General features: G+C 44.0%; 3 protein-coding genes and 1 long non-coding RNA gene across 4 annotated transcripts; 2 read left to right on the forward strand and 2 right to left on the reverse strand.

Annotated features, from left to right (window-relative positions):
- Positions 1-4,550: 4,550 nt before the first annotated feature.
- LOC121288109 (Golgi apparatus membrane protein TVP23 homolog A-like) lies at positions 4,551-61,011 on the forward strand. The gene is made up of 7 exons (XM_041206442.1): positions 4,551-4,684; positions 5,549-5,631; positions 28,759-28,903; positions 38,145-38,234; positions 40,016-40,147; positions 42,527-42,655; positions 60,684-61,011. The coding sequence occupies exons 1-7, from the start codon at positions 4,676-4,678 to the stop codon at positions 60,726-60,728; spliced, it is 633 nt and encodes a 210-aa protein (XP_041062376.1). The 5' UTR covers positions 4,551-4,675; the 3' UTR covers positions 60,729-61,011.
- LOC121288110 lies at positions 19,748-30,189 on the reverse strand. Its single transcript, XR_005945308.1, has 3 exons — positions 29,978-30,189; positions 28,817-28,890; positions 19,748-19,884 (listed from the first exon to the last, which is right to left on the reverse strand). It is a non-coding gene; the product is annotated as an uncharacterized LOC121288110 (long non-coding RNA).
- nubp1 (nucleotide binding protein 1 (MinD homolog, E. coli)) lies at positions 60,871-126,256 on the reverse strand. Its single transcript, XM_041206440.1, has 11 exons — positions 126,127-126,256; positions 109,266-109,370; positions 109,039-109,172; positions 85,389-85,457; positions 77,463-77,495; positions 75,753-75,843; positions 71,529-71,683; positions 68,351-68,461; positions 67,503-67,605; positions 63,210-63,293; positions 60,871-62,395 (listed from the first exon to the last, which is right to left on the reverse strand). The coding sequence occupies exons 1-11, from the start codon at positions 126,158-126,160 to the stop codon at positions 62,343-62,345; spliced, it is 972 nt and encodes a 323-aa protein (XP_041062374.1). The 5' UTR covers positions 126,161-126,256; the 3' UTR covers positions 60,871-62,342.
- Positions 126,257-139,141: 12,885 nt separating this feature from the next.
- Positions 139,142-219,091, forward strand: LOC121288005 (tektin-3-like). The gene is made up of 8 exons (XM_041206213.1): positions 139,142-139,238; positions 142,260-142,945; positions 156,325-156,408; positions 159,657-159,727; positions 166,042-166,185; positions 174,687-174,909; positions 190,343-190,497; positions 218,668-219,091. Exons 1-8 carry the CDS (start codon positions 139,142-139,144, stop codon positions 218,969-218,971), a joined length of 1,764 nt encoding a protein of 587 aa, XP_041062147.1. The 3' UTR covers positions 218,972-219,091.
- Positions 219,092-288,358: the final 69,267 nt, after the last annotated feature.

Below are 288,358 nucleotides of genomic sequence, written 5' to 3' on the forward strand. Positions count from 1 at the left end.
TGGAGTCAATCATTTCATCAACATGGACATAGTGTCTAGCAAAATACCATTACTGTTGAGCAGACCATCGACGAAGAAAGCACAAATGAAGCTGGACATGGAAAATGACAAGGCCATCATATTTGGAAAACCTGTGGATTTACAATTTACACAATCTGGATACTACTGTATTCCTTTAATGAAACCTAACTTTTCTACTAATGATAAAGAAGTGTTATTAGCATCAGGGGACAGGAATTTAGAAGTCAAAAAGGAAATTGTGTTAAAATTGCATCAGCAGTTTGTCCACCCTTCTTCGCAAAGATTAAAAATTTTGCAAAGGGATGGAGAGTACACTAAACTTATATCACACCTTTTGCTTATCTCCTCTATATGTAAGAAATACAGAAGGACACCATTACAGCTGATAGTGAGTCTACCCTTAGCGAGGGATTTCCATCAAGTTGTAGCGATGGATTTAAAGGTATAGGATAAAGAAAAGGACATTTTTATTTTACATTTCGTAGATTTGGCAACAAAGTTTAGCCAATCCACAATCATATACTGTAAAGAAATGAAAATAATTGTAGATCAGGTCATGGAAAAGTGGATAGAGACCAGAATGGGACCACCAGGAAAATTCCTCACTGATGATGGGGGAATTTGCTAACGATGAGTTTTGGGATCTGTGTGAAAACATGAATATAATAGTTATGAATACAGCAGGTCTGAGAACTGTCGGTGTGACATTAGTCGTCTCAATTTCTCTGCTCCTCTCACCCATTCTAATCTGTCTCTCTCTGAACTTACTGCACTCCGTTCTCTCTGGTCCAACCCCAACATTGTCATCAAACCTGCTGACAAGGGTGGTGCTGTTGTTGCCTGGTGCACTGACCTCTACCTCGTGGAGGCTGAGCGTCAACTCGCAGACACTTCCTCCCACCTCTCCCTGGACCATGACCCCACCACTGAACATCAAGCCAGTGTTTCCAGGACTGTCACTGACCTCATCTCCTCTGGAGATCTTCCTCCCACAGCTTCCAACCTGATAGTCACCCATCCTTGGATGGCCCGCTTCTACATCTTACCCAAAATCCACAAACAGAACTGTCCCGTTAGACCGATCGTGTCAGCTTGCTCCTGCCCCATGGAACTCATTTCTCGTTATCTTGACTCCCTTCTCTCTCCCCTTGTCAAGTCCCTTCCCACCTACATCCATGATTCCTCTGACACCTTACGTCACATCAACAATTTCCAGTTCCCTGGCCCCAACCGCTTCCTCTTCACCATGGATGTCCAATCCCTCTACACCTCCATCCCCCACCAGGATGGTCTGAGGGCCCTTAGCTTCTTCCTCGAACAGAGGCCCGAACAATCCCCATCCACCACTACTCTCCTCCTTCTGGGTGAACTTGTTCTCACACTGAACAATTTCTCCTTCAACTCCTCTCACTTCCTCCAAATAAAAAGTGTGGCTATGGGTACCCGCATGGGCCCCAGCTATGCCTGTCTCTTTATGGGGTATGTGGAACATTCCTTGTTCCAGTCCTACTCCGGCCCCCTTCCACAACTCTTTCTCCAGTACATCGATGATTACTTTGGTGCCGCTTCATGCTCTCGTCGGGACTTGGAAAAATTTATTAATTTTGCTTCCAATCTCCACCCCTCCATCATTTTCACGTGGTCCATCTCTGACACTTCCCTTCCCTTCCTTGACCTCTCTGTCTCAATCTCTGGTGATAGACTGTCCACCAATATCCATTACAAACCCACCGACTCCCACAGCTATCTCGACTACAGCTCCTCACACCCCGCTTCCTGTAGGGACCCCATCCCATTCTCTCAGTTCCTTCGCCTCCGTCGCATCTGTTCTGATGATGCTACCTTCAAAAACAGTTCCTCTGACATGTCCTCCTTCTTCCTTAACCGAGGTTTGCCACCCACAGTCGTTGACAGGAACCTCAACCGTGTCCGGCCCATCTCCCGCGCATCCGCCCTCACGCCTTCTCCTCTCTCCCAGAAACATGATAGGGTCCCCCTTGTCCTCACTTATCACCCCACCAGCCTCCGCATTCAAAGGATCATCCTCCGCCATTTCCGCCAACTCCAGCATGATGCCACTACCAAACACATCTTCCCTTCACCCCCCCTGTCGGCACTCGTAGGGATTGTTCCCTCCGGGACACCCTGATCCACTACTCCATCACCCCCTACTCCTCAACCCCCACCTATAGCACCTCCCCATGCCCACCCAAAAGATGCAACACATGCCTCTTCACTTCCTCTCTCCTCACCGTCCAAGGGCCCAAACACTCTTTTCAAGTGAAACAGCATTTCACTTGCATTTCCCCCAACTTAGTCTCCTGCATTCGTTGCTCCCAATGCGGTCTCCTCTACATTGGAGAGACCAAACGTAAACTGGGCGACCGCTTTGCAGAACAACTGCGGTCTGTTCGCAAGAATGACCCAAACCTCCCTGTCGCTTGCCATTTTAACACTCCACCCTGCTCTCTTGCCCACGTCTGTCCTTGGCTTGCTGCGTTGTTCCAGTGAAGCACAACGCAAACTGGAGGAACAGCACCTCATCTTCCGACTTGGCACTTTACAGCCTTCTGGACTGAATAGTGAACTCAACAACTTTAGATCTTGACCTCCCTCCTCCATCCCCATCCCCTTTCTGTTTCTTCCCCCTTCCTTCTTTTTTCCAATAATTTATATAGATTTTACTTTTCCCACCTATTTCCATTAATTTTAAATCTTTTATGCCCCCCACCCCCACTAGAGCTGTACCTTGAGTGCCCTACCATCCATTCTTAATTAGCACATTCGTTTAGATAATATCACCAACTTCAACACCTGTGTTCTTTTGTCTGTGACATCTTTTCATTATCTGCTCCTATCACTGCTTGCTTGTCCCTACAATCACACCCCCCTCCACTTCTCTACGCACCCCCCTCCCCCAACACTTAAGCCAGCTTATATTTCATCCCTCTCCTTGGATTCACCCAGTTCTGCTGAAGGGTGATGAGGACTCGAAACATCAACTCTTTTCTTCTCCGCCGATGCTGCCAGACCTGCTGAGTTTTTCCAGGTAATTCCGTTTTTGTTTTGGATTTCCAGCATCCGCAGTTTTTTGTTTTTATCGCATATTTTATTGTATCGCATAGATTGGTTTAAGTATAATAAAACCTCTCTCTTTGTTAAACTCAAGAAAACCTGTCCTATTGGTGTTTTTTATGATCACAGCACGTAGTCATTGAATTGGCACATATCCTCCTCGAACAAGAAAAAAAATAGTTGCAGTCAAACGAGGAGAGGGAAAAGAGGGGAGCAATTTCAGCCCTCCTCGCTTGGTCATAACAACACCTTCACCTATTATACATGTTTGCTGTTTCAATATGCACTACCCTATATTTATCCACATTTACGCGCTGTCTGCTAGTTTTTAGGAACCTACTTGCTCCCAGATACCTTTGAAGTCCATCAACCTCTTTTGTAATAGTCATCCCACCACATAACTTAGTATTATTAACAAACGTTACTGAATGCTGGATAAATTTTATCATTTAGAAGCAGTCTTTTTTTTAAAAAAAACCAACGGAATATGTACTAACGTCCAACTTAAGGTCACTGGCAAAAGGAAAAAAGGAAGTTATGCAGCGAGATGTGGTACGATTCAAAGGTTACGGGGAGAATGGGGTTGAGAAACTTATCAGCCATGACTGAATGGCAGACCAGACTCGATGGGCCGAATGGCCTAATTTCTGCTCCTAGGTCTTATGGTCTGAAACACACTGGCTGAAAGGATGGCGGCTGTAACTCTTGTTGAGTTAAAACCAGTAAAACTAAATTAACAAAATTAGGATAAATCAGGCACAGCCCCTAATTCAGGTCAGCTGTAAAACCAAGAACAAAGTTTAAAGGAAACTTACAAACTTTAAATCAAAATGTGATTAAAGGGGTCAACAAAACACCCTAGTCCCCGCGGTGCCCACCGGGCACGGAAGGCCTCGAGAGTGTCAGCAGACACAGCGTGCTCCCTCTCCAGGGACATCCGGCCGCGAACGTAGCCGCGGAAGAGGGACAAACAATGGGGCGGGACTCCCCCGTCGATCGCCCGCTGCCTGGACCTGTTAATGGCCAACTTGGCCAGGCCCAGGAGCAGGTTCACGAGGAGATCCTCCTCCTTCCCGACCCCCTTCCGCACCGGGTGTCCATAGGATGGCGGCTGTAGGATCAGTGATAACTTTCAAAACGGAATTGGATAAATACTTGCGGTGGGGGGGGTTGGGATGTGCAGGGCTGTGGGGAAAGAGCAGTGGGGGCTGATTGGCTTAAGGTCTTCCCTGGCACAGCAAGGACGGGCTGAGTGGCCTCCTCCTTTGCGGCGAGACCCTGCGATGTTAAGGCTGGGAACCCGGGAACCCGGGGAGTGGGTGACGGACTGGAGTGGGTCGGGTTTTAGAGTGAGGTGGAGCAAATGTGAACGATGGATGTGCTTTCCCGGAGTCGCAGTGAATGCTGCTCCCGCTCCCTCGGCTCTGGTGCTGCGCGCGCCCCGGATGCATTTGACGGTCGCACCCGCCCTTAACGACCGGCTGCGCTGCGCTGCGCTGCGCGCGGGGGTGGGGGAGGGTCTGACAGGAGGAGGGCGGCGGCGGCGGCGGCTCCGACACCGACACCGACACCGGGGATCATGAGGCAGGTGAGGAAAGGAAAGGCCATTGTCGGACAGGCCGCTGCTTTCAGGCTGTCGAAGCCTGTTTACAGGCATCTTCTACCGGCTGGCGGAGGTCTCGCCTCCCCCTCCCCCTCCCCCAAACACTCCCCCTCCCCCTCCCCCAAACACTCCCCCTCCCCCAAACACTCCCCCTCCCCCTCCCCCTCCCCCAAACACTCCCCCTCCCCCTCCCCCAAACACTCCCCCTCCCCCTCCCCCAAACACTCCCCCTCCCCCAAACACTCCCCCTCCCCACCTCCCCTCCCCAAACACTCCCCCTCCCCCAAACACTCCCCCTCCCCTCCCCTCCCCAAACACTCCCCCTCCCCCTCCCCCAAACACTCCCCCTCCCCCTCCCCCAAACACTCCCCCTCCCCCAAACACTCCCCCCCCCCCAAACACTCCCCCCCTCCCCCAAACACTCCCCCTCCCCCTCCACCAAACACTCCCCCTCCCCCAAACACTCCCCCTCCCCCTCCCCCAAACACTCCCCCTTCCCCTCCCCCAAACACTCCCCCTCCCCCTCCCCCAAACACTCCCCCTCCCCCAAACACTCCCCCTCCCCCTCCCCCAAACACTCCCCCTCCCCCTCCCCCAAACACTCCCCCTTCCCCTCCCCCAAACACTCCCCCTTCCCCTCCCCCAAACACTCCCCCTCCCCCTCCCCCAAACACTCCCCCTCCCCCTCCCCCAAACACTCCCCCTCCCCCTCCCCCAAACACTCCCCCTCCCGCAAACACTCCCCCTCCCCCTCCCACACAACCCCCCCCCCCCCCCCCTTCCACACAAAGTAAAGGCTGACTCGGGTCCTTCGTTGGCTAAAGCCCATTTCTTCTTCACCATCTTCAGGCGCTGGTCGACGACACCGAGGACGTGTCCCTGGATTTCGGCGCTGAGGAGGAGGAGCTGGCGCTGAGGAAAAATAGGATCAGGTAAAGGGCGCTAACGGCATCGGCACTTGAGCCAAGTGTGGATAGGATAACATTGACCCCCCCCTCTCTCTCTCTCCCCCTCCCCCCCCCAGCCAGGTGTGGATAGACAACATCACTCACCTGAGCCAGGTGTGGATAGGTCAACATTGACCCCCCCCTCTCTCTCTCTCTCCCCCCCCCCCCCCCCCCCCCCCCCCCAGCCAGGTGTGGATAGGACAACATTGACCCCCCTCTCTCTCTCTTCCTCCCCCCAGCCAGATGTGGATAGACAACATCACTCACCTGAGCCAAGTGTGGATAGGATAACATTGACCCCCCCCTCTCTCTCTCTCCCCCTCCCCCCCCCCCCCCAGCCAGGTGTGGATAGACAACATCACTCACCTGAGCCAGGTGTGGATAGGTCAACATTGACCCCCCCTCTCTCTCTCTCTCTCTCTCTCTCTCCCCCCCCCCCCAGCCAGGTGTGGATAGGACAACATTGAACCCCCTCTCTCTCTCTTCCTCCCCCCAGCCAGATGTGGATATACAACATCACTCACCTGAGCCAGGTGTGGATAGGATAACATGGACCCCTCTCTCTCCCTCCCCCAGCCAGGTGTGGATAGGAGAACACCACTCACCTGAGCCAGGTGTGTGGATAGGACAACATTGATCCCTCTCTCCCCCCACCCACAAGGTGTGGATAGACATCACTCACCTGAGCCAGGCGTGGATAGGCAATATCACTCAACTGAGCCAGGTATGGATAGGACAACATTGACCACCTGATGGACCAGGTGTGACTGGGACAACATTGACCACCTGAGAAGCCGGGTGTGGATAGGACAACATCACTCCCTTGAGCCAGGTGTGGATCGGAGAACACCATTCGCCTGAGCCGGGCGTGGATCGGAGAACACCACTCGCCTGAGCCGGGCGCGGCTCGGGGAGCACCACTCGCCTGAGCCGGGCGCGGCTCGGGGAGCACCACTCGCCTGAGCCGGGCGCGGCTCGGGGAGCACCACTCGCCTGAGCCGGGCGCGGCTCGGGGAGCACCACTCGCCTGAGCCGGGCGCGGCTCGGGGAGCACCACTCGCCTGAGCCGGGCGCGGCTCGGGGAGCACCACTCGCCTGAGCCGGGCGCGGCTCGGGGAGCACCACTCGCCTGAGCCGGGCGCGGCTCGGGGAGCACCACTCGCCTGAGCCGGGCGCGGCTCGGAGAGTACCGACCCCCTGGTGGACCGGGCGCGGCTGGGAGGACACCGACCCCCTGGTGGACCGGGCGCGGCTGGGAGAACACCGACCCCCTGGTGGACCGGGCGCGGCTGGGAGAACACCGACCCCCTGGTGGACCGGGCGCGGCTGGGAGAACACCGACCCCCTGGTGGACCGGGCGCGGCTGGGAGAACACCGACCCCCTGGTGGACCGGGCGCGGCTGGGAGAACACCGACCCCCTGGTGGACCAGGCGCGGCTGTGACGTTATTCACCTGAGCCAGGTGTGGCCGGGAAAAACTGGCCTTTGTACCGAGGACAGCTTGGAAAAGGAGAAACTTCAGTTCAATTCCTCTCATATAGTTTTCCTAAGATACTTTCAACTAACATTCATAATTTTGCATCTGTCCCAAAATCAGGGGCTGAGGTTTATATGATTTGAAATGATTACATATCCCTTTTAGATCTGTGAAGATGTATTTAGCATTAAGAATGACCCATATATGTGGAGTTTGCTTTTCAAAAAAAAGATCTCAAATGGATGAGACTAGGCAGGTTGAGTTTTGAAAAAAAGGTACGGTTAGTTCAGTAGTTTGGGACGTGAGTTCAAATCCCATCATGACAAGTTGTGAATTGAATTCAGTATTTGTGGCAAATTTGCAGGCTGGCATCGGAATAAATGGCTATATTGGTTTGTCAGATAATAACATAAGAAATAGGAGTAGGCTATTTGGCCCTTCAAAAGCCTGTGCTGCCATTCAACCACATCATGACTAATCTACCTCCACACCACTTTCCTGCCCTATCCCCACATCCCTTTGTATCCAAAAATCTATTAATCTATGTCTTGAATATACTCCATGACTGAGGATGCGCAGCTCTCTGAGGTAGAGAATTCCAAAGATTCACAACCTTTTGGGTGAAGAAATTTTTCCTCATCTCAGTTGTAAATAGCTGACCCCTTATTCTGAGACTGAAACCCCCCCTAGTTCTAGATTCCTCATCGAGGGGAAATGTTTTCCTGGCAGCTACTCTGTGAGATCACCTCGTTGTTAATTTTCCTTGGGATCATAGGCCTAGTGTACTCAATCTCTCCTCATCTCATGACAATCCCCTCATTCAAGGAATCAGTCTAGTGAACCTTACTGTAAAAATCCATTTGGTTTACTAATATGCTTCAAGGAAGGGAATCTTCCACTCCTTTCTAGTTGAATCTACATGTAACATCAGTCCCACATTATATGTCCCCTGAGGTGACCAATCAAGCTATTCAATTGTTAGAGCAGTGAGAGGTAGCTAATAAATGCACTCTTGCCTGTGTCACCCATATCCTGGTATCAGATTAAAGATGAAATGAACAATGAGTTGACTATCAAGATTCATCAAAACTCAGTGATTATCTCACTCTCCCACAGCTTAAAACCCAATTCGTTTTCATAAAGCTCAGTCTAAATAATAAAGATGGCTTCCTTTTGCCTGTGGGTTTGTAATCTGTGTCACTTTACGCTGTTGGTAACAGTTACTGCAAGGAAAAGACCCCATCCCCACCCCCTTTCTGTTTCCCCCTTCCTTTTTTTCAAATAAATTATAAAGATTTTCCTTTTCCCACCTATTTCCATTGTATAAAAAAAAATTAAAAAAAACCCCACTAGAGCTATACCTTGAGTGCCCTACCATCCATTCTTAATTAGCACATTCGTTTAGATAATATCACCACTTTAACTTTAACACCTATGTGTTCTATTGTACTATTGTCATTGACATCTTTTGATGATCTGCTTCTATCACTGCTTGTTTGTCCCTACAACCACACCCCCACCTCTCTCTCTCTCTTTCTATCTCTCCGCCCCCCACACACACACCTTAAACCAGCTTATATTTCAACTCTTTCTTGGACTCGAACGCAAGTTCTGTCGAAGGGTCATGAGGACTCGAAACGTCAACTCTTTTCTTCTCCGCCGATGCTGCCAGACCTGCTGAGTTTTTCCAGGTAATTCTGTTTTTGTCATTGTTAATGGGAGCTGGCCTATTCCTGATATAAACCAAATCATGGATACAGGTTTGTTTTCTAAACATCATCGTTACTTTAGTAGCTGTTTTTTTTAAATAAATGCTTGCTGCTCCGTTCAGGCTCTGACACTGGTGTAAGAGGCTCCACAGAAGCAGAGGTGGCGGCTACTGGCTGATCTTCACTGCAACACCTATTTGCTAAGGCAATTCAAAATTGATTCCGTTGCCTGTGCTCTCCCTGTGGCCCTCTATTTTTCCCTCCTTAAAATATTTATCTAATTTTCCACATAGACATGGCATGCACTTATGATTTCATTTCAGAAATCAGATTCTAAGTTCCTGTTTTGGTAGAGCAATCTCTCAAGTGATGCATGGTTCTGTTTTTACAGTGCCTGTCTCTATTGTGTAATATGGAGAGCCAGGGCACGTTTACGCCCTGGGAGCGAGCTGCAGAAAGACATGAATTTCTTCCTCTATTGACTGCAATTCTAATTGTGAATGACATAAGAGTCAAGGCGCACCTGAGTGTTTCATAAACCTATGGAAAATGGGGGCTTTGAATAAGCTTGTGGGTTAAGGCTGGTGGTTTTAGCAAAGATTTCAGTATTCCACAGTCGAGTCCATTTTGTCCGCAGAGATGAACTCCTGATGCACTGTATAAAAGGAGGAATGAGCCATGCAACGTTATTGTACCAAAATGAGAGGCTGGAGTTTGATGTAAAAATACTTTGCAACTCCAATAAGTGAGACAAGCTCCCAGCGTTTACGTCTGTGAAATTGTCAGCTTTAACCCGATGACAAATTTGTATAATTGCTAAAATGTGCTACTGGGCCTCTGAATCTCAGTTCATTTACACTTAAATAGCACAGCAAGGAGGCAGTATCATGTGCCTGTTTCCCATATTTTAAATGCACCTTGAAGAATTAACTGCAGTTTGGGCATTTGGAGTACTCCTATTATGCCCCTTGACCTTCCTTAATAACATTAACTGTTTTGGATAACGTAGTATTTTACAGCATAGAGACGGGCTTTTTAGTGCCTGTGGTGATTCTCTGAAAAAACTTTCAACCTAGTTCCATTGTCTTGCTCTTTCTCCATAGCATTTTGTTTATGTCAATCCCTCAGAGTTTGGGAAGAGATCAGTAGGTTTTGATAGGCAAGTTTATCAATTGATATAGAAGGCAGGTGAATGAAATTCAGTTACCCGTCATCCATGTAATAGAATGGCAAAACAGGCTTCATGGGCTGAATGGCCTCCTCCTGTTCCTATGTTGTACTCTCACTTTTAAAACTTGTGTATCTGGAGCCTGGAGTCTCACTGCTTTTCTCTTTTTAACATTTAGCCAGTTAGTAAATATTTCTTATTCCTCCTCCCAGATATATCACCTCAACATGACTGTATTAAATTTCACCTGCCAATCTAACTGACTAATTGGTAGCGGATAAGCCTTTAGAAGACAAAAATGGGCTAAATTTATTCACTTAGGGAGATGTTCGTTAACTAAAGGCAACTAGCAAGGATTTTTAAAAGGCAAGTGATATCTGATAAAGTTCTTTTGGAGGAGTGTTAACAAATTTTTGATGGATTTAATGCAAATGAATTGTGAAAAAGCATTTGATGTGGCACTTGTTACTGAAATCAAGGTGAACGATATTAATGGGAATGTGAATGTATGGATAGAAAATTGGCTAAAGGACAAAGAATAATGGTTAATGAAGGTGTTTGGGCTAGAGGAATGTAAGACAGTAGTATTCCTAAGGATCAGTGTTGGAACTAATGCTGTTGAAATATATATGATCTTTAGCCTAATCATCTCCTGTTTAAAAATTCCCCATTGCTTTCCAGTTGTTTTACTGTTCCATTCATTTCCACCGGTTTCTCTCTTTATTTACTTGAAATTTGCCTAATTTTATCCTAAATTAAGTGCCTTCATCTTTGACTCTTCCCTCCTCTTTTCAGTTTTTATACTGAATCTAATTATCAAGATTGCTGTTTCTCCTACACTTGTATTATCTATTTCTTCATTTCTTAGAACTAAATCCAACTAAAAATACACAGTCTATAAGGTATCCTAGAATTATTGAAATCTCTCTTCTTTGTGACACACAGTAAATGTTGAGTTGATGGGTCGTGAAGATGGTGATCTTGTAGCATAAGGATCTGGCACATAAAGGGTTAACGTGGACTTATTACAGTACTGTCCATACAGTGATACAAGAGGACACATGACCTGCACCTAGGGGCCTATGCAGTGTTGAACAGAGTTGTGTGTAGAAGCAAGCATGGAGACAACTCCTTGGACTTTTACTGTATCTATGTATATAGTTTCTGGTAGTTAATAAATATTTACTGTAAAACTACCAAAGACTTAAGAATATATTGATGAGACCTGCCAAACAACACCCAATACCTTACAACATGATGGCAGCGAATGGAAAAACTCAAAACCTCACAGAGACTACAGAAGGAAATTAAAATCCTGGAAAAGTGAAGAAAAATCAATGAAGCATTCTGAACTGAAGAGAAGCTCAAGAAGTGAAGATGCAAAAGGAAATCACCACAGGAAAGCCCCAAAGAAAAAAAGGCTTGGAAGCTGAAGGCAGAAATTAAATACTCAATGCAGCAGAAGACTCGATTGAATCCAGTGTTAGTCCACCATCAATACCTATAGTCTGGAGAGCCAGCAGACCTAGAAGGGATCAGCTAAAATTTTAAAATTCCTGGACAACATAAGTCTTGAGGAAATTAAATAACACAATGGTAGAAATTGCCATTTAAATTGCAGTCCAAGAAACCCAATTCCTGAGTTGTCATAAAAATATGTGGTGGCTGAGCTTGTTCCAAACAAAAAACAAAATTGACTGAGTAGGCAGCTTTAAAAACCCAGCAAAAGCCAGGATTTGATGCTTCCAAGACCCGAGAATATTGTGCTAAAGCGGCGAAGATGCTAATCAGTAGATCCAGGCAGCCATTGTTGAAAAAATTGAAATGCTGAGATTGTGAATGCCATTACTGCAGGAGCCTGCCAAAACTGGAAATTGCGTAAAATCCTTTTGTGCATAGGTGTACGGCGGCAACCTCTTGGATTATTGGAAACTTCTTAAAGCTGAACCTTCAATTTAAATATTTTAACCATGGATCAGAAATCCACTCTTCCAGATCAATTTGGACATATCCAAGGCCCAGATTAATCACAAAATTTGGAACATTGTAGAAAGAGATTCCTTAGATACATGATTGCTTCAGTCTGGTTAAAAATACGGAAGCTGAAATAATCAACACATTGCTTTATTTGGTAGGCCCAATAGCTGATGATATAATAGCTAGACTAGGAATTAATGACTCATCTGCAAAATTTGATGGTTTTAAAATCATTCAATGCTTATTTTAACCTCAGAAGTAACAAAATCCTTGAAAGGGCTAAACTTAATAAATGTGTCCAGCAGCCAGGAGAACCTGTCAACAACTTAATGGGTGTACAGAAAGACTGAAGGCTGTGATTACCTAAGCTAATCAGGGATAGAATACTTGTATGAGTGGCAGATGATGCACTTTCAGACATGCTTCAAGTGGAGAATCCAGGCCAGGAGAAGCAATACCCAGAGGAATCTGATTTCCGGTCACAGGCATGATTCTGGAACCATTAAGGTCTGGCGGCAAATAAATCCTCAAGTTGATGCACATCATCCATAACCAATCTTTAACCCTCTTGAGCAGAGATGCCTGTGCAGCCCTGAATCTCCTTAGAATGGCAGAAGATGTCAAGACAGCCACTGTCATAAATTACACAGATCTGCAAGTTAGTTCCTGAGAGCGTCAACAAGAAAGATTCTCTTGACTTGAGCTGCCACAAGCCCCTCATTGGACAGACCAGCCAACCACTCAGATGGTTACCATGACATCTCAAGTAGATGAAAGTCAAGAGATGAACCAGCAACAAGAAGAGCCTCAACCTCCGGCTCCAATGCCAGTTGGAGAGTTAAACCCTGAGACCTCAGAACAGATGTTGCAATCCCCAGCGTGCAAGACAGTGCCACAAATGATCCTGGAACCGAATAGTAGCCATCCATTGACATCACACCACACAGCCAAATGCAAAGGTGAGTTTACTATGAAGTCACATGCTCACAACAGGAAGAGCCGTCTTCCATCTCAGCATGCTTCGCAGCAAGCTGCGCAAATGCAGAAGAGGTAAAAGAACATCATAGGGATGAGCCCTGTGTTTGCCTGCTTGTAAAGAGAGGGATAAACCAACCACCATCTATCAGTACAATTGGGGAATCAGCAAAGAGCGATTCAGTACCAAAGAAAGGAAAAAGAGGATGAAAAGATACCCAGATGCAAGAACAACCTCTAATTCAACAAAGCTTACCTGCAACAACAGAATCTACCACTCCTTTGACAGTAGTGTGAACAAGACTACCTGAACCTATGAACTCAGACTTGAGGGGGTGGGGGGAGATGGGGTAGTAGTGATGATGAAATACGTAGGGTAAACTGGGATAACATGCAAATATGTGGGCTAAAGAGCAACGGCAAGTGTAATCTAAGGGTCTGGCACATAAAGGGTTAATGTGGGACTGAGTACAGTACCGGGCTCTCAGTGACGTAAGAGAACACATGACTTGCATCTAGGGGTCAGTGTCATGTTGAACAGAGCTGTGTGTGGAAGTAAGCATGGAGACAGCTCCTAGCTCGGACCTTTACTGTATCTATGTATATAGTTCCTGGCAATTAGTAAATACTTGCTATTGAACTACGTTAGACTATAAATACCTCAATAATACCTAACAAGCTATGCCCAACACCTTAAAAAAGATCTCATAACTGAAATTCTCTCTCACCTTTTCAGTGACTTTTTACAGTGGTGCTTCCAGCTCTCTGATATAAAACCTGGGGCCAGAAATCAGAGTTCTAAATTGATGGAAGGCCAATTTTAATAAGATCAGTTATGATTTGGCCAGTGGACTGGGAGCAGCTACTTTTGGTAAATCTGTGTCAAAGCAGTGGGACTCATTCAAGAAGGAACTAGGGAGAGTACAGGGCCAACATATTCCAGTAAGGGCAAAGGGTGGGACCAACAAATCCAGGGAACCCTGGGTCGAGGGATATGTAGGATTGGATAAGGCAAAAAAGGGAGGCTTATGGCAGATACTGAGGGCTCAAAACAGCGGAAGCCCAAGAGGAGTATAGAATGTGTAGGGGGGCACTTAAAAAGGAAATTGGGAGAACAAAAAGGGGACATGAAAAAACATTGGCAGGTAAAATAAAGGAAAATCCAAAGTTATTTTACAAGTGCATTAAGAGTAAGAGGATAACGAGGGAAAGAGTAGGGCCCATTAAGGACTGTAGTGGTAATTTGTGTGCGGAGCCAGAAGACGTAGGTCGGGTTCTAAATGAATACTTTGTGTCGGTGTTCACAAGTGAGAGGGACGACATGGGTATGGAAATCAGGCAGAAGGACTGTGATATAATTAAAGAAATTAGCATAGAAAGGGAGGAGGTTCTAAATGTTCTGGCAGGCTTAAAAGTAGATAAATCTCCAGGCCCGGATGAAATGTATCCCTGGCTGTTGATTGAGGCAAGGGAGGAGATAGCAGGGGCGCTGGCAATAAGTTTCAATACCTCTCTGGCCACAGGAGAGGTGCCAGAGGACTGGAGGATGGCCAATGTGGTACCGTTATTCAAGAAGAGAGGAAAGGATAAATAAGGGAACTACAGGCCAGTCAGTCTAACCTCAGTGGTGGGGAAACTATTGGAAGCAATCCTGAGGGACAGAATTAATCTACACTTGGAGAGGCAGGGATTAATCAAGGACAGTCAGCATGGTTTTGTTCAGGGGAGGTCATGTCTGACCAATTTGAATGAATTTTTTGAAAAGATGACCAGGTGTATAGATGAGGGCAAAACATTTGATGTAGTCTACTTGGACTTCAGCAAGGCTTTTGATAAGATCCTGTATGGGAAACTGATAATGAAGGTAAGAGCCCATGGGATCCATGGCAGTTTGGCAAATTGGATCCAGAATTGGCTGAGTGACAGGAAGCAGAGGGTGATGGTCGAGGGGTGTTCTTGTGACTGGATGCCTGTGTCCAGTGGGATTTCACAGGGATCAGTGTTGGGTCCTGTTCTGTTTGTGGTATATATAAATGACGTAGACTTGAATTTAGGAGGGTTGTTCAGTAAGTTTGCGGATGACATGAAAATTGGTGGGGTGGTAAATAGTAAGGAGGATAGTCTTAGATTACAGGAGGATATAGACGGGCTGGTCAGATGGGCTGATCAGTGGAAAATGGAATTTAATACAGATAAGCGTGAGGTGATGCACTTGGGCAGGGCAAACAAGGCACGGGAATACACGATGAATGGTAGGACCCTGGGAAGCACCGAGGATCAGAGGGACCTTTAAGGTAGCAGGACAGGTAGATAAGATGGTTAAGAAGGCATGTGGGATACTTGCCTTTATTAGCTGAGGCATAGAATATAAGAGCAGGGAGGTTATGCTGGAATTGTATAAAATGCTGGTTAGGCCACCGCTAGAGTATTGCGTGCAGTTCTGGGATCTGCGTTATAGGAAGGATGTGATTGCACTAGAGAGAGTGCAGAGGAGATTTACCAGGATGTTGCCTTGACTGGAGAGTTTTAGCAATGAGGAGAGATTGGATAGACTGGGGTTATTTTCCTTGGAGCAGAGGAGATTGAGGGTGAACATGATTGAGGTGTATAAAATTATGAGGGGCATAGATAGGGTAGACAGGAAGGAACTTTTCCCCTTGGTAGAGGAATCAATAATCAGGGGGCATAGAATTAAGGTGAGGGGATGTGAGGAAGAATTTTTTCACCCAGAGGGTGGTGGAAATCTGGAAATGACTGGCCTGAAAGGGTGGTAGAGGCAGATACCCTCAGAACATTTAAGAAGTATTTGGATGTGCACTTGTGATGCCATGGCATACAAGGCTATGGGCCTAAGCTAGAAAATGGGATTGGAATAGTTAGGTACTTGTTTGACCGGTGCTGACATAATGGGCCGAAGGGCCTTTTTTGTGCTCTAGATCTCTATGACCAATAGATAGTCTTGTAATATGTTTATATTTAGTACACAGTTGGGTATTTTCTCCTCAAATTTTGACAGATCAGCTCTGCTTTTCGAGGAGTGTCATTTTTTTAATTGTACGTTCTGTTTTATCAAAGATTGTTTCTGACTTCTATTTCACATATGTTACGAACCAGAGGGGGATTAATTTAAACAGCCCTGATATCTCCTCTCACTATCCGTCTGCAAATAGAAAGGTGTTTTTGATTTCTAATTTCCCCCCCCCACCTTATAAGTGATGGTGTGTTTTCTGCAGTGCAAGACCATGATAAAAGTAAGAGTTATGGTTTCACGTGAGTCCAGTGCCCAGAATCAAAAGTCCAGTGGTGTATTCCTTCAGAGGTTAGCAGGCTGAAACTGAAACTTTCCAGAAGCAAGGACTTCCATGATGGGAAAACACACGTAGAGATGAATTACTGTTGAAGGCACAGATACAGAAGTTCCAATGTTCCGGTAGTTTACAGTGTAGATGAGGGCCAGGCACCTCACCTGGGCAGAGCTCTTTTTGCTGCTACCTGTTGGATGATAAAATGGTAGACTACCTGGTTCAGTTCCACATGGCAATAGTACAGTTTCCGGCAGCTTGGGGGAGACATACCTCCCACCACTTCTTCTGGGTGTTGGATGCAAGATGTATTTTCCCAGGTCTGGAATCTTAAGGTGATTAATAGAGGAGTTAGGGTCCCTTTTGTCCTTGCAGACATACAGTCTCTGTTGGCTGGAGCTCTGCCTTAAAAGTGCAATGGTGGTTGTTGCATTTCTTTGGAATTTGATTGTCAGCAGTCACACAGGGCATTGGCACTCTTTAAAGGTAACGAAGTTGCTGCTGGTTTCTGAAGGTTAGAAATTCCTCTGGTATGAGTCATGGCTAGTCAGGGTAAAACCTTGTCCATTTTTAAAATAAAAGTAATCATTTTATAAAGCAGCCAGGTTGATGTCGACATATATATTTTCCTTCCTGCCTCTGGCCGGGACACACAGCTTGTGGTGCAGAGATTGACACAGGAATGAACTAGGTTTAATATGTTTGCATATTATAGGTTGTGCTTTAAAAATGGCCTAGGATTACATTAATAAAAGCAACTGGCAGAAACACTCAACAGGGCAGGCACATTTGTGGAGGGAGAAACTGAGTTAATGTTTTGGGTTTCATCAGAACATTGTCCCACTGTGTTATGGGCATTTGTATACTAAATGTAATAAATATTACAAGGCTTTCTTACAGGAGAATCAAAGGGTATAAAGGGGTAGACAGGAAAGTAAAGGCCACAATCAGATCAGCCATGGTCTTATGTCAGGAAAACTGTGGGCAGAATTTTGGCCGTTGGTGAGCAGTGGGCGGCAAAATCAGCTGCGGGCCTACCAACCTGTCAATGGCCAATTGAGGCCATTGTCACATGAGGGGGACATGTTAGGGAATTTTTTTTTCTATTTTTAATTTTTTTCAATGTGGAAGTGATCTCCCTGAGGCTGCACTTAGCCTCAGGGAGATGTGCGCTCTATTGCGCGCATGCACGAATGACCGTACTCACGCTTTTAGGGAATCCCCCCCCCCACCCGCCCAGGATGCGTATAGCGCTTCCTGCCAGACATCACGCTGGGCGGGCCTTAATTGGCCCACCCATATAAAATGGTGGCGCAACCCGCTTCTCAGGCGGGGATCGGCTCCCCGCCTGCCAGATATTGGGTTGGGCCCGCCCGCCCGACAAGTAGAAAACTCTGCCCCAAATCTTCATGAACTGGATTTTCCTTGGGAAATTTTGGAGGACATTGAATTGTTTGGACCTTTGGATGCTGACCTGGAGTTTTTTTTTAAAAGGTCATAAGGTCACCATGGAACTGTCAACAAGCATGTCTTTCCCCAGAAATCACCTGATCAGCATGGTACTCGAGGGGGGAAGAGTTGCATGCTTGTTTGCATTACAATTACTTTAATTGATGTAAAAAAACTGGGTTAAAGGCAGAGCTAGCGAGTAACTGGAAATCACATAACTGGGATAAGCTTTAAGTTTTGGACTTGTGTTTCTGAGTTCAATTGGGATGGAACTGAGAAAGTAGAAGCTGCCCAGTTCGCCGCATTGCTTGGAATAAAGTTATTGGCAGTATCTAGCCAAGAACCCTCAGCTCAGTGGAGTTTGCCTATTTCTTGGAAACTGAAAGGCTGAGAAAAAGGATTGACCTGAATATATTCTCTGCCATGGTGAAGCTCCGTTGGTGAGAACATCCAGACATCTACTGGGACCAGTGGCCCATCTTCATATGAAGAGGCTCCAGATAGACAGCGTTGAGGCCCTGCGAACATTATCCTTTATTTTTATAATGCCTATTCTTTAAAGCCTATCTCTGCAGAGAGACCCTGTTTGTCCTTTGTGTGTGCTCCACTGCTGGGTATTTTTAAAAGAGATAGTTCTACCTCTAGAGTACAATTGTGTGTTGACCAGTTCTTGCAACTTGTTTGGAAAAAAGTTTTATTTATGGTAAATCAATCATTCTGAGTTTATTGAAAAATGCCTGGTTAAAGTCTTTTTTTTAAGGGTCTAACAGTAGCGAAGGTAAATAATTGACCATTTTGGTGAGGTGAATTAAACTTTTAAACTAATGGTGCGACCTGCACAGTAGTGGGGCCAGATAAACTGCGCACTCCTCCCTTCCCGTTCATAACATAATCAAATGGCAGAGCAGACTCAAGGGGCTGAATGGCTTACTCCTGGTCCTAATTTGTATGTTCGAACATGCACAATGTCTCAATTCCGGTTGTCCAAAAACTGGAGTTGTCCAAAAACCGAACATTTTTATAATGTGCAATGTGTCAATTTTATTTTTTGTACCTTTTTCATTTAACTTACCTGGGCAATTAGGCTATGTGCTGCATTGTTGTGATTTGGAGTCTGACTGGCTGTCACTTTGCATGTTGGTCTGTCCCAAGCTCCGAGCAGCCCCTGACCCCACTGATCTGCTCAACCCAAAATCCCGGCAAGATCTAAAATCCGGTATGGCCTTGGTCCCAAGGTTGCTGGTTTTAAGACAATGAACATGTGTGTTCTATCTAACAGTTCACTGCAAACATTTTACATAAATATTTGTCAAAATCATTTGTTCATCTTTCAGTTTCAGCAGCACAGTATTGCAGTTAGCTTTGAGGTCTCTGGAAGAGAGAAAGGGAACAATCAGAGTTGTTGCTCCTTTTTCCAACCGATTGGGGGGGAATGGGGTGGCGAGGTGGGGGACATCTTCTGGAAAGTGATCATTGGCTAAGGATGCAATCAGATTTGGCTGCACTGTATATATTTCCTCCTCCTCACTCATGAGCGAATAGCCTGATGATGGTCACTCTCATGTTGCATGTTCAATGAAACATACCAAGGGATAATTATTGCCCACTGCTTACTCCACCATGAATCACTGCTTTTGGGAGAATAAAGGGGAAAATAGGGGAGGGTCTACAAATTTTTGGATCTCATTCTATTAATACAAATATTATCCTTTAAAAACAAACTGGTATTTTAAGAAGGATGATTAAAATGCATTACTGGTGTATTCCTGCCCAGCCTCTGATAATAGCTACTTCCAACATGCAGCTTCATGTCTGATTTTCAACAGGCCAGCTGCAGTCCAACTTCAGCTGTTGAAAATTCTTCATTTTAATTAAATCTGTGAGCTTTTAAAAAAAATCAGCATTTTATTTGATGCTGATTTGAATAGATCTGATTGAATAAGGCTATAAATCAGTTATCAGAAAATGTAATGTCTGTAAATGTAAAAACTTTGTGAATGTATTTGAGCCTTTAATTCAAGCATAACTCAGTGAGGGAACCATATTAAAATGAAAAAGACAATATTTATTTGTCTGTTAAAGGATTAAAGAACATGGAAATTGGCAGTATGCTTTGAAAATCTTCTCCATTACTTCTGCTCAGAAAAAGTAGTTTCTTAAGGGCTGTTTTGGTGGAATCTCCTGTTATGGACAAATGTAAAAACAAAGTTTGTTAACAAATAGAGGTGTGGAATATAAAAAGGCACAGATTACTTCATGTGGACAAGTTACCTTCCACTTTTAATCCATGATCATATGATGACAGAAAATTATATTGACACCCCCCCACACCCACTCCATGCATAATTTAGCATTTTGGAATAACTTGAGTGAAACATTTTTCCCACATTTATTCAATAACAAAATTAGGATTTACCTTTCCTGTTTGATCTTATTCATAATAATCTTGTAAACGATTATCAACGTAATTGGTTTGGAAACTTTGACCCTTGCACATTAGGAGCCTGCATCTAACTCATTTTAAACATGAAAGTTATTTGGTATATGTTGTTCTATTAGTCATAAAGAGTTAGGAACTAATTGTTACACAAATGTATACCAAGTGTCACATCTACTGCTGCATGGTGGTCATATGCTGAGCAACAATGTAACAGTCCATGAGCCAAATAGAGAACTGAAAGAAATACACTCAATGAATCTCCAACGTTTTGAGAGTAAAAGTGTGATTATTTTGAACTTCTGAGAACTTGAAGACACAACAGTATATATATGTTGTGCATGTCCATTTTTTTCCTTCCTTTCTGTGAAGAAGAATAGCTCTCCTGTCTTTTTATCTTACTTGGCTACACACTGCTTTGAATGGGTAATCTGATTCAAATCCTCCATCACTATCACTTGTCAATTGGTTACTAAAGGGGCTGTGGAGAGCAATCCAGTGATAACTTTCCCTCCAAATCTTTAGTAGCTTGCACCTCCCCAGTAAGGTTGAGAGCAGAAACTCAGCGGAATGAGGATTAAACCTTTACACCTCTGCCCAGTGGCACTGCACTTTGCTTTTCTAAAGAGCAAGTGCTCATCTTTCATTCCCTTGACATGAAATGGTTAATGATTAACAATTGTCATGAGGTAATCTAATAGTTGCATATTTAATCAAACAGCCGTACAATCATTAACAACATAGTTATGTTGCTGCACTGCAACTCTGCTGTGGCACATTTGGCTTTTGGTAACACGTTAGCCATGTAAATTGACCTTGAAACTGGTGCAGCAACTTTTTTATTCAGTGCCAACTTCCGCAATGCCACAGTACAGTGAGTGGCATGTAGGAGGAAAAACTGAAACTTGTACAATTTGCCATTGGCGGAGGCTTGGAGGAGACATGTTGCTTGTTGTTGCATTAAATCTGAGAATGCTGCAATGTTATTAGCAGGATCAATTATTAATTTCCAAGAAGAAACATGACATAGCTGGTTGGCATTGAGAAATAAAAAAGCTGGCCAGTGTTCTTGCAGTTTGATGCAAGCTGCTTTAATCTGGTGCCAGTAACATGATATAAAATGCTGAAGTAACTTTATTCAATTTGGCTAATGGTTTATGATCCCACTTCTTCAAAAATGCCCTGAATATCCAGATGTAGTATCTGTTCCTGCATTCTGTGAAATTGAGATCATTACTAACCCTTTGTTACATCAGAATTCCTCCCTTTTCATTACAGAATTTTACTACACAGAAACACACCATTCAGACCAACATTTCTAATGTGGTGTTTATGCTTCACACAAGCCTCCTCCAACGTTATGCCCTCTCACTTTATCAGTATATTCTTCTATTTCATTCTCTCTCATGTACTTCTCCTTAAATGCATCTCTGCTATTCACTTCAACCAGACCTTGTGGTAGTGAGTTCTAAATTCTTACCACCCTCTGAGTAAAGAAATTTCTCCTAAATTCCTTTACTGAATTTATTAATAACTATAGTATGAGGAGAATTTTTCCTATGGCGGGTGGGCTTGGCGGGAGCGAGGGTTTCGGAGCCAATTGCCACCCGTGATCAGCTGCATGCTGCCATTTTATGCAGTTGAGGCCCGCCCAGCGTGACACGTGGCCGTTAGCAGTCAGCGCTATCTGTGCAGGTGGGGGGAGGAGGGAGAATCGGGGCCTGCGCTCTTCAACGCGTATGCATGAAAGAGCGCAGAAATCTCCCTGAGGCATGGAGCTGCCTCAGAGAGATTGAATAGGCAATAAAAAACTTTATTAAATGACGTTGAAATTTATTTAAACATGTCCCCTCGTGTGACAGTGTCACATGAGTTGGGACACGTTTGTAAAGGTGGGGAAATTATTTTATTGATTTTTATAAAAGCTTCAGGAAACCTCCATCCTGCCTGTGGATGAGGTTTCCCGAAAAGTGCAAAGGCCGCTTGGGCTTTTCGTCTGCCCACCAACCTTTAAGTCTTAACTGATTTAATTACATTCTTAATGGCTTTAACAGGCTGCTGATATTTCGGCCTGTGCGCACGCGCCGAACGAAATAACGAGATGATGCGTGATGACATCGGGATGCATGCCCGATGTCATCGCACATCATTTTACACATCGGCCTGCCCCTGCATGCCCGACCGGAAGATTCAGCCCTATATTTATGGCTCCTAGTATTAGGCTCCCTTGCCAGTGGAAACATCTTCTCTGCATCAGACCTATGAAACACATTCATAATTTTAAAGCCCTCCATCAGGTCATTTCAGTCCTTTCTTTTCCAAAACTGTTTAGTTTCCCCAGTTTTATTCTCTCAGTTCTGGTGTGATGTTTTTTTATAGCTTTTTTTGTGCCTTCTTCAGTGCTCCCATTCCTTTTTTAATATGGAAACCAGAGCTGTGCACGGTAAGTGTGGTGTAACCACAGTTCTGCATCAGTTGAACATAACTTTTGAATTCTTATTCTCTAAAAATGAAATCCAAGGGGAAACATTTGTTTGCCCAGCAACACTTCAAGCAGTGCTACAAAGATTAGGTTAATTCCAGGTGTGCAGACAGTGCCATCAGCTGCTAGCTGCATGACCCGTGCAGATTTCTTCAATTATATTAATGATTAAACTCACCAGCTCCCAGAGGCATTGTGTATCCCTGGGGAATGTGTATAACGGTGCATTGCACTACTTGAAATGGCGCTATATGAACAAGTCTTTCCCTCCCAGTACTTTGCACTTTTTCTGGCTTTGCTAATCTACGTTGCTACTTTTAATGCTTTCTGAATCTGTACTCAATATCCCTTCGCACTCCGCCCTGATTAGATTCTCATATTTCAAGAAGATGTCCTACTCACTCATTCAAAGATTGCCACTTCACAACCACCTGTATCGAAATTAATTTGCAATTTGCACATCCATTCTGCAAGTTTGTTAATGTTGCAGTCTTACCCCCAAGCCCCAATTTAGCATCAGCTGCAAATTTTGATAGTGTACTTGCGATTCCTAAGTCCAAATCGTTTATGTAAATGGAAAACAATAGTGATCCCAAAACCAATTCCTCTGGAATACCTTCATCCCACCTTCCGACAGTCGGAGTAATTTTTATTACTATTATTTTTTTTCAGATTATTTTGTTATACTTTTTATGTTTCCTACTTTTAAATGAATGGAATTAATGAAACTCTTAAGAAGTTATATTGAGCTAATCACTATCCTTTCCAGAATGTTTGTTTATTTTAAGTGTGCAAAATTTGGACTGACTCCAGAGGTAAAATAAATTTCTGTAGGCGACCTACAGATTTAGATTGGAGTAATTATTTTCCAAATACTTGGACTATAGAAGGCTGACAGTTTCTATCTTTTTAGATGTCAGATTTAGCTCAGTGGTCGCTCTCAATTGGAAGGTTGCGGGTTCAAGCCACATTAGAGGTTTGAGCACATAAGATTGAAATTCTCCTGGTGTCCGGACTGATATTTATTCCTTGACCTACATCGCAAAAAACAGCTGATCTAGTCATCTATCTCATTGCCATTTGAAGGATTTTGTTTTGTGAAAATTGACTCCTGTGTTTTCTACATTAGCACTTCACACAAAAGGTAGTGGAATTCTGGAACGCTCTCCCTTCAGAAACTGTCGAGGCCAAGTCAATTGAAAATTTTAAAACTGAAATTGATCGATTTTTGTAGGCAAGTGTATTAAGGACTAAGGGAGTTAGATGGGGTTAAGATACAGATTATCCATGATGTAACTGAATGGTGAACAAGCTTGAGGGACTGAATGACCTACTCCTTTTCCTATTACAAAAATGACTACACGCCTAAAGCAGTTATTTTTTTTGTGAAAGTCCCAACATCTTGAAAAACACTGTATAGTGCAAATTATTTTCTTCCTTCAGTTGTATTTTCAAATCATCTTCAACCTCTTCTTTTCATTCACCCTCCCTGCAGCAGTTCTCCCCGCTGCTACTGGTTGCACCCATGTAAGATTCATCCATAATGTTTTCCTGTCCCCACAATACAATTTATTCTTGTCTCAGGAATTTGCAAATGATCTGCTCTACCAAGGCTCTCTGTAATCATCTGTTAGGAATTGTTTAAAAAGTAAACTGGGATAACTCACTTACAGTTTCCCTCCATCTCCATTTTCCATGGGGAAATGATTGGTCTCTAATCACTCCTTCCTTGGGATAGCATGGATTAAATCATTACATAACTTATGGCATAAGTATACATGTTGTACAAATTATTGTTCCCTTTGAAATTTGGTATTCTTGCATCTGTCCTGATGAGTAATTCGATAACATTTTTTTTAGCAATACTTAAATTCCAATCTACATAATTAAAGGTCCTGTGCAAAATGTTATAGTCATTCTTTTTGAAGACATCACACCTAAAGATGTGGGCATAATTATACCTCAAAATGTAATATGTAATGATAGGTGAATGTTTGAGCCTATCTACTAAGTTACCAAATATGTAATTTATTAAATGTGAATGAATCAAAAATTAGAAAAAAATACCGAATTAGAAATGAGTAACAAATAGAGAACAGAGCACTCGAATTCCCATTTTCCTTCCCAAAGTTATCATTTACAAAGTGGCAAGTATTATAAATCAAGCAATTGCGTGAAGATCATTACAGGTGAAGGAAGCCATTCAGCCCATATGGTTTATGCTTCCACTAAGGATAAACTAACCTACCTATGACCAATCTAAGAGACTTGCTGTAAACATCTTGAGTTCAAATCGCTGTTGCTGCACAAATTAAAGCACGTATCCACTGAATCAACATGCTGCGCTCTACTTTTGAAATCCAGTTTCCTTCTTCACGCAAGTCATTTTGGGCAAATAAGAATAACATCAGGAGCCTCCTACTATTCCCCTCCTTGGCCCAGGGACATTGAAACTTGCTGAGATCTGCTGACCAGCTTGGAATCTTCCTTGTATGAATCATCTGGTCACTGACCTAACAGCTGAATCATCAAGGGAACCACTAAATTATTGCTTAGGCTGAGAACTTTATTGTCTTTATATTCCTTGAAGTCCCAAAGTGATTTGAAAACCTGAGCAAGAACCAGTGTGAAACCATGAGGATGTATTCATTCATTCCACGCCAGTGCTGAAAAATAGATTAATTGGTATTATTAAGTAATGTATGTTGCATTGTGACCCAAAGTCTTAATCTGCTCCCTTTGACTAAGTTAATTGCAATTTCCATAAACTACAAACCTCATACGAGAAGTGGTAATAAAATTGCCTGGTGTGTTTTTTAGGCTAATGAAATCAAAAACTGTGGTGCTTTTGAATGCAGACATGAAAGAAAACAATGGTGAAAAAAACATCAATGAACCAAACTTTCCCCATGGAAATAACCTTGATTTTAGTTCAGATGGGGGAAGAAACGACTGGGTTAGCAGGGAGTGGGGTAGACAAAAATGGTTGAGCTAAACTGGTATTCCCCTGAAGGGGTTGCAGTCATTCTTGAAAGAGCATAAATAGCTAATATGTTGCAACATTGCCTTGAATTGCTTTGAGACTTGAATTTCTTTTCAGGAGAAAAATAGTAAGATAATGTGTAAATGTGCAACTGGTTAATTTTTGGTGGTAACGTAACAATGATCAAGAATTACCCACAGTACAGTAGAAAATCGGATTTTTAGCGGGGTAGAGAGTATTTCTTGAGACTATTTCCTGGCACTCCCACCTCTCACCCTGAGCATTGGCTGGTGCTGTGTGTTCTTCCTTAGTGACCATATTGCATATGAGTATATACACAGAAGTACAAACTTATAGGTGTATGTATCATCCTTTTTGTCCTCACAATACCTCAAAACACTTCAGAACTATTGAATTTCTTTTGAAACATAGTTCCTGCTTAGTTGACAAATGCAGCAGTCAATTTACATACAACAAAATTCAAAAACATTGATGTAAACGGTAGGTTGCTTGATCTTGTGGAACAGCATTGTTTTATGTGATTCTGATGTGCACCATCTAGCAGAGGTCACTGTGGCAACAATGAGTGGTTTCTCCATCTGATAATCTATTCTTAGAATCACACAGTGCAGAAGAGGTCCTTCGGCCCATCGAGTCTGCACTGACATGTGAGAAACACCTGACCTACCTACCTAATCCCATTTACCAGCACTTGGCCCATAGCCTTGAATGTTATGATGTGCCAAGTGCTCATCCAGATACTTTTTAAAGGATGTGAGGCAACCTGCCTTCACCACCCTCCCAGACAGCGCATTCCAGACCGTCACCACCCACTGGGTAAAAAAATTTTTCCTCACATCCCCCCTAAACCTCCTGCCCCTCACCTTGAACTTATTCCCCTTGTGACTGACCCTTCAACTAAAGGGAACAGCTGCTCCCTATCCACCCTGTCCATGTCCCTCATAATCTTGTACACCTCGATCAGGTCGCCCCTCAGTCTTCTCTGCTCCAATGAAAACAACCCAAGTCTATCCAACCTCTCTTCATAACTTAAACGTTTCATCCCAGGCAACATCCTGGTGAATCTCCTCTGCACCCCCTCCAGTGCAATCACATCCTTCCTATAATGTGGTGACCAGAACTGCACACAGTACTTCAGCTGTGGCCGCACCAAGGTTCTATACAACTCCAACATGACCTCCCTACTTTTGTAATCTATATGCCTCGATTGATAAAGGCAAGTGTCCCATATGCCTTTTTCACCACCCCACTAACATGCCCCTCTGCCTTCAGAGATCTATAGATACACACGCCAAGGTACCTTTGTTCCTCAGAACTTCCAAGTGTCATGCTCAATAGATTGGTAATTCTCCTGCTGTCGCCCTGGCTGAGATCAGGTAAATTAGTACAAACTGTATGGATTAGTTAATTGTTGATTTAACCAGCTGAACCGTTTGTGAAAGTATGCCATAATGACTTTGTGGAACTTGAGCAAACTGTTTGAATGTCCTCATTTTTTTTATTATACTGAAGCTTGGTTGTAGTCCAGTTCATGTCACCAGCATTCCTTATTTTAAAGAATTATTGACCATACTTTTAATGAAAATGGCAATTGTTAAATCAGAATTCAATTTATACAATAGTTTGTGATACTTCTTGATTTGAGTCACTTCCGTCTAGTTACTTCCCCATTTAAGAGGGAACTAGTGTTCACTAGAATATTTATAGCTAGTTCTAGCAATGCACTTTGCCTCTCTTCAACTGGAATTAGGCTACCTATTTGGGAATTTAATTTTCTCTTGAGTACATCTAACCTGTAAGTGTGCATGTTGGCACAACAACTTGGCTTCCCTGAGTTACCTTAACCACCACACCTAACCTGTTTCTGGAAGTTTGCTTATATGCCAATCTGTTTAAAATAAGCAATGATTAATGCAATAACGCACATAGAAGTTTGAAATTACTGTGTCAACTAATACCCGACCAAATGTTAAACTGTCCCAGCATCAAGGTTCAATATGACCTTGCTGTTGTGTTTACAAAATGCCTGCTTAATGAACAAATCTCAGCATTTGTTCTCTAAATATTTAACTGGTTCAAAATAATTTTGGCAGACTTTACTTCCATTTTAACTGGTGATAATCAGCATTTATTATTTACATAATATTTCATGGTTCCTGATTAGATATGATAGTTACTCTTGCACTGCAATATTACTAAGTTATTGACCATTTAAAGTTCTAATGAATGTTGTCTTGTGATCAGCAATTATCAGACTAAAACAGTTAGTGAACAAAGTTTATAGGAAACTGCCCAGAGTTGTTCGAAGAAAACTAATGGTGAAATACATTCTAATAACAAAAGGCATCAATGAATGTCACTGTCAACATTTAATTGCTTTTAACTCAGCTATACCAAGTTCATAACAGCTATGAAACATCTCATTTCCCTTGTCTGACTCCTGTATTTCCTTGATGAAAATAGTCCCAAGCAATCTCAAAGCACTGTGGATATAGTGAGATTTAAAAGAAGCTACAAATACTAGAAATCTGAAATTAAAAATGGAAAATAATGAAACTATGTACTAATTTAGTCACTAATTCTAACAAGAAAGGACAAGTGTTTGGAGTTTTGATGGAAAGTCATTGACCTGAAATGTTAACTCTTTCTCCACAGATGTTGCCTCACGTGCTGAATATTTCCAGTATTTTCTGTTTTTAATATTATTGGAGTATTGATTGTGTAACCCTTTCATCATTCTACAATTCTGATGATGGGTTAGATGCCAAAAATGTAAATGTCTTTTCTCCCTACAGTTGCTGATTGACCTGCTGTGTATTACCAGCATATTCTGTTTTGTTTAAGATATTGTGTTTGTGTTTTTTTTAACATTCATGTTTATAGTACTCAGGTTGGAAAATACCAGCAATAATAAAAATCTTAATCTACATCAGTAACATCGTGGGTACTCATTACTAGTTTGATATCCTACAATTTATAAGAGGTAGAATATAACCTATTTTGGAATAATAGTCCTTACAGCTATGCTAAATTATTGTGGTAAGTACCTAGTGATTGAAATAAAATTGTAATACATTTGTGTATTCTTTGACTCTCTGTTATTAATATCTTCATGTCTTGAATCTTTTTCAGGCATCCACTAGCTACATTTTTCCACCTGTTTTTCCGTGTAAGTGCCATCATTACTTACCTCCTCTGTGACTGGTTCAGCAGAAGCTTTGTAGCCTGTTTTGTGATGATACTCCTCCTCCTGTCCTTTGACTTCTGGTCAGTAAAGGTAAGAAATATAAATCTGATGACTATAGACCACTGTTTACATGCTAGGTCAGATATGATCTGCAATTGTGGTAGTCTTTAGTAGCCTTTTTAAAAAAAAATTCCCATCTTACTAACTACTTAGATAAAAAGTTAAGTACTCTAGCACAAGCAGTAAAGTACATTGCTTAGATTTTTCTGTGTGGTTTCTGTCAGACAGTTTTAAAGTATTCATGACCAGCTCTGGACATTCTTTTGGAAGCTCACGCCTTGAAGGTAGAGGGAAATGGAAAATAACCTTGGCCCCTGTTTTGCTGGAATATGGTCATCATGGCTTTGTGATTGAATGTATTAGACAAGGTGTTCCTTTTATTTTGTAAACCCCCCCATTGTTTTGCTCCTAATGATATACATGAAAATACACTGGCTTACGGGCAGAATTTTTCTCTCGGTGTGCAGGACACGCCCAACACGCTCAAGCATAAAATAATGCACGATGACGTCGGATCACTCGCGCGATATTTCAGTTGGCGGGCACGCACTAAACCTGGAAGCACGCCTGCCGACAAGAGGGCTACTAAGTCCATTAATGGCGCAGTTAGCTGGGATTTTTCGCTGCCCGACCGACGTTACGGTTGGTGGGCAGGCGAATCGGCCAGGCGGCCTTTGCATTTTCAGGAAACCTCATCCAAGGGCGGGATGAGGTCCGTCATTACATTAAAAAAAATAAAAACACTTGCACAGAATTTTCATGTTATATATGTTCTGGTGACTGTTTCTGACGCGTGGGCATTTTTTCCGGATTTTAAAATCTGTTTTTATTGGATTTGAATTCCTCAGCTCCCTGAGGCAGCTCTCTGCCTTCAGGGATGTTTCTGTGAGAGCTCTCCTGCGCTGACTTCAACGCTCGCCCTCCTCCCGCCGCCACCCCCCCACACCTCGACAGCGCTGAGCATTTCAGCGTGCCTTTCACACTGGCCGTTAATTGGCCGGCCAGCATGAAATTGTGGTCTGGGTCGACTGTGGGCAGCAGGCCGTTTCTCTCCTCCCCCCATCGGGCCCCCGCTGACTGCCGACCTCAAAAACTCTTGCTTACGTTTCTCCATCATCACCGCACAATTTGCTTTCCACTGTCCAAGTGTGTTGGAATCTTCAACATCTGCCGTCGTTTTTAACAGATTTCCAGAAGTAGCAACACAAATCCGGGAACAACAACTCCTATGCACCCAGAAGCCACACCTAAAACAGTATAAACATGGAAGAAAACATTGACCCTTGTGCTCCCGTGACCAACATGGCTGCAGGTTCAAATGCCTTGTTTGTGCTGACTTGTTTCAGCTGTGGTGAGAGGTTTGCTGGTACTTGGCTGGTTACCAGATGATGTTTACTTCTTTGGTAGGATGGTTTTTTTTTGAGGATGCAAAACTGAAAAGTTATTCTTCATTTGACAAGTTCACCACCTATTGGGCAAGAAGCAAGTGACACTGCTCAGTGATAATAGTGGACTCTGCACCCAGGAGCAATTTTACTATTTTCTTAATGGATGGAGTAAGCAGACAAATGGGGTATAAAATCATTCCTTTCATAAAGAATGCTGTTTATTTCCTTTAATAACCTGGCAATGAATCTATGTTTTCAGAAAACACATTTCAAAGCTGTAACAAAAATCAAAATAGCTGGAAAAACTCAGCAGGTCTGACAGCATCTGCGGAGAGGAACACAGTTAACGTTTCGAGTCCGTATGACTCTTCATCAGGACTGAGGAAATATAGAAATGAGGTGAAATATGAGCTGGTTGAGGGGGGTGGGACAGGTAGGGCTGGTGGACGTTTTGTCTATGACATCTTTGGCAATCTCTTCTTTGCCTCCACCTATCACTGGCCCTCTATCCAGCTCTATCTAGCACATTCCTTAGATAATATCACCACCTTCAACACCTCTTTGTCCTTTTGTCTGTGACATCTTTTGGTTATCTCCACCTATCACTGGCCCTCTATCCAGCTCTTCTTGTGTGTCCCCCCCACCCCCCCTTAAACCAACTTATATTTCATCTCTTTTCTATTATTACTTAGTTCTGTTGAAGGGTCATTCGGACCCAAAACGTTAACTGTGCTCCTCTCCACAGATGCTGCCAGACCTGCTGAGTCTTTCCAGGTATTTTTGTTTTTGTTCCACAAACAACAATGATGGTTATTAACAGTTAATCTACTTTGCTAGCAGAGGTTGTCACCATCCAGTTTGTGTAGCTGTCTCTACGTCTATCTTTTCCCCTTGCAGCTCCACTCCCAACCTTGACCACCAGAAAGTGTTCCACTCACCTCGCCCCGACCTTCAGTTTTGTGCCCCTTCCCCCATCTCTCGCCCAACACACCTCTTCTGCAACAACTTTATACTCTCTTGACCTCCTCATTCAAATCTTGACTGAGTAGCTACTTCTCCTCGCCTAGGCTTACAAACACTGCAAATGGTTTTTATTGCCTAGGTGCCATCCCTGTTCATGTGAAAATGGCTGATTTTTAAAAAAATTAATTCACTGGATGTGGGCTTTGCTAGCTGGGCCAGCACTTTTTGCCCATCCCTAATTGCCCTTGAGAAGGTGGTGGGGAGCTGCCGCCTTGAACCGCTGCAGTCCCTGTGGTGTAGGAACACCCACAGTGCTATTAGGGAGGGAGTGCCAGGATTTTGACCCAGCGACAGTGAAGGAACAGTGATATATTTCCAAGTCAGGATGGCGAGTGACTTGGAGAGGAACTTCCAGGTGGTGGTGTTCCCTTCTATCTGCTGCCCTTGACCTTCTAGATGGCTGTGGTCATGGGCTTTGGAAGGTGCTATCTAAGGAACCTTGGTGAATTCCTATAGTGCATCTTGTAGATGGTACACACTGCTACTGTGTGTTGGTGGTGGAGGGAGTGAATGTTTGTGGATGTGATGCCAATCAAGTGGGCTGCTTTGTCCTGGATGGTGTCAAGCTTCTTGAGTTTTGTGGGAGCTGCACTAATCCAGACAAGTGGCAAGTATTCCATCACATTCCTGACTTGTGTCTTGTAGATGGTTGACAGGCTTTGGGGAGTCAGGAGGTGAGTTACTCGCCATAGGATTCCTAGTCTCTGACCTGTTCTTGTAGCCACAGTATTTATATGGCTGGTCCAGTTCAGTTTCTGATTAATGGTAACCCCCCCAGGATGTTGATGGTGGGGGCTTCAGTGATGGTAATGCCATTGAATGTCAAGAGGCGATGGTTAGATTCTCTCTTGTTGGAAATGGTCATTGCCTGGCAGTTATGTGACGAGAATGTTACTTGCCACTTGTCAGCACAAACCTGGATATTGTCCAGGCCGTGCTGCTTTTGGATATGGAATGCTTCAGTAGCTGAGGAGTTGCCAATGGTGCTGAACATCAGTGAACATCCCCACTTCTGACCTTATGATGAAAGGAAGGTTATTGACGAAGCATCTGAAGATGGTTGGGCTGAGGACACTACCCTGAGGAACTCCTGCAGTGCAGAGCTCTGAAGAAGTCATATGGACTAGAAACATTAACTCCGTTTCTCTCTCCACAGATGCTGCCAGACCTGCTGAGTTTTTCCAACATATTCTGTTTTTATTTCTTTCTCAGAAAGCCTCCCCTTAATTCAACTACGCTTTGCACCTTCCACCCGATTTCTAATCTTTTTCTAAGGTCTTTGAATGTGTTAGCGCCCCCAGCTCTGTGCCAATCTCTCGTAAGTCTCCATCTAGAGGACTAGAATACAAGGGAGTAGAAGTCTAGCGTCGTTTATATGAAGCTCTGCTTAGATCCCACCTGGAGTACAGAGAAATTCTGGACACCACATCTCAGAAGGACATTTTCCCTTTGGAGGGAATACAACATAGATTTGCCAGAAGCATATCTCTGTTCCAAGGCTTAAGTTACAATGAGAGATTACACAAACTAGTGTTGCATTTCCTAGAATTTAGAAGAGTAAGAGGTGTTTTTGATCTAAACTTTGATGCACTTCAGGAGAGTAGATAAGTTAGACTGTCCAACCAGTGGAGAAACTATGACTCAGGAGCATAATTCAGAAATTAGATCCCGACGTTTCAACATTGAAATTAGGAAACACTTCTATGCACAAGGATGGTAGAAGTTTGGAATACTTTTCTGTAAATGGCAATTGATGCCAGATCAGTTGTTAATTTTAAATCTAAGTTTTTAAGGAATATGGAACAAAAGGTGGGTATCATTGAATGGCGAAATAGGCTCCAGGGATAAATGGTCTCCTCTGTTCCTATGTTCCAAATTCAACTAATTGGTACTTTTAAAAATATAAGGAAAGACTATAGCCAGAATCTTCTGGTCCTACTAGCAACCGGAATTGTGGCGGGCAAGGGCACTTTATTTGGCAGGTGGCAAAAAAATCAGTTTCCCAACGGTGGAATAAGTTTTGTTCTCCCAACTTTCAGGTTGGGCTAAAGATGAGTTGAGTTTCCCAATGAGCAATGTTGGGAAGGCTATTCTAATTCATTAGCATTTCATGCATGCATATTAAAAGGTCACCTCGTCGGAATTGAGCTTGCCCTCCAAATTAAGTTCGCTGTCAGCAAGAATTTAGAACATTCAGTTTTACAACTGTATTTAAGCATCGTGCACCTTCGCTTCTTCCATGACTTTGAGGTCGGTAGATGCTGCTTTCGCCATCTTGGAGACCTCTCATAACTTCACTCATGCTGAGTGCCAGTAACAAAAGCTGTGCCAAGGCTGAACACGGGAGGCAGGCGAAGGCTGGAGGTGGATGGGAGTTGGTGGGGCTAGGATGGAAGGGTGGAGCGAAGGCTGGACAGGGGTAGCAGGCTAAGTGGGGAAGGGGGAGGACAAAGAGTGTCTAGGGAAGGCAGCAGGGGAGAGTGTTTTAAAGGGTGTGGTTGGCTGTGGCGATGTTGGGGGCCTGGGGGCTGAACTCAGGGTACCAGTGATATGGGGGAATGATCACAGTCAGTAGGGAGTGGGATGCACTAGGGTGACAGGTCCAGGTTGAGAGTTTGGTAGATGAAGATGTCATGGGGGGGGGGGGGGGGGGGGGGGGGGGGGGGGTGGGGGGGGGAATCATGGAGGGGAAACTAGACAGTTGGTTCGGATAATGGGAAGGGGCAAGGTCAGGGTGGGCATGAGGACTGTAAGGGGTGTTCAGATGGATTGTGATAGGGTCCTGGGTAATGGGGGGGAGGTTCAAGGGTGACAGAGAGGAGAGGAATGGTGATATTTGGTGGGTCAAGGGTGATGGGGTGGAAGGTGATGGGGAGGGTAGAAGGTGGTGTACCAAGTCGAGATGGTAACGTGCACCGTTTTTCAAATCTGACCTTAACCATGCTGTTAGTCAATCGGTGAGACCCCTTGAAGTGAGAGAAGAGTCTATATGGGTGGTTGGAATTCAAGGTCAGCATAAGTGGCCAACTAAAGGGCCACCCTAATAATTATGAGGCAACTAGATTTCAACAATGCTCAGTTGTGTTCTCCTCTCTATAGTGAAGCCTACAGGGTAGAAGGTTTGTTCCCGACTCATGGGTCTCATAACATTGGGATCCCAATAAGGTGTGGAGCTGCTGTTCATTCTGTGCTGTTTGCCATTGGCTGCGATCAGAGGCAGGGATGAAGGGAGGGAGGAATACCTCCAGGGTGAATGCCTGGTGGATGCCAGTCAACTCCTGACTCCAAACCTCCATTCTCCTGGATGAATGGTCATGGCTGACAAGGGCCCCTGGTTAGTCCTTCCACGCTGCCAAGGCAATGGTGTCTCTATAGAGCCTTGTGGGCAGTGGAGGCAAGTGGAACAGTGTCAGAGGCAGGCTTCTTGCACATGGCTGTCATCACCCTGGTCAAAGAGCAATGCCTCCATGTGCAGTCATGTGTGAATGGGAGGAACACCACCTGGAAAGGGTTGGGTGGGGATGCCATGTCTAGACAGAGGCCAGGCGAAGGGCTTAGCACTGGCCTGTGGGCTTTGAGATGGATGGAAACATGTAAAAGACATGCTAACTAAATGTATCACTTCAGTTCGTTCATACCCCCACTGAGGTGTCGATGATGCAGGCTGCAGGCAACCCTGTCTTGTTAATGGCTGTCATCCAGATGAGGAGAAGGAGAGCCCATTGCATGTTGGCAAAGGGCCAGGAGGAGGAAAGGTCTAGGCAGCAAGAGGGAGCAGAGCTTCAAGAAGGTCAAGATGTTGGTGAACATGGACCACTGCAATGGCGAGCATTGACCTGACCATGGGTGCCATTGCCAATTGTGCTCTTGTCTAGAGATGAGCGAAAGGTAGTTCTGGAGGTGCCCTTGTTTGTCCCGGGATGTGGTTACTCACATCTGCCTTCTTCTCCATAAGAGCTGCAGGGACTCTGGAGGAGTAGTGTGGAGCTCCTGGCCTGCAGAGAGTGAATGGCTGTCTGGGTGTCCCTTAAATATGACATCAAGACCGTAGACCCCATGGTGGAGCTGGCGGCTTCCTGCCTCCTCTGCCATGAGATTTGCCGAGCTCCTCATGGATACATAATTAATGTGCTGAACAGCGGAAGATGGTGCATGTTCAGCTGTCCTGTCACCCAGTGGGAATCACACCGATTTTCCTGCCCACCACCAGACTTAGACTCCAGGATGGAAGATTCCTCTCTGTCTTGTTGTCAGCTTAGTACAGTTCCTAAAGTTTATAAACTTGTCAGTTCTAACATAAATAGTGCATCAGTTTTTAATAACACAATTAATTTAACCTGAATAAATCTGTCCTCTAGCATTTAACCAAATTATTGAAAAAGAATAAATAGATTTTGTTAGGGACTCTGGATGCCATCGTGTGAGAAGCTTAACTGCTGCTGATGAATCCTGGAAAGAACTGCACATTGCTCAAGTTCAGGGTGGGGGACCAATCTTTAGCTGAAAACAATCACTGCTCTGAGCATAAATACATCAAATCCAAGTGAGGCTGAGGGCTTCAAATAAAAGCTATAGCGAAGGAGTAAAAAAAAAATCAGTGGATACACTTAATTGTTGTTGTGTAATGTATATTATTGCATCTATCTTGTTTAAAGTTCTTAGTTTAGAAATTTAGCTGACGAGTTGTTTTGAATGTGATTAATTGATCAAACTGGCAAAATGTATGGTTTTCCCATGTTTAAATAGGAAATTTTCATTCTACATCCGACAAAACCTGTTATCGGAAGTAAAAGTTTATGGGCAGGAAGTGTGTATTAATCACAAGAGCCTGGTGTTTCTGCTTTGGACACAATCAGTAAGCTGGGCGCAAAACACACTCAAAATTATGCTTGTTTCGAGAAGCTGTTTTTTTTCTCAAGTTTCCACTCAAACTAATTTGCAAATTGCCAAATGTAAAATCTAACATGGACCTAGTAGCAGCTCATTTTGAAGGATTTCATTTAAATAATATTCCTTGATATATTTTAAAATTGGTAGCCTGGTGTACTCTTATTCACATGGCTGAAAATGGGTTTATCACAAAAAAAAGTGTCTAGCCTACCACCTGTGAGTATCTTGATTTTTAAATAACTGAAAAACTTTACAGAAACATCTACTGATTACAGTGGTGAATACCAGTCAGTTTCTTAGTAAACAGACATAAAATACTTTAAAAGCTTTTAAAAGATAGCCAATAGGGTTCTCAGTCCTAAAGGTAAACTTAATTTTTTTCTTGAAGTGCCACAAACTGATACAATTAACGGGAACTCAACAATGGCAATTAATTTGACCTGGGAGTGTGGCGGGGCTGGTTTTTAGCACGATTTTTTTTAAACTAATGTAAAAAATTTGTACTTGTGTAATTTGTGTTTAAAATTTCTTAATCTTTTCACTGACCTGTGTTATGACTGGGGTGGGAGGACAGCGCAGGTTAGCTAACCCCAACTACTCTGCAGGTCGCACCATTAGTTTAAACGTTTAATTCACTCACCAAAATGGCCAATTATTTACCTTTGCTACTGTTAGACCTAGAATAAAAGAGATTTTAACCAGGCTTTTTTCAATAAACGAAGAGTGATTGGTTTATTATAAAACAAAACTTTTTAAAAACAAGTTGCAGGAACTGGTTAATGCACAATTATAATCTGAAAGTTTAACTATCTATCCCTTTTAAAATTCCGGGCGCGCTTGCGCACCTACAAACAAAGGACAAACAGTCGGGTACCTGCAGAGATGGGCTTTGGAGGATAGGCTTTTTAAAATAAAGGATGAAGTTTACAAGACTTCTGGAGCCCCCTTGTGTCTGGAAGTTCTCACCAACGAACCTTCAGCATGGAAGAAAATATAGCTGGAATCAATCCTTTTTTCAGCTTCTTGGGTTTCCAAAGACAGAGAAGTTCCACTGGGATGAGGATAACCTATCCAGCTAGGTAATCATATGGTTTCGGGCAAGGAAAAGAGAGTGCAAGCTGGGCAGCTTGTCACTTCCTCAGTTCAGTCCGAACTGAATTTAAAAAAAGAATGCAAGCCCAAAACTGAAAGCTCATTCCTGTCATGTGATTTCCAGTAAATCACTAACCTTTGCCTTTTAAACCAGTTTTTTTTCTTCCATTCATTAAAAAAATTGCAGTGCAAACAAGCACTACAGCTCTTGCCCCTCAAATGCCATGCTGGTTAGGTGATTTCTTGGAAATTCATGTTTGCTCCCAGTCCACAGGTGAATTTATCACACCTTTTTAAAAAAAAAAATAAAGGTCAGCTTCCAAGTGACCAGATAATGCAGTGTCTTTCCATATTTTAAAAGAAATTATGCTTTTTAGCATTTGGTTGATTTTCTGGTAAATTGCGCTGAAAAAAATGAATACAACCTATTGGAAACCGCTGCCTCAAATGTTCATATCATTTTCATTTCTTTTAAAACTCTTCCTCTGCCATTATTGAAGTGCCAGTGTTTTGACTGATGTTTTGCAACTTAATAAACGATTAGCTTGGAGCTTCATGGTGCTGTTCCACAAATCTCCATGGAACATGGGTTTAAAATTTTAACTTGTAAACCTGGATAACTATTCACTGTGCCCACAAGTAACTTGTATATGTGAATGTTTCTCTACCAAATACCAGGTACAGAGCGGGGGTGGGGACTGAACAAAGCATTCCCAAACACCATAACATCCATTCACTTTGAACAGATACAAATCCTTTGCTAGATCATCCACTGAAAGGTTCCTTCTGGATGCTTTCACATTCAATAGATTAAGGGATCAGAAAGAAAAAAAGGATGAATTATAATGTTGTGGATTTGTATATGTTGTTGACTGCAGAATGTAACAGGAAGACTACTAGTCGGTTTACGCTGGTGGAACCAGATTGATGAAGATGGAAAAAGCCATTGGCTTTTTGAGGCCAAAAAGGTAAATAGCTTCAACATGAAAGCATTCAGTAAATGGTACGGTCTCTGTCTCTCTTCCCCCTCCTACGTCTCTTGCCCCCGCTGTCTATCGCTTCTTCGCCGCCCCCGCTGTCTGTCGCTCTTCGCCGCCCCCGCTGTCTGTCGCTCTTTGCCGCCCCCGCTGTCTGTCGCTCCTTCGCCGCCCCCGCTGTCTGTCGCTCTTTGCCGCCCCCGCTGTCTGTCGCTCTTTGCCGCCCCCGCTGTCTGTCGCTCTTCGCCGCCCCCGCTGTCTGTCGCTCTTCGCCGCCCCCGCTGTCTGTCGCTCTTTGCCGCCCCCGCTGTCTGTCGCTCCTTCGCCGCCCCCGCTGTCTGTCGCTCCTTCGCCGCCCCCGCTGTCTGTCGCTCTTTGCCGCCCCCGCTGTCTGTCGCTCCTTCGCCGCCCCCGCTGTCTGTCGCTCTTTGCCGCCCCCGCTGTCTGTCGCTCCTTCGCCGCCCCCGCTGTCTGTCGCTCCTTCGCCGCCCCCGCTGTCTATCGCTCTTTGCCGCCCCCGCTGTCTGTCGCTCTTTGCCGCCCCCGCTGTCTGTCGCTCTTTGCCGCCCCCGCTGTCTGTCGCTCTTTGCCGCCCCCGCTGTCTATCGCTCTTTGCCGCCCCCGCTGTCTGTCGCTCCTTCGCCGCCCCCGCTGTCTGTCGCTCTTTGCCGCCCCCCGCTGTCTGTCGCTCCTTCGCCGCCCCCGCTGTCTGTCGCTCTTTGCCGCCCCCGCTGTCTGTCGCTCTTTGCCGCCCCCGCTGTCTATCGCTCTTTGCCGCCCCCGCTGTCTGTCGCTCCTTCGCCGCCCCCGCTGTCTGTCGCTCTTTGCCGCCCCCGCTGTCTGTCGCTCCTTCGCCGCCCCCGCTGTCTGTCGCTCTTTGCCGCCCCCGCTGTCTGTCGCTCCTTCGCCGCCCCCGCTGTCTGTCGCTCTTTGCCGCCCCCGCTGTCTGTCGCTCTTTGCCGCCCCCGCTGTCTGTCGCTCCTTCGCCGCCCCCGCTGTCTGTCGCTCTTTGCCGCCCCCGCTGTCTGTCGCTCTTTGCCGCCCCCGCTGTCTGTCGCTCTTTGCCGCCCCCGCTGTCTGTCGCTCTTTGCCGCCCCCGCTGTCTGTCGCTCTTCGCCGCCCCCGCTGTCTGTCGCTCTTTGCCGCCCCCGCTGTCTGTCGCTCTTTGCCGCCCCCGCTGTCTGTCGCTCCTTCGCCGCCCCCGCTGTCTGTCGCTCTTTGCCGCCCCCGCTGTCTGTCGCTCCTTCGCCGCCCCCGCTGTCTGTCGCTCCTTCGCCGCCCCCGCTGTCTGTCGCTCCTTCGCCGCCCCCGCTGTCTGTCGCTCTTTGCCGCCCCCGCTGTCTGTCGTTCCTTCGCCGCCCCCGCTGTCTGTCGCTCTTCGCCGCCCCCGCTGTCTGTCGCTCCTTCGCCGCCCCCGCTGTCTATCGCTCCTTCGCCGCCCCCGCTGTCTGTCGCTTCTTCGCCGCCCCCGCTGTCTATCGCTTCTTCGCCGCCCCCGCTGTCTATCTCTCATCCCTCCCACTTCCTGTCACTCCACCCCCGTTTTCTATCTCTCCTCCGCTTTCTATGTCTATCTCTCCTCTTCTTCCCCCCCCCCCTTCTATCTCTCCTTGCCCCATATGCATCTCTTTGCTGCCCCCACCCCAACTTCTCTATGCGCTTGTTCTCTCATTCTTCTCCACAAACCCCACCCCCTCATCTTGGGTGCTTGTTCCCTCATTTTCAAGTTTGGAATGAGAAACTGTGGTAGATGTGTTTTTGTTTCTTCACAGACTAGCCCTAAGAATAGAGCTTCATCTACTGAAGCAGAAGCTCAGATCTTCTGGCTTGGACTGATTGTCTGCCCCCTAATATGGACAGTGTTTCTCTTCAGTACTTTGTTCTCCCTGAAGCTGAAGTGGCTGGTAAGGTATTTTAAAGAAATGCTGCAGGAATATGAACTAATTTTTTTTGTTCTTTTGAGAATGTAGTTATTTTCTTTGACCTCTACAGGACAGACCCTACCTACAATTGTGACTTAGCAGCCAAATCCAGGCTACTACTGGTACTTCTCCAGCCATGGATGTTTTAAGTTTTTACTCTAACCCTCTTGCAATAAAGGCAACATTCCATTTGCTTTCCTAATTACTTGCTCTATATCTTGATTCATGTACAAGGACATGAGTAAAAAAATTGTGCAGTACTGCTGATCAGTCTTTGTTTATCCTCTCTCCCGTCTCCCAACCTTCAGTTAATTCCTGCCCTTTGTACCACAGCATTCTGTTGTCTTCATTTTAATAAAATTCTGCTTTTCTATTCTTCCCAACAATGTGGACAACCTCACATTTTCCCACATTATACTCCATCTGCCAAATTTTTGCCCACTCTCTTAACTTATCTATATCCCTTTGCCGACTTTTTGTATCCTCCTCACAATTTTCTCTCCTATCTTATCTTTGTACCATCAGCAAATTTGGTCACAAAGCAGTTTATCTTTTCATCCAAGTCATTAATATAGATCGTAAATATTAGAGGCCCCAGCACTGAACCCTGTGGCACTCCAGTAGTTACAGTTTGCCAACCTAAAAATGTCCCATTTATCTTGACACTCTGTTTGCTGTTAGTTGGCTTATCCACTATCCCAAACTATGAGCTTTTATCTTGTGCAGTAACCTTGTACCTTATCAAATTTAAATTTAATTAAACAAAATTGGGAATAAAAAGCTAGTAGCAGTAATGGTGCCAATGAAACTACTGAGTTGCCATAAAAACCAATCAAGTTCACTGATATTCTTTCGGTCAGACCTGCATGTGACTCTGGATTCCCAGCAATGGGGATGACTCTTAACTGCCCTTGACATGGCCTAGCAAGCCACTTGGGCAATTAGGGATGGAAAGTAAATGCTGATCTTGCCAGAGATGCTCACGTTCCATGAATGAATAAAAAAAATTGTGCAGTACTGGTGACTTGTCTTTGTTTATCCTCTCTCCCATCTCCCAACCTTCAGTTAATACCTGGCCACAGATGGGCTAAAATTATGAATTTGGTGTGCTCAGACTTTGAGCCACATTGCATCATTCAATGCTCAACACACTGGTCTTACATTCTATTTATTGGTAAGTGTCATTCAAGGTGCATATCCAATAGAGACGTACCCTTCTGGGCCTCAAAGGAAAGAGCTTACTGCCCAAATGTACTTATGGCAAACATCTTGTGCTGATGTCCATGAATTTTAAAAAGCCAAAATCATATTACAGCATTCATAATGAGCCCAGGTGGAAAACCCAGATGTCTGACCATCTGTTTCCACTGAAACAATTCCCAGGTGGCCTCATTATGAATGCTTGACTGAGCTCCACGACTCTCAAATGCATTGGCTCAGCATGGGTTCTGTTTTGACAACTGAGTGGAGTGTTTATTTTGCTTGATTTACATCTTTATCTGGTTATAATTCATTTTTCTGTGATCTCTGCCAGTGTCTGAATGTTTGTTTATTTGGACCAGTTTAAGTGGTGTGAAGTGATTACTGATGCGATAATTATCATATCTGACTGACACTTTTAAAAGTTTGTAGGAACAGCAGTTCTTTTTTTCCAAAGAAGATTTGTGAATAGGTATTTTTTTCTCAGCCTTTAAACACTTGCCATTGTTATTACATGGCTCATTGGCTCTTTACATAGTGCATACTGGATGAAGGAGCATGGAAATAATATGGGGCCATGGAGATGATATGGGGGCATGTTTTGAACTTCCCTTTCAAAAGGTTCCGAAATCTGGACTATTGTCACAACTCCCCTGAGGAGCCGTGAACCATGAGTCTTGGAGAAGCTGGCCCAACTCCACAAAAATTGTGGGGTTGAGGAGATACCTACCCCGGCAATGGAGCTGGCCATGTTGGCAGTGCAGGCTCGCTACCTGCAAGTTTGTTCCAGAATGGGGGCAGGAGTCCTGGAATCAGCCCCGCCCGCTGTTTTTAAATGGCTCTGGAGTTGGCCTGACTCTGCAAAAATCCAGACCTTAGTATTTATTAATTTCAGATTTACTATGATTGTGCATTTTCTTGGTAAGCATGGCACTGTTGCAAATTTGAATTGGCAAAGTAATTTTAGAAAATCGTGGAGTTGGTGTTGCAACATATGATATTCATGCATTCAGAGAAAGAAATTGCATTACTGTCTTCAACTCGTTCCTACTTTCTATTAATTAATATTTATTCTGTCCATTTAATCTGATTTAATATACTCAGCCATGTTATTTGACTTGTATATCTTTAGCTCATTAATTAATGTGTTATACCTTGCAGGCCTTGGTGATAGCAGGACTTTCTTTACAAGCAGCTAATCTGTACGGATATATCCGCTGCAAGCTTGGAGGCAACAAGAACGTCACAAAAGCGGCTTCAACGTATCTAGGCCAACAACTCTTTCAAAGGGTAAGGCTAAAAGCATATACAAAAAACTAACTTTTGTTAGCATCAATGAACATCTAACTGTGCATCTTTGAAAGTGTTTTACATTCTTAGTGAAAGTGTCTTCTAAATGAAGATCTCAAGAAAAATATTTTGGATCTTTCTTGTAAAGCATTTCACACCAAAGAAAAGTCAACTTTGAAGCAAATAAGTCGAGCATTAGAGTTATAGTCCAAATGGTGGACCCAAACTTAATCTGCAGTTTCAAGTAACTTTTTAATGTCTTAGGTGTTTTGTTTTAAAGGTGCTATATAAGCTGTTTTCTTTTAGACAGTACATGCTTTTGTTTGAGATAAAGTGATTCATTGTTGAAAAAAATGGCAGGTCTGTTTCTACGCTCAAGTATTTCTCCAGCAGGCTGTGAACTGGGTTACGTTGACAGCGGACATTGAGATGTCCAAGGATCAGACTAGCCTTTCCTCCCAGACAAATTAACTTGTCAAATGCAAAATTCAATATCCCAGCCACAGAAAAAATGCACTGCTTTATTTTTGAATGTAAGTAGAAGCCACTTGTCATAAAAGCAAATTACTGTGGGTGCTGGAAATCTGAAATAAAAACAGAAAATGCTGGAAAAACTCAGGACTGACAGCAGCTGTGGAGAGAGAAACAGAATTAACGTTTCGAGTCCGTAGGCCATATGGACTTGAAACGTTAGCTCTCTTTCTCTCTCCACAAATGCTGTCAGACCCGCTTGTGATCATGGTATGCTCTATTTGCAACAAAATGTATGAAATGGAATACTGTACTTCTACAACTGCTTGTTATGGATTGAACTGATCATTTTTCAGTTCTGCCCATTCATTTACTCACAGTGCTCTGACTAAAATTATAAATATATTTGTTTGTGTAAGTGTCAAACGATCCAGCGATCATTTGCATGAAGACTTTGGACTTGGGCTTTCCTATAGATGTGCTACAAACTTAACTGTCCGTAGCCCATAGTGGGTTTAAAGAGTGTTTCAGTTAAATCATTTGGTTATCTGCAACTCACTGGAGACCACAACATGATTGTGGTTATGTAGCTAGCAGAGGCTCCTTGCTTGTGGATGTCTTATTCCTTTGTAAGCTCTTGGTCAAGGTACAGTTGAGATGTTCAGGAAATAGCCTGTGGGCCAAATGGTCCCATGAGCTGCTTGATCTGACCTCCCAAGTCCTGTTGATTTCTTTCTTCTTTGCGCACATTTGGACAAAGCGCTTTAAACTTCAACTCTATTGACTTCCCAGACATGGAAGTCTAGAAAAAGTTTCACCCTGTTTGGTCAAAATCCACCAATCAGGAATGGGCCTTTACCAGTTATCCAGGCTCAGGAACTTTGAAAGAGCTGATGCTTCCACATGTACAAATTTTGGAGGAGAGAGTTGAAAATGAGAAATAAAGAACGAAAGGGCGTAAACTTATTTTGCTTGCAGAGTTGGAATTTATTTGTGTCTGGATGTCTTGCTTTTTGAACTTGGGAATGTGCGGTTGTGCATAAACCTATGCAGCCTACTGAGGCTCTCCACTCAAAATTTGAACGTCCCTGATGGAAAAGATCAGCAAATTAAAACAGGTGCAACTGAAACTGTAATGGAGACAATATTGCAATCTCGTGAAAGGAATAACTCCTTTTTAATTTTATTCAACCCCAGCACTATTACACAAGATTTCTTTTCCTATTGTGGCTTGAAGTTAGAAATGGATGTTGCCTTTTGATATTTTGTTTTCTCCAAGTGAGAGATATAGATACTTGGTAAGACTAATTTTGCGCACTTGACACATCCACTTAGAGTTTTCAGCTGGGTGCACTCATTTTTGTTGGGGATTTTCTCACTAAAAATTGTGTGGAATTTTGGGAATCACAGAAGGCTAGTATACAAGTACAGCAAGTAATTGGGAAAGCTAATAGAATGTTATCATTTATTGCAAGGGGAATTGAATACAAAAGTGGGGAAGCTTGCTTCAGTTGTACAGAGCACCAGTGAGATCACATCTGGCGTACTGCGTACAGTATTGGTCATCTTATTTAAGGAAGGATGTAAATGCATTGGAAACAGTTCAGAGAAGGTTTACCAGGCTATTACCTGGAATGGGTGGATTGTCTTCTGAGGAAAGGTTGGACAGTCTAGGCTTGTATCTGCTGGAATTTAGAAGAGTAAGAGGTGACTTGATTGAAACATATAAGATCCTGAGGGGTCTTGACAGGTTGGATGTGGAGAGGATGTTTCCTCTTGTGGAAGAATCTAGAACTGGGGGTCACTGTTTAAAAATAAGGGGTCGCCCATTTGAAACTGAGATGAGGTGAAATTTTTTCACTCAGAGGGTCGTGAGTCTTTGGAACTCTCTTCCTGAAAAGCTGGTGGAAGCAGAGTCTTTGAATATTTTTAAGACAGAGGTTGATAAGTTCTTGGTAAGCAAGGGGGTGATAGGTTATTGATGGGTAGGTGGGATCCAGATTTCGGGTTACTATCAGATTAGCCATGATCTTATTAAATGGCAGAGCAGGCTTGAGGGGCTGAATGGCCTACTCCTGCTCCTTGTTTGTACGTTCGTATGATTAGTTTAGATTCTTCAATCAGGATTTAATCTGAGCACACAGTATTTGCCAGCTCACGGCAGTTCCATGATCCATGTACACTGATGTATAAATATGATTCATCATGTGCACCATTTTCCCTTATCGCCCATCCCACACCATTTCCTTTGATTGTCCATTAAATTGGGTGGAAATCAGCTGAAAGTTAGACCACAGTTAATTTATTATTTTTTTTGCCTGTTGTCACTGAGATTTAGCCTTATGGCTTTTGCTGTGATGTTTCATTTTTTTTTCTACTTCTGAGCAATAGTGCCATAGTAACTTTTTCATGGGAATTGTCCTAAACCTGTGCTTTTTGGAGGCCGTAGAGGTTGCCAGGCAGGTCATGATGTACCTAAGAAGGTTGGCACCCTCCTGACAATATCCTGAACAGCAGCATCTGCATACCTGCGCTTGTCCGTGAAGTAGTGTTTGATTTATCAGGTAATCCTGAGATACATCGCCTGCTGCAAGCAGATCTACAACCAGACTGTACCATCAGCGCCGACCATGGTATAATATTCTAAGGATTAGCCTGGTACACAGCTTCACCCTATGCTTTGCTGGAAAGGAATAGAATACAAAGGAAGGCTAGCAGAGATTCCTCACAAACTCAGAGCTGGCTGCTGTCCTTCTATTTCCCCATCTTTGGCACAATTGATGGACATCTACCTCAGGATTTCCACAGTTCTTTTTACGTGGAGTAAGAGATCGCAGGCATGCATAGCCATCACCTGTCACTGCTTTCTCTCTCTTACAAGTTTTTGATTTCACTAAAGTTTCAAAAAAATTGAATTAACTGTTAATACCATAACTGGCAGTAATTGTCAGCATGTGGATGACAAATTCAGACAGCTACTTTATCTAAGAAACTTTGTGTCCATTAAATTCCTTTAAGAGTGAGTGAAGGAACAGTCCCAGTTGCAGTTTGGGGGTGTGAAGGATCCCACCCATATGCTCCATCTTGTGTGTTATCCTCTACCTTAACATCCTTGCTTACACATTCTTTTGTTTAATTACTTGCAGCAAGTAATTAAATTATCTTCATCAGAATATGAAGAGAGGTACTTGTCGATGGTAGATGGCCATGCTATAAGATGTAAGATCTGGGTAGTTTGCACTGGTCTATGTTGGATAATACTTTTTTAATAAGAAAACTGATAAATATTTGAAGGAGGAAGACGCAGTGCTGTGGAGAGAGCATAGGGCAGTAGATTTCATTTTGTATTGTTCCAGCAAAGAACCGAGGACATACTGTTAATTTGTAATCCAAGAAAGGACCTAGAAATTCAGTAGGACTGTATTAGTTTTGGGCACTAAAATCGGTGCCTAAATATGAAATATATGAAATAAATATCCAATATGAAAGACAGGAAGTGCACGCTCATTATGAGCCAGATGTTTCCTCTTTTTTACGTTCATGGGATGCAGGTGTTGCTGGCTAGGCCAGCATTTATTGCCCAACCCTAATTGCCCTTGTTGAGAGGGCATTTAAGAGTTAACCACATTGCTGTGGGTCTGGAGTCACATGTAGGCCAGACGAGGTAAGACGGCAGATTTCCTTCTCTAAGAGACATTAGTGAACCAGATGGGTTTTTGTAACAATTGGCAATGATTTTGTAGTCCAGATGTTTATTGAATTCAAATTTCACCATCTGCCATGGTGGGATTCGTACCCAGGTCCCCAGAACATTACCCTGGGTCTCTGGAATACTAGTCCAGTGACAATACCACTACGTCACCGCCTACCCCATTGGTGTAGGCAAAAGAGTATGCATCCAGGATCCCCACCTGAAATAGGCATTAGGCCCTTTACAGGTGCAAAATTGGGTGGCCTTGAATACAACTGGCACCTGGTTGGCTGTGTTCAGGAAAGCCAGGTGTATTCATAGCCTAACTGGCAGCCCTTAAAGGGACTGCTAAAGATTGCCATGAAAGAGATAAGTTTGTAGAATATGTTTGTCTGGAGGAGCCATTCATGTCTTCTCTTGATTCTTATTGATGTTTGCATTGTATTCTGAAAATCTTTCATTATATGAAAATCTGTCGCAGAGGATGTGTACAGAAGAGTGTGAACTCGCTTTTTGTATCTATTCAGCTTGTGTCATTAACTCCTGGTAATTTTTTTCAGTCGGACATCATATTTGGAGAGCTGTAAACTACAGGTAATGCAATAGTTAAGTGTTCACATCACACTTTCTCATAAGGTGAACCAAAGGAACAATTATTTTTAAAATAAAAATCTAGCTATCCAATGTAATATAAATTCAGTTAAATAAATATGATTTTGTCAAGTGACTAGTTAACTTTTAGTGGGAAGATTAGGGGTGTCAAAAGACCAAAGCCCTTATACAAAGCATTGAGGATCATTTTTAGGGCGATGTGGGGTTTACACCATTTTGTTTCAGTGAAATCTATTACATTGAACAAACTAAAGGTCTGCTTTGCAGGAGAACTTATTTCCTACTGTTTAAGGGTTGGAGGAGTGAGTTTTAAAATTTGCATTAATTTATGCTCCATCTTGTGTGTTATCCTCTACCTTAACATCCTTGCTTACACATTCTTTTGTGCAGAGAACTGTAGGGAAAATAGAGGGACTGTTTCCTGAATAGGGCCCTGCATTGTGATATCCCTGATCTATCCCTTCTCACATTGTCTTAAAATTCAGTCTGAGCTGTTTTTCTTCAACTGTAATTCATAATCAAATAGAGATTGCTCCCAAAAGATTTCACAGAAAGTGATATTGACAATTTTAAACAAAAAATAACAAGATGGGCTGGCTATTTGTAAATAAGCTTAGAATACCGGGCAGATTTCTTGTGAGAAACGTAAACTTTATTTACAGAGCTCCAGATGAAGTTACATGTTTGTACCGAGACCAAAGCTAGAAAGCTCTGCCCCTAAGATTACCTGCACTTAGGGCTGATTGATCTGTACCATCACATGATCCTCGTAACAGTATGAAAGGTTTTGCTTACAATTACTACATTTCGCCCCCTTTGATTTTGTTTTACCACTCTTACAAAAATATCTTTACCCATATCACGTACAAATATACAGTTCACGCAATTACACATTTAGTCTTTGAGGTGGTTTTCTGATTCGGGTAGAGCGAAGCAACTCTACAACTTGAGATTCTTCCATTGGATCGACTTGATCAGGAACTGCAGCATCAGGGACATCCTTAGACAATGACAGTTCAGAATTATTTACTTCAGCAGAGACATCAGGTATGCCTATGCTTTGTTGGTCTGACACCTCGGGGATCAAAGGTTCGACTACAATTTCAGATGGAGTAACTTGGTGTGTGTCTCGACTTCTGAGATGATCCACATGTTTCGTAACAATCCTGTTTTCCACTTCTACTTGATATGACAAAGGTCCTGTTTCAGAGACGATTGTACCAGGAACCCATCTCAGTCCAGTTGCAAAATTTTGCACAAAAATTGTCACTCTCTGTTAATTTTTGATCTTTAATGTGAACACCATGATTCACTTTCTGACTACTCTGGTTCTTCTCCACCTTCCCCTCTAAGTTAGGGAATACAAAACTCAATCTTGTACGAAGGTGGCATTTCATTAGCAACTCCGAAGATGTTGAACCTGTGATTGCATGAGGAGTTGTGCGATAGTTGAAAAGAAATCTTGAAATTCTTCTTTTTAATGTTCCTTTGCATAGTTTCTTCATGCCTGTTTTAAATGTTTGTACTGCTCTTTCTGCTAACCCATTGGATGAGGGTGATACGGTGCTGTTCTGACATCTTTAATTTCATTTAGGTTCACAAATCTCTGAAATTCAGTACTAGTGAAAGCAGTACCGTTATCTGACACAATAACTTCTGGTAGGCCATATACACTAAAACATTGGTGCAGCTTTTCAGTAGTTGCACACGATGTAGGTGACTCCACTTCATACACACCCATCCACTTTTTGTCAATGATCACTGAAAACGTGGTACCTAAAAATGGACCTACATAATCTATATGTAGTCTAACCCAGGCCACTCCCATGGATGCAATGGAGCTGAAATGGGCAACTTCTGCTGTTGCTGACATTGGAGACAGTGTTTAACCATTTTTTCTATATCACTGTCTGTACCTGGCCACTAGATATAACAACTTCATGCAAGCATCTTCATTTTAGAAGTATGCACACTATGAAGCTCTGTCAATAATGGTTCTCATCCTTGCAAAGGGATGACAACTCTTGCTCCCCGTAACAAGATACTGTTAGGAAATAGCGCTAGTTTAAGTAGGTTATATTGGTATTTGTTGGTGTTCGGAATGAGTTTTAGCTTTAACGTTTAAGTTTGATTTGTATTTTCTGCATGTGTGTAAAGAGAAGGTCAAGTCGAGTTTTAGTTTCACTTTAAAAGGTGCTGCATTTCAAATGCGAGTTTACGAGTAGAAAAACTAGGCTGTTGCCTAGCAACAAGGGTCTAGAGAGGCAGCCCCTCCCACAGACACACACATACACACAAGAAACTAGAAATAGCAGTTTGATTTGGAAGCTGTTTGAGCTCAGTTGGTTTTGAAGACAGCTGCCAGGCAAAGGCAACCTAGAAGGGGCACATAGTCAGTCCCAAGCTAAAGAAGAAATCCAGGGGAGTGGAACAGGAGAAAATCAAGAAGACCTTCTAGTCAAAGGAAGAACACAAACCTGGAACAGGACCTGTTAAGTGAAGTTAAGAGTGAGGAGCAGAGAAAGGCTTCAAGCTTAAAGAGATAAAGGCTTGTGATAAGCCAGAAGGTCCAAAGAGGCAACTGAATGTTTGTAACTCTTAACTATGGGCATGTGAAGCAGTGATGTACTGTTGACAGTTGAGTCAGCACGTGGAAGAAAGCTTGAATGCATGTGGTGACCCAGGGAACAGGAACATCGGAAGGAGAGTTAGAAACCCTGGAGTTGAACCCCTTGTGGAAGATGTCTGAGAGAAAGCATCGGTTTGGGAGGATATTCCAAGGCGAGTTCTTAGAGAGTGGAAATTGGAAACCCTCATATGAAAGATGGAGTTTTGTAAGACTGGTTGACTCACAGGTATGACAAGCGTCTGGAGGAAGTTGAAAAGATCCATTGCATTTGGTTGAGATGACATCTGTCACTTGGTTCCAGAGTGTGGTATGTCTGTCCACAGGTTGCCTATTGGCCTACATGGAGTGTGTACTTACTGTGGATATTGGGGTATAAGATAGTTTATGTAACTTGTGCTACCCTTACAAATCTTTATGTCTAGAAAGGTATAGTTGTGGGTGAAAGGGTATTGTAATATAGTTCATCCTTTCTTGTTGATTAAATATTTTATTTTGTTAAAAGTTCATCAGCTGACTCCTGTGACTCTGTTCAGTAGCTACACTTCACATATCTGAACAAACAAATAAAAGTTCGGATCTACGAAGCTGGGTTCCACCCTGGGATCAGGCTTGTCCAGGGGTAACCTCAACTGGGGATCATAACAATACTATCTTGATAACTTAGTTCAGATTTATGGGTATAGAATGGTTTTAATTCATCAGAGACTTGTACATTTGACCATTCTTGCAATATCTGTTCTCGGATTCTTGATTTGGATCCTGGTTTGTCCAATTCTTTATCTGTTTCACACAGACCGGTGAGGAGTCCAGGAAATTCAACACAAGTACAACCTCTTGAGGTATTGGAGTATATGTAATGCTATCTGGCAAAGGAAGACAACTGAGGGTGTTATGTGCATACCCAGATGGTGCATTAAAGTGTACTCATATGCCTACAAAATTAAAGCCCATCTTTGAATTCCGGCAGAGGCTTTCAGTGGGATTGCTTTATCTTCACTAAACAAACCCAACAGTGGCTTATGATCTGACACTAAGGTGAAGTGTTGACCATGCAAATATTGATGGAACTTCTTTACTCCAAATATGACAAGATAAACTGCCTTTTTCAATTTGTGAGTAACCTCTCTCGGCTGCAGAGGGGGTTCTGGATATATATCCTATTGGCCTTTCAGATTTGATTTCTGTTTTTTCTTATGTTTGCCACGGGGTTTTGTCTCATCCTTCATTTTAATTTCACAGTCAGGCAAATTTCTCTCTGATGAAATCTTAACTTGGTTCAGTTCGGGGGTTGAGCTACCCATTCGCATTTTGGAAAGTTCCATGACTTTTCCTTCTAATGCCTTTTTTGTCCCAGTCAACTGATTCTTCAACTCTTCTGTCTCTCTTGTATCTTTCAGCTTCCTCTTTAAACATTGAACATTATTAAGTTTTTTCTTACAGCTGGGTTCAGTTGGTTCAGAGTGGCACTGTATTCGTTTAGCTTCTCTCCACGATTTTCCTGTGGAATCAGCTCTGACCTGCATCCTGTGAAGGTCCTTTGGTTCTTCTGTCTCATTTTAAAAGACACCATCATATTCCCTTGTCAACTCAGGATTTCCTCCTGTTCTAACTTGAAAAATTTCTGACCAGTTGAGTTTAATTTCTTTCAACCAATCACAGCCCAGAAGGCTAGGTCCTTCACCTCTTACAACAATTATAGCAGCTGGGCTGTCTGTTGCCTGTAGGATGCAGGTACAGAGGCGCTGCCTTTCACTTGTATTGCTTCTCCAGTGTATGTTTTTAGCTGAGCTGTGGTTTGCTCCAAACTCAATGGCTGGGTACTTCTCTGAGGTATTTAAAGATGTGTTCTCCCGCCACTGTAGTCGATATTCCTGTGTCAACCTCCATGACTAGAAGCTTCCCATTTACTTGAAAGGTAACAGTGATTGGTTCAGTTTTTTTGGCCTTGAGATTGCATAGGGAATAGACATCAGTATCAGCAGCTTCTGGTTCATCTATATTGTGCACTTCATTCAATTTAGCCTGCTGTCTGAATGGCTGCCTTGATCTCGCCCTGCACTTAAATTGCAGGTTTCTGGTATATGATTACCCCCACATCAGTAACACTTTAATTTCTGAAATACCGGTGAGCTGCTTCCAGTAATTCTTTTTGTTTTTCAAGCGGGAAGGACTATGTCCCACTTCGCGGTTGTCTCACTGGTCTTCGTGCCATGACCGGTCGCCATGTTGTACACTCTGCAAAGCCTGCGAGTCTCTCTCAGCACTCTCCATCGCTAGCGCTATCTCCATGGTGCGCTTCAAGTCTGTATTAACTTCTGCAAATAAATGGTGCTATCGTGTATGCCACAAATCAAACGATCTCGCAACATGTCATTTAGAGTAGCATCGAAGTCACAGTACTCCTTTAACTTTGCAGTGTACGTTGCAATCGACTCATCAGGGGGCCCTTACTCTAGCGTTGAACTTGAACCTTTGCATGATCACCAATGGTTTAGGCTGAAAATGTGCCTTCACGAGGTCCACTAGCTCATTGAAGGATCTGGAATTTGGCGTGCTTGGAGCTGTCAGACTACGGATTAGGGTATACGTTTTACTCCCGCACTTAGGAGAATTGCCTTCTGTTTCTCCTCCACCGTTATTTCATTCACCACAAAGTAGAATCCTAGGCGCCCTGTGTACTGACTCTGATCTTCGATGGATGAGTTGTATGGGTCAATTCTGCTGAAGAGAGGCATTGCTGGCGAGTATACTTTTCTTTCTTCCCTTAAAAATCAAAATTCAAGAGGTGAGGTGCAGCTTTGGAGCTACTTATCCTCGTTGCCAGTTGTAATAAACTTGGAATACCAAGCAGGTTTCTTGTAAGAAACAATAAACTTTATTTACAGAGCTCCTGATGCAGCTACATGCTTGTACTGAGACCAAGGCTAGAGAGCTCTGCCCCTAAGATTAGGACTGATTTGTCTGCACAGTCACATGATAACAGTATGGAAGGTTTTGCTTACAATTACTACACCATTGCTAAAATTTGTATTTTTTGATATCTCTTATTACTGCTCTGAAAATCACAAAACTGAGTTATAGGAACTGTGCATGAATGGACACTCAAAAGCTTATCAGAATGGAAAGGGAGCTTTAGAAACTCATCAGGAAACGAGGAACCATAAATAACTAAAAGATATGATTTCAGCCACAATACTACTACAACTTGCATTTAAGTTAGTAGAATGTCCAAAGATGCTTCATCAGAATGTAATCAAACAAAAATTTCCAAAGGAGACAATGCAGATATATTTTAAAAAGCATTTCAGAAGAGGAGAGTGAAGTAGAGAGCTTTAGGGAGGGAATTCCAGAGCTTTGAGCCTAAAAAGCTGAAGGCATGGCTGCCAGTGCTGAGACAAATGGCAGAAAGCAAAACAGACCAACATCAGAGGAATGCAGAGCTCGTGGAGGGTTTGGGCACACACAGATTTGGGAGGGCTGTGGCTATGGAGGGATTTGAACATGAGGATAAGAATTTTGAAGAGTGCCAGTGATGGCTGTAGATCAGCAAGTATAGAGATAATGAGTGAGCGTGGCCTTGGTATGAATTATGATACTGATTGAATAGTTTTGGATGAGCTCCAGTTTATAAAGGATGGAAGATGTGGGGCTGGTCAGGCCAGCATTGGGATAATTGGACATGGATAAGCCTTTTCAGCAGCAGCTGTGTTGAGGCAGAGGTGATCTGGAAATGGAAGTAGGCGACCTTGGCGATGTGGATATCAGGCCATAAGCTCAATTCCATCAAATATGGTGAGGTTGCAAACAATCTGGTACAGTCTGAGATAGTGGCCAGGGAGCGGGATGGAATCTGTGGCAAGGGAACAAAGTGGTAGAGACTGAAGACAATGGCTTCAGTCTTTCCAGTGTTTAATTGGAAAATGTTTCTGTTGCTATTTCTATGTATATTCTATGTAATTTATTATTGGTACAGACTAGTTGAGCCAAGTGATCTGTTTCTGTACTATAGGGGTTAAGAGAGGTGGTGGTGAAGTAGAGCAGGATGCTGTCAGCATACATGTGGAACTTGACCTATTTTCTAATTTTTCCTGAGAGGCAGCATTAGATAAGAAATAGGAGAGGGGGGCCAAGGATAGATCCTCACGGTCATCAGAGGTGACAATGTGAGAATGGGAAAGGAAGCCAATTGAAGTTGATTCCCCCTGATGCCTATGGCTATGCAGGGAAGGTTGAAACCAGATGAAGGCAGTTCCATTTAGATGAATGGCAGAGGTGGTGGAGGATGATGGTGTGGAGAGGTGTTGGAGGGTGATGGCGTGGAAGATCATGTCAAAGGCGGCAAAAAAGTGGAGGACATGGAGGGATAATGCACTGTGACTAGTTGCAGAAGATATCATTTGTGACTTTGGCTAGAGCCACTTCAGTGCGATGGCGGGGTGGAAACCTAACTGAGCAGATTCAAGCATGGAGTAGCAGGAAAGATGGACATGGACTTGAGAGGAAATGGAGGTTGGAAATGGGGTAATAGTTTGCAAGAACAGAAATGTCAAGGGTATTTTTAAGGAGGTTGATGACCGCAGTTTTGAATCTGTAAATGAATCATGAACTTTGAACACATCACTGCTGGGTTGAAAATGCACTTTTAAAATTACTTTCATAATTGTGCGTAGAAAGTCAAGTACTTGAATGATTCATGTGGTTTTATAAAGCTTATGAAATGTAAATTCTTAATCATTCAGAAGTAACTGTAGTTTCCATCAACGTGCAGTGATAGATAACTACTTTTGTATTGAATATCCCTAATACAGGATAGTGGTCAGATGTGGTACCTAAGAACTATTGAAATGCACAGCAGTTATTTTTGTTGCCTAATGTATTTTTTTTTTCATTTTAACTAATGCTATCAGTGCTATTAAGGTAAGAAACAATGTTTTCAAAACTATAGTTTAAGTCATCCGTATGGCTTAAAGACTTTAACCAAATCACTTGGTATTTATTCTTTGCATTCCCAGCACCACATTCCATATTTTCCAGCAAACCTAAAGATCGTATTTATGCTTACTGTAGTCAGTAAGTGGAATAATCTAATTGATTAATCACTTCTTATGTATTTGTCTTCATTCACAAAATAACCTTGCCTTGATGTAGAATACCTTTTATGTACTCAATGATTTCAGCATGTTTGGAAGCATAAATGAGAAGAAAAAGTATTCATTGTATGTATGGAAGCTGTTTGATTGTGTCATGAAGGCAGCAGTATCAAAGTACGGGGCAATAGTCCGCACCCTAATTTAACTCTAGCTTTACTATTTAATCTTTCTGAAAATTTTTGTAAATCTTAAAAAAAAAAATCATTTTGCTTTAAAAAAAAAATATATTTTGCAGATTTTTTTCAAAGCCGTGTTGACTCTGGAATTGTTTAGTGTCCTTATAAAAACTTATCATAAAATTCTGTTCCATTATGTCACTACAGAAGTATTTGTCAGCCAAGTACTTTGGTTAATATTTTCCAACTAGGAACATTTTATATTAGTACAGACATGTATCGCTTAGGGAGAGAAGTTTTCCATTTGACATTGAAGTCACAGAAACCAAGCAGAATGCAGAAGGGCCTATAGTTAAAAGTATCCCTGAGAAAACTTTAATAATATAATAACATGGGGGAAAAAGTGGAGAGATCAGAGAAATGCTGTTGATGATAGAAAAATAAAAGGACTGTGTCAATGATGTTTCATTCATAAGGTGAGACAAAGGAAGACCAGCTAACCCATAAAAGGAGGAAAATGAAAAGAATTGCATTTATATCCTGTGTAGAGAGGACATTAGCATTGTCGCTTGAAATCTTCTTCCTTTAAGTAGTCTGTGACTCAGTGGTAGCAATCCCACCACTGAGTCAGAAGGTTGTGGGTTCAAGTCACATTCCAGAGAATTGAGCACAAAATCTAGGCGGACACTCTGCTGATGCTTAAGGGAATGCTACACTGTCAGATGTGACTGTTACAGGTAGGGCATTAAACTGTCTGTACTCACGTAAAAGATCCCAAGTGATTTCCCCAGTTTTCTGGCCAATATTTATCCCTCAACCATACCAAAAACTGATTATCTGGTTGTTATCACGTTGCTGTTTATGGTACCCAACCATGCACAAATTGGCTGTAATGTTCCTTACGTTTACAACAGTGACTACATCTCAAAAGTACTTCAATAGCTATAAAGCTATTTGGAATGTACTGAGCTTGTGCAAAGTGTTATATAAGTATCCTTGAGGTTTACATCTTCTTGACAGTAAAACGGCCCTGTTTGTAAGTGCCTTAAGAATGTGTTTGTTACCATTCTCCCACGCAATGAGTGGAGTGATGTTCGTTTTTACTCATGGGTTGGGCTTCCCCAGTGATGGCAGAAATGACTGAGTATTTTAAAAATTGATTTGGTCCAAAACCACTGAGGCTTTCATGACTTTTGGTTTTACCATTGTGTCCACTGGTGGAAAACCAAGTGTTGGGAGTAAATAACTGTTGTATAAAATTACATTATTTACAGTAGAATCTGAATTGTTAATTAGTTTGGCTTCTGACGGGACATGGAAGAATGGTTTGCATGCAGCAGCAAACTTGCCAGTGTCACTTAATTGGTGATCTCTGAATCTGTTTTATTACCATACAGTTCTACCCATAGTTTAAAATTAATACAAACAATGTCGTAGGGAAATACTGTGTATTAAAACATTTGTGCAAAAGAATGTTGATCACACTTGGCTTGAAACCAGTTCTCTTCTGTCTGCAAAGATATTGCATGGACATTGTTCAGTTGATGACCTTTATACTGCAACTGAACTAAAGCAGTTTTCATTTATTTCTGAATTCATTAAAAAGTTAATTTAAAAAAAAACAAAATGAAGTAAAATAAATTGGGCAAGAGGAACAAAATCCAGCATTAGTGACTTTATCTGCATCTCCTTCCTTATCTTTCAAAGTTCTTTGTTTTAATGCCTGCAGATTTTTATTTAAACAATGAAGTTGGATTAATGCAAAATGTTGCAAGTCTACTAACAGTTACAGACTGCTTGTATCTTTATGGGAAACTTCTGAGTTTTGTAAATTCAAAAGCAATAATCATTGCCAGAATCCCCACAACTAAATATAGCTTGTCTGGCTGTAGGTTGATACAACATTTGGAGAAAACGCTTTCTATAAAAATAGATAAAACAGTTGTTGGTTCTCCCGCAGAATGTGTGTAACACTTTTTAAAGGAAGACATCAATTGTGAGAGAAATTTCATGGAGGATATGTATTATAAGTTGGCTTCCACTTACTGCCTCTTTCTAATGGTTTCACCTTTATTTTAACCATTAGACTGCCAGCAGGGAACTTTTCAAGCTCCTTATAATTAAAAATTAAGCAATTAATAGAATCTCTGCCATTGGGTTCAGAGTTCAGGAGAAATAAATCTAATATCTAAACAATTAGAACAAGAAAAACTGCAAGTACAAATTTTTGGCACAAAGTACAAACTTTGGTTATGCTTCTTGATTATCGTAAATTCCGTTTATTATTTCTTCTATTTAACATTATAAAAAGTTAAGTATAAACTTCAATAGTTAAACTTGTGCCTGCTGAATCTCACTGGCACATCTGGAAAATTGGACTCTGGATGAGCTTCAAAAGTTGTGTTTTTTCAGCTAGTCATGGCTTGGAGTTCTGAAGATACAAACATCAGGGTAAGTTGGGTAGTCTGTACTAGAATACAAAGTTAGCATATAGGTCCAGAATGCAATTAGAAGGCAAATAGCACATTGGCCTTTATTGCAAGGGGTTGGAGTGCATGAATAGGGAGTTGTGCTACAATTGATCGAAGTTGTTGGGAGACCTGGAGTACCATGCAGTTTTGGTATCTGTAATAAAGGAAGAATATTCTTGTGTTGGAGGTGGTTCAGCAAAGGTTCTCTAGATTGGCTCCTGGGTTGACAGTGTTGTCCTATGATGAGAGGCTGAGTTAATTGGACCCATACTCTTGATTTTCGAATGGGAGGTGATCTCATAGCTACATACAAGATTTTGAAAGGGCTTGATGGATGAGACGGAGGTTGTTTCCCCTGGCGGGGAATCTAGAACACCAGGGCACAGTCTCACACTAAAGCTTTGAACATTTAGGACAGTGAGAAATTTCTGAGGGTTTTGAATCTTTGGAATCCTTTGCCTCAGAAGATGATGGGTTGTGGGTAGTCTATCATCGAGTATATTCAAGGCTGAGATAGATTTTTAGGATCTCGGGGAATCATGGAATGTGAGAAGTGGGCAGGAAAGTGGGGTTGAGACAGAGGATCAGCCATGATCATAATGAATGACAAAGCAGGCTAAAGGGGCCATGTGGTCTACTCCCACTCCTGATTCTTTGTTATGCAGAGTGACCAGTGAGAGTGAGAACTGGATCAGTGGAGTAATGGTAGATCTCAGGAAATGAGTAAGTGCAGGACAACAGGCACAGGGTAGTGCTGGTGGAAATCTGGAGACCAGAAGGGAAGTAATGGCAAAGATAATAACTCGCATAGTCTTAATCTTTGGGCTCAAGAAATCCATTATCTCTTTTGTGCTTGAGGTGTGGAAAGACTGCTCTATTTCCTTAAACAATCTAGATCTTTCTGCAGCTTCTCCCCTCCCTGCACTGCATAAACTGCATGTGCTATTTTGATGTCACCTGGAACTTTTTTTAAAGTAATAACTGGTGTGTTCCTGCAAATCATTTATAAAAATGACAGAATACTGGTTTCTCGTCCTGCAGGATCCCACTTGGCTATCTCCTTTCACAAGACCCTGTTTTTCATCACTCACCCAATTTTCAGTCCATCTTCGTACACACCCAGCAGTACCAGCTTTGCTGGTTGTGATAGGTGTTTTACCTACTAAAATTCAGGCATTGACGTTTGACTAAATGATTGATACTTAACCAGATTGCCCTAGTTCCCATCTTAGATACCATTACTATATGTGCTATTTTCCACCAGGTCGCTAAATATCTCTGCCACTGCTCTTGCTAGTTTGTCGTACCAGTGGCTGCATCCTACCAGGTGCATTCTTTAATACTGAACTGAAGGTCCAAGTAATGTTGATTTTAATACATCACTGAATTTTGCAACCTTGGAATATCCATGCTGTATTTTTAACTATTAACTTGTTTAACCTTTCAGCTAAATCTACATCGGGGAATGGTATCATAGTGGTAGTGTTGCTGGACCAGTAATCTAGAGACCTGGATTAATGATCGAGTGACTCCCATCATGGCAGCTGGTGGAATTTAAATTTAATTTAAATCTTGAGGAAAAATCTATCATCGATTGTCGTAAAGACCTTTCTGGTTCGTCAATGCCCTTTAGGGAAGGAAATCATCCGTCCACTCCTGGTCTGGCCTGTGACTCCTGACTGAAAGCAATGTGGTTGACTTCTAACTCTCCTCTGGCCTAGTGAGCTATTCAGTTGTATCAAAACTGTTATGGAAAAATTGAATCATATGGACTGCAGTGGTTCAAAAAGGCAACTTCCCACCATCACCTCAATGGTAATTAAGGATGGGCAATAACTGATTCCCATGTCACATGAATGAATAAAAGAAAATTCATTAAATAGACTTGTTTCTAAACTAGTGCCTCTTTTCCCTTCATATACTAAGAAAAATGGAAGCTAACACTTTAGTACCACGTAGAGATGAGGCAGAGAGCATTTGTTTTGACTATTTCTAAATTCTTGGGGATCAATGGAACATTTTTTTTGGTGTTAATTAGCACAAATCCCATCCTGCTGACATAGCCAGTGCCAACAAATTAGCATTTATCCACAGCTCATCATATTACCAGCTAGCACATCTGTTTTTTCCACAAATTCCTCTAATATTCTAATGGAATATTCTAATCTGGTGACTTTGGCTTCCTCACAGCATTGGTCATTGCCATAGCTTAGGCAAAAATGACAGATGTTCAGTGGTAAATCCGTCCTATTCATGTGCTCCTTAATCATCTAGCCAAGTACAATAAATGCTACTTTTTTGTTGCTGGGAGAAGTTCTTTAAATTGGCAGATAGTTCTAATTCTCCAGCTCTTGCCAAGATCAGAAGAAACTCAAACAGTAAATGGAAAAGTATGAGACCCAAATTTACATTTGTGACAGAAATATCTCCGAATGGCTGGCTCTGAATAATTGTGGAGTCTGGTATTGAACCCTTAAGGGGTTTAACCCTCTCATGGTATTAACTTTCTGTACTTAGTAGTATTTAGTAATATTTATACTGTACAGTTTTCATAGATCTTGCTGTCTTTGTATGCACAGTCCTGCATGCCTAAATAGAAATTGATTTTTGACATTTTTCTCTTCTACATGAATGACACTATACTGCTTCACCTCAAATGTTGTGGCTGTATTTTTGCAGTGTTTAAAACCAAATCAGTTTTCCAATCACCAGAAGAATGTATCAGGAACTCTGAGCCCAGTTGTTGAAGCAATCACCCTATATTGAAAAAGCCATTCCAGCTAGACACAATTTCAGTACCATCTCCATGGTCTGATTTTCAAAAATGATCAGAACAATGAGGGTCTTAATCACAAAAGGTTTAATCATTATTGTTTTTTATTTCCTAGACACTTTGGGCCAACAATGATGGGAAAAGAAAGTCCTTCAGATAAGTTTTGTTTGGTTCCATGGAAATTAACCTATTGCATCGACCAAATGGATTTGTTTCTAAATCATTCATAGTAGCTATAACTGCACATGTTCTGAATGGGAATGTAATTGATAAATCATCTGTGAATGCCAAGAGTAGAGATGTAAGCTAAAGATAGTTTATTTATGTTGTAAATTTTGGAAAACACTTTGTTCTGAAAGTACAGTGCCTTGCTCACCTTTTGAGGTCAGGTTTATTAAAATGTCAACATACAATTTCAATGTATAATAAATTACTTTACATGATTACTCTTCTGATTTTACAAAATGTTAACAAGCTTGGTCAGAATCCAGCTATGTCATGTATCCTTGGGGGTGGAATACAGACTTTTGCACCCACTTAATCTGTCAGATCACAGGCTAACTGATCCTTATATATATTACAATCTATACATAGACACAATACACAAAATCAAAGGTTTGTGCTTCAGCCCAATCAACTCTTTTGTTTGCTCAAAGCGAAAGCAGCTGAAAATAGTGAGGAGGATAAAGGAGGGGGGGTCTTGGAAACATTATTAACTGAATTATTTCCATTGTAACAATGCAGAATTATTTGGCTGAACTGCTTTGACTTGAGGTATCGACATTTTATTAGCCAGTTAAACAATATTTAGCATTGACATTTGGAAAGCTCTGCATGGTATGACAATTTCCTAAAAAGTATACTGGCAGTTTCAAAACAAACAAACCACTACAATAGTCCAGGTGAGTAAAGTAGCTTTCCTTGGTAGAGGTTGAAGGAGCCCAGTGTCTTCCTTTCGGTTCAAATTAGACCACCTTTAGAAGTAGTATAAACTTATCATAGTCATAGAGACTCGGCAGCAATACAAAATATTTGTATCAAAAATTACTAGTGACAGAAATTTGAAATACCGATTTAAATGTGAAGATAATATCTCACTGTAATCTGAGAGCAACTAGGAGAAGGCAGATATTAATGGTCTTTTTCTCTCAACGTATAGTTAGTAACAAAACTACCAGAAAGCACAGGAGTGAAATTTCTGTGTTACACAAGAAACAGCAGAATACATTTTAGAACTTTCACATTTGTAAATAAATGGGTATTGAATTCCTACTGACCTAGTCAAATACCTGGTATGGTGCTCTGATTGCTTTGTCTCCAGTAAGAGCATTACGACTTGGCAGCCATGAGAACAACTCTTTTTCCTTCAATTGTCCTGGCCCTCTCTCCATCATATATTGAAGTACAGCCAAACAGGGAAATATTTCCTATATTTAACTCCTCTTCCCATCCTAATCAAACTACTCAGTCACAAATGTTATATCTCCCCTGTGTTATCTTGCCTAGTGGTGCAACAAGTGTAACCAGACCCTTTACTACAAATCTTTACAGTCATGGTTCTGTTCCATCAAAGCCATTTTAACTGAAATCTAAAATTAAAACTTCATTGAGTACAGGATAGAGCCCAGATAGCAAACAGCAGTTCTTGAATTTCAGAGATTACCAACAAAGATTGAAAGTATGCAGTCAGAATGAGGTCGGTAAACTTCAGCAGCAGTTTCCTCCACTGACTAAATTTGTTCAGCAGATCTCAGAGAATTTCCTTGGACACACTTTAGGCAGTTGTTTCTAATTCAGGGCTATGAGTGGCACAGTGTTCCTGGATTCCTGTTTCAGAAACAATTTTTTTTCATTAATTACTATATACATATAGAAAATAGTGCATATTATGGAAGAACCTGACAACTTGCACACAACTTATCTCGCAGTCAAGTACAAATAATCACAATTTCCATAACTGTCATGAAGGTTTTGCAGTAACCAGGGCAATTTTTAGAGTACACACCCTTAAAGTATCCAAGGTGATGAGTTGTCATGCCTTGGAATTGCTTATGATTTTCTGATGAAATGGAAACGAGCAGGGAACCTCACCACTGGTACAAATTCGGGAAAATTTAGGCTCAAATGTTTCATCATTTTGTTACTTCCCTTCAGTATTTATGGTCAGGAAAGGCCATCGTGCATAGTGAACTGGTGTAGCAATTGTTGGGTTTGCTATAAACATGCAATTCTAACTTTATATACTTGCAACACAGTTCTCTTATTCTTGGTCCTTTTTGAACAGATTGCTACATAAAAAGCAATTTGACAAATGGGAGGTACTACACTGGGATAAAACAATGATGATCACTTGACTAGTTGTTCTGGCTTGATCCATACAGCTGGATTTACTCACTTGCTACCTTTTGATAAACATTATTTCAGATGGTAAAAAACAACACTGAGCTGCCACAATCACTCTTTTTAGAAAAGGATAAGTGGAACATTTAGCTTGGAGATAAAGTCCAAATTGAGCTTAATCCACTGAGATAATGTTGCTCTTGTGCAGCTGATGCATTCTAAGACCTATTTATTACCTAAGATTACGATTTCTCGATTCTTACATGCTTGTAGAAATATTCTGAAAATGAGCATTACTTACGCTGAACAATATCGTTGTAGGCGATAGATGCAGAAGAACCTGGAATTTCTGTCAAAAATGACTTGCCTTCATCACAACTCTTTCCTTAAAATTAAAAATCACCAGAGCTAATTAAATCAGAACTCTCACCAGGTTAAAAACTTAAGTCTAACTTTTGTGAAAGTGAAGATATAGATGGAAGCATTTCACTTTTTCAGTTTTTAATAAATACCCTGCCATTTTAGAACTGAAGGTATAAGAAAGAGGTATTACCTCATTTACATTCTAGTGCTTAACATGAGAACAAAGAAGTTACTTAACCCACTTTAATTTGTCTACTTTTTTAGCCCCATGATCCAGACAGAGTTAAATCAACTCCAGCACTTATCCTGTATCCTTTCACTTTAGGGAAGTCATTTTTGTGCTTTTAGCCAAGGCAATTGAGGCATTGCCGTCAATGGTGGAACAATACCCATTATCTAGCTGTTTAGTGCTCAGCTATGCTAGGGATAAGGTACTTCAGAAGCTTTGTTTCAGTTTTTCTTTTATTTGTTCATGGAATGTGAGACCCTAAAAAAGCATGAGAGGCAGCAACAGGCTAAAAGAGCACAAGTGGAAGCGAGGGGGAGATACCCAACGAGAGGCTTAAAGAGCGCGAGAAGGAGAGACCCAACCAGTGGCTAAAAGAGGACGAGAGGGAGACCCGGCGAGAGGCTAAAAGAGCTATCCTATCCATTCTGGTCTATGGACCAACCACAGTCGGAGAAAAGTAAAGAGTGACATCAGAGTGAAATAGGTAAGTGATTGGTTTGTGAGCATTTTGCTCATTTATCTTACAAAACTCATTGAATTTATTGGTAATTATAAGGTTTTATTGGTATTAGCAAACTTTACTAGCAATAATAAAGTTTATTGGGAGTAGTAGGAATTATTAATTATAAGTTAAGAAAAATAAATTGATTAAAACATAATAAAGATGGCAGGGTAAGTAATGTGTTGAGACTGCAGAACATGGGAGCTCCTGGATACCGGTGTTATCCAGGGCAAACACATCTGCAGTAAGTGTCTGTGGCTTGAGCTGCAGACACTGCAATGGATCAGGAAGGGGTAAAGTTACCTGGACATTTTGTATCTCGAGGCATTCACACCCCTTAGGATAGGGTCTTCTGATTTGGTCAGGGGCAGGAGGATGTGACTGCGAGTGAGGCAGGTTTGGGGATCGAGAAGATAGAATTGGAGGAGCCTCAGTCTTTGCAATTGTCCAACAGGGTTGAGGTTCTGACAGTCTGTATGGATGAAAGCAGTGGCTACAGGATGGATGAGCAAACTGACCATGGTACAGGAAGCCATTCAAACAGAGGGAATAGGAATGCAGTAATTGTAGGACACATTTCTCTGCAGCCAAGAGCGAGAGTCCAGAAGGCTGTGTTGCCTGCTTGGTGCCAGCATTTGGGACGTCTGCTCGGGGCTGGAGAGGACTTACAGTGGAGGAGGAAGATCCAGTGGTTGTGATCCACATAGGTACCAACGACATATGTAGGACTAGGAAAGAAGTTCTGCTGAGGGAGTATGAGCAGCTAGGGGCTAAATTAAAAAGCAGAACCTCAAAAGGCAATAAACTCTGGATTACTACCTGAAGCATGAGCAAATTAGTGTAGGATAAATAAGATTAAAATGTTGAATGCATGGCTGAAAGACTGGTGTGGGAGAAATGGATTTTGATTCAAGGGGGACTGGCACCAGTACTGGGGAAAGTGGAAGCTGTACCATTGAGATGGTCTTCACATGAACTGTGCTGCGGCCAGTATTCTGGTGAGTTGTATGACTAAGGCAGTAGAGAGGGCTTTAAACTAAATAGTGGGGATGAGGGATCAAGTTTGGGAAGATGTGATAAACAGAGAAAACAAGAGAGCAAGGTAGCAATGAGGGAAATGATGATCAGAGCATGGCAGGAAGAGACAAAGTGCAGAAGTTTAAGTGTGCACCAGCAGATAGGGCTAGAGGTTACAAAATAGTAAAAGATAAAACTAATGTCTCTGTATCTGAATGCACTTAGCATTTGTTACAAAACAGATTTGAATTAAATTCATATGATCTGATAGCCATTGCTGCAAGATGACAAAGACTGGGTCCTAAATATTCAAGAGTATATGACATATAGGAAGGACAGGAAGTTCGGAAAAGGTGGAGGAGTAGCTCTGTTAATTAAGAATGACATTAATAAAATAGTGAGGACCTTATTCTGCATCTTGATCTTATGAACTCAGTTTGGGTAGAGAAAAGAAATAGCAAAGGTAAGTCAATTGTGAGAGTAGTTTATAGGTCATCCCAACAGTAACCACATTATAGGATGGTGTATGCAGGCAGAAATAATGGGGGCTTGTGAGAATGGTACAGCGATAATCATGGTGATTTCAATCTACATGTAGATTGGACAAACAGATTGGGAAAGGTAGCCTGAATGATGAGTTCATAGGAGTGTTTTTGGGACTGTTTTTTACAGCAGCATGTACTAGATCTAGTAGTGTACAATGAGACAGGATTAATTACTAACCTCATAGTGAAGGCGCCTTCATAGCAGTGATCGCAATATGATTGAATTTCACACGGTTTGAGGAAGAGAGGAGTGGATCTAAGACTAATGTTTTAAACTTGAATAAGGGAAATTATGAGGGCATGAAGACAGCTGGCTAAAGTGGATGGGGAAATTAGATTAAGGGATAGGTCAGTAGAAATACAGTGGCAGACACTTGAGGAAATGTTTCAGAATTCTCAGAAAAGATAGTTCTCCTTTCTCACTGGAACGTAAGGGAAGGATGCACCATCCATGGCCAACTAAGGAAGTTAGAGGCAGTATCAAGTTGAAAGAAAAAGGGTTTAATACTACAAAGGTGAGTGGCAGGTCAGATGATTGCACAGAATGTAAAGAACAACAAAGAATGATTAAAGATTAATAAGGAAGGAGAAATTAGAGCATGAGAGAAAGCCAGCTAGAAATATAAAATCAGATATTTAAAAAGGAAAAGAATAAGTAAAGTGAGTTTTGACCCCCTAGAGTGAGAGTCTGGGAAATAATAATGGAAAAGGAGGAAATGTGGATGAACTGAACAGATATTTTGTGCCTGTCTTCGCTGTAAAGAATACAAATAACATCCCAAAAGTAAGTGTGTAACAGGTGAAAGGGAGGGAGGAACTTAAAACAATTACAATCACCAGGGAAAGGGTACTGAGAAAATTATTAGAATTAAAAGTTAACAAATCTCCATGTCCTGATGGACTTCATCCTAGGGTCTTAAAAGAAGTGGCTGCTGAAATAGTAGATGCATTAGTTTTAATTTTCCAAAATTCCCTAGATTCAGGAAAGGACCCATCAGATTGGAAAATAACAAATGTGACTCTTCTATTCAAGAAAGAAGGGACAGAAAGCAGGAAACTAAAGACTAGTTAACTTAACAGCTGTCAAAGGGAAAATGCCAGAATCTATTATTAAGGAGATTATAGCGGGGCATTTAGAAAATCTCGAGCAATCAGTGTCAACATGGTTTTGTGAAAGAGAAATCATGTTTGACTAATTTCTTAGTATTCTTTAAGGAAGTAACAAGCATTGTGGATAAAGGGCAACCTGTAGGTGTGCTGTACTTAGATTCTCAAAAGACATATGACAACATGCCACATCAAAGATTACCATGCAAAATAAGAGCTCAAGATGTAGGGAGTAACATATTAGCATGGATACAGAATAAGTTACCTAACAGAAACAGAGTAGGCATAAATGAGTCATTTTTCGAGTTGCAAGATGTGATGTGTACTGTGCTACAGTACATTTTATATCAATGACCTGGATGAATATTATGGCTAAATTTGCTGATGACAATGAAAGGTAGGAAAGTAGGTTGTGAAGAGGACATAAAGAGACTGCAAAGGTACATAGATAGGTTAAAAGAGTGGGCAAAAATTTGGCAGATGGAGTATACCTTCTTACCACCAATCTCTAGGATCATAAACTCGCTGTTGAAAGCTGCTGCTTAAGGTTGGCCACTCGTGTTAAGGGCCATTCACCTCACCACACACAGCTAATTAGAAAGCTCAATTTGTGGCTTGGTGAATGGAGATTAATTGGATCAACCACAATTCATGGCTTTATCTTTGAAATAGATTTTAAATACCAGAAACGTTTGGCTAGAGTCCTCAGACTGGTTTCACAGTAGATTTAAAAATATATTAGCTAGCAAGCTCAATATAACAGTATTTGTTTTCCAAAGTCCTTATTCTGCTTTGGAAAAATCAGGCCTATTCTTAGTCTATAGGGCATACCTATCCTGGGATCCAAGGGCACTTTACCAAGAAAGGGAATGCTTAAATCCTTGCACATCTTCATGGCACCTCCTGTGGTTGGTGGAAAAATTTGAGATTCATGCTGTAACATACAAAAGAACACAAAATAAGTAACAAGTAATTATATTCTAATGATGGCCATTTGAAAACATTGCAGACGAAAGGAAAACAAGACTTATTTAAGACTTAATTTATCTTGCATTCTTTGGCAAGGCTGTCTTTCACTGGACTAGGTTGGCAATCGGCTCTAACCCCACAGGCCTCTACTGAACTCAGCAGCCTGAAGAGTTTTACAGCCATATGTATTGACGGGTACCCACAAAGCCACTACATCAACACAAAACTAGTATAAATTCAGCCACAAGTTTTCACTGAAAATTCTACTCTTTCTCTACCCATCCCCTTGAACATTTACAAACTCACCCATTAGCCATAAGCAAAAGGTTTTTACAACTGGAACAAATATACATATTGCAGATTTATTTCTGAAACTTAAAGCTGTGTATTAGGGAACCACTGCCATGCTCAGTTGCATCATGTCATGCATGGAGACCAACAATGCAATACTAGGATTAAAAGCTATCCAATATGATTTCCTTCAACATGTAGTCATGTCCCATGCTGCCACTGGAAACCAGGTAATTCACCCCAGAAGGAATAGAAAAAAAGATAAAACCTAGCAACTTTCCAGTTCAAGGAACATTTATCTCAAGCTGCTTCAAGTGGGGTTTGATGCATCAAGAGCCAGAACAGGGAAAAGAGGTAGAAACTGGCTTGAGCATTTTAAAATAAAGTTAAGTTCATTCTTTATGAATGAAACATCTCACCTGGCACTTTGGACACACAAAGCCACTCATATTTTCCACAACTCCTATTATTGGCAACTTCACTTTCCGACAGAAGTTGATTTCCTTTCTCACGTCCTGAAGTGACACTTCCTATCACAAGATCAGAATACAATTTACAGTATGATAAGCAATAGAAGATTGGAAACTAAGTTCCAAAAGCATTCATGCTCAACACTAATCAATTCAGGATTCTTTATATTAGATTTCAAGATATCACAGATATGTCTTGCCAAAGATTTCTGAAAGCTTTTCTCAAGAACAAATTAGAATCTCTTCAGATTCTTCAAATTCTAAGCTCGAGTCTCTGGGCTATGAAAGGTGTTGTCACATCAAGGTTGAAGAATTCGACAATGATCCACTTACACTATATCAAGTTCCAGTGCATAATCACAAACATATTCCCTTCATAAATATGCCTAAAATAGAGATTATGGAGCCCTAGGTGGAAGGGACCAATCTCTGATTCAGTTACTTAGTAAAATTCTATGCTATAAGGCGTTGCAATTAGATCCCTGGACAACACATATTGGAGATTTGCTTGAGTAATTTTCACCAAAAACATGACCTCCCTATGGTCAGCTTTCTAAAAGGACATATTTTTAGGCCCACTGTAAAAGTAGTCTGTGGTGTCTGACAAAAGGTTTCTGGTATTTAAAATTCAGTTCAAAGTACTCTATGCTGCCTAAGAAACAAGTGATCCATTAGCCCTTGTGGATAAGCCCACAAACTGGGCTTTTGACTAACTGGACTAGTGGTGAGGTGAACTGTTTAGCAGTTGAATGGTCCTATCTTAAGACACCAATCTGGACTTCTGATTGGTCCCCTTCCACCAATCTCTACAATGGTTTACCAACTTTATCAGACTAATATCTCAGGGTTTTGGTTAACCACAATTGCTGCTCTAGTATGTGTTGTACAAAGATCCTGACTACAACACAATTATTTACCTGGACTAGTTTTGACAGCTTGAGGGGTCTGAGAGGGGTATTTTCCAGATTTCTTTGTCCTCCGAGGCTGTGATTCCACCATTTTTTTTTTTGGCCAAGAGACAACATGCTCCAGTTGGGGTGGGGAGAGTATTATGATGGATGGGGATGTATGCATTGTGATGAATTGAGGATGAGTTTCCAACATTAATTCCATGTTTATTTGGATTAAGCCAAATTTGCAGAATTAAGACCAGTTTGAACTTGACACGCCTATCATTTTACAACCTGCACATCAATGGGCTGGAGACCAAAAGTCTCCTATAAGAAATAAAATATATTGTTAACTAATCTGTAGTTTCCAAAATGCATGATCTGAATTTGGAGCAATGCTTCATGCAACTGAACAAGAAGCTAGAATAAGTTATAATGTCACTCTTGGGATGTTGGCATTAGACAAATTCTTCCACACTGATCATCAACCTGAAAGCTGCGAAACCTTTTCAAAAATTTATCCATATCCATAACATTTATCTCTAGTTATACATACTCTGAAGAGAATGGGCAATATTGGAAAAACTGTAAAGCACAACTGTTCAACACAAAATGCACTTAAAGATGCATGTGGCCCAATTTTCTATATTTATTAAACAGCATTTATGCTAGACATTAGATGAATTGGAAGCATTGTAATTTACTAAACATAAATGGATTAAGAAAATAATGTAACTCCACAGAGCACAAACAATAACACATGACTGATTCTCATTTGCTGCTCCAGTGGCTTCTATTTTTGGAAAAGGTTCTGGTTCCAGCAGTTCAGATTTTACTTCCACATTTTTAACAAATTAATAAAATTTGATTTTTTTCCCCCCTCTTCCTGACCAATGATGTCCTCTTTCAGGATGTTTCATCTACCTTGGGTAATGAACCAACAGGCCACCAACAGGTGTTCTGCTCTTTTTCCATATCCATACTTACTCATAGCTCATTAAGGTACATGCCTATGGGTTAATAAAGCAATTGCTTTTCTTTTAAAAGGTTAGAAAAAAATATTTGCAACCCGAGTACTAACTGTTGAAATTCATGTATTCTGCAGGATGGGGTTTATTTCTGGAGGTTTCATCACATGACCTCCCAGTTCCATCATCTCACCAAATCAAGTCTTTTTCTACCCCGTGTCCAATATAAGGAGCGGGGGGGGAGGGTGGAATTAACTCATTTGATTTTTCTCCTAGGTTTTCCAGAGATTAATTTTTAATGCCCAGAGGCTTGACAACCCTTGGGGCTGGATTTTATGGCTCACCCTGCCAGTGTATTTGAAGACGGAGAGCTGGTAAAATAAGACAAGTAGCCACCTTCCCCCTGCCCCGCCGCCTCCCATTTTACTGTGGGCAGGGAAGGCATCAGATAGCCTGCCCACCCTTAGACTTACTGAGGCCCTTAAATGGTCAATTAATGTCCTCCGCTGCTATTTTACATATGACATGGGAAAGTGGAGGCAAGGTGAGTAGCCCAGCAGCTTTCACTGCATGGGCTACTGTCCAGCAGGAATTGGGGGCAGGGGCTCCCTTGTGCCTATTGGAGGCACCTCCCCCCATGAAGATTATACCCTTCCATTAACCTTTCCCCCTACCACCCGGCCTCTCAAACATGGCCCCCCACCCCTCTTCCTCTCCCCACTGGGGTCTGCCAGCCAGGTCCGTCCAAAGTCCTAGACGTGCCTTTAAGTCATGGCTTGCAGACTGCCTGTAATCCCAGCAATGGCCATTGCGCTGGGACGACAGAGCTGCCAGCCAATCGGATTAGCCAGCAGCTTGCTAGGGTGGGACTTCCTTCCAGATGGGGGCAAAAAATCCCACTGACACAATTAAGGCTGCCCCCAGTGTAATTAGGGTAGCCAACTCTCGCAGAGAAAATTAAGGTACATTCTGGCATGAGGGTCCATATGAGGTGGGGGGTGCGGGTGGTGAGTGCTGCCAAAGCTGTGAGAGTGGGCAAATATGAGGGGAGCAGGCACTGCATATCCACCAAATATAAAAGGTCCAAATCACAGGACAAACCTGCTGTAAAATCTGGGATGGTTGGTCACCCTGAACTTGATATCGCTGCGAGACAGGAGGGTTTCAGATGGGCGGGCTGTCGACTGACTTTGGTTAGGTGGGGGAGCATGGGGAATACGTCATCTCATAAATCGAGCCCTAGTATTCTATTAACATAATGCAGCCTACCTGTGGAGTGGTAATAATCACAGCTCCATCTACTCGTGTAGCACTCAGGTACTGTACAATAGAAAGATGTTCATCTGAGGTGCCAGGCGGTGTATCAACAATAAGGTAGTCTACTTCACCCCAGTCCACATCTCGTAGAAACTGCTTGATTAGACCTAAAGGGGGGTGGTCAACATTTCGTCAATCCCAGCAAATAAAGATCAAAAACTAAAAATAATCTGGTCAGTGCATTGCCATCAGGTCCATACCCTAGATTCCTCACAGGCCTGTGTTTCCAATTTGAAACCATTCCGTTGCTAAAAAAAAACACCAGGCAGAGGTAGGTGCTTTCTTACTGTAAGGCAGCAAGAAGTCAGTGGAAGAATCATCATTGGACAACACTCACGCCCAGCTTCAGCGTGTGGTTCCAGAGGTGCCTGCAAGCAGAGCCTATGCTTGCCCAGCTGTGATGCATGGAGATGTAATTGTGGAGTGGGAAATAAACTTTTAAAAGAGGGAATACTACTGGAATATTAATGCAAACTTTTATATTTGGCGTTGATCGTGGTAAATCAAATGATGTGCTATCTCAAAATGATAGAAGTATTGTACCATGTACACACAAAATATATTATTCTGTTACCAAGGTGCGTCTGTACTTACAATCATTTGTCTTTGAAGACCAGAAAATGTAATTACTTTTAAGTATAAACAGCTGGAGATTACACAAGAGTTTAGTTGAAATTTGGTGAGGAAACTTTGCAGATTGTCACTGAGAAGCCCCAAAATGCAATGGCTGGGGTAAGATGTTCTGACGCACAGTTTTTAAACAAAAACAGAAAATGCTGGAAAACCTCAGCAGGTCTAACAGCATCTGTGGAGAGAAACACAGAGTGAACTTTGAGTCCATATGACTCTTCTTCAGAGCTTTCAGTGCTTTTAGCACAGTTTTTAATATTAAAATACAAATATAATCTTACATAGTTTGAGGTATCATTTGACTTTGCTGTAGCTTAGGTGCAGAAAGCACAAAATTGCAGCTCATTGTGAACTTAAAAATCGCCTTATTTAGACATTTGATTTATTTATGAAAGTAATGTGGGTATGGTGGTTAAGAATACAGTTCGACAGAATGGACAGCAAAAACAGAGCTACAGATCAGCGGCACAACATTAAAAAAATTATTATTTGTATATGGTCTCTGTATATTCTATGATGAAAGTTTATTGTCTCTCACACTGTCTAAGACACATTTCACAGTTAAAGACAGATAATCGCAATGTACTTAAGAGCTCTACAGAAAGAGAAGTGTACTGAGCCAAAATGTCCACAGGTTCCTAAATAACTTTCCCATGAACAAAGGCAGGTCATAGCTTCCTAAATAGCATTTAATCTCTGAAAGAATTCAGTGTTTGGTCATTAGTTAGACTTTAGCTTTCAAAAGAAAAACATTTTAGCAGTCTAAGAATAATAGCCTGTGTTGTACATAATGTTTTTGTCCTTCCTAGTCATCTGGATCAACCTTGTAAAATTGTTTGAAGAAACAGAACGGACAAAGAAAATTCAGTGGGTATGACTTATATGGATTTTTAAAAATACATGACGAATCAAGGAAAATGTGGCTACATTCAATAGGGAACTGACTAGAGGACAGAACACAAACTGTAGGTTAAAAGGAAGATTTCCCAGACTGGAACAATTTGGTAAGTGGTGTTCCATAGAGGTCGTTATTATTTACTATACAACGATGAGCTGAATTTGGGAATCAAAACACCACATTAAGGATATGGACAATTGTAATGAGAACTGTGAAAGATTGCAGGGGTCATGGAGAGGCTGGTAGGATGAGCATAAAGTGTCAGGTGTAGTTGAATAAGCAACAATATGAAGCAATACATTTTGGAAGTAGAAATGGGTAGGAAATAGACTTAAGATTTTAAATGGAATAGAGGATCACTGAGACATTGGGCATGCAGATATACTGGCCATTAAAGATCACAGTGCAAATAGATTATATTGTTAAAAAGGCTTGGGGGGAGGTGTGGGTTACAGTTAAGGAGAGGAAGACATTAAAACTTTTTCAACTCAAGTGGGAAGGTTACGGAGTAACCTAAACAAGGTCTTCAAAGTTATGGAGACTGCAGTAGGATAAATAAAAAAAAAATCGAACATTTCGACTGGTTGGAGAGATGATAATAAGGTTACAAATTTAAAATAATCACAAAAGGAATTACCAAGGGGGAAAAAAATCTTTTACAAAATGGTTAGAATTTAGAATTCCTCGTCAAAAAATGGCTGTTGAAGCAACGTTCATAAATTCTCTTCAAAAGGAATTGGGTGTTTGTTTGAAAAACAAGAATATTAAAGGGTATACGGGGGACTATGTGGAAGACTGGAATTAGACTGGGTGGCTCAAGAAGAGAAAAAAAAACACCCAAGCAGATTTGATGGGTCAAATTCCCCATTTCCATGTTGTAATGTTACACGATTCAATAAAACTACTCATCCTCTGATTTACCAAGAGTAGCACAAAGGAGAGTCACTAGTAACTCACAAATACTGAGCAGCATTCAATGAACCTGAAAAATGTTGCGTATCTAGCCAACAAGCAAGAGGAGGTCTCGATCGTGTTGCATAGTGCTCTGGTCTGACCACATCTTCAATAGTGCGAGACATTCCATGCAGTTCAGAGAAGAATCTCAAGGTTGATCCCAAGTGTCAATGGCATGAATTATGAGGTACAGCTAGAGAAAAGTGGGCGGTTCAACCCTGAAAGGAGGAATCTGAGAAGTGATTTTAAGAGGTAAATAAGATTGGAAAAGGTAAATCCAGAAAATTACTTCAAATTAGTGAGTAGGACATACTGTAGTTTCAAAAAATAATGTAGGAACTGCTGCAAGAAATTCTTAATCATACAAAGTATGATTCATCCATGGACTTCTGGATATGCTGGAGGCAAAAACCTTAAAATCATTTAAGAATTGGATGCTACAGTAGGAGTGGGGGTCCTTCTGAATGGATGAACGAAGATGTACCAATCGAAGCCTTCATCCATAATTGTCCTGTGATAGCTATGAGTGTGAAGCAGTTCATCAATCTATATAAAATTAAGGCAAATAATCCCTCATTTAAAAGGATTTCTAAACTCCTTAACTCTGCGGGTGTGGTTTTCTGTACAGGGTTTATTAAAGAGAGGAAACTCAACAAAAATGAATTTCCCATCTCCAATCATGTGGATAGGATCTAATCTAGTCAAACAACTACAATCATCTTCCTTCCAGTACATACGAGTTAGGAGCAGGAGTAGGCCACTCGGTCCCACGAGCCTGCTCCGCCATTCAACAAGATCATGGCTGATCTGAATGTAACCTCAACTTCACATTCCCGCCTACCCCGATAACCTTTCACCCCCTTGTTTATCAAGAATCTATCCACACCTGCTTTAAAAATAGAGAATTAGAATGAGAAAACTCATAGTTTATAAGTAATATCAGGCTAATAACAGATGTCAAAAATAAGTGGTTCTGCTTTTTGCACTCAGTTTTACATTTGAAATGACACCATAAACCACAGTTTGGTAACTACTGAAACTATAAACTGTTCCCACAAATTGAATTGGTATTTTAAAAAAAACCCTCAGTGCTAATAAGCACAATTGCCAGTTTAAATACTGTAGCTTTTGTGCATTTTATACGCCAAACATAAGTGATCTTCTGTCTATACCAAGTTAGCTTCCCCTTTAAACTTCCAATCCCAAAACCGTATCCATGGAGTGACTGATTTGAAAAGAGGACTAAACAGAATGTTTCTCTTACCTATGATCCCAAACCATTTACCATTTTCTGACTCTGACCAACATGACCAATGTTGAAATTCAGCCAATGACCCTCTTAAGCAGGCATGGCTCATGGAAATTTGATCTCTGGGTTTTCTTCACAACTTGTGGAAAATCTCCCAAATGCAATTTCTCTTCTCCCCAGTTGGTAATATTAAGATTGGATATTTGACGAGTGTAGAAACACAGGTGAAAACTAACACAGCACGCTGAGGTTCCTGAGTAACTCATTTGGTCTTTCTCTCGTTTTAGGACACATGCACCGAAATATGTTTTTCTCTATGATATGGTTCTTATATTTTCCCAGTCAAACTTTATGGTTGCTACACATGTGAAATCCTGTTCCATTTTAATGCTACACAGGACATTGGTTAAGTCAGAAAGGATTAACTCAACAAAAGAATACCAACCATTTTTCTTTGGCCCCCTCCAGATGACAGCATCATCAAGGCTGCTGAGCAAAAATCCTACTGACATTACACCCAGATTTTCTTCCACATACTGCAAGAAAAAACAACAAATGAGAAACCATCAATATAATTTGTAGCAGCGTTGTTGGACTGTATTCTCTCACATGCGCAGCAAACCCATTCCTTTATAAAATAGTATTGGGAGACATAATGAACTAACAGTTACAAAGTGGATGTTTTACATAAGTTCTCTAATGAGAAGGCAATCGTGTGTGTGTGTATTTGAAGCTACTGTACAATAAAATATTAACAAAGGGGTTGGAAAGGTTGGAAATGAATTGAACAGCATTGAAATGCTCTTCCATTATAACGTTTTGGGTCATGACTTAATTCGAAATGTGTTGTTTATAACACTCACTTAAGATTTTTTGGTCAATTTTGTCCTTATGAGTGCAATCAAAATGGATTGGCATTTTTTCACGCCGTTTCAGTATCAAACTCTTCTAAGGCTATCGATCTACAAAGCAATGAGCTGGAAGCACCCAAAGCACCCCCCTGAACTCAGAAAATGAATTTTTCAATCTGTCACACTAGCTATCCCAGTTGCAGAGCAGCACCATCAACTGAATGTGAACCTGTGGAAAGTCCTGTGTTATTGACTCGTGCTGCTGGGCAATAAAAAACAAGACTTCACTTCCATTATGTTTCTATGTGAGGCTGTAATAAATTTTTTTGCACTGGGTCAAAATGTCCTTGCAGTGCATATTCTGATTAGGACTGTGTTCTTTGACTTGACATCAGAAATGGGCCCACAGTCAATGTTGAGTTGGTCTTCAGAACTGCGGAGTCCAGTTCAGAAGCTTGGGACTCGAAGAGGGATTCCACACTCCCATCAGACAGCCTCATCTGATGGGAGCACAGGGGTGAAGATGAGGCTAAAACAGTGTAACTCTTTCGAGTACAAACACGTTCCCATCTGTTCCTATTCAGGTGAAGTTACATTGTTTCATAGTTTGCCATTGTGAGATTTGAACTCTTGATCTTGGGGTTACAAACCCAGTACCATAACCACTTGGCTATTTAGGCCAAGCCAAAATAGTGGTATCTGTGTGTAACTCTTTAGAGTACAAACATGTTTCCATCTGTTCCTATTCAGATGAAGTTACATTGTTTCATAGTTTGCCATTGTGAGATTTGAACTCTTGATACTCTTTTGAGTAAACCTGTTTCCATCTGTTTCAGATGAAGTTACATTGTTTCATAGTTTGCCATTGTGAGATTTGAACTCTTGATACTCTTTTGAGTAAACCTGTTTCCATCTGTTTCAGATGAAGTTACATTGTTTCATAGTTTGCCATTGTGAGATTTGAACTCTTGATACTCTTTTGAGTAAACCTGTTTCCATCTGTTTCAGATGAAGTTACATTGTTTCATAGTTTGCCATTGTGAGATTTGAACTCTTGATACTCTTTTGAGTAAACCTGTTTCCATCTGTTTCAGATGAAGTTACATTGTTTCATAGTTTGCCATTGTGAGATTTGAACTCTTGATCTTAGGGTTACAAACCCAGTACCATAACCACTTGGCTATTTAGGCCCTAAAACAGTGTAAATCACAATTCTCCAACCTGCACTCCCAACAAGCATGACTGCCTGCTAAATCAAGTGCTGGCTCATTCACCTGTTCGTGATTAAATGAAGCAATACCTACCACAGGAGACCATCCTGACCCACTCTGATGTACCTGTAAGAGCAGAGGAAAAGACAGAGTTTAGTTAATACATTTTATTTTAAAAAAAATTAGCAGGGATGATTTGGGATTGATTCAACACATTAGTTAGAATAAAGGTTGGGATCACGTGGAAAGGAAAGATTTTTTGCTGCTGTAACTTGTGTTCTTGACCACGTTGTTGCTGCTTAATCCAACTGAGGCTCCTTAATCATATGTTGTTGGTTAATTGTCTACTTTTTTCCTATCTAATGCTTTCCAGTTATTAACTGTGCCAGCTACAGGGGTGCTTCCTGGGAAGGGAACAAAAATATAATGAAGAGTGAATAAGCCCAGTCGACCCATAACATATCCTAAGGGCCAGCCACACTGCAGTGCTGTCAGAGAACTGGAACCAAGAACTATAGCTACTATTGTGGCCTTGAATGCAGTATAAAACATGACACTGACAGTACAAACCGTTACAAACCCAAAGGACAAATTTCACGGTCATGGATTATTTCTGATTTAATGTACCAACAAACTGATAACTAAAAAACTGAAATGCGGAATTCCTACCTGATCTAACACCTGTTGAGTATAAAAACAGCAGGATCACAACCTAATGGTACTCGGCCCTGATCTGATACATTTCAGATAACATTCTCACAATTAGCTTTAGGGAAGGAACATATTTCGGATCCGTGAGGTGGTGGTGGAGAGCCGATCGGAACCATTGCCATGCACTCACTGATGAGGCTGCTGCCACAACACTCCTGGAATTCGATCCAGTGAAAATGAAAGAACGGCAATATATATCCAGTCAGGGTGGTGTCTGACTCGGAGGAGAACTGGGAGGTGATTGCTGCTTTCCCTGCACCTCCCTCTCTAGGATAGAGATTGTGAGGCTGTGGGATGTTATTTGGAATTCTGCAAGTTCAGGTATGACTATATCAAGTTGCCGTTGTGCTAATCTGCTGGACAGCTCTCCAAAATTAAGCACCAGTTTTCAAAGAGGATTCTGCTGGGTTGATGAGGCCGAGCTTGCTCAAGTGCCATCACGGCACTATTCCAGAGGTCACCGGCAACTGGTCCTTCCGATATTTTTCTTATTACCATATACTGATTGTTTGTACAACTCAAGGGTTTGCTTGACTGCTTCATAGACTATCAAAAATAAACTACATACCGTGGGACAGGAGTCAAGTCTAGGTCAGTCAAGGTAAGAGTTGCAGAGTTCCTTCCTTGTACGGCATCAGTGGAGACTTTACAACAGTTTTGCAGCTTTCATGGTCCTTTTACTCTGGATCAGGACTGGTCCATGTATTGCACAGAGTATTGAACCATCTTTTTTAATTTTACAACATTTCATGACCAACTATTTGTCTAGCTTTTTTTAAAACCTTATTACTGGATACTTTCACTAACTCCAATGAGACTGTGTCATATGTGTATATTCTATGGGAAATCAGCAGTGCCTGTTGCTCCACACAGCTTTCTAGGTTCTGTTGCAATGTTCTCTGCCCTTTCCAGGTCCCCAGTTACCATATACACCTAACAGTATGTATGACCATGAACTTGGCCCCATGCTCTCTGCCAATGATGATTGTGAGCTGGTCGCCAGGCACTGGGGGATAGCTGTCTGGATCTACTCACTCTTCAGGGCCGAACTTCATCAGATAGCCAGGCTAAGATCAGGAACCAATTGTGTGGGATCCACCGACTAAGTTAGTCAAGACCTCAAATATTATTTCATGCTCGAGGACCAAGCAAACTACAGGAGATTTCACAATCAGAACTCAGAAGCTGGGGTAGCAACTCAACTTGAGTTACTGATATAGTTTAAAGATTTTGGCATCAACCAATCATGCAATAAAGACAGAGCAGCTTTGTCATGAGACTTCACAAAACATAAATGTGGCATCAAAAATGAGCCCCCACAATGCAGAGATATCGCCCATGGATGTATTTAATGTACAAGTTTAGCTACTAAGTGTCACATTGAAAGTAAAAGCAGAAGGCAAATATGTGTCACGGGTGGGAACGTCCTCGAGGTAAAATGAAAGACACATTGTGATGTTAAGTTTGCTCACTGCTCACCATCGCCAAACGGTGTGTGGTGGTACTAATTAAAGTAAACAGAATGCTAGGTTATCCTGGCTCATCCATTCAGTTTAAACGCCCAGCAGTTATGCTGAAGCTAAGCACTGCTGTGGTCAGGAAAACATAGGGGTACTGTGCTCAGTACTGATTACAACACAGGAAACCATTCTGCCTATAAAGACAGACCGATGGAGGTTGATCTCCAGCTTTGGAGCAATGAGGAATACTCAGTAAAATGAGTTGTGGGGGGGGGGGGGGGGGGGGGGGGGGGGGGGGGGGGGGGGGGGGAGAGGAACGAATAGAGGTTCATGCAGTACTGAATAGAACGGAAAAAAACTTTCAACTCACACAAGGCACAAGTTAAAAATTGTGAAATGAAAGCTTAGGGCCAGGGGGCAATTCATCATGTAGCAGGTGATCAAGCTGGGATGGGCTATCAAAAACGGTGGCCAAAGGCGACATACTAGGCTCATCTAAGACCCAGATCATGGCTGTAATGGGGGAGACGTATTGGCACTGTGAGAGGATGAGATCTAATGGGCCACAGAGCTTTCTTCATCCAAATCAATCTTATGTCACAAGGATTGCTTCCAGCCACACTATGCACTTTCTTTAATGCAGTAATTTACTATCTTTTCTGCCTTCAAATATGTAAACTAATTTGGCAACAAACCACTCCCTGTCTTGGGGCCTGTGCCCCAAGGTTACATTCAATTTGTAACCTAATTCACTAAATTAGAGTTTAACCAATTTAAATATCTACTCCAATTCAAGCATCTAACTAGAAATACAAAACAACATTTTCAGAACAAATTACTCTTTGTACTTCAGCAGAACTATTAGAAAAAACTTTTAATTATACACTCCTGATAGTTATAAGTAAATAGTCCTGTGTTTAATAGGAGTGTCTATAGGACATAGAAAAGAAGAGACCAGAAATATTAGCAATATTCACAAAATATGTTCATAAAATATGATGGAGTTAATTACAGAATTAAGGTCCAAAAATTCTGAAAAGCCTTGTCTGTCGGTCCATCTTACATTTCTGATCTGCTGCAGTATTACTGGTGGGCAGCAGATGGTGCTGCTGAGCTGTCAATCCCTACCTCGAATTTAGGGATTCAGTTCAGTACCAATTTATTGACAATTTGGTCCAATTAACCTATTCTGAATAGAAACTGAAAAGAAAATGTTTAAAGCAAATTTATGCAGAATGGTTTCTAACCAGATCTGAAAGAAACTTTGATTCTATTTGTCCTGACAAATTGGTTGGAAATCAGGATGTCCCAAAACACTTTACAACAAACAAAGTGCTTTTTGAGGTGTAGTTATTGTTATATTGTCGGTAAGTTGGCAGCCAATTTATGCACAGGAAGCTCCCACAAACAGCAATGTGATAATGACCATTTAATCTTTTTAGTTAAAAGCAAAATACTGCAGTTGCTGGAAATTTGAAATAAAAACAGAAAATGCTGGAAAAACTCAGCAGGTCTGACAGCATCTGTGGAGAAAGAAACAGAGTTAATGTTTCGAGTCATATGACTCTTCTTCAGAGTGATACTGATTGAGAGATAACTATTGCCCAGAACATTGGAATAACTCCCTGCTTTTATTTGAAATAGTGCTATGGGATCTTTGACATTCACCTGAGGGGGCATACTGGACCATTTTAACTCTCCACCTTGCTCTCACTCTAATCTCTCTGTCCTTGGTTTCCTGCACTGTTCCAATGAAACTCAACATAACCTCAAAGAACATCTTTCAATTAAGCACTTCACAGCCTTCTGGCTCAACACTGAGTTCAACAACTTCAGACCATAACCTTTACCCCATTCCTTTCCCTTGGCTGGTTTTGGTTTTACTCACATTTTTCTCTCTTTTTTAAAATCTTGCGGACATCATTCTGCCATTTACACCTGCTCGACACATCTTTTGTTTCTTTATGTGTCCCATTCCCACTCCCCCTGTCCTTGCACCACCAACTCTTTCAATCATTCCTGTCTTCCAACCTATCACAGATCTTCCCTTCTGATCTTCTCCCCCCCCCCACCCCACCCGCCACCCCCCCTGCCCCCCCCCACCCCCGCCACCCTGCTTATGACCTATTAAAATTCTAACTTTTCCCAATTCTGATGAAAGGTCATTGATCTTAAATGTTAACTCCGTTCTCTCCCCCACAGATGCTGCCTGACCTGCCAAGTAGTTCCAGCCTTTTCTGTTTTCATTAATACCCTTCTGAAAATGTTTGTGAGAGGAGGCTGGCTAACAACAGGGTTTGTCTTGTCTTTGATGTCTGCCACAGGCAAAAAAAAATTTACTGGCATCACTTTCAAGACTCACAAATAGAAAACAGCCACTCAATTATTAGCTATTGTAGCATATGCCAATGAGGGAACTGATGCATTGGGAGGAGAGTTGAGGAAATGGAGGTGGGGGCTGAGGGGAGAGAAATTTAAACATTGCAGGAAGATATTCCAATGTAAACAATGTTATTTGAAGATATACCTTTCAGAACTCCCTGCTCATTTTACTGCTCGGTGAATTAGACTCAAACCCAACATCTTTAGTGTGCATTAGAGAAATCAGCCCCAACAAAATTTGCAAAATTGAATTCAAATAATATTGAGCTATGCTGTTGTCACATATACTGTTTGGTTGACTATCTACAAGATATTTCCTGTAGAAAGAATTAAGAAGGTTTCCTGTTGCAAAAGGACACATTTCCTTCAGATTATTCCATGCATTCCCTGAAAAGCTAAAAATAACAATACTTTCCACCTGTGAATCACCATTTCACAGTAATTTTGTCCATGCAAGTGAACAGCGGTTACAAAAAAAATCAATGTGCCTATTATAGAACTGAGTAATTCATTTATCCCTTCTTAACACACGGATTCAGGAGTTAAAATGAAATTTGGTATGGCGTTGTAAACAGATCTAATTTATAACGAATGAACTGGATTAATTCTGAATTAGTAGCCTACAGCTCTGCTTAACTTCTGACAACATCCCTGTAAGAGTTAAAGCTAAAGATTATGGGTAGGGTTAAGTTGAGGGTTTGACAGGGAGCCACTCAATAGGCAAAGACATAAACAGTGCTCCAATACATGTATATACATATATCCAAGAGACATCTGGAGAGAATTTCAGTACTGCACTAATCAATGTCACTGTGACAAGATGCACAACCAGAATTCTGCACAGAAATAAATGGCACTGGTGCATATCCATGAAAGCCAGGAGATGTGATATTAACTGTCAAACTGTACCCATTCTGGCATTTCAATACTGTCACAACGTGGATCACAGCCCTGGTTTACTTATGGGTATATTGAACTTTTTCAGAAAGATGTGTTTTTTAGAAAGACATACAAGCAAAGACATTGAGCAAAAGCTGGCTGAGAATGTCAAGTAACCAGTTACTGGAAAATTCCTATGTGGATTATACTTGACTGACGAGTCCAGAGAGAACATGGAATGTCGCACCTAAAAAGTTGCCAAGGCCTTATTCAGACAGAGACACTTGAAAGGAAGAGATAAAATGCAAAAGACTGAACTTTAATCCCCTGTGGTTGCGGAGACAATGGAGACTGATTGCCACATCTCAGCAAACCTCTGAAATCATTTCCTGTTGAATTATATCTCAATACGAAAATGATCTGAGCGACAGGTATGTTTGTTTTTTCCCTTCCAGGAATACACAAGGGTTAAAAAGCTAGCTGTCGACCTGATCTAGTGTGTGCTGTGAGAGTCACAGAAGGTGGTGATTAACTGGGCATCCCTGCAGCTTGTAGGCAAAAGGATATCCCTCTCTCTCTCTGTTGCTGGGGGCAAGTCAGCAAAGCCACAATCACAAAGTTAAAAGGACAGCATCTTCAGCCAACCTGCAGAACTAAGTATCTTCAAACCAACTGCTAAACTGCCAGAGTCAGATCTACCAGAATCACCCAACTTAATGGCTGCAACGTTTTGCCATCTATTCCTCACGGACAAGCCTAAGACTGATTCAATTTTTTTTTACTTCTGCTTTGGACTCACCTTATTTCTGATCACCAGTCACTCAATAACCGAAGGAATTTCTGACATTGCAACATTCACTACACTTCAAAAGTATTTACTTGGCTATAAAGTGTTTTGGGAAGCTCTGAAGTCATGCAGAGTCCTATATAAATGCAAGTCTTTTTTTGTTGTGTTTTTAATTATTTTCCCTCAGGTTTTAGTAATGAATAAACATACTCTTTCTTTGACTCAAGAAAGCCTGGTTAAGTTGGCTCCTTCTATAACATAAATACATTTGGATCAGGAAAAGGTATTCACTTGGGGGGGGGGGGGGATCCTTTTTAAAGTAACCTTGTTGCAACCAACCGAGGGGGTTGAATAAAAAAAGGGAGCTAGCTCATTCTTCCTCACTCGGAGACATAACAGAATTGGGGTCACTTTTGGGAAGTTAACAAATTGGGGGACCTCGCCCAGGGACCGGTCATAACAATACACTGTAAACTCTAGAATTTTTTGTGTCCTCCATAAATGCTACTATGATTCTTTGCAGATTAATGAAGATATTTATAAAAGCATCTAAAACATGTTGCACTGAGATGCACAAAGGGACACAAGCGTGTCCAGACTGCTTTTTAGCAAGAACCCAAAGGCCAGTCTAAGAGACTGAATTCACCAGTCACTCAATAACCGAAGGAATTTCTGACATTGCAACAGTGACTACACTTCAAAAGTATTTACTTGGCTATAAAGTGTTTTGGGAAGCTCTGAAGTCATGCAGAGTCCTATATAAATATGCTATATAAATGCAAGTCTTTTTTTCCAGTCAGTCAGTCAGTGGACTCTCTGGCTGTTCCAGCCCATTTCGCCCTTGTTCTGGTTTAATGTGCTATGATAAAAAAAATTCACATGAAAGAAAGGGCTTCCCTAGAGGCAACAAAATCATTCCAATCAAACCACTCATCTTGCTACATTTTATTTCCTGTCTACCTAAGCCCAGTCAAAGGCTCTTTTACAGTAGACTGGGAACTTTACTTAGAAAATAAAAAATAGATTGGTAGAAATGTGACGTGAGGTTTAACTTGGCCAATTGTACTCAATACTATTATTATTGCAGTAACCTGCTGCTTAGAAGAAAACTTGTTCATAAGTAAATTCCCATTTAGTTGCTAATTACCAAGTTACCGGAATGGTAGCACGGTGATTATGTTATTGGACTAGTGAACCCACCATGGCAAGTGGGGAATTTAAATTTAATTAACTAAACAAATGTTTCTGTAACGATAGGAAAGCTAGGTGGTAATAGAGATCAAGGCAGACAAAGAACAATCTACTTAAAGAGTCTCACAAACTGGATGAATGCAGCACCAACAAAGATGATCCACACCTCCAGAGCAAGATTAACATGGAAGCACGTGGTCACCTACCCCCTCTTTGGGCATGATACCTGAAGAGACAGAGACCCATAATGGTGATTGTGTAATTACCCCCGATTGTCATTCAAACCCATCTGGCTCGCTAATGTCATTTAGGGAAGGAAATTTGCCATCCTTTGCCTGGTCTGGCCTACACGTGACTCCAGGCCCACAGCAATGTGGTTGACTCTGAAATGGCCTAGCAAGCCGCTCAGTTGTCAAAAGCATGGCTCACCACCAACTATCTCAAGGGCAATAAATACAGGCTTTGCCAGTGAAGTTCACATCCTGTGAGTGAAAGCAAAATTAGCACGCACTTGTCATGCTACAACTGCAATTTTAAAAAGCTGTCCATTTGAAACAACCCTCATTAAGGCATGCCCAATTATTCACAATCGAGAAATTTCACTCTTACCTGTTCACCTTCCACTCCCATTATTTTTGGAATGGACGGGCCGCACATGTCAACATCCAGAAGGGCAACCTGTTATCAGAGAAATATAAAGAATGAAAATTATGCACTTGCCAAACCAGAGCCTCCAGAACTGCATTACTCAAACACGGAAATAAGACTACAGAACGTGGAGACAATGCTACATGGGTTAACAGATCTAACACTTATCCTCTCCAGTGCAAAATTCCTCCCCCCATTTGTCCTTTTCTGGGGTAGTGTCTGTGTGTTAAGATACAGCACAGGATAGTTTTGTGAGGGCGCACTCCATTTTGTAACAAAAATTAAATGCGAATAAAGTCTGTTTATAGCAACAAAAAAAAAAAACCCCTACAAATGCTGGAAACAAAAACAAAATTGCTGAAAATGCTCAGCAGGTCAATCTGCATCTGTGGAGAGAGCATCGGAGTTAATTTTGTAGGCATGGACCTATCATCAGAATCACTTTTATTTGAACAGGGAGTGCCACAGGGAACTGATGCTTCGTCATACGAGTATTATGAGTAGGCAGGACACAGGTCAGAGCGTCACCATTCTTGATTGTGCCAATGGACAGAACGTAGTAAAAGCCACGAGCTCGTCCCCTGGCTGGTAAGCTTGGAGACACGTTGATGGGGAGTACTGCCGAGAACTTAGAAAATTCAAAAATAAGCAATTTTACACGGAAGTTTGCATAAACTTGATTTTCTCCCCCAAATGTCGAATGCAGGGACAAGCCATTATTTAGTCGGATTAAGCAATACCCAGTAATGATTTCAGTGCATTTTCCCACCATTTTGTATGACTGTAAAAGATGATAGAAAATCTATCCTTCTGCTCAAAGTCTCCAAGTCTTTATCACAATGGAACAGTATAGCAGATGGCGCTGGCTACTTCAGGACAACACAGGACATTTTACTTAAAGCAACTTGAAGCAGGAATTCAGAGTCCAGAATCATAAGATGGCTTGTTTTCACTTAGACATATTTATACGCAGGACATGGGGCAAACAAACTCTGTCATTGTCAAATTAGGCATCAATCACTAGCAGAAAGCACCAGTTTACAATATAATCCCCGTGGGAACATAGGGAACAACTTTTCACACTTGTATAGTTACGTGCCAAGCAAGCCCATTTCTTTAAAAAGAAAAGTTGCTAGAACAACCCTCCCAAAGGAGATTTTTTAAAATTTCAGTCACAGGGTGTGGGCGTCACTGGCAAGGCCAGCACTTATTGCCCATCCCTTAACTGCTGTTAACCGAGTGTCTTGCTTGGTCATTTCAGAGGGCAAGAGTCAACCACATTGCTGTGGGTCACATGTAGGCCAGACTGGGTAAGGATGACAGATCTCCTTCCCTAAAGGACAATAGTGAACCAGATGGGTTTTGTTTTATGACAATCGATGATAGTTTCATGGTCACCATTACTGAGACGAGCTTTATATCCCTGATTTACGTAATTAATTGGATTTAAATTCCCCAGTTGTTGTGGTGGGATTTGAACTCCTGCCTCTTAACTTTTAGTCCAGGCCTCTGCACTGCTAGTCCAATAACATAGCTACTATGCTACCATTCCCCATATTGGAAGTCAATGTCAAGATTACTAAATATGCTTTACTGTGCAGACCATTTATCTCTACTCTTACTTCCTTGATTCACATCAATCACAGCACCAGAACTCAGGGGTGAAAAACAGGAACCATTGATGCATATTTCCAAACTTAATTTCAACATGGCCACACCAAGGAAAGCGCACACCTCCCTCCTAATACCAATAGGAAGCTGACTCCTGTATCTCGTAGCTTAATAACAGTCAGATAACAACTATGGAGCACTACGGCTTAGAATATCACTGCCTGGAAAGCTCCCAGGTATGCCTGGGACAGTGGTTGGGATTGAAAAAAAATTAGCCATGGGCTGGGGGAAGAGAACAGGGGTTAGGAAATTGGCCAGAGGTTCCTGCTCTTATTCACTAACTTGTGGTCCCTGCTGGAAACTACGCACACACAGGCAAAGGCCAGAACAAGCTGGATGAACAACCCACTAGCGCTCATTGGCGAGGATCAGGCACCTTGGCTCGGCCCCTGGGTGAGCTATGCAAACAAGAGAAAGACACTCAAATGTTTATGCGATGTGATGCAGTTCAGCCTGCCCAAGGTTTTGGTTTCAGATGTTTCCACTGCCACATCTGCTAATGTTTATGTTTTCCAGGCTAATGCTTCTATCCAGAAGTGGATTAAAAGGAGCCCGCTTTCCTCCAGCGCATTTGTTAGCATAAAAAATTCACTAACGTACAGCATGAGCGCAATGCTTACAAACAGAGATTTGACTGGAGCCATCTGCAGCTTAATCCCACTTATGTGGTTTTTAATGATACCAAGAGTCCCACAGTCAGAAAGGCAGCACAAGTGAATTAAGGGTGTGTCATACCCATCTGAGACAATGAAAGATATTCTGCTTTGAAAAAATCTATGCCAATTTAGAAGGGGGGGGAGGATCTTTACAGACAGCACTTTCTAAAGAAATACTTCCCTTTTCCTTCTTCAATGGTTCATCGCTTCGCTAAAATTGTAATTATTAGGAGAAAGTTTCTGTACTGGTCAAGTGACAGTGATATTATTCAGCTGACAAAGCCACAAGCTACATCAGTAAAAGCTTCAGTGATGCAATGGGGAAATTTACGATCTGTTCATTTCCTGCTTACTATCAGAAAGAAAGCAGACATGAGACAGCTTACTGAGTACTGGGTCAAAATAAATGTTCTTTAAATTGCAAGGCTTGTTTTCTCCCTTCCAAATTAATAATTTGCAGTATTGGGTGACCAGGGTGGATCTATTCGGGGTCCTTTATCTTATGGACATGGACTCAAATCCCAATTAGTCTGACGGCATGAAAGTTCTTTTCCTCTGCAAGTTGTCAGGCATCTACCCACACACCATTAGACTAAGCGACAATCGACAGCATGGGGGGGCGTTATCATTGTCCAGAAATCGTATCAATACTGTGGCTACAACAGGTCAGAGATTAGGAATCCTGCGGTGAGTAACCTACTTCCTGATTCCCCAAAGCCATCAACAAGGCACAAGTCAGGAGTGTGATGGAATACTCTGCACTAGTCTGGATGAGTGCAGCTCCAATAACACTCAAGAAGCTCAATACCATCCAGGACAAAGCTGCCCACTTGATTGGCACCCCATCCACAAACAATCACTCCCTCCACTGCTGACGCACAGCATTTATTGCCCATCCCTATTTGCTTTTGTCAATCACATTGCTGTGCATCTGGAGTCACATGTAGGCCAGACCAGGTGAGGGCAGCAGGTTTCCTCCCCTAAAGGACATTAGTAAACCAGATGGGTTTTTACGGCAATTGGCAATGGTTTCATGGTCATCGTTCAACTTTTAATTCCAGATTTTTTTTTTATTGAATTCAAATTCCATCTGCCGTGGCAGGATTCGAACCCAGGTCCCCTGAGCATTACCCTGGGTCTCTGGATTACTAGTCCAGCAACAATACCACTACGCCATCGCCTCCCACAACTATCATCTAGAAGGACGAAGGCAGCAGATACATGGGACACCACCACCTGAAAGTTCCCTTCCAAGCCACTCATGATCCTGACTTGGAAATACATCGGCCGTTTCTTCACTGTCGCTACTTCAAAATCCTGGAACTCCCTCCCTAACAGCACTGTGGGTGTACCTACACCACATGGACTGCAGCGCTTCAAGAAAGTGGCTCACCACCACCTTCTCAAGGGCAATTAGGGAGGGGGAATAAATGCTGCCCTAGCCAGCGATGCCCACTTCCCATGAATGAATAACAAAAAACCAAACACAAGACATTTTGGAACCTACTGGGTTAGAGTGGATGTGGAGGATAAATGGCAGCACTGCAACAGTGACTACACTTCAAAATTATTTAATTGGCTGCAAAGCATTAAGGGTTGTCCCAAAGTCATGAATGGCATTATATCACTGCAAGTTCCATCTTTCTTTTGCTGCAAGTATTAATATTCTTCTAAATTTCTGCTGTCAGCTAGATACAACAGGGAGCTTCCACATACAATTCAGGGGGGGTTAACTGAATGACAGCCCCAACAGATTCACTCTTCATGCAGATGATCAGGGGCCAATGGCACCCAATCTATCTTCCTGACTATAAGGATTACGTGGCCAGGGAGAGGAGAACTCGTGTTATAAACAGCTGATTCACATGGTTCGTGCTACCCGGTGCATTCCTCATAAAACACCCACCATTCCACACAATATATCTCCTGTGTAAGTAGCTCTCTGCAGTGCTTTCTGAAACACAAGGCTCAATTTCCCCTTCGAGCACCTAGAGGAGAGTTTCTTGGATGGGGACAGAAGCTGGAGATTTAGCTTCTTCACACACCATGTAAATACAGCCCATTACTTGGAATGGGCTGGATCCTTTTCCCAGAAACCCACCCCGTCATTTTTCCTCAAATCTGTAACAATCGCAAAAGAAGCTCGATCAGTGAAATATGAGAAGTGTTGGCGTGAGATCCAAGTCAGTATATTTGTATAAAATGTGCTTGGGTAGGTACCTGCTGCTGTCACTGTGTTGCATTTCATTTCTACAGCAGGTTCTTTCGACAGATATACGTGTATCTGAAAAGCTTTGAAAACCTACAGGGCTTCCTGTCGCTTTGTTTGAATTTCTGGATTGCTATTTAAACAAAGTCAGTCCTTAGGGCAAGTTTAAAGTAAGAGTTTTTGCAGTCAGCTGACAGGCCGACTATCCATTCAGAGTACCGGTCAATATTTGTTTTGGTGCGAGAGCAGCTTTTTATTTATGTCAGCCGTCACTATTTCAAACTGTAAGAGATGACAGGGATGGAGCGTGAGCCTCCAGCAGAAATCTGTTCACATTTCCAGATATTAAGGCAAAAAACAAAACAATAAATCAAAAATTGACTGATTGTGGCTACAGTGCTATAATCAGAACTTGGACTCAGATTCACCAGCAGTTGACGTTCTAGGAAGGAAGTAACATCTTGAGGTCCATTTGCCAGTGTCATAAGCAGGCAACATTATTTTCTGGTTTTATTTCCAAGAATGATACTTGAATCAGACGTTTTGGCTTTTACATTTCAAACCTGTGTGAGAATTTTACTTAAAATACACTTAACCTTTTCAGTATAAGCCTTCCTATAAACAACAAAGCCAAGACCAATCCCTCTTCTTAGAAGCTAAACTAGATGCACAACTTCTACAAGGGTTTGACTGGCAGAAAAGAACATTCACTGTTACTGCCAACAAGAGATCTATAATGACCAAATACAAACTGGTAACATCACTGTCTATGATTATTAGTGTAATGTCAATATATTTAATTTGCTAAGTATGTTGCACACAACATTGACCATACAACAGAGTAACAGGTTTTTCAGTCCATGATGGTGTTTATGATCCACTTGAGCCTCCTCCCATCCTTCCTCTATCAGCATAACCATTAATTTCCTCATGTGTTTATTCAGCTCTCTCTGAAATATATCCATACCATCTGCCTCAACCACTCCCTGTGGTAGCAGGTTCCTTATTCTCACAACTCCCCAGATAAAGAAATTTCTTCTGAATTCCCTATTTGGTTTCTTGTTAACTACCTTATGTTGATGGCCTCTAGTTTTCCTCACCCTCACATGTGGAAACAATCTCTCTTTATCCAGTCCATCAAAACATTTCACTATTTTAAAGACCGCTATTAGATCACCCCTCGACCTACAAAAAGTTACTCAGTCCGTTCATCCTTTTCTGGCAGGCTGAAAGTGATAGTTTTGGTCTTTCTGATGTTAGTGGAGAAAATTAGGACTCATTCAGGAATTGATATTGGAGCAGATATCTGCCTGCATAAGAATTAGGAAAGATGTGAGGTTAGAGCTGTGTATCGTCAATGTTTGTATGAAAGTTAACTTCACAATGATAATAATATTGCCCAGGAAAAGGGGATTGAGGATAGATCATTGGTGGAGGGAAAAAGAACCATTGCTTGGAGATGATTTAGCTTTATTTGCATAGCTGAGAATGGAATCATGCAAGGGCAGTGACACAGCAACACAAGAGACATTTTAAAGGAGGATGCCGTGGTCAACTGTAGTGAGCATTGCAGAAATAGTGAGAAGGGATAACGTGCCACAGTTACAAAGGTGTCATTTATAACTTTGCCTAGAGGAGCCTTGCAGCTAAGTGTAGGGCCAAAGACAACTGGAGTTTTGGAAGAGATGAGAATGGAATTGAAATGTGACACATTTGAGGATCTTGGAAAGGAAAGAGATAAAATGAAAACACAATTGGGATAGAAGATTGTGTGTGTTATACACAGTTTCTCTCTGGAAATGAGAGGTACGGTAAGCACAATTTCTAATGGCTTTATAAATTTTTGAAGGTGGCAGGGCATACTGAGAGAGTAGTTAGCAAAGCATATGGGATCTTGGGCTTCATAGGGATATTGAATACAAATGCGAGATGTTATGCTAATTTTTTTTATAAAGCTCTGGTTAGGTCACAACTAGAGTATTGCATCTAGCTTGGTCACCGCACATTTGGAAGGATGTGAAGTCCTTGAGGGGCTGCAGAGCAGATTTTCCAGAATGGTTCCAGCGATGGGAGTTTTTAACTACAAGGTTAAGTTGGAGAAGCTGGGATTGTTCTCTTCGAAGCAAGGGAGGCTGAGGGAAGATTTAATAAAGGTGTACATGATTATGACAGTTTTAGATAGGACTGACAAAGAAAAGTTGTACACATTAGATGATTGTACAAACGAGGGAACACAGGTTTAAGATGTTGGACAATAGATAGAGCAGGGATGTGAGGAAAAAGTTTTATATTCAGCGAGTGGTAATGACCTGGAACTCGCTGCAATCGAGGGTGGTGGAAACTGAGACGATAATTCCAAAAGGGAATTGGAAGGGCACTTGAGGGAAATAAATTTACAGGCTACAGGATAGAACAAGGAAATGGGACTGACTGGATTGCTCTACAGAGAGCCCACAGACCTGATGGGCCAAATGGCTTCCTTCTGTGTCTTAATGACTCATACTGTGAACTGTCATGCAGTAGGATAGTATGATTTACATGCCATCATCTTTAACAGTGATGATCCCACACAAAGGCCCATGTTGTAACCTGACACGGCTTCACATAGTGCAGTACAAAACCAAGCATTATTCAAGGTTAACGCATCAAAAAATAGACTTCCTCCTCAGAAAATATCAAAGGTCACTTTGAGATGTACTGACTGTTCAAGCATACATACCAGAGTTTGATAAAGTTACTTGTTTTACTCAGTGCTGCACACACAAAGCAACTGATTTGAAACAGGAGTTTTGCTGTTTTTTCACACAGTTATAGTGATCCCTTAAAAAACTGTACAGAAATCAAGATATACTTAATATATGCATGATAATATGCAGCATTATTTCTATCCATGAATGAGTCTGCCTAATAATTGCAATCAAAACAGAAAATGCTGGAAACGCTCAGCAGGTCTGACAGCATCTGTGGAGAGAGAAACAGAGGGGAGGATCTTCCAGTCGGCGAACGGGGGCGGGTCCTGCTTGCCGACACTTAAAATGATGTGGGATGTCATTGGGCAGAACTCCCGACGTCACCCTGTGTCACTTCCATTTTCAGGTCGGCGGAGGTGCAGCCAAGTCAACTGTGCGCCCACTGACCTGTCAACAGCCTATTGAGGCCATCAATAAAACAATTTAGGTAATTGACAGGGCTGCCCGTCCAACCTTAAGATTGGCGGGCAGGCTGGGAGCCCTGGCGGGCTTAAGATAAGAAAACAGTCTCATCCACGGGCGGAATGAGGTTTCATGAGGGTTTTTAAATATTTAATAAATGTTTGAGTTAGAGTGATGGACATGTCCCAACTCATATGACAGTGTTAAATGAGGGGACATGTCAGGGAAATTTTTTAAACATTTGTCTTAAAAGTTTTAATTCCGAGGTGATCTCCCTGAAGCTGCACTTAGCCTCAGGGAGATCAATGTGCTCCTTCCCGCGCATGCACGAAAGAGCGCACTCCTGGCTGAGGGAACACCCACCCCCCACGCCCGCACAGGGAGCGCATAGCAGATGTCACGCTGGGCAGGCCTAAATTGGTCCACCCACTTAAAATGGTGGCGCACCCCCAATTGGGGGCGCCGGTCGGATGCACGCCTGTCCACGCCTGCTCCTGCACTTCCCCCCAACGGGGGGGGGGGGGGGGGGGGGGAATTTTTCCCAGAATTAATGTTTCGAGTCCATATAACTTTTTCAGAGTTAATAATTGCAATGTTTGATACCAGTTTGCTTCACCCCCCCCATCTGTAACCTCCAAACTGCCAAGATTTCTGGCTCCTCCAATTCCAGTCCTTTGTGCAGCCCTTAGTTGCTTGGACCCTGAACTCTGAAATTCATTCCCTAAACGTCAATGCCTCTCTCTCTTCTGTTAAAGTTTGTGTTACGTATCCTAGTATCACAGTTGCAGGTTGCAAGTTCCATTTAAACCACATAAGGCAAATCGTTATTAAAATTCTGAAGCTTGATGTACATTTTGATGACAAAACAGAGCCATATTGATGCAGAGTGCAGAACGTTTCAGTAACGTTACTGTTTTTCCTTCACAGTACTTGACATATGTTGTAATTTTGTGACATCAACAGTGCGAAACTAGGAAAGAAAAACAGCTCTCCTCTAGATGACAGCTTCACATGCCACAGATGTACAAATATCAAATATCAGCATCATTCTGATTGTGATTTATTACTTGACAGAATTTCTGCAGAAATAATTCCATTATTTCATTGCCAACTCAATTTCTTCTCCCTCAAAGCAAAACCTGAAGAATTAGTGCTGGGTGTCAGGCAATGGGCATTTTTACCATCCCAATTTCCAAGTACGAACAGTGGAGTGCCTCAGGCATCTGAATTTATTTCCTAATTGGTTAACTAACCCTTAGCACAGAAAAGAACCTCTAACGTGTTTGAGAATGTGAATGTTTCTGACTAAGATTCAAATAAGCTTTGCAATGGCCTTTTCACTGTAATCGAAAAAATATCCTGTGTCTTTTTACATTGCCATCTCTCTCTATATTTTTGGGGGTTGGGTTTACTGCATCTGGATAATGTTACAGGGATGGTATTGTCCTGACTTCTGTACAAGTCCACAGATTCCAGAAGGAAGAACTGGACAATGTGCCGACTCAGTTAACAGATACCCTGTCCCAACAGCCTGATAAAAGGTATTTCTGTAACTATGTGCTCTCGATTATGTAACTATGTACTCTATGTTGGCAAATTGACTTGCCAGCCAATCAGCACCCTTTTCTCAAACAATATAAATTGTTGCCCCCTTTGAAATTTGGCATTCTTGTGTCTGTCCTGATGCGTGCAAGACCACAAACTTCAACAGCAATTTCAGACTTCTGCATCCAAATATTTCCTTTGAGATTGATGCAACATTAATTTTCTTCTGCATGTTTGATCTAATGAGAAATCCATACAGATATATTCCAACAAAAACTGTAAAAATACCCAAAGACCATCCATTCTGCGGCTGAATTTAAACAAAAACGTAAACCATTCAGTAAACTCCATTTATTTTTTTCCAGATAAGTGGCTCTATCTCTTTAATGCACTAGGTGACATTTAGTTTTGTTGTTGACTGCAGATTAATGAATGCACACTTGATTCAACAGAATTCTAAATGAAGCACTGAAACACCATCTAGCAAAGTATTCCCATTCACTCCCATTATAACAAACAATTTAACCACAAATTACCAATCTAACAAAACACCCTGTACTACATATAATGTTAATCAATTCCAAATTCCACTCGGGCAGCAACATGTTCTGGAAGTCTAACTATGCTTGTGTCAATTATTTATTTCCACTTCGCTGTTTTTGTTTCAGGAAACTTAATGAATTCCACCAAAGACTTTGAGATTATCTATTTTGAACTGAAAGTTAGAGAAAGTCAAAATTCCTGATCTAAACACCTCGGCAAACTAATGCTAGGTTACCAGGAGTCAACAGTGTCCAAAAGGTCCCATCAGGAAAGCTTACCCTGAACGTGGGGTGAGGTACACATCTGGAACTGCAAGAAAGAAATGTTGACAGGATTATTTACCTCTTGCACACCACAAGCTATTTTAATGCATACAGGAGTAGTCTATCTCTCTCTCTGTTAAGCACTGCATTCTTAATTAAAATCTTCTTCCATCCATTCCTAAGCATTGTCCAGTACCACCACCCTACATTACATATTTTGTCCATATTAGTTAGCTACTTCACCAAACAGAACATTGAAAAAGACAACAATATTGGTTAAAAAAGGGAGGAAGCAAATCTACATACATTTCTATATTCACGCAGCAAGTGGTTAGGATCTGGAATACACAGTAGTAGAGACAGGTTCAATCAAGGAATTTAAGGAAGAATTGGATTGTTATCTGAAAAGGAAGAATGTGCAGGACTACAGGGAGAAGCTGGGAAATGGCACAAGGGAAATTGCTCCTACAGAGAGCCAGCGCACACACAACAGGCCAAATGGTCCCTTTTGTGCTGTTACAATTCTGTGATAATAATTAAACCGCTGCAAAATTAATCAAGGCTTGGGAATAGTTTTCCCCAATACATTTTCAGAAATGCAGAAGCGTACAATAGGAAAAGTCTTCTGTGCTTTATCATTGGGTCACTTCTATCTTCAAGGACACCTCTGCAGAGCTATTAAAAAGTCAAAAAGTTAAAATTTTTAATTTGTAGCTGATTTAAAGTTCACTCTAGTGTGGGATTTATGGAACATTACATTTATGCAATGTTCCCACTTAATTTATGATTAGCTTCAAAGAATATTTTTAACATCACTTGTACTTTTTGGCAGTCACTGAATACTCCTGAACTTAGAATCATTGAATCTGGTAGCACAAGGGAAGCCATCTCTTCTCTGACAGAGCTATCCAATTAGTCCCACTCCCCTGCTCTTTCCCCATAGCTCTGCCAAATTTCTCCTTTTCAAGTATTTATCTTATTCCTTTTTGAAAGTTGTTGTCGACTCTGCTTTTCAAGGAGTGCACCCAGTCTCACACACACTCAATTTCGATAAACTGATATTCAAAGCATCCTGCCAGAGCAACCTGCCTACCAGTCCAGACAAGTCAACTGAGCCAGGCAATGTACATGTTTAGGCAACACAGCTGCTTGTTAGACTGGCACAGACATGTAGAAAGTCAGATTCTTAGCAATGGATATGAAAAGAAATCCTTCTATTTTAAAAACCTATCTGGGGGAACGTGTTATACTCAAACTACCCCAAAGGAAGGAATTGAAACAAACTTTCATGATTCACTATGATCGTGACATCAATAGTGACTGATATTTTGACCTAACAACACTTGCCAGTGAGAGAGTGTTAAGTCACTTTTATAATGCTGTTCACTTTTTAGCTCTAATAACCTGGACCTCCTTGGCCACATGAAAGTAAAATGGCTGCGTTTGTTAGACTAACAGCCAACAAGGCCCACATTTCATTGAGTCTTACCATCTGCCACCAATCCACCTCAGGCCACCAAAACGCTTTTACGTTAGCAGCAAAGTGATATAGACATATTTTCACACTTCCTATGGTCATCAAAGAATTTTACAGTTGAAAGAGATCATTCAGCCCATCACATCTGTGCTGACTCTATGAAAAACTACCCAGTATGTCCCAGTCCCTTACTCTTTCCCCATAGCCTCGTAGTTTCTTCCCCAAATATTTATCCAATTACCATTTGAAAGTTAATTTGAATCTATTTCCACCACACTGTCAAGCAGTGCATTCATATTAGCATAACTCATTTATGAGAAAAAATTCTCATCTCAATTTGGCTTTTTTGGCTATTACCTTTGTGGTGGCCTTTGATCCAGAAGCAGGGCGTAAGGAAAATTTGTAGTTTCTTTAAAATATCTGTAGAATCTATTATTGGCTTTAAGAATAGTTGAAAATGACTTTTAAGAGGTTGCGGCAATTGCAAAGGGATCCATCGTAATTTTCTTGAATAATAAGAAATACTGGTCTGTGTGACCTGGTGACCCTTAACTTGTAAGCAGTACCAACTGGAAGGAAGTTGAGCTACAGAAGCCTCGTGGCCAGCTTCAAAGAGCCGAAAGCAGAATGGGATCAGCACACAGACACAAAGAGAAAGTAGAGAGAGACAGGAGGAGGAAACAGGTTTTTTGTGAGGAGAAGAATCTCTCAGGAAGCATTCAGTTTTCTGTTTGGCAGTAAAAGAGAGAGAAGCTCTTGGAGACACTGTGCTAGCTGGCTAAAATGCTCTAAAACCTGGAAGGTTGTGAGAGTAGTCCAGAGCCACCAAAAAGCTGGGTGTTTTATCAAAAGTGACCAAATCGTGAGCCGGGGCATTACTGGTCGTTTGGTAAAAAGGGACTCTGGAAAGCTACAACACCAGGACTGTTGTAACCCGAGGGGGAGAGGATTTTATAATTGTGTCTTGCAGATGATAATCGTAACAATGAAACTCGGAGGTGAAAGCTACTGTCGGATAGGACTCCTGCTCTCCCCTGCATGTATAAAGAATGTCATATTGTGGAACAGAGTAGCTACGCAGTGCCACATGTCTGTAGGCAGTGATGTGGGTGCTTTGTGGTTGTGTAAGATGTAACTTTATTGTATTGACTATTTAAAGAGAAATTTACCGTTCTATTTGAAGTATTATCTGTTAATTCATGCTTAATTTACATTGGTCCTGATTCAAGTAAAAGCTACAAAAAGTGAAATCTTGTTGGTGATTTCTTTATTTGGAGGTCATTCAGTAAATTTGGTCATTTTGTTTTATGGTTTGCCCACAGGGATCACAACACCTTCAATCTGTGTCCTCTGGTTATTGACCCTTCTGTCACTAGAAACAGCTTGTCCTTACTTGCTCTACCAAACCCTTCGTTGATTTTGAACACCTCTATTAAATCTCCCCTTAACTTTCTCTGCTCTAAGGAGAACAATCCTAGTTTCTCTAGTCTCTCATGCCTGGTGCCATTCTAGTTAATCTCTTCTACACCTTCTCCCCAGGCCTTGAAAGCCTTGACAGTGTTAACTTTGCACCACTAACATGATGTGGTCATACCACAAGTCATTCTATTGCACTAACAGTGGCCAATTTATTGTGGCTGCTCCCCACACATACAGCTACTCTGGGTGCACTTTGCTGCTGGTTCAGAGAGAAAGAATGGTAGCCATGAGTGCAGTGTCAAATTGGAAGACTTGGCACTCTTAGCTGCTCTCCCAACACGAGGCTTGAAAGATATCTGGCCTTAAGTTCAAACAACCTAACACTTGGCATCAGACAAAGCAGGCACATTGACCAAAAGCCTGGTGTAGCCCTTCTCAGCTCTTGATTCTACAAGTTATGGGGAATTCAAGTCTCACTTTCACCTGGTAGTCTAGGCTGACACTAAAACACAATAGTACAAAAGTAAAATACTGTCGATGCTGGAAATCTGAAATAAAAACAGAAAATGTAGCTCTGGCAGCATCTGTGGAGGGAGAACAAGAGTTAATGTTTCAGTTTGATGAACTTATTTCAGAGCTGGACTAAGTTAGAGTTGCAAAAGGTTGAAATTTTTGATCTCAGTATTGAATCCAGTAGGTTGTAAAGTGCTAATCAAAAGGTAAGGTGCTGTTCCATGAGCTTCAATAGAACAGAATAGAAATGGATGACAGACATGTCAGAGTGGAGTGGAGAATTTTTAAAAAAAAGATATCCTTTCATGGGATGTGGGCTTTGCTGCCTGGGCCAGCATATATCGCCCACCCTTAATTGCCCTTGAGGTGGTAGTGGTGAGCTGTCTTCTTGAACTGCTGCAGTCCTTGTGGTATAGGTACACCCACAATGCTGTTGAGTTCTGGGATTTTGACCCTGTGACAATGAAGGAATGGCGATTTATTTCCAAGTCAAGATGGTGTGTGGCTTGGAGGGGAAATTGCAGGTGGTGGCCCCATCTATCTGCTGCCCTTGTCCTTCTTGCTGATAGAAGTCACCAGTTTGGAAGGTGCTGTTTAAAGAGCCTTGGAGAGTTGCTGCAGTGCTTCTTGTAGATGGTACACACTGCTGCTACTGTGCATTGGTGGTGGAGGAAGTGAAAGTGGTGCCAATCAAGTGGACTGCTTTGTCCTGGATGGTGCCCAACTTCTTGAGTTTTGTTGGAGCTGCACTCATCCAAACATGTGGAGAGTATTCCATCACACTCCTGACTTGTGCCTTGTGCATGGTGGACAGGCTTTGGTGAGTCAGGAGGTGAGTTACTCTCTTCAGAATTCCCAGCCTTTGACCTGCTTATATGGCTGGTCCCGTTCAGTTTCTGGTCAATGATAACCCCAGGACGCTGATAGTGGGGATTCAGCAATGGCAATGCCATTGAATGTCAAGGGGCGATAGTTAGATTTTCTCTTATCAGAAGTGGCCATTGCCTGGCAATTGTTACCTGACACTTATCAGCCCAAGCTTGAATGTTGTCCAGGTCTTACTGCTTATGGGCATGGACTGCTTCAGTATCTGAGGAGCTGCAAATGCTACTGAGCATTATGCAATCATCACCCAGCATCCAGCTGAAGATGTTTAGAAATGGCAAGTTATCAGAAGTTCAGGGTCACGCTTCTGGACTGAATGAAGGTGTTCTAAAAAGCTACCACCTGATCTGTGCTTGATCTCCCTGTTGTAGAGGAGACTGCATCATAAGCAGCAAATACTGTCTAACAAATTGAAAGAAGCACAAGTAAATGGTTATAAATTGGTCAGATGAATTGTCATCAACTTGAAATGTTAACTCTGTTTCTCTCCACAGATGCTGCCTGAGCTACTGAGTTTTTCCAACATATTTTTTTCTTATTTCAGATATCCAGCATCCAGTGTTTTGCTTTTGGAAATTATTCTTTCACCTGGAAGGAGTGTTTTGGTCTTGGACGGTGTGAAGGGTGATGGTAAAAGGGCAGATGTCAAATCTCCTCTGTGCTTGCAGTGGGAAATGTGCACTAGGAAGAGGAGAGCTTGTTGAGTGGACCAGAGTGTCACAGAAGGAATGGTCCCTTCAGAATGCTGAAAGTTGAGGGGACAGGAAGATGTGTTTGGTGTTGGTATCTTGCTGGAGGTGGCAGAAAATGATCCGTCGAATGTGGAGACTGGTGGGGTGGAAGATGTGGGACGTAGAAACCTATCATAGTTCTGGGTAGGGGTAAGAGCAGAAGTGAGAGAGAAATGGCTTGGACACGGTTGAGGGGCCTGTCAACCATGGTGGAGGAGAATCCTCTGTTGCAGAAAAAAGACTACACTGGAAACACTGGTATGGAAAAGGCATTGTCAGAACAGATGCAATGGAGGCGGAGAAACTGGGAGAGCAGAATAAAGTGCTTACAGGAAATGAGATGGGAGGAAGTGTAATCAAGGTATCTGTATCATCTCTATTTTGGTGTCCTAAGGAGAACGGGAGGGAGCGTGTGTCCAAATGGGCACTTAGTCCCAAACCCACTTTAAACAAGAGATGAAAGGGTCTCTTCTTGTCACACTGCAATGATCTTACATAAAAGGATGTTCAGATAAGCTAAATGCAATTTCAGTCTATACCATACAATTTACAACAATTCTGTACAAATCTCAAAAGCCATCAGGTTCTAGCAGGAAGCAGAAACATTATTCAGCACTTACCAGAAAAGCAAAAAATTCCACAATTTATAACTGTGAATTTCAAAAAGGGACATAAGGAGGAAGTTTCAGGAATAACAGGACATTTTTCAACCCACAGAACTCTGGACAAAAATAAAGCAGAATTCCAAATTGGCCTACAAAATATTGCTACTGTCGTCTGCAAAGGGTTCGTGGCTTCTGGCTTGAAACCTATATGAACAGTCAAATTATTTCTGACCATGGGTATTTTTAATTGATTATCCTCTCTTACGCTGTTGCTGAGTAAATTACAAATTAAAATGAGTCATCAAAATAACATGTAGCAACAGATTCAAACTACTTTGCATCTGACTGGATGGAAATTAACTTGAGTTTCCTCTTAACCATACACATGGCTGAACCCAAGGTGCTTAGAGTTCCCATACATAAATTCAGTGTAATTATATATTTTTAAAATAAAATACATTCTCCTTTTGTTAAAAAAATCTTCTCCTTAAAGGGAATGTCTTGCACGCAGTACAATTTTAACTCAGCTGACCATACCTGCCACCTGATCAGATCAAACAACAGACAAGTTGTCGTTTGTGACTGCAGCTCTTACACACAGACAGGCAACAGCAGATTTGCGGTTGCAATAATTTGGAGTCTCCCTTTATTTCATATTGCGTGGGTGTAGATTACTGTTGCAGCATCCCAGTAACCATGGTTAAAACATTAGATATGACAACTAAAGAATACCATTCCTTGGATTCATCAGTCTCAAATAATTGATACAAACTACTCACAATTAGAAATTGCATTTGGAGTTTAATTATGTTTGTGAAACTGTATTTAGCTTATCCTTTCTTGGTGATTTTATTTACGAGATTATGCTGGACTCTTAATAAAACAGTTTCCTTAAGGAAGGTACCCACAGTTCAACAAAAAAGGCACCATACATTTAATATGGAGGCCATGTGGTGCAGTGGGTCACACCCCTATCTCTGAGCCAGAAACTCAGTTCGATCTGACTCCAGGATCTAATGGCCAAGGAAGGTGCATTCATTACACGTTCAAACATGTTAAGCATCAACCTGTAAATCCTTCCAACACAAGCCAATGGCAGGTGGTAAGAGTGGGTCAGCCATGTAACAGAAAGAAATTGGAGCCTCTACCATCACTATCCATAGCTCCAGGATACAACACGCATGCAAAAGTGCATGTTGCCACAGCAACTTGGACTCCAGGGAGGTGATTGGCAGGATGGCTGTTGTGAGCCAGGTTGGTGCCAACAGAGAGGGGTTCAATTCCCATTCCGGCTGGGATGGATTTGGGACCTGCCTCCTTGCCCTACCTGTGGTGGAGATCACAGTGCTGTGGGTCGGACTGGCCTTTAGGTAGAGAACTGAAGAAGAAATTCAATGAAACATCACATTCCACAGTCCAAGATGAGCTTTGCCATTGTCTTAATAGTTGAAAAATCAGAATTTGTCAGAGACTCTCAAATGTTTATTCTCTGAAAACAGAATAAGCCCATTAACACTGTTTCTTCATGGGACTCAATTCCTACAATAAAGACAGATAATAAAATTTCATTTACTCATAGACCATGAAAGATATGCAGTAGAAAGCAGAAAAGATCTTTTGATGCTCAAAGGGTCAACTACAGCTTTCCTCAATGATCTGCAGATGTTGAGGGAGGGCCAATAGTTTGGGAAAATGACTAATATAACTCAGCAGATATCAGAATTGTCAAAGCTGTATCCACAAAGATTAACGAGTAACCACAATGTGTAATCTGGATTTCTGCACCTTTCCCTCCAACCTAAGTCATCTTGACAATAATTCCAATTACTCCTTGGAATTATTTAGTTTTCAATTGTTTTAATTTTTTCCTTGTAATTCCTTTTTGGTCCATTTGCAACACTATACAATTCCCCAAAATAAGAAGGCAACACACTGACTTTCTCCAGACCTAACTCAATGAGCTGTTAGTAAGGGCTGGGCAGCAACTAGAATCACTTCATATGCAATTTCTCTATTCTGCAGGGCAGCATCTAAATGGCACAGATCTTCCCCCTCAACAATACAGCCAGGACTTGCTATACTGAGGAACTGTGTTTGAACCTAAACTCAAAGCAGTCAATATCCTTTAGTTGGACTCATTAGCAGCATCAACAACCTTTGCTGATATACATTAACCATCTCCCAATGTCATTGCATTTTTCTACTCGAGGATCCTGGTGAATGTTAACTTCAGCCTAGGCATAGTCACTGCCTAACCCAGAGAGAAATGTTGTTCCGATTAATTTTTTCACAAAATTAGAAGCAAAAAACTCGTTCCTTTCCTATCATTCAGAAATATGCCTCGTTGGATAGAGTCACTGTACATTTCCATTTGGCTCACGTTCTATTTGAATTTATCTGTGGGGTCACTTTTAAGGAGTTAGTGTTGAAAAGCAGTTTACATTCTCCAAGAATTGTAAACAAGGAAGACAAAATTACATTAAGCAGTTTTATAATTTAAAATCTGTGCCTTGCAACGCTGCACAGTCCTTTTGGAGTCAAAGGCCCCTTCATGATGAAGAGGCACTACCACAATACTAAATCTCCACCTGATATCCCAACCATCACACAAGTTAGACCTCAGTAAATTTGATTCCCTCCATGTGATATCAGGAAATGGCTGAGTTTGATATTGCAGAGGCTACGGGTCTGAACAACATCCTAGCTGCAGTGCTGAAGGCTTGTGCTCCAAAACTAGCCATGCCTCTAGCCAACTGTTCCAGTATAGCTACAACACTGGTATATATATGACAAAGTGGGAAATTGTCCAGGTATGCCCCGCCCACAAAAGCCAGGACAACTCTAACCTGGCCAATTACCATCCCATCAGTCTCTTCTCAGTTATCAAAGAGATGGGAGATGTCATCAACAGTACCACCAAAGGGCACTCACTCACTGATGCTCAATTTGGGTTCCACTATGACCACTCGGCTCCTGACCACATTATATCTTTGGTCCAAACATAAAGCAAAGAGCTGAATTCCAGAGGTGAGGTGACAATGAGTGTCCTTGACATCAAGGCAGCATTTGACTAAGTGTAACATCAAAGAGCCCTAACAATCATGAAGTCAATGGGAATCGAGGGGTAAACTCTTTGCTGTCAGGAGCGATACCTAGTACAAAGGAAGATGGTTGTGGTTGTTGGAGGCCACTTATCCTCAGCCCCAGGATCTCGCTGCAGGTATTCCTCATGATAGCATGCTAGGCCCAACTGCTTCAGTGGCCTACCCTCCATCATCAGGTCAGAAGTGGGGACATGTACTTTTAATCAAACAATTTTCAGTTCAACTCACAACTCCTCAGGAAATGAAACAGTTTGTGCCTGCATGCAGCAAGACCTGGATAACATTACATTTATAAGTGGCAAGTAACATTCATACCACACTAGTGCTGAACAATGACCATCTCCAATAAGAAAAAGTCTAACCACATCCCTTTGACATTCAATGGATTTACTATTGTCAAATCCCCAACGATCAATATTCTGTGGGTTACCAATGACCAGAAACTGAACTGGACCAGCCACTGAAATACTGCGGCTACAAAAGCAGGTCAGCAGCTGGAATTCTACAGCGAGTAATTCACCTCCTTATAATCTAAAGCATTTTCACCAACTAAAAGGAACAAGTGAGGAGTGTGACAGAATCCTCTCCACTTGCCTGGATGACTGCGACTCCAACAAGAATCAAAAAGTCCTACGTTACCCAGGACAAAGCAGCCCGCTTGATCGGCATCTCATCCACCACCTTAAACATTTACTCCCTCTATGACCGACGCACTGTGGAAACATCAAAGCTTCTTCAACAGTACATCCCAAACTCACAAACTCTACCACCTAGAAGTACAAGAGCAGCAGGCAGATGGGAAGACCACTACCTCCAAATCATACCATCTGACTTAGAAAGATATCACCATTCCTTCATTGTTGCTGGATCAAAATCCTGGAATTCCATACCTAACAGCACACCACACAGACTGCAGTAGCTTAGGCAGGCAGCTCACCACCATTTTCCCAGAGGCAATTAGGGGTGGACAATGAATTAAAATGAAAGCTGAGGCTGCCTGGGATGCCCATATTCCTTGAATGAATAAAAAAAATATGATGATAGAGTGAGACGTAGTAAGGGATGATATCTAATCTTGTAGAGCATTAACAGACATGGACCCGATAGGCCAAATGGTCTGTTTTTGTTCTGTAAGATTTGATGTAATTCTATTTTACTTCCAAACATTATTTCAATGAGCAACAAAACATCCTCTGAATGAACAAAATCCAACTGCATTTGCTAATTTAGAATTTTCTAAATATATATGAAGTTCCATGATAACCACACGATAGTAAAAACTAGAGAACAAAATCTTTCACCATGTGTAGCAATTTTTAATGCCAATTTTCTCCATTTCCCAACAAAGTCTTTATTATTGTTTGATAACAACTGACCGTGAATATTCTTCCCCTACCCTCCTTCACTAATGCCACAAAAGGCTTTGGAACAAGTCTGTACCATTGTGTCTTCTCCCATTATTCCTCCAGCACAAATTACTGAAATACCTTCCTGTATTTTCTTCCTTAGCAACGCTGTTGTCAAGTGTGATTAAGTCATGAAACAGGGCAGCCCATGACACTGCGTGGCTCACATATGTAGCCAGTTTGTTGGTATTTGTGGTGTGTTTGGAAAGATGGTTAAACACTGCAATTTGGGGAACTGCTGGAAGGGGTTTACTTTAAACAGAAATTCTTTCTCACACAGTCATGCTGGTGAATCACTTGAATTATTCCACTGTTTATTTCACAGTTTGGGAAATAGTTCAGACAAAAAAGTCTGATGTGGGGGTGGAGAGATTTCTTTTTGCTCTGACAGATCAAATATGCATTTGCTACAGATATTTAAGAGAGAGGAATGCATTTTTCCCACGTGTTTTTGGAACAAAACTCTTTTGCAACCCTAAGACTAGTCCTCCTCTGCTGCCAAACTAACCCATGCATTCTTCACATCTAGAACAGATTTTAATTTCTTTCTAGTAATTGGAAAAAAAATTACCATGACGGAAGGTGTAAGAAACAATGTCAGCTCCTATTAAAGCAATCACAAACATGAAAGAACCCTCAATATATACTGAGATCAAAGCCATTCTCAATACCACCAGTAAAGAATTTTGTTTAAAGGATCAGCATTCACTAATGAGAAGGATACCAGTCCTTGCATTCATTTTTACCACTGGGAGCTGAAGACAAACCCATCTGATAGCAACATGGGGACAGAGAAACCATTCAGCCCTGCAAGCTTGGTTATTTTACATAACAGTTTTTTTTGTGGGCATCGCTGGCTAGGCCAGTATTTATATTACCCCTCCCTAATTGCCCTTAAGGTGGTGGTGAGCCCTCCTCTTAAACCACTGCAGTCCCTGTGGTGTAGGTACACCCATAGTGCTGTTAGGGAGGGAGTTTCAGGATGTTGATCCAGCGACAGTGAAGGAACAGTGATATATTTCCAAGTCAGGATGGTGAGTGGCTTGGAGGGGAACTTGCAGGTGGTGGTGTTCCCATCTGCCTACTGCCCTTGTCTTTGTAGGTGCTAGAGGTCGCGGGTTGTTTTCTACCATTCTATTAGATCATGGCTGATCTGTATTCTCACTCCATCAATCCCTGCCAACCCATGGGAAAAGAAGAAGCATTAACAAAAACAAACAGGAATTATTAACTGAGCTACAGCAATAACTTGCATTTATATAGCTCCATGGCGTTGCGGGAAAGATTGGCTCAGATTTGGGAGGCGGGTTCACATTCAAAGAGAGGAAAGGGAGGTTGGAGATGGGCCCGTAGTTTGCAAGAACCGAGGGGTCAAGGGTAAGTTTTTTGAGGAGTGGTGACAGTCGATTTGAACATGAGAGGAACATGATCTGAAGAAGAACTAACAATATCAGCTAACACTGGGGCCAGGGGGTCGAGTTGGGTGGTTAGCATTTTGGTGGAATAGGGATGAAGGGAGAGCAGGTGAGTCTCATGGACAAAATCATCTCAAAGAGGGCATAAGAGGAGAAAGGAGAGAAACAAGAGAAAGTTGTATGTTCAGTTTAGGGCAAGGGGGAGCCCTAGGGACAGTTAAGGGTGAAAGCATCAGAGGCAGTAGAATGAACAGTCTCAACCTTAGTGACAAAGAAGTCCATGAACTCCTCGCACTTGCTGTTGGAGATGAGGGTGGAGGAGGCAGGAGAGAGGAGTTTAAGAAAATGGTTTGTATTGAGGAACAGAAGCCAGGGGCTATCAGGATGATTCTGGAATAGTGACAGAGAAGAGCAGGAACCAATAGTGCTTAGAGTGCTTCCAGCCAGATCTAGCAATCAATGGTTAAACCAGTTGTCTGCATTATTCAATCTGTGTACTCTGCACCTAAGGGAGTGTAGATGAGGGCTATGCTGGGTGAATTGATGAGGGTGAGAGACAATAATGGCTTTAATGGGGACTAGAGTATCAAAGATGAGAGTGAGGTTGTGATGGAGTAGATTGGTAGCTGCAGAAATGTCATGGTGAATGGAGGGGCAATAGCTAGATAGTTGGAGATTTTAAAGCACATTTGTAAGTGACTTGAGGGGAATATTTTTCCAGGGCTGGATACGGAAGGAAGTGGGCTTAGGGTGTGGTTAATGAATCTGGGTGTAAGGGACTGATCAGAGGTGGCCTTATCTCTGCTCGACAGAATGGAAGTAGGGAGGCCACGTGAGATGGTGGGGTTGAGTGGGCGGACATGAATATGGGCAGAGGAGTTCATATGGAGGAAGAGGTTAAGGGAGGATACGAGAACAGTGAATTCATAGGAGAGAGAGCATAATGAATTGAGACAGAACTTGAAATCATCTCGGGTGAAAAATCATTCAGTGCAGAGGCTGAGGGGGAAATATAGTCAAGGTATCTCAGTAGGAAACAAAGCATGGCATCTTGGTGGGCATCAGGGAACAAGAATTTGAAAATGAGAAGGGAAAGGGGTGGAACAAGTGAGATGCTCTAAAGGAGGTGGTCCCAAAAGAGTAGAGGGTAGACCAACACGTGATTTGGGTGTGGCAAGCAGTGAAAGATATAATTAGGAAAGGAAACTTCATCAAGGGAGAAGGTATCATCACCACCAGCCAAGTTTCTGTCAGGACCATCTTGTCAATACAATTATGCACAATAAACTCATGGGGGCAGGGGCCTTGTTGACACGTGAATGGCCTTTCTGAAGGGAAATGCGAAAGGGGTGGTGAAAGGCTATCCACTGGCAGAGTTCACAGGGTCAGTGGGACAGGAAGGAGGTTGCAAAGATTAGCCTCCAGGCATGCTGGGTAGGAAGGTCAGCGAGAGAGCAGGATGAGATGCTTGAGGTCACTGCTGAAAAGGAGGCAGCAAAGAGCGCATTGATAGGCCAATCGGAGGATGCTAAGAGAAGCACAGAAGGTTATCTGAGAGGAATCAAGCCTGCGATGGCTGCTGGAGAGTGAGAAAGTCGAAGAGTGCTGAAGGGTTGGAGTAGGGATTTGCCAGGGGGAGGGGGGGCAGAGTGCCCGAAAGGGGAGAAATGAAAGAAGGCATGATAACAGGAGAGGGGTTAAAGAGAAAAGAATAAAAGGAAGAGAGAAAAACAGGGAATAGAAGTGATGCACACAAGTCTGGAGCAGCAGGCAAAACAAGGGGATGGGGGATAAGCCAGCATATAATGCTTTTCAAAAGTTTTCTGGGAATGAAATTCCCCTTTAAATAATGCCATTTTCAAACCATGACCGATATCTTACGAAGAGCAAAAACTTATATGGAGATAAGCATGTCCTAAGGAAAGCACATTCTTTCCAAATCAGCCCTATCATTTGCCAATTCTCGTGTTGGAAGTTGCAAAATGAAGAAATAAAACTAATGAAACTGTGACTCTACCTGCTTAGTGTCATCACTCGCTATCCCATGAGCTAAGTGTGCACTGAAAGTGCTCTTGCCAACACCTCCTTTTCCAGATAAAACCAGGATTTTATGTTTAACAGATGCCATCTTCTCCTTAATCTCCTGAATGGCTGCAAGGTAAAAACAAATATAAGAATTTCACCTTCAGGACAGTAGCCACATTAATTGCTTTACGATGAGTAAAGTGACTCTTGAAAATCTACCTGGATCTGGAGCTTTTGCAGCACCCGAAGCACATAAAGCTTGATTAGGACAACCCTGGCAGGCTGAAACTTTACCGGCATTATCACTGTCTGTTCCTGGACAATCTAGAACATAATAGAAGAAAATATATATGGTCACTGATGTTTAACAGATAATAACACGTAATATCTCGCTGTGACTATCAGAGCACCGGACAGGTAAAATGTATTGGCAGAAAATATTAGATATATTGTATACTATATACAAGTTTGCCCATTACTATTTGTTTAAAATGCTGTTCAAAATATCCCATGACCATTTTGCATCATACGTCTTTATACATGGCTCAGTGAACAGTTCGGTGTTCGTATTAGGTCAGTTATGTGCAAGATAAAAAAAAAAACCACTGGACCATGATTTTAATATGGAAAATGCTGAAAATACTCAGCAAATCTGGCAGCATCTTTGGAGACAGAAACAGAGTTAATGTTCCAGGTCGGTGGCCTTTCATGAGAACTGGAAATAAGTAACAGGTATAACAGGTTTCAAGCAAGTACGGACGGAGAGCTGGAAAGGTGGGAAGTGAGGAAAGAACAAAAAGTAATGTCTGTGATGAGGTGGAAGGCAGATGACGTTAAATGACAGAAGTGATGATGGTGCAAGGCAAAAGGAAAGGTTACCCGAAAGGGACAAGTAAAGAAATAAAATATGGGCATATAGGAGGTGTAAATGGCATTAGCAGGAAACAGTTGATATCAGGGGGTGGGGAATGGAGCGGCACTTATGATCTGAAAATATTGAACACATTGTTCAGTCCAGAAGGTTGCAAAGTGCCTAATCAATAGACGAGGTGCTGTTCCTCAAACTTACATTGAGCTTCTCTGAAACAGTGTAGGAGGCTGAGGACAGAATGGCCAGAAGGGGAGTGGGGTGAAGAATTAAAATGGCAGATGACCAGAAGCTCGGGGTCAAGCTTGCAGATTAAATGGAGATGTTCAGCAAAGCAGTCACCCAATATCACCCCATCATGAGCAGCAAATGCAGTATCACTACACCGAGGAGAGGGAACTACCTGTTTCACCTAGGAGCGCTTGGGGCCCTGGTTGTGGAAAGAGAGGTAAAATCACAGGCATTGCGTTTCCTGCACTTGTACAGGAAGAGGAGGGGTGTGTTGGGGGGGGGGGGGGGTGATTGAGTAGTTGACCAGGGTATGGCGGAGAGAATGGCCCCTTCAGAATGCTGAAAGGGGAAGGGAAGATGTGTTTGGTGGTGGCATCACGCTGGAGCTGGTGCTCCATGGTGCAGAATGAGAATCCATTCAAGGTAAAAGCTGGTGGGGGTAGAATGTGATGGTAAGAGGAACCCTATCATGGTCTTGTGGGGGTTGGGGTGGGGTGGGTGGGTGGGTGGGGTGGGGGGGGGTCGGGGGGAGAGAGAGAGAGAGAGAGAGAGAAAGAGGATAGGATAAGAACTAAAGAGCGGAAAATGGAATGGGCATGGTCAAGGGCCCTGTGGAATCCTTGATTGAGGTGAAAAGTTGACATCAGAGGCACTGGTATGGGATCTGGCATCATCAAAACAGGTGCAACGGAGACAGAAAAACTGGGAGAAGGGAACAGAATCCTTACAGGAAGCAGGTGGAAAAATGTATATTCAAGGAAGCTATGGGAGTCAGTGGGCTTATAGTGAATATCACTTATTAGCCTGTTCTGAGAAATGGAGATAGTAAATCGAAAAAGGGAAGAGTTGGAGATAGAACCATAGAAAAGTTACAGCATAGAAAGAGGCTATTCAGCCCACTGTGTCTGCGCCAGCTGAAAGAGAAAAAATAAAAAAACTAGTTGCCCATTTTAATCCTATCTTCCAGCACCTGCTCTGTTACCTTGCAGGTTACTGCACTTTAGGTGCAGATCCAGGTACCTTTTAAATGAGTTGAGGGTTTCTGCCTCCACCACCAAACCAGGCAGTGAATTCCAGATGCCCACCACCCTCTGGGTGAAGAAGTTTTTCCTCATGCCCCCACTAATCCTTCTACAAATCACCTTAAATCTGTGCCTGCTGGTAACTGACCCTCTGCTAGGGGAAACAGGGCATCTCCGTCTACTCTATCAAGGCCCCTCAATCAGGTCACCCTCAGCCTCCTCAGTCCTAAGGAAAACAACTCCAGCCTATCCAATCATTCCTCATAGATGAAATTTTCAAGTCCTGGCAACATTCTTGTAAATCTCTTCTGCACTCTCTACAGAGCAATTACGTCCTTCCTGTAATGTGGTGACCAGAACTATGCATGAAATTCCAGCTGTGGCCTAACCAGCATTTTATACAGTTCCATTAATACATCCCTGCTCTTGTATTCAATACCGTGCCCAATAAAGGAAAGCTTTCCATTTGCTTTCTTTACCACCTTATCCACCTGTCCTGCCACCTTCAGGGACCTATTGACATGTACACCAGGGTCTCTCGCTTCCTCTACCCCTCCCAATATGCTCCCATTTATTAAGTTTTCCCTAGCTTTGTTTGTCCTCCCCAAATGCATTACCTCACACTTCTCTGGATTGAATTCTATCTGCCATTTTTCCACCCACTCAATCAAACCATTGATATCATTCTGGAAACAACAGCAATCCTCTTCACTGTCAATGACAAGGTTAATTTTTGTGATACCTACAAATTTCCCAATCACGCCACCCACAGGACTATACGGTGGAAGGGTGAAAATTGGAGGCAACATTGTTAATTTTTCTAGTTCAGGGTGAGACAAAACATGGTGTAGATGGGGATTAAATGGGCCTCTGTGCAAAGCAGAAGCACAGGACTCTCAGGCCATTTTGGTGGGGATGGACAGGAGATACACCAATCAATCTCCATAGTATTCCACATGAATAGTCAGGAATAAGTTTAGCCTTCAAGTGAAGCAACATTAGAAGCCAGAGAATAATTGGGCCAGAGCACGTACACGTAACTCAATCTTCATTTCAATTCATGTATTGTGGCCTTATTCTTATATTTCCATGATAAACTCCTATGCCCACATTTATCTTGCAAGCCGCCCAGGTAAATCTGTCACATTATAATTGTACCTTTCCACTAGATAGTGGCACTGAAGCATCTCCAAAGAATGGAGTGAGACAGGAAGAATGCAAATGTAACATGGAAAGTTTACATAGGCAGTTTCTATTATGAATGTAGATAAAGGGATTTATAATAAAAATTGTTTACTGAAAGTACACAAACATACATTATTAATATACTAGTCGCTTATCTCTTTTGCCACTCACCTCTCAACGAGTCCCTCCTCTCTTAAGACCACACATCTTCATCAACTCCCACTTTTCCCCTCTCAATCACACCTTAGGCTCTTAATGGCCTGTGATCCCTCTCCTACCTTTTTAAACTCTGCTGCCTGCCTCATTCTTTATCTCAACTGTTCCTTCCTTACCAACCCCCATCCCTGACATTCTCTCTCAACCACTCCTTCACTCAATCCCATTTCAACTGGTTGCTCTCAACTCCAGTTCTGATTCTTTTCCTAGCTAACAACTCGTTTTCTCTCTCTTCCAATAACTCCCGACTATCTGAACGTACACCACCCCCCCCAACCCCTATCCCACTTACTCATCGCTCCTTTCTTCCGATGTGCGTCTCATATCAAGACTCTGCTTTGAAATCTCAACAACATCAAAAAATTCAAATCAGTATCAGGAAACTGATGGTTTTCCATTCCGTGATTTTCTGTGCCTGGATCATTGGTGACAGAAGTTAGAATCTCTGTCTCGCAGGTATAAGCCCTCAGCAATGCCATTTTCTGTCAAATTACAGGTGGAGATAATTATTTGGATCAAAATTCAACTGGTTTTATTCTGTTGATACTGGACAGTAGCATGAACAAAGACTCATTCCTCTTGCTTTCTCAGCTTAATCCATTTCCTGTAGTTTTTACCACAAAAACAAAGGATGCAGTAGGTGTATCATTAGCACAGTCATTTTTCCTCAGTAATCTAGACACATTGGCTGATATATTTGACCTCAATTATGCTTATAAAACACGCCCTATTGTTTTTCAAACTATTGGGAAGTGCTAGAAACTGAAGGCAAATTTTCAACCAGTACAGCTGCCCGAAAAGTCCCTGGGAACATCCATTTCCTGCACTTGCTCAAACAGCACAAGCCAAATTCATTCAGTGAATCACATGCCAAAAGTAAAAAATATCAACTCTAGGTTCACATTTTGGAAGAGACTGAAATCTTCAAGCCAAAACTACAATGGAGGCATTAAAAGACAGCTCAATGGATTATTCATATTATTTTGAAACGTGAAACGTGTTTTTTTTGATTAAACCCTTGTTCAAGCATTAGAATTGTCAGTTACTGAGGGAAAAAGTGGCGGGTTACAAGTTTTCAAAAAGCATTTTGAACAAATTGTTAAAATCTGGTGACCAGTTGGAAAGAATGATGAGCTTATGAAGGCAAGACCCATGTTATATGTAGACATAGGAATTTATAATTGACAAAAATATGAAAACAATATGTTATATGGTACTGACATGAAGTACACAGTGATACAAGGTTATAGATATATTGATATATTTCTCATGGCATTACGCACTGAGAGTTTAAGGATATGATGTCTTATCCAATGTCCAATATATTATTAGAACCAGAGTTATGGTGACTCAATAAGTCAAATAATATTTTTATAATGCATTATTGTTGTAATTGAGTTAAATAATTGTGTAAGTTTACATGGTAAATGTAAATCAACTACTTTGATTATTATTGCAATAATAACTTTAAGCATGTAAGTGATGTTAATTCCTTGGGAAGGTGTCCAAGGATGCAGGTCAGTATGACATAGGGTATTACATCGTGTCACATAGAAATTACAACATGAAAACAGCCCATTCGACCTCATCAGTCTGTGTTGGCATTGATCCTCTATCTGAGTCAATCTCCAAATTCTTATTTTGCTTAAACCTTAAGGCATTAGAATTTTCAGGTTCAAAGGAAAAAATGGCAGGTCAAAAATTTTCAAAAAATGTTCACATACTTGTTAACTCCCCCTTCCTTAAACCTTTTTTTAAATGTCAATATGGTCTCTGCTTTAATCACTAATTCTGGTCATACTTCCCACAGAATCCTCAGAACTTATAACATAAAAATATTTCTCAGCCTCTGTCGGAAATCTCTTACATTTAATCTTATACGTACATCCCCTGGTTCTAGACTCCCTCAACTATTAAAAACAGTCCTTCTCCACTTACTCTGTCTCGCCCCTCCATAATTTTAAACACTTCTACCAAATTATCCCTTAACTTTCTTTGCATTACCAAAAACAGCACCAACTTTCATACCTTTCTTCATGTTTGCATTTTCTCATAGAGATGGTACCTTAGAGAATCCCCACCCTCTGTGTGCTTTCCCCACAGGATCTCAACTCTAGTATTCTGTAGGCCACCACAAAACCCAGCATTCCAGGAGCTTTTATACAACCCTGTCCACGTGAGGTGTTGCTTTTAATGTTGTGAACCTAAACCTCTCAGTAAAGTCCAGGATTACAACGGTAACAAATGAAGAGGACACTCGGGTGGACTGCATACCTCAAACACACTATTTTAACTCAACATTGTTACACTTAATGCAGCTCTTTCTTGAGATTTTCCCCTGCCTGGTTGATGCTCTGGAACTCCAAAGCTGAAAAAAGGAATCATTTTATTAAGAGCTTCCATCTCACTGAGGAGGCTTCAGGCCAATTCACATCCAGCAACCTGCTCTGAAAACTCTGCTCATATTTTGACAGCTTTGACAAATTGCACCACAGCTGCTGAGGCAATCCACAACATTCTTTAAAAAAAAGCAAATTTGCCCTCTTTTCCAATGTTAATGGATCCTTTAAAAAAATTCCAGGGTCCAGATCTACACGTTTATTAAAAACTAATGATTTCTTCCTTGGGCCATACTCTTATCTGTATATGAAGTTTCATTGAAACTCACCCATTAGTTCTTGAGGTATATTGTTTACAGACAAATAGACAAACAGGCGAAAACATTACCTCCACCCACCTTCAGTGGCAAAGGTAATAAGCATGGTCATGATTGAGAGATTAAGTATGCAAATAGTTTAAATAGTGTTGCTTGTTAAAGGAGATTCAGTATGCATTAAGCAAAGGAAGGTCATGCTTTATTGACCTGGAGTTCTTCCAAATATATTACTGACATAGGGGACAAGAGGAATAAGTTGACACCATAAACTAAGATCTTCTGAAAGTTCTGGACAATGGTACATCAGGGTAACTAATGGAATAGAACAACTGCCTTAGAACGATGCCATAAAAGGATTCGTTCTGTGGCTAAAATCAGTTGAGGGCCATTGAACATGTTGTGCTGATTACACCAGTTATCCACAGTTGCGTTCCTTATCTCTGGGCATGTTCTAAGTCATTCAGCTGTACTTCCATCAAAGACAGAGTTTGTAGTATTTTGAAAATAACTGCCCTTGCCTCAAAATCACGTGCAAGGACATTATTCAATTTTTGTTACTTTATAGAAGTGGTACCCTTTCATCAATGATCTCTATTACAACATTAAGTCAATATATGGAAAACAAAAGTGAGTGAGTACTGTGCTTGTTAACGCACAGATACTGCAATTTCTCTAAGTGGGCATTTACGAGTGTAGCGACAGTGCAACAAAGCTTCTGTTTCACAAAGTCACAGTGGGCTATGAATAAGTTATTAAGACAGAGATTGACTCTGAGTAAAAGAGAGAGAGAATCTCTCCAAGAATACATCAGTCCAGCATAAGATCAGACCCCGAGTCCAGATTCAAGCTGCCTTGCATGGAAAGTACAGTTTCAGTGTAAAAGTGACTCAACAGTTGTAGTATAAACACATCCTACATTTCTTTACACACAGACGTAAGAATGAGACGAGCTTTGTAAATGTATAAAGAGAGGGCGATAACTAATCCTATATATTAAAAGATTTATTTGGTTAATCTCAAAGGCATCTTCTAACCAAAAAGAATATTTTATCTTATCCTGATTACCACTAGGAAAGCCAACCTCTTATATTCCACTGAGCGCTGTCAATGGGGCGATGCAAACGCAGATATTCAAGTCTTTTCTCCCCTCCAGTACTTCAGCTGCACCCAGTCAAGCCCTACACATCCTCGTTTTGCACTGAGTCACAATCAGGAATCCCGGTTGATTTCTCTTGTCCTCAATTAGGGGTGCTGAACCCAGCAATGGCAGTTCACCTCTGCCATGACTGAGACCAGCTGACAGCACAGTCAACAGACCACTCTGTTCACAGGGCTCAGCACCAGGCTTGGTCATGTATTTGGCCGCCTGAACTATCCTTACATTGGTCAGGTCTGGCCCTCAAGTACTATGAATAAAATCTGAGTCAGTTGTGTTAAGGCCACGCATAAATGCTTATTTCAGGACAGAACTATAACGATGTTAGCTTAAAATGAAACCCAAGGAAGCAAATTGAACGCACCACAACAAATGAAGCTCCTGTGCTCCTCAAAAACAACCTGCATTTACAGAGTCTTTAATATAGCAAAACACCACAGAATGTGACAATCAAAATTAAATTTCACACTGAGTACCAGATAGTAGCAAAAACTTAGTCAGAGAAAGGTTTTCAGGAATATCTTAAAGGAGCAGAGAGCTAGAGAGGTGGGGAGATTTAGGGAGGGAATTCCCAGAGTTTAGGATGCCGAAGGCACATTAGAATTGAAGTACAGAGAATTTGGAGGATAGTAGGGCTGAAGGAGATTATAGAGATAGGGAGGATTTGTGAAGCAAAGATTAGAATTTTAAAATGGAGGCATTGCCAGGCAGGGTTGAACGTAGGACAATGAGCACAGGACTGGTAGATAAAAGATACTTGGTATGAAGTAGGGTTTGGGCAGAAGAGTTTTGGATAGCCTCAAATTAGTTGAAGATGGAAAATGGGACGCTGCTCAGGAAAGCGTTGTATCCTAGTAATCAGACCAGTGACCGGTCAGCAATCTGCTGACAATACCCAGGGTCAGTGACTGACCCTCACTCTGTGACTATTCCCAGGGTCAGTGACTGAACCTCACTCTGTGACTATTCCCAGGGTCAGTGACCGACCCTCACTCTGTGACTATTCCCAGGGGCAGTGACCGACCCTCACTCTGTGACTATTCCCAGGGTCAGTGACTGTGACTATTCCCAGGGTCAGTGACCGACCCTCATTCTGTGACTATTCCCAGGGTCAGTGACTGTGACTATTCCCAGGGTCAGTGACCGACCCTCACTCTCTGACAATACCCAGGGTCAGTGACTGAACCTCACTCTGTGACTATTCCCAGGGTCAGTGACCGACCCTCACTCTGTGACTATTCCCAGGGGCAGTGACTGACCCTCACTCTGTGACTATTCCCAGGGGCAGTGACTGACCCTCACTCTGTGACTATTCCCAGGGGCAGTGACCGACCCTCACTCTCTGACAATACCCAGGGTCAGTGACTGTGACTATTCCCAGGGTCAGTGTCCGACCCTCACTCTCTGACAATACCCAGGGTCAGTGACTGACCCTCACTCTGTGACTATTCCCAGGGGCAGTGACCGACCCTCACTCTCTGACAATACCCAGGGTCAGTGACCGAACCTCACTCTGTGACTATTCCCAGGGTCAGTGACCGACCCTCACTCTGTGACTATTCCCAGGGGCAGTGACCGACCCTCACTCTGTGACTATTCCCAGGGTCAGTGACTGTGACTATTCCCAGGGTCAGTGACTGACCCTCATTCTGTGACTATTCCCAGGGTCAGTGACTGTGACTATTCCCAGGGTCAGTGACCGACCCTCACTCTCTGACAATACCCAGGGTCAGTGACTGAACCTCACTCTGTGACTATTCCCAGGGTCAGTGACCGACCCTCACTCTGTGACTATTCCCAGGGGCAGTGACTGACCCTCACTCTGTGACTATTCCCAGGGGCAGTGACCGACCCTCACTCTGTGACTATTCCCAGGGGCAGTGACCGACCCTCACTCTCTGACAATACCCAGGGTCAGTGACTGTGACTATTCCCAGGGTCAGTGTCCGACCCTCACTCTCTGACAATACCCAGGGTCAGTGACTGACCCTCACTCTCTGACAATACCCAGGGTCAGTGACTGACCCTCACTCTCTGACAATACCCAGGGTCAGTGACTGACCCTCACTCTCTGACAATACCCAGGGTCAGTGACTGACCCTCACTCTATGACAATACCCAGGGTCAGTGACTGACCCTCACTCTCTGACAATACCCAGGGTCAGTGACTGACCCTCACTCTCTGACAATACCCAGGGTCAGTGACTGACCCTCACTCTCTGACAATACCCAGGGTCAGTGACTGACCCTCACTCTCTGACAATAACCAGGGTCAGTGACTGACCCTCACCCTCTGACAATACCCAGGGTCAGTGACTGACCCTCACTCTCTGACAATACCCAGGGTCAGTGACTGACCCTCACTCTCTGACAATACAGAGGGTCAGTGACTGACCCTCACTCTGTGTCTATTCCCAGGGTCAGTGACTGACCCTCACTCTGTGTCTATTCCCAGGGTCAGTGACTGACCCTCACTCTGTGACTATTCCCAGGGTCAGTGACTGACCCTCACTCTCTGACAATACCCAGGATCAGTGACTGACCCTCACTCTGTGACTATTCCCAGGGTCAGTCACTGACCTTCACTCTCTGACAATACCAAGGGTCAGTGACTGAACCTCACTCTCTGACAATACCCAGGGTCAGTGACTGACCCTCACTCTCTGACAATACCCAGGGTCAGTGACTGACCCTCACTCTCTGACAATGCCAAGGGTCAGTGACTGACCCTCACTCTCTGACAATACCCAGGGTCAGTGACTGACCCTCACTCTGTGACTATTCCCAGGGGCAGTGACTGACCCTCAATCTCTGACAATACCCAGGGTCAGTGACTGACCCTCACTCTCTGACAATGCCAAGGGTCAGTGACTGACCCTCACTCTCTGACAATACCCAGGGTCAGTGACTGACCCTCACTCTCTGACAATACCCAGGGTCAGTGACTGACCCTCACTCTCTGACAATACCCAGGGTCAGTGACTGACCCTCACTCTGTGACTATTCCCAGGGTCAGTGACTGACCCTCACTCTCTGACAATACCCAGGATCAGTGACTGACCCTCACTCTCTGACAATACCCAGGGTCAGTGACTGACCCTCACTCTCTGACAATACCCAGGGTCAGTGACTGACCCTCACTCTCTGACAATACCCAGGGTCAGTGACTGACCCTCACTCTGTGTCTATTCCCAAGGTCAGTGACTGACCCTCACTCTCTGACAATACCCAGGGTCAGTGACTGACCCTCACTCTCTGACAATACCCAGGGTCAGTGACTGACCCTCACTCTCTGACAATACCCAGGGTCAGTGACTGACCCTCACTCTCTGACAATACCCAGGGTCAGTGACTGACCCTCACTCTGTGACTATTCCCAGGGTCAGTGACTGACCCTCACTCTCTGACAATACCCAGGGTCAGTGACTGACCCTCACTCTCTGACAATACCCAGGGTCAGTGAATGACCCTCACCCTCTGACAATACCCAGGGTCAGTGACTGACCCTCACTCTCTGACAATACCCAGGGTCAGTGACTGACCCTCACTCTCTGACAATACCCAGGGTCAGTGACTGACCCTCACTCTCTGACAATACCCAGGGTCAGTGACTGACCCTCACTCTCTGACAATACCCAGGGTCAGTGACTGACCCTCACTCTCTGACAATACCCAGGGTCAGTGACTGACCCTCACTCTGTGTCTATTCCCAGGGTCAGTGACTGACCCTCACTCTGTGTCTATTCCCAGGGTCAGTCACTGACCCTCACTCTGTGTCTATTCCCAGGGTCAGTGACTGACCCTCACTCTCTGACAATACCCAGGGTCAGTGACTGACCCTCACTCTCTGACAATACCCAGGGTCAGTGACTGACCCTCACTCTCTGACAATACCCAGGGTCAGTGACTGACCCTCACCCTCTGACAATACCCAGGGTCAGTCACTGACCCTCACTCTCTGACAATACCCAGGGTCAGTGACTGACCCTCACTCTGTGTCTATTCCCAGGGTCAGTGACTGACCCTCACTCTCTGACAATACCCAGGGTCAGTGACTGACCCTCACTCTCTGACAATACCCAGGGTCAGTGACTGACCCTCACTCTGTGTCTATTCCCAGGGTCAGTGACTGACCCTCACTCTCTGACAATACCCAGGGTCAGTGACTGACCCTCACTCTCTGACAATACCCAGGGTCAGTGACTGACCCTCACTCTCTGACAATACCCAGGGTCAGTGACTGACCCTCACTCTCTGACAATACCCAGGGTCAGTGACTGACCCTCACTCTGTGTCTATTCCCAGGGTCAGTCACTGACCCTCACTCTGTGTCAATTCCCAGGGTCAGTGACTGACCCTCACTCTCTGACAATACCCAGGGTCAGTGACTGACCCTCACTCTCTGACAATACCCAGGGTCAGTGACTGACCCTCACTCTCTGACAATACCCAGGGTCAGTGACTGACCCTCACCCTCTGACAATACCCAGGGTCAGTCACTGACCCTCACTCTCTGACAATACCCAGGGTCAGTGACTGACCCTCACTCTGTGTCTATTCCCAGGGTCAGTGACTGACCCTCACTCTCTGACAATACCCAGGGTCAGTGACTGACCCTCACTCTCTGACAATACCCAGGGTCAGTGACTGACCCTCACTCTGTGTCTATTCCCAGGGTCAGTGACTGACCCTCACTCTCTGACAATACCCAGGGTCAGTGACTGACCCTCACTCTCTGACAATACCCAGGGTCAGTGACTGACCCTCACTCTCTGACAATACCCAGGGTCAGTGACTGACCCTCACTCTCTGACAATACCCAGGGTCAGTGACTGACCCTCACTCTGTGTCTATTCCCAGGGTCAGTGACTGACCCTCACTCTCTGACAATACCCAGGGTCAGTGACTGACCCTCACTCTCTGACAATACCCAGGGTCAGTGACTGACCCTCACTCTCTGACAATACCCAGGGTCAGTGACTGACCCTCACTCTCTGACAATACCCAGGGTCAGTGACTGACCCTCACTCTCTGACAATACCCAGGGTCAGTGACTGACCCTCACTCTCTGACAATACCCAGGGTCAGTGACTGACCCTCACTCTCTGACAATACCCAGGGTCAGTGACTGACCCTCACTCTCTGACAATACCCAGGGTCAGTGACTGACCCTCACTCTGTGACTATTCCCAGGGTCAGTGACTGACCCTCACTCTCTGACAATACCCAGGGTCAGTGACTGACCCTCACTCTGTGACTATTCCCAGGGTCAGTGACTGACCCTCACTCTCTGACAATACCCAGGGTCAGTGACTGACCCTCACTCTCTGACAATACCCAGGGTCAGTGACTGACCCTCACTCTCTGACAATACCCAGGGTCAGTGACTGACCCTCACTCTCTGACAATACCCAGGGTCAGTGACTGACCCTCACTCTCTGACAATACCCAGGGTCAGTGACTGACCCTCACTCTGTGACTATTCCCAGGGTCAGTGACTGACCCTCACTCTCTGACAATACCCAGGGTCAGTGACTGACCCTCACTCTGTGACTATTCCCAGGGTCAGTGACTGACCCTCACTCTCTGACAATACCCAGGGTCAGTCACTGACCCTCACTCTGTGTCTATTCCCAGGGTCAGTGACTGACCCTCACTCTCTGACAATACCCAGGGTCAGTGACTGACCCTCACTCTGTGACTATTCCCAGGGTCAGTGACTGACCCTCACTCTCTGACAATCCCAGGGTCAGTGACTGACCCTCACTCTCTGACAATACCCAGGGTCAGTAACTGACCCTCACTCTGTGACTATTCCCAGGGTCAGTGACTGACCCTCACTCTCTGACAATACAGAGGGTCAGTGACTGACCCTCACTCTCTGACAATACAGAGGGTCAGTGACTGACCCTCACTCTCTGACAATACAGAGGGTCAGTGACTGACCCTCACTCTCTGACAATACCCAGGGTCAGTGACTGACCCTCACTCTCTGACAATACCCAGGGTCAGTGACTGACCCTCACCCTCTGACAATACCCAGGGTCAGTGACTGACCCTCACTCTCTGACAATACCCAGGGTCAGTGACTGACCCTCACTCTCTGACAATACCCAGGGTCAGTGACTGACCCTCACTCTGTGACTATTCCCAGGGTCAGTGACTGACCCTCACTCTCTGACAATACCCAGGATCAGTGACTGACCCTCACTCTGTGACTATTCCCAGGGTCAGTGACTGACCCTCACTCTCTGACAATACCCAGGGTCAGTGACTGACCCTCACTCTCTGACAATACCCAGGGTCAGTGACTGACCCTCACTCTGTGTCTATTCCCAGGGTCAGTGACTGACCCTCACCCTCTGACAATACCCAGGGTCAGTCACTGACCCTCACTCTCTGACAATACCCAGGGTCAGTGACTGACCCTCACTCTGTGTCTATTCCCAGGGTCAGTGACTGACCCTCACTCTCTGACAATACCCAGGGTCAGTGACTGACCCTCACTCTCTGACAATACCCAGGGTCAGTGACTGACCCTCACTCTGTGTCTATTCCCAGGGTCAGTGACTGACCCTCACTCTCTGACAATACCCAGGGTCAGTGACTGACCCTCACTCTCTGACAATACCCAGGGTCAGTGACTGACCCTCACTCTCTGACAATACCCAGGGTCAGTGACTGACCCTCACTCTCTGACAATACCCAGGGTCAGTGACTGACCCTCACTCTGTGTCTATTCCCAGGGTCAGTCACTGACCCTCACTCTGTGTCTATTCCCAGGGTCAGTGACTGACCCTCACTCTCTGACAATACCCAGGGTCAGTGACTGACCCTCACTCTCTGACAATACCCAGGGTCAGTGACTGACCCTCACTCTCTGACAATACCCAGGGTCAGTGACTGACCCTCACCCTCTGACAATACCCAGGGTCAGTCACTGACCCTCACTCTCTGACAATACCCAGGGTCAGTGACTGACCCTCACTCTGTGTCTATTCCCAGGGTCAGTGACTGACCCTCACTCTCTGACAATACCCAGGGTCAGTGACTGACCCTCACTCTCTGACAATACCCAGGGTCAGTGACTGACCCTCACTCTGTGTCTATTCCCAGGGTCAGTGACTGACCCTCACTCTCTGACAATACCCAGGGTCAGTGACTGACCCTCACTCTCTGACAATACCCAGGGTCAGTGACTGACCCTCACTCTCTGACAATACCCAGGGTCAGTGACTGACCCTCACTCTCTGACAATACCCAGGGTCAGTGACTGACCCTCACTCTGTGTCTATTCCCAGGGTCAGTGACTGACCCTCACTCTCTGACAATACCCAGGGTCAGTGACTGACCCTCACTCTCTGACAATACCCAGGGTCAGTGACTGACCCTCACTCTCTGACAATACCCAGGGTCAGTGACTGACCCTCACTCTCTGACAATACCCAGGGTCAGTGACTGACCCTCACTCTCTGACAATACCCAGGGTCAGTGACTGACCCTCACTCTCTGACAATACCCAGGGTCAGTGACTGACCCTCACTCTCTGACAATACCCAGGGTCAGTGACTGACCCTCACTCTCTGACAATACCCAGGGTCAGTGACTGACCCTCACTCTGTGACTATTCCCAGGGTCAGTGACTGACCCTCACTCTCTGACAATACCCAGGGTCAGTGACTGACCCTCACTCTGTGACTATTCCCAGGGTCAGTGACTGACCCTCACTCTCTGACAATACCCAGGGTCAGTGACTGACCCTCACTCTCTGACAATACCCAGGGTCAGTGACTGACCCTCACTCTCTGACAATACCCAGGGTCAGTGACTGACCCTCACTCTCTGACAATACCCAGGGTCAGTGACTGACCCTCACTCTCTGACAATACCCAGGGTCAGTGACTGACCCTCACTCTGTGACTATTCCCAGGGTCAGTGACTGACCCTCACTCTCTGACAATACCCAGGGTCAGTGACTGACCCTCACTCTGTGACTATTCCCAGGGTCAGTGACTGACCCTCACTCTCTGACAATACCCAGGGTCAGTCACTGACCCTCACTCTGTGTCTATTCCCAGGGTCAGTGACTGACCCTCACTCTCTGACAATACCCAGGGTCAGTGACTGACCCTCACTCTGTGACTATTCCCAGGGTCAGTGACTGACCCTCACTCTCTGACAATCCCAGGGTCAGTGACTGACCCTCACTCTCTGACAATACCCAGGGTCAGTAACTGACCCTCACTCTGTGACTATTCCCAGGGTCAGTGACTGACCCTCACTCTCTGACAATACAGAGGGTCAGTGACTGACCCTCACTCTCTGACAATACAGAGGGTCAGTGACTGACCCTCACTCTCTGACAATACAGAGGGTCAGTGACTGACCCTCACTCTCTGACAATACCCAGGGTCAGTGACTGACCCTCACTCTCTGACAATACCCAGGGTCAGTGACTGACCCTCACCCTCTGACAATACCCAGGGTCAGTGACTGACCCTCACTCTCTGACAATACCCAGGGTCAGTGACTGACCCTCACTCTCTGACAATACCCAGGGTCAGTGACTGACCCTCACTCTGTGACTATTCCCAGGGTCAGTGACTGACCCTCACTCTCTGACAATACCCAGGATCAGTGACTGACCCTCACTCTGTGACTATTCCCAGGGTCAGTGACTGACCCTCACTCTCTGACAATACCCAGGGTCAGTGACTGACCCTCACTCTCTGACAATACCCAGGGTCAGTGACTGACCCTCACTCTGTGTCTATTCCCAGGGTCAGTGACTGACCCTCACTCTCTGACAATACCCAGGGTCAGTCACTGACCCTCACTCTCTGACAATACCCAGGGTCAGTGACTGACCCTCACTCTCTGACAATACCCAGGGTCAGTCACTGACCCTCACTCTGTGTCTATTCCCAGGGTCAGTGACTGACCCTCACTCTGTGTCTATTCCCAGGGTCAGTGACTGACCCTCACTCTCTGACAATACAGAGGGTCAGTGACTGACCCTCACTCTGTGTCTATTCCCAGGGTCAGTGACTGACCCTCACTCTCTGACAATACCCAGGGTCAGTGACTGACCCTCACTCTCTGACAATACCCAGGGTCAGTGACTGACCCTCACTCTCTGACAATACCCAGGGTCAGTGACTGACCCTCACTCTCTGACAATACCCAGGGTCAGTGACTGACCCTCACTCTCTGACAATACCCAGGGTCAGTGACTGACCTTCACTCTCTGACAATACCCAGGGTCAGTGACTGACCCTCACTCTCTGACAATACCCAGGGTCAGTGACTGACCCTCACTCTCTGACAATACCCAGGGTCAGTGACTGACCCTCACTCTCTGACAATACCCAGGGTCAGTGACTGACCCTCACTCTCTGACAATACCCAGGGTCAGTGACTGACCCTCACTCTCTGACAATACCCAGGGTCAGTGACTGACCCTCACTCTCTGACAATACCCAGGGTCAGTGACTGACCCTCACTCTCTGACAATACCCAGGGTCAGTGACTGACCCTCACTCTGTGTCTATTCCCAGGGTCAGTGACTGACCCTCACTCTCTGACAATACCCAGGGTCAGTGACTGACCCTCACTCTGTGACTATCGGGGGAAGGATACCCGGGAGCGGGCCTGCTTCCGGTCCCCTCTCCTCCTGCTCTGGGGCTTACGGACTTTAATAAATTAATTCCCATCGACTCCATTCCGCTCGCCGACCCCACACTCACGTGCTGGTGCGTTATTTGGGACGTCCGCCATCATTGCCTATTGCCGGAGCCGTACTTCCGGTGTCCCTTGTGCAGCAGCTATTCCTACCGCCCGCCGCTCGCGCGGCTGACAGACGTTCCCCCCCAAATAACAGCCTTGCATCTCACACTGTGCCCTCCTGCCAAAATGCACCACCTCTCAATTCTCTACATTGAATTCCATCTTTGCCACTTTCTTGCCCATTCTGCTGGCCTTTTTATATCATGTTGCAGGCGATTTGTATCATCCTCACTGTTCGCCACTCCTCCAAGTTTAATATCATTGGTAAATTTTGAAATTCTGCTCTGTACTCCAAGATCCAATTCATTTATAAGTAGCAAAAAAACAAGCAGTGGTCCTATCACTGACCTACTAGGAACACACTGTCAACCACCCTACAATCAGATAAATAACCATTTACCACAACTCACTGTTTTATGTCTTTAAGCCAATTTTTTTTATCCAGCTGGATACTGACCTTCCAATTCCAAGAGCCTCAATTTGTTTACCAGCATTTTATGTGGTACTTTGTTGAATGTTTTTTTTTTAAGTCCATATAGACTACATCCACTGCGTTCCGCTCATCACATTTCTCTGTTAATTCATCAAAAAATTCAATTAAATTAGTCAGGAATGATCTGCCTTTTACAAATCTGTGCTGGTTATTCTTAATTAACTCAAGTCTCTCCAAGTACTTGTTGATTTTTTTTCCTGATTATTGTTTCTAAAACCTTACCCACTATTGATGTTAAACTAACTGGCCTATAGTTGTTAGGACATCCATCCTTTCTTGAAAAAGGGTGTCACACGTGTTACTCTCCAATTCTCTGATACCTCCTCTGTATCTAGGGAAGATTGAAAGGTTGTGGCAATTCCTTCCACTGTCTCCACCCCCACTTCATTCAGCAACCTGGGATGCAAGCCATTCAGACCAGGTGACTTATTCAGCCTAAGTATAGCCAGCCTTTCCAATGCCCTGTCCTCTCAATTTTCACCCTATCCATTGCTTCTACTATCTCCACTTCTACCAATATTTTGTCAGGTTCCTCCTCCATATTAAACGCCAATGCAAAGTATTCATTAACTATTCTAGCCTGTGTTGCGCCTCTAAGCCTATACAACTTTCTTTGTCCCTAATAAGACTCACTCCACATCTTACTACCCACTTACTATTTACATGCTGAAAGAAGATTTTTGGGTTCCCTTTCATGTTGACTGCCATTCTATTCTCATACTCTCTCTTTGCCAGTCTCATTTTCACCTCCACTCTCATCCTATTGTATTTGACCTAGTTCTCACTTGAAGAGTTCACCTGTCATGTGTCATATGCCCTCTTTTTTTGTTTCACCATAACCTTTTTCTCCCTTGCCATCCAAGGGGCCCTGTTTTTGATTCCCCCGCCTTTCACTCTTGTTGGAATGTATCTAAACTGAAGAACCTCTTCCTTAAAATTCACCCATTGTTCCATTACAATTCTTCCAGTCAGTCTCTTGGTTCCATTTTACCCTGGCTAGATCCCTTCCCATCATATTGAAATTAGCCCTCTTCAAATCTAGACCTTCAGTTTTATGTTGTTCCTTACATTTCCCCATTATTAATCTAAATCTTATGATATGATGATCACAGGTATTCACGTGTTCCTCTTTGGATACTTAGTCCACTTGAACCCCTCATTTCCCAGCAGCAGATCCAGTAATGCTTCCTTTCTAGCCGGGTCTTATTCACCCCAAGTATAGCCAGCCATTCCAGTACCTCCTCCTTTCAGTTTTCACCCTATCCATTGCTGCTACTGATCAAGGAAGTACTTCTGAACACATTTCAGAAATTCTTCCCCGTCCTTATCCTTTGCTCTAACATTATCCCAAATGATATGTGGGTGATTAAAGTCTCTCAGCATCACCACTTGATTGTTCTTGAACATTTCTGTGATTTCCCTACAGTATGCTCCTCTATGTCTCTCTCTCACTATTTGTAGGCCTACAGAATACGCTCCGTAGAGTGATCATACCCTTTTTTGCTTCTCAGTTCTAATCAAATGGATCCTGTCCGTCCTCTCTGAAGGACATTCCTTCTTTGCCATACTACAATTTCTTCCCCAGTCAGTACTGCCACTCCACCTTCTTTTCCTCTTCTTTATCTTTTCTGAACACTTTATATCCTTGTACATTAATCACCCAGTTCTCACCATTTTTAAGCTACATTTCCTTTATTGCCACTATATCACATTCCCACAAGGCTATCTGTGCTTATAACTCAGCGACCTCATTCACCACACTTTGTGTGTTTACATACATGCATCTTTGCATTCTCCACTGTCCTTTTAAGTCCACTCCTAATTATTTTGGAACTACTCCCCTGCTCTAATACTGCCCAATACTCACTTTATCCACCTTAGTCCTCTTTTCTACTTCTATATGCTAGTGCCCCTGTCAATTCCCTGCAAGAAATTGCATAAAGCAAACATGTTTGACTAAATTTTTGGTCACACATCAGCATCTTCATTGCTTACTATCCATTTTTTAAAACAATTATGCCTCCATCTAGTGTCTTGGGATATCACAGGTGCTTTATAAATGCAAGCTATTGTTAATATTTTTGGTAGACGGCGTGCCACTTATTAAAACCAGAGTGATTTAGTTATATGATGACATCATTAGGTGATCTGCAGGTAGGGGAAATCTGGATCGAATGAGGGTGGTTTGTTAGTGTTTGTCATCAATCTCCAATTCCATTCACCATGAAAGTAGAAAAGGATGAGAAAAGGAAATTCAAACCAACATAACAACATATATTTATATAGCACCTTTAACATAATAAAACAACTCAAGGTGCTTTACAGGATCATTATAAAACAAAATACAACACTGACCCACATAAGCTGATATTAAATCAGGTGAACCTAAGAAGTGTCTTGAAGGAGAAAAGCAAAGGTTACAGAGGCGGAGAGGTGTAGGGGGCGGAATTCCAGAGCTTAAGGCCTAGGCAACTGAAGGCGCAACTGAGGGGGGGGGGGCAGGGGGAGGGAGAGAGAGAGAGAGAGAGAGAGAGAGAGAGAGAGAAGAGGCCATGGAGGGATTTGAATCATTTTTTGACTGGGAGACAATGTAGGTCAGCAAGTACTAGTGCGATAGCTGAACAAGACTTGCTGCGCCTTACATCCTAACAGCAGAATTTTGGATGACCTCAAATTTACAGCAGACGGAATGTGGGACAGCAGCCAGGGGTGCCTTGGAATAGTCAACTCTAGAGGTAACAAAGGGATGAATGAGGGCCTCAGCAGCCGATGAGCTGACACAAGGGTGAAGTTGGACAATGTCACTGAGGTGGAAATCGGCAGACTTAGTGATGGTGTGAATGTGTGAGTGGAAGCTCATCTTGGGGTCAAATCTGATACCAAAGTTGCCAACAGATTGGTTTCCCCTCAGACTGTTGCCAGGAAGATGGAGAGAGACAGTAGTTAAAGAAGCAGTTTGGAGTGGGGGCTGAAAACAATGGCTTCAGTATTTCCAATGCTTCATTGAAGTAAATATCCACTCATGTAGTTTTGGATGTTGAACCAGCAGTCTGATAATTTAGTCACAGTGGACAGGTCAAGAGAGCTACTGGTGAGGTGCAGCTGACTGTCATCAAGTAGCCATGTGAAAGCCAATGCTGTGCTTTTGGATGATGTTACCAAGGGGTAGCATGTACATGAGAAGTAGGAAGGGGTCAAGGATAGATCCTTGGCGGGGGGATGCCAGAGGTAACGGTGTAGCTGCAGTGAAAAAAAAAGCCATTGCAAGTGATTCTTTGGCTACGATTAGATCGATAAGAATGGAACCGGGTGAGAGTGTTCCCAACCAACTGGGTGACAGTGAAGAAGCAGTGGAGATGTGGTCACCCGTGTCAAACAGATCGAGAAGGATGAGGAGATAAAGTTTATCTTTCTCACTGTCGCGTAGGATATTGTTTAAGACTTTGGTGAGAATTGTTTCATAACTGCGGCAGGGGAGGAAACCTGATTGAAGGGATTCCAACACAGAATTCCATGAAAGATGGGAACAGATTTGGGAGGCGACAACATGTTTAAGAACTCTGGAGAGGAAAGGGAGGTTGGAGATGGGATGGTAGCTTACAAGAACATTAGGGTCAAGGGTTGATTTTTTTTTGAGGTGGGGGGGGTGATGGCAGCAAATTTAAAGGGCAGAAGAGCAATCTGAAGAGACAGAACTGTGAACAATATTGGCTAACTTGGGGAACAGGAGGTGGTTGGCAGTTAGTGAGAGTAGGGCTGAGGGAGCAGGAGATGAGTCTCAAGGATAAAGTGAGCTCAGAGAGGGCAGGATGGGAGATAGGAGAGAAACTAGAGAAAGGTGTGAGTTCAGAGCTGGGGTAGAAAGAGTTTTAGAGGAAGTTTAGCCTAGTGGGTTAGAGAAAGGCAGACACACATCAGAGGCAGCCAGTCAGATATCCTCACTCTAGTGCACTAATCCTTGCTAGAAATATAGTAATGAGAGGTCACCAGAACACGGAGGCCGAGGTTACCCATGAGGTTACTATGCTTTAGACTTGAACAACAACTGGACCTAATGGAAAGTGTAGACCCAGTTTTTAGAAGTCTTTTATTAGCATAGTTTTAGGTGTAAATTAGGGCAGGTGTAAATTGCTCACTAATGGTGAGAGTGAAAATATCATATAAATTAAATTTAATGGGATGCAGGGAATTAATGGAGCCTATCCCAGTTGAAGCCTATCCCAATTGCAGCACAATTCTGCAGGAGTTTGGAGACCCTTGAAGGACACTAACAGTAGTGGTGTTAACACTATAGTTAATGGGCACTGATACCAAAACCATTAGTGTTTTGGCCAAGATTGAAGGTGTAGGACACTAAAAGACAGGCCATATTGAAAGGAAAGGAAACTGAGATTGAAGAATGGAGCCTGCAGAGAATTGACAGAGTAGCCTAGGGTCCAGCCCCTGTTTAATTGTTGCTACATATTTTTTTTATTCATTTACAGGATGTGGGCATCAGTGGCTAGGCCAGCATTTATTGTCCATCCCTAATTTCCTTTGAATAGGTAATGGTGAGCCGCCTTCTTGAACTGCTGAAGTCCATGTGATGTAGGTACACCCACAGTGCCGTTAGGAAGGGAGTTTCAGGATTTTAACCCAGCATCATTGAAGGAATGGTGATATATTTCCAAGTCAGGATGATCAGTGGCTTGGAGGGAAACTTCCAGGCAGAGGTATTCCCATCTATCTGCTGCCCTTGTCCTTCTAGATGGTAGTGGGTGTGGGTTTGGAAGGTGCTGATGAAGGAGCTTTCGTGAGTTTCTGCAGTGCATCTTGTAGATGGTACACACTGCTGAAACTGTTTGTCGGTGTTGAAGGGGGTGATTGTTTGTGGATGGGGTGCCAATCAAATGGGCTGCTTTGTCCTGGACTGTGTCAAGCTTCTTGGGTGTTGTTGGAGCTGCACTCATTCAGGCAAGTGGGGAGTATTCCATCACACTCCTGACTTGTGCCTTGTAGATGGTGGACAGGCTTTGGGAAGTCAGAAGATGACTTACTTGCCACAGGATTCCTAGCCTCTGACCTGCTCTTGTAGCCACAGTATTTATATGACTCATCCAGTTAAGTTTCTGGCCAATGGTAACCCCCAGGATGTTGATAGTGGGGGATTCAGCGATGGTAATGCCATTGAATGTCAAAGGGTGATGGTTTGATTCTCTCTTGTTGTAAATGGTCATTGCCTGGCACATGTGTGGCGCGAATGTTGCTTGCCACTTGTCAGTCCAAGCCTGGATATTGTCCAGGTCTTGCTGCATTTGGACACAATGGTTGTGAGGATGGAACTCCTCTGTGACTTTCAATGCCACTATTCCAATAGATCAGCATTGCAGCATGACTGCAAGGAGGTGAAATCAAATTTCAGACCACGGTTGACTAATATTATCACAGGATGTGCCAGCCTGATGCTGTACAGTAGCTGCAGGTGTCCATGCAGCCAGTGGCTTGACTCTGTCCCTGTCAAAGTATCAAAGTGTCAAAAGTTGCAATGAAGTGAAGAAGGATCAGGAGGGATAATGCACCACGATCACGGCCATATAGGATGTCATTGACTTCAAACTCATGGCAAGGGCAGAAATTTGATTGCAGAGGTTTAATCATTAGGGTCACAGAAAAGATTAACATGAATTTTAGGGGTGATAATTCACATGTTTGAGGATGTTAGAGAGGAAAGGGAGACTGGAAATGGGGGTGTGGTTTGTAAGGGAAGAAGGGTCAGAGGTAGGTCATGGAATATTTGGGAAAGAAAGGAACATGAAATGGGAGGGCGTACTTTGTAAGGTCTGAGACCAGGAAGAAAGGATTAGCAGGAATTAAGTTGAGAGAACACGAGGTAGGTTTCATGGACAAGGTGAACTTGGAGAGGGAATGAGGGGAGATATGGGAGAAAGTAAAGAAAGAGGTGGGTTCTGGGCTGGGGAAGGGAGGGACGCGGCTGAGGTAGCTAAATGGATTGTCTCATTCTTTAGTGACAAGAGGTCTATGAGTTCCTCACACTTGCTGTTGGATGTAAGTCTGGAGGGCAGACCGATGAGGGGTTTAAGGAATGTTTGGTAGTGGAGATGAAGTGGTGGTAGTTATCTCTGCATTCCAGGACAACCCTGTGATATTGAGCATTTTTGGCAGAAGAGAGTAAAGCTTGCTTGTCCCTCATGTGGTGCAGCCAGATCTGAAGCTGAATGATTAAACCAGATGTTTGCCATATATGTTCAAGTCTTGTACTTAAGGAAGTGAAGACAGGGACTGTAGCATGGGGGTAAACAATTCAGGCAACCTGTAATTATCCAGTCCCTCTCTGTCAGCATTAGCATTCTCACCTTTGAGTCTGAAGATGATATGTTCAGGACTTAACCATGTAATCTGCTGAGTCTTTAGGAAAATACTGTCAGAGTGCTGCAATATCAGCAGTGGGCAAGATATTAAACCAAATCTTCTGTTCAAGTGTATATAAAAGATCACAGAGCACTGTTTGAAGAGCAGGGGCATTCCCATGGTTTTTGTGCAACATATATGCCTTGTTACAGTCAGGGAAGAGAGGTAAAACTGAAATCCTTTATTTCCTCACCTTTTGTCCATAAGCAGAGGTATTTTAATTTTTGAAATAGATCTGTGACGCTTTTCCTCAAACCCTGTTTGTGACACCAATTTTAATGTGACTTGCGGCAAACTCTCTTTAAGGTTAACCCAGAAGTATTGTTTATTCATACATTCAAACCCAGTGGATGGTTACAACTTCATACACACAAGCACAAAGTAAGAAGATAGGAAATAGGAAGTTTTGCAACTATGAATAACTTAAAAGAAAAAGAACCACAGATATGGATATCCGTTCACACGGTTGCCTGAGTCCAGAAAGTCAGAGTCCAGTGTATGTTCCTTCATGGAGGAATTACAGTTCAGGTGGCTTCAGCTAGCTGAAGCAGGAGTTGCAGAATTCCTTTAAAGTTGATGATGACACAGCGGGCTGAAGTTGGTATACAAAAACTTGGTCTGTTCAGCAGGCATTGGTAGGAATCTTCCAGAGAAACAGGCTTCAAGGAGGCTTAGACTTGGTGCAGGCTGTTGGCCAGCCTGGAGTCCTGCTGTGGTGGTTGCAGGTTAGAGGTTAAACAGCAGACCGAGTTGTGAGTCTAGAAATGTAATATTAAAACTTTCCAAAGGCCAGAGGCTTCAGTCATGTGATGTTTCCCATTAATGAGTCAGTTGCAGGTTAACAAGCAGTTTCTATGCCTCTGGTCAAAATCCATTGTTCACCTTAGGAGATAGATGGTGGCTATTAGCACTTCTGCAGGTATAATGGCTCTCCTTCGTTATAGCACCAGGCTGGAGAGATTGTCTGCTGGTCCCTGGTTTCACTGATTGTAATGTGTCCTCACAATGAGAGGGGTGAGATTCTACAAAGATAAGGGTTGAGCTTTTGCCCTGTAACTGTTGTTGGAAATTTGCAGAAACTGTAGCCAGCTTGTGAATCATGTGACCAGTAGCAGCCATCTTTTGGTCTAGCAAAGTCCACCTTTTAAATAAGCAAGAAGGTAAGGTTTGATTTAAACAGATTATGATCTATTTCATGTCTTATCCACATTATCAAAAACAGAGTAACTGATCATTTATGACATTGTAGCTTTTTGGATCTTGCTGTACATAAAGTGACTGCCATATTTGTCTATGTAACAACAGTGATTACATTTCCCATATTGTCAAGATCAAAGTCATTGTCTTTGATCCCTGCCACAAACTCAGTTTTGTAGCCACCGACTCTACCCCTCTTCCTGGCAAATGGCTGAGGATGTCCATACTGTTTGCAAGACATGTGTGAGATGAGCTTCTGACTACAGTTATGAAAGCCAGACTTAGCTTGGAACTGAAAGCAGTGGTCAGGAGCTCCGGGTCCTGACAAGCCTCAGAATTCCAGTGCGTGCGCCCACCGGGAGCAGGCTGCACATGTGCAGCTCTGCATTTTTAAGCTCTTCGGGCCCAGCACGCCTATGCATAAAGGAAAATGGCATGAAAACCCAGGTCATGTGACCAGGAGCAGAGCATCATTGAGAAGGAAGAGTCACAGGCAACATATGGGGTGAGGGCACAGGCCCAAAGGGAGGGGTCCCAAAAGAAGAGCCCCTGACAGGGAACAGCATCAGGAAGAGGTCCCAGTTAAATTAAGGAAGAAAAAGAAGAGAGAAGAAAGAGGCTCCAAGCAGGAAAAGAGTTGCAGTTGGCAGACTTTAAATGAAGAGGGCTTGAGAGAAGCCCTGAAGACCCAAGTAGGCAGCAGAAGGTTGGTGGCTGCGTACTGCAAGCCACCGGGGCAAAGGTAACCCTTTGGAGCAGTGCTGTTCTGCTCGGCATGGCCAAAGAGCTGAAATTGTGCTTGTGTGTTATTGCTGGTGCAGACTCGGGAATCCGAGAGAACGGAATCTCGGTAGATGAGATTGAAACCCTGTGAGGTGAACCGTCATTGACGCCGTCTGAGCTGGAGCGACTTTAGGAGAGAATTCCAAGGCGAGATCTTTGAAGGCGAAGACGGGAAACCCTCGTGTGAGAAATGGAGTTCCAACGAGATTGGTTGACTCACAGTGTTCCCTGATGCCTGGGTGGGTTGTTGAGAAATCAGTGGAATCTGTCCTGGTTGCATCTGCCATTTATTGTACAGTGTGGTGTGTTCAACCACAGTTTGCCTGTTAATTCACATGTACCTCATATTTACCCTGAATGTTAGAATATAAGATAGGTATTGTAAATTGTTTTATCTTTTTGACCTCGTCAGGTAAGGTTTGTTTTTGTTTGTTCAAAATCCGTGGAATTTTGTGGTTTTATTCTCTGAGCAAGATTCTTTGTCTACTTTAAACAAAATATTATTGATCCCTAGCCAGATCTTACCAAGAATTTGGGAGTCTAGTCCAGGGCCAAAACTGTACATATCCATGACTTCATTGACGGTCTATTTCCAATTCTATAACATAATCCAACTCTGCCCCTGCCTCAGCTCATATGCTGCTGAAATCCTCATCCATGTCTTTGTTACCTCTGGTCTTGACTATTAGAGTCATAGAATCATACAGTCACCACAGCACAGAAAGAGGCCATTTGGCCCATCGTCCAATGCAATCCTGGTCAGTCTCCCATATTTTATCCTGCGTAAACTTGAAGTCATCCAAAACCTGAGCATCCCCAGTTTTAATCATCGTGTATCAGATGCCAAGATCCTAAACTCTGGAATTCCCTCCCTAAAGTTCTCCACACTCTTCCTCTTTTCTTCTTTATTATGCTCCTCAAAATGTACCAAGCTTTTGGTCATTTGCCTTCATATCACTTTATGTGTCTTGGTGTCAAATTTTCTTCTTTATTATGCTCCTGTGAGGTGTGTTTGGACATTGTACCATGTTAAGACACTATATAAATACAGGTTATAGTTGTGATTGGCCCGAGGATGTGAAGAGCAATGCTTAAGAGCAAGTTCTGTCCTTTTTATCCTTGCCACTCTGTGCATTTACTCGGTTGTCCACCAACCCACAAGGTCAGTTCAGTTTGCTTCAGGCCGCTTAATGTACCTTTTTATTGCCTTGCAATTCACTGCTAAAATTCCAGCTTGTTAGAAGGGCTTTTTTCTGTTTGGAGTATAATGTGAATCATTTTTGGGAAAACATTTAAATTGACTTTTAGTCTATAACAAGCCAATGAAAGAAATGAATGTTAAGGCTGTGCATTGTCATGCTACTCTATCCCAACCCAAAAGTAATGTTGTGAGTGTGAGCAAAAGTTAGCTCACACACAAAATAATTAGACCGAACCATACATTTGACACATGTGCTACTGAACAGAGTGATTTTATCTCCTTTCTTACATCCTCATAGAATATAACTATTTTTCCTTTGTAGGAAATTCTAAGACTGGGAGTAGGCCATTCAGGCTCTTGAACCTGCTTCCCCATTCAATTAGATTGTGGATGATCTGAGTGATTGTCAGAAGTGGAGATTAAGAAAAATGATATGTCCATTATGTATGACATGATAATGACAAAGTAACATCCTAAAGCAGCTTCAGCTGCTTGTGTTACCCAGCACTGAGTGGTAGCAAGTATTATAACTGCAGTATATCATAGTCAGCAATGGCATATGAGAAGTATCGCCACTTCTGAAAGTGCCATAATTAATAAGTGACTACTAAAACTGGTAAGACAGTTGGTCAGTATATGATTCTCTACCTTAATCAGAGTTATCTCTGGATTATTTTTCTGTTTTTTCAATCCGGTTCATTTTTCATTTACATTTCCTGTACACAGTTTCAAAATTTGCCAAGGAAGATATATAGAAAAATTAAACTGTTTATTTTTAAAATATATTTTCCCATTTTCTGTCTGCAGAACTGTTTTATTTCAAGGTGCTTTTCCTTCCTAGCGCTTTCCCATATTTCCTGATATGACTTTATATGTTTGTTTCTGTTCCTTTATTTCTTTCTGCTGTCTCCTTTTACTCTCTGTCACTCCTCATTTCCTGATTTTCAATATTCTCCATGCTTCCCCCTCTCCATCTCTCATGGGAGACTGATGTCCCTGTTTGTTATCCTCTTATCCCTGTAAAGTTAATCCTGTCCCTCTCACACTCTCACAACCGATCAGCCTCTTATTTTTGCAGCTTGATCTCCTCCATGAATATTTTTTGCATTCATTCTTGGGATGTGAACGTTGCATTTATTGCACATCCCTAATTGTCCTTGAACTGAATGGCTTGCTGGGCCATTTCAGAGGGCAGTTAAGAGTCAACCACGTTGCTGTGGGTCTGGAGTCACATGTAGGCCAGACCAGATAAGGGAGACGATTTAGTGAACCAGATGGGCTTGTGAGGCAATCTGGTTAGTTTCAGGAATAGTTTTTTTTAAAAAAATTAATTGAATTTAAATCCCTCCATCTGCTGTGGTGGGATTTGAACTCAATTATGCAGAGGGTAGTGGGTGGCTGTCCATGTTGGTGGTAGAGGCAGGAACTCTAAACTCTTTTGAAAAGCGCTTGGATCTGCACCTTCAGTGCTGTAAACTGCAGGGCTATGGGCCGGGTGCAGGAAGGTGGGATTAGAAAGGGTACCTGGGTGGCCTCGGGCTGGCATGGACAAGATGGGCCGAATGGCCTCCTTCTGTGCTGTAACTTATCTATGGCCGCATGTCTCTGGACTCTGCTACTGTCGCCCACCTGCATGCTCGCCACTCACACTTCAAGGATTAGTGCAGGCAACAATTGCTGGAGTCAGTCTCATACCACACTGCACATTGCACCTGGCCAGGACTGACAAGTGGATTACAGAGAGCTGATTTGCGGAATATCTAACAATGGAAACACTCGTAGGGCAAGAAGACACGAGTCCCGGAAGGTAAGAGCATTAACCAGACCGCAACTCTGCTAACGAGAAAACCTCGGCGACAAACTGTCACAGCTGCCAGGCCACAGGAATTGTGACGGCTGTGAACTGGAGAAAAAGGTAGATGGCCATGGCATTGTATGGTCTCTGAAGCTCTGTGTGAAGCAGCAGATGAAAGCAAACCTTATCGCATGATCAGCTGAAATTCACTGACAGTCCAGAAAGTAGAAGCTTCAAATAAGGAGCCCAGAACGGGCGATCTCCTGACCTAGGCGGACTATCTGCCGACAGGCTGAGAGGAGGCAGAGGCGTAGACTTAAATCCAACATCAGCTGATTCCTGGGATCAAGGGGCTATGTTTGAAGATTGGAAGTGAGGAATAATAATCCTAATCTGGAAAAAACAAAGGTTGGAGAGCAAAGCATGGAAGCCTTAGGGGAAACACCCTCCTGTCTGCAATGGTCTTTGCACACACACCATTCTTGGAAAGATTAAAGATCTTCCGTTAATTAAGAGGAGACCATAGCAACATGACAAGTCCACCGTGGCCAAACATCGGGGTTTAGCATCGGAAGGAAGACACGTGGATTATACCAAAAGTCACTCCTGGGGAACCCTACACTGATTTTTAGCAGCGTTTGTCTTGGAGTGCACTGCTGGTTAAAGCATGAATTGTGAGGGACTGGGTTTGGAAGCATTCGCTAACTTTCACTGTACAGATTATTTATTTATTTTCACGAAATGTGGGCTCCGCCAGCACTTAATGCAGTATAATGAATCTGGCATTGAGTATTCTTAAAGCTGAGGCTGAATCACCAACCAATGTACAGCACTTCAGACTGGCTGATGTTCCATATTCCACTGATCATTTCAGCCGCCATAGGAGGTCAATACACGGCGTAAGTACCGCTAATACATAGAAATCACGGGGGTTATTATGTGATTTCTTGATAAGAACATATGGATCCAACCACCAGCAACCATTAGATTGTACACTCAGGTGAAAGCTAAATACTGCGGGCGCCGGAAACGTGCAACCCTCTTGTTAGTCCAAATCTGACATATACACCACCAAACACACATGGCTTCATACGGTTCATGACCAACCAGAACTGGATCCGTTCGACTAATGGCGCCTCTGACAAACACGTGGAGTCCACGAATACAACTATGTCAGGAAAGTGGAGATTAAAAGGTGCATAGCAAAATCCTCTGTCTTTGAAATCATCCGTCTCCGACCGTTGCAACTGTTTGGGTATATGGTTCAGTCAGATGAGGGCTTCGACATGTAGGGAGCCCTGCGGCACGACGATCAAGGCTCCCTCCAGACTGGCGTAGATTTTAAGGCCAAGCAATTACCACTTGGAGCCATACAGTCAAGCAGTACCTGAAAAGGCTCAATATAGGCTTCCACACTGCATTGTATTATGTGCATAGCTGGAAGTATTGCACACCTGCTGTCATGCACCCACTGGTGGAGTAGACGGTCAGTAATAACAGGAGATGTAGTGGAAAGATACTATCCCAACTTTGCCTGCAACGTGAAAATGCTGCAGATGCATCTTCCAAACGCAGAAGAAATTCCTGTGGTCAGAATGTCCACCTACAGCAGAAGAAATTTCTGTGGTGAATGTTTAACCAAATAACCACAGCCAAATTAGCTAGGCTTTAGGTAAACCATTTGTACCATCCAAAAGCTTTGGGTTCTTGATGACCTAATATTCAATTCAAGGTATTTCTGTGCCTCTGAACTGCATATATCCGCTTTCTCTCATTGTGTGAAAACCTTACACAGTAAAGCTCAGAGCTCAAAGACTGCCTTTGCTGGCCAAACTGATTTCATTTTCCACAACCTCTTTTTACATACTAATTGTGAATTGAGTTCTTGTGTTTCATCTCAGTACTGTTGTGGTTGGGTGTGTTTCAGAAATGTCAGCTCCATCAATCTCTTCGATGTGTTGTTCCTGTTTGGTTGTCTATTAGAAAGGTAATGGGGGGAAAAGAGAAGGGGCCAAGGCTAACAATCAGGAGCAATAGCAATCAGTAGTTTTGTACCTTTCATGCCACTAGCACTAAAATTGAGCATAATGTCACAAGCGTTATTTTAATCTGACTAAAATACCAGTTAACAAAGTACTGCTATGAGGTAAACAATGAGGCTGAACAATCCAGAGTGTGCCAATAGCTATACTAACAACCAATTTAAGATAATCTGTCAAACTTGTAATGTGGCTCATTAACGCTTGTTAGAAGTGACATTCATTCATTCACAGGGATCCATTCTCTGCAAACAAAAGGAATATGCTCAAGCCTTGTTCCTTTTTTGAAATAACTGGAAGCTTGGAGAGCTTCTAGTTTCCTGTTGCTTTCTCCATGTCACTGCCTTGGCCAATCAGAGTCAACCTGCAAATTAATCAGCACCCTTTTCTCTTGTTGTATAAATTGTGATCGTTTGAAATTTGGCATTCTTGCCTTTTCCTGATGAGTGCAAGATGAAAAGCTTCAGCAACGTGTCTATCTTTTCAGCAGTAGTGAGGTAATTGTAAGTGCATTTTTGTGTAGCAAAGTATCATTTGATGAGAGGTTAATGGGTGGTTGTTCAGAACTGCCTAATGCTCTGGAAATTAGATGAATTAGGAGATGAATGGAGGCACTTAACCAGCCTAAATATTCGAGGCAAACGGGAGTGCTCATTCCACAACTATGATGCTGACCACCACCTGTGAACTTTACTATTACACTGCACTTTCATCTCCATATTTTAACACATTTTATTTTAATGATTCTTGTCCTGTCAGAAATGGCTTTCACATTTTGCACTCAACCTCTGTCTCTACTGGCCTTCAGCCTCCTTAGGGTAAATTAAGGTGGTTGACATGATTGCTTCAACAGGGGCTCCCTTGCTTATAAGTGAATAGAGCAGTTTCACATTACAGGGGAGTCTGGGATGGGGTCAGCTTTTTTAATTGAACTCTGAATTGGACTGCGAGAGCAGCAGTCACTGACAACAGCAGAATGAGTGAGGAGGAGAGAGATGACAGTCAGGCCGGGTTGAGGGCGGAAGCAAGAGATAAACGGAAAAAGCACCTCAGGCTGAAAAGGCGGTGGGTTTTTTTTTTGTGACGTTTTCCTCTCCAAATAGTAGGGAGAAGGTCAAAATGCACAAAGTGCAGGAACCCTGGTAGGGAAGTGAGCACCGCTTCAGAGTTCGAAATGTGTCTGCAGATCCAATTGCACCACTTTAAAAAGCTTCAGATTGCAGATGGGGATTTCGTGTCTGGTGATGTGCAGTGTGGATGCCGAGCACTTACCCCCGCTTACATCAATCATTGGATTAGAATCAAGTCATTTCTCATAGGCTGCAAGCAGCAGCAGCAAGCGTCAACATGGAGGAGTGAGCTGGACCCTCTAACTCGAGTAGGAAATATGCTAAGCCCGTTTTTATTCCGGGAGCTCCCCGTGGCTTGGCTTTTCTCCACCTCCCCTCCCAACCTTTGCGCCCATGCAGCTAGCTCCAGTTGCTAAGGTCGAGGATGTTGCAGCGTCCATAGCAACCGCTTGCTCCCGCGATCCAGAGCACATCTGCACTGAGTAGGCAGACAGAGGCACACAGCCCAGGCACAAGCATCAGCCCAGCTATTCTATACAACGGGGATATAAGAGAAAAAGATGCAGCAGCGCTCTCGTTTACTTCTACGTGTGAGCTCATGGGGTTATAATAAGCCCGTTAACTCGGAAGTGGTTCGCTATGAGGCATGGACGCCCCCTTTTATGTTTGCAATGTGATTAATGATTTTTATAAAAAAACACCTGCAATAGGTGCAGTTCACATCCATAGACCAGACCTGGCACCGTTTTAAACACCGGATCTTGGCTAATTGCAAGAATGTCAGTAACGTATGTTGGTTATTTAGAGAGCTTCACAATGAGCTGCTTTTTAATAGCCAGCTTTATGATGTTGCGTATGTCATAATGCGTCGTAAGAAAGTTTTATGATAACTGTGTTGTGTCATTACTATAATTAGATGTGGTCAAGATCTGTTGCACTAACCTTTAGTTGGGTTGATCAGATATTCATTGCGTTTTGTTGTTTGACGTTGATAGGATCCTTTCTCTCCCATTCTTTTTAATTTTAAGGCTCAGTTGCCTTAATCTGTCTTAGATCTGCAGAAATTTCTATTTATTCCAAACTAATAGGATACTGTTTATTTTATAGGAACTGTAACCATCATGTATGGCAGATGTTGTACAGCAGATGTGGAAACAAGGTGCAGTAGTGTCAACTTGCCATGGAGACCGAGTACCTATTACAAGGTTGCAGGCGTCAATACCACCCTTGGACCTTATACTAGGAATCTGTGTGGGAGGCACTACCCTGTGATGACATCGTATCCACCAATGACCTCCTGCCCATCAGTGAGTGGGGGTCCCATCATCAACTGCCCCGTGCCTTCATATCCTGTGATGCATTCATGCCCGGCAATAACCCCACGACCACCAATAAACTGCCCTGTAGTGAATCCTTGCTCTGTGATAGACCCGTGCCCTTCGATGGATCCGTGTGCCCCGGGTGCTTCTAATCGTATTGCCCTTTTCAGCAGATATACCCAGGGTGAATGGGTGGAATCCAATCACAACAACTACAAGCAATCAGATTGTTCCAGGCACAATGCTGAGAAGCTCAGGGAGGACACCACAAGACTTATCCAGGACAAGGCCCAGCTGACAAGAAAAATACAGAATGATACCAGCAACAACATTGGAGAGAGAGTGCAGGACATAAGCTTCTGGAAATCAGAGCTTGATCATGAACTTGACCAAAGTATCATGGAGTCGCATGCTCTCAGTCAAGTTAAGAAAAGAGTGGAGAGAGCACTGGAAGAGACAGATGCACACCTACAGGTCAGAGAGATAACAATATCAGCTGTAGACTGTTTCTTGATAAGTGTTCAGCAATGACATCACAATCATCAATCCTTCACCCTAAACACTATTACATACCAATAGCATGGTGCACACAATCACTTTTGGCAGAAAAGACAATTGACCTTTTAAAACTAAGTTTAATTTTGTAGGACAGTTTTAAGCCTGGATATTTTTTAAAAAGTAGCTGGAAGTCATTACACAATCTTATTTTTCAGCTTCAGCTGCTAACTGAAACTGCTTGGAGTTTTGTTTCCCAGTTGATGGTACAATCTGAACCCTATTGGATTATCACCCACTCAGTTTCCCAGCTGTTCACTATTCTGGAGGCAACATGGTTATTTTACTTATTAAATAATGAACAAAAATAATCTGAACAATCAGAAGATTTTTGGTATGTGCATTTTTATATGCCTTAGGTGGAGAAGATTAGGTTTGATCCATTTTCACATACATATTTATGAAATTAGGTGTGTTTATAAATGTTGATTTCTTCATTAGTGTTTGAATGAGGGATAAAAATTAAAAATATAGCAAAAAGGATAATACCAAAGGGATATCCAATTCACTCCGCCTTTTAAATTTCTTTAGTATAGGTTACTCCTGACTTTTCCCTCCTTGGTCACTTTAAAAAAAAAGGATGTTAATTAACATCCTTTTTTTTTTTTAAACAGTAAGTTTGATAATACCCAATTATACTGTTGATAAAATTAATAAACTAAGAAGTCGGGCAAGCGAAGCATGTTTTAGTGACAGGATGCTTGAGAAATAGTGATTACAATTTCATTAGGCTTAGAGCAGTTAGGGAAAGGGATAAGGAACAAGCAAACATGAAGATATTCAACCAGAAGAAAGTGAATTACAATGAAGTTAGAAAGTGATCTGGCCCAGGTGAATTGGAAACAAACATTGGCAGGTAAAACAATGACTGGGCAATGGGAGGCCATCAAGAATGAGGTAGTTTGGGTGCAGACTAAATACGCTTCCACTAGGGGGAAAGGAAAGGCAACCTGAGCTAGAGCTCGATAGTTGGCAAAAGAAACTGAGATAAAAATGAAGCAGTAAAGGGAGGCTTTGAGAAATGTCGGGTTCATAATACAGTAGAGACTCAAACAAATTCAGAAAGCAAAGAAGAGCACTGAGAAAGGAAATAAGAACCTTAAAGCCTGCTTCACTATTCAATAAAATCTTTGCTGACCTTTGACCTCAATTCCACTTCTCCGTTCTATCTTCTATTCCTTGATTTCCCTAGAGTCCAAAAAATCTATTGATTTCAGCCTTGAATATGCTCAATGATTGAGAATTCTAAAGACTCCCAACCCTCTGAGTGAAGAAGTTCCTTCTCATTTCAGTCTTAAACGATTGACCCCTTAACCTGAGCCTTCCAGTTCGACACACTCCCACCAGAGGAGACAACCTCTCAGCATTTACTCTGTCAAGCCCCCTGAGAATCTTATAAGTTTCAATGAGATCACTCCCCACTCTTCTGCTCCAGAGCATATACAGCAACTCTACTCAACCACTCATCATAGGACAGCACTCTCATCCCAGAAACCAATCTAGTGAATCCTCTCCAAAACAGATATATCCTTCCTTAGATAAGGAGACCAAAACTGTGCACATTTCTCCAGGTATAATCTCACCAAAACCCCGTACAATTTTGTCAAGACTTCCTTATTCTTGTGCTACAGCCTCCTTGCAATAAATGCAAACATGCCATTTGCCTTCCTAATTGGCTGCTGTACCTGCATGCTAACTTCCTGTGTTTCTTGCCTGAGGACCTCAAATCTCTCTGAACGTCAGCATTTAAAAGTGTCTCACCATTTAAAACATATTCCGCTTTTCTATTCTTCCTACAAAAACAAATAACCTAATGTTTTCCCATATACTCCATCTATTGCCTCATTGCCCACTCAGTTAACCTGTCTATACCCCTTTGCAGCCTCTTTGTGTCCTTATCACAGCTTACTCTCCCACCTAGCATTGCAACATCAACAAACGTGGATACATTATTCTCAATCCCTTCATCTAAGTCATTAATAGTTTGTAAATAGCTGATCACTGATCCCTGCGGTAACCCACTAATTACAGCCTGCCAACTTGAATACACTGTGTTTAGCCCTACTTTCTGTTTTCTACCTGTTAACCAATTCTCTATCCATGCTAATATATTACCTTCAACCCCATGAGCCCTTATCCTGTGTAATAACTTTTATGTGGTACCTTGTTGAATGCCTGTTGGGAATCCATTTATATTGCATCCACTTTTTTTATTCATATAGGTGGGGAATCAGTTATAGTTTGATGTTAAGTTTAAGAACCTAATCATTAGTTTCAGCTGACTGAATGGATGTGATGCCACCTGGTGTGGATCTGTCAGATCAGGAGTTCAGTTTATAGTCGTTTGGTAGTACAGAACTTGAGTATTGCTGAAAAGAGATATTTTGTCAAAGCTTTTCATCTTGCACTCATTAGGACAATCACAAGAATACCAGTGTCAGGGGAAGCAACAACTTTATACTGCATGGGAAGAGAGTGCTGATTGGTTGGCAAGTGGACTCTTGCCAACCAATTAGCACTTTCTTCTCATACAATATAAAGTTGTTGCTTCCCCTGACATTTTTTTTTATTCATTCACTGGATGTGGGCTCCGCTGGCTGGGCCAGCACTCATTGCCCATCCCTAGTTGCCCTTGAGTAAGTGGTGGTGAGCTGCCTTCTTGAACCGCTGCAGCCCATGTGGTGTAGGTACACCCACAGTTAGGAAGAGAGTTCCAGGATTTTGACCCAGCGACAGTGAAGGAACGGCAATATATTTCAAGTCAGGGTATTGAATCACTTGGAGGGGAATTTCCAGGTGGCGGTGTTCACATCTGTCTGCTGCCCTTGTCCTTCTAGATGGTGGTGGTCGTGGATTTGGAAGGTGCTGTTAAAAGAGCTTCGGTGAATTCCTGCAGTACACCTTGCGGATGGTACATACTGCTGCCACTGTGCGTCGATGGTGGGGGGTGTGAATGTTTGTGGGTGTGGTGCCAATCAAGCGGGCTACTTTGCCCTGGATGGTGTTAAGCTTCTTGAGTTTTGTGGGAGCTGCACTCATCCAGACAAGTGGGGAGTATTCCATCACATCGCTGACTTGTGCCTTGTAGATGGTGAACAGGCTTTGGGGAGTCAGGAGGTGGGTTACTCGTCACACGATTCCTAGCCTCTGACCTGCTCTTGTAGCCACAGTATTTATATGGCTAGTCCAGTTCAGTTTCTGGTCAATGGTAACCCCCAGGATGTTGATAGTGGGGGATTCAGTGATGGCAATGTCATTGAATATCAAGGGTCGATGGTTGGATTCTCTCTGATTAGAGATGATCATTGCCTGACACTTGTGTGGTGCAAATGTTATTTGCCACTTGTCAGCCCAAGCCTGGATATTGTCCAGGTCTTGCTGCATTTGGACATAGACTGCTTCAGTATCTGAGGAGTCACGAAAGGTGCTGAATATCGTGCAATCATCAGCGAATATCCTCACTTCTGACCTTATGATGGAAGGAAGGTCATTGATGAAGCAGCTGAAGATGGTTGGGCCTAGGACACTACCCTGAGGAACTCCTGCACTGAAGCCCTGGAGCTGAGATGACTGACCTCCAAAAACTACAACCATCTTCCTTTGTGCTAGGTATGACCCCAACCAGTGGAGAGTTATCCCCCTGATTCCCAATGGCTCCAGTTTTGCTAGGGCTCCTTGATGCCACACCCGGTCAAATGCGGCCTTGATGTCAAGGGCAGTCACTCTCATGTCCCCTCTGGAGTTCAGCTCTTTTGTCCATGTTTGAACCAAGGCTGTAATGAGGTCAGAAGCTGAATGGCCCTGGCAGAACCCAAGCTGAGCATCAACAAGCACATTAATACTAAGCAAGTGCCGTTTGACAGCACTGTTAATGACCCCTTCCATTACTTTACTGATGAACAAGAGTAGACTGATAGGACGGTAATTGGCTGGGTTGGATTAGTCCTGCTTTTTATGCATGGGATATGCCTGGGCAATCTTCCACATTGCCAGGTAGATGCCAGTGTTGTAGCTGAATTGAACAGCTTGGCTAGGGTCGCGGCAAGTTCTGGAGCACAAGTGTTCAGTACTATTGCCGGAATGTTGTCGGGGCCCATAGCCTTTGCAATATCCAGTGCCTTCAGCCGTTTCTTGATATCACGAATCAAATTGGCTGAAGACTGGCATCTATGATGCTGGGGACCTCCAGAGGAGGCCAAGATGGATCACCCACTCGCTACTGCTGGCTGAAGATTCTAGCAAATGATTCAGCCTTATTTTTTGCACTGATGTGCTGGGCTCCTCCATCATTGATATTTGTGGAGCCTCCTCCTCCAGTGAGTTGTTCAATTGTCCAACACCATTCAGGACTGCAGAGCTTAGATCTGATCTGTTGGTTGTGGGATCGCTTAGCCCTGTCCATCACTGGCTGCTTATACTGTTTGGCACACAAGTAGTCCTGTGTTATAGCTTCACCAGGTTGACACCTCTTTGTCAGGCAAGCCTCGTTCTGCTCCTGATATGCCCTTCTGCACTCTTCATTGAACCAGGGTTGATCCCCTGGCTTGTTGGTAATGGTAGAGTGGGGGATATGCCGGGCTATGAGGTTACAGATTGTGCTCGAGTACAATTCTGCTGCTGATGGCCCACAGCACCTCATAGATGCCCAGTCTTGAGTTACTAGATCTGTTTGAAATCTATCCCATTTAGCATGGTGATAGTGCCACACAACGTGATGGAAGGCATCCTCAATGTGAAGGCAGGACTTCATTTCCACAAGGACTGTGCGGTGGTCACTCCTACTGATACTGTAATCAGCAGGAGGTTTCCTTGCCCATGTTTGACCTGATGCTGTCAGACTTCATGGGGTCCGGACTTGATGTTGAGGACTCTCAGGGCACCTCCCTCCCGACTGTATACCATTGTGCCACCACCTCTGCTGGGCCTGTCCTGCCAGTGGGACAGGACATACCCAGGGATGGTGATGGTGGTGTCTGGGACATTTGCTGTAAGTTCTGATTCCGTGAGAATGTCTATGTCAGACTGTTGCTTGACTAGTCTGTGAGACAATTCTCCCAATTTTGGCACTAGCCCCAAGATGTTGGTAAGGAGGCCTTTGCAGGGTCGACAGGGCTGTTTGCCATTGTTGTTTCCGGTGATTAAGTCGATGCCGGGTGGTCCATCTGGTTTCATTCCTTTTTTGTGACTTTGTTACAACTGAGTGGCTTGCTATTTCAGAGGGCAGTTAAGAGTCAACAACATTGCTGTGTGGGTCTGAAATCACATAAGAGATGACAGATTTCCTTCCCTAAAGGACATTAGTGAACCAGATGGGTTTTTACAACAGTCAACAATGGTTCCATGGTCATCATTAGACTTTTAATTCCAGATTTTTACTGAATTCAAATTCCTCAATCTGCTGCGGCAGGAATCTTTTAAGAGAAACTTCTTTAGCCAGAGAGTGGTGAATCTATGGAATTCATTGCCACAGAAGGCTGTGGAGGCCAGGTCATTGAGTGTATTTAAGACCGAGATAGATAGGTTCTTGATTGGTAAGGGGATCAAAGGTTACGGGGCAAAAGCGGGAGAATGGGGTTGAGAAACTTATCAGTCATGATTGAATGGCGGAGCAGACTCGATGGACCGAATGGCCTAATTTCTGCTCCTATGACTTATTGTCTTATGATTCAAACCCAGGTCCCTAGAGCATTACCCTGGGTCTCTGGATTATTAATCCAGTGACAATACCACTGTACCATCGCCCCCTCTTACGCCATTGCTTCCCCTTGGTATTCTTGCGATTGTCCTGATGAGTGTAAGCTGAAAAGATTTGACAAAATGTATTTTTTCAGCAATACTCAAGTCCAGCTTATGGGCGATGGTCTGACTTGGATGGCCACAGTTACAATTTGAGCTGTCCCACACATTCCACTTGTGGAGCAAGTGGCCACACCTTCCCTGGTCCATCCTCAAGCGGTTGAGGGTTGTCCAGATTTTCCATGGAAGGTTGAAACCTGGGACTTCACTGCTCAGGTTAGCTACCAAGTTGGGGTTAGTGGTGTCTGCAGTCAACCGGGAGGTACGCCATTGCGAGGTGGGGCTGTCATATTGTAGGATGTGGATTGTGTTCCAGTAGGGACTATGGAATTTCAGATGAGCGTGTGGGGTTTATTTTTTAAAGTCCTATGTTAATGGGAGTGCTTTGTTAGCTATCAGATGGTGGTGTTCTTTGAGGAGGATGTTCTCTCTACGGACATTGAGAGGTTCAATATGTGCTAGCAATAGTTTCCCCTTTATCTGCCCTGTTAGTTACATCCTTAAAAAAAAAAAGTAAATTTTCCAGATATTATTCCCCTTTCACAAAACCATGTTAACTCTGCCTATGTTTTTTTTAAGTGCTATGTTAATTAACACTTCCTTAATATTGGATTCCAGCATTTTCCGATGACTGATGTCAGGCTAACTGACCTGTTGCTCCTTGTTTTCGCTCTCCCTCCTTTCTTGAATAGTGATGGCACATTTGCCACCTTTCAATCCGCTGGGACCATTTTAGAATCTAGGGAATTTTGGAAGATCACAATCACTGCATCCACTATTTCTGCATCTCTTGCAACCCTAGGCTATGGACCATCTGGCCTAGGGGATTTGTTGATTTTTAGACTGACTAATTTCTCCAACACTTTTCCTCTACTGATATTGATTACTTTAAGTTCAGTCTCTTAATTCCCCACTCTTTTTGGTATGTACCCAAGGTTGCTGACGAAAGTAAAGATTGAAATACTGGAGGTTATGGCCACAATCATTCAATCTTCATTGGGCATGGGAGTGGTGCCAGAGGACTGGAGGGTTGCAATGATTCTAAAAAGGGAGGAGAGATTAACTTGTTAACTACAGGCTAATCAGCCTAATGCTGGGGGAAACTTCTAGAAACTGTAACCTGGGATACAATTGTCTTTTGGAAAGATCTGGGTTAATAAATGACAGGCAACATGGATTCGTCACAGATAAATCATGTATTATAAATATGATTGAGTTTTTTGAGAGGGTTGATGAAGGTTGTGTCATTGATGCTGTGTCTATGAACTTTTAAAAGGCATTTTGTAAAGTAACATATAATAGATTTATTAGCAAAATTGAAGCCCATGGGATTAAAGGTACAATGGCAGCATGAATACAAAATTGGGAAGAAACAGAGGGCAGAGAGTGATGGTGAACTGTGGGGGCAGCGGGGGTGGGAGGGGGTGGCATGGAGTGTGAGTCAGAGATGGGGAAGTTGGAGATTGAGAGTGGAGTCCAAGTGTCAGTCTAATTTATGTGCTAAAGTGCTGAGATAGTGCGCAATAACACTATTTCAGACTTAGATGTGGACAGTACCACTGAGTGAAGCTGGCATTACATGGATGTTATGTCAGATATTTAGTTAAGCATTAAGTTCATCATCAGTATTAAGTTAGGCACTGACTATACAGCATTTCAGTGGAGAATATTATCACTGATAGATTCTAAATCACTACAGACATATATAACTTGGAATATGTCAACTGTAGCCAGAACATACTCTCTGGAATTTGTTCCTCAGCTCTGTTTAATTATGCAGTTTTATAATTATACAGTTAATTTACTGTATGGAATCAGAGACTTAAGATAGTAGCTAACACCATTGATGTAATGTATAGGTAGAGAATTTTCAGGCCCTGCACCTTAAACAGGGCTGTGAATGCAGTAGCAGATTATCACACAAACCACAAATATATTAACATCAATAGATGGACAAAGCACTTGTGATTTTCTGATATGTAGTCCCCTGTCTGTGAGGAAAGTTATGGTCCTGTACATTTCATTTCTCTTCAATTAGATACATGCTTAGTCTTTCCAACAGTTATTCTTCATATTTTTCTCTCCTTTTTATAGAAACTTTCTAATCTAGGGATGGGCATAACATGACCTTCAACACCTTTATTCTTCCCAAGCAAATCTCACTTGAGAGACAGAACCATTAGCAACCAACCCAAAATGACAAATTTGGTCATATGACCTCTATACAAGGTGAAATTCGAATAATCAGGCATTTGTCAGAAACTATAATTAAAGGTATCAATTAGTTTAATGAAGGACATGATGCCTGTTGTGTGCTACACTCCTTTGCTTTGCTGCTAGCAGCTATGTTATAGTGACAGGGGCCTTGATATAAATTATTTTCCAAAATGTCCTTGTGCTTTGAGTCAGAAGGGCTTAATGATGAGGCAGAGCAGCGGCAGAGAAGGGGAAAAAAAGGGAGCAAATCCTGCACTCCAGATCCCACTGGCTCGTAGGGCATCCTGCCCCACGTGCCCAAAGATCTGTGGATTGAGAATCGGCCTGTTCAGTCACATGAAGGCTCATGACGGAAATTCATGACACTGAGTAGGTGTCGTCCTCGAATCAACAGTATGCCAACAGCTTATTTACAGGATCCATAGTGTATAAATCAACCCATTCGTCCACAATTTAACAGATTTAGTTATAACTTGCACCAGTATTTATAGAAAAAGTAATTCCTTGCAGGATTCAAGAATTAACTCTTTTAGTTTTCCTAGAATGTAATTTAGATTGTCCAACATTCTCCAGCTCCTTCCTAGAATAGTTTCCATTATGTTACCTGTTACCGGTGCTAGGCCTGTTTAGGTCAGATTCGTCACTTTTTAAAATGTAGATACTTGAGGCTAATCTTCATCCGCCGTCTGGCTGCCAATCTGCCTAGGCAGACCTCATGCCCTTTACTGATTTTCATTCTATTGATATTATTGATATATTTGGGGAGATGTTGGTGTAGTAGTAATGTCACTGAACTAGTAATCCAGAGGCCCAGGTAAATTCTCCGGGGATATGGGTTCAGATCCCACAATGGCAGCTGGTGGAATATGAATTCAATAAATAAAATCTGGAATTAAATGCTAATCTCGGTGATGGTGACCATGAAACTGTCATCAATTGTCAAAACTCATCTGGTTCACTAGTGTCCTTTAGGGAAGGAAATGTGTTGTCCTTACCTGGTCTGGTCTACGTGTGACTCCAGACCCACAGCAATGTGTTTGACTCTTAACTGCCCTCTGAAATGGCTGAGCAAGCCACTCAGTTCAAGGGCAATTTGGGATGGGCAACAAATGCTGGCCCTGCCAGTGGTGCCCAAACCCTGTGAAAGAATTTAAAAAATGAATGGAATAACAATCAGGTAGAAGAGCTGCACCTGCTATTATTATTTTCAATCTTTAGAACTTCATCAGTGCTTAATGATTCTTTCATGATAGCAGCCAGAACCCCACAAATGTCCTCCCAAGTTTCCTTTGTCATCATTGGACATCTCCAACCTGGCCTGAGATTTGTTAAGTATCCCTCTTTCATGTACTTCAAAATTCTCTAAGGTATTTGATGTTCTACAAAAATATAATCCACTAGAATAGGTATTCTTCCCTTTGGTAAGTGTACACAGATAATATTTATCACTATATTTTCTAAATTTTTTGCTATCAATTCTATCATTTATTGAGTGGCAACGATGCTGACCACACCAGTTTCCTGGGGGCAGGTGTAAGTGGGCCACTACCCGTGCAGTTTGTGCCACGCTCGGCAATGAGACCAACAGGAAAAGCTGTGTGAACCGTACAGTTAGTGCCCCGTACACTGCTTACCCAGGGGAAACCGATGTACGTGTACATGATGCCACATGATTGAATATCCCCCCTTCTTTGTTTCAGTGAGCTCACCTCACACTCTTCTGATCTCCAGACGTTGTAAGCCATTTCTATTTGAATGAGGGCAATTCTTTTTTTTTTTTGTATAGTGTCTCAATCAAAGGATGACACCCCTGACATGCAGCATTCCCTTGGTACTGCTCTGTAGTGTTAACCTAGATTGTGTGCTTAGGTGTCTGGAGCGGGGCATTAACCCACAACATTCTTTGCTACCACTGAGCCTCAGCTAACACATAGGTTAGTAGATCTTCTGTTCTGCTGCTCAAAACCTAATAAAAGTATATGGAATGCAAATATAAGTAAAACATGGTTAAATAAATAAAACCCATTTGTGTCCCTCATGGACTAAGGTCACAAATTTAGAATGCAGCAGTGCATGCCGTGCATAAGTAAATGTAAAGACTAGGGACGTAAAATTCAGATCTATAGCACCACTGGGGATGGCTATATAGAAGCCGAATGCCCCCTATTGGGACATGCTGTGCCTCCATCTTCATTTGGCGTAACCTGCATGGTATCCCTTGCTGTGAAGGGCACTCGAATGGGCACCTCTGCATGCTCCAGAAGCATGTGAAGGGGTGCTATCATCACATCGCTCAGCCATATTGGCTGCTGTGATGTCGAACTCCCAAATTTGGACCACACAGGTCCAGTGCATGAATTTTCCATCACCAAAGAATGTTCGGCTGCTAGAGGAGGCCAGTATTAGCATTACTTAAAGGCCCAGGCACCCAATGTACAGGTACGGTAATTTTTAATGACTTCTGCCATTGCATAGTCTCTGCAAGCACTCCAGAGTGTGTTTTGGGGCCATTGTGGTGAGTCCTTGCATCTGGTAGAGAGAGTTGCTGCATCTTCACAAGGAGGGCAGAAGATCTGGGGACCGTGAACACAAAGTCTGCAGTAGGTACAGTGCCTGCAGTGCCTCTGGATCAGCAGCATGACAGAGAGATGAAGTAGAGGGTGTGGACAGGGAAAGCTCTGTGCTTTGCCTCCTGTCAACTTGGAGCTGGACTCCGTCATGCTCTTTGAGAGAGACAGGAAGCTTTCTGGCAGGTCAGCCAATGCACCCAACAGCTCAATGAGCATGACCATCTGCATTCTCTTGTATAGCATCCCGTTGACGTCCTCATCTGAGTCCTTTGCAGCAGAACTAGCCTGCGACTTCACCCTCCAGTGAGCTGGCACACAAACAATCCTTGCCTCTTAGCCTGGGTGCAACCCATTCATGCCCAGTGACTTACTATACAGACCCTGACTCCAAACTTGCCTTTAAGGCACTTGTAGCGCCAGTGCCGGAGATCATGCCAGGAGCAGCAACATGAATACCTAAAAATGAGATGCCAACCTGGTGAAGCTACATCATGCTAAACGATGGAAGCAGCATGTGATAGGCAGAGCAACTGATGGATCAAATCAAAGCTCTGCAGTCCTGCCACATCCAGTCAAAATGGTGGTGGACAATTAAACAACCAACACAAGAAGAAGGCTCCCCATCCTTAATGATGGGGCAGCCCAGCAGGTCCCCGTGCAAAGGACAAAGCTGAAACATTTGCAACCATCTTCAGCCAGAAGTGCCAAGTGGATGATCCAACTCCGCCTTCTCCAGAGGTTCCCAACATCACAGGTGTCAGCCTTCAGCTAATTCGATTCACTCCACATGACATCAGTAAATAGCTGAAGGCACTGGTCACTGTAAAGGCTACGGGCCTGACAGGATCCTGACAATAGTACTGAAGACTTGTTCTCCAGAACTCTGGACAAGCTATTTCAGTACAGCTACAACACTGTCATCTACCTGAATGTGGAAGATTGCTCAGGTCTGCCCTGTCCACAAAGGAGGAAAAATCCAATCCGGCCAACAACTGAGCCATCAGTATACTTTCAGTCATTGGCAAAATGATTGAAGGTGACATTGTTAGTGCTATCAAGCGGTACTTGTTCAGCAATATCCTACTCACTGATGCTCAGTTTGGGTTCTGCCAGGGCCACTTGGCTCCAAACCTCTTATAACCTTGGTCCAAACATAGAGAAATGAGGTGAGGCGAGAGTGACTGCTATTCACATCAAGGGAGCAGTTGACTGAGTGTGGCTTCAAGGAGCCTTAACAAATTGAAGTCAATGGGAATCAGGGAGAAAACTCTCCATTGGTTGGGGAGTCATAACTAGCACAAAAGAAGAAGGTTGTGGTTGTTGGAGGTCAATCATCTCATCTCTAGGACATCACTGCAGGAGTACTTCAGGGTATGTCCTAGACCCAGCCATCTTCAGCAATGCCCATCCGTCCAACAAAAGGTCAGAAATGGGGATGTTCGCTTATGATTGCACGGTATTCAGTACCACTTGTGACTCCTCAGATACTGAAGTAGTCCATGTTGGCTTGCAGCAAGACCTGAACAACATTCAAGTTTGGGCTGATAAGTGGCAAGTAACATTCGGGTCACACAAATGCCAGGCAGTGACTATCTCCAACAAGAGAGAATCTAACCATCTCCCCTTGACAATCTATGGCATTACCATCACTGAATCCCCCACTATAAACATCCTGGGGGTTACCATTGACCAGAAACTGAATTGGACTAGCCATATCAATACTGTGGCTACAAGAGCAGGTCAGAGGCTGGGAATCCTGCAATGAGTAACTCACCTCCTGACTCTCCAAAGCCTGTCAACCATCTACAAGGCACAAGTCAGGAGTGTGATGGAGTACTTCCCACTTAGCTGGATGAGTGTAGCTCCAACAACACTCAAGAAGCTTGACACCATCCAGGACAAAACAGCCCGCTTGATTGGCACCACATCCACAAACACTCACTCCCTCCACCACCGACGCACAGTAGCAGCAGTGTGTACCATCTACAAGGTGCACTGCAACAACTCACCAAGTCTCCTTAGACAGCATCTTCCAAACCCACAACCACTACCATCTAGAAGGACAAGGGCAGCAGATAGATGGGAACATCACCACCTGGAAGTTCCCCTCCAAGTCACTCACCATCCTGACTTGGAAATATCTCGCCATTCCTTCACAGTCACTGGGCCAAAATCCTGGAACTCCCTTCCTAACAGCACTATAGGTGTACCTACACCACATGGACTGCAGTGGTTCAAGAAGGCCGCTCAGCACCACCTTCTCAAGGGCAACTAGGGATGGGCAATAAATGCTGGCCCAGCCAGCAAAGTCCACATTTCCTGAATGAATAAGAAAAAAGTGATGCATTCCAATTCTTATCCCTGTGGATTAGCTCTGAGTTGTCATTAGTATAGATTTTCAGGAAAAAAATTTCCTGAAATCTCAGAATATCCCAAAGCACTCCATAACCAATAAGATATTTCCATATATTATCAACTGAAATCTGTATGCAATTCTCCCGCCTTGTGACTGCGTAAATTTCCAAATGGGAACTTGAGAATGTTGATGTCATGCTTATGATCCCCATACCCATTCTATTAAGAAGACTCTTAAGTCTCTGTTATTCTCCTACAATGTTGTCTATTGTTTTAAGTCAAGCCCATAAATCAAATGCTCTGAAAGTATAACTTGAATACGAGGGTTCTTTTTGTAATTGCTATTTTTGCTTATTTCAGATGGTTCAAGAATGTTTATACCATCGTGAAAAGAGGATAGGCATCGACCTAGTCCATGATGAAGTGGAGACACAGCTACTTGAGGTGAGTTACACAAAGAGGTACCCACTGTGCACACTCATAAACTCAAGTCAGGACAGACTGTAGTGTCTTATCAATAATTGCAGTAGTATTCATTGCAGATTCACCGGCTGATAGTAGAACACCTCCGTTTTTCACCAGGCACCAATGAGCAAAAACCTCATGCATAGCCAGTTGCAACGAGACTTCATTGATAATTCAGTGATTGATTCTGAGCCCCATATTTCACTGCCACTGTCTGTATCAGAATGTAGTCCTGAGAGTTGGTAAGACTTAAATACTGCTTATGTGTTGAACTAAATGAAGGTATTTTCGGAAATGAACATAAATTCTAATCCTTCCACAGTTGTATGTGTCAGTTATGTAGCAGGAGATAATATGAATGGTTTGTCGTGCAGTAATACAATCAAGGAATCTGAGTGATACCATAATTGAGTCAAAGATGAGTCAGGGAGCCTTGAGATTAGTGCCTTTAATCCCTCACTAACTATCTGATTATTACAGCTTGTATATCAATGATGTAAACTGCCTGAGCAGTTATAAATGTCATATGAACCCATTAGTTGGTATATACATTTTGTAGCTCAGTCATATTCATTGACCAGTGTGAATTTACCAGCAAATGTTCGGCTTTGGCCTGCGTTGTTCACAGGCTGACATCAGTGGGGTGGGTGTTTGTAAAACTGAGACTGAATCCTTTTGTGAAGTGAAAAATTAGACCACTGCAGTTCTTAACATAGTGCGATATAGGTTATGCCCCATTGTACTCCTTTCAAAACTTTCGATTTGATTTTTAGATCCGATGGTTAACGTTGAACCAAAACAAAACAAAAATTGCTGGAAAAACTCTGGAGAAGAGTCATATGGACTCGAAATGTTAACTCTGCCTTTTTCTCCGCAGATGCTGTCAGATCTGCTGTGTTTTTCCAGCAATTTTTTTTTTGTTTCAGATTTCCAGCATTGGCAGTATTTTGCTTTTAGGTTAATGTTGAACGTTGGGCTTGGACAGTCTCAATCTAACTGAGGTGACCTGAAAGTCAAACAGAATTCTGTCTTTTAAAGCCAGGTCAGTGCTGTGACCATTGGCTCTAACGTCCATGAAATGATGAATAACGTAAATGTCTGACTGTTTAGAGACCTGTTGTGAAATTGCTGCGGAGGTTTCCATGTGTTGCAAGATGAAGATGCACATTAAACTGACTATTGCTGAGATTTGCCCTCAAAATTTAATTTCCATTTGCCACCCATTGCAGTATTATTAAGAAGAGAGTACATCATATTGGAAGGATCATATGTCCTATGTGTGATTTTCTTCCCCCGCCACCCCCAAACCCATATACATCGGATATTGCAGCAACAATTGAAATACTTTTTTCTACACAGCACAGTTTCAAAGATACTGAAATCTGTAGGAAATGGATATTGCTTTGAACAACAATAGCTTGCTTTTATATAACCCCTTCAATGTAATAAAATGTCCCAAGGCACTTGATAGCCTTCAAACAAAATTTAACAATAAAGACCTATTAGGACAGGTGATTAAGAGGTTGGTCAAAGACGTGTTTTAAGGACCGTCTTAAAGGAGGAGTAAGAGGTAAAGAAAGTGAGAGGCGTAGAAAAGAAATTCCAGAGCTTTAAGGTTGAGGCTGCCAAGAGTGGAGTGATGAAAGTTAGAGTTGCACAAGAGGCCAGAATTGGAGGAGTGCAGAGATCTCAAAAGGTTATAGGCCTGGAGGGAGTTACAGTGATAGTGAGAGGCAAGACATGGAAGGATTTGAAACAAGGATGAGAATTTTAAGATTGAGGTGTAACTGGACTAGGAGACGATGTAGGTGAGCAAGCACGGGGTGATGAGTGAACAGGCCAAATGAAGATTCAGGCAGCAGATTTTTGAATGAGCTCAAATTTATAGTACTTTGGAGTTTGATATGTTATGGATGGGAATCTCTGGTCTTGGAAATTTCTATCTGCAGTCAAGTTCCAGAGAAGCATCAACCACAGCGTTAGAGCCGATGTCAAAGTGTCTACACCACAGGGACTGCAGCGGTTCAAGAAGGCAGCTCACCACCACTTTCACAAGGGCAGTTAGGAATGGGCAATAAATGCTGGCCTAGCCAGTGATGCCCACATCCCATAAATGAATTTTTAAAAAGTATGGAGGCAGGACACTGCTGATTTTTATTCAGGCCACAGACTGTTGCTTTGCTGAGGCTGCTACTGCCCACAACCAAAGTCGCCTCCAATGAGGGGCATTCTCTTCCTTTTGGGGCAGAATTCTGGCAGTGCAAGACTTTGCCGCCCACCTCCCTCTCTCCCCACTGATCTGTATTGGCCCCAGTCTCTGCCCATTTTCCTGGGTCAAGGTTCATTCCAGGTGCACAGTGGGTCATGGCAGAATTCCTGTGAACATGTGAAAACCCTGCCCATGTAACCTTGGGTCTGCTGCAGTGGGGAAGCTGCTGCATCACCAGGAGAGGCAGTGTGGGACCTTTTAAAGAGGTAGATTCACCAGGAATGTTGGGATTGAGAATGTTGTAAGGGCCTCGGTAAAGAGTAATGTCTTCAGCAGGGAAGTGCTGAGCCCCACTTGGAGAAAGGAAGCTGCTTCAACCTCCTCTCCTTCCACTAAGGAAACTTGGGCCTTTACTTCTGTTCCCTACCATCACCTTCCATATGACGGCCCTGGGAAGTGGGATAGGTGGGAGGGAATTCCGCTGGATATGCAGGGCCCAATTGTCCCACCACCATTTGCGTTCTAGCATGGCGGGAGGCAGGAAATCCTGGTTGGGGGTGATGAAGTGGCAAAAGCCCTGGTGCTTACCGGCATCTGTAGGGGCTGCTCTATTTCTCACCCTCGAAGAAACAAATTTTCAACTGTAAGGGGCCTGTAATAATTTAAAAATTCTTAAATGCTTCTCTGTTCTTCAAGAGTCCAAGTTGCTTCCCCGGCCTGGACCCGCTCAAATTTCCACTGTTTTGGAGATCAATGATCCTCATCTCGTTCGGCTGCAAGCTTCCACCACAGGTGTGACAGGTGGGGTCAAGGTAACTGGGAGTCTCTTCTCTTTGCTCCACTCCCTTTACATCACTGGCTTTATAAAGGGTGGAAGATCTACTCCCTTCCCAGATCAAGTGGAATTTCCCAGGGTGCACTGGGGCCTGACCTAGCATAGAATCCGTCCATAACCACACAGAAGTTATCCAATTTTACCAGAAAATACTCCAAGCTTTCTGTTTTTATCTCTTCAAAGGAAATGAGAATAGTCAAATGTGTTCAAGAAAGATTGAAGAGGGGCATAGAGAGAGCTTCTGTACAACTTGCGTAAGTAAAGCTTTTTTTAAAATCCTGCTGTTGCACTTTAGAATTGAGTGAAACTTTACTGGATACAATCACTTTGAGGGTATATTTTCTGGTGCCTTGCACACTGAGTATGCATTGGAAAATCGTGGACATGAAAGTAAGGTTTCAGAAAATGCACTGCATGATATTTAATTCGATGATTCATTCTATTGATGTACGGTTAGCTCACTTGACTAGATGGTTAGTATGTGCTGCAGTTTCAATCTCCCTACCTGTTGAGGTAGTTTTTGGGGCCAATCTCCTCACCTTGCTCATGGTGATATCATGGCATAAACCATGATTGGCAGCCCTCGGTCGACAAGGATATTACATGAAGAGAGAGAATTCTATTGGATCTACGTTGATCATCCCGGCACACAATATAACAAAACAAAAGTATTTCACTGTATTGACCCTCAAGTACTATAGCCAATATTGTACAATTTCTGATCTCAGCCACACATGGAAGGAGGAGCCAAATATTGGCCAGTTGTTGGTTAAGTGAATGGGAAAAAATATTGGCAGGTGAAGTATAATGTGGGATAAAATGAAATTGGCCACTTTGGCAGGAAGAGTGAAAAAGTAGCATGTCATTTAAATGGAGAGAGATTGCACAACTCTGAGGTACAGAGAGATCTGGGTGTCCTGGGACTTGAATCACAAAAGGTTGGTATGCAGCATCAGCAAGTGATTAGGGAGGCAAATGGGATGTTGTTGTTTGTTGCAGGGGGAGTGGAATATAAAAGTAGGGATGTTTTGCTACAGTTGAACAGGGCGTTGTTGAGACCATGTCTGGAGTGCTGTGTACAGTTTTGGTCTCCTTATTTAAGAAAGGATATAAATGCGTTAGAAGCAGTTCAGAGAAGGTTCACTCGACTGATACCTGGGATGGGGATGGTAATCTTATGAGGAAAGGTTGTGCAGACTGGGCCTGTATCCACTGGAGTTTAGAGGAATGAGAGGTGATCTTATTGAAACATAAGATCCTGAGGGAACTTGACAGGGCAAATCCTGAGAGAATGTTTCCCCTTGTGGGAGAGACCAGAACTAGAGAACACAGATTAAAAATAAGAGATCACCCATTTATGACAGAGATGAGAAGCAATGTGTTCTCTGAGGATCGTGAGTCTTTGGAACTCTCTTCCCCGGCGAGCAGTGGAGGCAGGGTCATTGAATATCTTTAAGGCAGAGGTAGGTAGATTCTTGACTAACAAGGGAGTCAAAGGTGATTGAGGGTGGGCAGGAATGCAGAGTTGAGACCACAATCAGATTAGCCATGATCTTATTGAATGATGGAGCAGGCTTGAGGGGCTGAATGGCCTACTCCTGCTCCTAATTGGTATATTATGTTTCTTTCCACTGCATTCCCTGGCGCTCGATTATCACCCGCATCTCCTAACAGCTCGGTCATGAATGACGATGGCAGACATTCAAGAATGTCATCTGCTACCTCTCTCAGCCAGGGAGACCGTAGCTTGAGTTTTTTTGTGTTTGGCTGCTTGTTGCCATAGCGTTAGTCCAAGGGGAGTGTTGACAGTGGAAAATGGGAGGGAGTTCTGTCCCTACAAGACTCTGCCCACATGATGCCAAGGTTTTAAGATGGGTGGGGCTGAGCAATGATCATTGAATCGTTGAATGATACAGCACTGAAGGTGGCCATTTGGGCCATCATGTCTGATGCTGGAAGTATCCATCTCAAAAGTAGGCTTTCAGAGCCTTTCCAAAAACTTTCAGAATTTTAACTCCCCTGTCCTGGCACTTGCATTTTAATTTTCCTCTACTGCTGTGAGCGATATTTCAGAGATTAAGCATTGGCACTAATACCACTGGAATGATGTTGTAGCAAAAAGCACTCAAACTCCTAGGTCAGTTCAGCTGCGCAATTCTTCACTGATTAATGTGCAGCGATAGATATGAATGGGGCGTTGGATATGAATGGGGCGTACAGTGATGCTGGGAATGGAAAATTGCCTGTAAGTGGGAGAGGAACTGAAACACGTGCGTTTATATAGCACCTTTCACCTCAGGGCATCCCAAAGCACTTTACAGCCAATGAAGCACTTTGTTTGAAGTGTAGTCATTGTTGTAATGCAGTGAAGTTTAAAGGGATTGTACCAGGGAAAGGGGAGAGCAATGAAGAGTGGAGGAGAAAGTCAAATGCTGTGTTAGCAACCTCTGCTGAGACTGAAGGGGGCAATAGACAGGGATTAAGAAATCACAAGCAAGACAAAAGGTAAGAAAAGCTCTTATGTGCAGGTTTGAGGACACGGTTGACCAATTCTGTCACTTAGTTGCTTGTTTTATTGTGCATGTTAACAGCAGCTGTCTTCACAGCAGATGTTTAAGCTCCATGGCTCTCTGCAGACTCCCACATGTGTACCTGTTACCACATAGGCGTGACGATGCCTCAGATATGACTTGTGGTCTCCTGACAGGTTTTGCTGGCTGTTGATCACCCTGGGATGCTTCCCTTCATGCGACTCGTTGTAAATCACAATAAGTTGTGACTCAGCTGCTTCTGAGGAGTCGTTCAGCCCAATAGGCCTATTCACATATCTGTGCCATTTGACCTCCTGTCACATCCAACTTTTAGAGTTAGCACTATTCAAATGGGGCTTTGGTCACCTCTACATCCAGATGTGGATGCTCAGGATGGGCAGGTGGATGCGGAGCACGTCTTGTGCAGCCCAGCTTGGCTGGCAGCTCTTCAGAGGATGTTCTCCTCCCCTTCCCAACCACCCAGGGAGGGGGAATCTCACTTGGAAACCAAACCCTTCGACACCAGTAATGGTGGAAAGAAACATTTTAAACAATAAATAATAAACGTTATGGCCTCGAAATTCAACCACACGGTAGGAAGTACTGTTTAACAAGCTGAAAGTTCTGGAAAACCATGTGGCCTAGTGAGCATAGGAACAGCAGGAGATTATTTATCCCCTTGAGCCTGTTTCGCTTTTCAAGGAGACCGTGGCTGATCTGTGATCTAACTCCATATACTCAGATTTGCCCCATATCCCTTAATACCTTTGGTTAATAAAAATCTATAAATTGCAGATTTAAAATTAATCATTGATCAAGCATCAATTGCCATTTGTGGAAGAGTGTTCCAAACCTCCACCATTCTTCAATGTGTGTTACACATGCAAAACATAAAGAATCCACTGCTTGCTGCAGCCAACAAGGTGTTTATCTGAACATGGAGCAGGAAGGACTACTTCAGATCCTTTCTACTTCATATGGAAACTAGGCATATGATGGCCCCTGTGTCACCCCAACCCCACCCACTTCCAGTGCCTCCCACCAATTGTTCCCACTTTGATCAATCCTGGCCTCTACCCTCCCCAATCCCTCACAATCCTGCCCATTACCCATGCTCCCATGTCATTTATACATTATAATGACCTTTCACCCAGACCCTGGCCCACCAGAGTGTATACCCTAAGCAGAAGGAGTAGAGACCGACTTCTCCTGTCCTCAACACCCTATGTCCTCGGGCAGGGCCAGGGCGGTGCCTTTAACAGGAAAATCGGGCCCAGTACTTCTAAGCAATGCCTCAAATTAGCACATTGCCAACTCCAAGAGTGAAAGGGTTCATCTTCCGGTACATAATTACAGAAGCTAGAACGTGAGTGTAAAATTAATAATGCCTCTACCCCAGAGGGCCGTGGATGCTCAGTTATCGAGTATATTCAAGACTGAGTTTGACAGATTTTTGGGCACTAAGGGAATCAAGGGATAAGGGGATAGGGCGGAAAAGTGGAGTTGAGGTAGAGGATCAGCTATGATGTTATTGAATAGTGAAGCAGGCTGGGGCTGCATGCTGTACTCCTGCTCCTATTTCTTATACTCTTAAAGCTAGCTTTGAGATTAAAATGCATCTTGCCTCTTGGCGTGGTGGATATTGCATATAGAATAGGCTCCCGGATATGTAATTACTGTTAACTTACTTAAAAAAATGAGATTGGTGTTTGCCTGGTTAAGAACAGGATCGAGGAATATGAGGGTTAGCACTGATAATTTGCTATTTGGAATAGGAGAGGTCCACAGCTGGGAACGATTGAAATCTTGTGCCCGGAAGGCATCAGACGAAGGAGAAATAATGCAGGAAATCATTTTGATTAAAAAAATTTCAGGAGGCTGCTTAATGCAGCTTTTGTATAGAGGGGAGCAGGGGGAATCTTCCCAAGCCATTTCTTCAGCGGGTGGTTCGGGACCCTGTTGACTTTGAAAGTGCTAAAATGCAAATTTCCAGCTGACTTTAGCTTGCTGACTAGTCTTCCTCCAAGCCTTGCAGCAGTATAAATAACACACATAACACAATGCCTTTCTGGATCCAGCATGTGTGTGTGCTGATTAATTCCATTGGAACCGGGAGTGAATGAATGGGCACATGAATCAATTTAATTGACTGATAAAAGCCACAAATTTGACAAAATATTTGATGACAGGGATGAATTTGGAAAGATCAATTATTCAATACGAATGGCCAATTTTATCTTTTGTGTGGTCAAGCTGAGGTGGGGAGGGGAATGGATTTGAGTCTGCAACATTGCCCAAGCTTGGCACCCGGTGCTGTTTTTGTGAACACTTGAGTTGGCAGTATTAATGGGCAATATTGATGATTTTTATCAGCTGCCAGCCTTTTTGTAGATCAGTGGCGCAAAAGGTGGAGAATACCAGTGAGCAAATTGTCTCATATAGTCCATGAAAAATGACAACTCTGGAAAGTGCAGTGGGCCAGACAACTCTACAGTCTGGCCAATTTGTTTTTTTTTATTCGTTCATGGGGTGTGGGCTCCACTGGCTTGGCCATCATTTATGGCCCATCCCTAACTGCCCTTGTTTAGAGGGTATTTAAGAGTTGCTGTGGGTCTGGAGTCAGATGTAGGCCAGACTAGTTAAGGGCAGCAGATTTCCTTCTCCAAAGGACATTAGTGAACCAGATGGGTTGTTACGACAATCAACAACAGTTTCATGGTCACCATCAAACTTTTAATTCCAGATTTTCATTGAATTTAAATTTCACTCTCTGCCACGGTGGGCTGTGAACCTGGGTGCCCACAGCATTACCCTGGGTCTCTGGAACACTAGCCCAGTGACAATACCACTATGGCCACTGCCTCCTCCTATTTACACCAACCAGGGTTGCCCGAGCATACTTGCATGTAGATAAGACCCTAAGACGTATATAGGAACCCTGATGCAATCTCAGGCTGGTGCCGGGGCTACCTTGTAAAGCACACCCTGTCCACTGCTACCCCAACCAACCCCCACCAAAAGAAAATGCCAGAAGGCAGGGTCAGATAGGGAACAAGGCAATAAATGCAGCACAGTCATTTAAAGGTACCCCAATCCCACCAGTGGCCCAAGTTAGAGTCCGGCCCTGGGTTTAGAGCTTTTAACTATTAACCTTTGACTAAACATACTGCCATTGTTGGTGCAGCTGCTCCTATAACTTCCTTGGGAGTGAGGTGCAGGATGGGCATGCGCATAACGGAGACTTACCACACAAGTGTTTGTTTTACTGTTTAGTTTTGTCTTGTGCCAGAGTAATGCGCCAAAATACATAAACATCTTGTTCATTATTGACTGGAGAACTTTAATTTTTAATCTTTCAATTTGACTCACAAAGAGGTTGCCCTGCACTGTGAATGAGCAGATTCTTATGAGAATAGTAGAACATATGGTTTTTTTCAACTTTTGGCTGGAAGGATGAAAAATACCAGTCAGCATTAATCAAATCCAAACCTTTCTTTCAGACCAGAATAATGAGGCCATGACCGGTATTTTCCTCTTGCTCATGTGGTTTTTTTTTTGGGGGGGACGTGGGGTGGTGGGTGGGGGGTCGGAGGGGGCAGGGCGGAGGGATGGGGGGCCAGGGGGTGTTGGGGTGGCGGGGGGGGAACACATCAAGTGTTAGTTTGACTTTTTCAGTGCTGTAGCTTTCCCCACTAGACCAAACCTTTAGCACCGTTTGGTTTGTCACCTTTGCAAAAAAATAACCAGAAAGGAGATATTCAATTGGCATTGTCTGGCCATTTCCCCCCTTCCTCCTTGCTGGTTTCTCTACCTGTTGTGATGCTGATCGTAAATCGGCAGAACAATCTGTGAAAATTGGCCTACAGCAATCAAACTGAATGGCTATGCAGTTCATAGCAAACCTGTCGACCAGCTTTTAAGCAACAGTACACAGCGTGCAAAAGTATAGTATTCTCTTACAGACAAGGGTTGGGTCATGTACACTGTTCTGTGAAGTAACCTTGCAAATATGAATACTACTTTTCTTATTAAAATAGGAACAGCAGGGCAGCTCAGCATGAATTGGAACAGGATCTATGTGACAAATGTGCGGCGTACTGGATAGATGATAAGGCACATCAATTGAAGAATACCTCAGATGGTATCAGCTATTACTGTGGAATTGAACAAGTGAACGCCACGTAAGTGCCAACCTTAGCCTGATGCTATTCTCTGTTCTGGAAATGTTAAATCTAAGGTTAAGATGTTCAAAGTTTAGCAGCAAGGTCATCAGAATAGTATGGCATGCGCAATGGGACTCACTAGACTGGTTGTTTTGAAGAACTCATTGCAAGGATGGCTGATGAGAGAATTGCAATGATTATATTAAACCAGTAGGGGAGCTATTCTGAGGCTGAGGTACGTTAGAGCACCGTACCCGAGAAATTGCTTTTTGGTGATATTGATGGACAATGCAAAATGGGCTAGGTGGGCCTTGACTTCACGTGATAGTATAAGCTGGATAACAGCGAGTTGGCAATCCAGTTTACATCTCTCTCCATTTTTGGTTCCACTGACTTTGTGGAAATGACTCTGAAGCACAATAGAGATTAAAGTTGGGAGAGTTGTCAAACAGCTTGTCGACTCACTAAAACCCGTTTACACCATCGCGCAATTCAAGATCTACTCCCCGTGAGTTCATGTGACTTTCCTCTGTCCACTGTTTGAATGCTGGGATTAACCCCATTTATTCTGAAACCGTCTTGCTGATGTCCTTAAAGTTATTTTGTAGGATTTAATGGAATAGAATGGTGAGAGCTTTATCTGGCTATACTGTACCCAATCTACACGTGCTTGATGCTGGCACTGATGTCTTGTTTTTCTGCTAATGACAAAACTGAAGTTGAATAGCTCTGTCTCACAGCTTAGAGAGTGGCCTGCACCAAAGGTCCCAATGGGTGTCTTGCCCCATCATATGAAAAGCATGCCCAGGTCATTTGGTCTGTAGCATACTTGGCCTGGGGGAGTGTGAAATTGGATGAGGCAGCAACTCTTGAAGAAACCTCAGCTTGTCATTAAAGGAGAAGCTAGTAGAACAATGGAGAATTGCTTGTTCACAATAGAACAGGTGCAACCTCAGCAAAAGTACTTCCTGGGACACTAAAGAGTTGGAGGATTGGCTGCAGGAGGTACACCCAAAGGAGACTGTCCTCATTCAGGGGCTGAATTTGCTCTTCAGTACAAGTACAAGTGCAAACCTGCAGGAGGAACACCACCAGCAAGGGCAATGCATTCACATCCCAGTATCTGCCTACAACTGAGGAAGAATTTTCCTATTTTCGGACGGAAGCCTGAGGTAAGTGTTTCCCTCTCTTCCTGTGCAGGTGGGTGCAACTCAACAATGGCACAAATCTAATCTGGGAATTCTTGCATTTCAAACACTGTCAAGCCGCTTCCACTTTACACTTGCTTTTGTCACTGTGTCAAAGCTGAAAGGCACGCTTCTTGCAGGTGGAGTTGGCACAGTAAACAGGGCTTTCGATCAGAGGCACTCAAGAACTTTTCGGAATTTGCCAGTGGAGTCACCAATCATGGAGGCAGATGTTAACCTCATAGTCTCCCAAGAGGAAATCCCCCAATTTCCCGCTGCTACAAATGCAACCACGGTTGAATGCCACACATTGAGGGCATAGTGTTTGTTTCCCATTGATACTCATTGATGTGCATAAAGAGAATTATCTGTTATCACCTCAATGTTAAGTGAATGCAAACCATTTTTGTTCAGGTAGGCCATGGAGATAATCGGCAGAACGATGATGCCATTTACAGCATTTTGCACTTGAAGGCACTCTACTTAGCGCTTTCACTAAGTAGCAGAAATTGGATCTTGTTGTGCCTGTTTTATGGGCACAAAACAGGCAGAACAAAGCTTAGATTTGAGGACCAATGTTCTTTGTCCTGAGAAAGATCAGTGGTGGCTGCTGAAAACAGACAGTTGTCAATGAGGAGCCTAAAATCTTTGTTAGCCCCTCAGGGTATTCATGTCTAGGCGTTGGTGTGGAGGTGTCCTAGGCGTTGGCTGCCATTGCACAGACAAAAAAAAAATCATGTTTTTTTATTCATTCAAGGGATGTGGGCATCGCTAGCTAGGCCAGAATTTATTGCACATCTCTAATTGCCCTTGAGAAGGTGGTAGTGAGCTACCTTCTTGAACCGCTGCAGTCCCTGTGATGTAGATACACCCACAGTGCTGTTAGGGAGAGAGTTCCAGGATTTTAACCCAGTGACAGCGAAGGAACGATGATATAGTTCCAAGTCAGGATGGTGTGTGGCTTGGAGGAGAACTTCCAGGTGATGGTGTTCCCATCTATCTGCTGCCCTTGTCCTTCTAGATGATAGTGGCATTGGGAGGAGCAGGAGTGCCTCTTTCAGTTCGCTAGGACTTCTGATGGGTGCAGTTGGCCCTCGCACCTACTGTCCTCCCCCACCCTCATCCCAGGACTCATCTGAGGCCGCTACAGCTGAAATTTGTTCACACGGAAGTGGTACAAGTGCTATTTATTTGGCCGGATTATGGCCTGAGGTCCAGTTTTGGGCCTGCCTCTGAACTTCCCAGTTTGGCACACATTGTGGCCACATCGCCACCTTCATGCCCAAGCCAGGCAACAACTCACATCTACTCTCACTGCACACCCCCCCCGCCCCATCCCCCAACCAGCCCCACCACCACCCCCACCACCACCAAAGATGCTTCCTTTCCATATGAACTGGCCTCTTGTCAAATATATGTCTGATGCTTCAGACATATGTATATTGCAAACAGCCTGATGTGGCAGATGATTTGGTAAGATCCTTTGTCATGAAAGTTTCATGAGTGAAATCCTTCACTTTTTTTGGAAGCCATCCAGTTCCACTTTGTTTGCTGGCTGTCCTGCAGCAGATGGTAGAACTCATCAACTCATCAATTCACTTCATCATCCATTCAGAAATTCATTTCACGTATGTTGCTCATTTGTTAAAAAATTACATATAAAATGAATAACAATAAAAGAAAGAAATGACCCTATCACAGAGGTCTAACTTTAGTTAAAATATGTGTTTAAAAACTATTCCAATACATTAAAATAATCAGAGTCCCACCCTGAGTGCATATATCCTCATCCATACACCAAACTCCTTTTAAACGTTCTTTCTTATAGAGATGGGCACAAACGAATTCAGGAACTGATTTGTTCAGCATCTGAGGGATTGAAGCCTTTTCCCTGCACACCACCAGCAGTAATACTGAGACAAGGGGTATTTCTCATTGTTCATGATGCTCTTCATTTTCGTCAAAATTCTTTGAGAGCAGATTTTGGCACGAAAAATCTGCTCATCAAATACCCTTCCTGCCTGGGGGTTCGATAACCTCTGTACCCTAAAGCAGTCTGCTTTCCTACGGCAACAATACCAGTAGAGACATCCAAAAAGGATAACACACTCAACTACAGTCGTATAGAAGAGTTTCATGATTGTGGGATCAATTCGAAAGGATTTTAATTTTCTGAGGCAGTATAATTGTGTATTTCCCTTGGCCACCACATCTGTCCAGCTGTTCCCTCTGATTCAACTTATCAACTACTCTGATACCTAGATGCCTGTTGTTAGCAACTACTTCAATGTCCACATCATGAATCTTCACAGGAATAATATCATTAACTGGCTTCCTCCTAAAGTCTACAACTAGTTCCTTTGTCTTGTTTTCATTCAGTTTAAGAGAATTGTTATTGCACCACTTTACAAACTCCTTCATCAAGTTTCTAGTTTTTTTGTTCTTCCTTGTGAGACCCACCAGCACCATATCATCAGCATACTTCAGCATTGCTACGTCATTATGCTCTGACTCTGATCTCCATTGAGCAATATCTTGTGAAACACAACCGACAAGGTCAGATTTCCTCTGACATTCCTAAAAAGGCGCAGAGGCTCAACGAATGTAGGTCTTGGGTCATGACAAGGTACCAATAAACCATCCCAAGTTCTTTTTTCTTACCCACATTCGTCAGCTTGTAGTAAACCCCTCTTCCTGAACCATATCATATAGCTCATTCAGAACCTCCACTTTGGATGCTGTAACTCAAGAGAATAAACATCTGACTTTGCATTTCTCAATTGCTGTGACTGCATAGTGGAAAATCATAAGCGGCAGGGGCCTGAATTCTGATGCCTTCTACCAGCAGGCGAGGGTCTCCGTCAGGCATGCAAAGGTAAAAGATTGATCTTAAAGGCCAGGAACAAAAGAGAACAAGGAGAGTATATGCAAAAAATGCATATCTGGCAGATCTTCCAGCAAAAGGAACTAAAGGTGTAGAGTGACACGGAGCTGCAAATATGAAAACGTCAAAAAATTATACTGACAAGCGAAACCACAGATTTCCCTTTAAGAAGCCAACTGGAGCAAGTCTCCTCCCAGGATTTGTCATGCGATGATTGTACACAGGCAACGTGTGTGTGTTGGAACCTTGCCCAAAATTGGAAAGATTTGGTGTCAGACCACATTGAAGCACTTATTTCCTGTGCCCCGGACCATGCCTTGGAACAGGACTGGCACAACCATGAGACAAACTAGGCAGTCACCTAGGGTGGCAAGATTTGGGGGGCAGCAGCCGTGGCTCACTGATACCACAGCAAAAAAAAACTGCAGTCTGAATTCTGAAACCAAGGGAAAAAGCATTTCGGGCCAGTATTCTTGTTTCCCTGTTTTTAACGGTGTTCCATTTTAAGGTGCACAAGACCAGTGCCGACCAGTATTCTTAGTTCCCAGTTTTTGCAGATTTTTTTCATTCTGGAATAAAATCGATATGACCGTTTTGTGAGCCTGAGCGTGGCACAATGCTCTTTCAGTACAGTCCCTCCTCCCTCCCTCCCTGTCCCTCTGGAATTTTCTAACAGGCAACAGCAGCGAGCAGCTTTCTCCCAGCCCTGCCCACCACCTCCCCGCGTATGCTCGCTGCCTCCCAGACGTTTCCCTCTGCATGCACCTGCTCGCTGACTATCCAATTGTTTCCCCTTCCTTGATCCCACCCTCCCCGCCCCGATCTGGGTGATGATCACATGATGGGGCGTTGAGGCCTCATGAGAGGTGTGGGAGTGGAGCGTGCAAATCTAAATGGAACCGAGGAAACACAGTGCTGCAGAAGCGGGGCCTGTGGATTGGCACTTGGGAGGCGAAGACCAGAGCGAGGGCTGAGGTCAGGCTGTGGATGATAACCACCCATGAGTTGGACAATTTTCAGCAGTTGTGAGAGTGGGAGCAGGTCGCTGTATTTATTTTTGAAAGTCAATTGTGGGGACGGGGATGGGGAGAGACAACAACCTAAAGGTTCATCTAAGGCGGCAAATACCCTTGTGCCAGCCCTGCCTTGGTATATTGGGGTTTTTATATTAAAAGTAAGAAACTGTTTTGTCTTTCAGCGATGATTCACCTGCGATTGGTGAATATGACACAGCTTTGTGTGTGTGAAAGTTAACCTGTCTTCACGTTTCCTCTGGAGTGTTCTCTGCTCTTTTTTGAAATTCCTTGTGCAGGTTCTCAACCTTCTGTCCTGCATGAACAGATTGAAAACAAACTGGAGCATCTTAAGTCCATTGCTACACAATTCCTTGAAAGGTCACTTTGAAATGGCTGAATCTCGACATGAAGGAAGTCAGACGCCTGACAGGCGTGAAGTATCTAAAACAAAAACAGAATTACCTGGTAAAACTCAGCAGGTCTGGCAGCATCGGCGGAGAAGAAAAGAATTGACGTTTCTTCTCCGCTGATGCTGCCAGACCTGCTGAGTTTTTCCAGGTAATTCTGTTTTTGTTTTGGATTTCCAGCATCCGCAGTTTTTTTGTTTTTATCTCTGTGAAGTATCTATCCTCTGGTGGTGGGTACATGGCAAAATGTATACAAATAAAGTTAGGCAAGTAATGTTTTGAGTTTGTAGGAATGGTGGGGAATCCTGTTCACCAGCTATGCTTATTGCATGAAGACCATTCTGCCAATGATCATACGTTCAAGGATGTACAAGAGTATCTGAACTACACTCAATTTCATATGCATTTATAATTAAATTCAATTGTCTGACTAGCTGAGCTGGAATCCCATTAATAATTGTTACTCCTGCTGGAAGTCCTCATCCATACTCATTGGCTCAGAGCCACATGGCCTGGTCGATGTCTTTTAAATCTCACCTTTGACCAACCTACCAACACTTGCTGCCCAGGGTCACCTGCAAAGAAAGGACACATGGTACTAGAAGCCTGGTGCCTGTGGAAATGTACTGAGTTGGGGGTGGTGGGGGGGTTGGGGGGGGTGGTGGGGGGGTTGGGGGGGGGTTGGGGGGGTTGGGTTGGGGGGGGTGGTGGGGGGGTTGGGGGGGGGGTTGGGGGGGGTGGTGGGGGGGTTGGGGGGGGGGTGGGGGGGTTGGGTGGGGGGGGTGGGGGGGTGGGTGGGGGGGGGGGTTGGGGGGGGGGGGGGGTTGGGGGGGTGGGGTGGGGGGGGTGGTTGGGGGGGGGGTGTGGGGTTGGGGGGGGGGGGTTGGGGTTGGGGGGGGGTGTTGGGGGGGGGTTGGGGGTTGGGGGGGGGGGGTTGGGGGGGGTGGGGGGGGGGGGGGGGGGGGGGGCAGGTGTGTGTGGTCAGTACCTTCAGAGAAGGAGCAAAAGACAATGATTAAAATTGGCAACAAGAAACATGACTAAATGAAGCAGTTGCACCTTTCCATCTAATGTGGAGATTCTAGCACAATCTGAAAGCAGGCGGCAATCAATCCATTGTTGACTTGGTTGTTCCCTGTGCACAAATGGTGCAAATGGTGCTGGTTCCTACATGAGTGAAAGTGGGAGAGGGATTTTGAAGGAAGTGAAGATATGCTCTTTCACTCTTCTCTGGAATTTGCCCTGGAGCAACGCATTTGTACTCCTAAAGAGGAAAAGGCAAGGAGTAAATTGAGCCATGCTCTGTTTTGTCTGGCTCAGGTATTACAACCAGATAACTCCTTCCATCGGCTATGGCTTCTTTGCTCCAATAAAAGCATTAGATCATTTGGCGCAGGAAGGAGCTGTTAGCAAACACATTTTTTTCCAAGTCTATAGTAGTACAAATGGATAGAATGGTTGTTTCTCCACTTGACAGTCTCAAACTGGTCTCCCATTGTTGATTGTCAATGCGACTTTTTAATCATATAGGCATGGGTTTCATGAGTTCTGCAAACTGTAAACTGATTGTATACACTACTGTAAATTGCATGTTTACCTCTTGTCAAATGAGCTCGACATTGGTATTGGCCATGGAATAACTGTGGCCTTTGACTTCCCAGATGAAAGAACCAACAAACATCTGGTGTCATGTTTTTGAAGAGGAAAACCTCAGAGGGAAGGCAATAACTTTTTACATATTTCCTGCCCTGAACATCATTTTCCAATCTAGAACAGCTGGCCTCCTCTTAAAACGTTTGGCAGTGATGTCTAGCATCAATATGTTGGTTAACCTGATAGCCATTCTTCTCCTCTGCTGACAGAGTAGTGGAGTTCATGTTTACCATACAAAACTCTCAATATGTTGTGCTCCCAGTCTTTGCTGATATACCAGAGGAAATGCCCAAGTGCTTTCTGTGTCAGAGGAAATCAATTGGTTGTCTTTTTCCATCTTTTACCTGTAAATAAAATGTGGAAATGATGATGCCAATAAGATTATGTTCCATCTCCTATTCTTATACCCTGGCTTAGTATAAACAAACCACAAGTAATAATCTCAAGTGCACATCATAGGAAGAGGCAAAGAGGCTACTTGGACGAACACTTTTTTAATGTTCTGAACCATTGGCTGTGGGTGTGGAGGTAGACAGTTTGTAAACTTACATTTCTTTACCACTAAGCAAACAATATTTCTATCCCCTACTGTGCCTGCTGACTCATAGGTTCCTAAGCTAAAATAATTTTAAGTGGCACACTTGGTTCATGGTGTTCTGGTTGTTTACAAAATACCAATTCTACTCAGTCATTTCAGTCAAACACATGCAGAAAAAAAAGGCAAAACTTGCTTACTGAAAATTGGACTTTATGAGGAAGAATATAGCAGGTCGTGATTCTGTGCAGATATTGTAAGTTTTTTAATAATGCCTATTTTTCAATTTTCCTCTTCAGTTCTCTGCCCAAAGGCAGATCTGACTCAGAACAGCACAATCGCTACCATGGGTAGGGCAAGAAGGCAGATCTCAAATCCACTCCAGTCAGAATGGGAATTGAACCCTGTGCTGTTGGCACTGATCTGATCCACACTAGCCATCCAGCCAACTAGACCCCCAAAAAGTCTGAGTTGCTGTGGCAACATACACTTTTCCGTGCATGTTGTAGCCTAGAGCTATGGGTAATGATGGTAGAGCCTCCAATTTCTTTCCATCACATGGCTGACCAGGAATCTTTCCAGCTCTTACGCCTGCCATTGGCGTATGTTTAAAGGATTTACAAGTTGATGCTCAGCCTCTTTTGGCTGTATTATGGATGCACCTTCCTTGGCCATCAAGTCCTACTTGAACCCAGGGCTTCTAGCTCAGAGGCAGGGACACTACCCATTGTGCCACAAGACCTCCCCTTAATTTTCAACATGGTTTTAAATGATCAAACCTATATGAATGGACTGTTCACTTATATTGATCTATTCAAATATGCATTATTTTGTTAGCATCTCAACTCCTGACTCCTGGTTAAAGTTTACAGAAGACAACATTCTGCGTTCACAGTGTGAACGGGCTGCTTCAGCAAGACTGCGAGATGAGCTTGAAAAGCTTCTAGCTGCCACTTCAGAGGAGTTGTGGAAACAGTTTAACAATGTCAATCTCGCATTTACGCATCGCATCTTTGAAATTGGAGATGCCAAGAAAAAGTTACAGATGCACCTGTCAAAGGTAAGGGATGACATAAATATGTATATATTATACATAAACGTAGGCAGCATGCACATGGATGCTTTACTCTCCATCTCTACTTTTCTTGAGCAGGGAGTGTAAGCCCTTCTTCCTGAATTGTTGCAAAGTTTCCTACAATGGAGTTGGTTAGTCCATTCCAGGATGTTGACTAAGTGACAATGAAGGGATGTTGGTATATGTCCAAGCTAGAATGTAACTTGGATGGGAATGAGGAGGTGATGGTTTCAGCACAGTGCTACTTCTTGGTTGTATGGTGATCATGGACTGGGAAGGTACTATCATGGTAAGCTCGGTGAGCCACAGCACTGCAGCCTGTAGATAGTATATGTTGTAGCTACGGTGCCCTAATGATAGGGAAAGGTGGAGGAAATTGGTGTTTGTTGGCAGATACATCAATCAACCAATCTGCTCTATTCAGATGGTGCTGAGCTTCTAGAATGTTGTTGGGTCGACACCCATCCAGTCAAGTGATGAATTTTCCATTACACTCCTGACTTGAGCTTTGATTTTCCAAATGTGGCATAGCTGAATGGATGACACGATTTATATGTCCTCTCTATATCGCTTTGCAGCTAAATACCACGACTGTGGTGATAGACGGTACAGTGAATTGGAACATTTCCCCTTTTCCTTCTGGGACTTCTAGCTCAGGGATGGGATGAACATACTGGTGTAGAAATGTGATGACACTGCTTGTTTTACAGGTTTAAAATGGGCAGCCAAAGCATTGACATGTTGGCAGTGTAGGTGCAAAAATCCTCAGCTGAAATTGTGCTACCTGCCATGTTGGTATGGGCTTCAAAACACTCTTAAAATGTGTGTCCTTTTACATATGTAAGTAAGGGACACAATGATTGCTTGATGGCACTATTACCAAAATAGCTTGTCCTGAGTATAATAGCTGACATCAAGCTGACTGCATTCAGGAAAACTAAATCCACAGTGGCCCAGCAAGCTGTTCTTAAAGGTTCTGCTAAAGGCAGCCATCAAAAAGGTATTATTGAAAAAAAAACCTACTGACTGTGGATTCTGGAGGTGCAGGGGTGTTCCTCCTGGCTCCATATGAAAAACATGGGCTGCTGATGATCACTGCCCTCCCCCTGAAATGGCTGCTTCAACCCCTCTCAAGATCAATCACCCCCCACTCACAGTTACTCCATTGACCCCCCCACCCCCCATGGCACCCCCACTCCTGATTATCCGCACTGCCCCCATCCTTCCCCCCCCTCCCTTGCACACCTTCCCTATCTGATCGTTCCCTCCTTTTGCAACCCATACCTTTGGAAAAGAAAACTCACCTGTGGTGTAAAACAGGCTGCGGACTCACAACCAGCCAGTTTGGCACAACTAGTGAAGGCCAATTTCATCCTGATTGGACTTAGAAAATCCCTCATATCCATGAGATGTGTATCCTACTTTGTACTTTCCTTCAAATCACTATTCCTCAGTATGTTTCCTGTATTTGATCAGAACAAAGTCCTTGTTTTCCCACTTCACTGGTGTTTCTGTTTCTGACACACTTGTTAATAAGACTGAATGATTTTTAGATCGACTTGACTAACCTGCTAAATTTAAGAATGCCCTCCATTTGAATCCTAACTGGTGAATATTAGGGAGGGTTGCTGCTCCTATTCCTTTGTCAGTGAAGGTACGTTTTTTTAAATTCTCTTTCGGGAATACAGCTTAACCGAAAATCAAACTTGCTTTTGAATAAAATAGATTCACTGCAGGCGCAGATCCTCCTGTGCATCACCCCATTCATCTCGGCAAACCTGAAACCCTGACAGGAAGAATTTCCGTGACGTTTTATAAGAATTAGCTAGGTTAATTTGTGGTATAAATTGAAATATTGTAAGCACTTGTTTTTGGCCTGAGCAAGCTCGTCGTAATCAGCTGTACCTGGGAAATCAAATTTTGTGCTGAATGAAGACAAAAAGCAAGATTTGCGTTTATATAGCGCTTTTCACAGCCACCAGAAATCTCAGAGTTCTTTATAACCACTTTTGAAGTGTAGTAACTTTTGTAATGTGGGAAAAGCCATAGCCAATATGCATACAGCAAACTCTCACAAACAGGGACATGATGAGGATCAGATAATCAGTTCTTGCGATATTGATTGAGGGATGAAAATTGTACAGGCCACCAGGGATAACTCCCCTGCTCTTCTCTGAAATAATGCTGTTGGATCTTTTACATCCATCCAAGCAGGCAGATGAGGCCTCAGTTTAACATCTCATCCAAAAGATGGCACCTCCTATAGTGCAGCACTCCCTCCGTACTGCGCTGGAGTGTCTGCTGTGATTTTTGGGCCTAGGTCTGGAGTGGGACTTGAACCCAGTGTCTTGTGCTCAGAGATGAGAGGTGCTACCACAGCTGGCACATCCTGAAGTGTACAAAAAACAATTACTATTTCTGTCCACAGCATTTCTGTTAAATTATTTATTTTGGAAAGCGTGCACTTTCATCCAGTTCATTGACAACAACAACAACTTGTATTTATTTACTGGCTCTAACATAAATAGATGTCCCAAGGTGCTTCAAGGAGCATTACGAAACAAAGATTGGCACCGAGCCACATATTACATCAGCTGGCCAAAAACTTGGTCAAAGGAATTGGTTTTAAGGAGTGTCTTAAAGGAGAAAAGTGAGGTGGTGTGATTGAAGGAAGGAATTCTAGAGCTTGGGGCCTAGGCAACTGAAAGTACAGCTACCAATGGTGGAGATATTAAAATTGGTGATACGCAAGATGCCAGAATTAGAGGAGTGCAGGTATTTTGGTGGGGCTGGAGGGAGTCAAGGGAACAGGTAAGAAAGTGGAATTAGGGCCACAATCAGGTCAGCCATGATCTTAGTGAATGGCAGAGCAGGCTCAGCGGGCTGAATGGACTACTCCTTTCTCCTATTTCTTATGATCATACAGAGAAGACAAATATTTATCCTCCAGTTTTATTTGTGACACTGGAACCTATATCTGTAATCTCCTCCAGCTCCACAACCCCTCTGAGCTATCTGCTGTCCTCTAATTCTGTTCTGTTGTGCATCTTTAATTTTAATTGCTCCACCATTGGCAGCCATGCCTTCAGCTGCTCAAGCCCTAAGCCCTGGAATTCCCACCCTAAATTTCACCACCTCTCTACCCCTCTCTCTTCCTTTAAGAAGCTCATTAAAACCTATATCTTTGACCAAGACTTTGGCCCATCTGACCCTTATATTTCTTTATATGGCTTGTGTCAAATTTTGTTTTAAAACATTCTTGCGAAATAACCTAAGGAGTTTTATTATGGTAAAAGCACTTTCATAAATGGACTAAGTCTTCCGTGAGCCAAAGCCTGTGCTATTATTCGTGGTGTAAATGGGATAGTGTTCAATCGGATTACCAATTACACTTAACTGTGGTGTCAAACACTGGAAGAAGGTAATTTCAAATAGCAATCGACAAAACTCCTGAAGAAACAGCCAGCTTTAGTTACACAGACCATTTCTTTGTGTTTTTAACCTGTTGCTCACCAGAGGACTGCCCACAGAAATTCCAGATGCAAAACTTTGTCAGAACTAGAGACGAGCGATCTGAATGCTGATTTATGTCATTGGGAACTTTCAAGTTATAGCTAATTTAAGGGTCCAATTTTCACCTTTAGGCACAGCCCTTGAACTGGGATTTGTCAATCTGTCACCTGTTTAATGTCCTGCACTGATTTTCAATTCCACTGGAAAGGAAAACTGAGCGGTACACGTAGCAGGTGACCAACTGAAACTGACAAAATTATTGCTCATGCCAAGAGTGGAATAAACCCCCTTGACACCAGCTCACAGTTTGTGTGAAGTTAGGTACCGCTCATGACTCCACAGACATTGAAGCAGTCTGTGCTCACTTGCAGCAGGACCTCAACAACATTCAAGCTTGGGCTGATAAGAGTGCCAGGCAATGACCATCTCCAACAAGAGAGAATCTAACCATCTCCCCTTGATGCAAAATGGCATTACCACCACTGAAACCCCCACCATCAACATCCTAGGAATTACCATTGACCAGAAACTGAACTGGACCAGCCACATTTTGGCTACAAGAACAGGTCAAATGCTGGGAACCTGATGGTGAGTAACTCACCTCCTGACTCCCCAGGGCCTGTCCATCATCTACAAGGCACAAGTCAGGACTGTGATGGAATGCTCTCCACTTGCCTGGATGAGTGCAGCTCTAACAATGCTCAAGGAGCTGTACACAACCCAGGACAAAGCAGCCATCTTGACTGATACCCAATCCACCCAGCACCTTAACTATTCACTCCTTCTACCAACGACACATTGGTAGCAGTGTGTACCATCTGCAAGATTCGCGGCCTCTACCAGCTAGAAGGACAAGGGCAACAAATGCATGGGAACACCACCACCACCTGCAAGTTCCCCTCCAAGCCACACACCATCCTGACTTGGAACTATATCATTATTCTTTCACCATTTGAACTTTAAGGATTCTGATTTATAGTCTGCCTAATTTTACGCTCCATTGACATCAATCTCACACAAACATGCCCCATTCCTGCTGGTTTTAAACTGGGGCTAAAGAGAAGCTCTCCTCCCTGTCACCCCATCCAGATTAAACACCCTTTATGGAGTATACTGTGTTATGACCAGGTGAGAAGGAGTGAACTGGCTCCCCTCTATTCAACCTCCTTGGTCGGTCACAACAAATGTTTAAGTTTCTTTTTCACGAGGATATGCCTTTTCCAAATCAGAATGTATATAACTATTTAAGCTAATAAGGAGCCAACCAAATAAGGTTTCCTTAAGCCAAAGAAAGAGCACATTTATTAACCGCTAAACCTGAGAAGATAATAAAAATGTGACATCAAGCATTCTGCCCTCATGCAGTTATTCAGGCATGCACACACACACACACACACACACACACACATATCAGAGGTAAGGAGAGTTAAAGTCCAATGTAAAAACAGGTAAAAGAATATACAGTTAAGTGGCCTTTGATTGTGCTTGAGTAGAAGATTTTAAATGCTTTGGCCAATTTAGGTTAGCTGGTTTTTTGGGTGCAGTCAGATGTAGAAGATATTGCAATTATTACAAGATCTCTGTTCGCTGGTAGGTTTCTGGTAGAGTTGGCCTCTTGAACCTGGCGACACACTTTTCCCAAAGGGAGAGTGGGAAAGGACACAGCCCTGAGCCTGTTTCCTCTGCTGAAGACTTTCTTGACACCGCCTGTGTCATTTGCAATCTCTCTCTAGTGGCTGGGCAACCTTGACTTGAAATATTTCACCCACTGTGTATTTCAGAGGCTTTGGGTGTGTCTGTCTGTGGCAGCCATTGTTTCAATATCCAGTGCTTTGCATTTTTCATGTCTCTTCTTTAGACTGTTATGAGTCTTGATAGGTGGCTGGATTATAGGAAATGTCTCTCTCTTCACACTCCACTGAAGGTGATTCAGTTGTTTGCCATCTTCACCTTGGAATATGGTCATTCATTTTTAAGCAGTTTGCTCTGTCTTTGTTCAAATTGCAAAATTTCCAGTCAGAGGAAAGTTGAAAAATCATATTTTCAAAAATAAGGGGGCAAAACCTCGTGATAATTGATAGACCCAGCTTGGTACAGGTGTTGACAAACACTAAATGAACTGTAGACATTATTAAAAAATACATTAATCTGACCTGACTAAAATTAAACGACCTCAAACCCAGAATTATCCCTGTTTTTCTACCCATACCTTTCTCTGAGGTTCTAGATCTTTTAGGAGCCTCTTAATATCTACAACTATATTCCTGTTATTTATCTTTTCTTTTACCTATCCCCACACCATCATTTTTAAGTGAGAGAAGAGCCAACTGGTGATAAGCTGAGAGATTCCTGGCAGGTGCACCCAGCAATTGGCCATGAAGAGAGGCAAGTTTGAACACACCCCATTATTTTACCCTTGCTCCTTGTGTGGCCTGACTGAGACTGAACGCTGAGCACAAAAGGACAAGAGGAGCAATGTACCCTGGGAGGCAGCACGCGCTGGTGATGTGGTGGACGGGATGGTGGTGGGTGATGAGAAGCAGTGTACCCGGGGAGCAGTGTGCCCTGGTGATGTGGGGAGTGAAGGGGGTTGGGGGGGGGGGGGGGGGGGGGGCAATATGCAGTGAGGGAAGTATGTTTGTATCCCAGCATTTTGAGACCCAGCGTCAACAAAATGAAGAGGAAAAGTGGGAGCAGCGAAAAGAACACAAAGGGACTTGAACTGATGATACATGACCAGGCATCCCACATACAAATGCCCTACATGCCATGAAGCCAGCAGAGCCCATATTGGCCTCATCAGCAGATGGTATCATCCGTGCTATAGGAATAGCCCATAAAATAATTTTAAGAACTTTACGACAGTGGGATTTTACGTTCCCGCTGAAGTCAATGGGGTTTATAATGTCTCGCCACATTTTACAGCCCATCCCCACCGAACCAGGGCCATAAAATTCTGCCCAATATGTTTGGATAGTGGGATGCGCAAATTTACATCCCAGCAATCTCAAATGGCACCTCTACAAAACAATATTATGATGACATTAATGATTATAGATCATTCATCTCTTAAGATGCTGATGTTATGGAGTACTGGAGCCACAACATAAAGGGAGCCTTAAGGAGAACTGAAAAATCTTTCTGTGGGCGAGCAACAAGTTGACTGGTGATAGGATGCAGTACAAAGTCTATCATTTCTTATTATTGCAATGCAAATGAATGGTCAGTGTAACATTCATAAGTTTTTCAAGGGTGCGGCACCATGTTAAAACATCTGATCCCTTAGATGGCAAAAACCTGATTAGCAACTTTCTGCATTTGTACATGTTCATTCTGGTAGAATATAAAGGTGCTGAAGGCTTGCTAAAAGCCTTTTAGCCAATTTGATTTCACCTTTCCAGGATACTAATCACTCCACCTTTCAACTACAGCTTTTAAATATGTAAGCTGAGATTACATACAATATATGTTGGATAGTGAGAATACTATCAATGTTGGCATTTTCCCCACGTCACCTCCCTTCCCCATTGTCGGCTTAAAAAAAAAACCTCCACAACACAGGGGCTAAACTTTGGAAGGATCTTAAAACAAGGGATAGTCCATCAAAGGAAAGGAAAATCAGTCAGGGTGTAAACAAGCGGTCAATTCACTTCCAGCCATTTTGCACCAACCAAGATTGAATGTCACCAGATATGGGAAGATGTTCAACATTAAAACATAGAAAATAGGAGCAGGAGTAGGTCATTTGGCCCTTCGAGCCTGCTCTGCCATTCAATCTGATCATGGCTGATCCTCTATCTCAATGTCCTAGTCCCATTCTTTTCACACACCCCTTGACGCCTTTAGAGTCAAGAAATCTATTTCCCCCTTAAATATATTCAGTGACTTATCCTCTACATACTTCTGTGAGAACTCTACAGGTTCACACCCTCTGAGTGAAGGAATTCTCCTCATTTCAATTGGCCTATCCCGTATCCTGAGTCTGTGACCCCTTATTCTAGACTCCCCCAGCCAGAGGAAACATCGTCCCAGCATCCAGTCTGTCCAGCCCTGTCAGAATTTTATACATTTCAACGAGATCCCCCCCTCATTCTTCTAAACTCCAGTGAATACAGGCCTAGTCGACCCAATCTCTCCTCATACGGCAATCCTCCCATCCCCGGAATCTCTTTTTTGAGTTAAAAATTAAAGATAGGGGGATGAATTTCAGATTGTGATCTGCCCCAAAAATGCATCATCTGCTAAATCGGAGGCCAGCATTTTCCAGGTGCGATGGGCACCTATCTGAAACAGGGAGTAAGCTAATAATAAAGGCCTTGCCAAATTTAACAGTGGCCTGGGCACACATCCAAAATGTGAATTTGCCTTTCCATAGCTACATTTGTCTTTTTTGTGCCTGTTTTATGGCCATAAAGAAAGAGCAACAACATTGAGTTCAAACTATAATGACCGGGATTTTCCAGCCTCACTGGCAGGTCCTGATGTGGTGAATGCAGCGAGTCATTCAAATCCCGTTGACTCTGGTGGAACCGGAAGATTCCGCTGGCAGCAGGAGCTGGAAGATCCCGCCCTCTGTGTCATCAGGCCTGATCTGAACCCAATGAAAGCTTTGCCTGACGGCATTGTCTCATCCTGTGATGACCAGACTTTACAATGGTGGAGGGATGAAGGGCTGGGAAGAAACTCAGCTGCACTTGTGTGTTAAGCTCTTTAGTCTCCTACAAACGTGAGGGAAGATTTTCCTACGCGATAAGCAGAATACTGCGGATGCAGGAAATCTGAGGTAAAAATAGAAAATGCTGGAAACCCTCAGCAGGTGAGGCAGCATCTATGGAGAGAGAAACAGAGTTGATGTTTCACGCCTGTGACCTTTCATCAGAACTAGGAAAGGTTAGAGATGTATTAGGTTTGGAGCAAGGGATGGGTGGGGCAAGGACAATGAGAAAGGTCTGCAATAAGGTGGATGACGGGAGGGATTGAATGACGGAAGAGTTAGACTTCCAGGGCCAAAGGTGATGGGGCAAGAAAAGAAACAAAAGATGCATGTAGGGCAGTTGTGCTGTTGACTAAAGCGAAAATAAGAAACAAAACCAAAACATGCAAAATAAAGAACAAAAAATGGGGCAGAGATTATGGTCTGAAATTGTTGAATTCCGTATTAAGTCTGAACGGCTGTAAAGTGCCTCATTGGAAGATGAGGTGCTGTTCCTCAAGCCTACATTGTGATTCACTGGAACAGTGCAGTAGGCCGAGGACAGAGATGTCAGGGTGAGAGCGAGAGACTTTCCTACACTGTCTGAGCCATTACTAATATCATCTAATGACTGAAAACAAAAGGACTAATTAAAGTAGGGAACTGTTTGGTCATTTGGACTCGAAACGTTAACTGTGTTCCTCTCCAAAGATGCTGCTAGACCTGCTGAGTTTTTCCAGGTATTTTTGTTTTTGTTTTGGATTTCCAGCATCTGTAGTTTTTTGCTTTTATCTTAGGAACTGTTTGGAATTGCTGGAATAATGGGAGGCTGGATGGGCAGCACAAAGTAAAAATTGGCTTGTAGTTTAGGGTCCAGTACCAGTAGAGTGCCAAGATAGCTCATCATATCCATAGTTTGCCACTTATCGAGCCCTCTGCTTTAGCTGTGTTTGGAAGATGCCAAGCGGAGGCACAGCAGTTACCCATAGAGAGGAGGGGTAGCTTGGGGATTCAACAGGTTATAAGAAGATAAAAAAAATTTTTAAGAATGCCAGTTTCTACAGTGGGTGGGCATTCAGCTCTGCCAGCTAACCGTCAGGGTAACAAAGTTTAAAATTACCCACATCCCCTCTTTGTGGGGGTCATTGAACTCCCCTACCCAGAAGCCAAAAGTCCATACACACATTGCCCATCAGATTTCTGCTTGTCTCTTTAAGCTTGGCAGCTTTTGAATTGAACGTGCAGTTTATAAATAGAGGAACAGCATGTACCTGGCCAGCAGCCAGCAGTGGTGGAGCTAACTTAGCGGCGGTCTGCAATTATGTCAACTCAGCTACCTTAAATCAAAATTTTATTGGGACACTTGTTACAGGCGTGATGGAGCAGCCATTACCTAACCTGTGTCTGGAAATGTGCCCGAAACAAATAGGGTAGATGCCAACCTGAGGGCTCTTCATCCCATTTTCATCCAAGTTACAAGCCACAAAGTAAGTGCAACTGAGGGGAATCATGGAGGGAAGCTGGGATCAGAGTTTTGCTCAAGTCTAGCCACAACTTAGCATTGGACAACTTTTCCTGAAGATGGTCTGTTTATACTTGTTAGAAAAGCAACAACAACTTATATTTATATAGCAACTTTAACGTAATGAAATGTTCCAGGGCACTTCACAGGAGCATTGTAAAAGTAAGCACGACACCGAGCAGCATAAGGAGATATTAGTTCAGATGATTAAAAGTTTGGTCAAAGATGTAGGTTTTAAGGAATGCCTTGAAGGAGGAAAGTGAGATAAAGAGGGATCGAGGTGTAGAGAGAGAGAATTCCAGAGCTTGGGACCTAGGCAACTGAAGGCATGGCCACCAATGGTGAAGCAACTAAAATGGGGAATGCAGAAGAGGCCAGAATTAGAGGAATGCAGATATCTCAGGGGATGTGGGATTGGAGATTAGAGATAGGGAGGGGAAAGGCTATGGAGGGATTTGAAAACAAGTGCTAGCAAGATTGAAGCACATAACTACTTATACAATATACTGTGCATATTAGAGCACACTGTATCCTCTGACATTGAGTAGTTTTTGGGAAGACAGGGTAAGATTCATCAAGATTCAATAAGGAGCGTTCATAATCAGAACTGCACATGCTGTTAAAACATAATTTCTTTGTTCTCCTTCTAGGCTCCCTCTGCTGGTCCTTTGGGTATGGTAGCTTTAAGTGGACAAAATGCACAATGCAAATTTTCAATACACTATAGTGCCCATAAAAAAAAGAATTTTCAAATTGCCTTTCAGATCCTCAGGATGACCCAAAGGGCTATGGAGCCCTTGGGAGCTATTTTTGAATTTTTGTAATTGTGTTCAGGTTAGTAAGGGTTAAGGTGGAACTGGGGAAAGAGAACCGCCCACATTATGAAGCAATAATCATGTGATATCACTGTGTGGAGACAGCCTGAAAGAAGTCAGCATCAAGATAGCACCTAGGTAGGGCTATACCTTGGGGATAAGTATATAGTTGTGTGTTAACCATAAACAGTTTATGTTCAAATACACAAGCCTCAAGGCTTCTTGGTGAGACATCAAACAGCCTTACAACATGATGGCCGAAGGTGAAGGATCCTGAAATCCCAGAGAATGAAAAAGTAAAGAAACTACAGTTTGACCTGAATGAAGCGTGCCTAATCCCAAGACACAGCTGGAGATCGCCTTAAAAAGCTCCATTGCAGGTGGAGGCTGAAAGGCAGAAGAAAGATCCACAATGCAGTTTAGAGGGACTCTACCAGATCATGTAGAGGCCCATTGGAAAACCTGACTAAACACAGAGTCAAAGGACCTAACCAGATCGCAAAATTCAAGGAAAATACCATGGCCGGATCTGATCGATTGCAGAGTCAAAGGTGAAAGCAAAATACTGTGGATGCTGGAAATCTGAAATAAAAACAGAAAATGCTGGTAAAACTCATCAGGCCAGGCAGCATCTGAAGAGAGAGAAGCAGAGTTAACGTTTTGAGTCCATATGACTCTTCTTCAGAACTAAAGAGGATTTGAAGTATAAGTCAAAGGACCAAGCCAGCTCATAAAAAGGAGTAAAATTCACTAAAAGGCTGAATTAACCTTTTAAAAATGATCATAGCATACTGATTGTTTACAGCGCAGCTAGAAGAACACTGAAGCTGGGTCCGGAGTCAATACCATACCATGTGCCGCTGAGCTTGAATGAATGAAAAAAGAAACATTTAAAATAGAAGACGCAGCAAAAAAAATTGCCTTCAAATCGATTTCCCAAGCTCAGAGAAGCAAATCACTGACCCAAAACTGTTAGTTTAAAATGTTTCCTACCATATTACAAAGTTTTAAAGATGGCTCTGAGACCATAACAGGAGCCCTCCAAAACCTGACGAGCGCGGGAAGAGAAAAAAATGGTTACTCTGGCACGTCTTGAAAATAAATTAAAGCTGTACTCCCCTGTTCTGAAAACAGCCATGGAGAGTAAACTAAAACCAATTTGCGCTCATGCCAGGGCCAAACCAGGTGCAAGGTTGTGCATCATGGAGAAGAACATTTTTAGATTACAGGAGTACACCAGGATGAAGTAGGAAATCAAAGGAAGTGCAAGTTAATACGTTCTTCTTCTTATTTGGTGAAATTTCCAACAAGGTAATCATAAGACAAGGCATAGATGAATCCTCAACCACATTTGATGGGGTATTAAAAGCCTTTGACTTGCATTTTAATATCCAAGTTGTGGAGATTGCAGACCTTTAAAAGGTATAGAACACCCGCAATAAAGCACCAAAAAGGAAAGGTAACCCCAGGGCAAGGGAGACAATGCTCCAGCAAAACACAAGATCGACACAGACCATTTCAGCGTAATGAAGTGCATGGGCTGAAGAACTTAGTGCAGAGGAAAGAAGCACTGAAAGGCCTAAAACTAGAGCTTTTTGAAAATGCCGACAAACTGCAACAGGAGGTGGCAGTGCTGAGCAAGCAGATGACTGTGAGTGAAGTGAAGTTACCTAATGTAACCCAAAAGCAACAAAACCTGCAAAAAGAAAATGAAGCTATTCCACAGGAAAATGTTCACATCAGAGTTGAGTTGGAAGAACTCAACCAAAAGTACAGCCAAGCACAGCAGCAGGCAGGAAAGGCAATCAAATAGGTCACTGCTTGAAAGACTCTTGAAGAATCAATATGAAAATCATGAGGAGTTAAAAAAATGTTGAATACTACAGAAAAAGCTGCATTGGAACTATCAGTAAAGACAAAGCAATGCACTGAAGTGCAGCGTGAGTTGGCAAGAGGTCAACAAGAAAATAAATAGTTGACAGAACAGCTAATTGTCCTTCAAGATCGAATGCAAAAGGAGTATATAACTCATCAGCATGAAGAAATGAAAACTGCCTTGAAAAGCAGAATGGAAGAACAGCAGGATAAAGTCAAGAAGACTCTGTTGAATTACAAGAAAACTCAAGATGAAACAATTAAGCTACAAATAGAAAGGGAAAACCTGGTGAAGGACCTTCACATGCTACAAGGACTCCTCAGGTCAAAGTTTGTTCCTCTGGAAGGTTATGAAGAGAAGCAAAATGAATTTAATGTCAGTCTGAAAGAACTAAAGAACAAGTGGCAGAGAAGACTCAGCAATGTTCAATATTTCAGAAGGAAGCCATGAGATACAAGAAAGAGACTGTAGACCTGAAGAAAGGGTTGGATATTTTGAAGAAAACTTGGAAAACATTACATTTCCAAAGATATATATATATGAAGAAATGGAAAGCAAGTTTGTTAATGCTACACGTGAAAAGGATGAGCACGAGGAACAAGTGATGAGCAAGTTTGCAGAGGTTGAACTGCAAAGTGAAAGACTGCAGGAGGAAAAGGGAAAGATGAAGAATTCTTGTGTAGAGGAGCAACAAAAAGTGAAAAACTTGCAGCTGCAATTCGACAGTCAGAAAAAAAACTCTGTAGCACTTTTAGAGCATGCCCAATTGAAAGAGAAGACGAACATGGATATTGTTAGGCTGAAGAACCAGCTGAATGGAAAAGAGTAGGCCCTGAAAAGAAAACCTGTAGAGTTTTCCATGCTGTGAGAGAATACCGAAACCACGAATAGCACGATTATAGAACTCAAACAGGTTAAGACTTCACCGGAGAGAGACCTGGTCAATGGTGAAACTAAAATGAAGGACAAGGCCACAGTTCTGCTGCAGACAGAGAAAGAAAAGCCAGGAGTAAGATTGGGAAATGTAAATCTGACATTGAAGGTCAAGGAACTAGAAGGAAAAGCACGGGGTGCTTCAAACTCACTGAGAACCATTGCATTGTTGAAAAACAACACGGCTGAAAGGAAAATCAAGAACCTAGAATGTCAAGAAAAAGTTGAACAGTTGCAAAAGAAAGTAGAAGTTCTCACAAAAGAGCAGGAACAGTCTCGGAAATAACTAGTGGAAGTAACATTTAAAAATGTGAACTTGCAGGCTGGCACAGAGAAATTAGGCTCCGCTAGAGAGAAACTGTTCAGTGGAGAGAACCAACTTTAATGTATGGAGGATGAGTTTGCTAATGAAAAATTAAAACTTGATGATCTTCAAGTATCAGAATTCTCTATTAATCGTGAAAAATGCCTGGAACAGGAAAAGGAATTGTTGATGAATTAGAACAGTTTGTTGAATGCAGAATTAACAGACAAAGCTGAAGTATTGGAACTCATGAAAAGAGTAATAAAATTCATGAACTTCAATCCAATCTGAAGAACATGGAAGGTATTATGCGCAGTATGGAAAAGCAAATCTAGGCTTTAAGAGCAGATGAAGAAAATTCTAAGACAAAGATTGAGAATCTAATGAGTTAATTGAATGAGTCTAAAGACCAGTCAGTGCCCGGGCAAGAAAGACTCCAAAAGGAATTGTTGAATGCTGAGGTGAAGTTGTTAATCCTGTACAAGGATTTCACAAATAACTCTGGAACAAAGGCAACTGAACTCACCAGAGTAGTTGCTGAGCTGAATGAAAAGATTAAGCAGCTTGAAAAAGAGCTAGAACATAAGATAATAAACAAATATTTGACTAAAATTATGGAACTAATGGAAATGAGGGTTCCATTAATGAAACGTCAACTTCCAGGAAGAACATGGCAGACCCCAATGGAGAAAGAAAACCCAAGCTCGCTCTTTGAATGAACAAAGCGAACATCCCCTCTGGATAGAACAGGATAAGGCCATCGTATCTGATCAAAGAAGACGGATGGTTAACAAAGAAAAACATCACACCAAAGAGCGCGAGAAACAAACCAGAGGTTGAAACCCAAGTATTTGAAACACCAAGTACTACAACTTAAACTCCAAACTAACAAAGTCAGTCTGAAGCAACTAAGATTACCACTGCTTCAAATGGGAAGAGAACGAGATCGGGAAGAGCCATAAAGTCTGCAAACCATCTGAATTTGTAAAGTCAGAGACTTGGGAGAAGGGGCAGCATGGAAATATTGTATTGTAAATATATTTGGGTAAGGACTTGGGGGAGGTTTAGTAAGGGTTAATGTGGGACTGGGGAAACAGTACTGCCTACATTATGATGTAGAGTCGCATGATAATAGCCTGAGAAAAGTCGGGCATGAAGATAGCATCTAGTGAGGGCTATACCTTTGAGATGTGTATATATATAGTTGTGTGTTAATAATGAACAGTTTATGTTCCACCACACATGCCTCCAGACCTCTTAGTGAGACACCAAATAACCTTACAGCAGTAAATTACAAAATGCAGCAGCCAGATCATCTGCTTGTTTGTGATGTTGGATCAGACATAAATATTAGTCAGGAAGCAATCTCCTGAAATAGTGCAAGGGATATTTTGCATTCAACTAAGAGAGCTGGTATTGATTTAACATCAGCCCAAAGATGGCACCTCTAACAGTACAGAACTCAGCCCTTACTGCGCTGAAGTGTCAGCCTAGATTTTGTCTCTGGACTGGGACTTGAACCCATGGCCTTCTGACTCAGAGGCAAGAGTGCAGCCCTTTGAACCATGGTTAACATCTTAACTTTGCTAGTATATAGAAATAATGAAAACAGATGTGGAAATGGAGTCAGAGGCTGCTTCACTAATTCTCTCTGCTCAATGATTCATCTTAGATCATGGATATGCCAATAATTTGTTCTTGGCTGAGGTGTTTTAGGGAGTAGCTTGATGGTATTATACATAACATCTGTTTTGTTCTTAAGGTTCTGCAAGAAATATTCCAAACGGAATGCACCATTGAGGAGCTGAAGATGGCCATAAGGCAAAAGGAAGCTCCCATGAAGGTTGCACAAACCCGTTTGGAGGAGAGAATCAAGAGGCCCAACATGGAGCTGGTTTGTGATCAGCCTCAGCACAGGTGAGTGACATGTGACTCTGACTCGCAGTGTGTGTGTTGTCTATTACATTTTGCTAGACTTACGATTAGAGATTGTTCCTTTCATGGCTACTTGTCATAAGCCAACCAAAGATGACCACGGTCAGCAACCATTTTAAAACCGACCATGTGCCCAAAAGAACTTGTTGCCTGTGTGGCCTCCCTTTCAGCTCCTGGACTTGTTTGTCCTTTGCACTTTTTCCATTCAGGCCTTCCCACAATCTCAACTTTGACATTCCACATGAGCGTTTTCCGGCCAGGATGTATTTCTTTGCCTTTGACAGGGTTCAATTTCCAATAATGACATCTATATGACATTGTTTCCACCTTTGCATGGTTTGTTATTGCACCTACACACTCCTTATTACCTCATTGTGGCTATTCTGTCTTTCCAGATAACACTCAATATCTTCCTACCATAGACTGTGCCCAAAGAAGCAGCCTCTGATTCTGTACATTTAAGGAAGCAAAAGACTTACATTTATACGACTGTTTATTTGTGCCGCAGTGTCAGGGGAAGCACTTTCTGCACATGTACAATGTCTGTCTCAGGGGGAAATTTTCCCTGAATTGTACTAAGTGTAGTGGCGGGCGTCACTTTTCCCTCTGGCCGCAATGGCGGGTTTTTGCACTGTATCGTCAGCTTCCTGGCGTTTCTCGCATGCACAGGAACCACGCCGGATCGCTGGTGGGTGGGCTCGGATTTACCCGCCATGCCGTGACCTCAGCACTTCCTCACTCCAGGCGCCATATTTAAAGCCCATCAGAGCGCAGCCTACTATGTGTCTTCGTGCCAGGACTGCTCCAGCTGACAGATGGCCCCAAAAGCAAAGAAGATGGCAGCCCCCAAATGTAGCGCCGCCTCTCTGGGGCACCTGCTGGATGCAGTGGAAGCTGCTGCAAACTCCTCTGCCCCCACTTTGGGCGAAGACTAGTCACCAAGCTCGCCAATCCAGCATGGTGGTGGCCGCGGTGGTGAGCACCAACACCCTCAAAATGAAGGCAGCTGCCTGGTGCCACAAGGGGATGAATGGTCTCCTCCGTTCTGCCGGGGTAACTCATTCAGCTCATCACTCTCAACTCTCACGCTCTCAAACCCACCACACATCCATAGGGTTCGCACTCACTGCCAGCTCAAGGGACACCAACACTCAGTGTCTCGCAAACACCCTCATCCCCGCCGCCCATCATGCCCTCATGCCAACCATGGCACCACTCACACTCCACACATCACAGCATCGCATTATTGCTATGGTGCAGAAGGAGACCATTTGGCCCAATGTGTCTGCACATGCCAGGCATCCTTCTCCTCTGGCCTGCCAGGCATCTTGTTTACACTCTCTCCATCTGTCTCCATGCAGGATGAGCTAGCCCACAACAAGAGGGAGATGACCTTGGCTAGTGGAGGAATGCCCAGCATCAAGGTCCTCACAGCCTTTGAAAATAGAGCCATCCAGCTGGCCGTTGAGGCTGTGGCCCATTCCTGTGCAGAGGGTGAGGCCGGCAGCACTTAACCAAGTGAGGAACCTGCACTGCAACATCCATCAGACAACCATACTGAGAGTGATGTCTCCTGTTTCACAGTCCCCTGCCATGCACTAAATTATCTCTCCATCTTCTCGCAGGCACATCCGGGAAGAAGCCGAGGGTGGCCATGAGCCAGGTCATCTACTCCAGCCCCAACATTGAAGACCTATCACAGCGCTCACCCACACCCTCCACCAGCGCAGAGACACACACCTCAGTGGGACCTAGTTCTAGAGTAGCCTCGGGGTCACAATCTGGTGAGCGCATCGCACTGCTTGATCCACAGCCGGCGGGGACAGGGAAATCCAAGGGTGCTGACACTCAGAGGACAGCTGGAGCCCAGGAACCTGCTCAGTCCGAGCCAGATGTTGAGCCTCTGGATTCTGTTCTACCTCAGTTGCTGGAGCTGCAGAGGCAAGCTCGGGAACATCAGGAAAGGATCTCCGCTGCACCCTTCAGGTGGCAAGGCACAATGGGGGAGTCTGCCCACCTCCAGTATGAGGTGATAGCACTGGCATGCCAACGCACTGAGGTCAACACTGGTAGGATGGTGGCTGGCTTGGTCCAGGACGTTGGTCCTGCACTGCTGCAGGAGCTGCACTCCATCGCTGAGGCACTTGCTGGCATCCATCAGTGTCAGCGCAAGAAGGGGAAGGGGAATCTTGAGCTCACTCCAGCTGCTCCTTCCTTTCATGGAGTCAGCAAGGGCCCTCGAGCACCCATAGGGACGAGGATAACAGGTGTGCACCCCGGGGCCAGCCACCCAGGTGACTCCGGGAGTGTCCGACTCATCCGATTTTCACCCCCCCCCCCGCCCCACCACCACCCCCCACCTTCCTGTGACCTCAGTAGCTCCAGCTTCACAGGCCGAGGAGGGTCCACTGCCACACCACAGGACCCTGAAAGCTGACCGGAGTTCTCCAGGTCTCGGCCCTCCAGAGGACACCCGTCAAGTCCATCACAGACAGGGCGTAGCAGTCATCAAGCTGCCTCCACCTCCACTGTGGATGTCTGGGGAGCACCAAGACATAGCGGCAGGGTTAGGAAGGTTAAGAAGATGTAGTTGGACAGCCTGGGCACGGGTGTTAATCACTTGTACATAATGTTCACTATTGTAAAAAATCTCCCAAGAATGTCTCCCTGCCTATGGCCCCTTGTTCTGATGAGCAGTGTTCATGTCACTCAGATGTGAAACCTTTCTGCACAAGATGTGTCTCAGTCCAGGGCCTCTTCCCTGTGCAGTGTGTAAGCTTCAGAACAAAGTGATTGTCCGACATCACGTTCACTGGACACATTAGTGATGCCCGCACCTCGATGGTGCTTGTCATCGCTGCCAGAATGTAGTGGGCAGCATCACAGAGTTCCAGCATTCTCTCTGTGTGCTCTCAGCACTTCTGGGCTGCGCCCCCCCCACCCCTCCCCATCTCCGCAGCACCTGTGTCCGGTGATGGTGTGGTCCTGAAAGGCACAGGTGATAAAGGATGCCAAAGGATTAGGTTGCTGTTAAAGTATCACCGCTGTGTCTCCATGATATGACCCTGGGGTGTGACCATGTCCTCACTGCATGTCGTCATCATCCTCCTGGAACCTGCTGACTACTAGGGCCTCCACTGCATCTCCATGACATGAGCCTGATCACAGAGGGTATGTGCATTGCCATCAGCTGGACTGGAGTCAAACATTCAGAGATCCAATATGAGGATATCAGGACTATTCTCACTGCATCTGGTCATCATCCTCCAAGAATCCTGTGACTGTGAGGGCCTCACCAGCATGTCTGCCTCATCTGGCCACATCGGCATCCTCGCCTTCCAGGACCTCATCGTACTCATCCTCTTTGATGTCCTCCTCATCGGAGGAGAGGTACAGGTCCTACCCCCACTGTGGCACAAGATTGTGTAGCTCACAGCAAATTATGATGATGCGTGACACCCTCTGTATTGTAGTCCACCAGACCTATTGAGGCACCGGAACCTCATTTTCAAGATGCCAATCATGTGCTCCACCGAAGTCCGGGTCGTGGCATGAGCCTCATCGTACCGCCTGTCTGCTGCAGTCTGAGGCTGCTGAACAGGTGTCATCAGCCACCTCCTCAGTGGGTGTCCTTGTCCTTGTGGAGCCAACCCTGCAGCCTCTGTGGACCCTGGAAGATGCCAGGGATCTGAGACCTGCTGAGGATGTAAGAGTCATGGACACTTCGGGGATATCGTGCGCAGACTGGCATGATGCATTTATTGTGGTCAAAGACCAACTGAAAATTCAGTGAGTGGAAACCCTTGTGGTTCACATACTGGATTGCTTGTTGCCATGGAGATGCACGTGTCATGTGACTGCAGTCGATGGCACCCTGCACCTGTGGAACACCAGAGATCTCCACAAATCCTGGCGCTCCTTCCTCCTGGCTTGTGTGATCCCGGTCAAAATGCACAAATTTTTGTGCCTTCACGAAGATGGTATCGGTGAGGTGAGTTTGGCTGCCCTCGACATCAAGGCGGTATTTGACTGATTGTGGCATCAAGGAGACCTAGCAATACTGGAGCCAATGGGAATCAGGGGCAAAACTCACGTTGAAAGTTTCCCTCCAAGTCACTCACCATCCTGATTTGGAAATAGATCGCTGTTCCTTCACTGTCGCTGGGTCAAAATCCTGGAACTCCCTCCCTAACAGCATTGCGGGTGTACCTACACCACAGGGGCTGCAGCGGTTCAAGAAGGCAGCTCACCACCACCTTCTCAAGGGCAACTAGGGATGGGCAATAAATGCTGGCCCAGCCAGCAAAGCCCACATCCCATGATTGAATAATAATAATAAATAAACCTCTCGGATGCACAGGTGAGAGGAGGCTTGCAAGATCCTGCACAGGCTGCCTATGAGCCCTAGAACGAGCCACTGGCATAAAAATTGAGCATCATGGTCACTTTCACTGGCACTGGCTGTGGATGCCCTCCAAATCCCCATAGTGCCAAATCCTGCAGAAGGTGGCATATGTGAGTGACCAGTTTCCTGGACATGGTTCTCATTCATATGCAGGAATGACAAGCGCGTCTATAGACTTTAGGTCTAGCAAGGCACCTATGTGCAATGGCTTGCTGTGGGTCTGCTGCTGAGTCCAGAGGAGGCCCTGCTGCCTCTTGAGGGTGGTGCTCCTCCTTTTGCCAAGCCAGGCACCTCCATCGCAATCTTCCTCTTCTCTGCTCTCTCTAAGCCAATAGGCACAGAACTAGATCACCAAGCTCCTGATGTTCTCCTCCTGCAAGTTCAAAGAGAGAGACTTGAAGGTTAGCATATGTTTCCTAAGGACTTCTCTTGGTTAAGGCTCCGGCTGAGTCTCGAGGTCCCTTCAAGCGTGTCAGAGAATGCTGGCCACCATTGGGACGGCCAGTGTTTAGCCCACTTCAGGCTGTCCAAATCCCCACCCACCTCCGCCCCACTCCACCTGACTGATTGGCAGCAGCTTCGTCCACCCGACTGCACGCTGTACCCTCAGCTCCGGCACAGGCATTATCCAGGTTACTGGTCCAAACTTGAATAAATACACTGCGAGGGGGTGTGAGTACCTCCATCAGTGACTGTTCCATGTCCACCTTCCGCAAGCGGATTCTACAACTTGCCCAGACAACCGATTGTCCTGCAGCCCCCAAAAATCACATTAATTTGCAGTCTGCGCCTGAAGGGTGAACATTTCTGGAGTATTTGGTGGCATTTTCATGCTTTTGCGTTGCTTGAGTGGGCAGAAATGCTTCAGAAAGGCCTGATTCCAAGCGTGTCAATGGAGCTGCCGGTGAGCAGGCTCAGCTGTGGAAGAATGCTCACTTTGGACAAGCTTCTCCAAGTGCGTGGCCCACTTCGTCGTTCTCCCCCCACCCTCTCACCACACCCAACATGCGCATGTGTACTTCCATCAGTCTGTGCTGCCTTGCCCACCCCCACCTACCTGCACTGGAGTCCTTGCCCCGGCACCACACTGAAAGCCAGCCGGGCAAAAGCGACTTGCCTGTGGCCCCCGACCCCCAGGCATAATCAGGAGATGCAAATGCATTAAAATGAAGTGCCAAATGTTGGACGGTGGGAAACGCAGCCCGCCCATTGATAGGAAGGAGACAATCACGAACTGGATTTACGTCGTTGAGAACCGCAACTAGGGGCCGTCTCACAATATTTTCTGCTCACGCCGCCTTGGGCGCCCGCCGCAAATGGGGAGCGGAAAATTCCGGTTTCAGTGTCAGAGTGTCCGCTGCTGCATTAAAACCAACAAGCTGGCTTGACACGGGCTAACAAAAACTGTGCAGTCCTTTATTATCCCTCTGTAGATGCAGCCATTTTTCTACTTGGATATCTTTGCAGAGCTTTACTAACTAATCAATTGCCAGTCACAGCACACTCATTCGATGGTGCTGGAAAGAGGCAGCTTTACAAAACTGGATTTCGTATAGTAATCCTGATATGGAAAAGTTCCATCCTGTCGTCAGCGTCAGGAACAGTTGTGCCTGCGCCAGCAACTGTAGTTTGGGTCAAGTGCATTACTGTTCCCGCTGCGCTTCCAGTCAGCGGCAGGAGTTACACTGCATTAAAGATAGCGCTTTTCAAAAATCACCTGATGTCTCAAAGTGATCCGTAGCCAATGAAGGGCTTTTAAAGCCTAGCACAGGAAATGCAGTGGCCAAAATGCGCACAACAAACTTCCTCAAATAGCAGTGTGACCATAACCAGATAATCTGTTTTTGTGATGTTGTTTGAGGGATAAAAATTGACCAGGACACTAGATATACCTCCCCTTCTTCAAAGCTGTGTCATGGAATTTTTTACATCTACCCAAGCAGGTCAGAAGTGCCTTATTTTAACTTCTCATCCAAATGGTGGCTCCATGCTGGTCCATATTGCCTCCTTCAGTTCTCCTCTTGAAGGCAGGTCCTTGATAATTATTTGCCAAACCATAGCAAACTGCCATGATCCTTTACTATTTGTAAGGAAGGAGGTAAGCCCCCAGCTACCTCAGCCAGAATGGGAATTGAACTGTTGGTGTTAATCTCATCCACATTCTAACCATCTAGTGAATTGAGTTAACAAGTCCCCTACGTTGGCTCCCAACACCTCAAACTTAGAATTCTCAACCTCGTGGTTAAATTCTTTCAAGATCTCACACCCCCCTCCCAACCTTTGTAACTTCCTTCAGCCTTACAATGCTCCTCCCTCAGCAAACTCCTTTATTCTTCTTACCCTGGTCTCTCATGCATCTTCCATCCCTTTATCCCACCATTTTTGGACTGCCTTCAGCTGCCTAAGTCCCAAAGCCCAGATTGCCATTCATAAACCCATCTGCCTCTCTGACTCCTCTTATTCCTTTAGATCTCCCTTTCCTTAACAATAATGTTTCTGACCAAGGTTTTGGTCAACCCTCCTATATTTCCTGACTTGACTTTGGGACATTTTGCCATGTTAACAGTGCTGTATAAATGCTTCTGCTTGTTATTCACTTTGTTCTCCTTCATAGTTTATAGATCACTGGTGCTTGTGACACTGTAGAAATAACCTGCATATTTAATTAGCCCTGTGGGGGACTTACCCTCCACCATGGTGACCCAGCAACCATGGCCATTTTAAAATTCAAAACATTTTAGAGCTGCTGAGGGGTCTCTTCAAAATGGAGGTGCCTTTTCTCCTCCTTACCTGCAATGGTAGGCTGCAGCACCTTCCATGCTGTAGGACCTCCTACTGGCCCTCCAGCATCAAGGATCCACCTCTTGTCTTTAACTGGATGGCAAGTTTGCCCTCTGACCACTAACTGACCAATTCAGAAAATCACTTTCGGCTGACTATCTTCTGCCAATGCAAGATGGCGGCCTGGGCATGCGCACCAGTCCGCACATGCGCGGTATTCTACTGACGTCGTGCACCACACCCAGAATGCCAATATCGGTCTGCGCATGCGCATTTAAGGGCTGCACCAGCTGGTGATGTTAGGAGAATTGCACATACGTGAATTTCAAAATTTGGCGGTTCCCACGAGTATGTCAGTAAGCACAGGGTGTTCATAGGGAGTCTTGGACAGTATTTGTGCGGGTCCCCATCCACTCCTCCTCACTCCCATACCCTCCCCTCCTCGTTTCACAGGCAACTCTACAATTATTCCTTGCAAAAATTCACCTTTTCCAAGCTAACTAGCTGTATGAATTCTGGTTACAAACAGCTGTGATTCATTCCAGCATGCTGGAATCCATGATGGAGAGAGTGTAGTGTCTTGTCTTAAATCTGTGTCTTTCCTTTGTGTATGTATGCTGTGATGATTTCAGCAGCGCCATCTTTGGTCCTGGCCACTGTCTACTGCACTCCAAATGACATCATGGAGCAACATGCACAAAACCACATGCTTGGAGTATGCGTGGTATTTGGCTAGAAACACAGTCTCCCTGCACAGTGCGGGGTTGGGGCCCCCATTTTTTTCCCCAAAAATATGCTTTATTCATAACATTTGTACAAAAGTACATTACAAAATATTTCGACTTGAAATTTTCAGAAAGTGCGTTAAAATTAAACTTTCTCCATACAGCATGTCCCGCTCTTAGTTGCCTCAAAACAATTGTAATACTCTTGATACTTACAATATACATTCCATTTCAGGCATACAGCCTGACGGCAAAACTGAAAATGACAAAGCGCAGTAGAATTCAACTTTTCTCTATACAGCATGTTCCACTCTGAGGTGTCGCAATACAGTTCCAATACCCTTGATATTCACAGGGTACATTACTTGTCAGGCATACAGAGGGGTTCTACAGTTTCCAGCTGCACGGTGTATAATGGGGCTGAAGGGTCTTAGACAGTGGCCTTTCCCCATTGCGCCTTTTCCACAGCTGTCCCTAGCTTTATTGCATCCCTCAGTACATAGTCCTGGACCTTGGAATGTGCCAGTCTGTAAACCTCAGCCGAGGGCATTTCTTTGCACTGGAAGATCAGGAAGTTTCAAGCTGACCAAAGAGTGTGTTCCACCAAGTTGATGGTCCTCCAGCCACAGTTGATGTTTATCTCAGTGTGTGTCCCTGGGAGCAGCCTGGAGAGAACAGAGTCCTGTGTCAGGATGAACCTCAAGAAAATCCATTGCATCTCTCCAGACTTTCTTTGCAAAGGCACATCCCAGATGGAGGTAGACAATGGCTTCTTCCCCACCAAAGCCACCTCAAGGGCAATGAGCAGAGAGGGATGAGACTTTCGGAGTGTAGGAAGAACCTGAAGGATAGGGCCTTGCTCAACAGCAGCCAAGTCTTGATGCTTGTTTGGAAGTTCTGGTGATGTTTGAACCTGAGGTCAGGGTTCCCACCCAAAATCCTGCCCTGGATGTTAAAGAATATGCATCAAGAATAGTGCGCTATACAACATTGCAGACATACTGTCCCCTGGATTGATGTGAAAATTGTGAATATTTTACTGTTCAATCATGTTACAAGATATCTTGCCCAGATGCCCTTGTCCCACTTGTAGGAGTAAATTTTCATCTTCCCATCATGACTGGTTACCTGGTGGAGTGGGATCACCCACCAAGTACAAGAACCACCCAAATTTAGTTTAAAACCAGTTTGTTAAGTGACATACTTTCTTCTGCTGAAGGTAAGGTGCATTCAAATTCCTCCTTTCATCATGTACTAATTAAATACAGCAAGGTACACAGCATGAAGTGCAATGATGCTTTTATGTTCTGCAAAGGGCACTGGGTTGTTTGGATTCCATTTAATTGGGTTGGTTCACCTTGAGGTAAAAAGAATATTTGCACATCAATTTATACACCTTGTTGTGAAGAATCATCCTCTTCCGCCAAACTTTTGGGAGGAGTTTTTTATGGTTGGTTTGCTTTTAATAGCGATGGGTGGTTTCTCTGCTAACAGAAGCATTTCCTCATCATCAGATTAAAAAAATAAACAAGATCATAGGGAGTAAGTTAATCTAAAATACCAATGCCTTTTATGGCAGGTCTCAATTGGCAGGGCTAATGCCCGCTGGTACTTCCATCCAAACAGCAGGGGCTTTGAATAGCATTGTTGGCGCAAAGTGAAGTTAGCCTCTTTATGAATTAAAAAATAGGCTCACAACCTAAATAAAAATATTACTGATACTAACCAAAGGGGTCAAAAGGTGGGAGCAGCCTCCAAACTGCAAATCCCATTGATGGGACCAATACTGTAGGTTGGTTGATATGTCCTTCATAGCAAAATATTTGGCCCCAGAACTTGTCAAGCATTCATATTGGCCAACTACAGGATAGCACTGGTGCTGACACAAGTCCAGGGCTCCTTCTTGGCTGAGGATGTTAGATGGTCTGGGGGGAAAAGGAGAAAAACACTTGAATAATAGCCTGTATCGTTCCAGTCCTTAGTGAAAAAGCTTTCCTTAATTAGCACCAAGTGACCAGTGTCAGGGCATAAAGTGGGCCAGTGTAGGAAATGAAAAATGTCATATATATGCTGCAGAAACTCTAGTGAAAATAAGGCTTATTAGATAAAATTTTATTCTTTCAACTTATGCCAGTGAGCATATTGCAAGGTACAGATAAAGAATCAGCCAATTTGACACAGCATAAAAATGTCCGCACTTGGCTCAGATCTTGGCACAAAATCCAAATGTCAATAGTGGAAATGCTAGTGAAAGGACAAGAAGATGCAAGATTCTTGTAACTTCAAATAAGTTTCATACTTCTTCCTCTTCCAATTGCTTCTCTTTGTGCTGAACCTCCTGCTAAGTTTCTGCAGGTAATGTGAGTTAGTGGCAGTAGACACCAAGTTAGCTATCATAGCAATTTTCAATCCTGACTTCACCTCACACCCACATGTGCATTTTCCAGTGTGGCTCACTGACAGCAAGAGCCCAGGTTAAATTTTTCCTCCATAGGTGAGGAGGCATGAAAAGCAATCCTGGTGCCCTCTACAGCCAACTCACCACAAATCAGGAATCATAGTTAGGACATTCCTGCTTTCTATGACTCAGCTCCTCTAGGCAAAGTGTCTACAGACAAGGCACTGGGGGTCAAGTTATTGAAACAGAAGTCCTTCAAAAGAAAAAAATTACAAAATAAGCACTGTAAATACATGTGTAAAAGTCAAATTTTGTTGGCTTACATATGGTAATGTCTTCAAAGGGTTGACATTCATACTTGATTTGGGCCCAAGTGAAAATCACAATGGAATACAGTAAAAAAAACAATAACACTAAAGATTTCTTATTATTATCATTCCTAATCTGATCGCAGAATCACGAACTCACAGAATCTTAACAGCACAGAAGGAGGTCACTCGGCCCATCATGTCTGCACCGGCTCTCCAAAGAGCATTATGACCTAGTGCCATTATCCTGCCTTTTTCCGGTACCCCTGCACCTTGTTTCTGTTCAAATAATCATCTAATGCCGCCTGAGTGCCTCGATTGAACCTGCCTCCACCACCCTTCCAGGCAGTGCATTCCAAACCTGAACAACTCTTTGTGTGAAAAAGTTTTTTCTCACGTCTCATTTGCTTATTTTGCAAATCATTTTAAATCTGTGCCCTCTTGTTCTTGATTCTTTTACGAGTGGGAACAGCTTCTCCCTACTATCTCCAGCTGCCTCGTGATTTTGAAAACCTCTATCAAGTCTCCTTTCAGCCGCCTTCTCTCCAAGGAGAACAGTCCCAACTTCTCCAATCTATCCGCATAGCTGAAGTTTCTCATCCCTGGAACCATTCTTGTAAACCTCTTCTGCACTCTCTCCAATGTGTTCACATCTTTCCTATGATATGGTGCCCAGAACTGGTCGGGGGCCATATTTCTCCTTGAGGCGAAGATGACTATGTTCATCATCTAGAGTGTTTGGTAGGGTTCTGTGATATGTAGGTGACTGTGCCCAGAAGGTTCTGCAAATAGGACAGGATACCACAGATGATTGAGTTTTGGATGAGTTGCTGGCTCGGGATTTCCTCATTTTGTTTACTCTTTGCCTCTGAAATGTGCTTGCTTTCGAAGGAGGCTGCACTGTTTTTTATTTGGTTGCGCCAGGTGCAGCAATCCTGGGTGAGCTTCTCCCTGGACTCAGGGTCGATATCAAGACACCTAAATAAAGCCTCCAGAGTTTCCTTTTGCACTTCCTTTGACCACCATGCAGAGCACACCCCAGACTGAAGCTCTCTAAAGAAGTTTCACTTTGGTAAGTGAGTGTCAGGCATTCTGGCTACATGACGAGCCCAACTCAGTTGGGACTGTCTCAGTATGGTGTGGACGCTTGGCATGCCAGCTCGAGTGAGCGCCTTAGTGTCTGGTATTTTGTCCTGCCATCTGATCTTCAGGAGCTTCCAAAAGCAGCTCAAGTGAAAGTGGTTGAGTTTCTTGGCATGGCACTGATACACAGTCCAAGTATCACCTGTGTAGAGCAGACTGGACAGCACTATTGCTCTATAGACTTTCAGTTTGGTAAACTGACTTACTCCTCTTCTTTCCCTGACTGATGTTTAATGTCAACCATAGGATAAACTTGCTTCGGCAATTCTTGCATGTGCCTCATCATCAATATAGACAGATCAAGAGAATACGTTGCTGAGATAAGTGAACTTACCCACTGCTAACAGGTTCTGCTCATGGACTGAGACCTTGGACATGAGATAGCGATTTCCTGGAGCAGATCAGGTACAATATTTCAGTTTTCTTCATGCTGATCATAAGGCCGAAGTTGTCACATGAATTAGTCCATGCTACATTGCATATCCAGGTCTGATCAGGCAGCTAGGACATAGTCATCGACAAACAGGAAAGTATCTCCTTGGAGACCTGAGCCTTTGCCTGGAGCTGTCTCAGATTGAGCAGCTTCCTGTCCATGCAATATTTGATTTCAATGGCAAGATCACCATCATGGAAGCCATTGGAGAACATGGTGGTGAAAAAAAAGCTGAAGTGGGTCGATGCTAGCATGCAGCCTATTTGAGTCCACTAGTGACTTCGAATGGTTCAGAAAACTCACCATCATCCAGAACGTATGCGAGTATGCCATCATAGAACTGTCGAACCATTGTAATGAATTTCTCAGGGCAGCTGAATTCCTTCATGATCTCCCAGAGGCCCTCACATCTGACTGTGTCAATGGACTTGGACAGATGAACAAACAAGATGTAGAGGCCCATGTTCTGTTCTTGGCATTTTTCCTGGAGCTGTCAAACTGCAAACATCACATCAAGTGGCTCCTCAACCTTTACTGAAACCACACTGACCCTTTTGCAGCAAGTCCTGGTTGAGATGTTGCATCAAGCGGTTCAGAAGGATTCTAGCAAAGATCTTGTTGGTGATAGAGAGGAGATTTCTCTACGATTGTCACAAGATTGGCAATTTCCTTTCTGCTGGTGCATGTGGACAATGGCAGCATCCTTGAATTCTTCTGGAATAGTTCCTTGCTCCCACATAGACTGAAAGAGTTCAGTAAGCTTGACCAGACATTGACCTCCTGCCTTTTAGACCTCAGTTGGGATAGCATCAGTTCCTGGAGCTTTGCCACTAGACAGAAGTTTGATTATGCTCATTGTTTCTAACAGTGTGGGAGGGTGATCTAGAGAACAGTTGATGGCAATCTGTGGCAGCCTGTTTATTGCTTCTTTACTGATGGATGAAGACTGATTGAAGATGTGGTTAAAGTGCTCTGCCCATCTTTCTAGAAATTGGGCTTTTTCTGTGAGCAGTGTTGATCCATTGGCACTGAGGATTGGTGCGACATCAGTAGACTGGAGCCCCTAGACATACTTAAGAGCATCGTAGAATCTCTTTCAGTCTTTGTGGTCTGCACGACTGGAATTCATTTGCTTTGTGATTTAGCCAAGTATCTTGCGTCTCTCTCAGCTTGTATTGGACAGTCCTATTAATGTTTTGGTAGGCACCATGCTTGGATAGTGATGACTTGTCATTGAGGTAAACCCCACAGATTCGATGGTTCTGGATTACCACATTGTTTTCATCAAGCATCGTTCGATGAAATTCGTTTGTCTGACTTTGGCAGGGCAGCAATCAGACAGGAGAGGTCATCGTAGAATTTATCCTTGGCTTCATCAGGGTTTGTCATGGTAGGGGTGTACACACTGATGAGATCTGCAGCGGAAGTTTAAGCACCATCAGACTATCATTCACACCATTGGGAAGGCAAGTCAACTTACTGACAAGATGGTCCATGACAGCAAAAGCCTATACCAGCTTTGCGCTGTTTTTTTTTCTTTTCTTTCATTTTCTTTTTCCCTTTTTTTATCTCCTTATGAAGAAGATGAGCAGGCAGCTCCTGTTGTAATGTCAAAAGCGATGGATTCGGCCGTCTAAATAAGAAAGTCAATTGCTGAAGGCCAGCCAATATCTTCCTGTGACTTCCTGCTTGTGGCAACAAAACTACTGTGCTCTATTTATGCTACTGCTGTCTAATTAACTGCTGTAGAAATGCAGAGAAACAGAGCATGATAATCCCACCCTGCCTTCTAAAACATGTTGATCTAGTAAGTAATTTTTTTCTTCTCTTTGTTTCGGTCCCCAGCTGAGGTTAGCCCTGGACAAGCCTGACCCCAGAGTGGAACCCAGCTTGATAGACCCTAACTTTTATTTGTTTGTTTAAATATGTGGAGAGTAGCTACTGAACAGAGGCACAGGAGTCAGCTGGTGAACTTTTAACAAAATAATAAAACATTTATTCAACAAGAAAAGATGAACTAAATTTCAATATTCTTTCACCCACAACTATACCCTTACAGATGTTTACAGATTTGTAAAGATAATACAAGTTACAAAAGCTATCTTATACTCCTAATGTACACAGTAAGTAAACAGCCCATGTAAACCTATTGCACCCTGTGGTCAGACAGACCACACTCTGAAATCAAGTGACAGATGTCACCTCAACCAGATGCTATGGATCTCTCCTCAACTCCCCCCAGATGTTTGTCACACCGTGAACCAACCAGTCTTACTTAATTTCATCCTTCACATGAGGGTTTACAACCTCCACTCTCCAAGACCTCGCCTTGGAATCTTCTCCCAAACTGATGCTTTCTCTCAGACACCTTCCATAAGGGCTAACTCCAGGGTTTCAAACTGTCATTCTGACGTTCCTCTCCCTGGGTCACCTCATGCATTCAAGCTGTCTTCCACACACTCTGACCTTCAGTTGTCTCTTTGGACATTCTTGCCTCTTGCAAGCTGCTCTCACTTTAAACCTGGTTTCTGCAGCTTTTGTCTTTTTTAAAGCTGAAGCATGGAGCCTTTCTCTCTGCCTCTCACTCTTAACTTCACTAATGGGACCTTTTCCCAGGTTCCTGTCCTTCCTTTGACTAGAAGCTCTTCTTTGGGCTTTCAATTCTTCCATTCCCCTGGATTTTTTGGGGTTTTTCTTTAGCTTGGGACTGCTATTGCTCCCCATGGCTCCAGTCTCTCCTGGCAACAATTTCAGAACCAACTGCACTCAAACAGTTTCCAAAACAACTGCTGTTTCTCTTCTGCTGTCTGTGGGAGGGACCTACCTCTCTGGGCCCCTGTTGCTAGGCAACAGTCCAATCCCTCTGCCCTTGTATATATACCTTCTCTTTAGGGGTTGTAAAACTCCTAATTAGAAATGCAAGCGCCTTTTTAAAGTGAAACCGAAACTCCATTTGACCTTTCTTAACACACAGATACAGAAATACAAATCAAACTTAAACTTTAAAGCTAAAACTCATTCCTAACACCCACAAATACCAATATAACTTACTTAAACTATCTCTATTTCCAAACAACTTTAGTATTACATAGGAACAACCTGTGTTCCTTATATGTTGCAGTCCATAACTGTTCTACTATCTTAACTTTCTTACTATCTTAACCTCAATTTTTGAGATCTGTATAGGGAAGGTACAACTAGCTGCCAATTAACAATTATCCATTAATTTCTCATGGCTCAGGTGTCTACCCCAGCTAAGAACTTAGCTGCCCGTTTAGCAACAAAAAGGTGCCTTAAATGATGCATTAGTCTCATTTCCCAGAAAGCTGTTTCCAGCCAACTGTTCCATTTCAGAACAAGGCCAAACTGTGAAAGCTTTGGTTTACAGAAGCCTTTAATTGGACAGACAATTAGCTCTGTCTCGCTGCTGCAGCCATGTAATCAATATTATCTGTCAACTATATGTACTTGGCAATTAACGCTTGTCTACCAAGACAGAGGTGATTAATCTGCTTCTTTGAGTGACTTTAACATGTGTGACAAAGTAGCATGTTCTGGGTATCTACCCAATCTGTTTCTAGTCAGCAACAAAAAGCTAGAAGACTAGCAACATTCAGTGCTGATTTTTTTTTTTTGTTTAAACCGTTAGCACTGTCCAGCCTTCTTAAGTGTGACCAGAAATGAGGAGGATTTTGTGCAGTTTCCTGCACTGCTTCCACTGGAGAGAGACCCCCCCCCACCACTGCCCTAACCCGGATAGGTTGCACTTTAGTCAACGTTTGAAATGATCCAACCACCATAAGGCTAGACTAGAATTAACTGTGAAACATGAGGGTTGAACTAGACATTGGATTTGATAGATAGATTAGAATTGCACGATTGGGCTGAAGTAGAATTGGCTATGGAAGGCTCGATAGAACTTACTGTGGGGGCCTGTACCAGACCTAGTGATGATACAGCATGGCTAGACTAGAATTGGCAGTACCACAATGGTCTAGATTAGAATTGACTGCGAGATGAGGCTGATTAAAATTGGCAGAGACAGGGAAGGATAATATAGAAATGGTTATGACGCATGGATTACACATTCCATAGGGATGGGAATGCAATGAACGATCAGCTCTGAATGTTGCGCATTTCAAGATTCTGGATTATAAATTTAGCGAGGTCACAATAGCTCAAAGTTTTTATCCTTGCTAACATTAACAGATGTCGACCAAAATGGAGGAAAGGAGTGCTTGCATTGAAGTGCCTCAGGCAGCGATGTGATCCTTCCACTTTAGCCATATCTCAAATTGAAAATCCCAAAATTGGACACTTCCTTTGCTGGCACTGCTACAACAGGGGAAATACATGAGTCACAAATGCACAGAAATATGTATCCAGAGGGATGAAGTATTGAGGGAATTGTGGAATTAAACCACAAATACACTGGGAGGAAAACACCAGTCACCACTCTGTTGCTTTGGAGATAAGCAATCTGACACTTCAGATGCAGTTATTTTGATTTCAGAGAAGTGGCCTTCACTTTAACCCTTCAAGTGTAGATATTCCTGTGGGATTGAGTGATCTCCCATAAGTGTGGCCCACAAGTGATATCTCTCCTAGACAATGCTCTGGTAGAGGCCCAAAAACTCCTGTGCCAGCTAAGAGTGGACCTTGAAGGTTTTGTCCAGCCCTCATAGATTGGAAATATCTAAGGGCTGCCAGCAACTTTCCCTCTTCTCAGATAGGTAGGTGGCCATAAGAACATAAGCAATAGAAGCCGTATATGGCCCATTGAGCCTGCTCCACCATTCAATATGGTCATGTATCTTGGGCTTCAACTCCACTATACTGCCCGCTCCCCATATCACTGATTCCCTGAGACCAAAAATCTGTCCATCCCAGCCTTAAATACATTCAATGATGAAGCATCCAGAACCCTCTGGGGTAGAAAACTCCAAAGATTCACACCCTTGTGAGTGAAGAAATTTCTCCTCATCTCAGCCCTAAAGGATCGGCCCCTGACCCTGAGACTGTATCCCCATGTTCTAAACTCCCCAGCCAGGGGAAGCAATTTCTCAGAATCCAAGCTGCCAAGCCCCTTCGGAATCTTGTATGTTTCAATGAGAACACCTCTCATTCCTCTAAACTCCAGAGAATATGGACCTGGTTTACTTAGCCGCTTGCCAGAGGACAACTCCCTCGTACCAGGGGCCAATCTAGTGAACCTTTGCTTTAGGGCTTCCAAGGTGCTTCCTATCTAGAACCAACTCAGAGCGACTGGAGAACTCCTGGATGTTGTTTCTGGCAAAGTTGGCTAATAGCTTAAAAAAAAGACACTTGCTCAAAAAGCTGAAAGTCCAGGTGCAGCCCTTATGTAAAAACAAGGAGTTAGACTGAATGTTCTTCAGAGCATAAATTTCCATGACTGTAACTCCAGATAGGCCCATTATTCAATCCCTTACGTTGCAACGGGGGGGAAAAAAACCCCCTAAGTTGAACGAAGGAACAATTTGTAACTCCACTGAGAAGTCATCGAAGTCTAGAGTCCAGGAACATTCCCCATTCCTATACTTGTGGACTTTTTACAATGTGGTCCCAAAATTCCTGGGACCAGGAGAGTGAGGGGAAGAGGGTGTGGCCGGGACACTTCCATGCCTTTGGTGTACAGAACTTTTGGGCTATGGAGGGGGCAGGTAGAACTTCATTGCCAAAATCAGTCCTTTTGGAACTTAAGTTAGTTGATTTATTGATGAAACCATGCAGCTGAAGAAACAAATGCGAGAGTTTAAAACTTTTTGTTCTGGACTCTGGTTACAGCAAAGATGGTATCGATGTTCACCCAAAACATTTAAATGCCACCCCCCCCACCCCCATACTTTCTTTGATTTCAGCTGGGGTAAGGGTAATAGGCGAAAGGTGGGCAGATCTGCTGTGCCCCAGGGCTTGCTCCTCATGGCCTTCCTGGGAGTTTTATGGCCTTTCTTAAGTGGAATTCCAGAGCCTAAAGTAATTCTGTCATTCAAGTCAAAAGATAATGAATCGTTGAAGGGTGCAGATATTATTTTTACATACAGCGTCATAGAGGCTATGGGCCTAGTGCTGGAAAATGGGATTAGAATAGTTAGATACTTGTTTGACCGGTGCTGACTCGATGGGCTGAAGGGCCTTTTTCTGTGCTGTAGACCTCTTTGACGCTATAGAGTAGAAGTAGTTACAGGGATTTCTTCAGTAAAATGCTAGAGGACCCAATTCCTTTCATGACAATAACATCATGTGGATTTACAGACTCAAACCTCTGTGCAACTTCAATAACCCAAACTGGTGGTGCACTCCACATTTACAAGATAAAAGTGGCTCACCATGCATCGGTCCCTGTCTTTGACCAAGGGACAGCTCAGAATCATAGAACTTCATGGCACAGAAGGGGGCCATTTGGCCCATCATTTCTCTGCTGGCCAAGAAAAGAGCTATCCAGCCTAATCCCAATTTCCAGCCCTTGGTCCATAAACCTGTAGACTACAGCACTTCAAGTGCATTTCTCAGTACTTTTTAAAGGCCATGAGGTCTTCTGTCTCTGTCACTCCTTTAGACAGTGAGTTCCAGTACCCCCCACCCGCCACCCTCTGGGTGGAAACAAAATCTTTCCAACTCCCCTCTAATCCTTCTGCCATAAATCGGTGCCCCCCCGTTATTGAGCTCCCTGCTAAGGGAAATAGGCCCCTCATAACCTTATATACCTCAACTAAATCTCCTCTCAACCTCCTCTGTTCCAAAGAAAACAGCCCCAGCACGTGAGAGACAGGATATTAACAACAGTGAAATATTTGCAATGAAGAATTTTTATGTCCAAGTTGCTTCAGAAGGCAAAACACTAAATCCAAGTTGTCCAAATAAGACTTCAGGACCAAATACCATTGAAGAGTTACAGCTTTTCCATTTTTTTTAGATATTGAATAACCTGCTGGGAATTTCAATCTTTTTAAAAAAATGTTTTTCAAGTCTAAAAATGACTATTGACAATAATAGCAAATAGGCATGCAGTACGTTAGACTAGTCCATTATTTTAATGCAGGCTTTACTCCATTTATTTTAATCAGCGATTCACCTTGAAAGGTCTTTATCTTCGGTTTGTTTGCGACCAGCAATAATGGGGAGAAAGGAATGTTTAGTTACTTAGTTACTTGGTTCAGTTCATACCCTATGCCTGGGTATAGATGGGGCAGAATTTTCCTGTTGGCGAGCATGCTAGCGCATAAGATGATGCGTGGTGACATCGGGCGAACATCCTGACATCACCGCGCGCCATCGTGATATTTCGGAGGGCGGGCGCGTGATGATCTCCGAAGCTCGCCCGCCATTAATTAATGGACCACTTAAGGCCCTTGAGGAACCAGTTGATGGCGATTTTTTGCGGCCCGTGTGACCTTCAGGTCGTCTTCCGGGCGCAACTGGCAGGCGGGTAGGACACACTCGTATAAACCTCATCCAGGGGCTGGATAAGAGGGCTCAGTGGGGTCGTGATTGTGCTCAGTCAGATATTTAATTTGGAAAGTTACCGATACTTGCCTGTGTGAGCAGAAATACTTCAAAACTCATACCAGCTGCTTGGATGGGATTCATAGCCTTCAGGTCAGCGCTCAACAGTGAAGATCCTTTTTGGGGCCTGCAGGTTCAAGAATCCTTCCCTTAGCCTGGGAATGGGAGTTGTGCTCTCCACTGGAGGCACCCCCTCTGAGAAGGCAGGGAGGGCCAGAAGGGGGTGGAGGCCAGAAGTGCATATTCAGCCTCCAGGGGAACCACCTTTAGGGGGACAGGCGGAGGCACAAGGGGCGCAGGGCCAAGAGGTAGTCCAAGGTGGAAGGGGCCACAGAAGATGCCACTATCCTGCTGCCAGTGTTTACAGGCAGCTACCTCAATATGTCTGAGGTGCAGTGCCAAAGGAGACTCCGTCTCTCAAGGGAGACAGTCAACTCTATTTGTCAGATGATTGGCCCTGAGATCTCCCCTAACTGTGTGGGTGGACACCCCACGCTAGTGGCTCTAAAGGTCACAAGTGACCTCGACTTAGATGCCTCTGGCTCCTTCCAGGGCTCGGTGGGTGATCTTTGCGGTGTCTCCCAATCAGCTGTCCACACCTGTGTCAAGCAGGTTACCAACACTCAGTTTAGGCCTGCATTGACCTTCATCCATTACCGCTGGGAGCAGGCAAGCTAGGCACAGCGAGCCAGAGGCTTCGCGGCCATTGCTGGCTTCCCCTGTGTCCAGGGTGCTATAGACTGTACACATGTGGCCATCAAGGTGCCAGCAGGTGAGCCCAGTGCCTTCGTCAACAGGAAGGGCTTCCACTCCATGAACGTGCAGATAGTGTGTGACCACAGGATGCTGATTCTACAAGTCTGTGCAAGGTACCCAGGCAGCTCCCACGACGCCTACATCCTCAGACACTCCCAGGTGCCGGGGCTCTTCAGTGCTCCAGCCCGGCTGGATGGATGGCTGCTGGGTGACAAGGGCTATCCCCACAGAAGGTGGCTCATGAAGTCTCTCCGTCATCCAAGAACAGAAGCTGAGCAGCGGTACAATAGGAGCCACGTCTCCACAAGGGCTGTGGTGGAGAGAACCATCGGTCTTCTCAAGATGTGCTTTTGATGCCTGGACCATTCGGGGGCGCGCTCCAGTACCCCTCAGATCATATGTCGCTTATAGTGGTTGCATGCTGCACTCTCCACAGTCTAGCTCTGCAAAAGGGGGACGCTGTGGATGAAGAAGGTGTAGACACAGTTGCTGCAGCTGCACACGATGAGTCCAGCAGTGAGTCTGAGGATGAGCAGGAAATGCTGAGGGGGGCATACCCCAGGGAGGCAGGGACACCTGGGAGGCTTTAATCCAATGAACCTTCAGCTAGAACACCACAGATGGACCTCCAACAGAAGTCTGGGCTGCAGGCTCCACACTCGATATCTGAATGCAAAAGCTGCCTGGATAGGAACATTAACTAAGGGCCTTGTCAATAAAGCTCAATGTGACACAACTCACTCATTACGTCATGGGTAACTATCCACCTGCAGAGGAAAAGAGGCACCCTCAGCCATGGCCACATGTCTAAATTTAATGATATAACAAAGTGAACTTAAGGAAACAAAATGACAAGGATGTTGAACAGCACACCAACTAATCATGACCTCAATGCGGGGCAACACAAAAGCACCAGTGAGAAACCTGTGGTGTGCCTAAGGTGCCTTATGTTTATGCTTTTGGGTGCGACGTCTAGGTGCTGCCCCTGACTGGGACTGGAATCTGAGCCAGCCTGCTGACTCTGCTGTCCTGTTGGCCTTGATGACCTTGGCGGCCATCCTCTGGCCTGTGGAGCCTGTGCTGGCCCCGCCTGGGAGGGAGCGGCCAGTCCCACAGCTGGCATCTCACCAGTTGTCGCAGACTCATCAGATGCAACGGTCACTAGCAGAGGGGCAGAGGAACTGCTGCCCTCATCCAGAGCGCCCTGAGAGGTGCCCGCAGAGATGACAGGCAGCTGCTGCGCCGACGTTAGGTTGCTTCAGAACTCCTTGCTCACTGTAGATCAATGGGCACCAAGCTGGGAAACTTGGTGCTCAGACCATCTCCCACACTGGCACTGACCAGTTGAGGCCAATGCCGATATGTGGGCTTGCTGGTCTGAGCGTATCCCCAGGAAGCCCTGATTGGTCTCCTGGAGGAGCCTCTCCATGGAGGAAGCTTGGCGCTTGGCCATGAGGCGCATTGCATTGGCAATGGTTCACGTGGACTCCTCCACCATGGAGACCAAGCCAAGCATAGCCTCATGTATCTCTGCCAGATCCTCCCGCACACCCTGCTGGACTTCCAGCATTTTCTGCCCCATGGACAATTCCAGAGGCCCATCATCAGCCACCAACTGAGCATGTGCCTAGTCCCCTGCAGTCCTCCGACTGCTGGGGCCATGGGCACTCTCTGTCTCCGCCAGCTCCTCCAGCGAATGTGAAGTGCCCTCACCGCTGTGCTCCTGGACACTGGCCAATGATCTAATTCCCACTGAGGTGCTAGTATCTGCGCTGGTGCCTACCTGGCAGAGATTGGTGTGATGCTGGTGGGTCAGAGACTTCAGGACCTTCAGGTGTGAGAGGGGGCCCCTGTGCCTCCTCCTCCTGGCCCTGATCCACTGGTGCTGAAAGGAGGAACAAGGACATTTGATTAGTTAACGTGGAGACAATATCAACGTGCATCCCTGTCCCTGGATCATTATGCACTCATCCTTCCATAGGCATTGGTCAAGCCATGTTGCGAACTTCAATCACTGGACATTCAGCACTGCCATGGCTGCCGGGACACTAATGGTGACCTCACTGCTGGGCAAACATAACTGCCTGTGGCACCCCAGCCTCACTGACACTGGTGGAACTGGGCACACGGCGCCTCTCCAGATCCAGGGCCTCCTGCTCGAACCTGGTAACGATGTCCAACTGGGCCGGCCCTCCACCTTTCCTCAGCCGCTCGGCGACATTATGTGCATTCTTCTCCTGAAAAGGAGAAAAGAGCATTGATTAGTGCAACTTGTACCTGGATTCTCTTCGATGCCGTCCCACCCCAACCAGACTGGGACATTGCAGGGCTCGAGTGCCTTCTCACTCCGCTGCTGCCGAACACTCACACAAAGATGTCAAGCTTGTTCCCACCCCCCCCCCCCACCTCACTTGGCCAAATGAAGCCTACATCACATTTGGCACATACGGTCCAACCTTGCAAAGCAAGGAGGTGCAAGCACGTGGAACACAAAGGGCAGCAGATGGATCGGTGCCCCACCACCTGGAAGCTGCCCTCCCAGCCTGTCACCACCCTGACTTTGACATGTTTTGCAGTTCCAGCACTGCGCCCAGGTGCTGATCCTCCAGGTTGCCCCCAGAACAGTCATGTGGGTCTCAGTGTACCACATGCTGCGGGTGCAGAACCCATCTCATCACCGCCATCTCAGGTTGACCTTGGCAGGGGCAATACCTGCTGGCCCACCCAGCGAAGGACACATGCCGGCAATGAATCAATGCAGTAACTGCACTCAGAGTTGGCGGGGGCGGGGGGAAAGCCTACCTGTTGGGTCAGGTGACCAGTGCCAACATGGTACTCACCCTTCCAGAGCGCAAAAGGTCATCAAAGCGCTTGCGGCACTGGATCCAGGCGCGTCTCACCACATTGTGGGAGCTCACCACCTCCGACACCTCCTCCCAGGCACGTTTGGTCATGTGGGGGGGGGCCTCCTCCTCCTGTTCCCTGGGAACGAGGACCTCCCCCCCCCCCCCCCCCACCCCCATGCTGCGACCTCCTCGAGGAGGGCAACAAGGCAATCATATGAGAAACAGGGGACAGAGTGCCCCCGTCCCCCTGCCCTACCCTCCTGCCCGGCTGCTCACCAGTAGCGCTCTGGGGAGCCCTTCCGCTGGCCACGTTTGACAGCCATTGCAAGGCTGCGGGAGCACTTTTAAACAGGCCGCCGGCTCGCCGTTGGACCCTGGGGTCATAGCAGTCCCGCCACTGCCCGCCCACTCCTGCTGTCCACGGGAGCGATCGGGTCCACGCCCGTTCCTGCATAGCCCACCCGACAGGCAGGAAATTCTGCCCACAAACTCAAAGGAAAAGGCAGCAACGGATTTTCTTGGAAAATGCTAATAATCTGACCCATACGCTAAGATATCAAAGGATGAATATTTCCCATTTAGAAGTAACTGTAGTGATATTTTGTGATCGTAGTTCACCTGAGGTCACCCACACCAGCGTGATTTTAAATGTACTCTAATGAGCCTGAAATTTTAGAGGAATGTTCTCCTGGTCTCTCGCTGTAACCCCAGCAGGGAACTAGCAAGGATTCCAGAGGTACAGCAAGTGACCATAGTGGTTCATTTACAACATTTCTCTCGTGGTTTCATCAGTCTCTGACCAAAGTTGCAGCAGAGACTAAAGGACCTCTGGCAGGATTTCAGGGTGCAGTCATGTATATTGAAATTTATGGCCTCAATCACTGAAAGAAACTAACGGCTTCATATTTCTGCAAATACTTGGAAGAAAGTCTATTGTGTTCCCTGTAGTAAATCAGCCCAAATACAAGAAACAGCCACTGGTCCAAAATTCAGCAACTGCTCACATTTCAGTCAAACTCGGGTCTTGGACAGCTCAGCAGGTCTGGTAGCATCTGTGGAGAACATCATGGTGTTAATGTCACTTGACCAGTAAAGTCAAGAGGCCTGGACTAATTGTCTGGAGACACACGTTCAAATCTCACCGCAGCAGTTGGTAATAGAAAGTTAGTATCAGTCATAGTGACCAGGTAACTATTGGATTGTTGTAAAAACCCATCTGATTTACTCATGTCCTTTAGGGAAGGAAATCTGCTTTCCTTACCTGGTCTGTCCTATATATCACTCCAGACCCACAGCAATGTGCTTGACCCTTAACTGCCCTCTGCAGTGGCCCCATACGCGAAGGCAATTAGGGTCATAAATAAGTTCTGCTTTTGCCAGTGACACCCAGATCCTGTGAATGTATTTTTTAAAATAAAACAATGCAACGTATAAAAATAAATTTAAAAAAAAATGAATAGTTGTCTGTTGGGTCAGTGGTAGCACACTAGACACTGAGACAGGAGGTTGTGGTTTCAAGCCCCACTCCTGTGGCTTGACGCTGACTATTAGGGGTAGAAATGTGTTTTTACCTATTTGCAAAGCCCCTAATTCATGTTGTGCTATGATCTGGGAGGCCCAAGGCCTGCCCAAAATGCAATGTGCTGTACACAGAGACCTTATCTAAATTATGTGGGTGAGCTGCCAGTGCCCACCACATCTCCATAGGCAAGTTATTTATTTCAGACACCTAATATTATCCGTGAGGCGCTGTGGGCCATCAGCAGCGACAGAACTGTACGCAAACAGAATCTGTAACCTCATGGACTGGAATTTCCCCCACTCTGCTATTACCATCAAGCCAGAGGATCAACCCTGGTTCAATGAAGAGTGCAGGAGAGCATGCCAGGAGCAGCACCAGGCAAACCTAAAAATGAGGTGTCAACCTGGTGAAGCTATAACACAGGACTAGTTGCATGCCAAACGGCATAAGCAGCAAGTGACAGACAGGGTTAAGTAATACCACAACCAACGGATCAGATCTAAGCTCTGCAGTCCTGTCACATTCAGTCGTGAATGGTGGTGGACAATTAAACAACTCACTGGAGGAGGAAGCTCCACAAATATCCCCATTCTCAATGATGGAGGAGTTTGGCACATCAGTGCAAAAGATAAGGCTGAAGTATCTGCAGCAACCTTCAGCCAGAGGTGCCGAGTGGATGATCCATCTCGGCCTCCCATGGAGGCCCCCAACATCACAGATTCCAGTCTTCAGCCAATTCGATTCACTCCATGTGATATCAAGAAATGGCTGAAGGCACTGGATACTGCAAAGGCTATGGGCCCTGACAACATTCCGGCAATAGTACCGAAGACTTGTGCTCCAGAACTTGCCATGCCCCTAGCCAAGCTGCTCCAGTACAACTACAACACTGGCATCTATCCAGCTATGTGGAAAATTGCCCAGGTATGTGCTGTACACAAAAAACAGGACAAGTCCAGCCTGGCCAATTACTGCCCCATCAGTCTACACTCGATCATCAGTAAAGTAATAGAAGGGGTCAACAACAGTGCTATTAAGTGGCACTTGTTTAGCAATTACCTGCTCAATGACACCCAGTTTTGGTTCCACCAGGGCCACTCAGCTCCTTACCTCATTACAGCCTTGGTTCAAACATGGACAAAAGAGCTGAATTCCTGAGGTGAGGTGAGAGTGACTGCCCTTGACATCAAGGCATTATTTGACAGAGTGTGGCATCAAGGAGCCCTAGCAAAACTGGAGCCAATGGGAGTCGGGGGAAAACTCTCCACTGGTTGGCGTCATACCTAGCACAAGGGAAGATGATTGTGGTAGTTGGAGGTCAGTCATCTCAGCTCCAGGACATCACTGCAGGAGTTCCTCAGGGTAGTGTCCTCAGCCCAACCATCTTCAGCTGCTTCATCAATGTCCTTCCTTCCATCATGAGGTCAGAAGTTGAGATATTCGCTGATGATTGCACAATGTCCAGCACCATTCTCAAATCCTTAGATACTGAAGCAGTCTGTGTCCAAATGCAGCATGACCTGGACAATATTCAGGCTTGGGCTGATAAGTGACAAGTAACATTCGCACAGCACAAGTGTCAGGCAATGACCATCTCCAACAAGAGAGAATCCAGCCTTGATGTTCAGTGGCATTATCATCACTGAATCCCCCACTATCAATATCCTGGGGGTTACCATTGACTGGAAACTGAACTGGACTAACCATATAAATACTGTGGCTATAAGAGCAGGTCAGAGGCTAGGAATCATATGACGAGTAACTCATCTCCTGATTCCCCAAAGCCTGTCTGCCCTCTACAAGGCCAAAGTCAGGAGTGTGATGGAATACTCCCCTCTTGCCTGGATGAGTGCAGCTCCCACAACACTCAGGAAGCTCGACACCATCCAGGACAAAGCAGCCTGCTTGATTGTCACCACATCCACAAACATTCATTCCCTCTACCTCCGACGCACAGTAGCAGCAAGCAGTGTTTATCATCTACAAGATGCAGGAATTCACCAAGGCTCCTTCGACAGCACCTTTCAAACCCACGACTCTACCATCTAGAAGGACAAGGGCAGCAGATACATGGGAACACCACCACCTCGAATGTCCCCTGCAAGTAACTGACCATCCTGGCTTGGAAATATATCACCGTTCCTTCACTGTCGCTGGGTCAAAATCCTGGAACTCCCTCCCTAACAGCACTGTGGATGTACCTACACCACAGGGACTGCACCGGTTCAAGGAGGCAGCTCACCACCATCTTCTCAAGGGCAGCTGGGGATGAGCAATAAATGCTGGCCCAGCCAGCGAAGCCCACATCCCGTGAATGATTAAAAAACAATAAAAACAGCCTGCTGTAAGATTCCACTTTGAAAGTACTTAATTCCCTGCTGGAAATGTTCACACTGAAGGAGGTATGCAATGAAAAGTTTTTCAATATGTTGAGTTTTTTTGAGATCATTTATTATTTAACCGAAGCAAAATCAATGATACACATTATGTTGTCACCCTGTGAAATATATTATTCATGTTGAGTTTATGCTAACACTGGAAAGCTTTACTAAATACTTCAACTGGTGTCAGGGCCCCTTTACCAAATCACTGATGCTTAAAAGTCAATAGTGCGTTTACATAGGCATATATATACTATATATATGTATACTGACATACATATTGTACATATATATATGTACGCACACTGAAATGTAATTGGATTTGTGCAAATGGAAGAGAAAATTGGAACCTATAAGATAAATTCAGAGCTCCTGTTTATCTAGTAGGGTGCTGCATTCAAGTGAGCATGGGTCAGAAAATCAAGGCCCTCATGTTGTAGATACTGCGGATGCTGGAAATATGAAATAAAAACAGAAAATGCTGGAAAAACTCAGAAGGTCTGACAGCGCCTGTTTCTCTCTCCACAGATGCTGTCAGACCTGCTGAGTTTTTCCAGCATTTCCTGTTTTTATCCCCTCATGTTGTAGCCCTGTCTCTGACAGGTGCTGCTTTTTATCACGGCTCGATGGTAGTACTTTTGCCTCTGCTAGAAACAACTTGGCTGCCGTGATTGCTACTTCAGTGACTACACCTCAAAATCCTTTGGCTATCCTGGGATGTCTTGAGGTTGGAAAGGTGCTTTTAAACCCACATCTTATTTTTTTCTTACGTTTCCACAGAGGGAGGGCATGAGCACCAAATTCATCATACCTTCCAAAGTAAGATAAAACCTAGACCTTTACCTCTCTCCCTGAAAAAGGTGGTGAGACTGGCTCTTCAAATGGCTTAGTGCATGCATGTTACAAAAGCTGATTCTCTTTCCTCTGCAGGTTGGTCTGTGAAGTATATACCATCGACGCAACCATACAAACATTGAAACAACGCCTGCAAGAGGCACAAAATGCTCTGCAACTGCTGGTGCAAACCAAGTCTGTCCTGGAATATGACATTGGTGTGAAGGCCAACTCCCTCTTCATAGATCAGGAGAAATGCATGGGGATGCGTAGAACCCTTCCCAACACACCACGCTTGATTGGTTGCACTCAGCTGAATATGGGCACTTATTGTGCTCCCCCACTCCCTGAAAAGAAGCCGTGCAATTGTGGGTGCAAAAATAAAAAGAAAGTAACATAAAGGAATTAAAACAATGGAGCCCCTAGGCTTCAGTTAAGTGCATGTTTTGGTCTGTTTCAGAAAACAAGGCTTGAATATTGTGGAAAAATAAAATAAAGAAAATTGGTGGTTTAACAAAAACGTTCTGATGTGGTGTGTTTGTCAAATTTACTAGACTGCGCTTGCCATTTTTCTGACCTGTCACTGCATGCACATTATTCATTATCCCCCTCGAAAGGAATTTATAATTCTTCAAGACTACCCCACCACCCGCAACCAAACGCCTGATTTTTAATGTAGCTTAATTTTCTTCTCTTTTTTTCCCTCTCTGTGCTGACACACAGTTTGTAAATATGTGCCAGCAGCATTCTTGAACTAATTCCCTACGCTAACACAATAGCTGACCAGGCTGACTGATTTGGCTCCCTTTGCTTTTAAGAGAAAACACAAATGGGTGCAAAACACCACCTCTTCATTATCACTGGGTCAAAGTCCTGGTAAACAGCTGGTGGTAACAAAATCTCGAGGTTTGGAATTACTCCATTGTGCTATAGCTTTGTAACTTGTTCTAAGCTAACAATTACCCTGTTCATAAAATATACTGAACCTATAATCTCCCTATAATTTCTCACAAATCGTTGTATTGCAAACCTACAGTTATGGTCACCCTAGTTGCAGGACAGTTTTGAGGCACTGACCATTTCACTATAACCTGAAAGGATGTATGCTCGCTTATGTCATTCTTTTCTTGACAAGATCTTAGTTGGATCGTCAAGTGTATGAAACAAAGTTGGATTGTCATGTCAGAGGGTTGAGTTAATTTGTGCTATGCTGTCCAATCGCTGGGGAATCAGTTTACAATGTTGCATCCCCTAAAGTTTTTTTACGTTCTTTCATCCAGGGAATTCATGCAATAATCATCAATTAATAGAACCCTCTTCTGTGATCGGTGTACTCGGAAATCTGGCTAGAAACCTGGGAATATTTACACACATAGGGAAAACAACAGCCCTCAGATTTGCTTTGTGATTGAAAAAAAATTGTGTTTCTTTGAAAACTGGAAGCATTTAAAACAATCCTAAGCTCAGTTATCTTCAGCTGCTTCCACAACGACATTCCCTCCAACATAAGGCCAGAAGTGGAGCTGTTGGCTGATGGTTGCAGTGATCAGCTCCATCTGCAATTACTAAGATAATGAAACAGTCCATGCCTGGATGCAGCAAGGACCTGGACAACATTAAAGTTTGGAAAGTCAGCAACATTATGCTACGCAGTTGCCACAAAATGGCCAACTCTAATGAGAGGTGCTTTCTGCCTCTGCCTGACATTCAACAATAATCTGGGAGAAGATTAAAAGCCACTTGAACAAGCACAGACTAATAAAGGAGAGATAGCACGGATTTGTGAGGGGAAAAGAATCATGTTGGGCTAACTTGACTATTTTGGTGAAGTAACAGGGAGGGCGGCTGAGGGCAGTGCAGTTGATGTTGTGTATATGGACCTTTGTTTGATGAACTACCACACAACAGGCTCGTTAGCAAAATTTGCATAAAAGGGGCAGTAACAGCATGGACATAAAATTGGCATAGGGATAGAAAAAAGTGTAGGCATAATTCCTTTGCTTCACATCATCTCCATTGGCATCAAAGAGGCCTAGAACTGCTTTTGTGGACTGCTCTGAGCTGCTGGCCGCTACCAGTGTGACTCACACAGCCATCTATGACGAGAAGGGCACTCACGAGGACATCATCTGTGTGCACCTGAAGGCATCGAGTATTCAGAGCCAAACTAGTGAAATAACACCAGGATACCAAATTTGGGCCACATAGGTTCAGGCGGTATCTTTGTAGCTCACTCTGCAATCAACAAACTGCAAGATGGACTCTGCACTAGCATCATCTAAAGAGCCAAAACAGGCAAATTGCTGGTTAAGTCATTTTTAAGATCTTTTTGTATTGCAAAGTGTCTGGAGTGTTTTTGGATGATTTGTTGTGTGTTCCTGGATTTGCCGGAAGTGTTACCGCCTTCTCTCAGGGAAGGCAGAGGAGGTGACCTGTCCATGCAAAATTTGTAACGTGTCTGGGGTCTGCAGTGGGAGTGCCGCTGTGTCTGCAGCACAGCAGGGAGATGGAGCATATGCAGCAGAGAGAACAAGCTCTGCGCATGCCCTTTGCCAACCTGGGGCTGGACTCCTCCATGCTGCTTGAAAGTGTCAAGAGGCTGCCTGGCAGACCAAGCAATACACCCAGCAGTGCATCAGTGTTCTCCTGTATGCTGCCCATTGAGGTCTTCATCTGCATCCTCTGCAACAGAACTCATCTGGAACCTTGCCATCCGGTGAGCTGGCAAAAGAACCATCCTTTCCCCTGGGCCTCACTTCTGCCCACTGATGCCTGAGTGACACACCATGTGCTGATCCCAACTCTATACTTGTGTCCAAGCTATGTACAATGCCATTATCTGAACTGAGGGCTGCAAGTGTCAGATCAAATGATGTGGCCACTTAGACAGTGTTGTGCTGTTGCTCTCCTTCTGCCTCAGACTGCTCTGTGTGGCACAGGAGTTCTCATATTAGAATAGGTGACTGGGCTCTCAGCCAAGCCTCATTATGTACGCTTGGCTGAGAACCCAGACAGCTAATAGAACACCAGAACACCTGCTCCCCAGAGGAAACATTGTTTGATTGGCAGCTCAGGCTCTCTGATCTCTGCAGTCAATTTCAGAATGTTCGTGGGTTTCAAGGGTTTGTGGCTTTTGAAACATCAAAGTGCCTGGATGATTGACACTTTTATTAGCTTGCAGTCCAAACTTTTTTTTCAAGCACAGTAGAAAGTTATCAATGGGTTACTTTTTCTCAAAGCATTTTTTTTACACATCCCTCTATACACTGTGAGGTTAATTGATTCTAGTAAGTATACAGTCGTCAATGGGCAAGTAAGTGCCATAGCTTGGCATAGAGAGCATGAGGGTCCATGGGGGGTGCATAGAGGGACACTGGGGGCATGAGGGGTTTGAAAGTGTTGGTGGAAGGGCAGAGCTTGGAATGGAGGACATGAGAGAACATAGTAGGTGGGTGGCGGGGCCATAACTTGACAAAGGGAGCATGAGGAGGGACTTTTGAACTTATCTTTGATAAGATGCACATTAGGGTTCACAACTCATCTGAGGGGCCGTGAACTACGACTCTTTAAAAACCTGGCCCGACTTCATGAAAATTGCGGAAGAATAGGAGATGCCTATCTCCACAATGGAGCCGGCCAGGCCAGGAGTACCAGATATGGGCTCGACAGAAATCAGCCTGCACCCTTTAAAGGCTCTCCGGAAAATTACACGGCCCAGGAATAGGGTAGGAAATCCTGGAATTGGGATTGGGACCCACCCATCATTTTTAAGGTGTTCCCAAGTCAACCCGACTCAGTGAAAATCCAGGCCAACCTGTGAATTTTCCCATTCCTTCCGAGGCAGGTTAGGATGAGTGACCTGGAGCAAAGTTGGAAAATATCACGCCTGTTTGGCTACACCACGTGTTCCTGTGATCTTGCCAGAGGTGGGGTGAAAGTGCCAGAGGGTGCCCGCGATGGGTAACCAATTAGTCCCATTATTGGGCTTCTTGGATGATGGTGCTGCTGGGATCTTCCTCACGTTGGATGGAGCCCAACAAGTAACCGGAGGCAACCTCCCAGCTGGTGGGACTGGAGGCCAAGCAGCGCTGAAGGATCTCCAATCAGGCCTGGTCTGCCCGCTATCCTTAATTGGATGGGGCTCCTCGAGGTGGTTTCCCAACTGGTTGCCTCCAGGCCGATATTGGCTGACGTCCCACCACACCCCCTTCCGAGCTCCTGACCCAGAATTGAGGTCAGCGTTGGAATTGCAACCCATCCGGGGAAACTCAATCTATTATCTCACACTGAAAGCACTATAAACGTTGTCTGGCACTATAAATACAGCCCTACAAAGGAAAACATCACACGCAGTTACTCAGCCCAATTTTAATCCATTCAAAACATATACACCTACACAGAGTTAAAATTGGGCTCCTCTATGTTCATGTGGAAGACTGAAGCTGCTGCAGCAGATGTCCGTCTGTGTGTTTGCATACATACGAAGAGAGGTGGTATAGATTTCTTACTCTAAATACTGAAAGCCTTCTAGCCCATAGGAAAAGATGACTCATTTCCTGGCAGTGTAATCTCCTAGACTTGGCAATGCCTGTACCTGTGAAACCTCAGTCCAGATGCTGTTAACTAAACCCTGAAGAGCACAAACTATGGAGCATCTGTGTTTGTTTAATTAGTGTGATTACCTTGTGAAACACATTGATTTAAAACAAATGGTTGATGAGTTAGTGCTAATTCTTTGTTGTACAGAGACAAAGCTATGTTCAGTTGAATCTGAACGGCTTGTTTGAAAACCGAACAACATTCTGTTCCAAACACCTCTGTATTTTCGGATTAAAATTCCTTTCAAGCATCCAAGTAAAGCAAGGCACAGACAAGGGAGGAAACTTCTGCCAGTGAAGGGACCTGGTTGTCTGCAGTAATGCTCTCTCTCTCTCTTTCTCTCCCTCTGTCACACAGAAAGCAAGAGAGGTTCAAAGGAAAATTCAATGTAAATAAGGGCATAATGAAGCAGACTTGAGTAGCTTGTTTTGCCAGCACATCACACCCTCAAAAACATTAACAACTTATATTTATATAGGACTTTCAACATAGTAAGACCTCCAAGGTGCTTCACGGGAGCATTATCAGACAAAATGTGACAGCGAGCCACATTAAAAGATATTAGGTCAGGTGAGGTAAGTTGTAAGAAGCGCCTTAAAGGAGGGGAGAGAGGCGGAGAAGTTCAGTGAGGGAATTCCCGAGTTTAGGACTGAGGCAGCTGAAGGCATGGCTGTTGAAGCGGAGCGATTAAAATCAGGGATGCTCAAGAGGCCAGAACTGGAGGAGGTCAGGGAATTCAAAGGGTGATGGGACTGGATAGATATAGGAATGGAACCAGGTGAGGGCAGCATCGAAGTACTAAAGCCATCAGACTTATCATCTGATGGGATGGATTCTCAAGGTAGATGAAGTATAGAGTTTACTTTCAGTGGTCCCCTACCACTGAACAAAGAGAAAAAGGAGAGATCAGGTGGTGTTACAAAGGGTCTGTCTGCTCCTGCCATTATCCCAGCAACCTTACCTATAGACCAAGGCACACATCTCCCTCACAACTGCAGGCATTTAAAGGGCAGTGTCATCTGTTGCAAGGAGACCAGTCAGCTTTCATCATAGGGTAATATAGGGTGTCACTGCAGAAACATTGGAAGGCCAGTGTAGCGGGTGCTAATTCAATAGTTAAGTGCCTGTGTTATCCTTGAAGAATCTCTGCTATCCATGTGGCATTAGGAAAATGGCCACAAGCCCCTTCTGTAGCAATGTGCTCTGCTGAATTACCATTAAGATCCATTCTTTTCCTCAATGGGTAAGAAAAGCTCCAGTGTTAAATGGGGGCTGGGGGTGGGGGGTATGAGGGGAGACCAATTGACCAGTGGGGTAAGCATCAGGCTTGCCAACAGGAGACCCAAGCCTGGGTCCTCTTTTCAATAAACTAGTCCCAAGTCCTGCTAGAACCCTGTCCCAATTACATGGAGCTGACAGGGAGAACGTGGCATGAGTTTGAGGCCGGGAAAAGGTGCAAGTTTTCTCCAGCAGTCTGGTAAGTGTTGGGAATTGTGTGGGGGTGGGGCTGTAGGGAAGGGTAGGAAGGTGATTATGGTCAGGGGCAGGGCAGGGCAGGGAAGCCCAGGGCCCTTCGATTCCTTTTCTGGCCTGAAGGAACACGCCTTCTCTTACTGGCACACAAGGAAAGGCTTGAACAAAACAACATCACTTCAGCCCCCTTCTGGGTCAAATGCTCATTCACTCCTGGTGAGGTCAAGGTTAAAATGTAGCCAATGTCTTAATGGCATCATCAGAACCCAATTTTTAAATTTTAATGAGGTCCTCACCTGTTTGTCATAAGAGCCTGGCTGACTGGTCAAAACGTAACTGTCAAAATGCACATGGAGCGAGCACAGTGAAGATCTACTCGGCGAAGGAGGTCACAAGGATTTTAATTCCCTTTAAGTCCTGTTCCTATCGGGTGAGGAGGTTAAATTTAAAATTCAAATTCAAATGCAATCTTTTCTCATCTTCTGGTATGTCTCCCTATTTTCTCTCCACAAGGTTTGCCCCTTAGTGTTGGTGTAGCGGCCAGGCTGCCTCACACCTAACCCCCATATCCTGGGCGCTATTACAGCACAATGGCATTCTCAGTGGCAGGCGCTTGCACAGGATCTGTTTCTGCAGGATTTCTGCCCTGTAAAGACAGCATAAACATTTCTCAGAACTCAATTTATCCGTCAAGAGTTCTCATTTTTGACCACCTTTGTTGCTACTGTTATTCCTCCTAATCCCAGGTCTTCACATCAATTAGCAATTCTTCAATACAGCAGTCATCCTAGAACATTGCATTATACCAGGTCTCTTTGGTTCTAAATGGCCATGCAAGTGTACATAATATGAATGAATAACTTGCAGGACATGAGTGCACTCTTTCCTGTATGATTACAATGTCCATGAATAACTGAATATGAGCTAAGGGCATATTGTTCCTAGAGATTAAAAGGTAGGGACCTAGAACATTGTCATTCACTGAATGAAGCCCTTACAGAATAAAAAGGAAATGGTTTAAAAGAAGGGAGACAGTAGTATCAATACACAGCAGTATCTAGTTATGATCAAGCGTTGTAACCCAGAATATTGTTCAATGTCACTGATTATGAATGTTTGAGATCCTAATGAGTTAGCATTGTGGCAGAAACAATACTCAGGTGCAATTTTCTGTGGCACGTTTCTGGTCTTAGATTCATAAACCATTAATGTCAGACAGCAACAAGAGAATTCACAGCACATGCCACTCATGAAAATCAAATTTAAACTCTACAGTAAACATCTGTACTAATGCCAGCAAATAAATTTACGTTTTAGCAGCACCACAATTGTGTGATGGAAATGAATATGAGAACTATCTTGTTGAGGGGAAGAGCCAGACTGCGAGGAGAAAGTAATGGAGGAGAAAGTACATGAGGGGGTTAAGGGGCATGAAAGTACAAGGAGCAAGCAAGGAAAGAGTTAATGTTAGACTAAGGCATAGGGTTATAAGAACACTGGACTTCAGTAACCTGAGAAATATATGTCAATTTAATGCTCTCATTTTAACTCCTCATTAAGGGCTTGTCTGAAATTCACTGCCCAGCATACGCCTAGGGTTACTGCAAATTTGGCTCACCAAACTGCCTTAACACCACCCAGTTCTGATTGAAAATGTGGTCATTTAACCTATTCTCAATTAGGATACCCACAAGCTATTGCATGAATTAATTAACCTTGTCTTGCCAAATCAAAGACGTTTAACAGCAAGCCACACACTAACAATTTGTATTTCCTATAAAATCATAATTAACGCTTCTTAAGCTTAAATATTAAGTACACAAATGACTACTAGATACTATATCGACACACAGTAGCAGCAGTATGTACCATTTACAAGATGCACTGCAAGAATTCACCAAGGCTCCTTAGACAGCACCTTCCAAACCACTACCATCCAGAAGGACAAGGGCAGCAGATAGATGGGAACACCACCACCTGGAAGTTCCCCTCCAAGTCACTCACCATCCTGACTTGGAAATATATCGCTGTTCCTTCACTGTCGCTGTGTCAAAATCCTGGAACTCCCTTCCTAACAGCACTGTGGGTGTACCTACACCACATGGACTGCAGCGGTTCAAGAAGGCAGCTCACCACCACCTTCTCAAGGACGATTAAGGATGGGCCATAAATGCTCCTTGATGCCACACTCTATCAAATGCTGCCTTGATGTCAAGGGCAGTCACTCTCACCTCACCTTGGGAGTTCAGCTCTTTCGTCCATTTTGGAACCAAGGCTGTCATAAAGTCAGAAGTTGAGTGGCCCTGGCAGAAAACAAACTGGGCGTCAGTGAGCAGGTTATTGCTAAGCAAGTGCCGCTTGGTAACACTGTTGATGACCCCTTCCATAACTTTACTGTTGATCAAGAGGAGACTGATGGGGCAGTAATTGGCCAGGTTGGATTTGTACTGCTTTTTGTGTACAGGGCATACCTGTGCAACTTTCCACATAGCTGGGTAGAGGCCAGTGTTTTCGCTGTACTGGATCAGCTTGGCTAAGAGTGTGGCAAGTTCTGCAGCACAAGTTTCCAGTACTATTGCCGGGATATTGTCAGGGCCCATAGCCTTTGCAGTATCCAGTGCCTTCAGCCGTTTCTTGATATCACATGGAGTGAATCTAATTGGCTGAAGACAGGCATCTGTGATGCGGGGGACCTCCAGCAGAGGCTGAGATGGATCATCCACTCATCACTTCTGGCTGAAGATTCTAGCAAATGCTTCAGCCTTATCTTTTGCACTGATGTGCTGGGCTCCTCCATCATTGAGGATGGGGATATTTGTGGAGCCTCCTCCTCCAGTGAGTTGTTTAATTGCCCACCACCATTCACGACTGGATGTAGCGGACTGCAGAGTTTAGATATAGTCCGTTGTTTGCGGGATCGCTTAGCTCTGTCTATCACTTGCTGCTTATGCTGTTTGGCATGCAAGAAGTCCTGTGTTATAACTTCACCAGGTTGACACCTCATTTTTAGATATGCCTGGTGCTGCTCCTGCCATGCCCTCCTGCACTCTTCATTCAACCTGTGTTGATCCCTGGCTTGATGGTAATGGTAGAATAGGGGATATGTCAGGCCATGAGATTACAGATTGTGTTCGAATACAATTCTGCTGCTGATGGCCCACAGCACCTCATAGATGCCCAGTCTTGAGCTGCTAAATCTGTTCAAAATCTATCCCATTTAGCACGGTGCCACATAACACAATGGAGGGTGTCCTCAATGTGAAAGTGGGACCTCATCTTCACAACAACTGTGCGGTGGTCACCCCTATTGATACTGTCTTGGACAGATGCATCTGTGACAGGCAGTTTTGTGAGGATGAGGTCAAGTATGTTTTTTCCTCTTGTTGGTTCCCTCACCCCTGCAGCAGACCCAGTTTAGCAGCTATCTCTTTTAGGACTCGGCCAGCTCGGTCATTAATGGCGCTACCGAGCCACTCTTGGTGATGGACATTGAAGTCCTCCAGCCAGAATACATTCTGTGCCTTTGCCACCCTCAGTGCTTCCTCCAAGTGGCATTCAACATGGAGGAGCACTGATTCATCAGCTGAGGGAGGGCAGTACGTGGTAAACAGCAGGTGGTTTCCTTGCCCATGTTTGACCTGTTGCCATGAGACTTCATGGGGTCTGGAGTCGATGTTGAGGGCTCCCAGGGCAACTCCCTCCTGACTGTATACCACTGTGCTGTCACCTCTGCTAGGTCTGTCCTGCCAGTGGTACATTATCTGTAAGATATGAATCCGTGAGGCTGACTATGTCAGGCTGTTGCCTGACTAGTCTGTGAGACAACTCTCCCAATTTCGGCACTAGCCCCCAGATGTTAGTAAGGAGGACACCGCAGGATCGACAGAGCTGATTTTGTTGTTTCCGGTGCCTAGGTCGATGTCAGATCCTTTTTTGTGACTTTGTAGCAGTTTGATACAACTCCGAATGCATTTAAGAGTCAACCACATTGCTGTGGGTTTGTAGTCACATGCAGGACAGACTAGGTAAAGGTGGCAGATTTCCTTCTCTAAACAGCATTAGTGAACCAGCTGTGTTTTTAACAACAATCGACAATGGTTTCATGGTCATTGTTAGACTTTTAATTTAAGATTTTTTTTGAAGTAAAACTCCACTATCTGCTGTGGTGGAATTCAAACCCAAGTCCCCAGAGAATTACCCTGGGTCTCTGGATTTCTAGCCCAGTAACAATACCACTACGCCACCACCTCCCAAGGTAAAGTCTGCAGAAGGTAACGGCTGCAGAAGAAGACAAGGGAGGACATAGAAATCAATGTCAAGCAAAGGTGAAAAAAAGCCTTCGACAAGCTAAATGAAAATAATCTGAAATTCATGAAAATAAGAAGGCTCATCAAGCGCTGTGCCAAGAAATCCCTGTAAGTTCAAGGAAATACTATTTTCTGTTCAATTGACTAATCTGGGTGATACGTGTCAGAAGACTTCACCTCACATTGTGTCAATCACTCCCGACAGTCATGTAAATAACTTGGAAGACCCCCAGGTTACTAAAGCATGGATACCTGGGCATGCCAGATACTTAGGCATGCATTCTTATTCCTTTCTTTAGGACAGGGTCCACATTCAACAGGACCACACAAGTCACAACATATTCATATCCCATTACCAAACTATCCCTGAGCCAATTCCTTAATTCTGAACTTCTTAACTCAGATAAAGAATGTTCTGTTATATAAGCTGCTGTGGTTTTCATTAGTATTAAATTCACAGTCACTTGCTAGCTTTCTGCTGAACTACCATCTCTATTTCCATGGACACCTTTAAGCTGAAATTCTTTTTTTTAAAAACACATCCCAGAGCAATTTACAGAGCAATTTCCCTGCAGGGAGACAATGCAAGGGCAAGCAATAGGGGAGAGAAAGCGAGAGGAGGGAGGAGTAGAATGTATTGCTGGGGGAAATGGCAGAATCTTTGCTGATGGGAAGGAAGTGGGCAAAGTTCATAGCAATGGAGGGGGGGTGGTCACTTGCATAGAGAGGGGATAGGCAGAGTGCATGAGGAAAGAAGACATGGGGGAGTGGATGGCAGTGGAAGAGATGAAAGACAGAAATGAAGCAGGAGGAGAGGGGGGAAGTTGATTGCAAGGAAGTGAACTGAGGGAAAGGGGAAGCAACTGGGAACTGTGCTGGGAGAAGGAGAGAAACCCAGAGCAGTGCTCTGGAATAGGGGGGAAAAGAAGAGTGCCACTATTACTTGGGAGAGGAAGGGGACAGAGGGAGATAGACTGCCCGCATAAGCTCTGAAAGAGGAGGCGGAATGGAGTGAATGGGGTAAGAATGGGACAGAAGTGCCAGCTTAACTTGGTTTCAGGGGGAGAAGAAGGCGGGATTGAATTTATGAGGGAGAGGGATGAGAGAAGCAGCATGAACTAGAAGGGTTAGACAAGTGAGTATCTCTGTGAAACAATGGAGAGTTGGATTGGGCGTCATGTCTTTGTACCATTATGGTATCCCTAAAATATGAACCAAATTTAAAGCTTGGTATTTTATTTATATTTGCTTTTGGAAATCTGACAGGGGTGGTGCCAGACCGTTTGTGTGGGTGGGGGGAGGTGCAGGTTGGAGCCGGGTCACTTGTGTGGGCGGGGGGAGGTGCAGGGTGGAGCCGGGTCAGTTGTGTAGGCGGGGGGAGGTGTAGGGGGGGTGCTGAGCTGGTTGTGTGGGCGGGGCAAGGTGCAGGGTGGTGCCGGGTCAGTTGTGTGGGCGGGGGGAGGTGCAGGGTGGACCCGGGTCTGTTGTGTGGGTGGGGGGAGGTGCAGGGTGGAGCCGGGTCAGTTGTGTAGGCGGGGGGAGGTGTAGGGGGGGTGCTGAGCTGGTTGTGTGGGCGGGGCAAGGTGCAGGGTGGTGCCGGGTCAGTTGTGTGGGCAGGGGGAGGTGCAGGGTGGAGCCGGGTCAGTTGTGGGGGTGGGGGGAGTTGCAGGGTGGAGCCGGATCAGTTGTGGGGGTGGGGGGAGTTGCAGGGTGGAGCCGGATCAGTTGTGGGGGTGGGGGGAGTTGCAGGGTGGAGCCAGGTCAGTTGTGGGGGTGGGGGGAGGTGCAGGGTGGTGCCAAGCCGGTTGTGGGGGCGGGAGAAGGTGCAGGGTGGTGCCGGGTCAGTTGTGGGGGTGGGGGGAGGTGCAGGGTGGAGCCAGGTCAGTTGTGGGGGTGGGGGGAGGTGCAGGGTGGAGCCAGGTCAGTTGTGGGGGTGGGGGGAGGTGCAGGGTGGAGCCGGATCAGTTGTGGGGTTGGGGGGAGGTGCAGGGTGGAGCCAGTCTAGTTGTGGGGGTGGGGGGAGGTGCAGGGTGGAGCCGGGTCAGTTGTGTGGGTGGGGGGAGTTGCAGGGTGGAGCTGGGTCAGTTGTGGGGGTGGGGGGAGGTGCAGGGTGGAGCTGGGTCAGTTATGGGGGTGGGGGGAGTTGCAGGGTGGAGCCAGTCTAGTTGTGGGGGTGGGGGGAGGTGCAGGGTGGAGCTGGGTCAGTTGTGGGGGGGGGGGGGAGTTGCAGGGTGGAGCCGGTCTAGTTGTGGGGGTGGGGGGAGGTGCAGGGTGGTGCTGGGTCAGTTGTGGGGGTGGGGGGAGTTGCAGGGTGGAGCCGGTCTAGTTGTGTGGGTGAGGGGAGTTGCAGGGTGGAGCCGGTCTAGTTGTGGGGGTGGAGGGAGGTGCAGGGTGGTGCTGGGTCAGTTTTGTGGGCGGGGGGAGGTGCAGGGTGGAGCTGGGTCAGTTGTGGGGGTGGGGGGAGTTGCAGGGTGGAGCCGGGTCAGTTGTGGGGGTGGGGGAAGTTGCAGGGTGGAGCCGGGTCAGTTGTGGGGGTGGGGGGAGTTGCAGGGTGGAGCTGGGTCAGTTGTGGGGGTGGGGGGAGTTGCAGGGTGGAGCCGGGTCAGTTGTGGGGTTGGGGGGAGGTGCAGGGTGGTGCCAAGCCGGTTGTGGGGGCGGGGGGAGTTGCAGGGTGGAGCCGGGTCAGTTGTGTGGGTGGGGGGAGTTGCAGGGTGGTGCTGGGTCAGTTGTGTGGGTGGGGGGAGGTGCAGGGTAGTGCTGGGTCAGTTGTGGGGGTGGGGGGAGGTGCAGGGTGGTGCTGGGTCAGTTGTAGGGGTGGGGGGAGGTGCAGGGTGGTGCTGGGTCAGTTGTGGGGGTGGTGGGAGGTGCAGGGTGGAGCCGGGTCAGTTGTGGGGGTGCAGGGAGGTGCAGGGTGGTGCCGGGCTGGTTGTGGGGGTGGGGGGAGGTGCATGGTGGTGCCGGGCCGGTTGTGTGGGCGGGGGGAGGTGCAAGCTGGTGTCAGACCGGTTATGGGGGCAGTGGGAGGTGCAGGGTGGTGCCGGGCTGGTGAGGTTTGGGTTGGGGGAGGGGATAGTAGTGGGGCGAAGGGTGTTGTCAGTTGAAATGAGAGGAATCACTTACTCCCTGTGACCTCGCTGCCTTCTCACCATGTCCCAATCTTAACCTGCTCTTTTGGCCAGTTGAGCTTGACACCCACAGGCAGGAAGTGGGTTCAAGGCTGGCTTCAGGGAAAATGGCTTCCTTGATACTCTTGTGCTTTGACCTCCTTTATTTTAATTTAAGTATGTAGAGATATTGGTAGAAGTTTCAGAAACAAAACTGTAATCTCAAAAGGTTTTTATCATTCACTAAGAAGAAAGGAAAAGAGGAAACACCACAAAATTCAATTCAATTCAGTTATATTCAAATAATAAATAATGTAAGTCATAAAATAAAGTGAACAATAAACTAAACACTTAATAAAAAAAACAATAACCAAAAATGTTGTTCACTATGATTCCAACATTTAGAACGTGACTCCGCATTCCTTGGCATGGCATCCCCTGACAATGATGTCCTAGGCAGTCATCCACCAATTAGTCTCCCCTAAGCAGACTCCATCCATAAATATTCAACACCCTGGGGGTTACCATTGATCAGAAACTGAACTGGACTACCATATAAATACTGTGGCTACAAGATCAGGTCAGAGGCTAGGATTCTTGTCATGGGTAACTCACCTCCTAACTCCCCAAAGCCTGTCCACCATCTACAAGGCACAGGTCAGGAGTGTGATGGAATACTCCCCAATTGCCTGGATGAGTGCAGCTCCAACAACACTCAAGAAGCTTGACACCATCCAGGACAAAGCAGCCCGCTTGATTGGCACCCCATCCACAAACATCCACTTCCTCCACCACCGATGTACAGTGGCAGCAGTGTGTACTGATGCACCGCAGAAACTCACCAAAGATCCTTGGGCAGCAACTTCCAAACCCGTGACCGCTACCATCTAGAAGGACAAGGGCAGCTGGTACATGGGAACACCACCACCTGGAAGTTCCCCTCCAAGCCACTCACCAACCTGACTTGGAAATATATCACCAATTATTCACTGTTGTTGGGTCAAAATCCTGGAACTCCCTCCCTAACAGCACTGTGGGTATACCTGCACCACACGGACTGCAGCAGTTCAAGAAGGCAGCTCACCACCACCTTCTCAAAGGCAATTAGGGTAATAAATGCTGGCTTAGCTAGTGATGCCGACATCCTGTAAATGAATAAAAATAAATTCAGATTCCATCCAAATAATGTCATCAAGATCCAGCTGCAGTGTTAGTTGGAGCAAATACAACATTACCCATTTTATACAAATCACCCAAAGCCAGTGTTGTTCCTTTAAAAATTAACTAGTGAATTTTCATAATGAACACAAAAAATGCTGGAAATGCTCAGCAGGTCAGGCAGCATCTGTGGAGAAACATAGAAACATAGAAACTAGGAGCAGGTGTAGGCCATTTGGCCTACGGAGCCTATAGAAACAGAGTTAACATTTCAGGCCGATGACCTTTCATCAGAACTGAAGAAAAGTAGAAGTGCAAGAGCTTTTAAGCCAGTAGAAGAGGGGAAGGGGCAGGAAGAATGGAAAAGAAGGGCTGTGATAGGGTGGAGGGCAGGAGAGATTAAATAACATAAGATTTCATGATGCAAAAGCCAAAGAGAGTAGTGATAGGTAAAGAAACAATGGTCCAGATGAGGTGTGAATGGTATGTAGCACCCATCTGAATGCAACATGAAGCGATAAGGAAAGAAACAAGCTAGGGAAAGAAAACAATAAAAGCCCATAGAACAAGGTGGAGGCAGAGGTTATGATCTATGTGGAACTCAACACTGAGTTCAGAAGGCTATAGAGTGTCAGGATGATAGATGAGAAGCTGTTCCTCAAGCTTGTGTTGAGTTTCATTGGAAAGCTGTAGCAGGCCGTGTATAGAAAGGTCAGAGTAGGAACAAGGTGGAGAATTAAAATGACAGATGACAGGAAGCTTAGTGTTTGTAGATTGAATGGAGGTGTCCTGCATCCAGTCTACACTTGGTCTTCCCAATGCAAAGGAGACCACATCATGAACAGCAAATAGAGCATACTAAATTGAAATATGTACAAATAAATCACTGTTTCACTTGGAAGGAATGTTTGGGGCCTTCGACAATGAGAAGGGAGGAGGTGAAAGGACAGGTGTTGCATCTTCTGTGCTTGAAAGGAATGGGGTGTTAAGGGTGACTGAGGAGCAGATTTATGTATTTGACTGAGTGAATTTATTGAGAAACAATTGCAAATCATAAAAAATGGGGGCCCCAGGCATTCTAAAATTCTCTCTCCAGATTTTTTTACTAAATATAAATACTGAATATGGAGCATAATAACTAACTTCAAACTCACTGCTCACTTTCAGACATCCACAGACCTGAAACTGTGCCCAAAATCTCCAACCAGAAAATAGGCTAACAATAAACACATTTATTGCAATCGCTTCAGAACTATACTCCTACAGTAGAACTTATGAAAACAGATAATAAGAGGAGCCTGCCAAGCCACACTTTTCGACCACTCAAATACCTCGGAGTAGAAGAGGTCACACAATAGGCTTGCACACATCAGAGTCGAGTGGAAATACCAGGCACACGGAATTCAGGTTTTCAGTTTTCAACTCACATTTGTATGAAAGTTGACGCGCTTGTTTTTAGCAAGTTTTGGAAGTGTTTTTGATGAAATAGCATGAATGGAAGCTATGTAAGAAGATGCTTGCTGCGTCTCTAGATGATGATGGGAAGGAGAAAGCTGGAGACTGTCTACACGCTGGGCAGACATGACAGTCAAAAGAAGGTCTCAGATTGGCATGAACATCTCTTGCAGCTGGCAATGGGTTGTCCACAACAGGCCCCCTGTTCAGGTTGGTGCTCATCCTGCAGCTGCATTTAGGGGCCTTCACCCTCCAGGGCTCTGAAAAGGGGTCTCCTCGCAAGGCAAAGTTATGCAAAATATCATCATGATGCCTGAGGTCCTGGTCAGACTTTATTGCTGGGCACCTCCAGATTGACCCAGATACCTGCAGCGCCTTCAGGATTCAAATAGTTCCGCCAAAATCTGTATTTCTCCAACTCAAACTGAGGAGCCGATCAAAGAGTCAATTTCCCCCCATTCATTAAGGGAAATGCCTGGCCCGGGGTGTTAACCCAACAAGCCTAATTAGCCTGTATTTCTCCTGCACTATCTCTTTCCATTTTCTCCTCAACATCGATGGAACATTGGTTCTCCAGTCTTTGGTACATTTTCCGTTATGCAAAACTATTTGAAAATTTATGTTTTTTTGTTCCTTTTATAATATTTTTTAAGGAGTTTTCTTCTGTGATGTGACAGATGTATCTGAGGACATGTTCCCTTAGAAAGGTTTTATTTTGACACTTCATTTGGTGCATTTTTCAGCTACAATGAATTACATTCTTTAGTGGCAATTAGAGATGTATAACATGTGCCACTGTAGGTACATGTACATCAGAGGCACAGCTTGGCCTAAATAGCCAAGTGGTTATGGTACTGGGCTTGTAACCCAAGATCAAGAGTTCAAATCTCACAATGGCAAACTATGAAACAATGTAACTTCATCTGAATAGGAACAGATGGGAACGTGTTTGTACTCAAAAGAGTTACATCAGAGGCACTGCAGCAGTTTGAGAAGGCTACCACCTTTTCAAGTGAAATCAGGGATGGACAAAAATGATGGCTTTGCCAGTGCTAGCCACACCCCATGAACAAATAAAATGAATTCCCTAACCTGTCTATTTCTCCATTGTCATATTCAAACCCCAGACCTTCATACCCCTTTTAGTCCTAGTTGGAACGTATTTAATTGTGCCTTATCCATCATGTTCTTTTTATTAACTCCAAACTACCAGTCAATTACTTTTGCGACCAATTAAGCATGAACTGAAATGATTTTTAATGTAATGCAGCACCCAGATACATACAGATTGCAGCTTTTGTCACTGCTTTCCTGTAAAGGACAGGCTCACACTCACTCTGTACTTGTCTTGCTTTCACTGGTGAGTTGCAACAAACCTGGGAAACCCGTGGACCTAACGTTGAAGTTAATAGTGCATGTAAATATCCCTGTAATTGAGCCATTAACAAATGTTGATTGCCAACCCGCTCCTCCTGAGGGTGTTACCTTGCACAAGGCCTAATGCACTTTAATGAGGGAGTCACCAAGTTGGAGCTGACTTCTTGACGCTGTCAATTTTGTTGACTATAACATCACCACACCGCCCCCACTTGTGCCACTGCAAATGCAAACACTCCTGCAGTTAAAATTCAGCTCTATGACTCAGTTCAGATATATTGGAATGTGGCCAGGCCCGAATGATCCAAAGGTCATTGGGGTAGAGGCAAGTTCAGTTTTTTTTAAAGTACAGGTCTAGTGACCTGCAAATGCTCCATAGGACAATGTGAAAGCAACTGTATCTCAGCTAGGCAAGAAAAATCCACGTTTCAAAACCTTGCCTGACATTTGTACTTGGAATGCAATGTCAACTTCAGAAGAGCCAATTGCCTCATTTGAGGCTAACTACCTGTTATTGGTTACCTGATTACTCTCATGCAACATTGTGCAATATGAGGAAGTTCCTCAAACCTTTCAAAAGCAATTCCAGGTATTCTGTGCACATTTCAGAGGGGTACTAGTCATAGTGCTGTGTATGCAAAACTGCAGAAGCAAGCTCACTCCCATTCCAATGCACTCATTAAGATTTGCATGGATGTTTTAGATGCAGAATAGTTGATGTGGTGTCTGATTTCTGAAGAGTTACAGTTATGCTTGAGGACATTTATTTAGAACCAGGAGGACAAATTTTTTTTTTAAAAAAATTGCACTTACATAGTCCAATTGTCTCATAATGCTTCCCATGATGAATCACTTAACCTACTCAGTAAATACCGTGGCTGCTGATGACAGCTGCCTGGATGAGTGCAGCTCCCAGAACGTTCAAGTACCTTGACACTGTCCAGGACAAAGCAGCCCACTTGATTGGCATTCCATCCACTAGCATTCACTCCCTCCACCACCGACGCACAGTAGCAGCAGTGTGTAGCTTCTACAAGATGCACTGCAGGAACTCACCAAGCCTCCTTAGACAGCATCTTCCAAACTCACAACCATGACCATCTAGAAGAACAAGGGCAGCAGACACATAGAAACATCACCACATGGAAGCTCCCCTTCAAGCCACTCACCATCCTGACTTGGAAATATATTGCTGTTCCTTCACTGTCACTGGGTCAAAATCCTGGAACTCCCTCCCTAACAGCACTGTGGGTGTACCTACACCACATGGACTGCAGCGGCTCAAGAAGGCAGCTCACCACCACCTTCTCAATAATAAATGCTGGTCTAGCCAGTGATGCCCTCATCCAGTAAATTAATAATAAATAAGTAGTGGGACCTGTTCCTGGTTCTGCTGCTGCCCCTGCTTCCAGGACTGTCAAATAAATGGGTGTGGGAGGCTAGGGATAGAGAAGCCAATGAACCTAAATGCAGCAAATGGAAGGGGAGAGCCTGGAAGAGGTTTCTTTTCCCTCTCATTGTTTATTGCTGGAGGCTTTGGTTGTGGGTGCTCGTGTGCAAGTCCTGTTGCAGGACAGCATCGATGTCCCTGGTGGGCTCCCACTTGCTGACGGGATCTAGTGATCCACATGCCACTCCAACCTCTCCCGCAAGCTGAAAATCGGGTCATGCTGGCTCAGATTGCTGGGCACTTTAGCAGGGACCACCCAGGCCTAACCTGCCAGGAGGGCCAAAAGCACAAAATCATTATGCCTCTTTCCGGGGAGAGGGGGGGATGTGCAATCAGAGTCACTCCAGCTGCCAGGCAGGTACGGACGGAGCATTTTGTACCCTACACCAGCCAAGAGGGTGGATCAGACTAAACTTCCTACCATGCCTCTTGTTCTGAGTGAAAGGCTTGGCTATAGTGAGACCCATGCCAGCACACCCTTTCCATTCCAGCTGGCAGAGCTGCTTCTAATAAGTGCAATTAAAAAAAAAGGTGAGATTGCTATATTGTCAATTTTCCCACATTCCCCCCATCCCCACCCCATCATCCATTCTATGAATCACAGTGCCATTGTGTGTTACTCAGCCTGGAGTTGCAAACCCCTCCCTGGATTGATAAAATGGCTCTTACAGTAAATATAGTGAACCTCGCTTCTCCGTGGTGCTTGTGACTCAGTTTGTGGTTGCTGACACCAGATAAATTACAGAATTACTGTACCATGGCATGTTTTTTTTTAAATGCAGTTAATCATGTGCATTTGTGAGCAATCTTTCTTTAAGATTCTGTGTTTTTTTAATGGTATTTTTACTGGATGATGTTTGGGAGAGTGACTCACCAGTGACTCAACGTCAAGCCCCCAGCTGCTAAATTTGTTTCTCACCACTGTTGTAGTTTGATTGAAGATTATGCTATTTTACAGGGTTCAAAAAAGAGTGACAGGGAATTGACAGTCAGTAACTTCCACTGATTTATATTGAGCGGTATAGTTTAATTTTGCACGTACTGAGAAGGGCTGGAACTAATGAGAAGAAGGAATCTGCTCATATTTATAAACAGCCTCTGTTATCTTAGGGATTTCTGTTCAGGGAAAGGACATTGCTGTTGCAAGTGAATCTCACAGCAGGACAGCCAATCTGTGCAGACATGGACCTGTGGAACACACCACAATACAGAACCACTAAGTTGCCTCACTTAGCACCAAGATTTTGGTTTCTTCTTAACATATTGCTGCAGAAGGCCGCACCTGAAAATGCTGCAGGCAGTGTTGTCAAGAAATTGTTTTCAACTATGTGGAAATACAATACACACCCAGCAACTGAGCTGTGGGTAAGAGGAGGTTTTTTTTTAGAAGGATAATAATCATACAATCATCTCTTCTTGCACTCATTGCCAACACTGGCTTAAAAAGAACTGATCTCCATGGTTCAAAAAAAAACCCTTGCAGCCTTTATTCCAGCTAAATCATACTTCAGTTAACTACTGCATTTATTCCAAATCACATGCGCTATGCTTCATTAAAGATCCATTAAGCGATGACTAATAAGGCCCTCTAAAACAACATTATGACCCACCTTCTGACTGTCTTCAAGCCATAAATCAACATAGGCCGACGGCTGAATAAAAGACTTCTTGGTACAGTACAGGGCTCGACTTGGGAACATCACCACCTGGAAGTTCCCCTGCAAGTCACTCACCATCCTGATTTGGATATATATCGCCGCTCCTTCACTGTCGCTGGGTCAGAATCCTGGAACTCCCTCCCTAACAGCACTGTGGGTGTGCCTACACCACATGGATTGCAGCAGTTCACGAAGGCAGTTCATCGCCATCTTCTCAAGGGCAACTAGGGATGGACAATAAATGCTCGCCCAGCCAATGACACCCACATCCCGTGAAGGAATTTTTAAAAACTCACTGCTGTAACCAATTTAAGCCATTGGGGAGCCAGTTTCAATGGGCCACTTCACACACTAGTCCAATGGAGGCCCAAATCTTCATCAGCATATTTCTCATACAGATGCCCAGAAGTGCGTGAGTGCAATCCAGGATGATTATCCTTAAATTTCCCCTTTTTCCTTGTGGGAATAGGAGTGTCTTAAAAATCGGACACATCGCCCTAGAATCTCGAGTCCTGCCTACTGACTCAATGTATCCTCAACAGCAATTGTGAGTTTGTCACTAGCATTGCGGAAAATGCTTGCTCTTATAATTGAACAACACAATTGTGATACTAAAATGAGTGGCAACAAAAAAAAAAGGTCAGCCCCTGTGTGAGGTATGGAACGGAATCTTACTACTTTGTGGAACAAGAGTGTTCCAACACTCCAGATTGCCAGCTCACCTCAATTCTCCGTTTCACAGCATTACTCTTATTTTATGAAAACTTTGGCCTTTGTAACATACAATAGCTGGTGATATCTGGTTATTTTTAATTGCAATGTGCAAGTTTAATAGCAATTGGTATTGACTGGGTTATTTCTTTCCCAGAAAATAAGCAATAAGATAATTAATGTTGCCATAAAGTGCCAGAGTTTGAATCCTGAATTTCCCTTGGAGAAGAAAATGAATAAATGTAGTTCATGCTATCTTCCAATGTCCCTCACTAAACCTCTCCGTCTCTCTGCCTTCTTTGATAAGGTCCTTAAAACCAACCTCTTTGACTGAACTTTTAGTTACATATCCTAATAACTTCTTCAATTTTTGACTGGTAACACTCCTATGAAGTGCCTTGGGACATTTTACTATGTTAAAGGCGTTATATAAATACAGGTCAGTGTTGTTGGAGGAAGGGAGGCAGCAAGCAGGAGGCCATACCCACAATGGTTGTCAAGGAGCACCTGTCCTACTTAAATCTCCTTGAGGAACAATGTCTCAGGCTTTACAAGGAGTAGCTATCCCTGAGTTACAGCCACAACTTGGGCCACACACCACAGAAAGCACAGCACTGCCAGCAGCTCTGAAGGTCATTGTGTCCCCTAACTGTAGCCACAGGCTCCTTTCAGATTGTAGTAGGTGATATCAGCAGTATCTCCCAGTCTGCAGTTCACAGTTGTATCAGGGAGATCAACAAAGCTCTCCTATAGCAGACCAAACACTTAGATCTCATTCCTCAAGATGAGACAGCACGAGGTCTTTCCTATACTGTAGGCTTCCCCAGAATCTAAGGTACCATCAATTGCAATCGCATTGCCTTGCATGATCCCCATCATCAGGCTGACATCTTTGTCAACAGAGGTTCCATTCCTTCAACATCCATTTGGTTTGCAACCACAGGCAGCAAATCCTGTAGTTCAATGACCAACTTCCTGAAAGTAGTCAGGAATCATTTATTCTGCACCAGTCCTCTGTTCCATCTTTATTCTAATCAGGTTGCAAGGTCACAGGCTGGTTACTGGCAGAACAAAGGCTACTGACATCTTGACAGGTGGCTTATGACTCCCATCAGGAACCCAGGCACAGAAACAGAGAAGGCCACAGTGAGTGCCATGCTATCATCATGGATGTTATCAAGTAGACAGTGGGTGTTCTCAAACAACAGTTCTGCTGCCTGGGCCACTCTGGTGAGCATATATCCAGCTTTGTCATCATCTGCCATGCATTCAATGACTTCACCATCATAAGGGACCAGCCCTTATCACCATCTGGGCAGCAAGAAGTGCAGTGAGGAGGAGAGGGCTTGAGCAAAAGGAGGGTACGGGGGAGAGCAGCAAGAAGGAAGAGGAGGAAGAACATGGAAAGCAGTGATCTTAGGTACTTGAGCTCTCTGATAGCAGCTCATCCAAAGCAGTTCAGGTGAACCATAGTTCCCATCCCCATTACGCCAACCAAGACCCACAATCTTCATTGTTACCTGGACAACTCTGGACAGGTCTTTGAGCTTACTTTGGCATTGCAGACTTGCTCTTGGGAATCACCAGCTCAACTATTTCTTCCCATTGGCAGTGCTGGTGTTGCCCTGGTGGTTTTCTGGCAGCTGGAGGGAACAGCCTGCCGTTCAACCCCTCCCCACCCCCGCTTTTAGGTCCTCCAAAATGGCAGATTAGAATCTGGGTTCCCTAGCTGTTAGTGTTTCTTCGATCTACCTGTTTTGAAGTATTCTGCCATCTCTGAACCCAGAGTGCACCTTCCCTTTAAGAGCCACTGGCTGCCATCAAGTGGCGTTAGTAAAGCCTTATTTCTGGCTCCACCAAATAGAACCTGGAGCCAACGAATAGTGCTCGCTGCATACCTGCCACATTAGAATGAGGTCCCAATATCTACTTCACCCGTTGACTGAGAGCAGGCAACCAGGCGTGTAAATTTCAAACTCCGCCTCGTTTTCAGGCACGATCGAATTTCTAGGCCAATTTGCTTAACAGGGGGACAAAAAGGATCTACAATTTTAAGAAATGGAAATTAAAGTCTGTGCGACATTCTTTAGGATATATTCCAAAATATGTTTTAAAGGTTCAAAATGAAGGCTACAGTGTCTTCTGCTGACCTGTCCACCAAGCTTTTTGAAGAAGGCAGCGACATCTTGCAAGGGAGCGTTTATATAATCTGGTTGCTGTTGTTGAATAATCCTGTTGCATATCGGTGATGTAGTTTCTGCGCTGCATACCACAAAATGTAGTGTTTAGCTAACAACTCTGAGCTTGTCTGCAGGCAAAGTAAATGTACTTCATGAAGGTGGAGGAATTTTAAATAGCACTGGGCATGCCCAAACTGATCACTGGTGCCTGGGAAAACTGCAGTGAAGCTGAAAGATTGACAGTATCATACAGACAGTCTAGGTTAAAATCGATGAAAAGATAACACAGCCCAGTCCTGCCAGAATTCACGCTTTTTGCAATATTCACCATGAGACAGCTTTATAAGAATTTTATTTGTTTCAGAAGATTGTACCAATAATTATTCAATGTTAATTGTTACTAATTGATTTTGAATGTATTTACTTTTAACTTGCTGTAATTTGATAAATTAAAATAATATGAAAGCCGTGTAACTTTTAATTTATCAAATTACAGTAAATGAAAAGTGAATACTGATGTAATCAATTAATAACAATTACTATTGAATAATTATTGGTACAACCTTCTGACACAATAAATTATTGGACACCATTGGGGCCATAATTGTGGTTCATTAACCAGAGAAAACAGGAAAAATTTTGCAGTTGACATGATTGAATATAATGGATGTACATAGTAAATAGCCTAGGATGAAGGGGAAAGGTGTTTCCCTCCCCTCCCTCCTTCTGTTTTTCATTTTGCAACCCTGCCATATTAAGATGTTTCACAAGGCATCTTGTCACCTTTTGAATTGAAATGTAACTTAAATACTGTGAGGCATATCAGTCTGGGATTATACAAAGCATTAGCTACATTGTAATGTGTAAGTGTGTCAGAGTTGTATAGCCTGTTATCATGTGCCTGAGTACATATCATTCCAAGTGCAATAAAACTTTAACCAATGGATCTGTGTTCAACATCACAAACGTTATCTATCCAATGATCAGAGGAGCTGACTCCCTCACAGCCCCAACCTCAAGTTTTCACTGAGCGTGCTTTGAATAGAAAATTGGACTGTTTTATTCTGGTGCCTTAGTGCACCATATAATCTTTAAAATGATACCATGATGCACAACAGAATAAGAACATAGAACATAAGAAATAGGAACAGGAGTAGACCATTCGGCCCCTCCAGTCTGCTCCACCATTCAACAATGGCTGACCTTCTTGTGTTTCAATTTCCACATTCCCTCTAACCCCGATAACCTTTGCTTCCCTTGCCTAACAAGAATCTACCTATATTTGCCTTAAAAATATTCAATGACTCCGCCTCCACCACCTTCTGAGGCAGAGAGTTCCAAAGTTGCACAACCCTCTGAGAGAAAAAAATCCACAAGAGGAAACATCCTTTTGACCTCCACCTTCTCAAGACCATTCAGGATACACAAACAGATTAAAGAACAATAGCATAGCTTCCAATGGCACTCTAGCTCCTTGTGGAATAGCACCCTGTCTAGTTGTACAATGGTGCCTCGGTAGAGAATAGAGCGGTGGAAGATTGGAATGATCACAAGTAGTTATTTCCAATATGCGGGGCTGGCTATGTGGAAGGGTGACATAGGCACCTGCCCAGGACATTTTGATCAGTGGGGTGCCTTGGACAGGATGGGTTGTAATCAGGGAGTGCAGTGGTAAAGAGGATATTAAATAAAAATAATCAAAATAAAAACATAACAATTTTGATGGAAAGAGCTCATGTGCAATGTGCAAGCCAGAATTTTTTTTTGCTAAAAGTTTAAGAATGTTCATTTCTGATAACATGACTTAATATATCAAACGAAGGACTGTTTAAGAGGCATGCAAATATGAAGAAACTTTGAATTGGAAACCCTTCAATTAGGAGATATAGGGTGAGAAATGTATTTGTGTGGCGCTGTTTCTAGTGGCCTGTGCAACATTGTTCAACGATATCACTGGCAAATGCCACATAACCGAGCAGGTAGCAGCTCCCCAGGGAATCAACATAAGAATGAATATTTCCCCTTCCACAGCAGTTTGAAATTTACTTTTTTAAATCCAAATCATGTAATGTGACAAACTTCTTGTAGCTTAGCAGGCCTCCTTTTATTTGTTATTTTGTGAAACTTGGAAACTTGGAAATGTCGTAAGTATGTAAGAACATTGACTCCGGACCCCATGAAGTCTCATGGCATCAGGTCAAACATGGGCAAGGAAACCTCCTGCTGGTACCGTGTACCGCCAGATCTGCCAGTGACCAATAGTTCACCAAGAGTAAAGGACATGGATTTTATTCTAGATGTGCAGAATCACCAGTTATCAAAGACATTTTTATACAGAAAGTTTGATGCCAAAGTTTCTGAAGCGGCTCTATTCGCTACTGCCAAGGTTTTCTTTTCTGTTGCAAGCTCTTTGACTTGAATCTAAAATCACTCCTAGCACTTCAGGAGTCGACTCATTGAAAGCATATGTTTCATATTCTCATGCACCACAAGATGTCACCTAGTCATTCAGGTCTTAATCAACTATTTTTTTTCTTCATTCATTCATATGATATGGGCATCACTGGCAAGGCCAGCATTTGTTGTCCATCCCTAAATGATTTTGAGTGACTTGCTGGGCCATTTAAGAGTCGACCACATTGCTGTGGGTCTGGAGTCACATGTAGGCCAGACCAGGTAAGGGTGGCAGATTTCCTTCCTGGAAGGACATTAGTGAACCAGATGGGTTTTTAAACAACAACCAATTGTTATGGTAACCACTACTAAGACTAGCTTTATATTCCAGGTTTATTAATTGAATTTAAATTCTACCAACCGCCACATAGGACTTGAACCCGTATCCCCAGAGCATTAGCCTGGTTTACCTGGATTACAAGACCAGTGGCATTAGCAGCGTGCCATTGTCTCCTAGCGTGTGCTCTGAAAGCAGAGCAAAGGATAAAACAGGATAACTGCATCAGAATGGCAATTCCACATGTGATTAAACAAGAGACAATACATTGGGAGGACATTCTACAGAGAGGCTTATGACAATAACCTTTAGCTTTCTAAAGGCTCTCTGTGGCTTAACTTCTGACAGGCTCTTCACAGTGAACAACTGGGTTTGGTGAGTTACTAGAAAAGCATGAAGAAGGAACGAAGGAATATTTCCAAGGATATGATGAATTGCTATTGTGGAAAAACAATCCTGAATGAGACATCTGAATTAATGGTGAAAGAAGTGCTGCCAGATACTCCTAAAAGGTTGAGGTGTGCCAGGTACTAGCCTGTGATATTGGACTGCATTCCAGATACAAACCATTCTGCAACAGTGTCTTTTACAGTTTTGAATGGCAAATTCCAGAGCACTTTATTTGTTTGAAAAGAATGGATGCGCCCACAGGGGAAGGACAAATTGATGCTATATGTACCACCCTGAAGAAGTGTGACATAAATTCCAAAACTGGAGGGGCCAGGATTATGATAATAGTGCTGATATGAAGGGGTTAGAAAAAACAAGAATCCTTAATCAAAATCAATTCATGTGGATGAAATGAAAGCCACTTCTCTCATTAGAGATGGATAACTGGTGGTGAACTTAACCTGACAGTCAGCACACCACAGGCAAGGTTTTCATGGATAACCTCAACTGGTACAGGAATTGAACCCATGTTACTGGCACCAGTCTGCATTACAAATTAGCCATCCAGCCAACTGAGCTATGGATGCCACTTGTTCAATCATGTGGTGTAGAATGCTGTAATATCTTCAACAGAGACCATGTCCCTTTTTGGAATTCAGTAAAGAACCTACAGTCTGTTCTGTGCCTCTGTTCATTGTTGGAAGATTCTCACCAATTGTATCAGTGGGGGGACAGTGGTGTAGTGGTAATGCTCCTGAACTAGTAATCCAGAGACCCAGCCTAATGCCCCGGGGACAAAGGTTTAAATGGACTCAAATCCCTAGGATGTGATTTATCTACATACACCCACCCTCCTTTTTTTTTAAATAGGGAACAAGTCAGGAGTGGGCAGGAAGGAGGTAGGCTGGGCATTCCCATTGCAAACATGCCCGGTGTGGTGACCATCAGCCCCTAGCTTAATCTGGTGCTTCAGGTCAAGTACAGTGGGCAGGCTGCTCTATCAGAGATGATGTCCTTTAGGCATTAAACTGGGACGCCATCTGATGGCTCAGGTGTAGCTTAAAGGTCACGTGGCACTCCTCAAAAAAGAGCAGAAAGATTCCACGGTGTCCTGACAAGCATTGCTTCCTCAGTCTGGAACTCTCACCCTCAAAAAACCATTGAGGCTAGCCAAAGTGAAAAATTCAAAACTGATGTACACTTTTGTTAGTTAAGGATATTAAAGTAAGCACAGCAGTGGCAGGCACATGGAGCTGATTTGCAGAAAGGCTCGAGGTATTGGGTGGTCTACTCATTTTTTTTTGCATTCATTCATGCGATGTAGGTGCCACTGGTAAGGCCAGCATTTATTGCCCATCCCTAATTGCCCTTGTGAAGATGGTGGTGAGCTGCCTTCTTGAATACAACTGAATGGCTCACTAGTCCATTTGTCTGTGTTTTGTGCTGTTCTAGGCACTCTTTCCCTTAAATAAGTGGCCTAGCAAGCTATTCAGTTATGAGTCAACCGCATTATTGTGTATCAGGAGTTGGCCAGACCGGATAAGGGTGGCAGATTTCCTTCCCTAAAGGGTGTTTTGTGAACCAGATGGGTTTTGGCAACAATCTGGTAATTTCATGATCATGATTACTGCTACTAGCTTTTTATTACTGATTTTGTTAAATAATTGAAATCAAACTCCCAGCTGCCATGATGATATTTGAACTCATGTCTCTGGATCATTAGTTCAGGCCTCAGGATTGTTAGCCCAGTAGCATTACCACTATGCTACTTTACCCCTGTCATTTACCTACACCACAGGGGCTGCAGCAGTTCAAAAAGGCAGCTCACCACCAACTTCCCAAGGGCAATTAGGGATGGACAATAATGCTGGACTTGCCAGTGACACCCATATCTGATGAATTAATTTTTAAAAAAAGTCATCCTAAATAAAGTAAATGGTCAAACATCGCATTGCTGTTGTGGGTCCTGATGGGAACAAAATGACATTTGATGACATAAGAACAGTGGCCGCATTAACTTGGTGTGAAGTGGTTCAATATACTTTTCAGAAATGTGATAAGGTCCTTTATAAATACAGGCTGTACCTTCTTTCTTGTTCATTTTTAAACCTGGCAAATAGTTATTTATGACAAGCTACAACACCCTTTCCAGAAGGCATTGAGAGCATTTCTAATTCACAATATAATGAAAGGGCAGGCTGATGTATTTGCCTGGAGGCACTGGAGCGGTACAGAATAAACATAATTAATGCAATTGGTTTGTAATGCAGTCGCTCTTTCACTGGTTTATAACAATTTGCATATTGTTCCACTCTTGCAAGCTCAGTGATGTGATGGGGGGGGGGGGGGGGTGGGGGGCGGAAATAATACCAAAGTGGAACAAAAACATGCTAAAAGTAAACAAAGACCTGGCACTTCTCAGGCTCATTAATCTTTGTGAAAAAGTTGACATGAGTACAAATAAGGTTCTGTTGGGAGAAAGTGCCAGTTGATAATTTGTCTGTGTTTTGTGCTGTTCTAGGCACTCTATCCCTTAAATAAAGAAATCCAAAAGCCTAGTCAAAAGCAATAAAAAAATTCAATATTTTTGCATTAAAGAACAGTTGTAGAGCCAAATTGGAAAGTGTGCAAATTATATCAGGTTTGGAATTAGCTGGATAAACTGCAAGATTTGCAGTTTCACTAAAACAGTGACAGAGGTGAATTGTACAGAAGATCTTTCTGCTTGACAGCATGGATATAGTAGGCAATGGTGATGATATGACAGGGGAGCAGCAGAAGCAGAAGATCATGGCAAACGCATGGCCACTACAAGTTGCCCTTCAGGTTACTGATGTACCACCTAACCTTAATGGAGGAGTAGTTCATGAAGAGATCCAGACTCATCAGGGAGGCTATGGCCTGATCCCCAAAGATCTGCATGAATGGTGAACCATCTGCATACACCACCATTGTCAGTAAAGACACTAGTATTCTTAAACTTTACATCCTAATGTACTTCAAGTCCTCATATGGAAATAGCTCAGGGGGTACAGTTTTACATAGGATACATGGCACAGAATCAGACCATGTTACCGTTTATAGTCCACTTGAACCTCTTCCCACCTTTCTTCGGCTACAGCTATCTGCCCAACCCTCTATTCTCTTCTCCCTCATCTGCTGGTCTAGCCTCCTCGTCAATGCATCAATACCATTTGTTTCAACCCCTCCTTGTGATGCGTGTTCCACGCTCTCACCACCTTCTGGGCAAAAATGTTTCTTCTGAATTCCTCATTGGATTTCTTTGTGATACCTTATATCAATGGCCTCTAGTTACACTCTTCCCCACAAGTGGACACATTGGGCTGAATTTTACACCACAGAAACAGGGCTGCCATGGTCCTGCAGAAGTGTAATATCTGACGTGACGATGTCAGGTCGCAAACATTATGCCGGTGCACAAAAGTAGAGTGGGTGTGTGGGCCCCAAAGTCGGCAGCCCACCCGCCACCTTGAAATCTTGAATTAAAGGCCATTTAAGTTAGTTGGCAGTTCAACTGACCGCAATAAAACGTTGCTGATGCTACAATAAAGTCACTGCATGTGAAACACGTCTGGCGGGAAGGAAGACTTTTTTCAGGTTCTCAGGAAAGGACGGATATAAAGGCTGGAGATGGGTCTATGCCTGACTTTAGCAGGAGATGCTGCTGACAGCTACTTAGAACCATAGAACCATAGAACACTACAGCACAGAAAACAGGCCATTCGGCCCTTCCAGTCTGTGTCGAAATATTATTCTGCTAGTCCCATTGACCTGCACCCAGTCCATAACCCTCCAGACTTCTCCCATTCATGTATCTATCTAATTTATTCTTAAAACTTAAGAGTGAGCCCGCATTTACCACGTTAGATGGTAGCTCGTTCCACACTCTCACCACTCCCTGAGTGAAGAAGTTCCCCCTAAACCTTTCCCCTTTCACCCTAAAGCCATGTCCTCTCATGTTTATTTCTCCTAATCTAAGTGGAAAGAGCCCACTCGCATTTACTCTGTCTATATCCCTCATAATTTTGTAAACTTCTGTCATATCTCCTCTCATCCTTCTACGCTACAAGGAATAAAGTCCTAACCTGTTTAATCTTTCCCTGTAACTCAACTCCTTAAGACCCGGCAACATCCTAGTAAATCTTCTCTGCACTCTCTCAATCTTACTGATATCTTTCCTGTAGTTAGGTGACCAGAACTGCACACAATACTCCAAAGTTGGCCTCACCAATGTCTTATACAACCTCACCATAACTTCCCAACTCCTATACTCAATACTTTGATTTATGAAGGCCAGTGTGCCAAAAGCTTTCTTTACAACCTTGTCTACCTGTGACCCCACTTTCAGGCCCGGGGGGATTTATCTACCTTTATTGGAAGGCAGCAAGCACCTCCTCCTCTTTAATCTCTATATGTTCCATGAAACTACTGCTTGTTTCCCTATGCCTGATAACTTTGCCGTTAATCCTGACAGGAACATGCAAACCCTGCACTCTCAAAATTTCGCCTTTGAATGCCTTCCACTTACTGAACACATCCTTGCCAGAAAACAACTTATGCCAATCCACTCTTCCTAGATCCTTTCTTACTTCCACAAAATTGGCCTTTCTCCAATTTAGAATCTCAACTCAAGGACCAGACCTATCCTTATCCATAATTAGCTTAAAACTAATGACATTGTGGTCACTGGACCCAAAATGTTCGCTTACACATACTTCTGTCACCTGACCTGTCTGGTTCCCTAACAGGAGATCAAGTATTGCATCTTCTCTTGTTGGTACCTCTATATATTGATTTAGAAAACTTTCCTGAATACATTTGACAAACTCCAAGCCATCCAGCCCTTTTACAGTATGGGAATCCCAGTCAATATGTGGAAAGTTAAAATCTCCAACTACCACAACTTTCTGTTTCTTACATCGGTCTGCTATCTCTCTACAGATTTGCTCCTCCAAATCTCTCTGACTATTGGGCGGTCTATAATACCCTATTAGTGTGGTCACACCTTTCCCATTCCTCAGCTCCAACCATATGGCCTCTGTAGACGAGCCCTCCGGGCTGTCCTGTCTACGCACAGCTGTGATATTTTCCCTGACTAGTAATGCCACTCCTCCCTCTTTCATCCCTCCCCCTCTATTACGTCTGAAACAACGGAACCCCGGAACATTGAGCTGCCAGTCCTGCCCCACCTGCAACCAAGTCTTACTAATAGCAATAATGTCGTAATCCCACGTGCCAATCCATGCCCTAAGCTCATCTGCCTTTCCAACAATACTCCTTGCATTGAAATAGATGCACTTGAGAACATTTCTATCATATATGGACCCTTGATTTCCGTCTATACATGCACTCCTCGCTTGACCTTTATCCTCCTCCACCTCACTATCTGCTCTAACACTCTGGTTCCCCTCCCCCTGCAAATCTAGTTTAAACCCCCTGGAGCAGCACTAGCAAACCTACCCGCAAGGATGTTAGTCCCCCTCCAGTTTAGGTGCAAACCGTTCCGTCGGAACAGGTCCCACCTTCCCTGGAACAGAGCCCAATTGTCAAGAAACATGAAGCCCTCCCTCCTGCACCATCTCCTTAGCCACGGGTAGCACTCCTGGGATCGTAACCCTGGAGATCCTGTCCTTCAACTTAGCACCTAACTCCCTAAACTCTCTTTGCAGGACCTCCTCCTCCTTCCTATCCACCTCATTGGTCCCTACATAGACCACGACATCTGGCTGCTCACCCCCCCCCCCCCCCCCCAGAATACTGAGAACCCGATCCGAGATATCGCGGACCCTGGCACCAGGGAGGCAACAGACCATCCGGGATTCTCGATCTCTCCCACAGAACCTCCTATCTGTCCCCGTACCTATCAAATCCCCTATCACTACTGCTCTCCTCTTTTCCCTCCCTCCTTTCTGAGCTGAGGGTCCAGCCTTGGTCACAGAGACGCAACCACTACAACTTATCCCTGGTAGGTCGTCCCCACCAACAGTATCCAAAACGGTATACCTATTGTTGATGCGAACGGCCACAGGGGTGCTCTGCTCTTTCTGTCTATTCCCCTTCCCTCTCCTGGCATTCACCCAGCTACTTGCCTCCTGACATTTAGGGGTGACTGTCTCCCTGAAACTCCTGTCTCTTACTTCTTCCTAACACTATTGCTGTCCATAAACCTCTGTTGATAATCAGGGCTGTTCCTCAGGGAGGTTCCCAAAATGTTGATGCTCCAGTCATCTAAGAGCGCAGCTCCTTTTGCACATTGTATGTTCTGTGGGAGGCACCACTTTCAGTGAAGAGGAGAGGAGGAGGAGAGGAGAAGGAGGCCAGCTGTCCAGGGGCAGGAGCAACATGAGGTGCAGGAAGGTGGGACAGCTGCTGAGGAGCAAGGGGCTGCAGAGGGGAGGTAGCAGCAGGCACCCAGACATAGGTGAAGGCTGTACCAAATTGCATTTACAGGGTGCGAATGTCATATTGCCAGGTGATGGAGTGAGAGTGTCTCAGCAGACTTCACCTTTAATAAGAGACTGGCACTGCCCTATGAGAGATGCTTGCATCTGAGATTGCCTCCAATTGTGTGAGTGGCCACCTGGTGGTGCCTGTGGCATTAAAAGTGACAGTCATGTTGAACTTCTACACTGCTGGGTCATTTCAGGCCACCTGTAGAGACCCAAGTGGGATCACCCAACCTGAAGCACATTACTGTATAAAGGTATTCGCAGACGCATTATTTAGGTGTGCCCATCAATACATCTCCTTCAGTGCAGGCAGCAGCAGTCAATTGGAAAGAGCCTCAGGCTTTGCAGCCATGGCTGGTTTCCCATGGGTACAAGGGGTCATTGACTGTATTGATGGAACCATCAAGACATGAGCAGGGCAGCCAGGGGCTTTTATAAACAGCAAAGGATACCATCCCCTAAATGCACAGATTGTGTGCGACCACTAGCACTGAAATATACAAATGTATGCAAGGTACATGGGAAGCAGCCACAACTCATATATTCTCAGACACTCCTATTAATGGTATGCTAATTATATTGTTAGGATACAGGTGAAGGGCAATATTTAAGTGCCTTGAGCACATATAAATAGGCAACAGCAGCCATGTGCCCCCTTACCCCCCCGCCCCCCCACCAACCCCCAACCCCACACACACACACCCCCCCCCCCCCCACCCCACCCCCGACCTATTGATTTTTAGCTTAATTTATTGAGTTTTGTTTTGCTTAAAAAGAGTCTATAAATAGGGGGCAGCAGCTGGGTGGTCCTGGAGAGGGAGCACGTGGTGTCCGCCGGTATGCTAGACGCCTTCCATGATTGGTGGGCACCACGGGGGCTGGAGTGCATCATCACCCCCAGAAAATGACATTTTGATTTGAATTTGTAAGTTTCCTTTCACGTTCTTGTTTTAATTACAGTGCCGCATCAGGGGCTGTCGCCCCCTCTGATTTATCGATTTTCACTTTCATTTATTGATTTTTGTTTCTCAAAAAGAGTTTATAAATAGGGGACAGCAGCCAGGTGGCCCTGGAGAGGAGGTACATGGTGTCGGCTGCTACGCTTGAGGCCTTTTGTGACCGGTGGGCACCACTGTGGCTGAGGTGCATCATCACCTCTGGGAATGATATCTTGGTTTAGTTAGTTAAGTTTCCTTTGGCATTTTTGTTTTAGTTACAGTGCCCCATCAACGGCTGTCAAACATTTAATTAGTTTATTTTATTGATTTTTGGTTTTATTAAAAGAGAATATAAATTGGGGACAACTGGGACACTGGGTGTGAGGAGAGCTATGAGACTGAACAAAGTCAATAAAATCTCTCAAGGAAAAGCTCTGTGTCTTGGTTATAACTTTGCCAACTGGCCTGGATTCTATTAACAACTCCCAGGTGCCAGGGATGTTTACATGTCCAGATGCTTTGGATGTGATTATGTGCGTCCTACTGGTTGACATTGCTTGGCTGAGTAACATTGTCCATATCTGGCACTGAGGTGCCTGGAGAAGGTGTCACTGGCAATGAGGCTGATAGATTTGGAGAGACCCCACAACATGAATCGTCTGATAATCAGGGCTTCCCATATCTCACAGCCATCAAGACCCTCCCTGGGGCCGGCTTGGATATTTGCCTGTTGTGTTTCAGCCTCTTCCTCTGAATCCTCATCAAAGGAACAGCCTGTCTCCTCTGAAAGGGTTCCCCCTCTCTGGATGGCCAGATTGTGCAGTGCAGGCCAGACAACGACCATGAGGGAAACTCTGGCTAGTGTATATTGAAGCGACCTGCCTGATCTGTCCAGGCATCTGAGCAGACCAAAGATTGTGGTGCGGCTTTCATTGTAACACTTCTCAGCTGCCACACTAGCACTGCGAACTAGAGTCATCAACCACTTCTTCAGGGGATATCCTTTGTCTCCAAGCAGCCAAACATCCAAAGCATCTGGACTCGTAAACATCCGGATAATACGTGGAATAAAGCAATCACTTATGTACACAAAAAGCCATGAACGTGCAAATTTTAAAAATCAGAAAGCATCCATGAGCACCCAAGTGTGACTGTGGTGTGGTTTTGTTGAATCTTTTCCAGGTCCTGTGGTGTGGTGTGCTGGAGACAGTCTGCTGACCCTTATGCCTCCCTTTTTGGGATGACTTTGGCAGCTGTCCTTCGGTTGCCTGAGGTTTTGAGGGCCCCAGCATGGTGGGAGTCTCCTGCACTGTGGCTGGATGTCCATCTGTCACCATGGCACTCGAAGGTATCTGTGCCAATGGCAGAGGGACAAAGGAGAGGCTGACTTCATCAGAAGCGCCCTGAGAGGACCCTCAACCCAATACCCCAGCAGCTGCTGCTCCCCCATTGCCAGGAGGTCCTCTTAGCCCTCCCTGCTTTCCTGAAACACATACCAATCTGGAGTACAGGATTGCTTTCTCTGAAAACCCCTGTCAAGAGGAAAAGGGGAAAAATCACCAGCAGAGACATTGAAAAGCAAATTTTTCAACCAGTGAACCACAGACTGAAAGTGCCGGGAGAGCACCTCATATCATCAACAACAAATTACAAGGAATTTGGAAAATATCAATCAAAACCAACCCATTTAATTCTGTACTCCAGATTGGTGCTATTGAACTGTTTTATCTCACCCTTAAAATCCATGTTTTGTGTGTGTGTGTGCGTGTGTGTGTGTGTGTGTGTGTTTGTGTATAGTGGTTTAAACAGTTATTTACTTGTTAAGTTTACAAACCTGGTGCTCATATTCTGTTAACCTAAATTAAACAGTTAGGTAGAATTGGGGCAATTTGGTGGCCAGGATCAAACTTTTCACATTTGTCATGGTTTGAGGAATAGTGGGACTCGGTATTACAGTGCGCTATCCCCAGTCAGCTGTGACAACTGTGATGTGCTTTCACCAGTATGTGTATCCCTTACAGCTGAATCGAGCATACCCAGTGAGGTGTGTGCATCTGTGCTGGTACTGGGTGTGGAGCAAGGATGTGATGCTACAGCCTGTTCCTCCTCAGAGGTCAATGCCAGCCCCTCAGGACCAGCAGCAGTAGTTGTAGATGTTGCACCTGTGTAGAAAGCAAACAAAAGGAAGGAGAATTAGGGGCATCTTCAACCTTCGTGGTGAGTGTGCTGAGACACACTCCCTCATTGCAAACACTGGAATCATTGGGAGATGTGACTCAGTGTTTCAACACTAAATCATTCACAACAGAGACACACCATCCTCCCAGATGCATGCAAGTGTTCAAAGTCACAAACTAGCAATGCTTTGTTCCTGACAGCTTGCACAGCCTCATGTACCCTCCCCTCCCCAGCCATCTCAACACAAGTCTGTTGTTATTATAAAAATGATCCCTTATAGTCTCGCCAGCCAAGGTCTTCTTCCTATCTTGTCTTGACCAATGGTCGTGATCCAATGATTGGCAGCCAACTGCAGCATCTCTTCCTTGATGGGAGTCAATATGGCTGGTTTGGCACACCAACTCCAGTCCTGTTTCTTTCCCTGGCATTGTGCTCCCTCTACTCCAAGAGGGCCATTGTAATGATGATGATGCTGTGCTACAATCATGCCTTCAAATGCCGTTCTGTACTCTATCAGCAGCACAATTTTCTCAATCTTCTCTGACAATAACAGGTGTTGTATTCCCCACACTCCCGGCCATCTTCATAACCCCTTTTGCCATGCTAAGTGGCATGTGTGCATCATGCCACTTTACACACTTGGACAATATACATTACCATCCCATAATGGACCCCAAACACAATCATCCATATATGTCCATCTCAAGAATGGTGACACAGTCACCCTTGCAGCTCTCCGAAGGTCATTGAGGTGCTTGCAGCACTGAAAATAGGTTTGCTGGATGACCCCAAGGCTTCTCACCTCCTCTATGACCTCCAGGACTGCTTTGGTCAGGCTGTCAGATCTCCTTTTCCTGTCAGTGGGCATTAGGAGCTCCTGCTTATCACTTACAGCCTGGGGGAGGGCTCGTAGGGAGTCATCGTCGAACCTCAGGGCCCTCCTTGATTTTTTGCCCTCCCCATCTCCTGGCTTCCTTCTCTTGGCCATCTGTGGAGAAACACAAAGAATTAACAGCCTGATGTTCACTATCCCCCTAAACACTTATTATTCATCAGAGTTATGGGTCACCTGCATTCCAAAGCTATTTCTTCCCTGGCACTGCATCTCAGCTATAAGAACAATCATACACATTTATAAATAATCACTTACCTCCTGCAGTGGTTGTAAATAAATTCAAAATCTCCAACAAAAAGTTCTTATGCATCCAGACAAGGTTTCCTGGTGCACCTGCCATAGTCACGTGCCAGGGGTTTCTTTAAATGAGTGGCCATGATCTCCTTCTGGATCACAGCCTGCACCCTCTGCACACCTTCATTAGCCAATCAGACATGCTGTGTACCATTGTCTGGTGTTGCTGGCCAGCTACCCGCCAGGCGGCCGTTAATTTGCCACTATATGTATTATTCGCCACCTTTCAAAGTCAGGGTAGGAGTCGGCGATCCACTGAATCCCAGATCGGACTCTCGCCCACTTCTGAGATACATCAAATTCAGCCAATTCTCTCTGTACACACTCTATCAAAGCCTTTAATTTTAAATACCTCTGATAGGTCACCCGCAACCTTCTTTCCCAAGAGAAAAGGGGCCAACCTGTTTATCCTTTCCTGATACATATATCTACTTACATTTTGTATTTCTGCAGTTTCTGTTATCATCCTTGTAAACCTTCTCTGTACCCTCTCCAGTGCCTCTAATGGCAACCAGAATGGCATGGAGTACTCTAAGCGTGGTCTAACCAAATTTTGATACAGGTTTAGCATAACTTCTCTACTTTTCAATTCTATTCCTCTAGAAATAAATCCTAGTGCTTGGTTTGTTTTTCTCTGGCCTTACTAACCTGTGGCATAACATTTAGTGATTGATGCATTTGTACACCGAGATTCCATCGTTCCTTTACCATGCCTAGACTCGTATATTCCAAGCAATAAGTAACCTTCCTATCATAATGTTACTACCTCACATTTATCTGTATTGAACTTCATTTGAGAGTTACTTGCCCATTTAACAAGTTTATTAATGTCCTCGTGTAATTTATTGCAACCCTCCTCAGTAATCCACCACCACAGCAAAAATTCATCCCTAGGAAGAAGAAGCATACTAAAGGGAGGACGAGGCAACCATGGCTGACTAGGGAAGTCAGGGACAGCATAAAAGCTAAAGAGAAAGCATACAATGCAGCGAAGAGCAGTGGGAAACCAGGGCATTGGGAAGCCTACAAAGACCAACAGAGGACAACTAAAAAAGAAATAAGGAAGGAGAAGATTAAATATGAGGGTAAATTGGGCCAGTAATATAAAAGAAGATTGCAAGAGTTTTTTTTAGATTATATAAAGGGAGGCAAAAGTGGACATTGGGCCGCTGGAAAATGACGCTGGAGAAGTAGTAGTGGGAAACAAAGAAATGGCGGAAGAACTGAATAGGTACTTTGCGTCAGTCTTCACGGTGGAAGACACGAGTAACATCCCCAAAATTCAAGAGAGTCAGGGGGCAGAGGTGAGTATGGTGGCCATTACCAAGGAGAAGGTGCTAGGAAAACTGAAAGGTCTGAAGGTGGATAAATCACCTGGACCAGATGGATTACACCCCAGAGTTCTGAAGGAGATAGCTGAAGAGATAGTGGAGGCGTTAGTGGTGATCTTTCAGGAATCACTGGAGTCAGGGAGGGTCCCAGAGGACTGGAAAATCGCTAATGTAACCCCCCTGTTTAAGAAGGGAGTGAGGCAAAAGTTGGGAAATTACAGGCCAATTAGCCTGACCTCGGTGGTTGGTAAGATTTTAGAGTCCATTATTAAGGATGAGATTTCAGAATACTTGGAAGTGCATGGTAAAATAGGGCAGGGTCAGCATGGTTTCATCAAGGGGAGGTCATACCTGACAAATCTGTTAGAATTCTTTGAGGAGGTAATGATTAGGTTAGACAAAGGAGAGCCAATGGATGTTATCTACTTGGACTTGCAGAAGGCCTTTGACAAGGTGTCACACAGGAGGCTGCTCAGTAAGATAAGAGCCCATGGTGTTAGAGGCAAGGTACTAGGATGGATAGAACTTTGGCAGTCTGGCAGGAGGCAGAGAGTGAGGATAAGGGGATCCTTCTCAGGATGGCGGCCGGTGATTAATGGAGTTCTGCAAGGGTCAGTGTTGGGACCACAACTTTTCACTTTATACATTAATGATCTAGATGAAGGAACTGAGGGCATTCTGGCTAAGTTTGCAGATGATAGGTGGAGGGACAGGTAGTGTTGAGGAGCCAGGGAGGCTGCAGAAGGATTTAGACAGGTTAAGAGAATGAGCAAAGAAATGGCAGATGGAATACAATGTGGGGAAGTGTGAGCTCATGCACTTTGGTAGGAAGAATAGAGGCATAGACTATTTTCTAAAAATGGGGAGAGAATTCGGAAATCTGGAGTACAAAGGGACTTGGGAGTCCTAGTCCAGGATTCTCTTAAGGTTAAATTGCAGGTTGAGTCGGTAGTTAGGAAGGTAATTGCAATGTTGGAATTTATTTCAAGAGGATTAGAAGATAAAAGCAGGGATGTGCTGCTGAGGCTTTATAAGGCTCTGGTCAGACCACATTTAGAATATTGTGAGCAATTTTGGGCCCCGTATCTCAGGAAGGATGTGCTGGCCCTGGAGAGAGTCCAGAGGAGGTTCACGAGAATGATCCCAGGAATGAAAGAACATATGAGGAATGTTTGAGGACTCTGGGTCTATACTCGATGGAGTTTAGAAGGATGAGGGGGGATCTGATTGAAACTTACAGAATACTGAAAGGCCTGGATAGAGTGGACGTGGGGAAGATGTTTCCATTAGTAGGAGAGACTAGGACCCGAGGGCACAGCCTCAGAGTAAAGGGAAGACCTTTTAGAACAGAGATGAGGAGAAACTTCTTTAGCCAAAAAATGGTGAATCCAAGGAATTCATTGCCACAGAGGGCTGTGGATGCCAGGTCATTGAGTGTATTTAAGACCGAGATAGATAGGTTCTTGATTGGTAAGGGGATCAAAGGTTATGGGGAGAAGGCGTGAGAATGGGGTTGAGAAACTTATCAGTCATGATTGAATGGCGGAGCAGACTCGATGGGCCGAATGTCCTAATTTCTGCTCCTATGTCTTATGATTTTATGGTCCACCACCCTGCCCCTGACCCTCAATTTTGTGTCATCTCCAAATTTAGAAATTGTATCTTTGATTCCAAAGTCCAAATCATTAATGTAAATTGTGAACACTGTGGTCCCAGCAGTGGAACACCGCTTCCAACCTTCTGAATAACAATCCTTTATTCCCACTCTCTGCTTTCTTTCTTGAAGCCAATGAGCAATCCATTCTGCTACCAGTCCCCTGACTCCATATTCTCTGATCTTATTCATTAGTCTATTTGGAGCATGCTATCCTTTTGAAAATCCAGGTAACTTATATCTTCCACATTACCATTGTCTATTCCCTCTGCTACCTTCTCAAAAGATTCAATAAGATTGATCAAGAGAGATTTTCCCTTTTAAAATCCATACTGAAGGTTCATTATTATGTTTTTGTGTTTCTAGATGTTCTTCTATTCTCTCCTTTAGTAAGGATTTCATTATCTTCCCTACCACTGATGTTAAACTGACTGGTCTACAATTCCTTGGACATGTTCTGTTCCCCTTCTTAAATACAGGAATTACATTATCTATCTGACAGTCCTCTGGCACCACACCTTTCTCTAATGAACAATTCAATATGGGTAGCAATGCCTCTGCTATCTCTTCCTTAGATTCTTTTAAAATGCATGGATGTATTCCATCCAGACAAGGGGCTTTATCCTCTTTGAATTTGATTATTTATTTAACTCATAACCTTTTTATTTTAAATGCACTTATTTCATTACCCATCTTATCACCCAATGTCATGTCATCCATTTAATATTACTGTCAACTCCTTATTGTTGCTTGTGCTATTATCCTCTCTATCCCTTACTGGTCCTATTCCCATCCCAACCTTTCTTTCTTTACTGATGTGCCTGTAAAATATTTTACTACTTTGTTTCTTGTTCCTTGATAATTCAATTTCATAGTTCCTTTTTTGCCTTTCTAATTGCTATTTTGACTTATCTCCCAATTTCTTCATATTCTCTCTTATTATGCACTCTTCTGCTATCTATGAATTTAATGTATGTCTCTTTCCTTACACTCAATTGTTCCCTTATGACTTTATTCACCATGGAGTTTCATTAGTGTTTAATTTATTCTTTATTTATAGTGGAATATATATTCTCTGCACTCTGTTAAACACCATTTGAAATGTTTCATATTTTTGTTCTACATTGTTATTTGCCAATACTGTTGATGATTTTATTTTCCCAAGTTCTATTCTCAGCCCCTCAAAATTAGCTTTTCTCCAATCTATTAACTTGGCTTTCATCATACTTATGTCCTTCCCTATTATCATTTTAAAATACATTATGTTATGGTCACTATTGCCTAGTTGTTCCTCTACTTTTACTTCCTTTATTTGCTATGGTTGATTCCCCAGTACTACATCCAATATCAGGTCTTCTCTTTTTGGTTTTGTTTTCATATCGGGTTAGAAAGGAGATCTGTATACTTTGTAGGATCTCATTCCTTATCCCTTTTACCTCGTTCTTGGGTTCAATTAATTTTGGGGTAGTTGAAATCCCCCATGATTACAATTTCATTTTTTTTAGTCAATTCCCTATTTTGTCTCCATATCTCTTCCTCTACCTCCTTTTCACTATTAGGTGGTCTGTAGACTACACCTGTTTGTGTGATTGATCCTTTATTATATCTTATTTCTATCCATATTATTGCAATCCTTGGCCAGATCCTGAGATGTGAGTTTGAGGTGATGGAGGTGGTGGGGGGAGGCCCAGCTAGGCACCAATAATGTTTTGGTTAAAATAGATAAAGGTTGAGATTCATGTAGATTGGGAAAATCAAACTGGCAGAGGTAGCCACGAGCAGGCATTCATAGAGTGTATTCGGGAAAGTTTCCTAGAACAATATGTTTTGGATTCAACCAGGGATCAGGCTATTTTGGATCTGGTCATGTGTAGTGAGGCAGGTTTAATAAATGATCTCAGAGTAAAAGATCCCCTAGGAAACAGTGACCATAACATGGTAGAAGTTAGAATTCAGTTTGAGAGTCTGAAACTTGGGTCAGAAACATCTGTGCTAAACTTAAATAAGAGTAATTACAAAGGAATGAGGGCAGAGTTGGCTGGAGTAGACTGGGAAAGAAGTTTAGGAGAAAAGACGGTTGATGAACAATGGCAGACGTTTAAGAAAATAGTTCGTGACTCACAACAAAGATATATCCCAGTGGGAAAGAATGATTCTAGGAAGTGGGTAAACCAACCATAGTTAACCAAAGAGTTAAGGATAGTATCAAACTGAAAGAATGTGGCAAAGCCAGAGGATTGGAAAAGTTTTAAAAATCAACAAAAGATGACCAAAAAAATTAAAGAGGGAGAAAATAAATTTTGAAGGTAAACTAGCAAGTAATATAAAAACAGACAGTGAGAGCTTCTTTAAGGGCAGAATTTCACCAATGTCAGACAGGCTTGGCAGGGGCAGTTGGGAAGCCGACCGCCGCCCGTGATTGGGACTGGGAGGCGATTTCACACTGGTGAACCAATTAAGGCCTTGCCCAGCTTGAAATGTGAGCAGCAGTGCTCAGCGCTGCCTGTACGGGTGGTGGGGAGGGCGGAGTGCGTCATTTTACGCTCGAGCTGGGTCCGGTGCTCACCAGCCCAGCGAGCTAAAACTTTTGCCCTAAGTATATAAAAAGGAAGAGAGGGGCCAAAGCGAACATAAACCCCTTGGAGAATGAGGCTAGGGAAATAATTATGGGGAAACAGGAAATGGCAGACGAGTTGAGTAAATACTTTGGATCAGTCTTCACAGTAGAAGACACTAATAGCATTTCAAAAGCACTAAATAATCGAGGGACAAAGGGGGTGGAGCAAATAAATACAATAACTACCACCAGAGAAAAAGTACTAGGGAAACTAATGGGGCTGAAGGCCAATAAGTCTCCTGGACCTGATGGTTGCATCCTAGGATATTAAAAGAAGTAGCTACAGAAATGGTGAATGAACTGGTAGTAATCTTCCAAGAATCCTTAGATTCTGGAAAAGTCCCAGAAGATTGGAAAACTGCCAATGTAACACCTTTATTCAAAAAGGGACAGAGACAAAAAACAGGTAATGATAGGCCAATTAGCTTAACATCCGTCATTGGGAAAATGTTAGAGTCCATTATAAAGGATGTAACAGCAGAGCATTTAGGAATGCATAATCTAATTAAGCAGAGTCAGCATGGCTTCATGAAGGGGAAATCATGCCTGACAAGTTTATTTGAGGAGCTAACAAGCAGGATAGATAAAAGGGAGCCAGTAGATGTAATATGTTTGGATTTCTAAAAGGCATTCAATAAGGTACTGCACATAAGGCTGCTTAATAGGATAAGAGCCCATGGTGTTGGGGGTAGTATATTAGCATGGATAGACTAATAGAAGACAGAGAGTTGGGATAAGGGGATTATTTTCAGGATGGAGACCTGTAATTAGTGGAATGCTACAGGGCTCAGTGCTGGGGCCACAATTATTTACAATAAATATTAATGACTTGGATGAGGGAAGTGAATGTACTATTGCCAAGTTTGCGGATGATACAAAAATAGGTGGGAAGACAAGCGGTGAGGATGACACAAAGAGTCTACAGAGGGATATAAACAGATTAAGTGAGTGGGCAAAAACTTGGCAGATGGAATATAATGTGGGAAAATGTGAGGTTATGTAGTTTGGTAAGAAGAATAGAGGAGCTGAATATTATTTACATGGAGAAAGGCTGCAGAAAGCTATAGCACAGAGGGATTTGGGAGGCCTCGTGCATGAATTACAAAAAGCTAACATACAAGTTCAGTAGGTAATAAGGAAGGCAAATGGAATGTTGGCTTTTAATTCATAGGAAATGGAGTATAAAAATAGGGAAGTCTTTATAAAATTATTCAAGAAAACTAGTTAGGCCAACCCTAGAATACTGTGAATAGTTTTGGCCCCTTTATCTAAGGAAAGATATACTGGCATTGGAGGCAGCCCAGAGAAGATTCACCAGGTTGATCCTGGGTGTGGAGGGATTTTCTTATGAGGAGAAGTTGAGTAGGTTGGGCCTGTGCTCATCGGAGTTTTGAAGAATGAGAGGTGACCTTATTGAAACATATATGATTTTTAGGGGGCTTGACAGGGTAGATGCTGAGGGGTTGTTTCCCCTTGTGGGAGAGTCTCTCCTTCCAAGACTCCTTCTCCCTGGATTTCAGACTACACTCAAACATAGCTTACAAGCACACTTTCAGATCTATGGCCATGCCAAGCAGAACATCACTGAACCAAAGGGGCACCATTGCCCCAACAGCCCTTGTTACTGAAAGCCTGCTCTCCGCAGCTCTTTCTTTAACTTAACTGGGGCTTGTTTCTGATCCCTGTCTCTGTGACATTTGTCGGCAGGCTTCCCATAGCTGGAGGAGGGTTATTTAGTGCCCCTTGAACTGTCCTGTTGACCTGTCAAAACACTCCCAGAGTGTCCCACTCTTGTTACTAGCTAGGAACCAATGTAACAAGCATTGGAATATCCTATAGTGTAAATGTGACAATCTCCACAGATTGTGAATTTTAATACCCAGGGACACACAGGTCAATGGATTTCATAACAATATGGATTCTATTTTAGTCTTGTTGATAGTTGTGTCCTTTTTTTTCTACTGCCATCTTGTTATCCTGAATAAGTACAGTTCCTCCACACCTGCTGGTTCCCTCTCTATCATTACTAAATGTGTTATATTCTGCAATTTTTAATTCCCTGTCCTGATTTTTCTGTAGCCTTGGGCTGGATTTTCAAATGCCAGTGGAGTTGGGATATGTTGCAGGTGCAATTTCAAAATCGCACTCCCAGAGGTTGCCTCAAGATCCCGTTGCCTCTGGGACAGTTTTGAATCTTCAAAGGGTAGGCAGTGGGGAAGGAACAGGGAATGCACTCATGTCCAATTAATGGCCCATTAAACTTCTTAAGAAGCTTATCTAAGGGACTTGTGCAGACGTGATTGAAATTGCCAATCCTTAATTTGGTGAACTCAAACAGTCTGGTGCACATTAGTGAGCAGTTGTAGGCTTCGCTGCAGGGACATCAGAAACTTTCTCTCCCTGTGATTTAAACTGACCTTTCTGAACATCCGTGTGCCACTTTGAGCACCAGCCTGCACGGCCACTTCCATCCCCATTGATGCTGCTAGCTCTCTAAGAAGCTACTAACTCCTTGGCAAGGTAGCAGCAGTCTCCAACATGACTGCCGCCTGCTTTTGCTGCTAGTGTCAGGCAGGAAGCTCCTGTCTCCTACAGTCACTCAGTACCAAGCTTGTCTCCCATTCAAAAACGGCATCGCTCCTGCTCAGGCACAGGGTTGGGACCCTGAGTTCATCCGGATGTGGGGTTCCTGACCCTGCTTTGAAAATCAAGCCCCATCTCAGTAATCCCTGCAATGCCTGGTCCCTCCCAGCACATGAGTGAGCTGTTATGCTTGTTTTGCTTTTGGGCAACCGAAGGCTTAATTTTAGCACAGTAAATGGCAAGCTGCCGGACATGTTAAAAGTGAATTAATTTATTTAATTGGCATATGAGTCACGGAAAGGTATCTGGCAAACCTTACATTTTCTTTACTAAACACATGGCCTAATGGTATACCTGCACCACATTGTGCAACTGCCTGCCTGCAGAATTGGTTTGTGACATTACTCTCAGCTCTGCCCTTTGGCAGGACTGTTGCCGTTCAGTCAGACGGTTGTGAATTCACATAATATTGGCTGTGATTCTAGTCCTGTACTGTGGGTGTGTTGTGTTGTTGGTACTTGTAAGGGGAGACTGACGAATGGGGATCATGGGATACTTGGCGTAAAACCTAAGCTGCTAAAACTTGAGAGAAGCTTATTTGTGAGGCAGAGAGTCATATGAAAGATCTAATCAAAGGAGACAAAATCAGGGGAAGGAAGAGATGGAGAGACATATGACAATTTGATTAAGGAAAGATGAAATCAAAGGAATAAGGTGGAAAGATCTAATTACAGATGAAACAGCTGGTCAAATGAACTTTTTGTAACTGTATGAATTGACTGCTCAAACATGGTATTGTAGAACCCCAACAATTGCTCTTGAGAGTGGGGCTTCTCTGTGCATGCTCGTAATAAAGATCGCTCACTTGAACAAGATATCTGACTCCTGAGGCATTTTCGGGTACCGGGGCAAACCCCCACTCTTTCATATGGCAACGAGGATGGGATACACCACATCGGGACTGTGACAGTGCAGAGATCAATCAAGGGGTGAGTACCTTCTATTTTACCACCCATGTTTGGAAAAGGTCTACCTCGCAGTCGTGAGACTGGTCATGTAAGTGGGTATCAAAGAACCAGTGCCTGGAGACTTGAGCGCCGAGCGATCAAAGCACACGCTAGGGGTAGAGAATCGCAAGCAGAGTGACATTGCACAATGGGCAGGTCAGAATCACCACAGGGCAGGGGCCAGAGGTGAAGAACAGCCATAAGAATAAGAGTAAGAACCTAGAGGTAGTGATTAACATAAACATAGAGACATGTCAGAAGAAGATACCTTTAGTTGAGGATCCGAAGGGTTGATAATTACATTTTTGGTTAACAAAAGGAAGAAATTGATAAAGATGAAGAAAAAGGGTTGGAATCCCAGGGACGCACCAGAATAGCAAAAGATCTGGTGGGATGCCTGGCAAAGGGGCAGGAAAAATAAGGGAATGGTAGTTATAATTACAAGCTACTTAGGATTGAGAAAATTAGTCCAGAAACAAGGCCAGACCAATAAGAGAATTTGCAGAAACTAACTCAGACAGGAGTTAAGGGAAGGTTAGTAGATATTATGTTAGAAGTACCACCGTAGTCTGGAATGCCCACAGTAGTCTGGAATGCTGTTGAAAGGACAAAAGAAGGAAAACCTATGCGTGTGTGTAAATCTGTGTTGGTGTTTGGTCTTTTTGTGTGTTTGGAAGTTGTTGAATAGTAAATGTGAATGTGTGTGAATCTCTGAGTGAAGTTGTATCAAATGGGTGTAAGTTAAAGAAGAAAAAATTAAAGAAATCACTATAAAAATGTGAATTTAAGTGATTAGAATGACTGTGAAACCTCTCGGAGTTAGTCTGTTCTGTGAGAATTTATCTTTTCTCTGTAGTTTATAATTACAATTTTTGAAAGACAGTTGAAGAAATTGGGGTCGTTGACGTAATTGATTTATTTCTGTTCTCCTTCCTTTCAACGCACGTGCTTCGCTTTTCTGTGTGTGTGTGTGTGTGTGTGTGTGCACGTGTATGTGTGTGTGTGTGTGTGTGTGTATGTGTGCATGTATGTGTATGTGTGTATGTGTATGTGTGCGTGTATGTGTGTGCGTGTATGTGTGCGTGTATGTGTGCATGTATGTGTATGTGTGTGTATGTATGTGTGCGTATGTGTGTGTGTGTGTGTGCGAGTGTGTGTGTGCGAGTGTGTATGTGTGCGTATGTGTGTGTGTGTGTGCGAGTGTGTGTGTGCGAGTGTGTGTGTGCGAGTATGTATGTGTGTATGTGTGTGTGTATGTGTGTGCATGTATGTGTGTGTGTATGTATGTGTGTGTATGTGTGTATGTATGTGTGCGTATATGTGTGTGTGTGTGTGTGTGCGTGTGTGTGTGCGAGTATGTGTGTGTGTATGTGTGTGCATGTATGTGTGTGTGTATGTGTGTGTGTGTGTGTGTGTATTTAATTTTGAATGCATGATATTTGTGTGTTTGAATTTGTAACTTTATGATTTGGATTAAAGGGGAAGTGTGCTTTATTTGAAATGTTTGGAGTAATCATAATTATTTCTAAATTGGATTGGATTGATCTTGGGGTAAAAACTTGCTCCAAAGTTTAAGGATTTAAGGATTTGAGGATTTGGTTCCTGCCACAGTTCCCAAAAGACTCGGGGGGGGATTTATTTTAATTTCACATGTTGCTATTGGAACCTAGAAACAAACATTTTAGGTAATCTAAATTCTAAAGAAAGAAGAAGCTAAGAAGTTTTGAGAGACTTGACAATTAATCTAAAATCCTGCAAGCTACAAGGCTGAGGGAAGTTAACTAGATTTGAAGATTTAAGTTGCTGGGTGAGAGTGACGTTCAGTGTGACTTTAAAGCTAAAACACATTGGCACAACTATGGATGAAGCTCTAGTCATTTTTAAGTTCTAAACTTTCATACCAAAGTTAAGGAAGAAGTAATTCAAATATGGTCAGCTCCCCGGAACACAAAAGCCCATGGTGCCCTGAAATCCACAGACTGCTGATATGAAATGATTACTGTGTGTGACCAAACCATGTGCCCTTTAAACAAACAGATTACCCCGCACCTTGTTTGGTCTCAGAGAATGATTTTAAAAGCTAGTTTAAGCCAGGTCGCAGAATGTGTACCACTAACCAAACCCCTAAAGGGGAAGGAAAGCAAATCAACATATACAAGGATAGTAGGTATGCTTTTGGAGTAGTGCATGACTGCATGATTGCCTGAAGCAGGCGAGGATATGTGATTATCTCAGGGGAAAGTCATACGCAACGCGAAAAGATAATTAGGAACCTCGTAGAGGCAGCAGAACTACCAAAACAAGTTGCAGTTGTTAAAGCTAAAGTTCACCAGAAGATCATTATCCCAGTTCAGCAGGGAAATGCATGGGCAGGCTAACTGGACAGTTAAGTAAGTTTTCTAAGTATCTAAGAATCTGAATGGAGAACTCAGGACGGAGGCACGGTGAGAGTTAGACGTGTTAGATGTACTGAAAAAAAACTAAAGGCGCTTGACATACTAAGTGCAAATGGGTAAAACTTTCAAGGTGTTTGACGTACTGAGCAGGGCACTCGACGAACTGAGTGCAGGGCACCTGAAGGTAAACATGGCAAACATACCGGACAATCAGCAAGAATTGGGTTGGGGCACGGAGGGTCCATCACTAAATTTGTTATGGATAATCATAAGAAACGGTCCAGAAGGCACGGCGGAAGGGATGAAAGAAAGATAAAGGGGAAGAAGGGCCCATGGAAACATTGGTCTCAGTCACAACTGTATAAGGAGTAAGACTACAATTAAATAACCGGGAAACCAGTGATGACCAGATAGCCGAACACTTTCTGTTTTCCAGATTATATTGCAGGCTGGACCGATGAGCTCTGCTGATGTTGTACGATTTGGCCTTTGCTGAAGACAAGTGCTTGGCATATTTTACAATTGCGATGCATAGCAAGTTCAACGTGACAGGCACCTACGAGGAAATCTTTTTCAAGCTGATCAGCACCAGAGATGGGGCGACTGCACAACAAGTGATTGCAGGGACTGTGTGTAACTACGTATGCATCGAATGTCCCCACAGATACCAGTTCCCAGCAGTGGAAGGTGGGGTGGCTGGGCCGTGTGGCTTATATGGCACTAGAATCAGGCCAGGATCAGGCTAGTGTGAGAATGTAACTACGTATATCCAACCAGTAGCCTGGACAGAGGATGGCGAGGGGAGGGTGACCTCTGAAACCATCAGGTTCCAATGCCAGAATGGGGTGGCGCAGTGACACTGTCACTGGACTAGTACTCCAGAGACCCAGGGTAATGCTCTGGGGACCTGGGTTTGAATCCCACCATGGCAGGTGGTGAAATTTGGATTCAATAAAAATCTGGAATTAAAAGTCTGATGATGACCATGAAGCCATTGCCAATTGTTGTGAAAACCCATCTGGTTCCCTAATGTCCTTTAGGAGAGAAAATCTGCCATCTGGTCTAGCCTACATATGACTCCAGGCTATTCAATGTGGTTGACTCTTGAATGCCCTCTGCACTCTGAACAAGGGGAATTAGGGAAAGAATAAAAAAAATGAGTGAGGTACCTCACTCCAGGAGAGACCCCCTGCCCTATCCAGACCTGAGAATGGGCTTGTGCTGATAAAGGAAGATAAGACCCTATTTGTTAATATACACCATGAGTTGGTACCCATAGCGTTGAACAGTACAGATGTAGCATTACCACTCTGATGCTCGGAAAAGACCAGAGTGCTATGTATTACCCTTTTAGGCACATTAATGAATCAAGCAACACAACTTGATGGGGGTAGGGCACTAAATTGGGAAGACCAAAGGACCCCAAGTAAATTTAAGAACAGGCAATGAAAGCAGTTGCCAATTCAGGGGATTAGTAAATATGTATTCAACTAATATTGACCGTATTGTAAAAGAAGGAATGTTGCTGGGAATGTACTAGCTATACCAGTGCTCACTGATTCCACCCCACCTAGAGAGGTCTATAGGGGTCATTAGGGGAGGGTATAGTTTTAGGCACCACAGTACACTTCCATATGCTGTAAAGATATGTTAGGGACCCAACTGGAAGGGTGTAGCATTGGTGGCTCCACAATAGTATGCTCTCATCCGATCAGAGGCAGAGGAGGCAAAATGCAGACTTAATACCACAACCAACTGCACTATGGAGGCAATGCCAGCCAACATGAAGCCAATGCGAATAGCCTACGTGGGTAGAGACTGGTATTGCATTGCATGTCCCACATGGGCACCCTGATGCCATTTGCAAAAATTGAACCATGTGCTTTAGACCACAGTTGCCGTCACAGGAGGGGATGGTTGAGCTGGTGGACATAAACTGACGGGAAACAGTCCATCTTAATGCCAAGGAAGACATTCAGAATGAGCTTGAGCAATACATGAACCAGTTCACCTATTCCATACCCCTACTACCAGAACATTTGGATTACATCAATGCAGGGTTAGGTAAGGCCCATCAGATCTATTACACTCTCTGTTAGGTGGCGGAGCACATAATCAATCAGGTCAAGGAAATCCAAGTCACAACTTGGTGGGGGCTTAATGTACAAATTCATACCTTAATCAGAATTATCTCTCATGTCCTGGTGGTGGTGCAGTCCGTGGTGATGATGTACATGATTTGCCTCACATCAGAAGTCGGAGGAAAAAGAAGAAGGAGGACTTGGCTAAAACTGTAAGGAAGACTGAAGCAGTGCCACTGAGGAGCCAGTTGGGAGCAACCAGTGTGAGAGTTACACGCAGAGTTCCCTACCTAAGAAAGGATATACTTGCCATAGAGGGATTGCAGCAAAGGTTCACTAGGCTGATACCGGGGATGGCAGGACTGTTGTATGAGGAGAGATGGCTCCACTGGGCCTGTATTCACTAGAGTTTAGAAGAATGAGAGGGTATCTGATTGAAACGTATAAAATTCGAACAAGGCTAGATCAGACTAGATGCAGGGAGGATGTTTCCCCTGGCTGGGGAGTCTAGAACCAGGAGCAATAGTCTCAGGATACAGGGCAGGCCATTTGGGGCTGAGATGAGGAAATATTTCTTCACTCAGAGGGTGGTCAACCTATGGTATTCTCTACCACAGAAGGCTGTGGAGGCCGGGTCACTGAATATATCCAAGAAAGAAATTGATAATTTTTTGGATATTGGGGGCATCAAGGGGCATGGAGAGAAAGTGAGAGTACAGCATTGAGATAGAGGATCATCCATGATCATATTAAATGGCGGAGCAGGTTCAAAGGGCCAAATGGCCTACTCCTGCTTCTAGTTTCTATGTTTCTATGAGACTCCAAAATAATACAGGGATAGCTTGGCTTATATTGCTTTATTTGCTAGCATTTGCCCAGCCTAGTGGAGCCTAATAGAGCCAATGCAAGGTCATCAGAGGCATGAGGCTTTAGAAGTATCTGAAGTTTATGAAACCCACGGGGCCCATGGGACAACCATAGACAGAGGATTCTGGGGTATGGCACTGGCCATGGACTGAAAGGGGGGACTGTAAGGGGGGGACTGATGAATGAGAATCATGGGATACTTGGCATAAAAACTAAGCTGTTAAAACTTGAGAGAAGCTTGTCTGTGAGGCAGAGAATCATATGAACGATCTAATCAAAGGAGGCGAGATCAGGGGTGGGGGAGAAGAGGGAGAGAGACATATGATAATGTGATTAAGGAAAGGGGTGATCAAGGGAATAAGGTGGAAAGATCTAATTACAGATGAAGCAGCTGCTCAGGTGAACTTCTTGTAACTGTATAAATTGACTGCTCAAACACTGTACTGTAGAACTCTTACTTGGGAGAGTGGGACTTCTCCTTGTATGCTTGTAATAAAAATTGCTCCCATGAACAAGATATTTGACTCTCAAGGCATTTGTAAGTACTGGGGCAATCCCTCACCCTTTCAGTATTCAAGTAGTTTTTAAAAACATATTAATTCCATGTGTGTGTGTGTGTGTGTGTGTGTGTCTGGCATGGCAGGGATCTATTGCCCAATCCTGGTTTCCCAATCTTTGATACATCTCAGAAGAAATCAACTACATTGGTCAGGGACTAGAGTCACATATAAACCAGGCTGGCAACTTTCCTTCCCTAAAGGGCATTAGTGAGCCTGATGGGTTTTTAACAGAAATCTGACAGCTTCCTGGGCGCTTTTACCAATACAGGGTATTTTTTTTAATCATTTCCAGGTTTTTCTTTGTAATCAGAATTCAGATTCTCAATCTGCCTTGGTGGAATTTGAACTCACTTATGATGGATTGTTAGTTCCAACCTCGCACTCCTGGGATTGTACATCTGTTTGTTTTGGTGGCCAGGAGGAGTTTGAAAAAATCAGATAGTACCTTCTACAACAGCCGGCAGCAGCCCAGTGTTCTGATCAATATTCTCCCTCAGTCAATATACCACCTGAAGCAAAACTGCTGGCTATTTATTGTTGGGCTGAAGGTTTTCTTTTACGGGGGTAGCGTGATGGAGCTGGGGGGGTTGGGGGTGGGGGTGAGTGGTGAGTGGGTGGAGAGGCATAAGAAAGAACATCATCTTGGCTTCATCAAAAAAGTACAATTTTGTGAGTAGCCTCCATTGGTCCCATTAAGGACCCCTTGTTAGTTCACTCATTGCCTAAATGAGTGGTGCATGAACTCTCCAACCCATTTGTGCCTAAAAATTGCAATGGAAGCCCTACAATTGGCGTAGGATTCGGATTTGCATTTTAAATTGCCTGTTTCAGGCTGCTGGGCTATTTACAGAGCCCCCTGAAATTTACATCAGGTGGATCTTGGACCTTAGATAGATGGCAAGGAAATATCTCCATTTCCAGTTGTTAGCCACTCTTATTTTCAGATGAGATGTGAGCACAGAAGTTTGAAAATCGCCACCTATCATTACATTTCAAAATATATCATTGTATGAAGCCCTTTGACAGGTCTTGAGAGGTGAAATATAAATTTATTAAGTACATCAAAGCAATTTTCTCAAATCAGCAGCTAGGAGTTAGATATGTCACTCGTAGGAACAGCACAGTAACTATATAAATAACCTTTGAAGAGGCCTCATTTAGCCTTGACAGCCATATAATTGCAAAAAAATCGATATGTGCAGCAGGACCTGCTCTTAACAGGATTGATTCTAGGCAGTCAAGATCAAGTAATGAAAATCAGTCCAAAGATTTCTAATACCTTTCACCTCTAAAGATTTTTAACAATGATTTTAAATTATGGTTATCCAGGAAATAACTGGTCATACACCAGTGTGCATAATGTACATATTAAAATATATATATATTTTTTATTCATTCCTGAGATGTGGGCATCGCTGGCTAGGCCACTATTTATTGCCCATCCCTAATTGTCTTCATTCAGAGGGCATTTTTAAGAGTCAACCACATTGCTGTGGGTCTGGAGTCACATGTAGGCCAGACTAGGTAAGGACAGCAGACTTCCAACCCTAAAGGATATTAGTGAACTAGATGGGTTTTTACAAGAATCAGCAATGGTTTCATGGTCATTATTAGACTTTTAGTTCCAGATTTTTACTGAATTCAAACTTCACTATCTGTTACGGGAAATTCCCAGAGCATTACCCGGATCTCTGGAATACTAGTCCAGTGACAATACCACTATGCCACCTCCTCCCCATTACTTGAGTGATAATCTTTCCAAACTAAACTCCAATGCAATCAACTGTGATTATAGTTAAGGTCTTGCTAGCTACTAATGATATAGGTAGCAATGTCCCACCACAATTGTATTGCTCACTTTATTTTATCGTGGGTAAATGAACAGTAGTGAATAAAATGAAGCCCATGCAATGTTCTATTTACATTACATACGAATTAGGAACAGGAATAGGCCAGTTGGCCCCTCGAGCCTGTTCTGTCATTCAGTAAGATCATGGCTGATCTGATTGTAAACTCAACTCCACATTCCCACCTACCCCCGATAACCTTTCATCCCCTTGCTTATCAAGAATCTAACTAGCTTTGCCTTAAGGTTATTCAAATATTATTCAAATATTCACTTTCTTGATGGTAAAATTGAAGTGTGTTCTAATGATAACATAAATTGAACTGGTAGTTGTTTTGATGAGGATTCACTTACTCGTTGAGTGTGTGGAGATAATCGGTATATAGATTTTCTTGAAACTATTTATTTACACTATATACAAGGACTTCATGGTAAGTACATGGTCCTATGGACACAGACTATTCTGTGTCTTGCTCACTTGGGGCCTCTTAGTCATCTGACCCTGATGTCATGCTTACATCATCATAACATAATTATCTCATTAACATAACTATTAACCCTTACTCTACATCTCCCCCCCAAATATAATCTCAAAACTGTTACATTATTTTGAGAAATTATTTACATTATATTCCCACCATGTGTTAACCACATGTACTGTTTACAGTTTCCATCCAACTCCTACCTCCCCACATCCTCCAAGTCACGGTCGCCAAAGGTGTCAATTCCCAACTGTGCTCTCAGCTCTCTTAGAGGATGTGTTAGACTCATGCATTCCCTTCTCTTCTCCTTGGAAGGCAAACACATTGATGGAGTGGATAGCAGCTTCTTACGGCTGCTGGCTCCTGGGTGTGATTCTTATGACAACCTGAATGTCAAGGCTGTGAAAGCCAATCAAGGAAAAACTGATTCAAGAGAGAAGCCTTCAGGACCTGAAAAATCACAACCCCTTGGAAAGGAAGACAACAAACTGACATTCTGTCAGGAATCTTCTTCTCTGTTGCACACTGGGGAAATGTGAAAGCACTGGCTCGAGAAAATGAAGCATCTTCAACTCCTATGAAGAACTGCACAGCTTTCTTATTCACTGCTGCTGTGACAACAAGAGAAATATCCAATACTTGAGATGGAAAGAAGAATGAAGAACATCCTGAAGACACTGAAGGACACGAGGAAAGGGAAACTTCTCTTAGGGTAGGATTTTCACTTTCTGAGAGTAGCGGTATCATTTCCATGCTTGCTTCAGTGTGAAGCTGCTCTGCCACAGGCAATGGTATCACAGGGTTAGCATGAGACAGTAGACAACATCGTCAACAATGGAATAAATCTTTGGACCAGGATCTATAGGAAGTTCCTGCATAGTACTCTTCAGCTGTAGAAGCTGTGTAGTTTAGGCCTCTGCTTCTTTACTGAAAGAAGACTTGAGTGCTTCCATGACTTGCTGCTGGGTGTGATTCTTATGACAACCTGAATGTCAAGGCTGTGAAAGCCAATCAAGGAAAAACTGATTCAAGAGAGAAGCCTTCAGGACTTGAAAAATCACAACCCCTTGGAAAGGAATAAAGAAGCTGCTATCCACTCCATCAATGTGTTTGCCTTCCAAGGAGAAGAGAAGGGAATGCATGAGTCTAACACATCCTCTAAGAGAGCTGAGAGCACAGTTGGGAATTGACACCTTTGGCGACAGTGACTTGGAGGATGTGGTTAACACATGGTGGGAATATAATGTAAATAATTTCTCAAAAGATTCAAGTGTGAGCTGCTGCTTCCATTTGTACAATTAATAAGCTCTGAACTCCTCTATCGGTTTGATCCAACTTGGAGTTAAGCATCTCATTTTCCCTGGATAGTTTACTGCAGGCAGTAAGCAAATGTTCATGCATGTCATCGGCGGGCTGAATAAATGGACAAATTAATCTTTTCAACGAAAGGGTGATTCTCCTCAAAATAGACTAGAAAGGCTTGAGAGGCATTGGCAGTGGAGTCAAAGAGTGTAGTAAGATCTAGGAGCTCTTCTTTCATCAGGTCATCTGCCTCTGCATCAGTTTCATCCTCTAGAACTGTGTCCAGAAAGCAACCAAGGTCTAGAAGCTCCTCTAGTGGATGGTCACTGTCTTGTTTAATGGGCCCTATTTCTGTCTCTCCTAGCCTGTCTGCAAAGAGGTGAGAGATCTGCAGTTTCCTCCTGTGGTCCGGTGGATGGTGTTTCTGCAATAAAGATCGGCTCAGTGTGTTTGAAACGAATTTGGAAGTTCATCCCTGATTATTGCTCCACTGTCCCCAATTGTTACCTCAATGACCTTTTGTAGGTGATCAAGTCCTGAACATGCTGCTCTGCTGAGCAGAGAAATTTGCTGTTTCTGTAAGATATAAAGAGTTTTGTTAATTTCTTCATCTTCATGCCTAAGGGTGGTAAAGGTCTGACCCTTCACTTTGAGGCCTCCTTGCACTTGTAACTTCAGTTCAGATGGTAAGCCAGACCTGAAGCCAGCCAACTTGTACAATGAGAAGGTGTGTGACTTCTGCCCCAGTGACTAGTTTCAAATATTGTTCTGTATCTCTGGACTTCCAACTTTACAGACCAGATCTGTTAATTGGAATCTTTGATTTCTCCAAGGAAATCATCGGGTTAAAATTCTGTATTTCAAATTTCATGGACTTCAAAATGGTTTGAAGCTTGTTCCAGATTTCTTCCTTTAAATTGTGTTTTAGATCTACAGAATTGACTGAAATGTCTGGGCTTGCCTCAACAAAAGCATTCGGCACGCCCTGCTGGGCAGTATTTGCGACAATGATGTGCTTTTTTTTGGCACCATGTCTGGAACATTTTACCATAGGTGGAAGGGTTCTTCCCACCCCTTTGGTAGATTTGGTGGGACTTTTCACAGGCTTTTTGATGGGCGGGGCTCCTGACTTTGGGCCCACATAATGGGTTGACCCCTCCTGAGCCTTAACATCTCTCCAAAGTATGCCCCCATGATGCTGTTACAGCTCTACCTATCTTGTAAACTGCTTATCCTTCTCTAACATTAAATCCTCTTTGGTTTGCAAAAAGTCTGACAGCACCTCGTTGAGCATGCCGACTATGATGCAGTGGCGAATTAACTCATGCTTTAAAGCTCCATAACTGCAACTACTAGCCAGTCAGTACAATTTGTTAATAAATGAATCAATAGATTCACCTGGCCCTTGGCTCGTCTGGTTGAATCTCATCCGCTCCATGACTAGATTCTGCTTAGGGCTGAAGTAATTATCAAAGGCCCTCATAACATCCTTGTTGGACGCTAAGGTATTCTCGGCTCCTTGTCACCAGGACAGCATCAGCTACGGCCCCGATCATGTATAGAAGTATACTGACCTGGTGTTTTCTTGCCCTTTCTTGTAAGCCCAAAGCTGTTCGGTACCTTTCAAACTGGCTCCTCTAGATCTCCAGATCATTGTCATTGCTGCAGATCCTTGAAGTGTTGGAAGGGCTGTGGAAGGGTTAATGGCTATTCAATGGCTCCTGACATCATGAATGGTTCACTGTCCCATACATTTCAGTTTGTTCTTTTTCATTCTGAAGTTGAGCTGTTTCAAGGTCTGCACCTGTGGGTTATCTATTTGTGGTCTCAGTTTCTTAAACTGTGGCCTTCATAGCTGCCTTCATGGTTTGATTAGGTTTCACTTACCCTACGAGTGAGTGGAGATTGTTGGTATATAGTTTTGCTTGAAACTATTTATTTATGCTATAGACAAAGACGTAATGGTAAATACATGGTTCTACAGACACAGACTATTCAGTATCTTACTGTCTTGGAGCCCCTTGGACAGCTCAGCCTGGTGTGATGCTTATATCATCATTAACATCATTATCACATTAACATAGCAATTAACCCTTTACTCTATAGTGGTTAAGCAGGGAGATGATGAAGGAGCCATTTTCGTCTCTGTATTTACTAAGCTGACATCCGCTACAAGAACACACACACAAAGGCTTGGGATTTTGTCGACAGCATGTCGTTGCTGATGTTGTGACTGGGACTGTGCTCTCTCTTTTTCCAATTATCCACGCGGTTGCAATTAAAATGCTAAGTGTAGGTGGTGTGCATGGAAAACACGTGTGATTCAGCTGTGGGGGAATCTTTTCATAGAGTCATTTAGACCTACAGCACAGTAAAAGGCCCTTCAGCCCATCGAGTCTGTGCTGGTCAAACAAGTACCTAACTATTCTAATCCCATTTTCCAGCACTAGGCCCATAGCCTTATATGCCATGGCATCGCAAGTGCACATCCAAATACTTCTTAAATGTTATGAGGGTTTCTGTCTCTACCACCCTTTCAGGCAGTGAGTTCCAGATTCCCACCACCCTCTGGGTGAAAAACTTCTTCCTCACATCCCCTCTAAACCTCCTGCCCCTTACCTTTAACCTATGCCCCCTGGTTATTGATCCCTCCATCAAGGGGAAAAGTTCCTTCCTGTCTACCCTATCTATGCGCCTCACAATTTTATACACCTCAATTATGTCCCCCCTCAATCTCCTCTGCTCCAGGGAAAATAACCCCAGTCTATCCAATCTCTCCTCATAACTAAAACTCTCCAGCCCAGTCAACATCCTGGTAAATCTCCTTTGCACTCTCTCTAGTGCAATCACATCCTTCCTATAATGCGGATTCTAAAAATGCACACAATACTCTAACTGTGGCCTAACCAGCATTTTATACAGTTCCAGCATAATCTCCCTGCTCTTATATTCTATGCCTCAGCTAATAAAAGGCAAGTATCCCATATGCCTTCTTAACCATCTTATCTACCTATCCTGCTACCATAAGGGACCAGTGGACATGCACTTCAAGGTCCCTCTAATCCCCATACTTCCCAGAGTCCTACCATTCATCGTGTATTCCCATGCCTTGTTTGTCCTGCCCAAGTGCATCACCTCACACTTATCCAGATTAAATTCCATTTGCCACTGATCAGCCCATCTGACCAGCTTGTCTGTATCCTCCTGTAATCTAAGGCTATCCTCCTCAATATTTACTACCCCACCAATTTTTGTGTCATCTGCGAACTTACTGATCAACCCTCCTACATTCCGTCTAAATCATTTATATATACCACAAACAGCAAGGGACCCAACAGTGATCCCTGTGGAACACCACTGGACATGGGTATCCAGTCACAAAAACACCCCTCGACCATCACCCTCTGCTTCCTGCCACTCAGCCAATTCTAGATCCAATTTGTCAAATTGCCTTGAAGCCCATGGGCTCTTACCTTCATTATCAGTTTCCCATGTGGAGCCTTATCAAAAGCCTTGCTAAGTCCAAGTAGACTACATCAAATGCATTGCCCTCATCAACACCACCTGGTCACCTCTTCGAAAAATTCAATCAGATTGGTCTGACATGACCTCCCCTTAACAAAACCATGCTGACTGTCCTTGATTAATCCCTGCCTCTCCAAGTGTAGATTAATTCTGTCCCTCAGAATTGCTTCCAATAGTTTCCCCACCACTGAAGTTAGACTGATTGGACTGTAGTTCCCTTATTTATCCCTTCCTCCCTTCTTGAATAACGGTACCACATTGGCTGTCCTCCAGTCCTCTGGCACCTCTCCTGTGGCCAGAGAGGTATTGAGGATTATTGCCAGCGCCCCTGCTGTCTCCTCCCTTGCCTCACTCAACACCCTGTAGTACATTTCATCCGGGCCTGGAGATTTATTTACTTTTAAGCCTGCTAGACCACTTAGAACCTCCTCCCTTTCTATGCTAATTTCTTTAATTATATCACAGTCCTTCTGCCTGATTTCCATACCCACGTCATCCCTCTCACTTGTGAACATCAACACAAAGTATTCATTTGGAACCCTACCTACGTCTTCCAGCTCCACATACAAATTACCACTACAGTCCTTAACGGGCCCTACTCTTTCCCTAGTTATCCTTTTACTCTTAATGTACTTGTAAAATAACTTTGGATTTTCCTTTATTTTACCTACCAATGCTTTTTCATGCCCCCTTTTTGCTCTCCTAATTTCCTTTTTAAATTTCCCCCCTACACATTCTATATTCCTCTAGGACTTGCGCTGTTTTGAGCCCTTGGTATCTGCCATAAGCCTCCCTTTATCTCTTCATCCAATCTTGTATATCCCTAGACGCCCAGTGTTCCCTGAATTCTTTGGTCCCACCCTTTATCTTTACTGGAATATGTTGGCCCTGTACTCTCCCTATTACCTTCTTGAATGAATCCCACTCATTGGAGAAACCTGCCATCAGCTGACAATGCAGCAGGTATGACTGGGCTAGAGCCTCCTGGTCAAACAGGGAGGCTCTGCATAAGGCCAGAACTTTCCAGCCCAATGACATCACCATTAACTTAAGACTTGAGAGCAGAAAGGTGGCACGGGTGTTTTTCAAAATTAAATTTCACTAATAAACATTTCACATTACAATGGTTTACAATGGAACCAGGAGCCACAAGATTCTTGTGCACATTTGACTTTATGCCAAGGGTAGGAATTTATTGAAAACTGTTTCATGCTGATAGGTATTCATGGAATGCAAATGTATTACAAATACAAGCCTGCCCCAGGCCAGCATAATGCTCGACAGGCCAAAAACATACTGCTGACTTTATTTCTGCATCCCCACCCGCCGTTGGGAAATTGAAATTTTGCATCCCACCTACTGAAGTCACCCAACAAGCCATGTTTCTTGCTCTCAAAATCACTCCCAAAAATGATGCAGAGGCTGAAAATCTAAAATAAAAACAAAAACACTAGAAATACTCAGAGGGTTAGGCATTATTTGTGGAGGGAGAAAAATAATTAATGGGTGGAATTGAATGGCTCCCCCCACCAAGTTACAAGTTTTTAGGTCGGAGGGGGTCAGTGTGGTTGCCACATAAGCGACTTATCACGTTGCCAATGATATTCAGTCAGCAGCGAGGTTGGGGGCGGACAGGGGAGCAGAATTTGCCATTTCAGGGAGACCACCCTGCAGTCCCTGTTGGGTTTGCCAGTAGCCTACCAGGAATGCGGGCCGGGGGTGAGGTTTCAGGAGGTTGGGGGAGAGGCAGGATCTTTCATTGATGGACCCAGCATTGGGAAGTAGGGACCCCACAAAAAGCCAGCCCCCTGTCGCCACTCCCAACACCCATCCACCCCTTTGCTGGTGACCCTTGCCTGCAACTGCCATCCTGCCCACACTCATCGCCATCTAGCAATCCATCGCCTCACCATCCTGCAGTACTGATAATGGCCACCACTCCCACCACAGCAGAGCTGTTGGCCTCTGATTGACTGGCAGTTCTCAGGGGCAGAATTTCCAACCTAATGAGGGTTTAATCAGCCAGGAGGCCTGATGCTGCCCAGGTAAGTTTCCCTATTCTTTCATGGGATGTGGGTATCATCCCTATTTGTCCTGACTTTGCCTTCTCAGAGGGCAGTTAAGAGTCAGCCACATTGCTGTGGGTCTGGAGTCACATGTAGGCCAGGCCAGCAGATTTCCTTCTCTAAAGTGCATTATTGATCCAGATTGGTTTTTAAACAACAATTGATGATAGTTTCGTGGTCACCATTACTGAAACTAATCTTCAATTCAAGATTTATTAACTGAATTCAAATTTCACCAGCTGCAGGGGTGGGATTTGAACCCATGTCTTAGAGCATTAGCCTGGGTTTCTGGATTACTAGCCCAGTGACATTACCACTACACTACCGTCTCATGTATGTGGGTACATTTTTTGCTAATGTGATTTATTCGCCATATGCAGCACATGGTAAAATGGTAATAGGTTGTGGAACTGAAAAAACTCCCATAGTTGTTAACAGTGCAAAAAGCTGATTGATGCTTTGCCTGAAATCAGCAGATCTTTAAAATCCATAAACACCAAGCCACACAAAATAGAATCAGCTCCTATTGTGTTGACAACAACTTGCATTTATATAGTGCCTTTAAGGCAATAAAACATCCCAAGCCACCTCAAAGGAGCATTATCAAATAAGATTTGACACTGAGGCGCACAAGGAGATAATTGAGCAGCTGACCAAAAGATTGGCCAAAGAAATAGGTTAGAAGCATCTTGGTAGAGGAGGGAGAGGTAGAGAAGTCAAAGAGTTCATGGAGGGAATGCCAGAGTTTAGGTCCCAGGGACCTGAAGGCACAGTCTCCAATGGTGGAGCAATTCAAATCAGGAATGCGCAAGAGGCCAGAATTGGAGAAATGCTGGGACTTTGGAGGATTGTAGGGCTGGAGCAAGTTACAGAAATAGGGGGCAGCAATGCCATGGGTTCTCTTCCCATTCTCGCACCATTTATCTCTGATGTCTCCCAAAGATGAATCCTTGGCTCCCTCCTGTTTCTCAACTACATGTGTACATCATGTGAAGGCACAGCATCAGTTTTCTCATGTACGCTGATGAAACCCAGCTATGTCTTAACACTCAGCACCACTCCCATCGACTCCGCCACTGTGCCTAAATTATCAGACTGCTTACCCAACATCCAGTACTGGAATTTCCAACAATTAAGCATTGGGAAGACTGAAGTCATTGGGCGGGGTTTTTTGGCCTCACCCGCCATTGGGATTGTCCGGTCCCACAGAAAGTCAATGGACTTTTGGATGGGCTGACGAATCTCCCATGGTGGTTCCTGCCACGATGGGGCTGGAAGATCCCGGCCATTGTTTTTATCACTGCTCCAAACTCCGTTCTCTAGTTACCAACTCCACCCCTCCCTCTGGGAACAGCCTAAAATGAAGCCAGTCTGTTCACAACCTTGGTGTGATTCGAAGATGAGCTTCTGACATCACGTTCGTGCCATCACTAAGACCACCTATTTCCACCACCATAACATCACCTGACAGGGCCCCTGTCTCAGCTCATCTCTTGCTGAAACCTTCATTCATGATTTTGTTACCTCTGGACTCAACTACTCCAATGCACTCCTAGCTGCTCTCCCACATTCTATCCCCTGTAAACTTGAGCTCATCCACTCTGCTGCCCATGTCTTAACACGCATCAAGTCCTGTTCCCGTATCACCCCCATGCGCGCTGACCTAAACAGGCTCCTACTTTTAAAAGTTTCATCCTTGTTTCCAAATCGCTCCATAATCTCAGCTCTCCCTATCTCTGCAATCTCCACCAGCCCCACAACCCCCTGAGCTAGCTGCACTCCTCTAATTCTGGCCTCTTCTGCATCTCCGATTTTAACTGCTCCTCCGCAGGTGGCCGTGCCTTCAGCTGGCTGGGTCCAAGCTTTGGAATACCCTTCCTACACCTCTCCACCGCTTTCCTCCTTTAAGACACTCCTTAAAACTTCCCTCCTTGACCAAACCTTTGGCCATCTGACATAATACCTCCTTACGTGGCTCTGCATTTTATAATGCTCCTGTGAAGTGCCTTGGGACGTTTCATTAGACCATAAGACCATAAGACATAGGAGCAGAAATTAGGCCATTCAGCCCATCGAGTCTGCTCTGCCATTCAATCATAGCTGATAAGTTTCTCAACTCCATTCTCCTGACTTCTCCCCGTAATCTTTGATCCCCTTACCAGTTAAGAACCTATCTATCTCGGTCTTAAATACACTCAGTGACCTGGCCTCCACAGCCTTCTGTGGCAATGAATTCCATAGATGGAACTATTTAAGGTTGTGATATAAATATAAATTGTTGTTGTTGCTGATATTCTGTGCATTAATTTTTAGCAAAGTTTAATAGGGGAAATCAATGAGTGGAATTTTCCGTGCCGGTTGGCGTTGGGCATGTTCGGGTAGCGAGAATGGGCACCAAGGCCGAAAATTGGTTTCACGACGTCATGAAGTCCAGTTTGCGACTGTCTGTTCCGCCCGTCAATGGCGGGCTGCGTTCCTCATCATCGAATGTCGGCAACCACGTTGTAATGCACCAGCATATCATTATAAGACCAGCCCACTGGACTCATCCCTGCCCCCGCTGGATTGTCCACCCACGTCGGTGGGAGTACATGCCAGTGCAAAACACGTCTTGACAAGTGCGACGTGCAGAAGCTGAGGCTTACCGGCAGGGCCTTGCTCACATCACGGACATCCGTGGAGCAGAAGATGCTGGGGCCCGTCAGCAATGGCACACTGGAGGGATGTCCATGGCATGCTGGGTGGATTCTCATGGATGTGGCTCTGCTGCAAAGCAGCTCACGGAAGTTGGAAAGTCACCACTGATGCTCACAATGGATGATTGTTGAGGGGGTGGGAGAGGAAGGCCTATGATCAACTGGGATAGGAAGAGGTGTCGGGGGGTGAGTTTGGGATGGGGGGAATGAAGGTGTCAAGGGGAGGCTGTGGTGGGGGAGAGAGAGTAAGGGAGGAGGAGAGAGTAACAGGGGAGAAGATGGCAACTGGGGAGGTAGGTGTAAAGGGATTGGAAGGTGTAAGGGAAGGAGTTCAGAAGGGGGAAGGAGTGCGGAGAGGGGAGGGATTCCTGGGGAGGAAGGAGTGTGGAGAAGGGAGGGAGTAAGGGTGGAGGAAAAGGTCAGGGTGGAGGAAAGAGTTGGGAAGGGGGAAGGAGTAAAGCTGGAGGAAGAAGTGAGGGTGTCTGAGGGAGTCGGAAAGGAGGAAGGAGTAAGGCTGGAGGAAGAAGTGAGGCTGGAGGAAGAGATAAGGCTGGAGGAAGGAGTCGGGGGAGAAGAACTAAGGGTTGTGGAACAAGTAAGGGTGTTTGAGGGAGTCAGGAAGGGGGAGGGACTAAGTGATAGGAAGTCCGGGGGACTGGGAGGACTAAGTTGGGGAAGTGATTCTGAGGGGAAAGGGGTCTGGAGGAGGGAAGAGGTTCTGGGGTCCCCTGACACCTTCATTAGCCCCCTCCCAACCTCACTCCCCCAGATCCTTCATTCCCCCCACAACCTCACTGCCCCGACACCTTCACCCAGAGGGGGGATGTGCAGGTGAACGTGTGAGGGAGGGGTCTGATGGGTGTGTGAATGCCACCTGGGGAGCAAACTGAGAGTGGGCGTGGTAAGAAGGAATGGTGAGAATGACCAGGGGCAGAGTGAGCTGGTAGGGTGGGAGGGTGAGGTTTCGACGGTAACAGTAGAAAGGACGGCGAGGGTGGGTGGTGGGGTCTCAAGGGCAGACACAGACCCTGGGGGTGGGAAGGAGGAGGTCGGGGAGGTCAATGTGGATGGGGGTGGCATTTTTGGGAGGGAAGGGAACATGCACGTTCACCTGGACATCCCCAAGGGAAAAGGGCTGTGGCTGGTAGGTCACTGAGGGGAGGTGGAAGATGATGCCAGGGGTCAACTGTGGGTGACTGGGGGAAGGTAAAGGATGGGGGAGCAAAAATAAAACTGAATTAGCACCATGCTGTCCAAATGGAAAGTGAAATAAGAGTCGTGGTTGGCTAGATCAGGTGTTACATAGAAATGTGATTAGGGGGTGCGCAGAGGTGTAGGTCAGCTCATATCGATAACTGGAAGTGAACCCCAGCAGACAGCATTGAAAACGCTCAGGACATTGAGATGTGTGTGAAACGTGAAGGATCCGCGTGTGTGGGAGAGAGCTTGCCTGAGGTCTGAAAGGTCCTGCCACACACACACTTCTCCCTCCAGAATCACTTGTGGGTCGGCTGCTCCCTCTGTGGTAACAGAGGACGAGGTTGAGGGGCTCACAGGTAAAGGGCACTTGGCGGGGAGTGGACTGCCTCTCAGATTACTGAGTGATGACCCAGGGGTGACCAGCTACCGCTCCTCCTCCCTTCGGGTGCCCAAGGGCCCCAGCCTGACTCGTTGAGGGGAAGGAGCACCCGGAGAGATGTCGAGGTGCCCATTTCACTCTCGCGTTTCCTCTGCAGGAACTCACCCATGGCTCCCGCGATCGAATGCAGGTCTGTGTGCATCTCCGCGTTCTGCTGGACCAGGGTCTCCATGGCATCCACCATCCTCCCCATGAGACCTGCGTGTGTGCACATGTGGGAACCACTTCATCAGAGAGCAGGCGGACGCACTCCTCTGACTCAAATGCCACTCTGTTGAGGTCTTCCAACAGCTCTGCGTGATGTTCCCACAACTTCTGCTGACTCTCCACTGTCAGTTGGAAGGCCGAATCCAGAGGTTCGTCATCTGACTCGGACCTCACAGATGCCTCTTCCCCAGCAGTCCTCCTGCTGCAGAGACTTGTCCATGTGGTGACCACTACGTTGTGAAACTGACCCTGCTCTTGATCTAGGTCTCACCAAGGCGAGTGTCTCTGCGATGGTGCAGGATGTGACAGGTCTTCCAGGCTGCTTATTTCCACCTCTTCAATGGAGGAGCTGTCCTCTAGGCTGGATGTGAGGGCTTGGATGGAGCTGAGGGACTGGCTGGCTGAGGGTGTCGGTCGCTTGGCAGAGCTCCCTGTGAACCAAAGTAGAGATAATTAGTGCATGGCAGCAGAGTCAAAAGCAGGAGACAGAGCATTCAGCTGTGCTGAGAGAGGGATGATGTGGTGCAGGATCCTCAGGAGGGTGTTCGCCACTGACCTCATTGTCACCGCAGGCGTGGCCCAAGTCCTCAACAATCAGCATGATGGCACGTTCCTCAGAGTGAGGGGCCAATTGTGGGCCATTCCACCCCACCCCCACCCCATCCCCACCACTCCCCCTTCCCCACCCGCCATCTCCCCCACAGCCTGGGACCTCTCCCTGCTGTTGTGAGCAGGCTTCTCCTGCATGGAAACAGATGGAGAGAGTGTGAGCAGGACACATGGCACTGCGTGGAATGTCTGTGTGGTGAACGGAGCCATGGACAGGATGAGGACATGAGCTCCAGAGGATATGAGCCTGAATGTGAGGTGAGGGTATATGTGAGAGTTAGTGGATTGTCCCTTGAGGCATGAGATCCCTGTGGATGTGTGATGGGCTTGTGAGTGTGAGAGTTGAGAGTGATGAGAAGAGTGACTTACACTGGCAGAAGGGATGAGACCTCCGAGTGCCGGGGAGCTCCTCTGAACCTGCCTCCTCCTGCTGCAGATGTGTGCCTGTGCGGTGACCACTAGATTGTGAACCCGTATTTGCTCTAGATCTAGGTCCCGCTGAAGTATGTGTGTCTGCGTTGGTGGAAGGTGTGGGTAAATGCTGTGACGGGTCTTCCAGGCTGCTTATTTCCAAATCTTCAACGGAGGAGCTGTCCTCTTGGCTGGAGGTGAGGACGTGGGTGGAGCTGAGGGACTGGCCGGCTGAGGGTGTCAGTCACTTGGCAGAGCTCCCTGCGAACCAAAGTAGAGATAATTAGGCATGGTCCACATCCTTGCCAGTCAGTGCGATGGCACACTCCTCAAAGTGAGTGAGGGGTCTAATATGGGCCATTCCATCCCCGGTCTGGGACCTCTCCCTGCTGTTGTGAACCGGCTTCTCCTGCGTGGAAACAGATGGAGTGAGCAGGACACAGGGCACTGCGTGGAATGTTCGTGTGGTGAATGGAGCCATGGACGGGATGAGGACACGAGGTCGAGAGGATATGAGCATTATGGAGATGTGAGGGTGTGTGTGAGAGTTAGTGGTGTTGTCCCTTGAGATGTGAGATCCCTGTGGATGTGTGATGGGTTTGTGAGTGTGAGTGTTGACAGTGTTAAGAAGAGTGAGTTACCCTGGCAGAATGGATGGGACCATTCATCCGGTAGCGGCACTGGGTGGCTGTCCTCTTTTGCAGGGTGTTGGCGCTGACCACCACTGCCATCGCCTCCCATGCCGGATTGGTGATGCCCATCCTGCAACCAGAGCGGGGGGTAGGGGACATCATGGTGGGAGAAAGAGAGAGAAAGCACTCTCGAGCAGAACCAAAACCTTTCAGCGCTCATTTATCATTCAGCTGTTGGAATTAATCCGAATTGACTGGTATTTAATGTGGACTAATTGGTTTCTGTTGCGCATATTGAGATTATGCGCTTAAAATTAAGAGGGGGTGGTGTGGCAGACAGCTCACCTCCCCGGAAGCAAAGCCGACTCAATGCCAGCCCACCCATCAGCCATATCACATCGTGGGCAGGCTAAACAAGGGCCAAGTGGGGCATCAGCCCCTCACTGGGCAGGTGGGCTTAAGGCTGCGGGCAGGTAGGAAGAAAGGGTGGGTTCTATATTGGGGGGGCTGATCCGCAAAGGGCAGAACCTGAAGATAGAACCGTGCGCCCCCCTTCCTTCCCGCCCTTTGAAGAGTAAAAAATTGGCTGCCCACTCCTGCCTAACTGCCCACGCCGAACATTTCCTGGCGTAGGTAACGTCTTATCAGGGTCAGTTGGCTTGGTAACCAGCCGAGTGCCCTTGGTTATCTATTTAAATATGGTGGAGAGGCTGCTGACTTCAGCACCCAACCACCCCCTGTGTTATGGGCGAGAGCTCAGGGGTGGGTGGGAAGGTGGTGGGGTGGGCACCTCCTCTATGTTATGTGCCCTTTGCTGCCCAGCATGGGTGGATAAAATGCAGCCTGGTGTGTACATTCTTTACATTCTTCATCGTATCCCTTTCATTGCTCCCCACAGTCAAACAACATGGTGTTATTGTCTATATGTGTTATACCTTTTTTGCTCAGGATTCTGGGCTAAAGTGAATGTTCCTGCTATTGTTAGCCCAATTTGTGCTAATTCACTGTTCCTCTCAGAGTTTTAATTTCACAAGTGTCTAGCTTGTGAGATTGGGTTGCTGCTAACGTGTATCAGAAAAAAAGCGTTTTTATCTTGATCCAGCATCCTATAAAATTTAGTGAATTTGGTGCATTTAACTACAGAAATTTTCGAGGAAATAGGGGTCCAGAATGGCCCTAGATTCCAATGCCCGCATTTGAAATGATTCTGAGGAAAAATTAAACATATTCTTTTTGTATGTAACATCCGAAGCCTCATTTGGTACTGCTATTATTCAAGTTTCCTGGAGTTCGTGGGGCCGGGGTATTGGGGCTGATGTACCCAACGCTGATGTGATAACAGCTGACCAGATGTTTCCAACCTAATTTAAAGGGGACAAAAAGGGAAAGCCAAGACTTGCATTTATATAGTCACTTTCATAACCTTGGGACATCCCAAAGTGCTTCACAGACAAGTGCCTTTGCACTGGAAATTGGAAGCAAAAGATCCAAATGGAGGAGTAGCTAGAAGTAAGTATTTTCTTCTCAGTGAGAAACCAGCTGAAGAGCAAAGGTTCTTATGCGGAATACCAGTGAACTCAGTTACTTATCCACTGAGGAGCTAAAACATACAGACAGGCCAAACCTGTGTTGGCCATTGATTTCATCCAGGCCTCATGGTCTTTATAACTGACTGCAGCTCCCCAGTGTTACGAAGCAGAAAAATCACCAGTGTTCATATTGCAGTGGCTCCTGGTCGAACTGCACATGCAGGTGAGGTTATGGTTCCTCCTGTGGCTACTCACGTTCAACACTCACAGATGAAGAGTGCCTTCTGGGGTGAGATAGATTACGAAGGGTTCTGTTAGGGTGAGTAGGGCAAGACGATGGCTTCTGGATGGGGGAGCTGATGATCTTAAAATGGTCACT

Source organism: Carcharodon carcharias, chromosome 15 (assembly GCF_017639515.1).
Source record: "Carcharodon carcharias isolate sCarCar2 chromosome 15, sCarCar2.pri, whole genome shotgun sequence".
In the NCBI taxonomy this organism is placed as follows: Eukaryota; Metazoa; Chordata; class Chondrichthyes; order Lamniformes; family Lamnidae; genus Carcharodon; species Carcharodon carcharias.

Bases quoted from the DNA above. Each gene is read 5' to 3' on its own strand.
- LOC121288109 (XM_041206442.1), top strand. The intron at 5,632-28,758 runs GTAAAGGGCGCT...AATCTTTTTCAG, and splicing joins CTGAGGAAAAATAGGATCAG to GCATCCACTAGCTACATTTT. The intron at 38,235-40,015 runs GTAAATAGCTTC...GTTTCTTCACAG, and splicing joins GGCTTTTTGAGGCCAAAAAG to ACTAGCCCTAAGAATAGAGC.
- nubp1 (XM_041206440.1), bottom strand. From the start codon at position 126,160: ATGATGGCGGACGTCCCAAATAACGCACCAGCAC. The intron at 109,173-109,265 runs GTAGATTTTCAA...TTTACCTTGCAG, and splicing joins TGCAAAAGCTCCAGATCCAG to CCATTCAGGAGATTAAGGAG. The intron at 85,458-109,038 runs GTAGAGTCACAG...CTCTGATAACAG, and splicing joins CGAGTGATGACACTAAGCAG to GTTGCCCTTCTGGATGTTGA.
- LOC121288005 (XM_041206213.1), top strand. From the start codon at position 139,142: ATGACCAACCAGAACTGGATCCGTTCGACTAATGGCGCCTCTGACAAA. The intron at 159,728-166,041 runs GTAAGTAAAGCT...TTATTAAAATAG, and splicing joins AGAGCTTCTGTACAACTTGC to GAACAGCAGGGCAGCTCAGC. The intron at 166,186-174,686 runs GTAAGTGCCAAC...TTATTTTGTTAG, and splicing joins ATTGAACAAGTGAACGCCAC to CATCTCAACTCCTGACTCCT.